Here is a 226,859-nt window from a genome sequence, read left to right on the forward strand (position 1 = left end):
CTTCTTTTCCATCAATGAAAGTCTTTGGAATTAAATGACTTGTATTTTCTTTTTGCAGATCTTTTCCCTTTCCTTAAATAAAATCCATCAGTTAGTCTGCCTGTTCAGTAGGCTCTACCAAAGAATTAAAGACTTCCTCAGTTTCTAGTAAATGGAAGTTATTACTAAGTCTTCCTCTAAGCAGTGGTAAATGAAACAAAATGTTACCAAAATATATTTAGGTATAGCATTCCACATGCACAAGGTGATGTATAAAGTTAAGGTGATTGGTTAAGTTTTTTTTTTTAACTGTTGGAACATTATTAAAATGTATTCTCTTTAAACGTCTTTTAAAAGAGTGATTTATTTTTAAGTTGTGTTTTCCAGTCTGGAACAGACTTCATTACTTTGATACACAAGGAAGCTCAAAGAAAGTTCTTATTCCCTCCCTTGGGAAATAGATTTGGTTTAATTAGTATGTAATTTGATATTTGACTAGATACAGTAAACACTTGTCCCCAATTCTTTAATAATTAATTTATTCAGAGCTCAAAGAGTTATATGATTTCATATATATATATGTACCCTCCTCACTGTGTAGGATACAATTCCCTATCCCACACCTTTGTAGATGGTGTCATAAGTTGCTGTGGCCAACTTTTCACTGATGAGCTTCTGTGATCTTAAGAATCATCTGGTCCTTAGATTACATATGTGCTCTTTCTTTAGCTTGGGGAAGGGTTGTTGAGGTATAGGCGCCCACTATTTTAACAAGGAACTAATAAATGTAGCACATTTTTGTCTCCAATGAATAGTGTCTTTTTGAGTATAAAAATGTAGTGTTTGTTTTCGGTTTTATTTCAGAATGCATCATCACCCTTTTGAAAAGATAATTATCTCAATCTTGTGAGACCATTATATATGTGTGTGTATACACACACACACACACACACATCTTGAAAAATCTTTAAAGCATACCTATAATTATGTTTAGGTTCCTCATTATATCCCAGAAAATAATTTTAGTGGGTAGGGTTTTTTTTTATTAATTATGGTTAAACTGTTTGCATTCATAGACATGTACACTCATTCCTGCTAGGATGGTGGTCATTAATAAAATTGCCAGCCATAAGAGAAATTCTTGGCTTTTGTAGATAAATGTTCAAGAGCTATGAAAAGTTTTAGACTGTGATGGTCCTCAGTATTAAAATGATCTGTTTGAGGTATAATCACAGAGGCTAACTTATCTAACTTATCCTTTAGACCAGTCCATTATATAGCAATCTAAAGAATTAAGTTTTAAGAAAGCTAAATCATTAAGCCTCTAGTTCAGATAGCAAAGACAGGAAACTAGATTAATTTTATTTTGATATTTTGATTTGAAAATTAATAGCTGATCATTCAGTGATTGGAACAATTCAAAACTGCTGACATCCACAAATAAAAATTCACTTTGAATAAAAATCTTTGTACTTTTTAAAGTAAGGCTACTAAGGATTCTTTATGAAAAAGAAATTTTAGCAGTAAAGGTTTTTTTATGTACATTCCATCTCATGTGATGATATTGGAGTATCTAATTAAAAATTATCCCTGATATAATGCCATTAAAAGGAAACCTACTCAGGCTGGAGACAAGCCCGAGATTCATGTTCAGGTGTGTTGTGAATAGCCTTTCATCATTAAATTCAGATTAAAGGTATGTTGGCTTTATCCCAACAGTTTAACTGTCATCTTTATTAGAAACTACCAGGTGCCTGGTTAAACTTGCTATTGTTTACAACATTCATCAGAATTTAAAGTTTTGGGTGTAAGCCTCTAAAAAATTAAACTGATAACCACTTTTCCAGCAGTAAAGCTCAGAATAGGCCAAATATGTGGCAAAACAGGACTGGAGATGAACCTAATATACATTTGGATGTAGTAGGTGTAATAAGTATACCCTCAGTTTGATGTCAGTGCTTGCTGCTAGTAGGGCTTCTGGACCTCAACAAAGGATTTGTGATCATACTGCCTTATTAAAGGAAATGTTACCTTGATTCCTAAACCAATGATTTCTCTCCACTTATAAGTCAGTTTATAGATATGGTACCTTTGAAAATCTGTAGTCTGACTTTAGATTTCCTTTAAAGAAAATTGTGCCTAGAAAATGCAAGCTAATTTAAATATCATTAATAAGAAAAAATTAGGAAGGTGAACATATCCCTCCCAAAAAAATCCATGACCCACAATGTAAATTGATTTTCATCGCTGGATACTTATTAATGCTGGCACATTGCTGCAATGAATGCATCAATAGATTTATAATCAGGAAGATCCAAATTGGATTATTGCCACGTTAGCTTATGACCCTGGGTAAATTTTTGAATCTTCATCCTAGGTTTCCTCATTTCTAAGATAACGGCACCTACCTTGAAGGGTTATAAGAATGAGTAAGATACATTATGCAAAGGACTTTGTAGGTCTTAAAAATATAAATGTTAGCTATTGAAAATATTAAAAATCGGCTATTGAAATCAACATAGTATGTTTTGTTTGTACTAATGTGCATACCTGTTGTTTTTCCTTTTCCCCCATCCCCATGATGTAAGTTCCTTATAGTCAGTCAGCAACTTTGTTTTTATTTACCAGCAAATTTTTTACCCCAGTATATAAAACCTACGATCAAAATTATAAAGAATTAACAGGGATAAATTTGAGTTGAAAATGTGTCAAATCATGTAGTTCTTTTTACTGATGTTTTTCACTTACATCTAATGTTAAATCCAGTGGCATATTTCCAGTCATCCTTGAGATAAAACTGGCCCATCTTCCTCAAGGCATATTCTGCTCCTTTGGCTTCCAAAATGCCATACTGTGCCATTTCTACTTGTTCGTTTCTGCTCGTTCTGAGCTCATTCTATTACCAGTCCTTTGTGAAAGTTCTCAATATTTTGTCATTGGTCCTTTGCAGATTAATCCTCTGAAATATGAATGAAATTTCTATCCTTGGCTTTTACTCAGATAACCCCCATGGCATCTCAAAACTGACAAATCCAAAGCAAAACTAATCACACATTCACTGCTTGAAACCTACTTTTGTTGCCATGTCCGAGCTGATTTCCCCATTCCTTTGAGGGTCCCTCTTCATTCCCATCTAGCTATCCTTGCACAGACTCATCACTTTTTACACTACCATGGTTACTTAGAAAGTCTCCCATCTAAATTGTTTTAAGTTCTTGTAAGGTAGAATCTACATTTTTATATACTTGGAGTATGTAGATTGTCATCTTTCTCATGCACTGCTGCTTAAAGCCCTTCAGTTCATCTGTACCAATACCTCTATGACCCAAGAGCCCTTACTTTAATTCAGTAAAAGAACTGGGTTTCAAATTCAGTTCAGCCACTATTAGCTGTGTAATTTAGAGCAAGCAATTTATATTCGTGTCTTATTTCACTAAAAGGGCAGGTTTCAATTAGGATAACCTTTGCCATCCTTTTGCAGACTTTGTAAATCTCATGTCCTAATTTACACGTCTTAAGTGCTTACCATTTGTTTATCATCTGTGCCTTGTAACCTTTGTTAATTTAGGAATTGTCTGCTAAACTTGTCATCTAGCATTTTTAGGTTTTGCTTTCTTAGATGTTGGCTGAATTGAATCTAAACACTCATTACAAGTAATGAAATAAACGATCGTTACCTTGACCTCTTGTTTCTGCCAAATTAAGTTTCCTTTCTGTGATGGCATTAACTTTATAGGAAAGGAGTAAGTTTTTATTTAAATTTAAGGATGACAGGACAGGAAGGGAAAATAGCTAATCACAAAAAATGTTTTAATACCATAGGATCAAGATATCACTACAAATCTGTGTATACCTACAAAAGTAGCAAGGAATGCTTCCATTGTGTGTATTAAAGCAGCATGTTTTGAGGAAAAGACCAATGAATTGACGATCTGTTTTTAGCTCTGCTCTACTATGGACAAGTCACTTCACTCATGGACAAAAATTAGCTTTTCTAAAAATGAAGGGGCTGAACTAGATGGAATGGGAATAGAGGGTGCTTGGTTCAACTATGGATAGTTTGGGGGAAGAGTGAATACCCCTATTAAAAACTTTTTTCCATTGAAGCAGTATTCCTCATTTTAGTGTTATGATATGAGCTAGGAATGCACATCTTAAAAGCAAAATTTGATTGTTAATTGGCAGGTGAGAATGCTAGTACCATTTAGGGCCAAAATTGATTCTATACTTAAGAGCAGGGAGAATAGTAAAACCAAATGAAATAGCATGATGTGTCTTACCAATAAAATGAGATGCTGGTTCCCAGTTACCAGAAGCTATGTATTCTAATTTAGCTATTTGTTTTGAAGGAGGGGTGTTTTCTTTTGTTTTTGCCAATTAACCCCTTTTCTTTATGGATCAGCATTTAGTCTAGTTTGAGGGAGTTGGTAAAAGTATCTAGGAGCAGGGCATCTAAGTTGCTCAGTGAATAGAAAACCAGGCCTAAAGACAAAAGTCCTGGGTTCAAGTGTGGCCTCATACTTTATTGCTGTTACATTGTGCAAGTCACTTAATCCCAATTGCCTAGTCTTTACCACTCTTCTACCTTAGCATTGACATTTAATATCAGTTCTGACAGTGGATTTTTTATTTCCAGTGGGGACATCAGGGTGGCTAAATAGGTTGAGAGCCAGCCCCAGAGATAGGTCCTGGGTTCAAATATGGTCTCAGACACTTCATCGCTTAATCCCCAACTACTAGCCTTGGAAGCAACAGGACTGATTCTGGGACTGAGGGTTGTTTTTTTTTAAGTAGCTTTCCTTCAATAAGTCCTCATTCAATGGTCATTGGGGGTCCCATGGAGATCTGTAACTATAAAAAGTAGCCTAGTGTTTGACTCTCTAAGAAATGAGCATTAGGGGAGCGGGGAGGCTATTGGATGGCTCAATGGGTTGAGAGCCCAGCCCAGACTGGAGGTCCTGGGTTCAAGTCTGATTTCAGATATCTTAGCTGTGTGACCCTAGGCAAGTCACTTGACCCCCGTTGGCTAACCCTCATAACTCTTCTGCCTTAGAACCAATATGCTGTATTGATTCTAAGACGGAAGTTAAAGGTTTAAAATTTTTTTTAAAAAAAGCATGGATTGAGCAGCATCACAGTATCAACTATCTCAGCGGCTGCTTGAATATCGGTGAAAATGCCCCTTCCCGCCTGACTCGGTCTATTCCCATTGGGAGCCGCTCTTATGACAGCTCAGAAAGGAACCCCTTGAGCCCCGCTCTGCTCTTGCTCCGCCCTCTGAGCTCTAGTATGGCAGGTTTCTCTCCCGGTCCCCGAGAGCAGCCAAGTGCCTTCAGACAGCGCCCGTTCTCATCATCCTTGGGACTCCTGCAGAGTGCTTCCTAGTGCAACCGAACAGCGCCCTGTGCCTGCAGCTCACGCGAGAGGGGGCGACGAGGTGTTCGCTGCTTTGTAACAGCGTGCAGATTCCGCCACTTGCCCTGGCTGGTGACCACCACGAAAAGCCTTACTTGGGCGTCTTTTGTACACACACAGTTAATCCAAACACTCACTGCTGCGGGACTTGGATCCCGGTGTAGCGTTTTGTATTTGGCCCACCAGAATTGTAAGTTCCTGAAGGGCGGCACATTTGGCCTTTTGCATTTTTCTTGTATCCCCTCCACCACATAGTGCTGGCGCAGCAGGGCTTGATTCCGTGGGACGTCAGATTAGGACCGTCCGTTTAGCGCGCAGAGATCTTTGGGGATCCTTATTTTGTCCAGACAATAGCAAACCCACAGGTGAGCATTTATACGTTTGATCAGCATACATACGACCAAAAACAGCTGCTTGTGATATAAAACTGCTAAATTTGGAGTCAAGAAACGAGTTTGAATCTTGACTGCTACTTATTTTTTGTGTTTTGGTCAAACCACATCTATTTCTGAGCAGCAACAAGTCTTAGGGCAATGACTTCCCTCCAGGTTGAGTCAAGAATTAATTCCTCCTTTGGGGGTACAATTCAATTTGTTTCGAATGTACCCATGGATTTCAGGCCTGTACACACCCGGATCTTCAGAGACACTGGATCAAATGTCCTGATAGTAATGCAGGCATAGGATTCAATTTTCTTATCTACCAGTCTAGTAATCCTGGCAGAAAAGGAAAGGAGATCAGGCATCTCTGACCTATTCTCCATGAATGCAAATTCAATCTGTGATCAGTAATTATCCAAGTGCATAAAAAACTACCCATTTAAGAAAATATATAATTTGACTGAATCGATCTCTGACCTGAACTGAAAAATCTGCTCTCTTAACTTGTGGGAAAGGCAGAGAGGTAAAAAATAGTGATGACATTTACCTTCCTCAGTCCTGGAACATTTTCCAAAGTGGTTTAAGAAGGAGTGAAGGAAGCAAGCATTTATTAAGCTTGTCTATGCACCAAGCACTGTGCTATATGCTGGGACTATAAATATAAGCAAGAAGAGTTTCTGCCCAAAGAAGCTGCCATTCTAATAGGAGGAATCTGGGGAGGGAAATAACTTTTAAGTTTGGAAGCCACTGGAAATATGTCTTGCCTGATAATACATGTATAACCCAGATTGAATTGCTTGTCAACTCCAGAAGGAATAGGGAAGAAGGAAGGGAGACAGCACAAATCATATAACTTTGGAAAATTTATATGGAAATTTGTTATTAAAATAAAATGAAGTTTGGAGGCCAGACTCATGTAGGTTGAAAAAGCTACCAAGTAAGAAGGTCCTAGTTCCTGTGAGGGAAATTCCAAAATAAGAGAGTGTAGTGTGGAAATCTGGGAACCAAGAACAAGTGTTTCTAGGGGTTTTTTTTGTTTGTTTGTTTGTTTATATTTTGGTTACAATAATCACATTATTTCCCACCCACCCTTCCCGAAGCCAACCAGCAGTTTCATTGAGTATTATATGTGTCCTTGATCAGAACCCATTTCCATGTTGTTGTTTACACTAGGATATTCATTTAGAGTCTACATTCTCAACCACATCCCCTCGACCCATGTATTCAAGCAGTTGTTTTTCTTTGGTGTTTTTACTCCCACAGTGTTTCCTCTAGATGTGGATAGTGGTTTTTCTTGTAGATTTCTCCAAGTTGTTCAGGATCACCACATTACCACTAATGGAAAAGTCCACATTCGATTGTACCACAGTGTATCAGTCTCTGTGTACAATGTCCTCCTGGTTCTGCTCCTCTCACTCTGCATCACTTCCTGGAGGTTGTTCCAATCTCCATGGAATTCCTCCATTTTATTATTCCTTTTAGCACAATAGTATTCCATCACCAACATATACCACAATTTGTTCAGCCATTCCCCAATTGATGGGCATCCCCTCGTTTAACAGTTTTTGGCCACCACGAAGAGCGCAGCTATGGATATTTTTGTACAGGTCTTTTTGTCCATTATCTCTTTGGGGTACAAACCCAGCAGTGCTATGCCTGGATCAAAGGGCAGACAGTCTTTTAGCACCCTTTGGGCATAGTTCCAGATTCTGCGCTGCAGAATGGTTGAATCAATTCACAACTCCACCAGCAGTGCATCAATGTCCCGACTTTGCCACATCCCCTCCAGCATTCATTACTTTCCTTTGCTGTCATGTTAGCCAATCTGCTAGGTGTGAAGTGGTAGATCAGAGTTGTTTTTATTTGCATCTCTCTGATTATAAGAGATTTAGAACACTTTTTCATGTACTTATTAATAGTTTTCATTTTTCTTTATAAATCTGAGTAATTAGACCTTGTCAGAGGTTTTTGTAATGAAGATTGTTTCCCAATTTGTTGCTTCCCTTCTAATTTTGGATGCATTTGTTTTGTTTGTACAAAACCTTTTTAATTTGATGTAATCAAAATTATTGATTTTACATTTTGTGAGTTTTTTCTAGCTCTTTCTTGTTTTTTTTTTCATTTTAAACATTATTTTATTTGGTCATTTTCATACATTATTCATTGGAAACAGATCATTTTCTTTTCCTCCCCTCCCCCTCCCACCCCCCCACCCCCTACCACCCCTTCCCTAGCGACATGCTCTTCATCTGGGTATCACATGTGTCCTTGCTCTGAACCCATTTCCTTGTTGTTGGTATTTGCATTAGGGCGCCCTCAACCTCTGTAGTCAAGCAGTTGCTTTTCCTCGGTGTTTTTACTCCCTCAGTTTGTCCTCTGCTTGAGGATAGTTTTTTTTTCTCGTAGATCCCTGCAGATTGTTCAGGGACATTGTAAAGCCATTACTGGAGAAGTCCATTACCTTCAATTGTACCACAGTGTATCAGTCTCTGTGTACAATGATCTCCTGGTTCTGCTCCTCTCACTCTGCATCACTTCCTGGAGGTTGTTCCAGTTCACATGGAATTCCCCCACTTTATTATTCCTTCTAGCACAATAGTATTATATCACCAACATATACCACAATTTGTTCAGCCATTCCCCAATTGATGGGCATCCCCTCATTTTCCAATTTTTGGCTACCACAAAGAGTGCAGCTATGAATATTCTTGTACAAGTCTTTTCCCTTATCATCTCTTTGGGGTACAAACCCAGCAGTGCTATGCCTGGATCAAAGGGCAGATAGTCTTTTATCGCCCTTTGGGTATAGTTCCAGATTGCCCTCCAGAATGGCTGGATCAATTCACAACCCCACCAGCAATGCATTAATGTCCGATTTTGCCACATCCCCTCCAGTATTCATTATTTTCCTTTGCTGTCATGTTAGCCAATCTGCTAGGTGTGAGGTGATACCTCAGAGTTGTTTTGATTTGCATCTCTCTGATTATAAGAGATTTAGAACACTTTTTCATGTGCTTATTAATAGTTTTGATTTCTTTAAGTGAAATTTGCCTATTCATGTCCCTTGCCCATTTTTCAACTGGAGAATGGCTTGATTTTTTGTACAACTGGTTTAGCTCTTTATAGATTTGAGTAATTAGAACTTTGTCAGAGGTTTTTGTTATGAAGATTGTTTTCCAATTTGTTGCTTTCCTTCTAATTTTAATTACATTAGTTTTGTTTTTACAAAAGATTTTTAATTTGGTGTAGTCAAAATTATTTATTTTGCATTTTGTGACTCTAAGTCTTGCTTGGTTTTAAAATCTTTCCCTTCCCAAAGGTCTGACATGTATACTATTCTGTGTTCACCTAATTTACTTATAGTTTCCTTCTTTATATTCAAGTCATTCACCCATTCTGAGTTTATCTTGGTGTAGGGTGTGAGGTGTTGATCCAAACCTAATCTCTCCCACACTGTCTTCCAATTTTCCCAGCAGTTTTTATCAAATAGTGGATTTTTGTCCCAAAAGCTGGGGTCTTTGGGTTTGTCATAGACTGTCTTGCTGAGGTAATTTACCCCAAGTCTATTCCACTGATCCTCCTTTCTCTTAGCCAGTACCAAATTGTTTTGATGACCACTGCTTTGTAATATAGTTTGAGATCTGGGACTGCAAAGCCACCTTCCTTTGTATTTTTTTTTCATTATTTCCATAGATATCCTTGATTCTTTATTCTTCCAAATGAACTTTGTTATGGTTTTCTCTAATTCAGTAAAATAGTTTTTTGGTAGTTCAATGGGTATGGCACTAAATAGATAGATAAGTTTGGGTAGGATGGTCATTTTTATTATGTTAGCTCATCCCACCCATGAGCAATCAATGTTTTTCCAATTGTTTAGATCTAGTTTTAATTATGTGGAGAATGTTTTGTAGTTGGGTTCATATAGTTCCTGTGTTTGTCTTGGCAGATAGATTCCCAAGTATTTTATGTTGTCTCGGGTGACTTTAAATGGAATTTCTCTTTCTAATTCTTGCTGCTAAACTGGGTTGGAGATATATAGAAATGCTGATAACTTATGTGGGTTTATTTTGTATCCTGCAACTTTGCTAAAGTTGTTGATTATTTCGATTAGCTTTTTGGTTGATTCCCTGGGATTCTTTAGGTAAATCATCATATCATCTGCAAAGAGTGACAGCTTGGTCTCCTCATTGCCAATTTTAATACCTTCAATTTCTTTTTCTTCTCTAATTGCTACTGCTAGTGTTTCTAGTACAATATTAAATAATAGAGGTGATAATGGGCATCCTTGTTTGACTCCTGATCTTATTGGGAAGGCTTTGAGTTTTTCCCCATTGCAGATGATGTTTGCTGATGGTTTTAGGTATATACTGTTTATTATTTTTAGGAAAGGCCCTTCTATTCCTATACTTTCTAATGTTTTTAATAGGAATGGGTGTTGTATTTTGTCAAAGGCTTTTTCTGCATCTATTGAGACAATCATGTGATTTTTTGTTGGTTTGCTTGTTTATATGGTCAATTATGTGGATGGTTTTCCTAATATTGAACCATCCTTGCATTCCTGGTATGAATCCTACCTGATTGTAGTGGATAACCCTTGTGATGACTTGCTGGAGTCTTTTTGCTAGTATCCTATTTAAGATTTTTGCATCTATATTCATTAGGGATATTGGCCTATAGTTTTCTTTCTCTGTTTTTAACCTGCCTGGCTTTGGGATCAGTATCATGTTTATGTCGTAAAAAGAATTTGGTAGATCCCCTTCTTGGCGTATCCTGTCAAATAGTTTGTATAGTATTGGGGTTAGCTGTTCTTTGAATGTTTGATAGAATTCATTTGTGAATCCATCTAGACCTGGGTATTTTTCTTAGGGAGTTCTTTGATGGCTTGTTCAATTTCTTTTTCTGATATGGGGTTGTTTAGGTAATTTATTTCTTCTTCTTTTAGTCTAGGCAATTTATATTTTTGTTAGTATTCATCCATATCACTTAGATTGCCATATTTTTTGCCATATAATTGGGCATAGTTGTTTTTAATGATTGCCTTGATTTCCTCTTCATTAGAGGTGAGGTCTCCCTTTTCCTCTTGGATACTGTCAATTTGGTTTTTTTCTTTCCTTTTTTTAATTAGACTGTCTAGTACTTTGTCGATTTTATTTGTTTTTTCAAAGTACCAGCTTCTAGTCTTATTTATTAAATCACTAGTTCTTTGACTTTCAATTTTATTAATTTCTCCTTTGACTTTTAGGATTTCTAATTTAGTCTTCATCTGAGGATTTTTAATTTGTTTACTTTCTAGTTTTTTAATTTGCATGCCCAATTCATTGACCTCTGCCCTTCTTAATTTGTTAATATATGAACTCAAGGATATAAATTTCCCCCTGAGTACTGCTTTGGCTGCATTCCATAGGTTTTGAAAGGATGTCTCACCATTGTCATTTTCTTCAATGAAGTTATTAATTGTTTCTGCGATTTGTTCTTTAACTAGCTGGTTTTGGAGAATCATATTGTTTAATTTCCAATTAATTTTTTATTTATCTCTCCATGTACCCTTACTAATTATTATTTTTATTGCATTGTGGTCTGAGAAGGTTGCATTTATTATTTTTGCTCTTTTGCACTTGTTTGCAATGATTTTGTGCCCTAGTACATGGTCAATTTTTGTGAATGTACCATGTACTGCTGAAAAGAAGGTATATTCCTTTTTGTCCCTATTTATTTTTCTCCATATGTCTACTAACTCTAATTTTTCTAAGATTTCATTTGCTTCTCTCACCTCTTTCTTATTTATTTTTTTATTTGATTTATCTAGTTCGGATAGGGGAAGGTTCAGCTCTCCCACTAGCATAGTTTTTCTATCTATTTCATCCTTGAGCTTCTCTAGTTTCTCCTTTAAAAATTTGGATGCTCTGCCATTTGGTGCATACATATTGAGTACAGATATTTCCTCGTTGTCTATACTGCCTTTTATTTTATTTACCTCCCATATCTCTTTTAACTAGATTTATTTTTACTTTGGCTTTGTCCAATATAATGATTGCTACACCTGCCTTCTTTTTATCATTTGATGCCCAATAGATTTGGCTTCACCCTCTTACTTTCACCCTATGTGTATCTACCTTCCTCATGTGTGTTTCTTGCAGACAGCATATGGTAGGGTTGGGATTCTAATCCACTCTGCTATTCGCTTGCATTTTATGGGTGAGTTCATTCCATTCACATTCAGAGTTATGATTACTAGCTGTGTATTTCCCAGCATTTTGATTTCTATTCCTGGTCCTGCCTTTTCTTTTTTCACTATTTCCTTCTATACCAATGTTTGTTTATAGTCAGTCCCCCTAGTTACCCCCCTTATTTTACTTCCCTTTCTACCCCCTCCCTTCTTATTCTCTCCCTTATTTTCCCCTGTAGTCTTTTTAAAATTCCCACCCCCCCATCCTCTCCCTCGCTTGTACTGCTTCCCTCCCCACCAGTCCGTTTTTTACCCTTCTGCTCCCCTATAGGGTGCAGATCTAGACTCTTCCCCAGTGGATTGGATTGTTCTTCCCTCTTTGGGTCAGTTTCAAACTACATAAGAGTTGAGTATTTCCTATCTCCAACCTCTTTACCCTTCCAGTGTATCGATGTTCTCCCCCCTCCCGCCATGAACTTCTTTGTGACATATAAATTTATCCCCATTTGTTTCTTTTCCCATTTCTTTTAGTCATAACCTATTTTTTTAGCTCTAGTCATGTATATATATATATATATACACATGTATATGTATTTATGCATGCATATATCTATATACCTATTTATGTCTTGTCCTTTCATCCTAATCAGTTTGTCACTGTTCCCTCTGAGTGTAATTCTTCTAGCTGCTCAGGTGATAGCAACAGTTTTTAAGAGTTGCCAATGACCTCTTTTCTTATAGGGATACATATAATTTTAACTTATTGAGTCTCTTAAAAATTTTTTGTTGTTGTTTTGTTTGTTTTTTCCCCTCTTTTTTAATTACCTTTTGATGATTCTCTTGAGTTCTGTGGTTGGACTTCGAATTTTCTGTTCAGGTCTGGTCTTTTATTTATGAATGCTTGGAACTCTTCTGTTGTGTTGAATGACCATACTTTCCCCTGTAAGAATATAGTCAGTTTTGATGGGTATTTTATTCTTGGTTGTAGACCTAGTTCCCTTGCTTTCCAGAATATCATATTCCATGCCTTTCAGTCCTTCAGTGTGCATGCAGTCAGATCCTGTGTTAACCTCACCATGTTTCCATGGTATCTGAATGGCTTCTTCTTGGCAGCTTGTAATATCTTTTCTTTCATCTGATTGTTTTTGAATTTGGCTATAACATCTCTTGGTGTTGTCAGTTGGGGATTAAATACAGGGGGTGATCTGTGGATTCTTTCAATCTCCACTTTCCCCTCTTGTTCTAGGATCTTGGGACAGTTTTCCTGGATAATTTCCTCTAGTATTATGTCCAGGCTTTTTCTTTTGTCGTGGTCTTCTGGTAGTCCAATTATTCTTAAATTGTCTCTTCTTGAACGATTTTCTAAATCATCTGTTTTGTGAATGAGATGATTCACATTTTCCTCAATTTTTTCATTCTTTTTGTTTTGTTTTATAGTGTCCTGCTGCCTTGTGAAGTCACTTAATTCCATTTGTTGTATTCTGGTTCTTAAAGATTGGATTTCCTCTCTGACTTCTTGGTCATTCTTTTCCTTCTGATCTGATTTTCTTTGAAGATCGTCTTTCATCCTCTTTACCTCGTCTTTCATCTCCTTTGCCTCATTTCGCAGCTGGTTGATTTTGGCTTTCAAGACACTATTTTCTTGTTTTAGTTCAAGTGCCTCTGTTTCCAGATGACTTATCTTAATTTTTAAGTTCTTTTCCCAATTGTCTTCAGCCTCTCTTAGTTGTGTTTTGAGTTCTTCCACAGCCTGTATCCAATTTGCTGGGATTTCTGGTTTATCATTTGCTGATCTCTCCCCCTCTGCTCCATTTGCTGAGTAGTAGCTGTCTATTGTAGTTTCTTTCTTCTTTTTCTGTTGTTTGCTCAAATTCACCCCTTCTTTACTCTCTGTATTTGTCTGTGGTCTTGTTCCTCTCATTTTTTTTTTGTTTTTTGGGCACTTCTATCAGTCTCTCCTTTTGGAGCTTTAACAGAAGATCTCTTGGTGTAGTCTCTGGGGGGAGGGTTGTTGGGGGTTTGAGCTTTCCTGTGCTCTGGAGGCTTTTGATTAGCTTAAAGTCCAGCAATCAATGAGGGTGGGTGGGGAGCCTGGGTTTCCCTGTGTTCTGGAGACTTTTGATGGGATTAAGTTCAGCTTGGTTGGGCTGGGTTTGCTCTGAGTTCTAAACTTCCTGGACGGCTGGAGCAAATATGGAGGATCTCCAAAGCTCTGGCCAGGCTGCCAGGTCTATGCTCCTTCTAGGCCACCATCTTGACTCTGCCTCTAGGTTTCTGTTCTTTCAGAAGACCCTGCTCTCTAAGGGGGGAGGGGTCATGGTCTCCCTGGGTTCTGAGGGCTCCTGATGGGATTATGTTCAGCTGGTGTGGGCTGAATGATCCCCGAACCAAAAAACCTCCTCCTCCACAATCTGTGTTGAATGCCTGGAGACTGGCCCAGGTTGCTTTCAAGGTAAGCCCTTCAGAGTAACCCCTTTGCTGGCCCTGAGGTTTCTGTCCTTTCAGAAACTCTGAGGGCTCCTGATGGGATTGGGTTCAGCTGGTTCCCTAAAGCTGGAGCCTTCCTTGAGACTCAGATGGAAGGACCCAGCCAGGGGGTTACAGGCTTCCCCCTTCTCTCTATGTTTCCCTGCCATCTGTATTGGGAGCCCCGGAGACTGGCTCAGGTTGCTTTCAAGGTGAGTCCTTCAGAATAGCCAGACCTGAGGCCCTTTTGCCGGCCCTGAGGTTCCCGCTGCTGCCGTGGGCTCAGCATTCTGGGTTGGGGGGGATGGGTTCTGGGACCTTCCTTCTGCCTACCCCTTAGATCTGAGTGATCTAGGGTTCTGGCTTTTGGGAGGCCATACCTTTTGATCCAGGTCCAGGAGGAGGGTTCCCCAGGTCTATCCTGTTGTTCAGTTTGAATTTCGGTGTCCTGGGAGCATTCAATTTGTGACTGGCAAGGAAGGGATTTCAGAGGTCTGAACTTTCGCTGCCTCTAAGCCGCCATCTTGACCAGAAGTCTCTTTCTTGGTTTTAAAATCTTTCCTTTCCCAAAAATCTGACATGTATACTATTCTGTGTTCACCTAGTTTACTTATAGTTTCCTTCTTTATATTCAGTTCATTCACCCATTCTGAGTTTATCTTGGTGTAGGGTGTGAGATAATGATCAAACCTAATTTCTCCCATACTGCCTTCCAATTTTCCCAGCAGTTTTTATCAAACAGTGGGTTTTGGTCGTGTTCCTAGTTTTAAAGGAACTGGACTGGGAGTCAGGGACGACTCTGGTTTGAGTTCAACCTCTAATACTTCAGTATTAGTTAACTAACTGTGTGTCCACCAGCAGGTTCCTCTCTTTCTCTGAGCCCCAATGTTCTCATTTGTTAAATGAGTATAATGACCCCTGTAGTTCCTACCATATGGAGGAGATGCAGCTTCAAGTCCCACATGCTCCCCTGCTGTCCTTGAAAAGTCAGAAAATTCAAGGAAATTCACACCTAGGATGGTGAATTTATGGGAAAACATGCAAGAGCATCTCACAGAATTGGAAGATTTGAATTCAAATATTGTTATCTGCCTGGTTAGAATACCCACATCAATGAGATCCCAACTCCAGTGTTGAGACTTATTAGTTATGTGATTGGTAATGATGGTAGAGCTGATGTTCCCATCAGCCTAATGATCTTCGAAGAAGGGATGATACTGTGGTAGCAAATATGTTGTCCTTAAAGCTTAATCAACAAAATAAGACCAAACAACATATTGTAAAGGTCTTATCAAGCTTGTCTGAAGCCTTTTCCATCTAAATCCTTGCTCCTACCCAGCTATGCAAAAGAAAGGGGAGATCTGGAGAGAAGGAAGCAAGGAAGAAAAGAAAGAAGAAAGGGCTTATTAAATTCCTACTATGTGCTAAGTGCTTTACAAATCTCTTGATCCTCACAGTCAGGGGTGGGGGGTGGCCATTCTACAGTTGAAGGAAATGAGGCAAAGAGGTTAATTGATGTGCCCAAGGTCACACCACTAGTAAGTATCTGAGACTGGATTTTGAATTTGGGTCTTTTTTGACTTCAAGTCTAGCATTAAATCCACTGTGCCATCTAGCTGACTCTAAGTAGTGGTGACTGTGACACAATGAATAAGTATCACTCAGAAAGAAAGAATAGCAAACCTCCAGGGAAAAAGAATTCTACAGATACTCCAGCAATTACTGAGTTCCACAGTGGCCTAAAGAAATAGAACTCAAATAAATTCACATAGAACTTTAAAATAATAAAAAAAAAAGACTAGTATAGAAATTAGGTCAGAAATGATGCCTGCTGCTGAGCCTTATTGTCTGGAATTGGGAAAGCAAATTAGGACTGTTGGCTAATGAAAACCAGTTTGTTATGGCTGCAGTCCCCCAGGACACAAGTATGATGAAGCTCATAGCCCCAGAGTTAATACCCAGAAACTGGGCATTAACCCTTGTCAGCCTCTTGCTGAAATGGTACCATTCCTGCTTCCTGCTACTCCTACTTCCCTGCTCCAAATTCTTTTTATTAGAAAAATTAGGACTTATTCCAACTTTATTGTTCCTATAAATATTAGAGTAGGCTCCCGTTGATATCATGTTGGCTATTTGATTTATTTATGTGTTTGAGGGGTTCAAGATCTCTGCCCAAAATATGGATACCCTCCCAAATCACTCCTGGGTTCTGCCCACTGGGGAGGAGTGGAGGGAAAGAACATGAATCATGCAAACATGGAAAAATATTCTAAATTAATTAAATAAAAAATTTCAAAGTCCCCCCCTCAAAAAAAAAAAGAAAAGGAAAAGAAACCCTCCTCTCACCCAAATTGCCTCAGATCCCTGAGGCAAGTCTGTAGATCACTTACTGATATATGTGAAAGTATACTAAATTAAAATCCTTCTATTGGATATTTTTTGTTCAGTAGAAAAAAAGCTATCCAATGTTGGGTCATTTTAATTCTATGTCCTTTTTTTTCCCTTTGTCTATCTTTGTTCTCCTTAATGCCCAGTAGCCACAAAGATTCTTACCATTCCCCTGCCTGGCCCCCACCAGCTCTGGGATGCTTATTTGCTCTACTCATCCCTAGCTTACACCAACCATGGAGAGTCCAAGAGACATTCCAAACGTTGGAGAGCCAGTCCTGGAGACAGAAACTCCTGGGTTCAAATTTGCTCTCAACACTTCCTAGCTGTGTACCCTGGGTAAGTCACTTAACCCTCATTGCCTAGTACTTAACTACTCTTCTGATTTGGAACTGACTCTTAGTATTGGTTCTAAGACAGAAGGTAAAGGTTTAAAATTTTTTAAAAAACAAATTATTTCTAGGAGTAAGCTACAATTTGGCCCGATGAGCATGATAACTTCAATGACTAGCTCTCCGCAGATCAAGAAAGCCTCTCACTCAGCCATGCCTGGTCTCCCTCAGTGAAACCATGGGGGAGGCAGTAATCCTGATTCATTCATCTCTAACACTTCTCACTTCAGTTCCTTTCGAATATCCTTTATTTTCCTTTGCAAGTACAAAATAAAGAAGTGCCTTTATCCTCTGCATAACATATAAATAAAAATGTCAACATTTATCTTGGGATTTTTACAAGAAAACTAATAGAACAGGAGCAAAGTGAGTTTAAATTGTAACATGACGGATTCGAACTACACTTTAGATTTTTCAAACTATGAGCAGTGGAAATGTTGGGATAGGTTTTATTATTTTTCTTCCTTCCTTCCTTCCTTTCTTCCTTCCTTCCTTCCTTCCTTCCTCACTTCCTTCCTTCCTCACTTCCTCCCTTCCTTCCTCACTTCCTCCCTTCCTTCCAGCTTTCTTTCTTCCTTTCTTCCTTCCTTCCTTCCTTCCTTCCTTCCTTCCTTCCTTCCTTCCTTCCTTCCTTCCTTCCTTCTTTTCTTCCTTCCTTCCTTCCTTTCTTCCTTCTTTTCTTCCTTCCTTCCTTCCTTTCTTCCTTCCTTCCTTCCTTCCTTCCTTCCTTTCTTCCTTCCTTCCTTCCTTCCTTCCTTCCTTCCTTTCTTTCTTCTTTTTTTCCATTTTTACATGATTCATTTTCTTTCCCTCCCCCATCCCAGAGCTGACAAGCAATGGAATAGGTTTTAAAAAACAATGTGTTTGCATATATACTTAGAATCAGGAATGTGCTTGTAATGTTTAATGAGTTCTCCCCACCACCCTCCACAAAAAAAAAAACGAGACATTTTTAAGTTTAAATTACATTATTAACATTTTCACCATCACTTTAAGCCTAGACAGTCAAAAAAATAACAAATCAATCCTGAGTTATAGCATTTGAAGATTTTTGAGGTACACTGAAAATTGAACAATTGGCTCTCAAGTTGGTATGGCTCCAACAGATGTCCAGAAGCCTGCAGGAAAATGAGAACCAGTTCTAGGATGCTAACATCTTCAGCTGATGAAACCACAAGGTTCTGGTTAAGTTTGGATTATACTAAATTTCCAGCAGGAAGATCCATGGCCCTTAACCTTCATTCCCTGCAGTTCTGAAACAACTGAACATCTACAGTGGTTCCTGGAGAACATCCACAGTTGACCTTTAGGGATTTCTCTGAAGGAAAGAGTGCTTCAGGAGTTGCAGAGCAGATGGCCGATCATGCTGATCTCTGGGTTAGAAAACGTAAAATCTAATTAAAAGCAGTTTTCAAGGAACATTTTGCCCAATTACTCTGGTCAAATTCCAAATGTAAGTTCAAGGGACAATTTTTTTCCTCTAAATTTCCCAGTTGTATTTATTTTGAAACCTATGAAATAGTCATCAGACCCTAAGTTCTCATTGGACTTTTAGTTGGTAGTGAATGAACCTTTAAAATATAGCATTATGCATGTGATTTTTCAGTTGTTTATTTCGGTTTTGGTTTTATAAGATTACTTACTTACAAAAATGAGCCCTTACCACTCTTCTGCCTTGGATCCAGTACATCATATTGATTCTAAGGCAGAAGGTAAGGGTTATAAAAAATGAGCAATATGGAAATGTTTTGCATGATACTGCCCAGATCAAATCACCTGCTAGCACCAGAATAGGGAAGCTAAGGGAGGGAGGGATAAAAATTCAATCATATAACTTAGGAAAACTTGTGTGGAAATTTATTATATGTAATTGGTAAAAATAAAATAAAATAAAAAATGAGAAATATTAAAATAAAACATAGAATTCTAATGATTTAGAATTGGAAGAAGGATTAAAAGACATTATTATTGGGGGTTTTCCTGTGTGGACCAGGTCACATTTGCTTTTTTTTTAATGTTTAAAAAAAGATTTCAAATGTTTTGTTGCTGTTGTTTAGTGTGTGTCCAGTTCTAGGTAACTTTGTGGCCTATTGTTCAGGGGTGTCCTTGGCAAAGATACTGGAGTGGTTTGCCATTGCCTTCTCCAGTGTGTCCCCATTTTACAGATGAGGAAATGAGGCAAATAGGGGTTAATTGCCTTTCCAGGATCATACAACTAGTAAGTATCTGAGCTGGATTTTAACTCAGATCTTTCTGGATTCAAGCTTGGTGCTCTATCCACTATAGCATTTAGTGTATTAATCCAGTATTTTGGGAAGCAGTGTGGTTCAATGGATAGATAGAGTATTGGCTTTGGAGTCAGAGGACTTGGATTCAAATCCTATTTCTGGTGCTTGCTATGTGTGTGACCTTGGGAAAATCAACAAACATCCTTGGGCCTCAGTTTCCTTATCTGCAAAGTTTGGAAATTACCTTCCGGTTCTTTCCAGCTCCAGTGATTCTATAACTAAAGGCAGTGAGGCAGCACCCTTCACTTTCCCCTCCTCTCTCATGGGGAAACATTGTAATAGCTTGCAAACTCCTCAGTAAGACCAGAAGTTCCCTAAGAATAGACAGTGTGTTGTTTTCAGATTAATAGGCATTTACTAATTGTTCAATTGAATATTTAAACTAAAATTCACCCATTAATAAGGCATTTGGATTGACTTGGTAGGAGCAACTGTTGAGTGATTACAATTATGGTTTGGTTGTTTTCTTCCTAAATCCAAAACCTTTGGGGAAACCAATAAAATAATTAATACTATAACCGATATAGTGCTTTAATTACAAAGCCCTTTGACATGTATTGTCTCATTTGGTCCTTACTATATACCTTCTTTGTGGATCTTCAGACTCCCAGAGGTCTGATACGCCACACTCACTAGCTCTTAGAGTAGCTAATGTTGTGTTTTGGCATTATTCCTTGTTAAAATAACACTAGTCTTTTTTTTTTAACCCTTAACCTTCTGTCTTGGAATCAATACTGTGTATTAGTTCCAAGTCAGAAGGGTTAGGCAAAGTGGTTTAAGTGACTTGCCCAAGGTCACATAGCTGGGAAGTGTCTGAGGTCAGATTTGAACCTAGGACCTCCCGTCTCTAGGCCTGGCTCTCAATTCACTGAACTACCCAGCTGCCCCCTTCTTTTGTTTTGAAAGTGAAGTTGCTTACAAAAATGACCTCATTAAAAATTATAAAACACAAAATTTTTAATTAGAATATTTACATAAAAGGATGACTAAACCTCTTCCTCCTCCTCCCCCTCTTCTTCCTCCTCAACACTAGAGCCTCCTAGGAACACCTCATAGAGCATTTGGCATTTTCCAAGACACTTTCTTCACAATAACCCAATGAAGTAATTAACACAAATATCATTTTGTAGATAATCAGAAGATTAGAGACCAAGAATTGGGAGGGATCTCAGAAGCCCTTTAGTTCACCCTCTTATTTTACAAGTGAGGAAACTGAGGACCAGGGAAAGTCAACTTACCCAAGATCACAAAGTGAATTACATGAGATGGGATAAAAATCTAGGTGGTCTGATTTCAAGGCCAATCAGAACTCTTTCCTCTGAACCAAGAGGCATAGAGTAATCACTTAATGATAATTCCACTCGATCCTTTTACTGTCAAACTTCTGAGAAGCTTTCTAAACATTTTATTTCTCTTCCTTTGCTACTTATGAACTCCTTAATTTCCTACAGTCTACTTAAAACTATTCTCTTGAAGGACTCGTCTATCAGTCAATTGTCCCATTACTCAATTCACCACCCTTGTAACTTCCCTCATCAAAATAGCCTTCTCTAACCACCAGTCCCATCTGTGGCGGCACGAGGGCAAGTAATGAATCCCCTGAAGTGGTCCATTAGTCTAATCAACACTGCATAATTCCATGGGGTAGAGCCATTGACCATATTTTACTTAATTATAATTTTGAGTAGAATGAATTTTGAATAGCTGTCACCACTTCAGGGAATTCATTATTTGGACTTACCTGTATGTGTAATCTTCACTCATTGGAAGAGGTAAATGGAAGGACTGTCATGCTTTTCAAATGTATATCCCAAGTGCCTAGTTAGCACAATACCTGGCAGATAATAAGCTCTCAGCACTCACCAACCCTTTTTCATTCATTCAGGTGGCTCTTCTTCCTCCCACCCCCAACTGTAGACAATCCTTTCAGCTTACAACTGCCTCTAGGATGCTGCTCCCAAATATTTACCTCCAGCTGTGACCTTTTACCTCCGTTCCAGTGCTGGATCTTGGACAGCCTAGGGGACGTTTCCACAAGAATAGAAAAACCTAGCTCGAGCTCCTTGTCTTTCTCTCCAACAGGAACCCTAGCCCTAATTCACAATTTTAGAATTCTAAAATCCTAGTTCTAAAGCTAAAACAAGCATCAGAGGCCATCTGAAGCAACACCTTTGTATTATGTAGTTGAGGAAACTGAGGCAAAAGAGAGCATAAATGAATCGATATCACACAAGATGTATGTGTTGGTTAGTTTTTGCTGAAATGCTCTTCCCTCCCCCCTTTGTGTTCTTTGTTGTAAGAGATAGCAAAGCAATAGAGTTGAAAATAAATGTGATTTAAAAAAAGACACCAATAAAAATTTAAAATCTGTAAAAAAAAATGTCCTTTCAATATGCCCAAACAAATAAGCAAAAAATTCCATATTTCTAAATAGGTTCTGATCAAGGACGCATGTAAAACCCAGTGGAATTGTGTAGCAGCCCAGGGGCAAGGGGAACAGTCAGTCTTGGGCATGCTCAGTAGTGCTCATGGCTGGGAAGGCCTCTGACCCTTGACCCCAGCTTCTCCCAGGTTAGGCGGGAAAACAGGTTTCTTTGTTCTCCCCTGGTTAAGAGAAACCACACCTATGCCTTGTCATTGACCAATGAGGGTCATCCCTATGTACTACGTAGCAAATGGTATTTATGGCCCAGCAAGCTCCGCCTCGCTCTCTCTCCCCCTCTCTCCTCTTTCAGGCTAGGCGATGGCTGTCCTTGCAGGAGCTTGGCCTCTGGCCAAGCTCCATCTTTAATCTCTCTCTCTCCCCCTTTCCTTTATATACCATGCTTTTGCCTCAATAAACGACTCCTCTTTGCATACCATGTGAGAGCTGTCCGTACCTTCTTTGTCTCTTCCCCTTTCCTTCTCTCTCTCCCCCTCCCCTCTCAGGGGTCGTAAGGGGCTGGTCCCCGACATATCTGGCGCCCAACGTGGGGCCCGAGCGACCACCGGACGACTGAGGAAAAATTCGGCGCCGAAATCGAGACTACAGTAACGGGTAGGGATCGGATAGACAGACGATCCTGAGGAAATCGAGGCTACAGTAACGGGTAGGGATCGAACAGATCCTGAGGAAGGGTAGGTCGTCCCATTCATATCTCCCTCTCAAACCCCATTGTGTGAATGGTCGAATGTATGTGTGTTTTGATGGCAACGGAATAACAGTCCCCTTATATATACGAAGTGCAGTTTCCCTCCCCCACCTGGGTCTGCTAGTCGGAGGCCTCCTCTCTCGGACCTGGATCTCCGGAGGTTAAGAAACACCTGAGGAGCAGTCTGAGGGGGAGGGGAAGGAAAAAGAAAATTTGACCCAGGGAAACCCTCACTAGGGGCGATTGAGAACTCGAAAAATCTCACTCTGAAACAAACAGTTGCTAGAGCATAGTGGATTTCGAAAGGAGCAACTGGGAAAAGAAAAAGCAGGAGTTAAGATTTCATCAGGAAAGTGCAAAGTCAAATTTATGGCCTCCTAAAACAAAAGCTTCAGAGAGCCAGGCTGCTATTCACCCAGTGGGAAAGGCTAGCAGACCAGAAGCAAGGAGCAAGCTAATCTTCACAGGCAAATTCCTGGGATGCTTTTAAAAGGCTTATCAGGAAGTAACTGCTTTGACTCAAAGCAGGACACTTAAAGGCCTGAATTAGGTTAAATTCAGAACAGCCTAAGTTGTAAAAAGATATTGCCATCCTGTAACCAAAGGCAGAAGATTTTTTTTTAAAAAGCAAGTCCTAGGAACTCTTTTGTTTGAGGTCCAGCCAGGTAAAGGCAGGCTTTACCTGGGTGCTGGGAATTTGAATTTTAATTTAGTTTTAATTTGGGTGGGATTTAGGCAAAATTATAAAGGAATGTCTGCTTATATTTTTTGATAAAGGAAGTTAAAAAAGAGAATTAAAATATCTTTCTCTGACTTTTGTTATATGCCACAGAATATCAGGACTAGAAATGTTTTATCTGTAGAGAAATTTTGGTATGAATCACAAGGTGATTAAAGTGCAAACAGAAAATTTTTAAGGTTTGGGCTTAAATCTGAAGCAGCTTGAAATTTTTCTCTCTACCGGCCACGTGGCTTGAGCCACGTGGAAGATAGCATCAGAGCAACTGAGGTTGCAAGCTGTATCACTAAGGCTGTAATTGGCTAGAAGGAAAACTTTAATATTAAGATATAATAAGCATGAATTGGAATATGATTTAAAGGAATTTCTAAGGCTTTCTAATTTTAACTATGGAGGAATTATTAACACTTTTCTAAGCAGGACATAAAGCAACAGGAGGAATCTTGAGCAGAGCTTATTCAAACAACCTGTATGCAGTTCAGAAACTTTTTACTGGGCATATTACTATACCTGTATCCAGAAAGCAAATGATTTATAACTAGAATAGCTTTTACTATGGAAAATTAAGACACATGCTCAGCAGAGTAAAAGCATGGTTAGAAGGATTCAATCTGTTTACCAGTGGTTAATTATTAAGGTTATCAGGAACTCTGTTACTCAGTACAGTGATTTATTAAGGATTTGAAAGAGGCAATACTATCATGTATTGAAATTGCAGATATTGAAGCTGATCATGATATTGAAAAGAGACCTATGATAATAATGCAAATTCAAAGGCTACTGGCATAATTTGATTTATTTCTGCAGTGAAGATTTGCAGAATTAGCAGATGGAAGTAATGATTTTATTCACAGTATTAAGATCTTTTCAGTTATGAAGCTAAGGGCAGTAGTTCAGAAATAACAACTTCTGTGCAACTGTTTGATAATTCTGTGCATATTTTTCCAGCATAAGACAATGCTATAATTTTAATAACTGCACAAGGTGAAATTTTTCAAAAAGCAAAAAGTGTGTGCAGACAAACAAAGGCTTAAGATCCCAGCACACATGGGTCAAATCATAAGTGATTTATAATATGATATTTTTATGATTATGGGTTTGAAAAAGCAAATATTTAAGCATCTATACATGCTGCTTTGCAAAATCTATTGTACATCTATATCCTGAACAAGCAGGTGATATCGCTTATCAATGCAAACTGCTGTGGATTAATTTCACCCCTGATAGACATCCATGTATATTTTGGAGCAAAAGGTGCATTTCAGTTTGCTCCTGGCACAAAGGTTGAACTGTGAAAAGTGATGGGAGATACTTACTCTCCTGGTTTATGGGTTCAAGCTCAAATGAAGAAGTGAGCAAAGTGATTGCAGATATTATGAATAACTGTGCACAACTGTCTATTCCAAACAGCTTGGAATAGCAGGGCTTTTAACAGCAATGCAAAGGCTAAATTGCATAGCTCATGGCTTACATGCAAGCTATGGTACAAAGAGCTCAAAGGAATTCATGAGCCCCAAGGTTCAAAAACTGAAGGTATATATGTTCTGTCACTTTCTAACTTTCTAAGACCCAATGAGGCTTTCATTTGGGGTCGAGGTTTTCTGTTTACTTTCTCAGATACATGGAGTCCATGGAAGATGATTAAGAGCATCTGATGGCAAGAAAATCTGCCCGGAAGAAGGACAGAAGGCAGAGGTGTCTGGCACAGGACACCAGAAAAGCAGCACATGGACTGTAAAGGCTGCCCTATAGGCAGGTTTAACACACTATACACACACACAGGCAATTGTATGAGAAACAATGTACATGCAGAAGAGTATCATTGAGTCACTAACAGATATTCTGTTCTAGGAATATATGGGTATTTGGTAAAAGATCTAACTATTACATGCCTGAAAATTTTGAATGGTATTGGTACAATGTGTAACTTGAAATGATATTATTGGAATTGTTCCATGTTAGCCAAATTTGATCAAATATCAAAAGGGTATAATTGGGAATGTTATGACAGTATAAGGAATGCTATCCACTTGCAGCACAAAAAGGGTATTGCTATCCAAAATGTAATGATGATTATTGTCTCAAAGGGTACATTATATTTGCGAACAACATGTCTCTATTAGAATCAGACTTATCTAGAAGTCAATTTTGTTAAGCGGTGACATTTCCACTTTCATAAGGAAAGAGGTGGATATGATATCACTAATCATCTATCTCTTCTACACCCCAGAAAGAATATAAGTTAAAGCTTTGTAACAATCAATATTGAAGGTAATGATAAAGATCACATTGGGTGAGATACCTGAAGTGGGTTAAAAATCATCAAGATATTAAGACTGTAAGGGACCCAAGGGGATGATAATGTTGGGTCGAGGTCTTGTTTGTATGTTCACAGATAATGAAAACATCTGGTCTCCCACGTCATGCTTCATGCCAGCTGATACAGACCAGGAAGAGAAGCAGACGGAAGGTGATGGCATCAGCTATCTACATGCCAGCCACAATCCGGGCACGCTGGAGGGACACTTCTTTGGTGACTAATATCACTCCAGAACAATGACATTACACTATTAGAGACATTGGCTATTAGGCCACTGAAGGACACTTGTCATGCTGACATCCATTGAGATGGGGTACCCAGAGCAACATCAAGTATGCTAACTCAGAAGGACTAAATCACACTTGTGTCTGTACAAGACACCAGATACATCCCACATTCCAAAGACTTTGCGATGGGATTGAGATGAAATAGCTACAAATTGTCTAGCTACTAATGTATACCTTGTATTTTGTATATGATACTGTCAAAAGAAATGTATATTGTATGCATTGTAAAGCTACCACTTGTATTGTAAGAAATGCTGTTATCAACAAGGGTATAGACCTTGGTATGATTCTCCAAAGAAGTAGGAGATAGAAAACTCATCCATAGGATAGATCTGATACCTCTGACAACAAAAATGAGGTGCTAAGCAGAAAATGCTGCACAGATAGGTTTAATGGACAGGTGACACTGATGTTACTCTCAGGAAAGGATGAGAGATCAGGAAAAAGACATTAGGAAATCTTTAATCAGGAATCTGAGTTATTGTAAGAGATCATTGACATCCAGGCAAAGATTATGTTCCTGACATTACATTAAGGGCTGACTCTTTGTGGGTAATATCTTAATAGGAAAAATGTCTTGCTCTCCTCCAACAGTCCCAGAATTCAGACGGCCGCTGGATTCGGGATCTATTGGCTTCCCTTTCATATACTGGAAGACGTTCTGGTATATGGAAGTAAGACCTCATGAAAAACTGAGGACTCTAGGTTTGACAATTTCTGTGGACGCGCAGTCATTGTCTCTCCTAGGTGGAAAAAATTATTATTGCACAAAAACATGGAGCAAGGGCAAAGTATAATCTAAGTTTTACTGTTTTGGAGTATGGATTAAACACATGACACAATAGGCACAGATAAGCGTGTAGAAAAAGCACATTGAATATTATACACTGACAACTAGGAATGAAAAAGCTATGTCAAATGCTGTAGGTACAAGGAACTGTAGAAATTGTTTCTACATGGGAAACAACTTAAGCTTCTATTTACCCAAACATTGGTTTGGTGGAATGAATTTTGCAAATATTGGTAATGGTATAGGCTTGGTTATTATATTGATGGGTTTATTTATACAAGCAGAGATTTAAAATAAGGAAGACATTAGGAATATGCAGTCAGAACTTGAAATATTACTTCATTATCACCATCATGGTTATTTGAGTTACAATTGAGAATGTAAAATGGATGGGAATATTGGTATTTGTTAAAAATTTGCACTGTGATTGATGTATTGATGTTCTTTCAAAGCCTGTAATGGTGCAAAATTATGTTCATATACAAGGCGAATTTTGATCTATTTAGATCAGGAATTGGAAATCATTGGGAATATAAGTTCTGATATTTCACATTGGCTCAGTTTCAAAGATACCACATAGACTGTGAGCCAAGAGCCAAGAGAATCTTGTATTAATTTTGGGATCAGGTTCCCAGGATCAATTGTCTGAGATCATTTGACATGTGATAACATGATCCTCCAGAAATGTTTAGAGAGGATGTTTTTCTTTGAAGGGATCTCTCCCAACACACAAACAAAAAGAAAAGGGAGAGGAATCTTATAGAGATCAGTATTTATATTTTTAGAGGAAACTTTTTAAAGTCACTCTTGATTGATCAACTTTGATTTTTTTCTTTTACACTATTAAGGCCAGAATTTTTAAGTACAAGGAAAGTACTGTTAATGCTCTGATCCAGAATTATGAAGGTGCAAAGATTTCTAGAATTACAGTCACCCAACAGTCGGTGAACATGAGAACATGACAGCAATTGTTAATTTTCGGATGACCATACTGGAGAGTGATGTCTGACAGCATGTAAGGGGAATCATAATGAATCTTTCATTATGGACCAGACAGCCTCAGCCACGGTTACATTTTCCATGTGAAATGGATGTTTGAGGTTGGAAAATGCAGAGACATGGCGTACTGACACCCTCAGTCGCTGGATGTCCTGGCATCGAGCTACCAACCAGTTTCCTATGTGGCAGGCATCTGGCAGTGAGCACGGAAAGATCCCCAAGATGCAGTATCAGGATGAGAGAAAGGAAGGACTTATCCTTCATCTCCAGGGATAGTATTTTGCTAACTGTTGAAAAGGCTGACAACTTCTGATAGTCCAGACTGTGAATGGTGGCATGTTTGGTTATTGCACCTGTCATGTGAATCATAGAGTTCTACCTCATTAGACCAGGATCAGTAGCGTGGAAATTATTTTCTTAACATTTTTATATCTACTAAGACTGTTGCATTGATCTTGAAATGCAGACAGGCAGATAGAAAGATCAGTTTGGGAATTTTTAAGATTGATCACTGAATCAGTTTATGCTGATGTTCATTCTTGATTGGGATATCTAAGTTATACAATCAGGATAGGTTTTTCATCTCTGTATCAGAATATGATTATGCACCAGAGTGTTTGTATTTGTTAATGCTGTAATGTTGCTACATTTTGATATTACACTATTCATTTGTGTGTAAAACAAAAAGGGGGAGATGTAGCAGCCCAGGGGCAAGGGGAACAGTCAGTCTTGGGCATGCTCAGTAGTGCTCATGGCTGGGAAGGCCTCTGACCCTTGACCCCAGCTTCTCCCAGGTTAGGCGGGAAAACAGGTTTCTTTGTTCTCCCCTGGTTAAGAGAAACCACACCTATGCCTTGTCATTGACCAATGAGGGTCATCCCTATGTACTACGTAGCAAATGGTATTTATGGCCCAGCAAGCTCCGCCTCGCTCTCTCTCCCCCTCTCTCCTCTTTCAGGCTAGGCGATGGCTGTCCTTGCAGGAGCTTGGCCTCTGGCCAAGCTCCATCTTTAATCTCTCTCTCTCCCCCTTTCCTTTATATACCATGCTTTTGCCTCAATAAACGACTCCTCTTTGCATACCATGTGAGAGCTGTCCGTACCTTCTTTGTCTCTTCCCCTTTCCTTCTCTCTCTCCCCCTCCCCTCTCAGGGGTCGTAAGGGGCTGGTCCCCGACAGAATTGTGCGTGGGCTAAGGGAAAGGGTGGGGGAATGGGAGGGAGGGAAAGAATATGATTCTTGTAACCAAGGAATAATGTTCTAAATTGACTAAATAAAAAAAATTAATTCCATATTTCTTGAGCTTTATCCCCTGCCATTCCCCAAGTTTCTTACCTGGTTAAACAGACGCGTACAAAGTCTGCTGCATTTTCTGAAAAGTGGTCTGGTAAAGAAGGCATTAGCCCTCTATGAGTGCCAATGTAAAACATTGCTGCCATCCTATCCATAGAAGCTAAAGGTGGTTTTCCTGTGGCCATCTCGAATACAGTGCAGCCAATGCTCCAGATGTCTGACTTCCTTCCATAGCCGGATTCATTGATGACTTCAGGTGCCATCCAATATGGCGTCCCATGCATAGATTTAAGCATTTCACTGTGAGTGCCAGTTAAGCTTGCATAGGCCAAACGCCTGGCGCATCCAAAGTCAATCAGCTTTATTATTCCGGTCGGCATGAGCATGACATTATTCCCTTTGATATCTCTGTGTACCACACAGTTCTCGTGCAAATAGGCTACACCTTGGAGAATTTGCTTGGTGTATTTGGAGAGCACCATCTCAGGCAGGGGCCCAAAACGGTTTATAATACTAGAAATGGAGCCACCGGGAACAAATTCCATGAAAATACTTACAAGGTTCTTTTCCAAGCATGTTCCCAAGTAAGCCACAATATTGACGTGCTTCAGGACCTTGAGCAGGTCCACTTCTTCTTGCAGTTTCTGGTACTCTCTCTCATTAGCCACCTGATCAGAGGTATCCAGAGCTACTTGTTTGACAGCTATGAGTTGGCCCTGGCTTGTGAGACCACAGTACACCTAGAGGCAAGCCAAATAGCCATCGTTAAGCGGGAATCACACAGTATTTAGGCATTTGGAGAGCCACATCCTCAAGCATTTACTGAGCGCTAGGCACCGCACTCATCTCTGAGCTCTGTCTTCCTTCCTCCCTCAATCCTTAGTTGGATTCAAAATCTGAGAAAAATACAACTTAAATTATTCCAGGGATTGGGAACTGGCCCTCGGGAGGGAAGGGAAAACAGCTGAAGAAATGTTGCCCCTTTTTATTTATTTATTTTTATTTTAAGTCCTTCCCTTCCGTCTTGGAATCAATACTGTGTATTGGCTCCAAGGCAGAAGAGTGGTAAGGGCTAGGCAAGGGGGTTAAGTGACTTGCCCAGGGTCACACAGATGGGAAGTGTCTGAGCCTAGATTTGAACCTAGCCTGGCTCTCAATCCACTGAGCTACCCAGCTGCCCCCCGTTGCCCCTTTTTAAGTGGTTCTTGGGAACACCATCGATAAAGCTATCACCCAAATGCCCCTATAAGATTCAAAGAATCCCAGAGGTCAGATGACTGCTAAGAGACTCACCAAAATGTGCAACAGCTGTGCAAGGAGCCTCTCATCTATTTTTGCTAAGTCAATCAGAGATATTTACACAGCTGATGGCAGAGACCCTCCAGACTCCATGGAACTCTGAATGTATACAGAATAGAGACTTTTAAATCCTATAAACTCGTTATCGGTAGATGGTGTCTCTTATAGACCTGTTATTCAGCTTTTGAGAGTTAATTCCTCATCTCTCTAAACTATTTAATAAGAACTAGGAAAGGACAATTAAGAACCAGCAGTATTGAATAATGGAAACATTCCCCATTCTAATTCCCCTTTTTGCTCTCCAAAGAAGTAGGTATTACTCCAAGCAGGCCATGTCACAGTGCTCCTTTGACTGCTCCTTTTCTGGATCTATCCATTGCTGGCACAAGTACTCATAAGGGAAAAACAGAAAATCCTGACACTGAGGTCCAGAATGAAGCTGCGCCAGTCTTGGGACAAAGAATATTAAGGCCCTTTGATGTGAGCAAGCATTGACTAAGTACCCGCTAGGGCCTTGTACCCTACGAGGGTTCAAAAACAAGACGACATCCCTCCCCCTGAGCTTACATTACGCTGGACCTCCGATAGTTTCTGAATTGGCAATTAATTTACGGAATTATTCATTGTGTCTAAGGGAATGGGACCCCAAGGAAGCATAGTCAGTTTTTTGGACACTTTCCAGGAAAGACCCCAATAGCAGGAAGCAAGGATTCATGTTTCAAGGCCCCTTTAGTTAGTCAAGGCAAGTTCTGAGACAAACAGTCCTTGGGGGAAAGGGGGCGCAGGGGCAGGGGCGTGGGGATGGGGGCAGGGTGATGGAGGGGGGCAGGCAGGGTAGCAAAGAGGATGGAGAGGACGTCGGGGATTGGGGGGGCAACTACTAGCTCTCTGTGCCGCAGAATGGATGTTCAATCATTAACATGTCTACCAGCAGTACTTTCAGATTGAGTTCATTTGCTGGTGTTCTGCCCATCTTACTAAGCGTGTCTGGAGCTTCTCTGAGGCACCTGGACCACGGGCAGTGGGCAGGACCAAGGGGCCTTACAGTAAAGCCTGGCTGGCTTCCCCCTAGCACATAGCCTCAGGAGATGACCTTAATGCATTTATGGGACAGTTTCCAGTGGCCCCCACATTCCCCTACTTTATGAGACAGTCTGAAAGTAACAGTTATGCTTCCTCGATTTATGGGACAGTCTGTGGATGACTTCTATTGTTGTGTCATGTCTGACTGTCTTCATGGCCCCATTTGGGGTTTTATTGGCAGAGATACTGGTTTGCCATTTCCTTCTCCAGCTCATTTTACAGATGAGGAAACTGAGGCAGGCAGGGTGAAGTAACTTGTCCAGAGCCACACAGTTAGTATGTGTCTGAGGCCAGATTTGAGCTCAGGAAGAGGAGTCTTCCTGATTCCAGGGCCAGCCCCACACCACCTTGCTGCCCCAGGTTCCCTTTGCAATCTTACTTCCTATCAAGGTTACTTTATATAAGCCACTTATAAACTTGCTATACTAATGAGGAGAGAGTAGTCAGGGGGATCAGAACAAGAGGCAATTAAAAAAAAAAAAAGCCCTTACCTTCTGTCTAAGAGTATTGGTTCTAATACAGAAGAACAGCAGGGCCTAGACAATGGAGGTTAAGTGGAAACTGAGGGGTTATCCCTCAGTCAGGGGATGGCTGAGCAAAATATGATATATGACGGTTATGGCATACTAGAGGGCTCTAAGGAATGAGGAACAGGATGATGCCAGAAAGAGCCGGAAAGACCTCCATGCACTGATGCAGAGCCAAATAAGCAGAACCAGGAGAACATTGTATACAGAAGCAGCTATATTGTGGGATGATCCACTGTGATGACCCAGGACACTTCTTTTTTTTTTCCAATTTAAACATTATTTTATTTGGTTATTTTCAAACAATATTCCTTGGAAACAAAGATCCTTTTCTTATCCTCCCCACCTCCCACTGCCCCTCCCCTAGCCAATGCACGATTCCACTGGGTATCACATGTGTCCAGGACACTTCTGAAGGACTTATGACAAAGCATGCTGTCCACCTCCAGAGAAAGGACTGTTGGGAATGCAAAACAAAGCATACAATTTTTTCAGTTGTTAATTTGGGTTTATGGTTGGGGGTTTGGGTTTTATTGGATTACTCATTACAAAAATGAACAATATAGAGATATGTTTTACATGATAATACATGTATAACCCAGATTAAATTGCCTGCCAGCACTGGGAAGGGAAATGGAAGGGAGGAAAAGAGGGAGAGAAGTTCAATCATATATATATATATATATATATATATATATAACTTAGGAAAACTTGTGTGGAAATTTGTTAAAACATAATTGGTAATAAATAAATAAATAAATATTTATTTTTAAAAATCACTTTTTGAAACTGTCTCTTTGGGGGCTCCAAGGGTCTGATATTAACTGTAACTTACCGTGCCATATGCACCCTTCCCAAGGATTTCCCCTTTGGTCCATAGAATAGGCTCTTCATGCTTTAAACTGTTTTCAGAAAATGGCTTTTCATTCAAGTTGAAAAAAGGCTTTTCCTTGTCAGATAGCCAGAAATTGTTACTGTACTTCTGGTAAAAGAATAAGAAAACCATGACATGTAGCAGTCCACACCTATCTATGGTCAAGGGAAATAGTTAAAATGTAAAGATTGTCTTAGGAGAGTGCATGCTATATACACCTATACCTTGTCGTAATTTTACAATTGAACCAATGGCAATCCACTGTGTAGTCATCAATATGTATTGTGTACATTTGCATCTCAATGACAATAAATAGGAGTGTCCACAGAAAGCCAGCTCTCTTTACCTTATCACCCCTCACCTGTCTCTGTCTTTCCTGGAGCTTGGCCAGAGGCCAACTTCCTCTCTCTCTCTCTCTCTCTCTGAAAGACCTTTTTCCCTTAATCTCCTATCCTCAAATGGTCTGTGCTTAGAGTACCAGCTCTAAGGGACTGGTGATTTCTTTCTTGATCTCCTCTCCTCAAGCCGGACTGATCCGTACTTGTAGCCTAGGCTGTAAGGGATTTTCTTTCAGCTAATCTCCATGTTCATTGCTTACTCCCGTATGTTGATTCGAAGCTACTTAACTGTTTCATGTCCTAGTGAAAGCTAAGTAGCTGAGCTTATTCTGTGGAGCTTGATTGTTAAATATTATGCGTGTTTCTGCCTTCCTCTTATCCATCTCCTTGGCTCCAACCCTTCCCCCAAGGTCAACCTTCTATCTTTCCTTTCGTGGGAGGGGTGTGGGCTAGCCCCCCCCCCACATGACAATACACAATTATGGGATAAAGAAATGGGAGATGCCTCCCTAATATTTGCCAAAGGAGCATGCTTACTGGGACTGGCTTCTTCAAAATCCCTGGTGCTGGTGCAGCAAAGTGGCACAGAGGAGCAGGCTTGGAGAAGGGACAACCCAGGTTTAAATCTGGCCTCAGACACTTTCTAGCTGGGTGACCCTGGACAAGTCACTTAACCCCCATTGCCTAGCCCTTGCCCTCCTGTCTTGGAGCGGTGAGGGTTTAAGACAGGAAGTGATGGTTTAAGGGGAAAAAAATCCCTGGGAGGATTTTGTTCTGATTCTAGCTATACAGATTTCCCAACAAGTGAACTCAAATGATTTTTTGAGGATCTGCTTCTGATGTATTCACTTTGTTTATTCTGTGGCACACGTTGATTAAGGAGTCCATCGTCTGTTTGTTTGTGTTCTGTGTATGAAAAGCAAAGCAGTATGGCAGAACACTGGCCAGAAGAGTTGGGGTGAAGTCCTGCATTATACATTGGGCAAAATTCGCTTCATTTCTAGGATGCTCAGCATCCTTATGGAAACCGGGGAATGACAAAACTCTGCCACCTCCCTCACTCTGCTGAATTAACATTTGCAAAGGCACGTTGTCGGCTATGCAAGAAAGACTTTTAAAAATTATTGCCAGGGCACTGGATCAGAGGATTCTGAGTTTGTATCCAGCCTTCTTTCTACCGTACCATATTCCAGACTTAAAAACAAAACACGTACAAAATCAGGATAATAGATTTTGAGACAGAAAGGACCTTGGTGATCATATATTCCAACTGTGTCAATTTTACAGTTGAGGAATCTGAGGCCAGAGGGGTTAAGGAATTTGCTCAATTTTCTACAGGTAGGGGGACAGCTAAGTGGCTTAGTGGATTGAGAGCCATATGAGGTCCTGGGTTCAAATCTGACCTTGAACTCTTCCTAAGTATATGACCCTGGACCTCCATTCCCTAAACCCTTATTCCTCTTCTACCTTGGAACCAATATTTAGTATTAATTACAAAATGGAAAATAAGGGTTAAAATTATTGTGTGGATGGGATTTGAACAGACAAATCTGTAACCACTACAGGCAAAAGGGTTCATGAAGGTGTGTGCCAGGAGCCTCTACAACCCATGGAGGACATGCATGTCTAGATGTGGGATTTGGGGCAAGCCATCTCCCACAGTTTCATCTATCAAATAAGTAATGTGAGCTTTTTAAGTAGTAGTTCTTAACCATCTTTTTATTAGGGACTCCTTTGGCAGTCTGGGGAAGCCTTTGGAACTTTTTCGGGGTAAAATACATAAGATTACAAAGGAAACCTACGATTTAAAATATAGTTATCAGAATATTTTTAAAATTATGTTCATGGACCTCGGGATTGGATTGTCTAAAATATGATCTCCAAAGTTGCTTTCAGCCTAAAACACCACAATCCATTGTATAGTGATAAACAGCTTCCCTCATCTGTTCCAAGGAATTTGGTACAAGATTTAGTATCAGAGGAGCAAACCTTGATAGTGTGGATATTCCACGTTCTTTGTAGACTTTCTAGGTGCCACATGCGTACACATGCTCCAAATGTACTGACATACATGCAGACTTTGATTCTTGGGTCATTTTGGTCCAGATCAGTGATTTCATCAGTGTGGGAAACTCCTGGTGGGTAAACTCCCCCCACTGATGCAGGCCAACGATTCATCTGTAATTTGGAGTCTTAGAGAATGACCACAGGCATCAGATGCCAAAGCCACAACCTACTTTCCCTTCCTTCTACTAGATATAATGAGCTGGATCAGAAAAGGTGCTGGATTGGTTGTCAGGAGATTTGGGTTTAAATCCCATTTCTGTCACTTACAAGCTGTAGGGGAAAAAAAATTTTGTGACCTTTCTTCTCAGAGTCAATGCTAAATATTGGTTCTAAGGCAGAAGAGCCATAAGGGTAGGCAATGGGGATTAAGTGACTTGCCCAGGGTCACCCAGCTAGGAAATGTCTGAGGCCACATTTGAACCCAGGACCTCTTGTCTGGAGGCCTGACTCTCAATCCCCTGAGCCTCTTATGTGCAGAAAAGTGAGCAAGTTCCTTAACCACTCTGGCTTCAGCTTCCTCAACTGCAAAATTGGTAAGGTTGGAATACATGATCTCTAAAGTTCTTTTTTCCTCAAAATCCATTACCTTAAAATTTGTATATGTTTTGTTTTTAAGTCTGGAACATGGTGCAGTAGAAAGAAGACTAGATACAGACTCAGAAAACTTGAATTCAAGTCCAGCTTTGCTACTTCCACACCAAGCTGTCCATACTCACCAACCTTCATCACTGCTCAGCTACTGTCAGGAAAGGGTCTGAGGAAGTCATTCTAAAGCTACGGGTCCGGGGCAATCACCCTGTCTCTCTTGGTGCTAGGAACTCCTCTGAAGTGACCTTCGAGGAATAATGGAAGTTTCTTTCCATTCTAAGCCTCAGAGTCTGGACAATTGGCTTTGGGTCTATGCTCTGCAATTTATTTGCTGTATATGTTCCACACCTCACTCACTTAACTTCTCTGGGCTTCCGTGTCCTCATCTGAAAAATCGAGGGGGTTCTACTAAATGACCTCTTAAGTCATTTAACTCTCTGAAATGCCCTTCTCCATTTCCCCACCTTTCAAATGCCATTCATCTTTATCTTGGATTCATTTTTTAAAATATTTTAAAAGTTTAAAATATTTTTCCATGGTCATGGATTTATATTTTTAAAGCCATATAGAAGCATTAAGAAAATCTATTTCTCTCATCTAAAATTCTTTCCACATTTTTCTTTTCAAGGGAGGTGGGAAGAACAAAGACGTCCCCTGAAATGGATCAAAACTGGTAATTCAGCTTCTATATGACCTAGTTAAGAGGAGCACCCACACCAGGAGGACCTGTTTATGGGTAGTGTCTTCCCTTTTGAAATTCAAGAGTATGATGTTGATCACAAGAAACTCCTAAGGGTGAGTTGTACAGAAAGAAAATCAGGAAATGAGTCAGGGCAACCTATGCAACCCTGGGCGAGTCATTCAATTTCTTTCTGACTCAATTTCCTCTCCTATAAAATAGGATAATAGCACCTAACTCCCAGGATTGTTGTTAAGATAAAATGAGATATTTAAAAGGGTTCTGTAAACCTTAAAGTACTATATGCAAGCTAGCCTGGTGATTATTCAATATATACAATAGTTTGACTATCCTGGAATGTTAACCCAAAACTTCATCCTAAAATATTAGCATCTTTTCCTTGTTCAAGATTTCTGTGAGTATTACTTCAAATCTTGGGGCAGTCATGTTGGAAAACAAGGGGAACTATTGATTCCAGGTTGGACATCTCTCTTTCCAAGCTAGAAATTGCTTGGATATAGATTTATGTTCAATTTAATATTGTTTCTAGAAGACTTCAGCCTAAGGCATAGGGTCCCTTATTAATATTAATAGTTTTTCTTCAACACTATTTACATCCTCTGAACTCCTAAAGCAGTTTCTCAGTAATCATTCATTTGCTAACTAATCACATGCCACCTTGTGGCTTCTCTTGTACTGATATAACTTGTATAACATACATAATAACATTATATATTATGAAATAATATCATAAAACATATATTTTATCTAATGTATAAATATAGAATAAAATATATAAAATTGAATTATATATAATGTAATAATATAATAAAATAATTAGTAAGAATAATGAATCCCAAATAGCACTGAATATTTGCAACTTTGAATAGTGCAAATTTGAATGCCATTTCAAGTGAGTCTCACTGATCAGGAGCTGCTTGTAGTTTTTTTACTCATACTGTTATTCAAAATTTCACTTAAAAATTTTTTTAACTGTTTGAGGGCAGGAATTATATTTGTTTATAATCCCAAACAAAACCAATGTATCTAACAAAAAATAGATACTCGGTAAATATTTGTTGATTGACCAAAAATATCAACACACTAACTGTTCATTAAAATTATAGTCTACTTATAATAGTGACAGCTGGAATTTCATTTCCATGCAATGATATACCTGTATTTTGAGTCTTGTTGTCTCTTTGTCAAGGTCTTGGCAGGTATTTCCTCTTCCACTGATGATTGGGTTTTGTGTTTCAGCATTTGTGTCATTTGTCACCATTTGCCAGGAATTTGTGTCTTTCTCATCGAGAGCCAATAGTTCTGCTGCTAGACAACCTAGTAATTCATCTGTTAATTTTTCATTGTTTTCGGAGTCCAAAGTGTCCATAGAAATTGAGCTTGAAACGCTTTCAGTTTTTCCAGTGCTCTGATCTGTAACTGACTTGTGTGCTAAACTGCTGTGTTCCATTGAATGTGTCCAGTTTGGGCTTTGTGGTACCTGAGAAGATGCACTTTGGGCCCTCTCTGGGAAAGAGAAAGCAGTCAGCGATGGAAGTTTATTGGAAACCCTCTCAGATCTTGGAGTCTCAGAAAAAGTCTGGTTGACTTTCGGCTCCATAGAGAGTCTTTCTTGTAATAAAGACTTCATGGCATTCTCTTGACTTGGCTGTAACCATATATCCACTGAAGTCACAGATTTAGTCTGATGTCTCTCTTCAAGCTCATGCAGGTCTCTGAGGCTTGTGGCAAGTATTTGACTCTGAGAATGGTCTTCATCCTTAGAGGACTGTTCCACTAAAACTTTCCCCCCACTGGACAAATCTGAGTTAGGACCGGGTTCATTCTGATTTAGAGATTCAGCAAGATCCTCTGGAGAGTGAACCGAATTAAGGTGCTGAGCTTCATCTTTACAAGAGAGAGAGGTGTCTCCTGAAGATTTCACATGCCAATCAGGTTCTGAAATCATACCATCATTTTCCATATTTTCTATGACAACCTCTGTTGACTTGTGATTTTTTTCTTTTGAAATTAAATTTTTGTGCTTTTGTTTAATGCCAAGAGAACTTTTGGGAGGTTTTGGATGTCCCTTTTTCTGGGAAATCCTTACTTTGCCATTACCATTTCTTTCATTCTGTGCGGCAGGGCATTTGTTCGAAAGGCACCTTCTAGCTGGAGCAGAACTTGTTTCCCTATAGAATTTGCTTTCCTGACGCCCAGCTTCTCGGACGTGACAATATACAGGAGTCCCAAACATTTCATAAATTCCTGGTCCTTTGTCAGTTGAATTGATTTCCTTGAACATATCACTATATTTCAGGTCTGAAAAATTAAAGTTTGACTTTGCCAGAGGGACAGAAACAGGAACAGCAGCCTTTTTTGGTCGAGAATTTTTGCAGATGCAGGGAAATCCTTGCCTTTGGGGTCTCAAAGCGTGGAGGTCTAAAGGCTTCTCTTCTATTTGTGGCCCTCTTCTCTGAAGCTTGGCTGATTGCCTGGGCCTGGACTCAGCCTGCCCTAAAGTGGGGAACACTTGCCTTTTCATGCTTGCTTTTTGAAGAGTAGGTTTGATGGAACCCTCAATAGAAATTGTGAGGTTCTGAGACGTCCTGCTGTTCATTTTTGTCTTTGAATCTGATTTCTTCCTGTGGGTCTTCATTCTACATTTGTCATTTTCTTGGTGAGCAAGTTTATGGAAGGTGGTGCTGTTGCTATGAAGAGGACTCTTCCTCTTTGAGATGCCCTGTTTGGCTGTGCTTGGCTCCCTGGGGCAATCGTTTCCAGGAAAAGTAATGCAGACCAGAGGCACCATTTCACTCATTTCTGTTCCTGTTGTTTCTGATGCTGCTATTTTTGTGGACGTCTCTCTGCCTGTGTGGCTTTTGAATATGTTTGCTGTTGGGCCAGGAGTGATAACAATAGGCACGGTTGTAAAGACAGGATCTGGAATGCAATTTTGATCACTGGCTTCATTTGGACGTCCTGATGCACCGTTCAGACTGGGAAGCTCATTTCCAGAACCTTCACTCTGGCCTTGAGTCATTACTAAAGGGTGAACTTCTTGGAGCGTGGTTTGAGTGCCATGTGCCTTTCCTTGATCTTGTTCATGCTTCCCATGCCTCAAGCTAGGATGATTTCTTAATGTCATCCACTGAGTATTTTCCTCCTTGGTATCTCTAATTCCACCCTCCTGGGAATCCGTCTCTTTTGCTTCAGTGGTGTGATTTTCTTTACAAATGTCCTCATTCTCAATGGATGCCCATGACTGGCCTTTTTCAAAGACAGAGTCTTCCAGTTGTGCACCATCTTCAGCTTGGTCGCATTTTAGATCTTCTCTTTCCAGATGTTCTTTCGAGCCCTCTCCTGATGAGGACCAATGATCCTTCCGAAAGGAGCACATGTTCCTAGACCAAATGGAATTATAACCGTCAGATGTTCTGAGACTACAGTCCACAAAGACTCTAGTCTGGGTTTGTTGCAATTTAGTTGGTAAATGAAAGCCATCAGATCGACTAGTGGGCTCTATAAGATTAGCCACTGGATATATGGTTCTGGAAATATGTCTTTCTGTCTTTTTAAGAAGCTTGTTATTTTCTAGAAGAACAAGTTGAGTTGACTCAGTAGGCAAGAATGATAATGGTATTAAGGAAAACTGGAAGAGAAGAGTGAAAATGCTGATGAATATTAGAATATTAAATGTCAATAATTATATATTCCATGGGCCTAAATTAAAATCAACTAGAATGTTCTTTGGTCAGTACCATCTTCTGGTATGGTGGAAAGTTGGCCAAAATGCAAGAATATACCTTAGATCTCAGTTTTTCCTAACTGGAATCTCATTTCCAATAGTTTTTAAGTACTTTTGAAAAGGAAAAGGAAAATAAATTATTTTTAAAGAATGAAGCTTCTCTTACATATTTGAACAATAAATTTTTAAAATTAAGGACAAGAGGTTGATAACTTCCTCCTTTGGGAATTTTCATAGTAATTGATCCAAGTCTTAAAATTCATTTGATTCATTCAAAATTACTTTATTCTTATGTCACAACATTGATCATTATCTGATTCCCTACATGCCCAGAATACTGTTGATGAATGCTTATCCAGGTAAATCACAGCTAGATGAGAGTGTTTTAGAAATATTACATACCTGATGTCTGAAAATTAGCCACCACAAGTGACTTTATTTAAAAATAGACCCTTGTCCTTTATCCAATTTCAAGCTGAGCTGGCTTTTGTTCTTTGCCTCCAGAGGTCAGTATAACCTAATGTAAGAAATCTAACTGCATGGCCTATAACAAAGAGTAGAAAAGTCTTTAAAAAGACTTTTAAAAGTTTATTTTTTTTTTTCTGAGCAGTGTTTAGTTCCATGGTTTATGCTGTGCCAGCAGGTGCACAGGGGGAAAGGGAGCTAATTTGGGGCTTATGTTATTTAAATCTTCTTTTTAATAATCACTATGGATTCTTGCCTATGAGGAGAAAGGGAAGACTGTAGCCAGAAGACACGAATTAGAAAGAGAAAGAAGTCATATAATCTTTTGGAGGTATATTTTTTTACCTCTAAATTGGAATTTTCCTTCATCTCAAAGAGATGCCTGAAGAATAAATGAGGTTTCAAGCCATATTTGCCCGTTGCCTGAATTCTTCCCTGACAGCACCTATCAACTCTTGGGACAGAAAACCAGCCTCAAAACCAGGGAGATCGAGGTTCGAGTCAGCTCTGACAAATGCTGGCTGTATGACCCTGGCAAGTCACTTGAACTTCTCAGTGCTCCAAGCTGATGTTGTCTAATCAAAATAGAAAATCCCTGCCGGTGCATATTGACGCAAACAACCACAAATCAACACTATCTGCTTGTTGGATTTTATTTTTATTAATTTTTTTAGTTAAAGCTTTCTCAATTTTACTTTAATCTGATTCTTGCTGCAGTCTAGAATTTTTTGGGCTGCTTGTAGCCAGTGAGCAGCAGTTGACATCTCTGCTCTAGGATACTTTCTAAGACTAGAAAGGGCAGGGAAGGCACTGACCTACTTTGGCAGAGGGAGTTTCTTCATCTGAGAGTAATCTCATCCATCTTATCTTCTCAAGCAAATCTTCCTTCTATCATCCCTCCTCTTCAAGCCCTCCCCATCTACATTGCCTGCTACTGCCCTTGTTTCCCAGATGCTCAACTATAACAACAAAACCATCCATCCATTCGAGCTGCATCCCATATCTGTCTTTCCTTTCATGAATAAATTTGAGAGGACCATCTACAATGTTTCTTTCTTTCCTCTCACTTTCTTTTTAACTCTCTGTAGTCTGGCTTCTGACTTCATCATGCAACTGAAAAAATCTCTCTCTAAAGTTACTAACAGGGGGCGGCTAGATGGCTCAGTAGATTGAGAGCCAGGCCTGGAGAAGGGAGGTCCTAGGTTCAAGTCTGACCTCAGACATTTCCTAACTGTATGACCCTAGGAAAGTCATTCAGCCCCCACTGCCAAGCCTTTACTGCTCTTCTCCCTTGGAACCAATACACAACAGTGATTCTGAAACAGAAGGTAAGGGTTTAAAAATAAATAAAGTTACTAATGATCTCTTAATTGATAAATCTAAAGGATTTTTCTTAATCCTCATCTTTCTTGACCTCTTTGCAGCCTTCAAACCTGTCAATTGTCCTCTTTTTTCTGGGTTTCCAGACATCATTCTATCCCAGCTCTCTTCCTGAATAGCTGAATGCTCCCTAGTCTCTTTCTCTGGATCTTTAGCCAGCTCACCCCAAGGGTCTGCCAAGGCTCCCTTCTCTTCTTCCTCTTTACCATCTCACTTGAGGATCTCATCCACTCCCAGAGATTCAATGACCATCCCTCTGCAGATGATTCTCAGTCCAGCCCTAACCTCTCTTTTGAATTCTAGTCTCATCTCCAATTGCCCATAGACCTCTAAAACTCAACAGTCCAAAGCTGAACTCACTCACTTTGCCTTCAAACCCTCTCTTCTTCCAAAGTTCCATCTTGCCGTTGAAGGTAATACTATCTTCCCGGTTCCCCAGATCCACAACCTAGAAGTCATTCAAAAATCATTACTCTCTCCCCTTCCTATCTAATGAGTTGTCACTTTTGTCGCTCCTCTAGAGACAAGGTGTGTTTTTTTTTTCTTTTGCCAGTCCTATATTCTCAGGATTGGGGAGGAGAAATTTCCTGCTGTATACTATGTGACAACTGAGTGAACTTCCTCAGAAATAAATTTCACCCTCTCCTCATACACTGCCCCCACTCTGGGGCTGGTCTGAATCACCTCCTGCCTAGTGGCCAAGCCTCGAGTCTCTCTGACTTCTGTCCATCCTCCACGTAGCTGCCACTGTGACCTTCCTTATGCACAGCTCTGGCCACAGTAACACACACACACCTCCCTCCCTCATTCAATAAAATCTAGTGTCTCCCTCTTACTTCCAAGATCAAATATAAACCTATATGTTGCTCAAAGACCCCTTTAAACTCTTTTTCCAGTCTTCATACTGTATAAATGGAGATTTTGAACCTTTGGACTTCATCCACCAGAAGTCCTTTAATATTTCCCAAAATTCCTTTTAATCTCTCCACCATGTTGTGTGGTCATGTTTGTATAAGTTCTGAGGCGCCACCTCCCTCTTTCTCTTTTTCTCATGACTAGGCTGGGTTCAGGTAGTTTTTTTACTTTAGTTATTATTAATAAAACTTTATAAAATATAATAGTTATTGAATATTACATTTAAAACCCACATTTATGGCAACCACGAAGGAACTTCTGGATGAAGTCCAAAGGTTCAAAGTCTCCATTTTTACAGTACACCTTGTCTCCTTCCACATATTCTATGACCTTGAGACCCCAGAGTGCTTGAGGTTCCTTGCACAAGATACTCCATCTCCCAATTCTGCCATTTTCACTGGCTGTCCCCCATGCCTAGAATTCTCTTCTCCTCAGTTCCACTTCCTCATCTCTCTGGATTCTTACAAGTCCCAGGTAAAGTTTAACCACCACCAAGGAGTTTTCCCAGTTCTCCTTGATGTTAGTGCCTTCTTTCTGACTAGCTCCACTTTTTAATATACATACATATATATATATATATATATAAACTTGTGTGTAAGGATGTGTAAATTATACATCTTATTTGAACATAGCTGTCTGTGAGTTATCTCCCCATTAAACTGTGAGCTCTTTAAGAGCAGGGACTGACTTTTACCTTTCTGTGTCATATCCCTAGTACTTAGCACAGTACCTGGCACATTGTAGGCATTTAGTAAATTCTTGTTGGCTAACTCCAAGTTCCTTCTTGTATTAAAATCTACTGTCATGAAATACAGTCTAGTCTCTATCTCTATTCCTATTCTAAATGAGTTTTTTATATATTGACTACAGGGTCTTAACCGATGATACATTTGGAAGAGTTAAGTGGTCCTTTTAAAATGCTCTACATTTTACATCTAGTTTCTTATGCCTCTGCTAAAAATTTTATTTAAATTCTTTTTGTTAACATTTCAGCTGTTTCTGACTCTTCGTGATCTCATTTGGGGTTCTCTTGACAAAGATACTGGAGTAGTTTGCCATTTTCTTCTACCGCTCATTTTACAGATGAGGAAACTGGGGCAAATAGGGTTAAATGACTTGCCCTGGGTTGCACAGCTAGTAAGTGTCTGACGCTGAATTTGAACTCAGCTCTTCCTGACTCCAAGCTGATTCTCTCTCCCCTGTGCTAGTTAGCTGCCCCATTTAAATTCCAAACACTATTATAATAAAGCAAACTATTGCTGTAATTTATTACATTATATTTAAGGAACTTGAAGTTGAGAAAATGAAATTTAAAGGACAAACAGCAAATACCACCTAGTACCTTCTTAGAAGATGAATGGCTATTTCTCCAAGAAATAAAGTCAAATTTTCAGAGTTATTGAACAGGACATCTTAGATGGAAAAGGTTCCTTAACTTCTATTTTTGTTTTTATTTCAGTTATTTTATTTTAATTATTTTTTTAAACCCTTACCTTCTGTCTTAGAATCAATACTGTGTATTGGTTCCAAGGCAGAAGAGTAGTAAGGGTTAGGCAATGGGGGTTAAGTGACTTGCCTAGGATCACACAGCTAGGAAGACTCTGAGTTCAGATTTGAACCCAGGACCTCCCATCTCTGGGATTGGCTCTCAAAACACTGAGCCACCCAGCTGCCCACTATTTCAGTTATTTTAAAATAATATCTTACCTCAGTACTTCGACTACTAAGTTTGACAGCAGGTGTGGTAAAACCTTTTAAAAAAGAGAGAGAGATTAATAAGAGTATTCCTAATAATGAACTATGAAATAAAATTGGGTAGGGTGTTAGTAGGATAATAATGTTTCTGGTCAAGATTTGTAAGTTAAGTATATTTATACATGAAAGTACTACCTAGGATCATAGATTCAGAGCTGGAAGGATGAGAAAACTGTAGCCCGAAGAAATAAAGTGACTCATCCAGAATCAGAGAGGTTTTAAGTGGCAGTCCGAATTCCTAGCTCCAAATTTAGAACCCATTCCACGATGCCACCACGGGGCTCTAACTGTACCCCCAACTCAGCCCCTGTGTCTCCCCTTTCTGGGTGGGCCACGTGCCTTTGCTCTATACCCAATTCACACCTATGAGTTTGCTAGAGCCAGCTCGAACCAGCTTGCAAGAGTCCATTGTTACATTCTCAGTGTGAACACAAACACCTCAGAAACTGACAAATAGCATGAATTAAAGTTTGGTTTATTGTTTTATTGAATTCTAGACTTCAGGAAATAATGGAGAAAATGTTAATAATGAAAATTAAATTTAAAGGTGTATTATACATTTATTCATCCCCTACCCCCACCATGTTAGACATTTACCACCATACCACTGCCAGGGAGTAGTTTTATTATTTTAATATCAGATTTGAGGCGGTCTCATTATAAACTGGAGGTCAATTGCTGTAGAGGGTCATTGGCCCTACAAGTAAGGCAGACTTGAAAAGGAGCAGTGGTGGAAAGACTGCTGGATTTGGGATCAAAAGATCTAGTCTGGACTCTTGTCAATAATGTCGTGAAACCCATGATCCGCCAGCTGGGATTACCCTTCCAACTCTATTCCATTGGTCCCTGTGATGGACCTATCTTGTTCCCAGACTCTAAACTTTATTTTCCCTTGAAACTAAAGATCTCTTTCAGGCTTTTCACCAATTCAAGCGTCTCCTGATGCAGGGCCATCATTACTGCACACATCTCTGTGGGCTCCCCAGCACCCATTACATACCCAAGAATTTCCATCTCTTTGACATATTGGCACTTTTCCAACTTGGCAAATGGCGAGTACTAATATAGCTACTGGAGGACAGCCCAGACAAGTTAGATGTGTTTGGCATGGTCACAGGAGTGAATGAGGAAATCATTAAGCTAGTCCACCACCTCCTGCCCTAACACGAGTCCTGAAATAGCAGATGCATGAACTTCTGAAAAAACTTCAGAGCCATGGCACAGACCAATATTAATTCAGGCAAAGCAGTTCTGAAACTCTATCCAAAATCAGATAGGGTGATCAAATCCAGGTTTTCCAGCATTGTGTTCAGAACTCTAATTTTCTCCTCATTTATCTTTCTGTAATCTTTATAAAATTGTGAATGAGGGATATTTAAATCACTTATACTTATTGTCTCTCAATTTAGGTATTTTTGTCTTTTTTTGCTAGCTTTTTAAAAATTACTTAGGTACTAGATGATTTAGGGAGCATATATTTAATAATAATATTGTTTCTAACAGTCAGGTGGCCATGAGGAAAGAGTACTCTGTGTACATTTATCTGTATATATATATACATATATATATTTAGATGTAGTCACTGTTTCAGATATTTTTGCTTAATGATTTTAACTTATAACAAAAGAAGGTTCAATCTGGGAGGGAGGAGAGAAGGATTTTGTGCTCCCCCCAAATAATGGCAATGTTAAGACAAAAGGCATCAATAAAGCATATTTTAAAATATATATTGATATTATTTCATTATCTGTGGTTGCTTTAAATATAATGTAGCTTCCCTGTTTGTCTCTCTTGGCAGTATCTATTTTTACTAGCACCTTATCTAAAATCATGATCACAATTCCTGCTTTTTTGGATTTGCCTGAAGCATAATAAATTTTATTCCAACCACTCATTTTAACTCTGGATGTCTTTATGTTTTATTTATGTGCCTTGAATGCAGAAAAGTATTGAGTTCTATAACCTATTTTGCCATTTTCTTCTGGTCTGAGGATATTTAGTACATCAACATTCAATATTGTAATTATTAAGTTTGTAGTATCCTCCATTAAATTAAATTAATTTACTTTTAAATTCAGCATCAGATACCTGCAATTTGTTTGCTTGCAACAATAGGTTGCCACTCTCCTCCCCCAAATACCCCAGACTCTATTGTTCAAACTTAAACACCATTTTCTAGATTCTTCTTTTATTCTTTGTCTTCATCTGTTTCTTTCTGTGTCTGTCTCGCTGTTTATGTCTCTCTCTGTCTTTTTAGCTTTATCACTGTCTCTGCCTCTATCTCTCTGTATCTTTTTGGTTTTTGTGTCTCTCTCCCCCTCTCTGTCTCCCAACCCAGATTGGAATGTGGTTCAGGCTTTCCTTATTCCTCCTCACTACTCAACTTCTTCATTTCAAGATCATCTCTAGCATCCCATTCCAAGAAATATTCATTCAGCAAATCCTGTTTTTAGAAGATTTGGGGATATGATTTATCCAAACATACTCTTTGTTTTCTCAGTGATGCTCATACAAAGTAAGATGTCTAAAACTGAGTAACCTTATCACCACTTTGACAAATGGTTTTGTGAGATTCAGACTGTTTTTCCTTGATTTGTGAAGGTTCTGGCACTCCTAATTGCTTCAGGACTTGTGTGTGTGTGTGTGTGTGTGTGTGTGTGTGTGTGTGCATAATGCTGCATGAAGCTATGGAATTTGGTGACTACATTTCTAAAGGCACTGAATATAGGACTTATCTCTATGACAATACTGTTGATTCTGTAAACTTCTAGTTTCCTCTGACATTTTTGCACCACCCTCCAAAGTGAACTTCTAGAAACTATACCCAGGAAGGCTTAAATCGTTAAACTCCAACCTCTACCATGGTACCATGCTCCTTCATTTTCAGCCCTGCCACCCATGTGCTAGCCCTATGCTCCCTCCCCTTCCCAACCTATTTTTTACTTCTTTCTCATACAACTGCCTTCAAATCAATATTACCATTGTCTCTAGAAAGGGTGTTTCGATTGACTTCCTTTTCCATTTATGTCATCTTTGTGACTTCCCAGCCTTACACACCTTGACCTGGCCACTGCTCTCCTCTCTATGCTGTCTCCCTCCATAAGGAAGAGGAACTTCTAGAAAGCAGGAATTATCTTTCTCTTGTGTTTGACGTATATTAAGTGCTTAACAAATACTTTTTCATTCTTCATTTCTTTGTGCTCAGATTTCTACCGTTTCTTCCTTTAAGTCTTTTACTGAGCTTCTAAACCACAAATGTGCTTCAAGAGTGAACCTCCAAACTCCAACGACTACCCCCAAATCGACTTTTAATCACTAATGGATCTCTCTGCAGAAATGCTAAAGAGCTGAACCCAGTTTCAGATGCAACCAAGAGCAGGATTCAGTGTGAGCACATTGGGTAGATGGATAGCTGCCTCCAGTTAGGCTAATTCATCACATGTAAGTATGGCCAACTACTTTAAAGCATCCTCTGGGGCAGGGGCCATGGCAAGACAGATTTGGGGTCTGGAGGAAAACTGACATACTTCATCTATCATAGTCCTTTTCTCCCGACTGAAGCTGCTAAATCTAAAAGTTGGGGATATCAGACCCAAGAGGGAGTGTTAAAGGTCTCTGGAGTCCTTGAAAGAACTCCTTTACATTATTCAACAGGTGATTGACTATTTTCTGTGAGGTAAAGGATGGCCCAGCTGATAGCCTGTCCCAGGCAAAGGCTGGCATGGACAGGGATTGGGGTATTCTCCTTGTACAAATTTGCATTGTCATTATGGTCTATATTCTAGGTCATGCCCTTCTCCCGTGGGAGCTAGAAACAAGAACAGAAGGTCTTAGAAATGAATTATTCTGCTGGGCTATCCTGGACAAATCTTACTGTTTTCATTGTAGATCATTCTTTGCTGGTATAGGCTTTGTGAGAGTGGGCACCAGTACCCAGATTGTAGCTCTACAAATCCAATTTCCCCCCCTTCCCCACCCCATATACAATCCCTACTCTCATTCCCTTTACTCTTATACCAAGTTCCAAACTTACAATGAACCTCCCAAGTGCCATACTTAGAATAACACCAAGTGATTCTTTCACTCTCTAATCTTATACAAACATATTTTCAGAACATAAAGTCTCATTCTTCAATTTTTCTCAAAGATACTGGTTACACGTTCACATTACAATGGCTGGCCCTCCCTTCACATTATGGTCAATCCCAGACTATCTTCTCAAACTAGCTATCAATCTATATAGTTCTGACACAAAAGAATATTGAATTTAGAGTCAAAGGACTTGGATTCAAATTCTGGCTCTGCCTATGTGGCTTTTTGCAAGGCACTTAGTCTATCTTGGCCTCAGTTTCTCCATCTACAAAATTAAATGATTGGATTTGATGACCTCCAAATCTGCGACTGATCATGATTAGGCACCTACTTCCTCTTGTATCCTCTCCCATAATAGGGAAAGATAAGGAGGAAATCCTTCCCTTTTTTTCTTCTACATTCCATAGCATCCCAAGGTCCTGAAACATTAGGCAAAACACTCTAGGGGGTCCTCTGGGCACTTGATGAAAGGATTTGTGAGATTCATAGTGTTTCTAGTCTTTACGTCCAACCTGGAGCAGAGTCAATATATGCTAATGATAGGATACATCTCTGGCATGAGAAGGGTATTTTCTGTGTGGCAGATTCAAAGAATGAGAGAGGGAGGGTAAATTGGAAAGTCAGGCTGGTTTCAACCAGTAAATCTCAAGTGTCCATTCAAGGCATGAGACAAAGTGGGGGGAAAAAACAACATTTTCAGTGTAGTAATTTAGAACCAGGAGAATTCATATGAAATCAAGAAACTAATATAAATGTAATATATGTAATGAATGTAAAGATGTTGACTATATGATTCAACTGATTCTCTGAATTTCTTTAAAAATCTTTTGGTCTTTTAATTTGTATTTCCATTTCCTTGCTTCCACAAAAATGCTAGCCAGGTCAGGAAATGGGTCTGCTGAGCTTTCATCTGACTTAGCAGAGATAGCCCAGATTCCTAGGCTGGTAATTCTAAAATTGGTTCTTTTTATTGCAGAATTGATTTGTTTGAAAAGAGGGAGAACAAAGGAGTCAGAAGAGACCTTTTTTGTCAAAGAGCATTGAAGCCCTAGGGAGGCTGATTATCTGGCTGACTTTTCTTGTGTGTCTGAATTTGTGCTATCCTTTCTTGATTGTTTCTAAAGAGTCTCATGTGCTGAGCTCTTAAGCTGTGTGAAGTCTTTTTAAAAATTTTATTGATAATTTCTTATTTTTATATTACCCTAATTTCCCAATATGTTTTTCTATAATGCCTCTCTACTTCCTAACACTGTGGGTCCTAACTTGCCTGCCTATAAAATGTAGATTTCACTATATTAGCAAAACATAAATACTATGGGTTTCAAAGACTGCCTAAAGCTGTGGTGGATGGAATATTATGCCTGCAATCTGCGTTAGTACTCTATTTCTCAGAATTTTCTAATAAAGGTCCTAGGAAATACTTTGGGCATCAAAAAACACTTGACTCTTTTATGACATCTAGATAATATCGCCATGGTTTTGTATTCTTAATGTGCTACATTACTTTACATAGTCAGTACATTATAAGACTATATGCTAATTTAGGGAATCTACTTTAAGATTTTTCAGCAGACTATTCATAGTTTCATGGGTTGCTATGAAACCCGGAATAAGCTACTTAAAAGTCTTTAAGATCAAAAAAGAAGTGGGTTGATTGCATGGCAACAGTGGAAGATAATTGAGGGATAATCCATATCTTCCATCAGTATTCTCATCTTGTCAGAATAGAAAGAAGGTCCCCAGTGGTCTTAGCTGGCTTCCTTGTTTTCTCTCAATCATTCAACTATACCTTATAAGGATGAAATTATTGGAGAGCACTGGCAAAAGTCATACAAGAAGGACAAGGATGGGTGACCATGATTTGCATCATTGGAGAGAATACTCACATGGATTAACTCAGAGATCTATTTTAATATTATTTACAGTATAAGAAAGGTAAACATTTAAGGAAGATAAAATTGTTATGTACAGTTTATAACTTTATGTATCTATGTAAAGCTTTCATTATCCATTCCCATTTCCACTTCATGGAGTTTGTGTAGATAATCTCTGCCTGCTTCTAGCCATGCATGATTTATCATTGGGTTGGGTCCCTTCATTCATTTCTGGGCCAGAAAAGCTGATGACATAGGATACCATGCCTCATAGAGGAACTTTCTTCCAGGTTGGGGGTGCTTTCAAGAAGATAAGATATGCCTTCAGTTGTGGAGTAGAGAAAGTCCTTTCTCTACCCCACCAAATGGCAAGACAAGGTATCCCTCCCTGTCTTTGGAACAATGGCTTATACCAGAGACCCTTGTCTGTCTTGCCTCTCCTTTTGTGTTTCCTTCCCTCCAGCAGAACCTGGCTGAAACAACAGTAGCAGGATTGAATTTGGAAGGGGAAGAACATTGGCATCAGAGAAAAAGACACCACCCCCAAGAAAAATCGTGTTTGTTAACTGATCAGCTGAATGTTCAGCAGAGAAAAAATGTGACTAATTATCAACCTTGCAAAAAAAAAATCTGTTTTGATTCCAACAAGGATTAAATATTAGTCTTCTAATTGATTTTATTTGTAATGATAACTTATTATTAGTCTGTTCTAATTATTGTATGATTCTTTATTGTTGAAATAAACCACCTATTCCATAGCTGATTCATATTTGCCTATCAAGTACTTTTTAACTTTTCCCTTTGCTAGGAAAAACCCTTAGACCATTTCTCAAACTATCAATTCTTTATGTAACAGTTTTCCTCTGAGTAGATGTGATGGGGAAAATGAGTGTGAAAACTGGGGGGGGGTGCATCTTTCCCTCTTAAGAAATCAGACTATTTTCAAAGTGATGAACCTAGGGCAAACCAAGATGGCAGATAAGGAATAGGCAACAGCACAGATTGACAGGCCCTATGGCTTTAGCTAGGCAGTGCCTAATTAGTCCTTATGTAAGATCTATTTGAAATGTTTTTAAAGGTTGCTCAGAAGAATCTGTTGTATGATATTTACAAAAATATCTAAGATATTTAGACTCAAATAACCTACATATTCACCAAAAGTAAACTCATTTGTTATGTTATTAAGAAAACATTTGGAACAGGTACATCACCAGACTTACCATCAGATTTAGTGTGTTGAAGCTGTGCCTTCATAATCTGGAAGCTATTCTTACCCATTACAGACTTGGAAACATTAGGTTCTGAGCAATGTCTTGGCACCAGAAAGCCAAAGTCAGCCCCGTGCAGCTGCTCTAAGTTTTCTTCTTTCTTGAGAAGGAAAGGTAACATAGTCTGTTGCCTCATTTTGAATTCCACCATTTCAGTTTCATTTGGAAGAGAAATAGAGCACTCACTTGCCCACTTTCTGTGCATTGGTATTGTCTGACTAAGGAGGAAAACAAAACTTCATTCAGAACTTGTCTCCCCATATTCTAGGTCTCCAAAGTAATGGTGTTTTAGCTCAAAAATTTATCACATCGGAGGTAGCAAGGTATCTCTGTGGATAGAGAGTCAGGCTTAGAGAGGGGAGGTCCTGGGTTCAAATTTGACCTCAGATACTTCCTAGTTATATGACCCAGGACAAGTCACTTAACACCCATTGCCTTGCCCTTACTACTCTTCTGCATTGGAACTAATACATGGTATTGATTCTAAGTTGAAAGGTAAGGGTTAAAAAAAAGTCTATCACAAAGAGGTCAGATAAGTGTTAAGTTGGGAACCATGTGCAGGTGGTGTGCTGCCAGCTAGAAGTGACCAATGATACAGTGTGTTCCAGTGCTCCTCTTGGCTAGAGAAAGTCATAGAAAGCAAAATCTTTCAATTCAATTAAACCAATATTAGTCCAGTGCCTAACACATGCAAGGTGAGGTGCTAGGCACTTGAAATGTAAAAGGGATGAAAAGGAAGGGAATAAGCATTTATTTAATACCTACTATGTGTCAGACACTGTGCTGAGCACTTTTTACAAGCATTATCTCATTTGAACCTTTCAGCAATCTTGTGAGCTACAAGCTATTTTTGTCCTCATTTTACAGTTGAGGAAACTGAGTCAAACAGAGGTTAAAGTGACTTGCCCAAGGTTACACAACTTGTTAGTGTCTAAAGACAGATTTGACTAATTCTAGATGTGAGTGCTATCTACTGTGCCACCAGCTGCTTTTGAAGTTGAGAATGGAACTGTCCACAGTGCTTAAAGTCTAGTAGGGAATGAATGTCAGGCAAATAACTATAATACAAGATTCAGGGAGGAATATATCACTCTTACCCGAGGAATCATGGAAAGCTTCAAGAAAGAGATGGCATTTGATTGGGTTGCTCCACAGGAACCATTTCCTCATTACTCTCTGAAAGCACTCCCCACCTCCAGGGAATGCGGAGGGGAGGGCTGCCAGCCAAAATATCCCCCTTTCTAATTTTATCCCTCCTTTCCTGTCCTCCAATGCTCTTTCTTGATGCAGGAGCCATGGGGCTGGCTACTGCTCTCATCTATCCACCATGCCCACCTTGCTTGCATTTGTATATAGTGTGAGCAGTAAGAAGCCCCCTTTCCCTTATTCCCTGCCCCCATACTCAATATAGTGGCTTTGGAAACCTCACTTATTAATAAAGACAGAATTCAACAAAAAAATTAAGTGTTTTTTTAACAGAATTAAAATATTCATTTGTTTGTCTTTAACTTCCCCAACAGGGACCACCATGATCCTATAAAATGTAAAATGTATGATGGAATGTAAAGGGATCATGATGAAGTGATGTTGGAAAGGTAGATTGGTGTAAAATGTGGTGAGTCTTGAATTTCAAGTTAAAGAATGGAGGTACAATCAATAGGTTTTAACCAATGATTGGATGAAAGGATAGTAAAGGACAGAGAAAAGAAAGAATTAAGAATAATTCTCATATTTTTGACCCTTGGTGACTACAATGGTGGTACCACCAACAGAAATGAGTAGAAAAAAGAAGAGTGAAGAAACCTGAAAACAGTAGCTTGAATAAGTAGGAGGGGAACAAGGACAAAGTAGTGACAAGGTTGGGGTTGCTTAACAGTATTAAGTGATCCAAAAAGATCAGGGCATGAGAGAAATGAGAAAATTTTTATTTGATAACCAAGGTCATGGATGACCCTGGAATGAGCATTTTTAGATGAACAATATTATCAGATTACAGGGGATTAATGAGAGATTAGATAGTAAGAAAAGAGAGGTAGGAAGTATAGATGATGACCTTTAGAAGTTTAGACATAAAGAGGAGAGGGGAAGAAGGACATAGCTTGAGGAGAGCAGAACCAGTGGAATAGTGTGGAGGTATTTGTGACATGTGTATTTTTAGGAGAGAACAGATCAGAGCATGTTTGCAGTTAGTGTGGAGCTAGTAGACAGGTAGAGATGAGAGTATGGGAATGAATATGGATGGGGTAGGGTCCTGAAGAATATAAGAAGAGATAAAATCAAGAGCATAAATGGATTGGATAGATGTTTTAAAAAGAGACATCTTTAAAAGATGTTTTAAAAAAAGAATCAATCTTTGAAATGAAAGAAAAAGAATGAAGGATGGGAGGAAATAAACTTGTTTTCATAATTTCAAAAGGCAAGGAGGAGGGGAGAAAAGGGGGCTTCTAATGAACAGTAAAATAGGAAAAGAGGGATATTGAGAGGGATGAGTAGGATAAGGGCTTGAGGTGAGAGATTTGTACCTGCTACCATGGAAACACTGAATCTAATATCTTAGACTGTACAACTAAAAATGCAGTTCAAAATGAAACAAAACTATCCTTATTTGACATTTAACAAGGGGACTAGCAAATTCCATTTAAAATACCCCAAAGATTTTCCTTACTTGTGTGCTTCAAAATCGTTGTCAACTTGGCTCATTTCTTGGGGACTATCATCTTCTCTTTGAAAAGTAATAATAATTTCATCACCTACAGAAACATGTAATGGCAAATGGGAAAAATAGAAAAAGATCATATTCTTGGTTGTTCAAATTAATCTTTCTTCATATAATATAACAGTATGGCCATTAGGCAAGTATTCTATAACAATATATTGTTGACTTAAAGAAAAATTCCGACTATGCTATATATTCTAGATGTCTTGAAGGACCATTTTCAGAATTAGTGCCAGAATTCTCAAGTTTTGAAGGGAATTCCTGAGTCTTGAAGATGTTAAACAAGTTAGAGTAGAAAACTACTATATGTAGAGAATTTCCTCAGTATCTGAGAATTGCCTTTTAACTTTGATTTATGTCCCAGTCTTGAGGCTTGTTTCTAAGTTTCAATCACATATATCCACATGTTATCTGGTTATCTATACTTACTGAACAGTGACTTGAATAAGCTGCCCTGATTGAGTTACAACTATCAGCCTCACCTAAAGGCATTTAGATATTTTTTAAACCAACAATTTAACAAATATTTATTAAGTTTCATAAACTCTATAGTCTCTTCTAGTTATCAATCTATAATCCTATAGGTAAAGTCTTATTCCAAGGACCAAGGATTAAAAAAAAATCTCTACTCTCAAAGAACTCACATTCTACTTGTACCGTTCTGTATTTTAATACCTCTTTGTCATGTCAAAACTTTTTTTGTGACCACATCTCTCTATGGATACTCATGGCCCAATGCCAATTCAGAAGTTTTAACCCATTCTGTTTTTCCAACATAAGCCTGTTCACTCCTCCCTGTGGCACTCCATTCTGAGGGGCTCTCCATGATTAATATTTATTGATTGGCTGATTGGCTCTGTTGGTGTTTCACTTAGTACAGATGCCCAATACCCAATACATTTTAGCCCTATTGCAACTCAACTTCCAAGCTCAAGCAATTCACCAACCTCAGCCTCATCAGAAGCAGGAGCTACCAGTGAGCGTGCACCATCACATCCATCCTATCTGAACACTTAGAAGAACAAGGCACTTTACTAAATCAACAATATTAATTTCCAAAAGAATTTTTTTCTCTTTAGATTTAAATTGTAAAGGCAGGTATTTAAAAAATCCCTACTTTCCAACTTAGAAACAATACATAGTATTGGTTCTAAGACAGAAGAGCAGCAAGGGCTAGGCAATGGGGGTTAAGTGACTTGCCCAGGGTCACACAGCTAGGAAATGTCTGAGGTAAGATTTGAACCTAGGACCTCCTGTCTCTAGATCTAGCTCTCAATCCACTGAGCCACCTAGTTGCCCCTGGTACTGTTTTTTAAATCAAAAGTTATAAAGTGATGACATGAGAAAAGCCATACCTAGTTTTTATTTTTGTTATTCAAATAAAATATTTCAATTTCCAATTCAATTTCAATTCAAATTCATTTCAATAAAATATTTCTTTTATTTTACAACACAGAAGAAAGGTTTATAGATTAATAGCATTACTATGAAGACAGTGAAGTTTCTTGTTCTTTCCAAGGCTTCTATCATTAAATATTAATTTTTCAATACTTCAAGGACCTATAATTTTGCCACTGTGTTTGCTCCCTAAACAGAAATTATAAGCGTTCTCTCAAAGAACTTACATTCTATGGAAGGAAATAGCAAGTACACATGTAAATATATAGAGAATAAATATAAATAGGATAAATGTAGAACATTATAATAAAATGTAAAATTATAAAAATAAAGTAGAAGACACATTAATATAAAAGGTGGTTAAATAGGATCTGGTGATAAAAAGAATATACTAACTGGTGTGGTGATCAGGAAGGGCTTCATGTAAGTGTACTTGAGATATACCTTGAAGGAAGAGAGACATTCAAAGAGGCAAAGAAAGGCAAGGAGAAAGTATATTCCAGACATGGGAGTATGGCCAGTGCAAAAGTATAGAGATGGGAAATTGAGCATCACAAGTCAGGAACAGAAAGGAAGCCAGTTTGGGAAGACTAGAGTATAGAAAGAGGGTGAATTGAATGGGGACTGGAATCAGAAAGACTCTTTTTTTTTTTTTTAGTTTAAATCTGACTTTAGATACTTACTAGCTATGTGACCATGGACAAGTCACTTAACCCTGTTGGCCTTAGTTTCCTCGTCTGTAAAATGAGTTGGAAATGACAAGCTACCTAGTATCTCTGTCAAGAAAACTCCAAATGGAGTCATGAAGACTGAACAACAACAAAACAAGGCATAATAGAACTGGAAAGACAGACATGGGTCATTTTGAGAAGGGCCTTAAAAGCTGGGAGAGAGGGATTTTTGTTTTATCTAGAGACAATGGAATTCATTTAGGAGAATTATTATTAGGGGAAGGAAATGCTTAAATTCATTTTGGTAGTAGTATGGATGATGGACTGGAATAGGGCAAGGCTCAAGGAAGAAAATCAATTAGAAGGGTTTTGCTATAAGCTAGAGAAGAGGTGATGAGAACCTGAACTAAGGTGGTAGCTGTGTGAATGAAAATAAGTGATAGGCTATGAGAGATGCTGTGTGGAAGCAGAAATGACATGAACTTGCAATTGAATAGATATGTAGGGAGAAGAGCCAGGAGTAAAAAATAATGCAAAGATTACCACCTGGTGCTATTTTTTTTTGACAGAAATAGGGAAGTTCAGAAGTCGGATGGATTTTGAGAGAAAAAAAGAATCAGCTAGATAGTTCAGTGAATAGAGCACTAAACCTGGAGACCAAGAGGTCCTGGTTTCAGTAGTGTTAACAAAGTGGGGGTGGGGGGGGGAAGAGAAGAAAATAAAGGGGGAAAGTCACCAAAACATTTTTTAAAGCACAGAAGAAAACAAGAAAGTTTGAAACACTGATAAGCACAACTTTGAAAGTAATAACTACTTTTTTTTTTTAAAGCAAGTTGTATATCATAGAGATTTGTAGCTTCATGTCTAATCCTTTTTCCTGTTCTGTTTGCATGTGGTAGTATTCTTTTTTTTATGTTTTATGAAACTCAGAATAAAGATAAGATAAAATAAATGTCCATTCTCATGAGAGTACATTCCAAGGCTAGCAATAATAAAATGAGTCAACACACAAGAATTCATCTCTTTGTTTTAACCAATAAAGCTACAGACATTTTACAATAGCTCACAAGCTTCTGTGTGCAAATCTTACCTATTTTAGGTAACATCTAAAAGTGACATCTAAAGATCAAAACACCACACAGGATATTATTAGTTCATTTTAAATGACTCCTTTCTGAACTCTACCCTCTCAATGCTCTACCAAATGGCTACTCTAGTAAGTGGTGTAGAATATCATGAATGAGCTCAGGCTGTGCCACCATGGGATAGCTTAAAGAATAGTTGCTACCCATGTACACATAAAGCTTTCTGAGATCCAAATGACACTCAGAAAATTATTGGAAGGAGAACTGGGGCAAGAGAGAGGCACTGGATCAGTACATCCAAAAAAGGCAATAGAGAAAGAATAAACAGGAGCTAGGAAAAGGAATCTAAATGTACTGGAAGTTGAGACAGTGGGCCTTTTTATATGGTCTTGTGAGGATGTGAGATAAGGGAGAGAGAGGGACAGTCCCTGGGACCAATATATCAAGAAGGGGATAGGATCCACCGGAATCTGCCAAGTTTGAGGGCCTTTTCCCAATTTTCATTCTTCTTGACTTCTCTGACACTGTTGCCTATTTTCTGGATACCCTTGCATTTCTGGGGCTTTGTGACATTTTTCTCTTCTTCATTTATCTTTTATCTCTCTGATAATTCGTTAGTTTCTTTTCCTAGACCATTGTTCAGATTGCATATCTTAATTAGATGTATTCTAAGACTCTGTCCTTGGCCCATATTCTCATGGAGACCTCATCATCTCCTACAGGTTCCATTGTCCTATCTGCTGTCTTCTGGATCTATATATCCAGCCCTAGACACTCTCCTGAATCTCTGTCCCATATAACCAACCTATTGAACCAACCATAACTATTGAATATTTTTAACAAAAAGCCCTATATACCTTTCAAACTTAACAAGTCCCAAATAGAATTCTCTTTCTCTCCAAACCTGTCCCCTTCTGAACTTCTCTAATTTTTTTTCAAGACCCTCATGATCCTTCCAATTCCCCAAGTTCAAAATCTCAGTTAGTATCCTTGGCTCCTCTCTCTCCCTCACCCTTCATATCCAATGAAGTTTTGTCAATTCTACCTCCACCACATCTGCTGTGATCACCCTAAAGAAAATATTAATAGTAGGAAATGTCTTGATCAATGGCATGTGTAAAACCCAGTGGAATTGCTCATTGACTATGAGAGGGGTGAGAGGAGGAAAGGGAAAGAACATGAATCATGTAACCATGGAAAATTATTCTACATTAACTAATTAAATAAAAACTTGCAAATAAAAAAAGAATATTTTTCCATGGTTACATAATTCATATCAAATTTTTAAAAGAAAGAAATTAGAAAGATCTAAATTGAAGATCTGACTCTGGCACATAATGACTGGAGGCAAATGATTAGCTTCTCAAAGATTCTCTCAGTGATCTAACTCTAGGTTAGAGTTAAGTTACTTATCTACTCCTGTGCAAGGAGATTTCACCCCACAAGGATCTCCTCCATACTCATGAAATTATTGTTCCAGACCACCAAGAAAAAGTCATGTTGAGTCAGTTTCAGAAGATAGTCTTTCCCATCCAAAATCAATGAAAGAATCAATCAGCAAGCATCTAAATATTAAATGATTGCTATATACCAAGCATCATGCTAGGAATACAAAGATAAAGTGAATCTGTTCTTTACCTTCAAGGAGCTTTCCTTCAAACAGGGATAGATATTAGTACATATAAAATGGATAGGAGGCAACCTTTGGTGGGGAAAGCACTAACAGCTTTACTGGGGGGCAGGAAAGGGAATTTGCAGAAGGTGAAATGACCTACTTCTTTTTTTTTTCACCCTTCCCTTCCATCTTGAAATCAATACTGTGTATTGGCTCCAAGGCAGAAGAGTGGTAAGGGCTAGGCAATGGGGGTTAAATGATTTGGCCAGGGTCACACAGCAACGAAGTGTCTGAGGCCAGATTTGAACCTAGGACTTCCCATCTGTAGGCCTGACTCTCAATCTGATGAGCTACCCAGCTGTCCCCATTGACCTATTTCTTTTTTTTTAATTTATTTATTTTAAAATTAATTTATTTAGTTAATTTAGAACATTATTCCTTGGTTACAATAATCACATTATTTCCCTCCCTGCCCTCTACCCACCCTTCCTGCAGCTGACACACAATTTCATTGGGTATTACTTGTGTCCTTGATCAGAGCCTATTTCCATGTTGGTGTTTGCACTAGGATGTTCATTTAGAGTCTACATCCCCAGTCATGTCCCCTCCACCCATGTATTCAAGTAGTTGTTTTTCTTTTGTGTTTTTACTCCCCTGCAGTGTTTCTTCTCGATGTGGATAGTGGTTTTTCTTGTAGATTCCTCCAAGTTGTTCAGGGACACTGCATTGCCACTAATGGAGAAGTCCATTACATTCGATTGTATCACAGTGTACAGTCTCTGTGTACAATGTTCTCCTGGTTCTGCTCCTCTCAATCTGCATCACTTCCTGGAGGTTGTTCCAGTCTCCATGGAATTCCTCCACTTTATTATTCCTTTGAGCACAATAGTATTCCATCACCAACATATACCACAATTTGCTCAGCCATTCCCCAATTGAAGGGCATCCCCTCGTTTTCCAGTTTTTGGCCACCACAAAGAGCGCAGCTCTGAATATTCTTGTACAAGTCTTTTTCCTTATTTTCTCTTTGGGGTACAGACCCAGCAGTGCTATGGCTGGATCAAAGAGCAGACAGTCTTTTATCGCCCTTTGGGCATAGTTCCAAAATGCCCTCCAAAATGGTTGGATCAATTCACAACCCCACCAGCAATGCATTAATGTCTGATTTTGCCACATCCCCTCCAGCATTCATTATTTTCCTTTGCTGTCATGTTAGCCAATCTGCTAGGTGTGAGGTGATGCCTCAGAATTGTTTTGATTTGCATCTCTCTGATTATAAGAGATTTAGAACACTTTTTCATGTGCTTATTAATAGTTTTGATTTCTTTAACTGAAATTGCCTATTCATGTCCCTTGCTCATTTATCAATGGGAGAATGGCTTGATTTTTTTATACAATTGGTTTAGCTCTTTATAAATTTGAGTAATTAGACCTTTGTCAGAGGTTTTTGTTATGAAGATTGTTTCCCAATGTGTTGCTTCCCTTCTAATTTTGGATGCATTAGTTTTGTTTGTACAAAACCTTTTTAATTTGATGTAATCAGAATTACTGATTTTACATTTTGTGATTTTTTTTTCTGCTCTTGCTTGGTTTTAAAGTCTTTCCTTTCCTAAAGAGCTGACAAGTATACTATTCTGTGTTCACCTAATTTACTTATAGTTTCCTTCTTTATATTCAGGTCATTCACCCATTCTGAGTTTATCTTGGTGTAGGGAGTTAGATGTTGATCCAAACCTAAGCTCTCCCACACTGTCTTCCAATTTTCCCAGCAGTTTTTATCAAATATTGGATTTTTGTCCCAAAAGCTGGGATCTATCATAGACTGTCTTGCTGAGATCATTTACCCCAAGTCTATTCCACTGATCTTCCTTTCTCTCTCTTAGCCAGTACCAAATTGTTTTGATGACCACTGCTTTATAGTATAGTTTGAGATCTGGGACTGCAAGGCCTCCTTCGCATTTTTTTTTTCATGATTTCCCTGGAGATCCTTGATCTTTTGTTCCTCCAAATGAACTTTGTTATGGTTTTTTCTAATTCAGTAAAAAAGTTTTTTGGCAATTCAATGGGTATGGCACTAAATAGATAGATAAGTTTGGGTAGGATGGTCATTTTTATTATGTTAGCTCATCCTACCCATGAGCAATCAATGTTTTTCCAGTTATTTAGATCTAGTTTTAATTGTGTGGAGAGTGTTTTGTAGTTGTGTTCATATAGTTCCTGTGTTTGTCTCGGCAGATAGATTCCCAAGTATTTTATATTGTCTCAGGTGACTTTAAATGGAATTTCTCTTTCTAATTCTTGCTGATGAACTGGGTATAGAAACTGGGTATTTCTATATAGATATATAGAAATGCTGATGACTTATGCGGGTTTATTTTGTATCCTGCAACTTTGCTAAAGTTGTCCATTATTTCAACTAACTTTTTGGTTGATTCCATTGACCTATCTCTTAAAGGAAACCAAAAGGTGGAGATGAAGAGTTACCACCTTGGAGACAAACTAGGGAATGAGAGATGAAATGTTGTGGGTGATGAACAGAACAATGGCCAGTTGGCATCTTGCACTAAAGTTTATGGAGGAGGATGATTGGTACTCAGATGAGCTCTTAATTTTTCCACTTGGTTTGGGAATACTTCCTTTTGATAAAAGATAACCTGAGTACTAGGTCACACTTGGGTTTCATGCCAGAGGGAAAAGTGTGGCCTCTGTTCTGACCAATAATTTGCAGAAGTTTGTATACATGCTTTGTTTGGGGGAGAGGGGTATTGGAGGGCCAATTTTTGTTTGTTTGCTTTGGTTTTGGCCACTTTGTGAAGTAGGCAGACCAAGGGATTATAAAAGTCATTGAAAACTTGACCTGTCAGAAGGAGGCTTGGCAGACTCCACTCATTGTCATGAAGGCATGAAAATTGTCACAATCGGAATACAAACAGCTTCAGTGAAAATATGAATGCTTTAGAGGATCAGTTAGCTCCCCTCTCTGCCATGCATTTTGGCCTGCTGATTGAATACAGACTCCCCAGACCTGAATTCTTACTCTGACAACCAATCTTCTCACTGCTCTTAGTATCTTAGGTCTTGGGGGGTCTACAGACCCGCTAATACCAGTCCTGGTTTTTTAACTCACAACTGCTCTGCTAATTCAGCCTACCATTTCTTTGCCTTTCTGTCCTTTCTCTCAACTTGGGAATTTGTCCAGTTGTTGCAACTTGTCCCTATTTTACAGATAAGGAAACTGGACACCTAAAGGTTAAGTAATTTGTGTGAGTTCACAGTAAATGGGAGAGCTAGGAACTCAAACCCTGATCTTTTGACCTAGGGCAAATTCTAAATGACTCAAGAGCCACCATGGTATCATAGAAAGAGGACTGGATTTGGAATCAAGAAAGACCTAGTTTTAAATTCAGCTTCTGCCAGTTATTAACTATGTGACCCGACAAAAATCACTTAGCTTCTCTGAACCTCAGCTTCCTCATCTGTATGATGGAGAAAATAACATCTATAGTACTAACTCTCAGTTTTTGAATCAAGTTAACATATATATAAAGTACTTTATGAACCTTAAAGCCTTAAAGGATTTTCTTAAAAAAAAACTTTATTAAAGTTTGAAAGATAAAATTTAAAATCTTCAAAACCTAAAAGTTTTACAGAAAAGATTTTTTGAAGATATTTTATACATTATGATCTAAATGTGACATCTTACCTATTGCAATCCAATTGAAGTATCAAGACATCAAAAAGGGGGTTGTTAATGTCATAAATATTATCCCTAAGGTGGGCCATTATCCTCTTAGAAGATCATTGTAAGACATTCAAACTTTTAGAACTTGGTTTTGAAAGTTATTGTGATTTTACATAGTCAAGGAGATTTCCTTATTCTAATTAGCTCATTTCAAAACCAATGACTCTAACAGTTTTAAATGGACCTCATTTAATTTTTGTCTTGGGAAGAGCCCAGACCAAGTGAAACTAGTAAAAAGGAAACTGAATAAATATAACCAAAACAGGAAAAAAATCTACATCAAACTATATGCCTTTGGGAACATTCATGAAAGCAATTTGTCTGAATTGATAGAAATAAAAGAAAGATGTTCTGAGAAGAATTTGAAGCACTTGGAATAAATAACTCATCCAAGATGTTTATAGATGAAGCAGCAGGAAAAGAAAAGGATCATAGTTTGTGAAGTGCAATAACTTTTTGAGGATTAGAGTGAGCATGGTACATTTGAAAATTGCCCGAGACAACATGAAAAATCAAAAAAGATAAATGGATAAGATAACAATTTGCATTCTACCAGGAAAGTAGATGGAAAGTTTAGAATTAGAAAAAAAAGTTAGAATTTGTGATAAGGCATGAGAGAAATAGAACCAATAATTACTGCCTGAATAGACATGGGATGGAATAAAGAGAAGGGTCAAAGGAAAGATCTCATTGTTGGGGTGGGGGGCAAGGAGTGGAACAGGGAAAGGATACACTGATTATATATTCACCATAGATGTTAGAATGGATTGAGCATAATATGAGAACTAGAAAGTGCTACATTTTAAGGATTTTCATTCAAATTCTGACTCTACCTGTTTGATGTTGGGCAAACTGGGCTTTGGTTTCCTCACCCAGAAATTGAAAGAGCGGGATGATCTCTAACATCTGGTTGTCACTTTATATCGATGACCTTGTAGATACTATACCTTTTGTCTTATGCCCATAGTCCTGTATTTCCTCACTTGGGATTTCATCTTCACTGGTCCATGTAGAATAACTAAAATCTTCATCCTGGTCAGATTCCTGAAAATTTATTTTTTTTAAATTTCATTTATACTTAAAAAAAATTTTACTGGGCAAAGGAAACTTGTAGGATTTTCTCTGAAACTTGAGCAGATACCATAGATTCAATAGCACAATAGGATTCTAGGGTCCAACAGCCTTGGAGCAAATAATGAGTGCTAGCTGTGAATTATAATCACGTAAGCAAGAATTAAGAGCAGTGCTAAATCACCCAGGCACCTTGAAATTAGTATTTTCTATTTCATTTCTACAGCATGTGGGCTACTGAACTGCCATGAGAGAGATGAGTAGGTGTCTCTATGAGATCCATTTGCCAATGTCAGTGAGAAATCCAGAAGGGTCAAATCTTTTTTTGTTGTTCTTTAAAAAAATTTTTTTATCTCCTGGAAAAAGCATTTTTGAGTCCTTTAGTTAGCAATTTCCCTCCTCTCTCCTCACCTCCCGGTGTTACGTATAATTAACTGCTCTGGTAACTCCAGACCTAATAACTGGTAGTCAGCATTAAACTGACACCTCATTATAGATTTAAATTTAATTTAAACTCTGATAAAAAAAAATCATTATAGAATCTTTCTGGAATTCAGGTTTATCTTCCAACATAGATGTTAAACACATGGCATGCAACATTCTCAAGTGTGGGAAGCAGATTAAATTGAGGGGACAACTAGTGGCTCTGGGAATTGAGATTCAGGCTTAGATTGGAGGTCTTGGGTTCAAATGTGACCTCAGATCCTTCTTTACTGTGACACACTGGACAAGTCACTTAATCCCCATTGCCTAGCCCCTACCTTCTTCCACTGGAACAAAATCTCAGATTCTAAGACAGAAAGTAAGGGTTTAAAAAAATGTAATTGGGAAATATTTTGCAAAATAAATAAACCAGTATTATATAGAATATATAAAATATAGGTAATATTGATATAGGCATTATATAATATAGAAAGCATATATAATATTACTATATCACAAAATTAATTATTAATATAGGTAATAGTAATATGATTTTCTAAATGAATATGTGGCTTGCAGGGATCCTTACATACTTTTTTTAAACCCTTACCTTCAGTTTTAGTATCAATTCTTTTTTTTTTAAACCCTTGCTTTAGAATCAATACTGTATATTGGTTCCAAGGCAGAAGGGTGGTAAGGGCTAGGCAATGGGGGTTAAGTGACTTGCCCAGGGTCACACAGCTGGGAAGTGTCTGAGGTTAGATTTGAACCCAGGACCTTCTATCTCTAGGTCTGGCTCTCAATCCACTGAGCTACCCAGCTGCCCCCTTTAGTATCAATTCTAAGATAGAAAAGTAGCAAGGGCTAGACAATCAGGGTTAACATCATATAGCTAGGAAGTATGTGAGACTAGATTTGAACCCAGGCCTGATGCTCTATCCACTCTGCTACCCAGCTGTCTCTCTTACATACATTTTATGGGCCATTTTAGTGGCCCCTGTTTCTATATGACTTTGATACCACTGGCTTAACAAATAAGGATAGGACTTATCATTTCATCAGTATGTCAAACTCCTTCCACCAAAGCACATCGGCACCTTCTCTCCAGTTTAGAATCTTACAAAGAAGTCTAGGATGCCAAGAGGGTAAGAGCATTTGGGGATGGATAGAGTGTGTCAGTGGCAACACTTGAACCCAAATCTTGTGGGCACCAAAGTCGACTCTCCATCTCCTGTAACCTAGTGCCTGCCTCTCAGTCAAAATGGAAAACAAGGCTAAGGAGAGTCTTGAAAAACAAAACCAATGAGAGCAGCATCTCTGGGCTCTTCTGAAAAAGGAATATGTTCTTAATGGTATTTTTCCCATTAATAAAACTTCTTTGAAAGATTGCTATTAGTGAAATTATTACTATCTTGTTCTGCTTTCAATCCTTAGAACTGTAATAGTTTTATGTAATAATGAAAGGGATTTCATAAAGTCTCCAGCATTACGATGCTTTTCTATTCTTTACTAGCCAGCAGTTTAAAGGGAGGAATTCCATAAAGATCATTTCCCTAAATCCAGCTGCCAAATAATCCCTTCAGACAGTAAAGTCCGTCCATCCCACCCTTTCCCAAGGTTTTGATGTTTCATCTAGTGATTCCTATGGGCAGGATTTACAAAGGTTCCTTTCTTTGTTTCCACTTCAATGATGGACAACTGGAAAGGCTTCAAGGACATGAGTCCAGGGATGAAAACTTGTTCCTCCTCTAAAGACTAGCTTAACTAAGTTCCAAGAAGCTTGTCAACAGAAGGTTCCTCACCTGGTGATGAATACCTTTGGCCAGAGCAAGTCATAAAGACCACCAATTAAGGGGCTGAAATCTGCATTAATGAAAAAGGAATAACCACACTGAAAAAAAAGACAAATTGAGCCTTGCAAAATGGAAAAATTGTCCAATGATCACAGCTATCCAAAATAAAAACGAGCTATCTTGGGAAATAATGGGTTTCTCCTTATTAGGGGGTCATTAAGCAAAGGTTATCATACATCTTGCAAGGCTTTTCATACTTTTTTAGGTATGATTTAGATTAGAAAACCACTGATCCATTCCCTAGCAGAAATTCCAAACTTCTTTGATTCTTTGATGAAATCGGTAGTTTTTTTAAGTATTGAAATTTAATTATGTCTGAAAGTGTAGGGAAAAATATTTAATGTGTACTGAAATTTTAAAAGCTTTTTTTAATTCATAAAGGCTTTACCAAAATAACATCTTGTCTTGATTTTCAAAACATTCATTTTCACATCCTCTCATTTACTCCTCACAATAGCCTTCTGAGAGATTAGACCTGTCCAAGGTCAAAATGTTAGTGAACAGGCTGGGACCAGAACCCCAGTCTCTCAGTGCTAATTCCTCTAGTTTCCTACAACCCCAAATCACCACCATGTCCTTTTATAAGGCTTTACAAAGTCTACCTTTATCTGGCAAACTCTTAACCTATGGCCCCAATCAATAATTCATTTAACTTTAATAAGTCTACATTTTCCCTGGATTATGCTAATTTAATGGTAAAATTTTATCCTAAAATTTTTAATGATTTAGACCTCAATTTAAGTTACTAAGCATATAAATGGGCTGTTATGGGATCAAAGGTTTCCTTTTAGATGCAAATTTTGTGACCTTCCCAGGTCAGCTTTTTGTCAGCTGAACCATTGAGAAAAGTAAAAGTGTTTTTATTTGATCACTTGATAACAATTTATGACTTTCATTTCCCCTCAGAGCAATACTGTAAAAATGAAGCCATACATATTTTACTGAGTCTACTATGAAATTCCTAATCCCCCCAAAAGTACTACTAGGCAGTTATAATTACTGGTATTTACAATGGAAAATGTAATGACTGACACACACTAATTAAAACCTTTTGGGTATCATCTTTGTGAATATAATTTTTTTAACTGTCAAAGACAACTACAATTTTTCTGTTTGGGTCCATTTTTAAAATTCTAATAGTAGTAATATTATACCTGTAAAGTAGGGGATCATAACCTTTCTCTAGAGAGAAATTATTCTCTCAGACCTTGAGATCATACTTCCATCAGGTCTTACCTGTGGCCATAGGCAAGTGAATTAATCTCTCTCTGGGCTTTGGTTTTTCTTTATCTGTAAGATGTGGGGGGTGTCCTAAATCGCCTCCTAAGACCTTTCCAGCTCAAGACAGGGGGTAAGGAGAGAAATGGTAGGGGTTGGGGTGCCAGAAAGCCATTCATGGCTGAAGTTCTGTGAGGGTGAAGAAGCTGGGAGAAAGCTATTCCTCCAGTAATGGGCTAGGTAGAACTTTATGATTGGCAATTTGAGGATCTTTGTTATATGTTTTCATAACAGCATACTGAGATGCTACACTATTGTTCTTTAATATTCATTTGATTCAACATCCTTACACAGGAGGAGGACTACATGGATATTTGGGCACAGAGTTAACTTAATCAAAACAAAACAATAATTAATGATCTGGAACTGAACCCCCAACAGCTTTGATTCTTTTCCCAGTGTTTTAATCATAGCTCATATTAGTTTCTCCACTGCTGAATTGTTAGGAACATTTCCTGATATATTAAGCTTTGGGGTCCAATTTCTAATGTATTTTTCTATACACATTTTAAATTAGCTCAGTTATAGATGTTTGTTTTTTAATGCAACACCTTACCTCGCTGCTGCTAATGCTTTGCAAAATGATGTTTTGGCTTTTGGCAGTCATCAGTGTTCCACATTCAGAAGGATCCGTTTCGTGACAAATGTCAAGCAATGATTCAGGATGTCTTTCTGCCAAGAAAAAGCATATTAATGTTTTAAAGTTTTTAAATTTATTTATTTATTTCCAATTAAAATGTTTTCCTGTAAGAGGTTTCTAGCAATCTCACAGGAGGTACTTTGTATCCCATAATACTCTCTGAAGTTTGATGGACAGGTCTAGAAGTTTGATGGGTCTGCAGTATTCACATGCTGAGATTCACAGAAAGAGGTTCAGAGTACTTGGAATGGGGTAGGGGCATAGGAGATGGGTCTAGAAGTTGGACTATAAACTAAAAGGAACAGAAATAACTACTGACATAAGCTGAAGAAAACTGAGATTTAGGACCTACGGAATAAGAGCAGATATGTATATGGTACTTTATATAATGGTATGTGAAGTGCTTTGCAAACATTTTCTTACCTGATTCTCACAAAAAAACCCTTTGAAGTAGGTGCTCTTATTTACTCCCCTTTTACAAATGAGGAAACTGATGCTGAGAGAGATTAAATGACTTATTCATCATCACCCAACTATTGAGTTTTTGAGGAAGGATTCAAAATCAGGCTTCCCTGACTCCAAGTTTCATCTCTCCATTCACTATTCCTTATAAAAATATTTCTTGCAAAGCTATCTATGACTCTAGTTCTTAGTCAGACTCTTTGAGGAAAGAAACACAACAGAAGTAAAACACAGATTTTCTGCCAACAAGCAGTTTACAATCCAATTAATAAGAGACAATATGAATATATTTCAAAGAATTAGAGAATAGTTCAAGACAAAATACAATTAGGTACTAAATAATTGATTATAAGTACTATAAGATATAACTATATCTTATATATTATATTATTATATTGATTTTATTTTTATATATCATATATATACATATATAATATCAATATATTATATTGATTATATATAATCAATAACTATAAGTTATTGATTATAAGTACTATAAGAGTTCAGAAAATAGTAATATCAGAGTGGGCTAGGGAAATTACAGGAGGTATGAAATAAGTAGCAAATAAACTACATCTTGATGGCAAAACTGGAATTAAGATAAGGCAGAAGGAGCTTTGCCCTAGGGTGCAGAAATTTGGAGGGACATCATTTTGTTTCCAATAGTAAGTCATAGACAATATAACTATTGGAATCCCCCGTATGATTAGAGGGCTGGAGGATGAAGCACTAAATTCCTCCTTAAGTTTTTCTTTATGAAGAGCAGAATTTGTACTTGCATTTCATTTTCCATTTGCAATTCTGATCAATTTCAACTACATGGAACAAGATGCTCCTATTGTGTATTGTTTTCCCTCATTAGATTATAGACTTCTTGAGAGAAGGAACTATCTCTTCAAAATTTATATCACCAGGGCTTAACACAGTGCTTGACACACAGCAGGCACTTAAGAAATGTTTATTGAATTGAATTGAAGATATTAAAAAATAGCTAGACCACCAAGGGCAATTGCCCTTTTTCTAAAACAATGTGTTTAATGTGAACAGTGCTTCCTCTTAGCCCTATTTTCTTTTGTTCTGTATATTCTTAAGATAATTTTATCTTCTCTGTTCTAGCAGCTCATTAAAAAATTCTATATACAAAAATCTCATAGCAAAGCTTTAGGCAAACGGAGTATTAACAGTTACCATTATAAAGCAACCTTTACCTTCGCTCCAAACATCCCTAGGACAAGGCATAGGCTTTTACTGCAAAAAAATATTCCTGTCACCTCCCAATTCCCAAAATTCAAGGCGTGTAGAGCGGCATATTTCCAGAAGAACTTCAAAAGGTTTGGTATCAATATTCTCCCCAAAACTCTTCAGCAAGAGGAAGATTATCATAGGAACTTAGAAGTATGGGTCAGGGGAATATGAAGTGCAGGAAAGAGGAGCTGAAGGTTGTGACAGAGGCTGGCACTAAAGAAAAGTGCCAGGCTGAAGAGTGTGTGGATCTGAATCACCTCAACAGGGGAGGGGCCCCAGGAGGCTGGAATCTTGAGGAGCAGAAAGTTCCCTCTGAAGAGCAGTTGATCTCTCAGTCTGGAGAAGCTGAAGAGGGAGGAGTGAATAAGATATTTTCTCCTGAGGGTTACCCACTTTTTCCTGCTTGCGACTAGAAATCCTTTCCCCAAACATTTCCTAATTGAAAAGATTATTGAAGAGAAACCTGAGAAAAGGCATTTTGAATCTCTGTCAGACTTTACTTCAGCTCCTGTTGCTCTGGGTTTGAACTGTGGTCAAGGGGTCAAACTTAGAGTCAGCCAACATGACTATCTCTCACAGGGTTTAGGCTGCTAAAGCCTGAGTTCCCCCCAAACTCAAGGAGGGAGGAAAAAGGGTTTTAGCTAGAGAAAGGGACTCCCTTCCCCCACTATCTGTTCCCATTCTTCTCCCTGTCAGTTATTTCTTTGTATTACCCTGATTGAGTTAATTTACATTAAAGTAGTTATCTTTTCCCCAAGCTTAGAATCAAGTGTGAGTGAACAACTTCAATGGGGAGAGACATCTTTAAGAAGAAATATTTAAGTCTCTAGTAATGGAGAGGGGACAAGAGGGACAAGAGCAAATCTGGGAGAGCAGCTATAGATAAGGAGTGAAAGGTGAAGGAGGAAAATCTTCAAACCCCCTCTCCTCTCTCTGAGCCAACCTTAAACATCAGGTGTCTCTCTACTAGATTCCTATTTCCTTTTACCAACCCCAAACCATTTCTCCATTACAAGGGTCTAAGATCTTGGGGCAAAAACAGAGGATCCCATCCTTTGAGAGTCTACCAGTCCTGCACACCTAGTTCTATTAGTCTCTACTCTCAAAAAGATAAGTTAAACACCTTACAAATGAATTCCCAAAGAGGGGTAAAAAACAACTCCTGAACTAGATTTACAATCGAATTTTATCAAATGTATAAAGACCAAATAATCTCTATGCTACAGAAACAATTTTCAAAAATGGAGAAAAAAGGAACTCTACCAAATTCCTTCTAGGAAGCAAATAGAGTCACAATAATAAAATCATGGAGGGATATATCAAGGAAAGAGAACTATAGATAAATGTCATCAGAGGCTATAGCAACATATGCCCTCCTAAATTAAATCATTATAACAAAGTTGGATTTATTGCTGGTATTGCAAGAATCATTTGGCATTTTGTTATTCAGTCATTCAGTTGTGTCTAATTCTTAGGGGAACTATTAGCATAATTTTTAAAAAGCATAACTAAAATTAAAAATCTCATATCTAGAGATGCTTAAAATTTTGATGAAAATATAGAGTACACTCAAGATGATGGGGTAGTAAGAAGTTCAGCCTAGTTCCTTCATTACAGTTCCTCCACACAGTTCTAGAAAATAAATCAGAACAAATTCTAATGGAAAAATCCAAGAAAAAGTCAACGGGTGTAATTTTTCCCTGTCCAGGGAAGCTTATGGAAACAGACAGAGGGAGTCTGAGAACACTGAGGGTGAAATTTGGCCAGGCACATAATGCAAGGAATTTTCCAACACTCAGAGACTAAAAATGGGTTGAGATTGGGCACAGGTCAGGAAGGGATTCCAATGGATCCCTGAACTACTACAGGATTCAAGGACATATGCCATCTGGCAGCTCTGTCACCTACTATCTAGCTTTAAGTCATAATTTCAGGGCAGTCTGAAGAAAGGTCTTACAGTGAGGGGATGAGAGAAAGGATCATGGGCCCTAACGGAGTGAGGAATAAGCTCAGAAACAAAGAGTGACTGTATGTCACATGTATATATATGGGTATGTGATTTGGGGTTTAGGCTATAAAAAATGGATCTATAGCAAAAATGAGTAATATGGAAAAAGGCATCAAGTGATAACATTTGTACAACCCAGTGGAATTGCTTGTTGGCTCTGGGAGGGGGGAGGGAAAGAAAATGAATCGTGTAAACATGGGAAAATATTTTAAAATAAAAAATAAAAAGAAGCTGTATAAAAATAAAAGTGACTATATGACTCTCATCACAAAAGCAGAGCAGGGACTCAGTTCTATAATCCTGCCCAGGCTGAAGTCTGCAGCAGAATAACTAGGGCAGGAATCCCAGGCCAAAAGGGGGCCCATAGTTCAGTTCTGAACCTGCAGGGTCTCTAAATGGCTGAGTCTAATAGCAGTCTAGTGAACCTTTCAACTAGATGCAAGTTCCTGACCAAGGTTTGAGTTTATCTAGGCTGAGCTTCTGTCTTCTTGAACCCTTTTTAATGCTGATCTTACAGCTCAGGGTAGAGACTAACAAGCTTTCTGTGCTCCCAAAGGGATGCAATTCAGGAATATTTCAGGAAAAAAAGTTCCCAACATAGAGCCCAAAGTCAAGAAGAAGGAAGGAAGGAAGGAAGGAAGGAAGGAAGGAAGGAAGGAAGGAAGGAAGGAAGGAAGGAAGGAAGGAAGGAAGGAAGGAAGGAAGGAAGGAAGAAGGAAGGAAGAAAGAAAGAAAGAAAGAAAGAAAGAAAGAAAGAAAGAAAGAAAGAAAGAAAGAAAGAAAGAAAGAAAGAAAGAAAGAAAGAAAGAAAGAAAGAAAGAAAGAAAGAAAGAAAGAAAGAAAGAAAGAAAGAAAGAAAGGAAGGAAGGAAGGAAGGAAGGAAGGAAGGAAGGAAGGAAGGAAGGAAGGAAGGAAGGAAGGAAGGAAGGAAGGAAGGAAGGAAGAAAGAAAGAAAGAAAGAAAGAAAGAAAGAAAGAAAGAAAGAAAGAAAGAAAGAAAGAAAGAAAGAAAGAAAGAAAGAAAGAAAGAAAGAAAGAAAGAAAGAAAGAAAGAAAGAAAGAAAGAAAGAAAGAAAGAAAGAAAGAAAGAAAGAAAGAAAGAAAGAAAGAAAGAAAGAAAGAAAGGTGATTCCACTGTAAAGAGTTATTATGGCAATGGGGAAATTCAAGACACAAATCCAGAAGAAGGAAATGGCTCAAAAATATTTATAATCAATCCATCAAAGTAAAAATACTGCTTGAATACAAATCCAAACAGAATCCCTGGAAGAGATAAAACAAGAGTTTTTAAGAGTTTAAAAAATTTTTGTAACCCCTTTCCCAGAGCCTAATAGCACAGGACTCTCTCTTTACTGATGGAGATAAAGGCCCTGACCTGTGATGTGGAATTGGTGAGGCAAGAATTTCAGTCACACTTTGGGAATCTCCAAGTGAGAGTCTTCTTCCAGGGTAGCAACAAGTAAATTTCCAGATTTGAGAATAAATATTAAATATGGAAGAGGCCAACCCCTCTTCAGGATGATAAAAGAAAAGGCTCTGGCAAGACAGAAAAGGAGGGAGTAGTTTTCATAATGTGCTATTCCCAGCTTGCTATACTAGAGGTTTCAGGGAATTTCCCCTTAGGTAAGACAAAATATTCTCTCTTGGTTGAGCTGAGTTACTCTAGTGGGAGAGCTCCTTCACTCTATACTGTCTGACATATATTCTTCTATGCAAACCTTCTCTGATTTCTGTTTTACTATCATTTGGATAAAAGGGTTTCTTTACTATTCTCTCCTTTGGGTGGGAAAGGGGTCGGGTCTTAGATACAGAGTCTGGGGTCCTCCTTTCCCCTCCAAATGACAAAGTGATAAAAAGTTAGCTCAAATTCAATCAGGTCTCCTAAAGAACAATTTTTAAGGGTCCAAATAGATATACTTCTAACCTAGTATACTCTTTTCCTGAGGATAGCAGAGTGATATCCTCTCGCCCCCAATTCCCTGCTTCTCCTCCTGGAAAGAATGGTTAGAGATGTCTATTCTGCCTCCCTTTAAGTCATACACAACAACAATCTCCTTACCACAGGTAGTCCTCATTACAACCCTAGAGCCCACCATCTCCTTTCTTTTACTCTTTCTTACATTGTAAAAACCAAAGGTGAGGGGCAGCTGGGTAGCTCAGTGGATTGAGAACCAGGCCTAGAGATGGGAGGTCCTAGGTTCAAATCTGGCCTCAGACACTTCCTAGCTGTGTGACCCTGGGCAAGGCACTTGACCCCCATTGCCTAGCCCTTAACTCTCTTCTGCCTTAGAACCAATACACAGTATTGATTCCAAGATAGAAAGTAAGGGTTAAAAAAAAAAGAATCATCAGACTCTCTGAGGGACAAGACCAAAAAAAAAAAGCCAACATGTTATATTTCAAGATATTATTAAAGAAAACTACCTAGACCTCTTGCAAATGCAAAATAGAAAAGTAGAAACTTGGGAAAGAATCCACCAGTTTTCTCCTGAAAGAAACCCCCAAATTAGAATATAATATCCAAGGAATATTATAGCCTAAATCTAGAGCTTTTGAGTCAAAGAAGAAATACTGCAAGGAGAAAAAATTTAAGTACTGAGAAGCTACAGTAAGGATCACACAAGAAGTATCAGTTATCATTTGAAAGGAAAGAAGAGCTTGGAATATAATATCCCAGAAGGTAAAATATCTAGACTTATAACCAAGAACAATTTTCTCAACAAGACAGAGTATGGTATCATAGGGGAAATGAAATTTTAATAAAATAGAGGACTGCCAAACATTCCTGATAAAAAGATCAAAGCTAATTTGAAAAGAATCAAGAGATGTACATAAAAAGGTAAATGTGATTGAGTAATCTTAAAGAAACAAATGAGGTTAAACTGTTTACAAAAATAGGGAGATGATACATGTAAAAATCTATCATCATCAGATGTCATAGAAGGGGACTAATTAGACAGAGGGCCTAGGAATGATCCTATTATGTTTCACAATCTTAAAAAAAAAAGAATGGAAAGGGAAGGGAAGAAGACTACACTGGTAGGAAGAAAAAGAAAAATAGGGGAAATTACACACCAATGAGTAGAATTAGCAGCCTCTACAAAAAGGAAAAAGGAATGAGAGAGAGAGAAGGCAACACTTGAACAACACTCTCCTCTGAACTGATAAAAGGAGGAAAGAATATAAATACACACATACACAACAGTTTACAGAAATACATTTCACCAATAGGGAAATGAGAGAAAAAAGAGTTAAGGAAAAGGTGGGTTAGGGAAGGAGGCTGGATAAGTGGGAAAGTAGATTAAGGGAAAGATTAGTCAGAAGCAAGACAAATTCTTGAAGAGGGAGCAGGAAATAAAAATATAGCATTAATGTTAAAAATGCTAACTTTTTACATATGTAAACATATATACATATATATAAATGAAAGTAAATTTTCTCAATATTACAAGAATTTATCTAATGTTAAGTTCTAGTGTTATGTGTATGGGAGAAACACTAGAAAAATTCCCAGTAAAATCATGGATGAAGCAAGCTTACCATCTCTTCACTAATATTCGACATAGTACTATGAGCATTAGCTATAGCAATAAGACAAGAAAAAATGAAGTATCTGAAAGCATAGGCAAAGAGGAAGATAATTCTCTCTGAAGATGAGATGATTAATGGAAATAATTCTTTCCTAAAGTATCAAGATACAAAATAAATCTACAAAAATTATGAGTATTTCTTTATACTATTAACAAGATCAAAAGGAAGACATAATAAGGTGAATTCCACTTAAAATAGAAACGAAATTCACTAAAGGGTTGAAAGTTAGACTGCTATGAAGCATGGGACTTATACAACTACAAAGCAATTTTCATATAAATAAAGAAAAGCCTAAATAATTGGAGTCAGTCATTTTAAGTGACCTGAACATGCCAATACAGTAAAAATGATAATATTCAATTAATATCTAGATAGTGCTATACCAATCAGATGATCAAGGGTATGCTTTATAGAATTTGATAAAATAATGAAATTCATTTCAGGAACAAAAGGTTAAAAATGTTAAGGGAAATAATGAGGAGGAGTAGAGATGAAAGGGCCTTTGACATCAGATCTCAAATTATATTACAAAACCCTAATTATCAAAACAGTCATACTGAATAAAATAAATAGGAAAGTAGATGAATGGCCATATTGGAAATATACTCCAAAAGCTATTAAAAGGAGCATGTACTTTTATCCAGCAATACCACTTCTAAGTCTATATATCCCTCCAAATGAAAGAGGAAATGGACACTATGTACAAAAACATTTATAATAGCTTTTTTTTTTGTAGTAACAAAGAACTAGAGACCAAGGGAGTTAGTGTCCATAAATGAATGGCTGAATAAATTAGGGCATATTCATGTAATAGAATTAGTATTATTGTGTTTTAATAGTAATAATAATAATAAAGGGATGATTTCAAAGAAATCTAATATGATGCAGTGTAACATGAGCAGAATAAGGAGAACAATTTAGACAGAATAATCTTGAAACACTTATGAATTCTGATCAATGCAATGATCATACATGATGATAAAGCATGCCATCCACTGAGAGAGAGGTGATAGATTTAAGATGTAGAATGAAACATATTTTTAAACATGGTCAATGAAATGATTTGTTTTGCCTAACTACAGATCTTACAAGTTTTTTTTTTCCCTCCCCAATGGAAAAAGGGAGGCTGGCTAGAAAAAACAAATGCTTATTAATTTAAAAAATAAGTAAAATTAAAGTTACATTTTTTCAAAAAGTAGATCAGTGGAAAAGAGGTGAGTCCCCAAGAATACAAACTACCTAAGAAGGGACTCTTTATTCAAAAAAATGTAGGAAAAACTAAAAAGCAATTTAGCTGGAAATAGGTAAACACTAGCATTTTATATTATGTGCCACAATATATACAAGGTGGATTAATGATCTAAATTTTAAAAGATAACACCACAAAAAACCATGAGATAGTGGAATGTTATCCATTACTGTGAATAGCTAAAGCATTTATAACCTTATAGTTTTTTTAACCCTTACCTTCCCATCTTGGAATGAATATTATGTATTGGTTCCAAGAGAAAAGGAATACTGGGAGATGTAGTTCAACAGTACAAAATTTTCTATTTATACATACCCCCCTATGATCCTTTAGGAGACCAGTCTTCCCAAAGGGATCATTTTAAACATAATCAACTTATAACTTTAAATAAAGGTACATAGAATATTACATACAATATGGGAATAAGAGGGAAATAAAAGAGAAAAAGAGAGAGCTCACCCAGCCACGCACATGGGAAAAGAGAGAGCAAGGGCGGCAAAACATCCAACAATATACAAATACACAAACATGCAAGGTGGGGATAAAGAGGAAAGGGATGCTGGGAGATGTCATTCAAAACTACAAAATTTTCTATTCATACACAGTGGATTAGGGATTTATTCAAGGGCAGACATTGACCGAGGGGCAGAGCTCAATTCAGACTTCCTGACTTTCAGGCCAGTGTTATGCTATACCATGCTGTTTCCTCTGCACCTTTGGAGCTATCCTGCCTTCTTGTCTTTCTTCACATCATTCCCTGCCATGTAAATGCCCTCCTCCTTCTTCTTATCCTTAAAGGGCTAGCTTTGGTGAAGTCTTCTCAGATGACTCAAACCCACAGTGATCTTTCCTTCTTTTGAACTCAAACTAATACTACATAATTTACTTGGCTATTATATTGTGCCTTGTGACATTTCACATGCTGTTGGCTTGTGTCATTGGTACAGGATGGCATATAAAATGCATGCTATCCTAGTTTGGCCCCATTGCCACTCTATTTCCTGTTGCCTTTATCATGAAGGGAATCTGTTCCTACTTGGTCACCTGGCCAAGGTATGGGGTTCCTCACAAGATAGTTTCAGAGGAAGATGGCAGGATAATATGCAGAATATATAGTTGTCTGAACTGCATTAAGCAGGGGATTCTGAAATTTAAAAATTGTAAAGAACTTGAAGGATGGCCTAGTTTCCATCCTGGGGGTAATCTGTGCCCCCAAAACTGTTAAAGATTTCTTTACATAATACGTTGTTTCTCCAATGCTATCGTAAACTCCTTGAGAACAAGGACCAGATCCTGTATTTTTCTATATATATCACAATCTCACTGTGCATGGTATTCACTCACTGTCATGCAGCAGGTATTCAATAAATATAGATTGATATTATTTTATTTACGAAAATAGGTTCATTAGAAATGTGATAAGGGTTCATAAAATTTTGTTGTTTTTTTTAACAGATCCCCCCCCTTTTTTTTTGCTAACATAAAGGAGGAGTGCTTACCTAGTTTGGGCAAAGAATTCATTAGTATATCCAGTAATTGTTGTTTCTTTGAACTTTTTATTTGTGATACATAATGCATGGCTGATTTTCCATTAACATCACAGAGCTTGGGATCTCTAGAATGGAATAAAACAAAAACCAAAAGATCATCCAATTAATTCTGTGAAAAAAGAATTTTACTGGCATGACAATGTCATTTTTTAAAGGATAACTCAAATTATCAAAAATAATCAGATATTTCAAAATATATTTTTCAGAGTATCAACAATTTTGAATTATATTTCCTTTGAAACCTATTCCTTTCCCTGACTTCCATCTCTCAGTTAAAGGCATCCAAGTTATTGTTGGCTCCTTCCTATGACACCATATCCATTCAGTCACTGAGGGCTGTCAATTATCTCTATAATATTTCCCATATCGATCCCCTTTCTACCATTTCCCCATAAGGTCCTCAATAATCTTCTCCAGACAAATATAATTAGTAGCCTCTTAAACTGTCTCCTTACTTTAACTCTCTATTTCCTCCAATCTATCTGACTTATTGCCACCAGATGAATCTTCCTAATTTAATCATTCCCTTTCTCAAGAACTTAAAAAAATTTTTCTCAGTCCTTATCAGTGATAGCCTGAATTTCTTCTCCTACTATGAAAAGCATTCCCCAGCTTGAGTCCAAGCTATCTAGCTAGCCTTTTATCACACTATTTCTCCTCAGGCATTTATTCTGCCCACTAGAACTACTTTGAAATATCTTCCATGTTACTTCTCTGTAACCCCACTTTTGCACTTAACTATCCCTACTGGCCTTCTTATGCTCTTTCCTTTTCCTTTATTTGTTGAAATTCTATTCATTTTGTATAGCTCAGCTCAAATGCTTTCTTTTCCATGAAATCTTTACTTGTCCTCAGCTAGAAATGAATTCTCCCTCTTGTGAACTCTCAGGTCACATTATTTGTACTCCTCGTGTATTCATCATGTTCAATTTTATAGTTATTTTTTTTTAGATTTATCAATTAGTTTTATTTTTTTCAAATAACAAGCACTCACCCATTTTACATCAGAAAAACCTTCTGAAATTGGTATTGTCACAATAGGAAAGTTAGAAAAGTCTGAACCACAAAGAAATAAATCATCACCCTGTATGTATATAATTTACCCCATATCTAGTTCCCTCTTTCCCACCCCCATTAAAGGTTATTTTCCCTGTTCACTTTGATAATTTTTTATAGTTATTTTTGCATGTTATATGATTATGACATCATAGATTTGGGTCTGGAAAAGACCTTAGACTGCTGAATTTTTTTTGAAGGATCTTGTATAAGTTTATTTCAACCTGTAGAAAAAGCCAGTGAAACTTTTTTTAAAAGAGTAAATCAGGCAAGTAGGACTTAGTGGCATGTTAACTGTTTTCATGTCTGTTTTTGAAAATCTGTGCTTTGATCTGTCTATGTATGCAAGCAAGGATTTTATAAAGAAAACCTCTATATGATTTATGCATGAGAACTTTTCTGCCTCTCTTCCTGTGTTCTTATTTTTTTTTATTTAGTCAATTTAGAACATTATTCCTTGGTTACAAGAATCATATTCTTTCCCTCCATCCCCTCCCCCACCCCTCCCATAGCCAATGCGCAATTTCACTGGGTATTACTCATGTCCTTGATCAGATCCCTTTTCCACTTTGTTGGTGTTTGCATTGGGATGTTCATTTAGAGTCTCCATCCCTAACCATGTACCCTCCACCCATGTAGTCAAGCAGTTGTTTTTCCTCGGTGTTTTTACTCCCACAGTTTTTCCTCTGAATGTGGATAGTGCTCTTTCTCATACATCCCTCCAAATTGTTCAGGATCACTGCATTGCCACTAATGGAGAAGTCCATTACGTTCAATTGTACCACAGTGTATCAGTCTCTGTGTACAATGTTCTCCTGGTTCTGCTCCTCTCGCTCTGCATCACTTCCTGGAGGTTGTTCCAGTCTCCATGGAACTTCTCCACTTTATTATTCCTTTTAGCACAATAGTATTCCATCACCAACATATACCACAATTTGTTCAGCCATTCCCCAATTGATGGGCATCCCCTCATTTTCCAATTTTTGGCCACCACAAAGAGTGCAGCTATGAATATTCTTGTACAAGTCTTTTTCCTTATTATCTCTTTGGGGTACAGACCCAGCAGTGCTATGGCTGGATCAAAGGTCAGACATAGACTGATGAATTTAATTTCCTCATTTTACAGATGAAGAAACTGATGCTGAGAGAAATTAAGTGATTTGTCCAGAGACATACAGAAAGTGTCTGAGTTAGGATTTGAACTCAGGGTTTACTGGCTCCAAGTCCACCACTCTACCCATTCTGCCATCTTGTTGCCTCATCCCTCCTTATCTGAAGAGAAGCAATGTGGCAGGGTAGAAAGAGCACCAGGTTTAGATTCAGAAGACTTGGGTCTAAGTTACAGCTTGGATATTCAGAGGTATAACTGAGACCAAAATGGGGGTGGTGATATTTATACTATCACTCTTTTCTCTCAAAATGTGAATTTAAATTATTTGATTGTTATTCAGCTATCTAGAGAAAATGCGACAGTGCCCCTGTGAACTGTATTACAACTTGAGCAGCCTAAATGAAACCTGAGAACAACCAACTAACTAATCAATGATGCAATTCAACATTTTTTAAGTGTCTACTACACACAAGGCACTGTGCTTGGCATTAGGTGAGGTGGTTCAAAGATGAAATTAAACAGTTTCTGCCCTCAAGGAGCTCATAGTCTAGGAGAGACAAGACATGTACACAAATAACTCTGATGCAGATTACAGCATAAGTGTGTAGCTTGGTGAAACAATGGATACAGCCCTGAGCTTGGAGTCAGGAAGATTTGAGTTCAAATCCAACCTTATATACTGCCTAGCTGTGTGGACTGGTCACTTAACCACTGTTTGCCTCAGTTTCCTCATCTGTAAAAATGGGGATAGTAACAGCACCTACCTTCTAGTGCTGTGTGAAGATCAAATGAAATAATATTTATAAGATACTAAGTGCAGTGCCTGGCACATAGTAGGCACTGCTGAAATGTTAGCAAAACAGAGAGATTTCTTTTTAATTCTTACCTTTCATCTTGGAATCAATACTGTGTATTGGCTACAAGGTAGAAGAATGGTAAGGGCTAGGCAATGGGGGTTTAGTGACTTGCCCAGGGTCACACAGCTGGGAAGTGTCTGAGGCCAGATTTGAACCTAGGACCTCCCATCTCTAGGCCTGGCTCTCAATCCACTGAGATACCCAGCTGCCCCAGAGAGATCTTAACAAAGAGTTGAGTCAGATTTAAAGGAAGAGGGCTCCCATGTAGTTTGAGAGATTAGTTCTGCCTTAAAAGGAGGGAGAGATTTCAAAAGGCAGAAATGAAGGGAGAGATCACCATTTCAGGCACTTGGGCTGAAAAATAAGCCAATACAACACACAAAAAATAAATAAGAAGAGTACAGAAACCAGAGCCCGCTGTTTCTGTCACTCCGCGTGCATCTCAGGGGCAAAGACAAAGATCCAATAGACATCTGAATTATTACCACTTTTTGTAATCATTTGTATAGAATGAGAAATATGACAAAAAGTGGTAGAAATCTTACAGCTCAACCTCAGAGATGTGCAATGACTTACATGCTGCAGGAGCACGGTAATGGTAATCATCACAATATTTAGATAGTGCTTTAAGTTTTGCAAAGTGCTTTGCAAATATCATTCCATTTTATCCTCACAACAACTCTGGGTGGGAGCCAGCCAGCCAATAATATCTGGGAGGTGGGTGCTATTATTATCTCCATTTTTACAGATGAGGAAACTGCAGAACAAAGTAGTTAAATGATTTTCTCAGCATCACACTGATAGCAAGTATCTGAAGCTAAATTTGAACTGAGGCACTCTGTTCATTGTACCACCTAGCTGCCTCAGATCCCACCAGAGAGGAAGTCAAAGAGCTTGGTTTCAAATCCTACCTCTATCATTTACTACATGTACAATCTTGGGCAAAGCACTTAATTACTCCTGTTCTCAGTTTCCTCATCTGTTAAATGGGAAGACGGAACAAAATCTAAGGTCTTCCTTACCTCTAAATCTATATTCCTAATAATAGTATAGTTGATATGAAGACATAGCTTTATTGTTTCAAAACAAGGCACTGTTCCTAAGTTTACAAACCATTTCAGGATTCAATTATTCTTTAGTTTCTTTACCATTGTTTAGTTAGCCACACTCGTACTCACGCATTATGCTTGAGAAGTTCTGAAAGAAGTTCAATGGGCCTATACTCTGTTAACATATCAAGGCTTTCAAAGAGGTCAACATCTCTCACTGCCAGCATCAGAGGAGTCAATCCATGTTGATTTGGGAAATTTATATCCAAGAATTGTTCCGAAGCCTTAAAAAAACAACAACAACCCTTTCATTTTTTTTCTGTCATTTCTACCTTCCCCCGCTTTGTTCATTCATATGTTGACTGCTTTCTTGAAATGATTCTATTACTTATATTACCTTTAGCATATTTTTCTCTTAATAGCTGTTCTTTCATTCTTCTAGTATTAAAGGAAAATGGTGCCTTGCCTCATGTTGTATTCCTTGCTACCCCTCAGAAGAATGTGAACTTTAAAGGGCAGAATCGGTTTTGTTCTCATCTTTGTAACTGCAGACATAACACAATGCCTTGAATACAGAAGGGACTTGAGAGATACTTTTCACTGGAAGCTAAACCTTTACTGGTGTCCTTGATAAAAAGATATTCCCTAATTATAGAAGTACTCCATCCAGATCTATCCTCTACAAGTATCTTCAATCTCACCTTCTTTCCCTTTACTTTCCAAACATGGTGAAATCATTATTGTTTTGATAAGGCTTTTCCTTGGTTTCCCTATCCTCCTGTATCTATCATGCTATTTCTTTTCTTGCTTTCACAAATAAACTTTACAAACAAGTGGCAGAATTTATCTTTGCTACTCTTCAAACTCCCATTTCACAGTCTCTCTCACTTTCCTCTAGACACCTATCCTTTGATTCATTCTTTTTTTTTTAAGCCCTTCCCTTCCATCTTGGAATCAATATTGTGTATTGGTTCCAAAGCAGAAGAGTGGTAAGGGCTAGACAATGGGGGTTAAGTGACTTGCCCAGGGTCACATAGCTGGGAAATGTCTGAGTCCAGATTTGAACCTAGGACCTCCCATCTCTAGGTTTGGCTCTCAATCCACTGAACTACCCAGCTGTCCCTCTTTGATTTATTCTTAGACCACCATGTAATGGGTTACAATGAACCTTTTATACATGAAGAGGCCTACAGCCAATAGTCAAGACTTTGGAAGGGGAGATCTAACAATAAAGTTGAACCAAACTATGCAAGGAATGAATTATATATGTGAGTTCTCTTCCAGCTCCCAAATTCTATGATATCGTGAGGGTCTAAGGAGAAAAGAAAAAGTCTAAAAAAATTACTGCGGGGAATGTAGACCATCAATGAGTATAGGCAAAAGATTATCAAAATATCAGCAAAGGACCAACTGAAGTTAAGAATCATATCTGTAGGAAATGAAATCAACTTGATTTCTTGGTTTTTTCCCATTGGTTCTCATTATCTAGGGAATAGGAATAGATGAAACAAATGTTGGGTGTTACCTGATTTTGAGGATTAACAGGTCAACAATGGCAAAAGTGTGGGTGATATGAGTAAGAAGAGATTATTGATGGTAGTGAATGACTTAAAGTGGCAGGCTATAAGGACAAGACTAGATCAGACAAATGAAGTCATAGTGGGGAAGATCTAACTTTAAAGAACTATGGTTTTCATTAAAGAGCTTTCTATGTGGCATATGATTGCTACTTCATCCAGCTAATTCAGTACTAGAAATTCACCAAGTAATCTAGCTTGCATACCTATGTTGACTAAAACCAGTGGATAGTTCCCAGATTTCCACTTCATTGCAATAGTAAAGATGCCGCTGAAACATTTCTGTCTTGGTTTCCCCATGGGCAAAATAAAGGTAATATTACCTCAGACCGGTGCTGAGGGAATTAATTAGTTATCTTTTTTTCATTCTCTGAAAAGAAACTACTTTATATCAGTGTTTGTTATTATTAGTTTGAAACAACATAAAAAGGTAAGAGCTGGAAATAGACTTGCTGCTGTAAGTGATTCATTCAATATTGCTCAATAGTTACTTATCTCTTAATCTGAGTACAGTAATCAGAATCTCTACTAATCCATACAGATAGACTTCATTGGTGAAAACTGTCTGGTAAAGCATTCTAGATTTACAGCACAAAATCTGTTATCATCAAATACCATTACAAAAAAAATCACCTCGTAGCAAAAGCATTTCCAAACCTGACTTTGTATTCATTTGTCTATATTTATATTGACATCTCTTATTATCTAGTATACCTATAAAGAGAATACAAGCTTTTTGAAGGCAGGAACTCTTGCTTTTTTTCTTGTATTCCTAGTTCCTTTGCCTAGGACCACCTTCCACAAAGGAGATACTTTAAAAAAATAATTTTTAATTGATGACTTTTAAAAACTATCACCATAGTTTCCCCCAATATCATTCCCTCGCCCCCTTCCAGAAAGCCATCCCATATAACAAATAGTATTTTTACAGACAAAAAGAAGGGGAAAAATCAGAGTAACTAATTAATTCATTGAAAAACTCCAAAAATATGTGCAACATATAATACAATAAAGTTGTTTTTAAATGTTGGCTGTATTGAATTCAGTTGCATTATATTGTATAGTACTGAACTGAATTGAATTGAACAGAATTAGGGACAACCATCAATACAACAAAATTCTAGCACCACGAACATTTGAATGGTCGCTTTGAGTTTATTGTAACTAGACATGTTTATTAACTGACTAGCATGCATGATCCTCAATTTTTCACATGTCCAATTGTTTAAACTTTAAGAGAATAAGAAGAACTGTCCTTGCTATAATGTTATCCATTAGAAATTTTCCCATTTCCAATTTTTCAACCTCCATACTAGGGGTTCTTAAGCTTTTTCTATGTCATGGACCTCTTTGTAGTCTGATAAAGCCTATGGGACCCTTCCCAAAATGATGTTTTTAAATGTATAAAATAAAACATAGGATTACAAAAGAAATAGATTATACTGAAACTATTATCTATCTATCTAACTATATATATTATATTTTAAACAAATTTATAGACTCCTGTTATGGAAATGCAGTCAGTTATCATTAATAAAACAATTTGCTTTCAGGTCACCAGTAATAAATGTCTTGGTTTATATATTTGTTTTTACAAGATGTCAGGAAAAAAGACCTGAAAGAATATGGGTAGCTGAAGGATTCAGGAACATCCGATATTCCTGAGCTTACTAATGAAAAAGAATCCAGTTTTTTTAAATGAGATATCCAAGAAGGGACTTCTTTCATTTTAGTATTTGAAAGGATCAGTAATTTCACCAATTCAAGGGGTATTTCCATTGATACAGATGATAGCCCTTCTGTGATCTAGTATTTAGTTTCAGAAGTTGCTATCATCAAAAAATTCCCATTTTATCCATTTTTACATAGTAGGTACTTAATCATTTTTTATGGAACTAAATGACCTGGCAGCCAAACTTCTAGTGACAAACATTTTATAGTAGAATTCCTATATAGCTAGGTGGTACAGTAGATGGAGTCCTGGGCAAGTCAAGAAGTCCTGAGGCCAAATATGGCCCCAGATACTGGTTGTGTGACTCCAAGGAAATCACTTAATTGCTGATTGCCTCAGTTTCCTCAACTGTAAAATGGAGATCGTAATAGTACCTACCTCCCAGGGTTTGGTGTAAAAATCAAATGAGATAAGAGTTATAAAAAGTGTAAAACACTTCCTATGTGTCTTGTATAACATCTTTCTCCTATATTAAGGTTTTTTTGTGTGTTGATCAATGCCCCCAAATAAATGAGACCTGGAAATATTTTTACTAAAAGTGATTTTGCTTGTAATATTATTTATTGTAATTTAGCAAGCTCTTATTTATTATTGTTATTCCTTTTATTATTTTTAATATTTTATTCATATTATTTGACCTATAATTCTAGAGCACTTTCATACATATCATTCTTATTAAAAAACTTATGTAGACTGCTCTTTACAAAAGACATATATGGTCTATCAGCAGGCAGATACTCAAAGCCTTTCTTTTTTATAAGCCCCACTAGAGATTGTGTTCTATTGACACAGCTTTCAAAAATCCAGATTTACCTCCTTGCATAATGAAACATTGAAGTAAAAATGTAGTGAAGGCTCCTGAAGTTACCCATCAAAATATTTGTTCATGCCTTCTTCAATAAAAATAAAAAACTTATTGTGCAACTGCTTTCTGCCTCTCTCTTCTAAGATGAAGGATAACCGCTTTGAGTCCAAAGGGATCTAAATAGCAATCACACAAATGGCAATTATGGCAAGGGAACACCTTGGAGCAAGTTGATGTCAGTCCCAAAGGTTCTTCCTTAGAGTAGGCACTTCCCATGTGTCTTGTATGACATCGTCTAGCAACCAGCTTGGGGAAAATGGAAATAGTTTGCTGTGCTCTTCGTGTGTATCATATTCCCTTCTCTCACTGCACTATCCTGTTTTACACTCTGTTGTTATTATCTTTTCATATTTTTGTCTGATACTTCATATTGGGAATGACTTCTTTTCATTAAAAAAGGAGGAATCCCCTTTATCCACAAAAGAAACACACAATCAAATTTTACTTTGACTAACCAGCAAGTCCTGAAGTTGCTGCAGGTCCCCTTGCCAGGAAATTTGAAGCAATTGCAAATGAGGCGCTCGGGTTCCATGGATGGCCAAGAGAAGCTGCTTTTGGACAGCATTGTTAGCTACATGAACGGCTGTCTGATTACAGTAGTTACAGAGTGTTATGTCTGCTCCCTTTTCCAAAAGAAATTCAACAACCTATATCAGTACAAAAAAGTCACAATTATTATTTAATGTTTGTTGACTTTTAACAATGTATTCAGCAAATACAAAATACTGACACATAGCTGTGATTAATCTAATAGAAGAAAAGGATGAAAAAATGCATCTGATCCAAACCAAGGCAGGTGAATTAAAGGTTGACAATAATTAACCCAAACATTTTCAAACTGTCAAAAGAACAAAGCAAATGGCTTCCAACAGGGGCCCTCTTCATATTTTGGGGACTCAATGTCTATAGCAGTATTTGCCAAAGTTGAGGCTTTGACTTTTGGGAAGCCAGACCTATAACGATAAATGGACTTTAACTTTGTTCATGTTTGACTTGGATATAAAAACATGAAATGATCAGATTTTAGGATCATAGAATAATGACTGTGCAAAATACAATCATGGCAGAGTCATCCCTAAGTAAAATGTTTGAGTAACAGAAATTTATTATTTTTAGCTTTATTGGCCAATTTAACTACTTCTCTCCTTTCATAGCACCTGCTCACCTCTTCCCATTCTCTTTATCCCAGATCTCTGGTATGAGAAAGCTTTTTTTTCTTATTCATTCTATCAAAACCTGCTCTCAGGAAAGTATCTTGTAAACATTCATTCTAGATGGATAAAGTATGTTTTACCTCTCCCTTGAACATGGGAAATATACCTTTATTTATAGCACTAGCACCTAAAGGATGCTGAAGAGAGGGAAAGTTTTTTGGATTGTTGACTGGTTATTCAACCTATTTTTAGAAATAATACTGACCAAAATATCTTTTAGCATTCCCTTCCTACTTCCTCCACCACCAGATGATCCTGCACCTCCATTCCAGAGAGATGGGTGATTATCTTATTATTAAAACATGTCATTCTATGAATCCTTTGTCATGTAATAGAGAGAATAAGGGAAACCACAATGATCTGCTGGGTTGGGGTCCTTCCTATTATCATAAGCATGCTTTCTGGCCCCTTCCTGTGAAAACCAGGACAAAGGTCTTCTTTATCTTCAAGAAAATGTCTCAATCTAGCAGTTCAACAGAGTTCCCTTGATTTTCCCAGATACACTAAAAAAAAAGATTCTTCTTCCTGTGCATGTAACAAGAAAAAATGAAAACCTCAGATTTTTACCTCTATTAAATTTCTTTCTGCAGCAATAATGAGGGCTGTATTTCCAGTTGTGGGGTGCTGAAAATCTAAGTTTCCAAGAATGGAATGAACTTTAGAAATATGGTTGCTGATGAGTTCCACATCACCTCTTGAAACACCCTCCAGGAAATCATGAATCAGTTTGTTTTTATTCATCTTTCTAGTTTCATAAAGGGGGGGAGAAGAAAAAGGTTTAAGTATATCACAATAATAGATAAGCAAAGCTTGTGCTTCCTTTTACTTTCACTTTTGAAAACCTTTATTTCCCCATCCTATGATTTCATTTGTATAGGGAGAACTATGTGAAGAAACTACCTCTACCAATGCTATTTGGCAACTGTCCCACAATGCATAGTTTTAGAATGTTGCCTGGGGAAATGAAAAGTTAAGAGAGTTGCCCAACATCATAGCTAGTAAATATCAGGGGCAAGATTTGAACCTAAGTCTGCCTGCAGCCGGCCCTAATCCTCTATATTGCATTACCTCTTTGTTTAAAGATCTACCTATTGAAACTTATATTTATGAATCTACCATTTACACATATATACATTTTATTTGTATTTATTTATTCACAATAGTAAACCACTGGAAACTAGAGAGGCACCCACATATTGGGGAATTGCTAAATTATGGTATATGAATGAAGTAGAATATTATTATGCCAGAAATCACAAAATGGATAGTTTCAGAGGAAACTAATTTATGAGCAAATTCAGAGTGAAGTGAATAGAATCAGGAGGACAATTTATATAATATCTCTAACATTATACCAAAAAAGCAGCATAGAAAACTTTAGAATTCTGACTGGGTCGTTAACAAAACACAATTCTTTAGGACTAAAAATGAATCATGCTACCCATCTTCTGATAGAAAGGGGATGAACTCAAAATGAAGAATAAAATGAACATTTTTGGTCATGGCCTATGAGAAAATTTCCTTCATTTGCCTATGAATAGTTATTCTAAGCATTTTCTTTTCCATTTTTTACTCCTTTGGGAGGGAATAAAATAGGAGAAAGAAAGAAAAATGCTTGTCAATTGAAAAGTTAAAAAAAATTAACTCAAGTTCTAACCCCAAAAATATCATTCTTCCCCTACAAAGCATTACCCCATAAAATTTAAAATGCCCTACGACTATAGACTTTTGCTTTTCTAAAAGAGGCTATTCGTTTTGGTTAGACTCTTTAAATGGGATGTGTTTAACTCATTCACTCAAACAATTGCTCAACAAGGCTTCCATCTATGCCCAATGATGAGCAAGGTAGTGAAATATATGCAAAAGAAATGAGAAAGACACTTTCTGTTCTCTGCAAACTTATAAATGCATTTTGGAAGATTCATGCATACTTGACATAATTAAACAGCAGTGAAATGTAGTGTACGATTAAGTGACATAATAATTTGGAGAAACGATAAATGCTGTGGGAGTTCAGATACAGGGGAGGTCAATACAAGTTGGAAAAATTGTGTAAAGTGTCTTGGAAGAGGTGGAATTTGAAATGAAGCTTGACGGATGAATAGAGCTTGGATTGGTTGACACCTAGAGGCAAAGTAAGAAGAGTAATAGGGGGGAAAGATAGTATGGAGTAGAACAGCACAAGCAAAACATTCGGGGGAGGGAAGTAACATGAAATGGGTTAGTTGGCAAGAGAGGCACCAGATGATGGAAACTCCCATATAGCAGAATGAGGTGCTTAAACTTTATTCTGAAGATAAAAAGAGGTCATTAGAGGATTCTGAGTGGGAGAAATAGATGTTTTAGGATCAACTACATTCACCTGGAAAAAAAATTTGTTAAATGGTTTAGGGGAGAAAAAGATTAGAGACAGAAAGACTGGCTTGGTCAAATTCAAGAAGTCTAAGTCTGAGGTCAGTGAGGCTCATACTAAAACAGTAGTTTTAAGAAAAGGGGCGAAGTATTGAAATGGGGACTACTTCCCAAAAAATCAACAGTATTTGTGACTGAATATAGAAGAAAGGAGAAGAGAGTCAAAGATGGCTCCAACATCTCAGGCCCAGGTGGCTGGAGAGTAGTGGTGTCATTAATGGAAAGGGAGAAGTTGAGAGAGATCCATCACTGGGTGGCATGTATTATTTCCATTATATAAAAAGTGAAACTAATATTTTTCAGTAACAGAATGGACCAAAAAACCAAGCTTCTAGTTTCTAGGCTTCCAAAGAAATGGTAATCAAGCCCCTCAATCACTCTTACAATTCAATTTGCTTTCTAATCAACTGATTATCATGACCACTTTCTGTTTACTTTTACCTTCTTTTCATCACCATGAAGAATGAGCTGTAACTTTCTCTCTAGATTTTGTATTTTCTAATTTTTTAAGTAAATGTATTTTAAAATATCAAATCAGTCCCTTCAGATCTTCCCCTACTTATATTCAAAGTGATGCAATGTCTAGAAGAGCTAAATTAAACACTTCTAATGTAATGCAATCCAGAATGGGAGCATTTAAGAAGTGTGCCTGACTGTTTTATTCTGCCTCAAAAAGAAGCAGAAATTTGGTTGATTGCTGTCACTTAATCATAATCATCATAATCATTAACATTTACTGAGCACCCAGTGAGTGCCTAAAACTGCAGTAGGGGCTGGCTGAGGGAATAAATGAGACTTGATCCTGGCCCTGGGGAATTTTCCTATCTAATGTATATTCTTGTCTCATCATATTTTGGCAATTGCTTTGTATCTTGAATTTATGTTCTTGTTTTTCGAAATGCAAGTATTGAAAAAAGGAAATAACTCTCTGAAACAAAAGATAATTAAGGTCTTTGGTGACTCTTCTTGTCCTTTCAAAAAAGCTGACATTCAAATATTCCAAAAGCAGCTATAAATAAGACACCTGATATTTATATCATCCATTTAAAAATGAAACAGGACAAAGAACTTTTTAAATAATTGGTTTTTTCCCAAGAGCTACATTCCATCTGTCTCTCTCTTGCCTCCGAATGAAATGACACAATCTCATCAAGGATTTGTGGTGACTTAATTCTTTACAATGTGACACTCCTAGGAAGTATTTTAAGTAGTATGTGGCATCTTCAGTCTAAAATCAAAATTAGGTTTTCAAATTGTAGCACAACCCTTGAATTCAGTTCAAAATGATTATTCCTAAAGGAACCCAAACCAAATATTCATTATAGGGCAGAATATATTCATGCTCCTGTTCACTTCCACATTTCTTTAAATTAGTCATTCAAGAGGGATAGAGTCACTCAAGGAAAGTAAGCTAAAAGGTAGCAGGGCTTCTATATGCAATTTGCTCTTTCAGTTTAAGCAAAATGACACCATGTTGCTTTTGGGACCTTTATACAGTGGATTTTCTTGCTAAGCTGCTTCATAAGAAAGCATGTACTCAGTTTTCCTTTTGGAATTGAGTTACTCCATGATTTTAAACAGTCTCTTCTCATACCAGGGATGCTTTTAGGTTTGTTCAGAATCTTTTTAAGCCTTTTCTTTGATGTTAGTTTACATATATGCTTGGTTTGCTTATTTATTGAATTCAGAATTTGTAAAATAAGAATTTTTGTTTGAGGAGGGGATGAATGTCTTTTGTGTACTTAATCAAGGCCTTCATTTGATGAGTCTAAAATCCATATTAATGTAAATGGTTTTCCATTTTTTAATATTCACAACATATCTAAAAATACAGGAAGTACTTATTAATTATACAGCCAAGAGAATGGATTTAACTTAAAAGGTTTGGGAGAAGTGAAGTTAACATATTCTACTAACTTGTCACCAGAAAAATAAAAAATAATCACAATATATTTCAATAAAATCTTATTTATCTACACATTAATCAGTAAATATTTATTATATCTTTTCATTGTTTGTCTCCTTGCTGGTTAAAGTTGATCCTAAAGTTTGGGAGATCTTTTCATGAAAGACTATAATGAATTGCCACATTTTTTTTTAAATGGAAACATCTCAAAATTAAGGAGTTAAATTTTTTTACTTATTAATTTACTTATTAAATGCTTACTATTAAATGTGTTAAGAAAATACTTATTACTATGCTAAGGAAAGCAAGACAGTCCTTGCTCTCAAGGTACTGTTATTTGGAAATAACATAGATACAGCTAAATCCATGCTTAACCACAAGGATAAGCATCCCTTTTTAAATTTTAAATTTTAAATTAATTTTTTAATCGATAAGAAAACTTCTGTAGCTCATTCTCTGACAATGAACAAAATACTGAAAGATATGTCTTACCTATGGCTTGTTTTGCCAAGGGAGTTTACATACAGTTGGAAAGACACCAAATGAAAAGGCAGCCTGTCATCATCTTAATCCACTGTTGCACTGATTGACTGAATAGTGGTCCATTCACACTTTCGCAGATGATCCACTGAAAAAAACGCCATTGACTTGGATATTGTTCTTTAATCTTCTTGAAGGTTGAATTGTCCAAAGTAGTTTTTGTAACTAAAGCAAATTCCTCCTTCATAAAACCCTTCAGTTAGCTACTATGAGACTGGTTAGTGTACAGGCTGTCACCCAGGCAACCATCCACTGTGCATTTAGCTTGGAGAATTGAAAGCTAGACAGTCTAATCCAAGAAGGAAAATAGGTAAGGCTTCTTACCAACTGGTTGCCATTTCAAAGGTTCTATTTAAATGATTAGAAAAGGGCAACCCTTGACTCTTTCTAGCATCACAATTATGACTATTTTTACTTTAACATTTTTCTCTAAGAAACACACCTTTAACATATTTACAGTCTGATATAGAAGTACTGTTTCAAAATAAAATTCAAGTTACAATTATGATGTGATTGCATAAAATCACTTAGAGTGGAGTTTGTATAAATAGTGCCATAGTTGGAATAACAGTGACTAGCAAATCCAAGCAAGAAATACTATTTTTTTTTTAAATTTTACTCAGGAAAGCTGGTCATCCCACAGCAAAAACAGGTGCTTAGTGGCTTATGTTTTTGCCTGCTGTGAGTCACTTGGACCAAGAGGACTTCAAATGATGGTTCAGAAAAACATTCACGATAAAATGAGCACAGGAAACAAAGCAAAATGTTCCATGGCATTTTGCAACTGATGATTTGTCACCACTATTTCACATTGGAAAGGCTCAGAGGTTTTTCCACCAAAGACTATGACTTTAAGAGCTCTTTACTTTCTTTCTCTTTTGATTCTTTTTTTCCTCTGTGGTATATTTATCATAACAAACAATCAGTTATGAAACTAGGGAGATGTAAGCACTAAAGAGAATGAATGAGGGAAAAAGAATGGGGAAAAAACATTTATTAAACCCTTACTATGTGCTACTAAGCTCTGGGGATATAAATGGGGGGAAAAAACATAAAGTAGTCCTTGATTGCTCTCAAGGATTTCACACTCAAACTCAGGGAAATCCAATGCTTATAAAAAAAAAGTTCAGCGGGAGGGTAGATAGCAAGGGTCTTAATGGAGGATGAACAGATCAGATGATAGTTCCTAGGGGTTTGGGTAGGATAATGCCAGGGCAAAGGGTAAGCAGGACAAGAAGGACTTTAGTATGCAGTGGCAAGACAGATGATATGATATGACTGTCCTCTATCTTGCCAGAATCTTAGAGACGCTGATTCTGAGCTTATCCAAGTAATGTGAACAACTATGTTGTTCTTCCAGTCTTTCTCCATCCTGGAACAACTAGAGATGGGGAAAGTAAAGGCAATGAGGGAGGGTGCTTCTAGGCTGGTAGGTTTAGCTGCATATGGGGGGAAAGGGGGATACTCATAGGAACAAGAAAAAAGGTATGAAGGTTTCAGCTTAAACATATGTAAATTCACTGATTCATTTGTAATTGGGGTCTGACACATGTAAAGACCCCATTAATTTCCTAAGATAGCATCTCCATAAGGAGAATGCTAGGTTGCTGCTTCTAGCAAAATTGCAAGGATTGGAGCAGGCATGGATGTTTGGTAAAGGTTCAGGTTGGCCTACCACATGTTTAGGAGGAGCCTTTTTCCATTTGCTATGCAGCCAGAACTGTTGGTATTTTCAAAAGTGCATGAGACAGCAATCCCTATAACTTTTCTATAATCCCATCCAATATTCCAAAGCAACTCCTTCACTAATAGCTTCTGTTGAGAGGACCATGCTTTAAGGGGAAGAGCTCTGGGACTTTCTCTCTCCTCCCCACAAGGCCAGTTCCCAAGAAATGTGTTTGGATTCTTGACCTTTTCATTCATTTTTTTTTTTCAATTTTAGGTATAAAGAGTAGAGTTTCCAATCTGAATTAGGAGTGTGAACCATGAGCATCTAGGAGTCCAGGAATCCAGGTTAACTAAGTGTTGCAACCAGCTCAGATCCAAAATGCCATGAGGGGCAAGGGGCTAAGACTACAACTCAGAAGAAGCCAGAAGCAAAGCTACCTTTGGATATGAATGTGGTAGGAAAAGTACTGTGTAGGAACTGAGCTAAATTGTGAGCCTACTTACCTCCATTCCCCCAATCTAAGGTATTATGATGAATTATGCCATATTATGGGGAGGTGGAGAGTATTTTTTTCCTAAATCCCTCAGAATTGTTCTGGATCATTGTATTTCTGTTAGTAGCAAAGTCTATCACATTAGATCATTTCACAATATTGCTGTTACTGCTTTACAATGTTTTCCTGGCTTTGCTTATTTCACTCTGCATCAGTTTACGTAGGTCTTTCCAGCTTTTTCTAAAATCATCCTGTTTATCATTCCTTATAGCATAATAGTATTCCATCAGCCATTCCCCCAACTGAGGGACTTCCCTTTGATATCCAATTCTTTGCCACCACAAAAAGAGCTGCTATAAATATTTTTGCATAAATAAGACCTTTCCCATTTTTTTTCATCTCTTTGGCATATAGACCTAGTAGTGGTTTTATCATATCAAAAGATATGCATTATTTTATAGTCCTTTGGGCCTAATTCCAAATTGCCCTACAGAATGGTTGGATCAGTTCACAATTCCACCAGCAATGCATTAGTGTCCCGATTTTGTCACCTTCCCTCCAACATTTATCATTTTCCTTTATTGGTTAATCTGTGAGGTATGAGGCGGTGCCTTGAAGTTGTTTTCATTTGCGTTTCTCTAATCAAGAGTGAATTAGAAGTTTTTTCATATTATTATTATTATTATTATTAGCTTTGATTCCTTTGACCATTTATCAATGGGAAATGACTTGTAGCTCTTTATATATTTGAGAAATGAAACCTTTATTAGAGAAATTTTTCATAAAATGTTTCCCACTTTGTTGTTTCCCTTCTAATCTCAGATGCATTGGTTTTCTTTTAAATTTAATATAATCAAAGTATACAGGAAGTTGTTATAAAGCAGAGGATACGTGTTATTAGTATCCACCTTGATTAGCAATTAGAATCACCAAATAACAGAACCAGAAAAAAACAAAACAAAAAAGTCTTCCTAACACATCTGCTTTTGGCCTTTATTTAAATTTTAAACCGCCCTCTGTGTCCATCAAGAGTCAGAGTTCCGTGTACCAGATCTTGGAGAGCAACCAGGTGCTGGGAAGGATAATGGAATGTTGCAAGGTGCCCTAACTGTCAGCTGTTATAAACCACCCCCAATCTGCTCTGGCCTAGGCCAATTCCTGTGTATTCACCCTACTGACTAGCCAACTGAAATAATAGAATAAGGATTCAAAACTATAAATATATAACAAAATAACAGGTTTATTAAACTAAAGGGAGAAGGGAAAGGGAATCAGGGAATAACTAACTTTTACCCCCAAACAGAGATTAAAGCCCTTATAATTTCCTATAACTATTCTAAACTAACTCCTTAAATTATTAATTAGGATTTGACCAAAGGCCAAAGTAGATTTCATGAAACTAGAGTTCTTCTTTGGGTCAATCAGCAGTCTCAGTAGGAAGTTACCAGCAGCTCTGTTGAACCATCGACTCCTCAGTAGCAGCAGCAGCAGCAGAGATAGGCAAAATCTCAAGGAAGGCTCACAGGAGAGGGCTTTCTGGATCCACCTCAGAATAACCAGACTGAAAACCCTTTGGGCTCTCTCCTCACTGTTAGGGAAAAGCAACATTCTCTCTTCCCCAATGTTCTGGAATCCTTCTTGCTCTCTAGGACTTTCTGGTTTTCCTTGTATGACTTCCTAGTTTGCAGGATTTCCTGTTCCTGGTAAAACCCTTTTACAACAATTCTGATGGTTTTAGTTAGATGCTAATCTTTTTAAGGAAAAAACTCATCTATTCCCATGTTTTCTAGTATTTTTTTTATCAGAAATGGGTGTTATCTTTTGTTGAAGGCTTTTCCTACTCTATTGAGATAATCATATGATTTCTGTTAGTTCTGTTATTGATATGGTCCATTATGCTGATAGTTTTCCTATCATTAAACCAGCCCTGAAATCCTGGCCATAGTGAATGATCTTTGTGATATATCGTTGTAGTCTCCTTGCTACTATTTTATTAAAAATTTTTGCAACTATATTCATTAAGGCAATTAGACTATAACTTTCTCTGTTTTTGTTCTTCCTTGCCTTGGTAACAGTACCATATTAGTTGCATAAACAAGAATTTGGTAGGATTCTTACTCTGCCTGTCACCTTCTTTATTATTCCCTCCATTGTAATTGTGTGTGTGTGTGTGTGTGTGTGTGTGTGTGTGTGTGTGTTTAGGTGAGATAATTTATCCCTTCCACCTCCCCCTTTCCTTTTCTTTCAGTAAAATCCTCTTTTTCACTTCTTGATTTTTTTTTTGCATATCCTGCCATACTAATCAACTTACTCCCACACCCTCTATACATACTTCCTTTTAACTGCTCTAGAAATGAAAAAAAAGTTGAGTTGCAAATATCATCTTTTCATGTAGAAATATAAAGTTTGATCTTATTGAATCCCTTAAATTTTCTCTTTCTTTTTTACCTTTTTATGCTTTTCTTAAATCTTGCTTTTGGACATCAAATTTTCTGTTTAAGCCTGATCTTTTCATCAGGAATGCTTGAAAAGATGCTATTTTATTAATGACCATTTTCTCCCCTGAAAGAATATATTCAGTTTTGCTTAAGTAGGTGATTTTTAGATATAAATCTAGTTCCTTTTCTGGAATATCAAATCCCAAGTCTTATGTCCTTTAATGTAGAAGCTTCTACATCCAGTGTAATCCTGACTGTGGCTCCATAATATTTGAATTGTTTCTTTCTGGCTACTTGCACTATTTTCTTCTTGTTCAAGAAACTCTTGAATTTGGCTATCCTATTCCAAGGAGTTGTTATTTCAAGATTTATTTCAGGAGGCGATTGGTGGATTCTTTCAATTTCTATTTTATCTTCTTGTTCAAGAATATCACGGCTGTTTTCTCTGATAATTTCTTGTAATGTGATGTCTAAGATTATTATCATGATTTTCAGGTAGTCCAATAATTCTTACATTGTCTCTTCTGGATCTATTTTACAGGTCGGTTTTCTTTCCAATGACATATTTCATATTTTCTTTTATTTTGTCATTCTTTTGATTTTATTTTATTGTCCCTTGATGTTTCATGAAGTCATTATCTTCTACTTACCCAATTCTAATTTTTTTCCCATGAGCTTTTGAACCTTCTTTTCCATTTGGCCAATTATTCTTTTTAAGAAACTCTTTCCTTCATTGGATTTTTGTACTCCTTTTCCCATTTGGTCAATTCTCCTTTTTTAAGATGTTATTTTCTTCTTGTATTGTTTTAATTTCTCTCTCCTATTTTTCTTCTGTCTCTCTTGTTTTAATTTTTAATTTCTTTTTTAGCTTTTCCAGAGCTTGAAAGCAATTTCCATTTTTCTTTGAAGTTTTGCACATAGCTGTTTGATCTCAAATTTTCTATGGTTAGAATTTTTTATGTTTTCTCATTTTCCTAGCCTTTTTGGTGACTTTTATTTTTATTTTAAAGGTGAGATTTGTTCTCAAGGTAGAAGGTATACTCTTTTAAACTTTAGTTTTTAGTCTAAGAAAGCATCTTTTCCTTTCCTTCCTCTTGTCCTTTGAAGACCTTTTGGTTTTCCTTACAAGCTTTAGCTTACATTGAGCTTTATCTTTCCTAATATTATTCTTACAGAGCTGTGCCATTGAAAAAATTTCTCCTTAGTTATTTATTTTCATTTCCAAATCTTAGCGATGACTTTTAAAATCTGATTTTATTGATGAGCTCAGGAGTCCTTGTGGACCAAATTTCCCCTTTAGTTGTAGTATTCCTAATTAAATCCAGAAGAATTGAAAATTTCCTACCTTCCCAATCCTAATAAGATGCATTTGATGACTATATAAATGGTGAACTCATAGAGGATCTCTTTACTTTTTATTGGATTTGGGGGAGTATGACTACTAAACAGGAATTAAATATATCTTTTATTTTATTTTATTTCTTAAACCCTTACCATCCATCTTTGGAATTAATATTGTATATTGGTTCTAAGGCAGAAGATTTTACCTTCCACCTTAGAATCAATACCACGTATTGGTTCCAAGACAGAATGAGGAGGTTAAATGACTTTCCCAGGGTCACACAGCTGGGTAGTATCTGAGGCCAGATTGGAACCCAAGATCTCCCTTTTCTAGACCTGGTTCTCAATCCACTGAGCCACCCAGCTGCTACTATTTTATTTTTTAAACCCTTACCTTCCATCTTAGATTCAATACTGTTTATTGGTTTTAAGGCAGAAGAGCAGTAAGGGGTAGGCAATGGAGGTTAGATGACTTGCCCAGGGTCACATAGCTAGGAAGTATCTGAGGCCATATTTGAACCTAGGACTTCCTGTCTCTAGACCTGGCTCTCCATCCACTGAGCCACCTAGCTGCCCCCATAGTATCTTTGAAATATACGTAACTACCGTCCTATATCAGATCATATCAGATTTCCACTTGAATAGAAGAAAATATAGCAAAGAGAAAAAAGCAGTATGTCAAATAAGGCAGTAGCAGGGTGACATAAGAAAAAGAACACAGAACTAGGAATCAGTTCTTTCATATAAAGAGGTATGATTGGACTAAATTATTTATAGGATTCCTTAAAACTAAAACAGTCAATGGCTGTAAAACACGATGAAAGGGAAACATGTAGATCAATGTAACTCTTGTATTGGAAAGACAAAGGAGTTGAGAAGGAAGGTGGTGGTCAAGCTCTCCCTCTGGTGGCCAAATATGGCCATGAGGCCTCTCAGTGAAGACACGTATGAGTTGATCAATGGATGAGGTTAAGTCGGTTGGCTCTGCTTTTGGTTTACCATCTCGTTTCTCCTTTCTCTTGCAGGCAGAGGAGTAGCCATGTGAGCAACGTACTATCAACTCACTCTTAATACTGTCTTCAGCTTTGTAATCAGAAAATTGCCAGTTCTTTACCCTATTCCCTCCCCCTTCTCTCCTCTCTACCCTCTCTGCCAAGTTGCAGTAGTAATTTGAAAAACAATTGAACTTCTAAAATCTTTTTTAAAAACTATGCCTATAAAAAGCATGTCTTCATATTTTCAATGAGACCATGTCTCTTATGAATTGGGCTTTTTTGGACGGGTGGAATGGTGATCAGAGGCATCTTCTGTAACTCACATTTGAGCTTGAGTCGGAAGGAAAAGAATGGTTTCTTCCTGATCATACAGGTCTATGGGGATATGAATGGGAATGTAGATTCTAAGCGATCACCCTAATGCAAATAATAATATGGAAATGTCTTGATCAATGACACATGTAAAACCTACTGGAGTTGCTCGTTGGCTATGGGAAGGTGGTGGGAGAATGGGGAGGGAAAGAACATGAATCATATAACCATGGAAAAATATTCTAAATTAATTAATTAAATAAAATTTTCAAATCAAAAAGAAAAGAAAAGAAAGGTTTCAACAGCCAGAGATGTAGAAGGAATGTAATCTAAGCATGGAGAATAGCTTATAAGAATGCAGAGGAGCACAGTAGGATGAAACAGGAGAATAGTTAGTAGCCTAGGTTGTAATTTAGAATCTATGATGGAGAGTAACAATTGAAAGAACCTCTGTGCTCTCTGTTCAGAATTGTTCAGGGAGAAAAAAAAGAAATGGTTTGACATTTGAGTTTGCTCTCAGGAATTCCAATTAGGGGATAAAATATGGATATGAAATCTTAGTGCCCAAGAAAAACACAAGATAATGGGTCAGTGGAGAACTATCCCATACCAAATAGTTAAAAAGTTAGATCATTTGCCATTCTACAAAAGAGCCCTAATTTTTTTATGCTATGAATCCTTTCTACAGTCTGGTGAAACTTATGGACATCTTTCTCATAGTAATATTTTTAAGTGCATAAAATACATCAAATTAAAAGGAAAAGCAATTATATTAAAATACAAATTTCAAGATATTTTAAAAAATAAATTCATGGACCTTCTGCCCCAATGAATAGTTTAGGCCCTGCAAAGATGATACTTTACAATCATCTGTTGCCCAGAGGAAAGATAGTTGGACACATTGGAGACCATAAGAGCAGGTGTGATGGAAAGCTGAGAAAGCAGACCCTATTCACTAGTTGGAGATAAATAGTTGGTGCTTGGCAAAGGTCAACATGAGTAAGATCTGAATCAAGTTTGGAAGAGGAGGAAAATGCTTATTAGTACCCTACTGATGTGAGCTAAAGTATTCCACTAAAGCCTGCCAAGTAGCTGTAACATCAGTTCCTTGGGAACAACAAGGCAACAACCATCCACATAAATGGTCCCTTTCTTAGTAACTAATCATGATAAAAAGTATTTCTAAAAAATTGAAGGCATCAAAATAGGCAAGGAGGAGACCAAGTTATCACTTTTTGCAGATGACATGATGGTCTACTTAAAGAATCCTAGAGATTCAACCAAAAAGCTAACTGAAATAATCAACAACTTTAGCAAAGTTGCAGGATACAAAATAAACCCACATAAGTCATCAGCTTTTCTATATATCTCCAACACAGCTCAGCAGCAAAAACTAGAAAGAGAAATCCCATTCAAAATCACCTTAGACAAAATAAAATACCTAGGAATCTACCTCCCAAGACAAACACGGGAACTATATGAACACAACTACAAAACACTCGCCACACAACTAAAACTAGACTTGAGCAATTGGAAAAACATTAACTGCTCATGGGTAGGACGAGCCAACATAATAAAAATGACTATCCTGCCCAAACTTATTTATCTATTTAGTGCCATACCCATGGAACTCCCAAAAAATTTCTTTACTGATTTGGAAAAAACCATAACAAAGTTCATTTGGAATAACAAAAGATCAAGGATATCCAGGGAAATAATGAAAAAAAACACTAATGAGGGGGGCCTAGCAGTCCCAGACCTCAAACTATATTACAAAGCAGCAGTCATCAAAACAATTTGGTACTGGCTAAGAGACAGAAAGGAGGATCAGTGGAATAGACTGGGGGAAAGCGACCTCAGCCAGATAGTATACGATAAACCCAAAGATCCCAGGTCTTGGGACAAAAATTCACTATTTGATAAGAACTGCTGGGAAAATTGGAAGACAGTGTGGGAGAGATTAGGAATTGATCAACACCTCACACCCTACACCAAGATAAATTCAAAATGGGTGAAAGACTTAAACATAAAGAAGGAAACCATAAGTAAATTGGGTAAACACAGAATAGTATACATGTCAGACCTTTGGGAAGGGAAAGACTTTAAAACCAAGCAAGACATAGAGAGAATCACAAAATGTAAAATAAATAATTTCGACTACATCAAATTAAAAGGCTTTTGTACAAACAAAAGCAATGTAACTAAAATCAGAAGGAAAACAACAAATTGGGAAAAAATCTTCATAAAAACCTCTGACAAAGGTTTAATTACTCAAATTTATAAAGAGCTAAATCAATTGTACAAAAAATCAAGCCATTCCCCAATTGATAAATGGGCAAGGGAAATGGATAGACAGTTTTCAGATAAAGAATAATAAATAATAAATAAATAAATAAATAAGCACATGAAGAAGTGCTCCACATCTCTTATAATCAGAGAGATGCAAATCAAAACAACTCTGAGGTATCACCTCACACCTAGCAGATTGGCTAGCATGACAACAAAGGAAAGTAATGAATGCTGGAGGGGATGTGGCAAAGTAGGGACATTAATTCATTGCTGGTGGAGTTGTGAACTGATCCAGCCATTCTGGAGGGCAATTTGGAACTATGCCCAAAGGGCGATAAAAGAATGTCTACCCTTTGATCCAGCCATAGCACTGCTGGGTTTGTACCCCAAAGAGATAATGGACAAAAAGACTTGTACAAAAATATTCATAGCTGCGCTCTTTGTGGTGGCCAAAAATTGGAAAATAAGGGGATGCCCATCAATTGGGGAATGGCTGAACAAATTGTGGTATATGTTGGTGATGGAATACTATTGTGCTCAAAGGAACAATAAAGTGGAGGAATTCCATGGAGACTGGAACAACCTCCAGGAACTGATGCAGAGCGAGAGGAGCAGAACCAGGAGAACATTGTACACAGAGACAAACACACTGTGGTATAATCGAATATAATGGACTTCTCCATTAGTGGCGGTGTAATGTCCCTGCACAATCTGCAGGGATCAAGGAGAAAAAAAACACTATCCAAAAGCAGAGGACAAACTGAGGGAGTAGAAACACCAAGGAAAAGCAACTGCCTGACTACAATGGCTGAGGGGACATGACAGAGGAAAGACTCTGAGCAAACACTCTGATGCAAATACTAACAACATGGCAATGGGTTCAAGTCAAGAACACATGTGATACCCAGTGGAATCACGCGTCGGCCACGGGGGGTGGGAGGGAGGAAAAGAAAATGATCTTTGTCTTTAATGAAAAATGCATGGAAATGATCAAATAAAATACTATAAAATTTTTAAAAAAAGTATTTCTAAAAACCTACTCACCTTACCCCCATTCCTTACTTGTCCTCTTATCTTCCTTCCATACTTACGCACCCCACTGGATAAGTCTCTATCTTTACATTATTGCTATATTCTTTTATGATAAAGCTTGTTCCCTCTCCAGGGAGTCAGCCTGAGCTATTAGTTCATTGCACCCACCTCACTAGTGAGGATTGAGGAAAAACAATGAGGGAGGAAATCAGAGGCTTTTGGGGAAACAATGTGGTATAATGGAAAGTGTACTGGATTTGGGGTCAGATCTGATGTCCAATTCCAGCTGTGCTATCTGACCTTGAACAAACTCTGGACCTTTGTTTTCTCATGTGTAAAAAGAATGGCTTGGATCAATTCACTTCAAATTCCCATCAAATCTATCATTTTCACTGAGGATCTGTAGTCTCATATTTCCAGATTTTTTTTTTTTGCTATTTGCTATTGATATAGCAAACTGGATGTCCAGCAGACATCTTAAATGCAGCATATCCTAAAACTGAATTAATGCTCTTTCCCCCTAAAGCCTTTTCCTCTTACTAACTTCCCTATGACTCTTTAGGGCACTATTAATCTCCAATTTGCTCAGGATCACAATCAAGATTTCATCTTCAACTTCTTGCTTTATCTTAGCCTCCAAAGCCAATTTGTTGCCCACTCTTGCTGATACTATGTCCAGTATGTACCTCCTTCTCTTCTCTGACACTGTCACCATTCTGAGACAAACCTTTATCACCTCACACCTGGACTAAAATAATAGTTTGCGGTTTGGTTTCCCTCCAAGGATCTCCCCACTCTAGTTCATTCTCTGCCTACTTATCAAAATGATCCCCTCAAACTCATCTGACCATGTCACCTCTTTCTCAATAAACTCAAGGGTTCCCTATTAGTTCTGGGATTAAATAGAGCATCCTCTGATTTTTAAAACAACTCTTCATAACTTTCCTGCTTCCTACTTTTCCAATTTTCATATACCTAAATCCCCTCCAAGTATTCTGCAATCTAGTGACAGAAGACCTTGCCATTCTTCACACAAGGTACTTATCTCCTTCTCTGGGCATTTTCACTCATGTTCCCTTATGCCTGGAACTCCCTCCCTCTTCATTTCTGCCTCCTGGCTTCTTTCAAGTCTCAGCCAAAGTCTTAACTTCTGCAAGAGACCTTTCTCAGTCCTCCTTAACTTAGTGCTTTCTCTCAGGTACTCTCTTTTCTTTTTTAAAAAAACCCTTACTCTCTGTCTTAGAATCAATACCAAGTATTGGTTCCTAGGCAGAAGAGTGGTAAGGACTAGGCACTGGGGGTTAAGTGACTTGCCCAGAGTCACACAGTCAGTACATGTCTGTTCAGATTGGAACCCAAGCTGGTTCTCCATCTCTGAGCCACCTGGATGACCATCTCTGATATTATCTTCAGTTTATCTTGTACACAGTTATTTACTTGTTGTCTCCACTAGACAGGGAGCTCTTTGAGAGCAAGGATTGTCTTTTGTCTTTCTTTGTATTTCTTGTACATAGTAAAAGCAGCTTAGTGGTGTAATGGAACAGGAGTCAAGAAAACCTGGGTTCAAATCTGGCTTCAGATTTGGCCAATTGGTATGGCCCCAAGAAATGGGGTTGGGGTTTTGTGCTCTTTCATTTGTCCTTTTCAGGTCAAAAGTAGATGGTGAAACCTTCAGACCTGGTCCACTGTGATGCCAGACACAGAATTCCAAGTCAGATGTTACTACTGGAGGAAAGCCCTGAGAAGCAGTGAGGGTGCTTGATACTTGAGCCAATAAGGACTTTGAATTGGAACTGAGAGAGTCTGAGCTATATAAGAACTAAGCTAAATTGTGAATCTAATCCCTCTCCCCAGAAACTTCAAGCAGTGGGGGCCATGGCAGTCACGGTTATACAAATAAAGCTGCTTTCTCCAAAATGACCAGTGATCTCTTCATGCAAAATTAATGGCAATTTCTTGATCTTTTGATCTTTCTTGAACTTTCTGCAAACTTTGACTCAATGAATCACTTTCATATCCTAGAAATCTGTACTCTCTAGGTTTTGTAATCTTCTCTTTTCTAGTCCTCCTCCCATCTGACTTGCCTAAGTCTCCTTTGATAGATTTTCATCTTAAGTCATGTTTAGGACTCTTTCCTTGGCCTTCTCTTTTCTCTTTATATTTTCTCACTTGGTGATCTACTCAACCTCTGTGGATTCAGTAATTATATCTTTGCAGGTGACTTCCATAAACACACACACACACACACACACACACACACACACACACACACACACACCCTGAACTACAATCCCATTCCACAAATTGCCTTTTGAATATTTTCAACTAGAAGTCTTATAGTTCCACAACACAGATTGTATACTCAAACTCAACACGTTCAAAATAGAACTCATATTTGTCCCTCAATCCTCCCCTCTTCCCTACTTCCTTACTGCTATTGAGCGTACTACTATGTGCCCATTCAGAACTCAACTCCTCACTCTTCCCACATATCCAGTCCATTACCAAATCTTTTCATCTCTGCTCTTCCTCTTTCTCCAATTGCACAGTTGCCACCTACATCATGTTCTTGCCGCCTCCCAGCTTCAGGGGTATACACGTGGATTAGATCAAGCTCAGGATCAGAAGTAGCATGGGATATATAGAGCAATAGTTCTTGAAGTATAGTCTGGGAAACTTGAAAAATACCTGAGATCCTTTTTTATTTTTTGGTGGGGGTGCATCTATAAGTTGAAAATATTTTCATAATACTACTTAGATGTTTTAATTTCAAATAGGGCAAACATCAATAGATATAGACCATGAAAACAAAAACTCTTTGGGATCTTCATTAGTTTTTAAGAATATAAAGGAGTCCTGAGATGAAAAAACTTGGTTTTGGTTCATTGATTAAAGTAAATAGCACTGAGCTGAGAATTAGGAGAACTTAGTATTGGTCAAAATACATCTTAACAAGGCATTTACTTCTGTGGGTCTCAGTTTCCTCATCTGAATGAAGGGGTTGGAATTAACAAACTTGAGGGTCTCTTATATCAAAGACACTATGCTCTTATCAGTAAGCTGCAGGTCACCCAGGAAGCTGTGTTAGCTTGAGAACCATCCTAGGAATTCAAAGTCATATAGGACTGCCTTGAAATACCTCTGGCCTAAGAACTGGCCCCAGTCTCCTGGAGATACTTGGACTTTGGCTATAGTCTAAGGCCATCTCTGGAATGGTCCAAAAAGTTTAATCAAAAAGACTGTATTTCCCTATGGGCATTCATTCACCCAGAAACATTTTTCTGTCTGTCAGTTAGGCTAAACGATAGTGATATGCATCAAATTTTCCAGAATTTCTAATACCTATTTTCCTGGCAGACTTGGCCTCCAATACCACCAATCTGACTCTTACTTAAGATAACTTATGACCAGGTGTATAGTCTTAATTAAAATTTTTAAGGTGAAATATTATGCACAGTCTTAAAAGACAATTGAATAGTAATTAAACAGAAATTATGGGTAGGTCTCAAAACAATTGTTTAATTGCAATCTTGCACTGAAATGGCAGATTTTTGACAGAATGTCAAAATGAGCATACATACAGGCTTACAAACTGGAACAAAATTGTAGGCTGAAATGCTTCAAATTGCTTACTTTGGAAAAATTTTGCATTTTTTGCAGAGTGCATGAGGCATGAATCTCAAATTCTACATGAAATATGCCAGTCATAACTTAATTGTGATTAAATAAGAAGAGCTCCCTTATAAATACTCTTTCCCAGAAGACCAATGACTACTGCAACTTTTTTCTTATCAACAGCTATAGAGAGATCCTGATGCACAGGCAGCCAAGGCAAATTATGTCGGTTTAGCTGCTCCCTTCACAAATAATGTTTGCTCTTTCCATAAGACCTAATTAAACTGTTATATCATTCATCCCTCTAGGGTCGAACGAGGAGGTGGTTTTTCCAGCCTCCTAATCACTTAAATTGCTTGTGAGTGGAAACGGTCTCCTTAGCCATTTTTTAAAGCACCTTGAAATAACTGAAAATTCTATTAGAGAGGAAGCTCATTGGTCTTGAAAAGTCCTTGCCTTTGGACATATAGTAAAGTAGGGCATGAAGCCATAGGGGAGGAGATAAAATTCTTGCTTTGGGGCAAGCCAAGGAAAGTGCAAATCTAATAAAAAATGTTTCTCCCCTGAGTCCTTGACATCATTAGCATCCTACCTTCATATTTGCTGCAACAAATAACTTACTTCCAAATTCCTCTAGGGAGGAGATAAGCCCAAAATATACTTGGCAAGAAAGCTTTACCTAGCAACTTGGTGGGTCTGAAACAACTTCACACCTCAAAACCTCAATTATCATTTAGTTTCTTGGTGTTGTCGATTACTGAAAATTTTCTACTGATAAGCAGAATAGGAAATAATGATAATGTTAACAATGATACTTCACATTTGTAGAGCATTTTAAAGTTTCTAGTTTTTTCTTAATTTCCCATTTAATGAGAATCTTAAAAATTAAGTGACAACTGTACTTATTTAGATACTTCTGTGGATCCAGTGAGAGACTGTGATGCAGTAGACAAGAAAGCTAGCTTTGGAGTCAAGAGGATATGGATTCAAGTTCTGCCTCTACCACAGAGAGGGGAAGTTACTTGCCCATGGTCCCACAACTAATAATTTCAAGAAGTAGCATTTGGACTTGGGTACTTCTGAGAAGTACACTGATGTAGTAAACAGAAAGATGGTTTTGGAATCAGGGAGAAATGTTCATAGATAGCCTACTTGTTTTCTGGTCATACATGTTCCTTTCCTTTTCAACCACCTCTCAATAATATACTGCAACCCACTTATCCCCATAAAGTGTCTTTCTTCTGGTTTGAATCAACTGAAAATTTTCATTTTTTCCATAAATCATGGTATTTCATAATTTGCAGCCATAAGTCAGTAGCATAAAACTGGTTTTAAAAAGATGGATTTTGATGACAGAAAGTAACTTGTACTCAAAGTTCCAAAAGATATAAATTCCTTGTGGGGAGAAACCATTTCATTTTTTCTTTGTGTCTCCAATGTCCCTAGCATTGTACCTTTACCACTCTAAGTAGGTAATAAACATTTTTCAAATAAAATGTTGAAATGAAGTAGTAGAGTTAAAGTTTGAAGCCAGGTCATCTGAGTTCACTTCAATGCTCTTTAATTATTGAAAGCATCACATTATCCTGATTCCTCTTCCTATTAAATCCCAAGGAGTATACCACCTCATTATTTACCTGTAGGACTTGTCCAAGATATGAATACTTTAATAGAGGAGCAATATCCACATGAAAGAGTTGGGAGAACCTGCTTCTAGAAAGGCATGATGACATATTATAGAAGTGCCTTGCTTCCTAATTTGGAGCATGCATGGACATGCTACAACTGGTTCAGCTCAGCTAATCATATGCTGAAAAGACAGACTGTTGATTGGCTATAAAGTGAAACAGGAAATTTGGAGGAAAATGATATAGAATAGTGTAGGATGCAGAGTGAAATTGAGGTCCATTAAATGTTTGCAAATCAGTATGTTTTTTCAATTTTTATTTTCTTTTTTTTTCCATTTCTGCTCCTTCCCCTTCCACTGAAAAAAGAGATAGGAACAAAACCTTTGAAACAATTATGTATAGTTAAGCAAAACTAATACCCACATGGAACTTGCTCCCAAAATATGTCTCATTCAGTACCTTGAGTTAATCACTTCTCAGTCAATGTCAACATGTGGTCTTTGGCATTATAGTGGGTCACTCACTGTGCCAATTAGAATTCTTAAGTCTTCCAAAGTTATTGGTCTTTACAATGTTGTTGCCAAAAATAAGTTGTTCTCCTTCTGCTCAATTCACTCTTTATTAAGTTATACAAGTCTTCACAGGGTTCTCTAAAATGGTCCCCTTCATCATTTCTTATAGAACAATGCTATCCCATTTCATCCATATACCATAATTTGTTCAGCCATTCCCCAAATGATGGGCATCTTCTGGGGCACATTTCAAAGGCACTACCCAGGGTATATCTCTTGTCTCATCTTTATCCCTAGTAAGCTGTGAGGAGGCAAACTCTAAGCCCTTGGATCTAATCTCCCAGAACCAAGTGGCCCAATTTAGTACATGGCTTTGCTATTGCTTCTGTCTATGTTGTGATTATTCTTCTTTTTGTTCTTTAAGTGAAGGAGCTATTAGAGATGAATCCAACCTTGTGGCTTTGAAAGGTTAGGAAAGTGAGATATCAGATATTCAGGATTTGCCAGAAGCCAGTCAGTAAGGAATAAATAGTAGACTGACCAGTAGCTGAGACTCATTCCTCCAGGAGCTATACTGTATTTAGAAGTGAACTTAGTGTAACCAGTTCTATAGGAAAATTGCATTGTCTGAACCTACTCTCATAGTGATCAAGATTGCATAAAGAGCAGTGTGCCCCTAGGTATTGAGAAAAATGTAACTTTTGTTCTTGACATATCTTTGCAGCAAATATCCCTTTGTGAAAGCTAATCAGTTTTAATGGGTGAATCTAGGGGTTAATCACTGGCAGTTAACAATGGATAAACTCACCAAAATTGGGGCTCAAGCTGGTAGCATTGGTTATCCCTGGCTTCCCACAGGTGACCCTAGAAGCCTGAGGAGAGGATGTAGTGGGTCTCATTCTGGGAGAGTGGGTCCAGAGTATTGAAATATAGGATGTAGATATTTGTATATGTGGCTGGACTAATTCAGTGGGCTGCCTATTCAAATGGATGACATATGCTGGCAATATGCATTCTTTATCCAATTTATTTTTTCCAGTGTAGGTGACTAGATTGTTCTCTTTTGAGTAAATGTGGATCTCACTGAGAAGATTTTGTAATGCTCCATGTGTATGATTAACAATGTCACAAAGTTCTTGGGAGCATCTAGAGCATGGACATAGAATTCTATTTTGTATGGGACCTTGGATTTATATCTGGGAAAAATGTTGGAGATCTTGTCCAAAATGCTCATTTTACAGATGAAGAAACTGAAGACCAAAGAGATTAACTGGCCTCACCAAGTTAAGACAAAGAGTAGCAAAATCAGGATTCAAACCCAGGTCTTGTTTTTCTTAAATTTAATTTTTATTTTGACCTTAACAAACACCAAGTAACATGAACATTTCCAAATACATTTTATTTTATTTTATTTAGATATTCCTCCCCCCTTCCTCCCCCTCCTGGAGCTGGCAAGCGGTTCCACTGGGTTATACATGTATCATTATTCAAAATCTATTTCCATGTTATTCATATTTTCAGTAGAGTGATCTTTTAACATCAAAACCCTAATCATATCCCCATCAAACTACGTGATGGGTCATATGTTTTTCTTCTGCATTTCTGCTCCCACAGTTCTTTCTCTAGATGTGGACAGCATTTTTTCTTATTAAGTTCATCTGAATTGTCCTGGGTCATTGCTTTGCTGCTAGTAGAGAAGTCCATTACATTTGATTGTGCCACAGTGTATAATGTTCTCCTGGTTCTGCTCTTTTCACTCTGCATCAATTCCTGGAGGTCGTTCCAGTTCACATGGAATTCCTCCAGTTCATCATTCCTTATATAGCACAATAGTATTCCATCACCAACATATACCACAATTTGTTCAGTCATTCCCCAATGGATGGACATCCCTTCATTTTCCAATTTTTTGTCACCACAAAGAGCACAGCTATAAATACTAAATATATTTTAAAAGAGAAGATTCTACATGAAACCGTGTATCTCAATTATGTAGTTTGCTTTTCTTTTTAAATATACAATAAATTCACTAGGTACCACCTGTGATTCCTTTTTGCCTTCCTTCTATTGTCTTTTTGGGTGGGGGAACAGGTCACTAAACTACTTAGTCTGTCTCTCCCAGCTACCCTCAGCTGAAAAAGAAAAAAAAATCCTTACAATAAATATGCATAGTGAAGCAAAACAAATTGCCACTGAATTCTAAAGCCTTTTAGACATAAGCATTTGCCCAGCTACTGTGACCTCCAGACCTTTGACAACTGTCATCTGACCTTCTGGTATATTCTAAGGACTTCTGGGCTTTGCCATCTGCCTTTTAACTTAATTCTTTTATATGCATTAACTCCCTCCATTACAGAATGATCTTGAGAGCAAGCAACATTTCATTTTTCTCTTGGTATCCTCAACACTTAGCATAGTGTTTGGCATATAATAATCAATGTTTTTTCATTGATTCATTCATTTGCCTTCCTTTCATTTGGTATTGATTTTCATTTTTACACTATTGGTTGATGATCTACTGCATGGAGCTGCTTATGAATGACTTTTGGTTTCCTGTCTTTTATTCTGTTCCAGTCAATTTCACTTTTTGTGATGTTCTGCTGTTCGTCATGACCAGCACTCTTTACCTCTCATCATTATATACACTTATGATGTGCTCATGGCTTACAGACATGAAGCTCTTAGAGTAGTCAATAAGCTTTCATTCTCTTTGTTGAAATACTGGCAGTCCAACATGACTGAGGTTTGAAGGATTAAAGGTCACACTTCTGGAAAAAATCCATTGTGTTCTTATGCCTTTTCATTCTGTAATAGTCATAGAAAAATAGACTTTCTGATTGAAAGATAGTCTAATTCATTCCTAAGCTGGAATACCCTCTACAAGACCTCTAACAAGGGGTCATCATGCTTCTTCTGCTTGAAGACGTTCAGTATTGGGAAGTAGGGAAGTCTGCTGATACTGCCCATGCCATTCTGCACCAGTTTTAATTGATAATATCACATATCCAGGAGAAATTTACCTTTCTGTAGTGGAAATCTGAGGTTCTGGCCTCTGGGATCAGATAAAGAAGCCCAGATAACAACCATCCAAATATCTGAAGACAAAGATCACCTCCATCTTATCTTTTCTAAGGTAAATATTTTCAGTTCCTTCAAAAGATCTTTGTTTGATGTGATCTCCCAACCCCCTCCCTCCCACTGTCACCTTCTTGATTTCCCTCCACTGTATAAAGTCTAACTTCTCTATAGCTTTTCTAAGAATTGGTGCCTAGGACAGAATAGAATATTTTGGATGTGGTCTGACACATCTGAAACCTTGTTGAGAGCAGAGATAGTTTTATTTTTATCTTGGTAGCCCTAGCACAGTCTCTTTTGAATGGCTCCTCTGAGCCCATCCAGTCCAACCCAATTACAAAGGGAATTCTTTCAATGACATACCCATCATCCAGCTTCTGTTTAAAGAACTCTAAGCAGAAAGAACCTACCACCTTTTGAGGAAATCTATTCCACTTTTAGAGAGTTCTAATTATTAGAATTTTTTTCCTGATGTCAAATCTAAAGGAACCTCTTTGCAATTCCTACCAGTGGGTGGAAGTTCTTGTGGTTCTGCCCCCCCTTCCCCCCCACCCCCCAGGGCCTAAGGAAACAAATCTAATTCTACTTCCATGTTGTTAGCCCTTCAAGACCTTGAAGACAAGTTAGCATGTTGCCTCTTCTCCAGGCTAATCATCTGAAGATCCTTCAACCAATCATCATGTGATATGAACCGTCAGAGTAATTGCTTAATTAACATGTTTAATTGAATTCAATCTGTGATCTTATCCTATCTAAAATCCCACTTTCTACAGGAAACCTTTCCCAACCCTTCTTATTTCTAACGCTTTTCTCTGTTGGTTATCTCCAATTTATTTTTGTTCATGGTTGTTTGTTGTCTCCCACAGTAGACTATGAGTTGTTTGAGATTGTCTTTTGTTTCTTTGTATCTCTAGGACCTAGCACAACTCTTTGCACGTAGTAGGTGCTTAATCTATGCTGAGAGGATAGCTAGATGCCATAGTGGATAGAACTAGAGATGGGAGGTCCTAGGTTCAAATTTGACCTCAGACATTTTCTAGATGTGTAACTCTGGACAAGTCACTGTTAATATAAAATTTGGGAGTCTTGCCAGAGATTATTTTAAATGTTTTATTAAAGGGGGCAGCTGGGTGGCTCAGTGGATTGAGAGCCAGGCCCAGAGATGGGAGGTCCTGGTTCAAATCTGACCTCAGACACTTCTTAGCTGTGTGACTCTGGGCAAGTCACTTGACCCCCATTGCCTAGCCCTTATCACTCTTCTTGCCTTAGAACTAATACTATTCTAAGAAAGAAGTAAGGGTTTTAAAAAAAGAAAAAATGTTTTATTAACTGAGAGGAAAGGATGAGAGATGAGATAGATCACTCTTAAAGAAAAATTACCCTGATCTTAGCATTTAGCTAGCAACAGAGTCAGTTCCAACTGGGAAGTAGAAGGGCCTCAACCCCCCCCCCCCCCCCCTAGCTATTCCTCTAGAGTCAGTGTACTCTGACACTTGGGCTGATGCCAGATGTTTAGGCTGTTGTCAGAGGATGCCATCAAATGGGGTGGAGGTAATTTTCCTTATACATCACTTAACCACAATTATTTAACCCCTACCCCTCTTCTGCCTACTAAAACAGAAAGTATGAGTTTAAAAAAAATAAAATATTTGTTGAATTCTTTGATATAATACAAAAGTACTTTAAAAAAAGGTCAGTGAACTGGTTTTGTTTACTTCAAATGACACTGAGTAACTGGTTTGACCAACTTTTTTTTTTCTCCACTGAATTGACTCATCATTTCTGGTTTGAATAATTGTAGACTAAATCCCTCTGTAGAGCTTCTAGCAGTTTCTAGTACAAACAGACAATTCCAAAGCAAAGTTAGGAGCTTCTTGAAGGTACAATAGGTGTGTATTAAAGCCAATTTGGACCAGCTTGAGATATCAAATTGTTTTCAATGTAAGTATTTTTATCTGGAAATCATCAAATGCTATAAATCATCTTGATTTGTTGTTTTGTTTATTGTCTAGACTTAAGAAAGTGGAGAAAATGTTAATAATGCAGATTAAATTTTAAAATGTGTTCCAAGGTTTTGGAAATTTTATTTTTAAACACTTGAACACATCAGTGCTGATCAGCACATCAGTTTTAAAAAAAACAAAAAACAAACCCTTACCTTCCATCTTAGAATCAATACTGTGTATTGGTTCCAAGGCAGAAGAATGATAAGGGCTAGGCAATGAAGGTCAAATGACTTGCCTAGGGTCACACGGCTAGTGTGAGGCCAAATTTGAACCCAGGCCCTCCAGGTCTGGCTCTCAATCCACTGAGTCACCCAGCTGTCCTTGTTGTTCTGAAGATGACAAAGCACCTCACAGGGCATTGTCTTGATTCCCAAGTGAACTAGATTCAAGTGAGGCAGAGTTGCCCAGAGTTGTCTGCCTCAGTCTCTCTTCCACAGTCACTGAAGTCCAGTAGCAAGACAAACGTCAGTACTGACTATGGTCTAAGCTACAGTGGATGACCATGGCACCTTTTTTTTTAATTTAAATTTTTTATTTTTTCCATGGTTGTAATCACAATTTCTTTTGTTTCCCTTCCCCCCTCCCCAGTTGACAAGCAATTTCACTGGGTTATACATATATTATCATTCAAATCCTATTTCTATCTTATTCATTTTTGTAATAATCTTTTAAAACCCAAACCCAAATCATATAACCATATAAACAAGTGATAAATCACATGTTTTCTTCTGGATTTCTATTCCCACACTTCTTTCTCAAGATACAGATAGTAGTCTTTCTCATAAGTCTCTCAGCGTTGTGACTATGGCATCTTTGATGTCTGACCAACCTCCAATCATTTCCTGCACTTGCTTCAGTTCCTTCATGGCCACTGATACAAACTGTTCTCAGCTTTCCATTCTGACAGGAGGTCTTTACATGCTTGGGGTGGACATCTCTAATTCACTGAGGCCTGGCAGTTGCCCTCAACCTGGTTTAGCTGGTTTGCAGAGACAGTTTTATTGGAGTGTGGCCTCTGCTGCTGATGCTATAACTTCTTGAAGCCCCAGGTGAGAGCTGACTGAGGAGTGGACACCAAGAGTGGATAAGCAGTCCTGAAAAGGGCTCAGCAAACCCTCACACCCATGATGCTAGTCCTTCCTGAATACCCATATACAGTACTTCACTTCAAAGGGTGTACCAAATACTCAATAAATTCTTGTCAAGTAATATAGTCATTCACAGGTAATAAAAGTCACCTATTCAGGCCCCTCATTTTATAGTATAGGGAAACTGAAGAGGAATGAGTGGCATGCTTTGTGGTCACATGGATAATAAGTAGCACAATCCTTCAGTTTCCTCCTCTGCAAAATGATGGTGTCAGGCTGAATGATACTTTTCAGCACAAAAACTCAGGGTCCTTTAATTAATTCATTAAGCAAACACTTACTACTGACACATGCTTACAGACAAACCACTTGTTAAGCACCTGCTGTGTGTCAGGCACATATATCTGAAGTTTAATCTAGACAGCTGTTCCTTTTGGCCCAGGTCTTATATGCAAATCTGCAGGTGAAGTTTCCTCTCCAACTTGTGTCAGGAAATCCTGGGCGCACGGGCCTGAGGGGCCCAGAAAGCTCTTATCCCTTTAAAAAGAAGAGATTGAGGCAGCCAAAGAAAACTGTAATTAAGCCTCACTGGGCCTCGGGTCCTGAGGAGCAGATTTCACAGCAAGCCCAACCTTCTGGTCCCAATGGATCTCTCTACCAAACTGTTAATTAGCAGAGAAAAAAAAAGAAAAAAAAAAACCTGACACTAATCCCTTTCCCACCCGCCCCCCGCTACCCGCCCCTTCCCGGCAGCCTTTGCGCCCAGCCTGTCCTCTCCCCGCCCCCGCCTGGCCCCAGACAGCTTCCCCAAAATGGCGGCCGACAGTGAGGTGAGGCCTCTGCCCTCCGCTTCAGTTCAGTCTCCACCGCGGGGCCTTCTCCCCAAGCTGTGTCAGCTCCCCGGGCTCAATCTTTCTCATTCTTTCTCTTCCCGCAGCCCGAGTCCGAGGTGTTTGAGATCACGGACTTCACCACCGCCTCTGAGTGGGAAAGGTGAGTGAATCGCTGCCCCGCGCCGCAGCCGTCTCCGCTCCGCCCCGAGCGGCCAAGGGAGGCCCCCGGGGCTGCTGCTTCTGCTGCTCGACTCCGACCTCGCGTCTAACCCCGGCTCCACCGGAGTCTGGTGGAGATACCCCTAACACCCTCAAGTCCCTGCCCGGACCCTCGCCCACCGGGGTCCCTCTGGACATTCCTCCCCTGCAGCCCCGTCTCCGAAACCTCCCCTCTGGCCACGCCCCCAGTACCTCCCCTCTCCGGCCGTATACACCCCCCCTTTAATTCCCTCCTTAGCTTTAGGCCTCCCTCCGACCCCATCTACTCCCTTCAAGCCCCACCCTTCCTTGGACATTACCACCACCACCCCTTTCCACCTCGCCATCCTCTTCCTCCAGGCTTTCCCTAGCCTATCCTTTCCCTTCATTTCTCACTGCACTGTCTTTCAAGTCCTGCTCTTCTTTGGCCCCCTCTTAAATGTCTCGCCCTCTCCCCACAGGTGCCCCCATTTAGTCCCTTTGGCCATACCCTCCTTGCCACCCACCTCTCCACTGGCCATTTCCCTCCTCCCAGCCTCCCGCAGCCCTTGCTGTTCCCCACCTGCAGGCCCCACCTTCCTGGACACCTCACTCTTTGCTCCCCCCCTTTCTCCCAGCCTTTCCTCCCAAACCGTCCCTTCCCCCATCACCAAATCCCCTTCCCCTCCTGACTACCTATACTCTGTACCCTTATACACCATAGATCCTCCTTCCTTCCCTCCAGGCCACTTACTCGAAGTTTAGGAAGAAATTCCTATTTGGAATCCCAGTCCTGCCACTTATTACTTGCATGACCTTGGACAAGTCACCTAATCTCTCTTATCTGCAAAAATGAGGAGTTAATTAGATGCAATTTAAGGTTCCTTCAGACCTTAACTCTAGCTTACCAGTGTGATCCTCTCTTGCCTACCTTTACATCCTCCCTCTATTTCCTAACTCCCCTTGTTTTAACACTTGCAGTTTCAGATTTTACCCCATTTTCTTTTTTTATTCAAAATTCATTATTAAAAATTATAGTAATCCCCATATTGTCTTTTAAAGTTAGTGTTAAAGAGTTTTGGACTCTTAGTTTAAATTCAAACTCTTGACCTGAACGGGTTTCTGCACCTCAGTTTCCTCATCTATACAAAAGTGTTAATTCTCATTCAACCTGCCTTTCAGAATTTTTGTGAAGAAAGTTCTTTGTAAAGCTTCAATAATTATTATTCTTATTTCCCTTTGGTGTGCTCTTTGGAGGAGGAGGTGGACTTCCTTCAGATGACTTGGATTTTTTCCTTTTTCCTTTCAGGGGATTCAGAATGACCTTTAAAAAATTCTGTAGTCTTGCTTGCTGAATGCTTTCCTTTGATTTCAAGTTGGCATGCAGCTATAGATAAAGTACCTTTGTCCTTGTTGCTGCTGCTGCTCCTTTTGCTTTTGCTCGTGGCAAATCCCAGGAAACAGTATGGAGGCCTGACTCCTATGTTATTGAAACATTTGGAAATTTAATTTTGTGAATAGCTTGAGTTCAAGTTAGAGAATTTCCCCCCCTCCTATATATAAAAAAACAGGGTTTTTTTTTTGTTTTTGTTTTTTTTTATCTATTATGCTTTGGGTTTTCAGCCTGATTCAACATTTCAAGGATTGTTGGTGAGGAGAGAGGAGAGGAGAGGAGAGAGGATGGAAATTGCATATGAGTTGGGATTAGTCTTGAATGCAAAAGATTCTTGTTAGAATGATTACAATGTATAGGTTGCAAGTTAGAAAGACATCACTCATTTATTGAGTTCTTACCCAGCAAACCCTAAAAAATAATGTAGAGGGAATAATAAAGAAGTAACACAAAGCATAATCTATGAAATCAAGAGTTTATAATGTAGTTGGAGAAATTAGAGTAAAATATAAAAATTTTATAACTCATCTACAGTTTAGCAGAGTCTGAGAATTTCTTTAGCTGAACAATTTATCATCTTCTGTACAAGCTGGTGATGAGTTTCTGAATTTAGTCAGCCTATTCCTCGGATAATGGACATAGTGTCAATCTTGCTGTCCTCTTATCCCTACACCACCAATTATTGTCTTTCCAGCTTGGGTAGAACCTGCTGGAGTATTTTTGTACTTTAGGGGGAAAGTCCAAGATTGCTTTTTCACTGTGGTGCAAGCCTTTAAAGAAGGAGAACATAGGCAATAAGTTTAAAATATGGACTCTTCAGTAAAATTGCAAGGAATGATGATTGTGCACTGTAGTGATTGGGGGGTGGGGGAAACTAAATGAAGAAGATGGGACTTATGGGACTTGGAACAGTGGATGAGGTTTGGATAGGCAGTAGAGGTGGAAAGTGAAATTTGCATGCTTGGAATCAGTAATTTACTGGAATAGAAGTTATCTGTTGGAGGGAAATGATAAATAAAGTTGAATAGGGTAGAATCAGATGATAGAAGGAGTTCAAAAATATGTAAAGAATATAAACAATGAGGAATCTTTGCAAGAAGGTGCTGTAGGGAGGGATTTTGATGATGATATGAAGGTTTTATTGGAAGGGGAAAAGAGGACTAGAAAGATGGGTACTGTCTGCAAGAGGTTTTTGACATAATCAGGTATGAGGCCTTCAGAAATTGTACCAGACTGGTGGTAGGATGAAATGGACTAGGGTGAATGTATTTCCCTCATTTAGAATATAAATTTCTTGAGTATAGGGACTGTATCTTCTTTGCCTTTGTATTATTGCCCAGCGTCTAACAGTGTTGGACAAAGCAGGTTGGACAAAGCAGGAGCTTAAATGTGAAGTGAGTTGAAGATTTTTATAGTTTGGACATAGGAACTTAAAGTGTTAAGGACTCAGTTGAAGCCAAGATTTCATGACTTGAATGGTGGCGCCACTTATGGAAAAATGTAATAGTTTAAAAGGCAGCTTTTGAGAAAGGGGTGAGGATAGAGGAAGGAAAGATAAGTTAAATTTTAAAATGATGGGATATCCAAGCGGGAGTTGTTCTGACTTTGAGATAAAGATTTAGAAATGGAAATCACTTGTCACTTAAAAACCATGGAAACATTTTTCCCTGAATAAATATACTATAAATTGCACTATGCTGGATTATTAGTTAATTTTGGCACAAAACCCAAAAACTAACTAGTATGGGCAATAAGTTATAAACCTATAGTAGGAAATTTGCTTTTGATTTTTATTGTGAAAGCATAAAATTAAAGTTATAAAATATTTAGGAAATATACATGTTAAGAAGGAAAGTTTTTTCAATCAGTAATATTAAGATTTGAGTGATTATTTTCTTTTTAAAACATAACTTCTGGGGGGCAGCTGGATAGCTCAGTGGATTGAGAGCCAGGCTCAGAGACCAGAGGTCTTGGTTTCAAATCTGCCCTCAGACACTTCTTAGCTGTGTGACCCTGGGCAAGTCACTTGCCCCCCATTGCCTGGCCCTTACCACTCTTCTGCCTTGGAATCAATACCCAAAGAGGCAATTACCCTATTTTTGAGAAAGAACTTTTGAGGAAATAATTTTCAATTTTTCTTTTCAAATATGCCCTTTTTTTTTTAAATTTATAGTCTAAACGACTGCTAGAAATATCACAAAATAGCATTGCAAAAGTTTTTACTACATCTATTTCCATGCTGTTACATTATTTTGTCATTTGCCTGAATAATGAGCTTAGAATCAATATATTAATCATGACTAATAATCTTTTCACAAGGAAATAGCCACATTCAGGTGACACTAACCCAGTTTGTCACTGCTTTACAACAGAAATGTAATAATACATGTACATACATAGTTCACTGAAGTAGAAAACTTGATGTCTTAAATCATAATTTTGTTCTGTTGTCCTATGATCTTGACAATTATTGTCTGGGTTGTTGCAATATTGGTATTGTATTACATAATACATGTTCAATTGGAAACTTTTATATTTTTGTAAGCATTGCTTTTAGACTTTAACTTTTTCTATTCTTGAAAGCATATACTTTTTCCCTAATCTTATTCATAATTATCATTTGGCTCCAGATTCATAAAGTAAATTTTATTTATTACCACTGATCTTTGGGTATTGATAGCCTTGTCCATTCACTTATATTACTGATATTATACTTGTTAGTGGTAAAAAATGAGTTTTATTTTTGTGAGATCTGGTAATTCAATAGATAATGAGATTAGGTTAGGTAGTTAAATGTTGAAATCCAAGACATACAATTTAAAGTAAAATCGTGAGGAACTTAGAATGTGTATTTGGCTAGACTATTGAGCCAAATGTGAGTGTATGTTTTATCTCAGAAACAATTAGCAATCTTTGGAACTTTAGTAGGGGAGTGAAATAGAAAGACTTGTACATAAGGAAAATCACTTTGACAGCTATATAGAGTTCAGGCTGGATTAGGGGAAGAGTTGAGAAGAAGAAACTAATTAGACTATTGCAGTAATGTAGGCAAGAAAGTATGAGACCCTAGTGTGTTTGTATAGTGGGAGGAAAATGGATACCAAAAAATCGTGGCACTAGAAAGTCAGGATTTGGCAACTGATTTGATATATATGTTGAAGGAGAATGAGGTATATAAAGAATGATATCAAGGTTATGAAGCTGAGAGTCCAATAAGGGTGATCTCAATAAATTGGCCATTGGTTTCCTAGAAAAGACAAATTGATTATCCTTTCATTTTTATTTCTATATATTTTATATATGTGTATTTCTATTTTTTTTCTAATGAAAACTTTAGGTAGGGTAAACAATATACTAGAAACTAAGGGTCTAAGAATTAGTGGTTTAGTGGAATTTATTTAAAACTTTTATGTCCCATTTTCTTCATCCTTTAGTCAGCATTTCAGGATCAGTCTCTTTTCTCAGGTACCTAATAGTGTCTTAATTTAAGAATGCTTTCTCTTTTTAAAGCAGAATAAAATATTCTGGGCTGACATGTTTGGAAAGTATTTTTTTTCCCTCCTAGGTTTATTTCAAAAGTTGAAGAAGTCTTGAATGATTGGAAACTCATTGGAAACTCATTGGGAAAGCCTCTTGAAAAGGTCAGATTTGCTATTTGCTGTATTAAAAAAAGCACTTTCTAAATCGTCATTTGCCAAAGTAATCCTATGTATCTTTATAAAATTAAGCTATTTAAAGTTATGTGTAATCTCTTTTAAGCATTATTTAATGGAAATTGATTATAGATATATTTAATTCTCTAGCCTAAAAATACATGTTAAGTGCTTGTGAAACATTTAAAAAATAAAGTTTTATACAGAATGCAAGAGTTTGTGGGTGATTTTTTTTTTGTTGTCAAGAAAAATTAACAAAGATTATTTAAACTTTTACTAAAGAAAACTGTAGTATCTCCATGAAGAATTTCTTCAGATAGATTTAGACTAAGTTAGATTACTTTAGGTGCTTAACTTCTTGGGCACATATCTTAAATGTAAGAAATTAATATGCTTGTTTTAGTTATGAAGTTATTTTAGTGCCTCATTTCTGGACTATTGCTTTAAGGTGTTATAAAACTCTGTGGTTCCTCTAATACCAGATGAACTAGAACAGAAAAATAATACTTAATAAGGAATTTTAAATAATTTGAAGAATTGACCTTTCTGAAGCAAAGTTTAGTTGACAGTAGAATAACGTGTTCTGCCATAATGAATGTCTTCAAATTCTGGCATAAATTGAACATTTTTCTTAAACTTGGAAACATAAACCTAATATTACATTTTAACTATTTAAACATATTTAGAAAGTTTTAACTTTGTACTGACATAAATTACATGTGACCACAATGTGAATTGTAGGCTTATTCATCATTCATATTTAAGCAAAAGTAGAGAAAGACAAGTAGGATATTTTTAGGGTTTTTTAATTATCCTCAGTACTATTTAGACAAAGAATTCTTGACTCTGGGTCTACAGGAGTCTGGAAACTGCCACAATAGGGTAAAAAATAGTCCTATTTTCACTAACATCTAGCAGAAACAACATTTCCTTCAAATTAAAATTTTTATTAAACACAAAGAAGAAATAGTAATTTCGATGCTTATGCTACCATAACCAGTTCTGGGCTTCATAAATTGAGAGGTAATAGAAAACCCAGTGAAGTTTCAGGAAAGAGTCATAAGTTGATTAATGGATTGAAAAGGATGGTCCATGGAGAAAGACTAGTAAAAGAGGTATTGGTTCTTTATCCCTATTGAGAATGGATTTAAAGGAAAAAATTTACTTAAACTCCAGTTTAATGGATTTAAATTCAATGAATGATTATTCAGAAATTCACTTTTTTTTTTTTAAACCTTACCTTCTGTTTTGGAATCAAGTATTGATTCCAAGGCAGAAGTGCAGTAAGGACTAGGCAGTGGGGGGTCAAGTAACTTGTCCATGGTTACACAACTAGGAAGTGTTTGAGGTCAGATTTGAACCTAGGACCTCCCATCTCTAGGCCTGGTTCTCAATCCACTGAGCCGCCCAGCTGCCCCCTGGAGATTGAATTTTAAGTGCTAGTAAAATTCTCTAAGGGAATACTTCAGAATTTTCCTCCCAAAATTATTGAAAAAGAATCTTACCTGTCTGCAGTGGTGTAGGTACAACCCTGGGTAAATTCAAACTCATCTTTTCATATTCCTTTCAACCCTGTTAACTTCATGGTTTTATATATGAATATATAAAATATGTATGTATACATATAATAGTGCAGATTTTTTTAAAAGTTGAAAGCAATTTTTATGAGCTGTTAAATTTGGAGTATGTAAAGAAGAATCAGTTATGGTTGATCAATGTTTCTGCCTTATAAATCTTATTGAAAAAATTTATGGGGAGAAAATACATATTAGGATGATAACATGAATAAAAAGGTATTAAAATGAGCACATATTTTTCATTCCCATAAGTGCATCGTGTTAATATTTACCCTAGTATTTGGAATCTCTTAGAAATCAATAACATTAAAAATAAATTCGAATTAAAGATTTACCTTCCTTTGAAGAAATCTTAAAGTAAGCAATGAAATGAGAAGTCAGATGATTAATTGTACTATAAAATACATTTTTATTTCTATAACTAAAATTTACAGGAGGTTTAGATGTTGGTTTATGACTCACTTGATGTGGATAGTGTGTCATTAAGTAGACAATTGGAGGACAGAAAAAAATTAAGATAGAAGGGGAGATAATGAAAAATTAAAAATTAAAAAAAAAATTAAAAGGACAGCAGCATTAAGTTCAATAGAACTTTTAAAAGAATACCATAGGGGCAGCTAGGTGGCTAAGTGGATTGAGAGCTGAGCCTGGAGATGGGAGGTCCTGGGTTCACATCTGCCCTCAGACACTTCCTAGCTGTGTGACCCTGGGCAAGTCACTTAACCCCCATTGCTTAGTCCTTACCACACTTCTGCCTTGGAACCAATACACAGCATTGATCCCAAGATGGAAGATAAGGGTTTAAAAAAAAAATAATTGAAAAATAAAAGAATACCATGGCCATGCAAATTGAGTAAGTAACTTATTTTTATTTTTTATTTTACTTTCCTTTTAATTAGCAACTAAAGCATTTTTAGCAAGTTCATCTTTCAAAGAAAAACTTGAGCATGTCTATCATGTTATAATAGATTTGGAATAACTAATTAGTACATTAGGTCTGAAATCAGGAAGACCTGAATTCAAATTCTGCCTCACTTATTAGCTGTGTGGTTCTGGACAAGTCATTTAACCCTTCTTTGCCTTGATATCTTCATCTGTAAAATGGGGATAATAACCCACTACCTGTTAGGATTGCTGTGAGGATCAAATGAGATAATTGCAAAGCATTTAGTTCTGTGCTTGGCATATTGGTATGTAAATGTTAGCTATTATCAACGTTACCACTATCAGTATTATAAGCTTAATGACCATAAATGCTAGGTATTATAAATAGTTTATAAAACTTTTATAACAAAAAGTATACTTTAGAGAAAGCCTCTATAATTTTAAATATTACTTTTAACACTATTAAAATTGTTTTAAGAAAAGTGGTGTATTAACAAAAATATTAATGAACTTTAGCAAAATTAAAATGCTTAGTGTTTTGTATTACCAATAATATAATTTTAGTTATATTATGAATGAAACAGATTTTCTTGCTTTATGGATTCAATTTCCTGAGGGAAGAATTGTCTATGGGCTTTTGAGTGTATCACACCAGCATTAGTAGTTAGCTTAGTGACCTCTTTCAAAGGACAGATTTTCTCAGGGTCACTAGCAGCCATGTTCTTATTGTCACCTTCAGTTTCCTGAGGTACATTCTCTGTTTGCCCATTGTCCTTGCCCATAACTAGATCTAGTCCTTTTTCCTTAAGCAATTGTTCAAACACAGCCTTAATCATGCCTTCTAGGTTGGTATCAACAGCCATAACCTCCTCTGCCTTAAGGGGAACCACAAATCTAAATATTATCTTCACCTGGATTAGAGTCTGCAACAGCCATAAAGATTATGCACACTTATGCTAGGACTTGCCAGAGTACTAGTTCATTTTGGAATGGCAACTGTAAAATAGACATTATAACATTGCTATATAATCAATTGTATCCACTACCATATGGGTTATTCTACAATATAAAATGAGATAAACCCAAAAGCAGGCAATGGCTGCAATGACTACCACTCGTAAAACAATTTGTTTGAACATTTTGTCTTTGTTCCTTAACTACCCTGCCTGGAGAATTATGGGGTTCAGTCAACTTTGAGGTGCCTATTGTAATAGAATAGATGATCTGTGTGACTATTTCTTGTTGTAATGACTGAATACTCTAATAGTTGTGAGTGAGTTGTTTAGAACATGGGACAATTTTCCCCAGAGTTAAAAATGATGATGGGGTAGCTAAGTGGCTCAGTGGATAGAGTGCTAGGCCTAGAGACAGGAGGTCCTGGGTTCATATCTGGCCTCAGATACTTCCTAGCTATGTGGCCATGGACAGATTACATAAATCCCATTGCCCACTCCTTACTGCTGTTCTGCCTTGGATACAATATACAGTACTGATTCTAAGATGAAAGGTAAGATGTTTTTGTTTGGCTGGTTTTTTGTTTTTTATTTTATTTTTTTTTAAATCCTTACCTTCCATCTTCAAGGCAATACTGTGTACTGGCTCCAAGGTAGAAGAGTGGTAAGGGCTAGGCAATGGGGGGCAAGTGACTTGCCCAGGGTCACATAGCTAGCTGGGAAGTGTCTGAGGCCAGATTTGAACCTAGGACCTCCCGTTTCTAGGCTGGCTCTCAATCCACCCAGCTACCCCCTGTTTGTTTTTTCTAATGATAATTAGACTAGGCTAGGAAAATCTGTTTCATTCATAATATAACTGAAATTATATTATTGGTAATACAAAAGGTCCCTAAATGTCTCATAGAAGAATAGCTAACCTACCTAGGAATTGACTTCCCTGACTGGTATAACTAAAAGAACTCTTCTTTCTCTCATGCTGTTTTATTTCCTTTTCCTTCTTCCCTCCCTGTCAGAATGACCCACTTCCTTTTTGAGGTTATTCCTTTCTCCCTTACCAGTGACTAGAGCAGATCTTGTCAGAATTGGCTAATATCCATATTACTTTATCTTCCTTTCACTACAGCTCATGAAAAACTCCCTATTAATTGTTGAAACACCTGATCTCCAGCTGCCACACCCCACATCACTCATCTAAAGCCTGTGACTTCTTATTCCTCTCCCCTCTTTAATGAAAAAATTTTGAAATTACCAAGCTTTTTTTTTTCTCCTTCAACCTCTGCATTTCAACTGTGAGGAAAAACCTTTGTATCAATTATATTTAAGCAACACAAATTTCCATTTTGCCCATGTCCAAAAATATGTCTAATGTTGTGCCTTAATTCATAACTTCCTCAGAACCCTCAAAACCCAAGATAACAAAAGGCTCTGTGGTTTTTTGAGTCATCTTAAGCACCAAGTCTTTAAACATTTAGAATACATGGCCCATTAGGGTGGACCAGGTACAAATGTGTCACAAGAAAGAGCTTAGTTCCAAGTATTTTCCATGAGAAATATACTACTCTCAGCCAACTCAAGAGTTCTCCTGAATTGATAATTAGGAAATTGTTAAGTTATGAAATGAGGACAAGCATGTCTGGTTCTTTGAGTACTTACTGGGAGAAACCATGATGGGCAGTAGGAAATGGGGCAGAAACCACACTAATAGCCACAAAAGGTACAAAGACAAGTGGCAACAAGGGTACAGAAGGAGATGGCATGGAAATAGGGGATAGAATGGTCAAGGGAAGTAGGCAACATGGGAGAACATAGGGAAGGGGAAGAGGCAGAGGCTATAAAAATAAATCCATCGCCTGTCATGAGGTGGGTAGCATTCTTTGGTCACCTGGAATCTTGGTTGATTATTGCATTAATCAGAGTTCTTAAGTTGTAAAAAATTGCTTATTTTAACCATGATTGTCTATTATAAATCATTCTCCTGGTTATGCTCACTTAATTCTGCATCAGTTGATAAAAGTCTCCCTAGGTTTCTCTGAAATTGTATCTTCATTTCTTACAGCACAATACTATTCCATTATATTCATATATCATACTTTGGCCATTCTCCAGTTGATAGTTATTAAGTCATCCAGTTGTGTCTGGTTTTTTGTGGCCCTGTGGGCCATACTATTTATGGAGTTTTCTTAACAAGTGATTTGCTATTACTGATTCTAGTTCCTTTTGAGAGGCACCCCCTTAATTTCCATTTCTTTGCCCCCTCCAAAAAAAGGAGCAGTGGTATTTTTATATGTATAGGTCTTTTGCTTCCTTTTTTGATCTTTTTGAGGTATAGCCTTAATACAGATATCTTTATCTTCCCCCTACTTTTTCATGAAATCTATATCTAGCTTTAAGAACCTTAACTCAAATTGCTGAGGCTATAGCAGATGGAAGTGTAATTTAGAATTGAAAGTTGATGTTGAAATAGAAAAGAATCTTGTCAAAAGCTTTGTCTCCATCTGTTGATGTGATCACTTCTTTTCATATTGTTATTCATACACCTAAGTTCATAGTTTTCCTAACATTAACATGTTTTGAGAGAGAAATTTTCCCTTAAGGACTGCTTTGGCTACACTCCCAAATTTTGAAGTGTTATCTAATTGTCATGATCTTTAATGATTTGTTCTTTGACCCAACAATTCTTTAGGATTAAATTATTTAACTCCTGGTTGATTTTTAATACTTTTTTTTTTATGACTAATAATGATTTTTCTGCATCCCAGTCAGTAAAAGATGATATTTCCACTCTTCTCCGTTTGTGAGTTTTTGATGTTCTGAGACATCTCTCTTTTTTTTTTTTGTGCCATACACAGCTGAGAAATATATGTAGTCTCCTGTTTTGTTTTGTTTTGAGAAATCACCATTGGGCTATCATATCCAATTTTCTTAAGATTCTATTCAGGTCCTTAACTTCTTTTTTGTTTCTGTTTGTCTATTTCTCATTGTAATTTATTTAGTTTTTCAATTAGTAAACATTAGTCAAGCAGTTCTTATGTGTTCTTATTGGAGATACAAAGAAAGGGAGAAGGTAATGTCTGTTATCAAGTACCTCACATTCTAGTGGAGAAAACAATATGTCAATACCTTTGTACAAACTATATGCAGGAAAAATTTGAGATTATCAGCAAAGGGAAGATACTAGAATTAGGGTGGATGAAAAAAAGACTTCTTGTAGAAGATGGCATTTTAGTTCGGGCTTTAAGGGAATCTAAGAGAGCATTCTGGGCATAGGGGACAACCAGTGAAAATGCCTGGAATCTAGGAGTGAAATGTTGGACAACCAGTGAAAATGCCTGGAATCTAGGAGTGAAATGTTTTGCTTGAGGAACAGCAAGGAGACCAATGTTTTAAGTGTATATTCAAAGTATCCCAAAAGTTGTAGTGCCATTTTAAGCTATATAAGTATATATAATAAAAATGATAATATATAAAAATAAATATGTATCACTTCTGTTTGATATAGTAATAGAAATACTGGATAAAGTAATGTCAGGAAACTATTTTAAGTTTTTTAAGCTATTAAAGCTTAAAATGTTAAGACATTTAGAGACAGTGTATTAAGTTTTGAAATCAATTTATATTACTTTTCAGCAAAATGTAGTTTCCTTCCTCTTAAGTCTGTTTTCATCATTGTTTTTTCTGAAATTATAATTGTTACCCCAGCTTTTTTATGTTCAACTGAGGTATAATAGATTTTGCCCTACACCTTTTTTAAATTCTGTGGTCTTTATGTTTCAAGTGTGTTAATTATAAACAACATATTGCTCAATTTTGTTTCATATGTTCATGCCAAGAGCTGCAATTTTTTTCAATGATAATAAACTAGAACCCTTTATAATACATTCACAGGTGAAATAAGGATATCTGTTTGCCATAATACAAGAAATATTTATAGCAATAAGACTAGAAAAGACAATGAGGGAATGACTAGAGAAAGGTGATAAAAAAAATTATCACTTTTGGCAAGTGAAAAGATGGAATGCTTAGCTAAAATTAATTGAAATAAAGCAAATTTACATAATATTATAGGAATCCATAATTATTAACATCTACATAATATCAACAAAAACTGGCAGGAAGAGCTAGTGAGAGAAATTTGATTTAAAATTATTACAGTATAGATAAAATACTTGAGTCTGCTTTCCAACACACCCCAACTATGTAAATACAAATACATATACATTTACAAAAAGGAATAAATAATAGAAAAACATTAATTGCTAATGGGTCAGATTAGTCAATGGAATAAAATGTCATTATTACCAAAATTAATTTGCTTATTTAATGGCATGCCAAACTACTAAAAAATTATAGAACTATGAATAATAATGAAATATGTATATTGTGACAGAGGCTATACAATATAGATTAAAAAGGTCAAGAATATTAAGAGAAATAATGAAAAGGAATGATAAAGGACCCTAGTAATGCCTGCTATCAAACTATACTATTGTTGAGGAGTCTTCTCTAGTATCTCCCGAAGTCTGTCCAACCTCACATTCGTTGCATCAAACTGTACTACAAAGCAATAATTATTCAAACAATTGGTACTGATTAAAAATTGATTGGTATATCACATACAGAATAAATGTATCTTATATTCTAGTATTTACCTAAACACAAAGAACCCTGCTTCTAGATAAGGACTCACTTTTTGACAAAAACTGTAGCAATATTTAAATTTAGACCAATAATACCTCACACTTATTCAAAGATAAACTCCAGAAGGATGAATGCCCTAATTATAAAGGTTACATTTTAAATTAGAGAAACATGGGAAAACTTATCACCAGATCTTTGGATAGGAAAAAAGTTAATAAGCAAACAAAGGAAATAAAGAAGGTCACAGATAAAATAGATAATTCTGATTACATAGAATTGAAAAGTTTTTGTACAAATAAGCCACAATTGAAAGGGAAATAGAACAAAAGATGTCTTTGTGGCAAGTTTTTCTACTGAAAGTCTCATTTCCAAGGTTACTTCATGAATAGATTCAAATTTATATGAAAAAGAGCTATTCCTTAGTTGATAAATAGATCTTGGATATGAACACAAGGGCAGAAACCCAGGCTATACCTGTATGACAAAATACTTCAATAATAATCAGAGAAATGCAAATTAAGTCAGTTCTGACATTCTACCTCAAACTTATCAGTGGCAAAGATGACAAAGGAAAAGTATGGATTTTGGAGAATCTGAGAAAATAGACTCACTGTTGCACTATTAGTGGAACTGTGAATAGGTATAAAACCATACTAAAAAAAAATTTGTAATTATATGCAAAACATTACTCAAGAGTGCATGTGTTTCTTAACATCTAGATCAGTGCTAGACTTGTGCCCAATAGAAATCAAAGAAGAAATGGTCCATTGTAAAATATTTTTAATAGCTCTGTGATGGCAACCCCTTCCCCCCCCCCCCAATTGGACACTACAGGAATGCCTACAAATCAGGAATGGCCCAATAAACTGTGGTATGATGAAGGTGTTGGAGTACTATTTTGTTGAAAGAAATAATGAAAGAAGAGCCAACTAGGTGGCTCAGCAGATGAGAGCCAGGTAGTTCTATTTTCAAATGTGACTTCAGATACTTCTAGCTGGGTGACCCTGGGCAAGTCACTTAACCCCCACTGCCTGGCTGTTATCATTCTTCTGCCTTGGAACCAACACACAGTATTGGAAGGTAAGGATTAAAAACATGATGAAAGGGATGATTTTAAAAGGACGTGGAAATATTTATATGTAAAATAAGCAAAAAGCCAATTCATATTTTAATATTCATATTATAAAATGAACAATTTTGAAGATTTTCATAAACTGATAAACAATCAGAACTAGGAGAATAATTTATATAATAATCCCACTAAAATAAACAGTATCAAAAGTTATAAGAATTATGGTCAGTACCTTTCATGATTCCAGAACCTATGATAAAACATGATAATCATTATCAAGAGGTAAAAGATTTAGAAACAGAGCCACCAAGAGAATTTATTTTGCTTGACTGTGTATTTGTTAGAATACATTTTCTTTCTTTTTTTTCCTCTTTTTTAATGGGGTATGAAAGTGGGAGAGAAAGAAAATAGATTTCTGTAATTAAAAAATAGAAAGGTTGGTGATAGCTCCAGATATAAAATGTGCACAACTTCCAAATGAGATCACTTTATTATTAATTTTATTTGTTTTACTTTGTTATAAGAGACTTTAAGATGTCAGATTAATCTGTAAATTCAAAACATCAAATAAAACTTTAAAAAAATTACAAGTTGGAAATCCTCAATGAATTTTTTCATAATTACTTCATTATAAAAAATACTTGGTTTCTTCAATAACATTAATACTGTGTTATAGTTAGCTATGTGAGCTATATAGGATTTTTTAGCCTAACCTGAGAACTTGGGAAAAGTCAATTTCAAACAGCTGATTTTCTGATGAACTTTCAGAACATGGTATTTTTGAAGTGAGTTAAAAGGTAGTCATGCGAAAAAGAGAAAAAAGAAAGGGAAGAAAATCTTCCTTCTTCTTAGTAGTAAGGTTTATTTATCCTTATCAAAATGTAATTGTGATAGCTTGTCTTCCCTTTCTCTAGCTAGTATAATTTTTCCTTCTCAAATTGTTTCTCATTCCTCCAATCAAGTGCCATTTTCTCAGGTGATGATTGCTTCTAGTGGTTAGGAGAATAGCTTTTTGATAAAACTAATTTACACAAAGGTATAATGTTAGATTGCTACTTAATTTTGGGAGAGAATTTAATAATAGGACCAACCTCTGCTTAACTCCAATAAATCTGATAGAATTTTTCATGTGTCACAAAATGAAGTAAAAAATTGAGACTATAGTGAAAAGTAATTTGGAGTACAGAAGCTATCAAGTAACTTGAGATGACAGGATTTAAAGCTGGGAACCATATAAGTTATTGAATTAAAGAATCTTAGAGTTGCAAGGGGATTTGGAGGCCAAGCCTACAAGAATGTCCTGCCTACAACATACCAGGCAAATTGTCATCCAGTTTGAAGATTTGTAGGGAAGAAATCCCATGACCTTGAAAAGGCATCTAAATTGGTTTCCACTTAATTGTTTCTAGTTCTCCCTCTGGAACTTGGCAAATCCATCTTCAAATATTTGAAAACAACTGTTAAAGCTCCTCTTAAATGTTTTTATTCATTAGGCTAGATATCTCCAGGCCTTGCAGCTCACATTAATATCAAAGCCTTTTACCATCTTGGCTGCCTTCTCAATGCTCTCCATCTTATCTTATTCTTCTTTAAATGGACACATTGAACTGAACAGAGTATGCATGTCCCTGACCAGTAGAGAGTATAATAGACTATATAGCCTCCTTAGGTCTAGACTTTTCCCCCCTAAATCCAGTGCTTTATTCCCAATCTCTATCCCCTTAGCTTCTTTCAAGGCCCAATTGCTGGTGCCAGCTCCTATTGGAAGTTTTATTTTTGGATCTCCCTCCTCAAATTCTATTATACTTAGTGGTATAAATATGTATGTCCCAGGAGAATGGAAGCTTAAATGTAGGCACTGTTTTTTGCTCTAGTGCCTACCATAGTGTTTTGTACATAATAGGCACTTAATAGATGTTTAATGAAATGGGCATTTGTCTTTTAAAGCAGCCTAAAAAATTCTGTTATTTTTAGCTACCATATGTACCAGAGCTTGTTCCCCATTAAAGCCCACAGCCTAAATTTCTGTATGTATGAAGTTTACTTTTTGAACCGGGTAAGAATTTATATTTTCCTTATTAAATTTTATTTTATTGGATTTGGTCTTATGTTCTAGCTTGCAGAGATCTTTTGGAATTCAGATTCATCTGTTATGTAAGATATCCTTGAAGCTTTGTCTCATTTGCAGATTTGATGACCCCTGTCTTTATCCTAGTTATTGATAAAAATGTTGGACAGTACAGGGCCAACACCAATCTGTACTTCCAGATTGAGAGAGAAATAGACCAGTCTAAATATGTATAACATATACAGATACAGAATTTTTTAAAATTTCAAGTATCAAGCTTTCTTTTTTTTTTTCTCCCTGCCTTCCTCCAAAAAAAAAAAAAAAGAGTCCTTATGTCACATAAGCACATCAAGCTAAACATTTACATGGCCTCATCTACTTATTGGTCCATTATCTCTCATGGAGTTAGCAGTATTCTTTTTCATTCTCTGAAGTCATAGTTCTTAATTTAGTTGATCATAGTTCTTAAATCTTTCAAAATGGTTCATTTTTGTAGTATTGATGTTATAGTATAAATTATTCTTCTGGTTTTGCTCACTTCACTCTTCCTCTGTTCATCTTTCCTTTTCTCTTTGAAACCATCTTTTCCCTCATTTCTTATAACATAATTTCATTATATTCATATGCCACAATATACATATTTATATATGTGTGTGTATATATATATATATACACATACTCCAGTAATCTTAACTGAGAATAGTTTGTAACAGTCTCATCCATGAATTATGTCATACTCTCATGTGGGGTTCATTTGGACTTTGTGTCTTGAACTCAACATGTAGAGCTAAGTGTTGCAGTCTTGCTGTGTCCTTAATTTATCCTAATTCTCAACTCCTTATTAGTCATTTTTGTTCTGTGTCTTCAATTCCAAGATAATTTTCGTTGGCAGGGAAAACAAAATAAAAATTGAGCAGCTCTATCATTTTAATAGTCTGTTAACTGTGGTCCACTTTTTAAAATTTTTATCTTCTGTCTTAGAAACAAACAAGTATCAATTCCAAGGCAGAAGAGTGATGCGGGTTAGACAACTGGGGTTAAGTGTCTTGCCCAGAGTCATACAGCCAAGAAGTATCCAAGGTCAGAATTAAACCCAGGTCCTCTTGACTCCAGACCTAGCACTCTTTACTGTGCTACCTAGCTACCTCTTCTGGGCCACTTTAAAAAAAAATAACTTGTAAGGAAACAGAGGCCTAGAAAGTAGAGATGATTTCTCAGGGCACACAGAAAGTGAATGACTATGAGTTGGAATCAGGTATCTTGCTTCCAGACCTTGTGCCTCATCTCTTAAATTTTACTGACTGCCCTTACTTAAGGTTTTGATACAGGGAGCAGCTACTCCAAGATATTTCCCCTTTTTACAGTATTTTCACTTTTGAACTTTTAGGTTCTCTAAAAGTCTAAGGGTTTTTCATGCTACCTTCCCAGCAGCACTAGTATATACCTTGGAAACTGAAGTTATATCTGCATTCAGAAAGTGGTGGGACAGGAGGTTACAGGTTCTAGAGTAGTGACAAGGTAAATGATGACATTAGTTTGTTCTGGTATTATTAAATTGGGAACTATCTATAATATTTATATAGCTGAACATTTAATATAAGTTTAAAGGGTAAATGTCTGATATGGTCTTGATAATAGATGTGAAGGAATGAATGTACCATAAATATAAAGTATTGTGATGTGTCGGGCACTGCTAACTGCTAGGGATACATATATAATAATCAAGACAGGCTCTGCCCTCTTGGAGCTTATATTTTAATAGGGGAACACAACAAATAAAAGGAAATGGTGGCCAGGACTTGAATTTGATTATTTAACTTTGTTTCTTAATACCAGTATAACTTTGGTAAAGTCACTTTCCCTCATTACCACTTTCCTTGGCTGTGAAAGTTGAACAGATTGGAGTAAATCAGTGGCTCTTTAAAGAGTGGCCCAGACACCACAAGGAATCCCTAAGAGCCTTTCATGGGGGTTGTGAAGTGAAAATTATTTTCGTAATATTAGAATGTTTTAATTTCTAATATAAGTTCTTTGAGATCCTCAATCACTTAAGACTTATAAAGGGTGAGAGGGGGAAGGGAAGGGAAGGAGAGGGACAATTTAGATCATATAGTTTGGAAAACAAGTGGAAATTTATTGCATGTAATTGGTAAAATAAAATATCTTTATAAAAAAAAGTTTTAAAGGGGTGTTGAGACCAAAAAGTTTGATAATTATTGAACTCGATGATGACTAAGGTAATTTCCACTTTTAGATAGTAGTCCTAAGAGCTTCCATTATTTTAACATATTCTAATACTTCCACAATTGGCACTTTTGAACTGTTTCTGTGTCCTTGCTGCCAAAGCTCTAGTCTCTGCTTCTGAGGACCTAGATTCCTCTGACTACAACCTTAATTTTGTCACCATTTCTATAGTTAACTGCTGCTGCCATAATTCTGTTGTTCAGGCCTTGATGATTTTGTGCTGAGCAATTTTTTTTTTTATACAGCAGTGGGAAATTAGGTACAGATGTTACAGGGAGGTGACATTTAGGATATAACAGAGTAGTAGCACTCATGCTGTCTCAATTCCTTCCCTAATTCATTGATATTTGAATTTTTAAAAATACTGGTATTTTCATTTTTATATTACCCCAATTTAAAAAATATATTCTTCCCTACTCCTTTCTCCAAGAATCCTTCATTTGTAACAAAAAATAGTGTAACCACCCTGTCTCTTGAGTCTACTAATATATGCTATGGTCCCCATCTATAGTTCCCCACCTCCAAAAGAGGGAATGAGGAGCAATTTTTTCATCTCTCCTTTGAGGTCAAGCCTTGCCATGATGATGATGATGATGATGATGATGATGATGATGATGATGATGATGATGCATTATTTGTTTTTTTTTCTTTCTTTTTTGACTCTCTTTCCATTTTCATTCTGTATATTATTTTTCTGGCTTTTATACCTAAATCTGTTCATATAAGTTCTCAGACTTCTCTGAATTCTCCATATTCATTGTTTTCTTTGGTCACAATACTATTTTGTTGTATTCATGTACCATAAATTTGTTTAGCCATTCTCCAATTAATGATCACCTACATTGTTTCCATTTCTTTGCTACCACAAAATGTTTATGCCTGAGTTATAAAAACATCTAAATTGGATTTTCCACTGCCATTCTCATTTCAATTTAACTAGTGTATCACTGTCAGTTTAATCTTTCTGATATACTATTTTCTATTATATCATTAGATTATATCTATTGTTTATATATGTATATCTCTACCATTATATCTCTCAACTACTCCAAAATTTTTTACCTGCATATCTAATAGGATAAATTCTAAAATCTTAATCTAACCATGCAGTCTTTAGAGTCTGTTCTCTACCCTTAGTCTTTATTTTCTATTGTTTTCATCAAATACATCTGCTTCAGACAAGTTGTCCCTCTGAACATGTCTTCTCTAACCTCAAAACAACCTGCCCTTTCATTTCCTCAAGCTATCATTCTATTTCTCCCCTTTCACTGCCAATCCACTAGAATAAAAAATTCCCTCTACTTCTACTTCCTCATCACCACCTAGTCACTTTTCACTCAAACCCTTACACTCAGGCTTCCAACCACCAGTCTGCTCAAGTAGCTCTCTCCAAGATAATTAATATACTCTCTTTTAAAAAATTATTAATTAATTGCATTAAAATTCTCAGGTAACTCACTTCCTTCATCCCTCCCCTCCCCTCATTAGAGAAGGAATCATTTGATAGAAAAATATATTTAATATAAATTATATCTTACTTATTTCTACTTATCACTTCTTTCTCAGGAGCTAGACATACATAAATCATTCCTCAAACAACATTTTTGTATACAATGCTCTCTTTATTCTGCTCATTTCATAATTTCATGTAGGTCTTTTCTTATTTTTTAAAAAATCAACCTGCTTGTTGTTTCTTACAGAGCAATAGTATTCTATCACAATTATAGGCCACAACTTGTATTCTCGTAACCACTAACTCCAACAGCCCTTTCTCAGATCTTCCTTGATATCTGTAGTTTTTTACATTATGCTCTCCTATTTTTCCCCCTACCTTTCTGACCACTCATTCCTTCTCAGACATCTTTGTTGATTTGCTGTCCATCTTAGCCCCCAAAGTGTAAATCTCAGAGTTCTCCATGGAGCAGCTTTTCTCTTGACTTCCTTCATGATCTCCTTAGTTACTATGAGTTCAGTTCATTTCATTTTGCAGCTTTAATGTTTCATAAATTCAAGTCCTACATTACCACACACACACACACACACACACATATATACTTGAAATATAGTATAAATAGATTTTTTTATAAATCAGATTTCTTGGCACAAAACAATGGAATTAAAAACAATAACAAAACCAGCCGGAAACTAACACTGTAATTCTAATGGTCAAGAAGCTTGAACCTGGAGATACCTGAGAAAATACACCTCCCTTCTTTGCAGATGTGGAGAACTATGGATATGGAATACTGCATGTACTGTCAGATTCTGTTTATATGTAGATTGATTTTATCATCCTTTTTTTGGTTTGTTATTATATATATATATGTAAATATATATATAATATTGTTATATTATAACAAATACTTTGTTATAAGGATGGCTTGCCGAATTTAGGAGAGGTAGATATATTCAAAAATGCATCTAATAGGAAGCCAAGTGATTAAAAAAAAATTAACAACTAAAAATTGATGAAGTTGAAAAAAGTTATAGAATAGTTTTTTTTTAAATAAGCCACCCCCATTTTATTGTTCATGTAAAGTTGAATTTTCTTTTTTCCCCCTTCACACCCTTTTCCCCTTCAGAGGTATGCTTATAATTTGTTGCTTTAATTTTGGGTGAGAGAGGTGGGGAAATTGAATGTTCATTATATAAAAAATGGAAAACATTAAATAATTTTATTTTTAAATACAGGGTATATTTACTAGTGGTATATGGGAGGAAAAATCAGATGAAATTTCCTTTGCCGACTTCAAGTTTTCTATCACTCATCATTTTCTTGTGCAAGAATCCAGTGATAAAGAAGGAAAAGAAGAATTATTAGAAGGTAGATATACATTACTATATTTTTTAACTCTTTCCACTTAAAAAATTGGTTTTTAATTATGAAAAAAGTAAAATTTGATAACATTTTATTATGATCTTTTTAAAGCTCTTCTTGAGGCAGCATTTCTTAGGAGAAGTTTTTAATAGCTATTGTATGTCTGAGATGTATGTTTTTTATAATAAAACTATATCATTAATTTTTTTTTTTAAACCCTTACCTTCTGTCTTGGAGTCAATACTGTGTATTGGCTCCAAGGCAGAAGAGTGGTAAGGGCTAGGCAATGGGGGTCAAGTGCCTTGCCCAGGGTCACACAGCTAGGAAGTGGCTGAGGCCGGATTTGAACCTAGGACCTCCCGTCTCTAGGCCTGGTTCTCAATCCACTGAGCTACCCAGCTGCCCCCTATATCATTAATTTTTAAATGAGAAATTTTCTATTGAATAGTTCTCATCATCCTTAATTCTAAATTATAAGGCAGTTATATGTTGCTAATTTGAATAACAGTTTATTAAACATATAATGATCTTATAACTGTCATCCTCCTGAGGGAAAAAACAACCAAAAAATGTAATAAAATTCAAGTGATATTAATTCAAAACAAAGTGGGAAAACTAATTATAGGTTTGAGCATCTCATCCTATTTTTTGTGTTGGAACAATTATGTACCCTTGTGACCTTCTTCCCTGTTCCTCTGTATTTTATCATGTTCCTTGTGTCATCACCATAAAAAATATTTGTTAAGTGTTGAAGGTGCAGTACAGAAGAAATTTTATAGAAGATTACTGCCTTCTCATGTTCATGACTCATGAGAGATATTAGTAAATTATATATATATGACACACATAGATATATCAATATATTTGTATATTAGTATGTGTGTTTAATACAGATGTGATAATCAGACTTACAAATTTTTATTTTTAAAGACATGATTGAATAGTAAACAGAGAAGTACAATTGAGAGCTCTAGGCAAAGAAATGTAGGTAACTGGATAGAATGTTGTTGGGACTTCTTTGTACACATTGCCAGAAAGTTGAGCTGTTTTCTTGTGATCAGTGCCATAATAGTTTGTGGAAGGAGATAGAATTTTCCAAAGCTCCTTTTAGTGATAGAAAATATTACAGGAAAGTGTATAGGCCTAAGGCGCTACTTTAAGAAAGTGTTTTCAGGCCAGAGTAGTAAGAGCACAAGTAGAGTATTTGATAGCAAAAGTGTTTCTGAGAATAGCAGAAAAGGAAGGGTTATAGCTTAGAAGAGGAAGGCAGTAAATAGTCTATGACATGTTTTTGTAAAAATGTATTTATAAAACTATGCTTTATAGCCTCAATAATGTCCTGTAAGTTGCCAATTCTAGAAGCAGTTAATGCTGGGAGTTACATACAAATCAATAACTCCCAGATATAAGTAAGGTGTTATGGGCCAATATCTTCTAAATTCCTTTATTAGAACAGCTTGAAAGATGTGAAACCAAAATTTTCCAGTTTGGAGGAGTAGCTGCTCATTTGCAGAAGGCCAGATTTTAAATGTTCAGCAATGTAGTTGGTATGCATATTTACAAAATATAGCAGAGAGCTATCTTATAAAGTTTATTATTTGCTTTTTACAATAAAGAAAAGACTATTGCTGGTAGGTTGATCTTTTTTTAGTAACATATGTGGTAGTAATGACTAATATAGTGATGTATTTGAAGATGAAGAGCAAAACTGAACCCAATACTGTAGCAAAAGAGATACATGGAGAAAAGTATAAAGATACATAATTGATTATTTATATTTAAATGATCAGAGCTAAAGAAGAATAATTTGGGGAAACTTAGGTATTAGTGAATCTTGAAGAAGAATTTTTTATTTGCAGAGAAAGTGTTCAACAGAGAAGCTTTCCAGGAAAAATGGCAATGACCCATTGCTTATTAAGGTTTAGGTACAGAGGCAGTAGACTAGAGCAGCCGTTTCTAAATGTTATCCATGAACGCATAGAAAACCCTAAAATCCTTTAAAGGATTTTTTTGAGGTCTAAACTATTTTCATAATATTACTAAGGTTTTATTTGCCAATTAAAATACTCTTCCCTTTTCCACCTTCATATTTATATGATGCTAGATTTTTTCATCCAAAATAACATTGCAACAGATTGAAAGTAGAAGCATATATGAGAATCCAGTTGTCTTCTACAAAACTAGACATTAAATAGATTTGCAAAAATATGCAAAGCAATGCTACATTTTTATTAATTACTTTTGTTTAGGAAAATATAATCATTTTTAATTTTTCATATAGCTTCACACTATTTTCATATAGTTTCTGATTTAATTTTAGTGTTATTTATGTTAATGTGTAAGAAGTTTATTATTTCTATTTTAAATGATTGAAAAAGTATTTTAATAAATTATACAGTTTAATTTCTAATATGAAAATTCTCAGTACATATAACCCAGGTAAATAAAATCTTTTTGGGGTCCTCAGTAATTTTTAAGATCATAAGGGGTGCTGAGACCAAAAATTTTGAGAACCAGTGAACCAGAGTATATTGGCTACGGATAGTGTGCCTTTTTTTGATGCAGTATAGTTTTTGTGTAGTTCAGCAGTTAATTGCCAGGTGTATAAATAGATATAAAACCAATTAAATAATGCATTTTCTTTAAATGTTTTCTAGATATTGACTTTTTACAAATTACATGTTCTTACAGATGCTATCCCACAATCTATGCAAGATTTGCTCTGCATGAACAATGATTTCCCTCCTAGAGCTCATTGCTTGGTAAGATGGTATGTGTACATTTTATTCAATTGACTTTCTGGTATTTTGGGGTTTATAATTCAGAGTAGTAAATAATTATGATTATATTTCCTAGATAGCAGAATATTTGATACTCTTTGTTTGGAACTGAATGTGAAAGAAATTTTTTTTAGTGTAATTCAGTATGAAAATAATGGTTAGCCAGTCAGTAATACTTACTATATGTTAGGAGTTGTACCAAACTCTGAGAATATAGCAAAAGCCAAAAATTGCTTCTCTTTCTCTCCAGGAGTTAGGGGAGACTACATGCTAATAACAATATAAATATACAATATATACAGTTTAGATGAAAAGTAGTCTTAGAGGGAAAGTACTTGCAGCAAGAAGACTGAGGAAAAACCAGAAAGTCTTCTGGAAAAGATGAAATTTGAATTGAATCTTGAAAGAAGGCTCAGAAACTAGGAGGCAGAGAATTCCAGTTATATGTATAAGGAACAGCAAGTAAGTTAATATAGATAACTGTGTCAGAGAATGCTTGAAAAGTAAGTATAAGATAAGAAAGGTTTTCATTGCCAACCTGACTTGGAGGTAATTAGGAACCATTGAAGTTTTTTGACTGGGGATGAGGAATATTACATAAATGGCAGAAAGAAAAATTGGAAGACTATTGAAATAGCACTGGCTATTTCATATGAGAAGGGACAGCTGGGTGGCCAAATGGATTGAGAGCCACGCCCAGAGATAGGAGGTCCTGGGTTCAAATCTAGCCTCAGACCCTTCTGAACTGGGTGACCCTGGGCAAGTCACTTGACCCCCATTGCCTAGCCCTTACCACTATTCTGCCTTGGAACCAATACACAGTATTGATTCTAAGAAGGGAGGTATGGGTTTAGGAAAAATAAAGCATATGAGAACTTGTAGTGGGGGACCTTGTAGTAGGGTTGTAGATTTGTAAGTGATAAGAATAGGTATGTGACGATAGAAACAGTAGGACTTTTTGGCTGTGTGGGGTGAGTGAAATTGAGGAATTGTTGATGACATCAAGATTTCAAGTCTGAGTGACTAGAAGGGAATTATAGTTGCGAAGAGAAGCTAACAAGTTCACCAACAAGAAATTATAGAGGAAAAAAAATGAGTGCCCAGGTCAGAGCTTTATAGGACGCTCATTTTTTAAAACCTCTTCCTTCCATCTTAGAATTAATACCAAGTATTGATTCCAAGGGAGAAGGGTACTAAGGGCTAAGCAGTTGGGGTTAAGTGGCTTGCTCAGGGTCACCCAGCCGGGAAATATCTGAAGTTATATTTGAACCCAGAAAATCCTGCCTCTTTATCCTCTGAGCCATCTACTTGCTCTGACACTTATGGTTAATGGGTATTGTGTGGAAAGCTCTGGGGTCCCTAATAGTGGATCTGTTCCCCCACCCCCAACCCACAGCATAAAAATACAAACTTGGAGCCAGAGGAAAAGATGTGACAGCTTTATTACTTTCTATTAAAAGGGAACACCTCTCAAACTTAAGGAGTTCAAGAAAATGCCCAAGTAGCAGACCTAGAATCTCCAATTTATAGATGTCAAAATTACAAACTGTTCTTCTTATCTCCCCTCCTCCCCCTTATGTTCCTGGTCAATTGGAACTCTCTCCTAAATTAACAATTTGAAGAACAGTCATTTAGATCAGAGATGTTACAATGTCTGCATCGACAACAGAACAAACATCTTTTGATACTTTTGGTACCAAAGAAGATAAGGTTGTAAAATTTTTTCTGGAAAAAAGACTCCCTTGTGTCTTCTAGGGGCCTTATCTCTGTCCCAAATCACCTACGAATTGTCTTAAGACTTTTCATTTAAGTTTTTCCTTTAAGTTTCTACCCCAACAATTTCAAAGCCCAGCTAGATGATAGCAGTTAGCATCTCCCCTTAAATCCTCAGTAAAGAGCTACCCTCTTCTTCCTCTTTCTCTAAGCAAACCTTTCTACCCCCTTTCCCCTGCCCAATTTACTGTTCCAAAGGCACTTGCTTTGCATCCCAAAGGCCCTAGGTAATTTAGGGCAGAGGGGAGAGATAGGAAGGACAGTTTGTAATTGTGACATCTATAAATTGGAGATTTTAGGTCTGCTACTTGGGTATTTTCTTGAACTCCTTAGTTTGAGAGGTACCCCCTTTCAATCAAAAGTAATAAAGCTGCTATCTTCACATCTTTTCCTCTGGCTCCAAGTTTGTATTTTTATGCTGGTGGGGAACCCACTATTAGGAACCCCTAAGTATTCCACACTATGATTTAGATTGAAATCCAGGAAAGGAGACCTAAAAGGAATGGTCATGTAGATGAGAGGAAGTCTGGAGAACAGCAATGTCACAAAAACCTAGAGAGGAGTTTCCAGGAAATGAACGTTATTGGCAGTGTCAGAAGCAATAAGAGAACTCAAGAAGGATGAGGATCAAGAAATTGCCATTAGATTTTGCAGTTAAGAGACAATTAGGAAATAGCTTGGTAGCTCAGTGAATAAAATGTTCAATTTGGAAGCAAGAGACATGAGTTTGAATCCTCTCTGAAACAAGTACTAGCTAATTGTCCTTTGGCAAGTCACCTAACCTTTCTCAGCCTCAATTTCCTTACAAGATTGCTATGAGAATCAGATGAGATATGTATATAGAAGCACTTTGGAGACAAACATTAAAGTGCTATATAAATGCTGCCATTCTTCTTATTTTTATTCTGGAAGAGAGAAGCAATATGAGAGGAATTCAGTTCATTTCATGGACTAAGATGAAGGAAATTTGATAACAATAGAAGAGGGATTCCAGCAAGCACAAATAGAGGATGGAATGTATGTGTGTCTTAGATTATATTTTATGTGAAAATAATCTAAAGTTTTTAGTGGTCTACAAGCTCAATATTAATAAGCAGTATGGTGTGTGATATTAAAAAAAAGTAATATGATTTTAGGCTACATTGAGATAAGATAGAAGTGATTATCCATCCAGCTTTACTTTGTAAAGCAGGGTGGGATGTTACACAGTCTTTTTTTTTTTAAAACCCTTACCTTCCATCTTGGAGTCAATACTGTGTATTGGCTCCAAGGCAGAAGAGTGGTAAGGGCTAGGCAATGGGGGTCAAGTGACTTGCCTAGGGTCACACAGCTGGGAAGTGTCTGAGGCCAGATTTGAACCTAGGACCTCCCATCTCTAGGCCTGGTTCTCAATTGGCTGAGCTACTCAGCTGCCCCCTACACACACAGTCTTGTTCCACATTTTAGAAAGAACTATGATAGGCTTCAGATCATTCAGAGGAGGGTAACTGTGATTGTTAAGAGCTTGGAGAACATGTCATATATGCATTATTTGAAAGCATTGGGAATGTTTAGCCTGGGGAAAAGAAGACTTAGGAGATACATGATAGCCATCTTCAAGTATTTAAAGAACTATAATGTGGAAAGGGAAATAAACTTTTCTGCTTGTTCCCAGAGGGTAAAATTAGAAGCAGTGAATAGACCTTTACTCAAAACATTAGGCTTATTGTAAGGAAATATTTCATGTTATGAATTATCTCAGTGACAACCAAGGTCCCTTCTAACTCTGAGATTCCGTGTTTGACTAGATTTCCTTTCCATCTCCATTTTTAAAAAAATGCTCATCATTTGGTTGTGAGCTGTTTCGAGCTCATGTTCAGTTGAAGGAGGTTGGGGAGGTGTTGAAATAGTCCACCACATCACTACCTATCTGCTTAGCTCACGTATTATCTCTTTCCACAAGTCTTTCCTTACTCTCATCCTTCTCAAGTTACACTGCATTATATTTAATTGTGTCCATATTGGATCCTTCCAATAAAATGTCCACTTTCTAAGAACCTAGGCTTTTTCAATTTGCCTTTGTATCCCCAGTGTCTAACAGCACTTTGCACATGAGTGCTTAGTAAATGTTTTTGTTCATTTGACTAATACTTGCTCATGCAGACCCCTCTTAACTGTTTTCCTGCAACACAGTTTATGTCAGTGTCTCACAGTCTGTAACATAACTGAACTTCTTTTAACATGCTAGGACACACTGGAAAAAGGGACTTGTTATCTGGCATCTGTACCTCCTACATTCAATAACACATCATTTATCAGGCTCATTAGAGGGTAGACTATACCTGGTAAGTGACTGTTCTGGATGACTGACAGCTCAGATTTCTATAGCTTGTAAAGTAAGGTCTATAGAAAATTATTATAACACCCAAATTTTTTGTATTTTGCCCATTTGGGGATGGAAATGATTTTAAAATGTATTATGTATTTCTTTGCCTTAAACAGACAATATTGAGTATACTCTTTCCTTTTCTTTATTACTCATTAGTAGAACATCAATTGTGCTATTCTGTAATTCAGGAGTATCCAACTCCAATATAAAGGGACCCATGTGGGCCCATGTTGACTTAGAAAACTAAAAACTAATAGTGTCTATGCTGCATTATATTTTTATTTTATTAAACATTTCTCAGTATATTCTAATCTGGGTCTGTTCAACTCAGCCATCTAACTCTGCTGTAAAAAACTTATTATTCCTTCCTCTTATTAACGTGTAGGATTGTTTGGCCCTTTTCTGAATAGCTCCAAATTGCTATAATTCTTTTAGGTCCTATAATTTTTGGAATAGAGGTTGTTTGGGCCTCTTATTTCTGTCAAGCAGGTATTTTGGAAGGCTATTATAACTCATATCTCTATCTTTTGTTTTGTTACACTAGAAAACCAGATAATTTTTTGTTACACTATGTTTTTGTTACACTATGTACTATAATGTTTTGTTACACTAGAAAACCACATTTTTTAGAATTGGGTTTAAGTTAAATCACAAGTTTTAATGAGGGCTTGAGTGAAATCCTCTCCAAAGAGTAAAAATGTACATGACCTTTAGTACATAGACTCTGAGACTTTTTTTAGTGACAGTTCAAAAGCTTTTTACCTATATTCTGGATAGTTGACATTGCCAAAAAATTGACTTACAGCTAAGTGCGATAATGATATATAGATATACATGCATTCAATCAATTCCATACTAGCTGTCCTTTATTTTTTTCTAATAGCCTGTGTCCTTTACTGGTTAACAGTTATTTTTTGACACAATCAAGAATATATTGATATGCTAGATTATTCCAGTGTTCTTATGGTGCAACATTGGCTCAAATTGCACAATGGAATCACATAATTTTGGAAATTGGAAGGAACATGAATGACCTTAGTTGAAACCATTATCCTACATTTACTTGTGTTCTCTAGTTGTATATACATGTTTGTTGTTTTCCCAATTGTAAGTTCTTTTGAAATATGGGCTCTCTTTTGATCTCTCTGTGGTATACTCCAGAACACTATACTAGTCTGGTTCTATACATATAATAAGCACTTATATTTTACTTTAAGGGATTTCTAAAACCTCAATTTGATGGATATTAATTTTTTTAAAAATTGACTTATAGATGTAAGATAATATATGCAGTGGAAATATCACCTATTTATCTCATGCTTTTCTAGTCCTTGAAAATTTTAAAAACTTAAGGTTTACTTAGCATTTACTAAAGGACCAAAACTCTTTTTATACACATTTTATTACATAAACCTTAAGGTGTATTTAAAATATGAATATCAACTTAATTGAATTATAGATATATATCTGAAAATATTTTCCTTTTCTAAAATCCCTGAAGTATAAAATGTAATTAAAATATATTACATCATCTCATCAAGAACCCATATAACATGAGCATTTGAATATAAAATTTTATACCAAAGCTCAATTTTTTTGAAAAACTGCATTTCATCTAAAAGTTAAACTTAAGTTGGGTTGCAGGTCTAGTTAAATAAGTAAAAGGAAGGGGGGAAAAGATTTGAGACAAAGAAGGGTATTTTACAATTCTTTTTTATTCTGAACTTGGAGTATTATAAATATTCTACAGGTGTATAGTAGAGAATAATTGTTTAATATTTTGGTATCCTATAGCTGTATTCTTTTTTCCATTCTTTTTATTTCTAATTTTTTTTTATTATAGTTTCTATTAAGAGTTTGACAAATATCAACAACCATGAATTTTTACACATAAGAAGGTGAATTGCAGATGAACCTTTAGTCTCTATTACATATAGCTTATGTTTTTTAAAGTATGTATTAAATTTAACATGTAGTGCCAACACTACTTGGCCATGTTTCCTTCTGAACTTTTTTCTTATTTCTTTTGTATATTTTTAAACATTTCTGGATGTCAGTATTTTTTTTTCTTTTACCTTCTTTTTCTTTACCTTCTGTCTTAGAATTGATGCTGAATATTGGTTCCAAAACAGAAGAGCAGTAAGGGTGAGAGGCAATTGGGTTTGAGTAACTTACCCAAAGCCACACAACTAGAAAATGCTTGAGATTAGACTTGAATCCAGGACCTTTCTTTATCCAGGCCTGGCTCTCTATCCACTGAGCCACCTCCCTGCCCTTCACCACTGTTCTTTTGATGTCCCCCTCCCCCCCCCTTGTATCACTATCACTCTTGCCCTACCTCTAATAACTTTCTTTTCTCCCCTAAAATAAAAGTCCTCCCTGTTAACAGATAGAGTTAATCAAATCAAACCCACACATTGACCATGTCTGAAACTATATGCCTTATTCTATACATGCTAATACATTCCCTCCCCATTGAATAGTAGGTGTCATGATATATCAGCATTGTTCTGTAGTTCATATTATTGACCAAGGTCCTCAAGTCTTTCTTTTCTTTTTTTTAAAACTCTTACTTTCTGTCTTAGAATTGATACCAAGTATGGGTACTAAAGCAGAAGAGCATTAAGAGCCAGACAGTTGAGGTTAAGTGACTTGCCTAGGGTCACACATCTTTGGAAGTGTCTGAGACTAGATTTGAAACCAGGACTTCTCTTCTCTAGCCCTGGCTCCCTATCCATTGAGCCACCTGGCTACCCCTCAAGTTTTTCAAAGTTGTTTTCCTTTACAATGCTATTATAAAATGTTATAGTTGTACTCATTTCATTTTACTCATGTCAGTTCATACAAGTCTTCCTGGGTTATTCTGAATTTATACCTTTCATCTTCTCTTCTGGTGTACCAATATTCCTTTACATTCATATATTATGTTTGTTGAGCCATACCCCAATTGATAGATATTGCTGTATTTTGTAGTTCTTCATTATAAGTATAATCCTTTGGGGTATATTTTTAGTTTTGATATTGCTGGATCCCAAAGGGTATATATACATTTAAATGTCTTTTTGGATATGGTACCAAATTGCTTTTCAGAATGGCCTCAATAATATGCATTATTGTGTTTATGCTCCCCTTACCCCTCCAAAAAATTGTCATTTTTTATTTTGACACTTTTTGCCAATCTGATGAATAGAACCTCTGAGTTGTTTTAATTTGCATTTTTTAGTAATGAATGATTTGGGGCATTTTCAAAGTATAATTGTACCTTTCTTATTTTAAAAACTGACCATTCATTCTCTATTGACTGACAGCTCCTTTATTTCGTACTCTTTCTGGAACCTTAAGGTTCATTAGTTTCTCAGTCCTTTCTCTTGTTAAATCATTAGACTTTTTCAATGCTTTTTTAAAACTCATAACTCGCCTTAGTATTTTCTGCATCTCCAAGGGCAAACTGTTTCTTGATTTCTTTGCTTCTTAGCAATATGTTCCCTAATGTATAAAGCATGTAAAGCTATAAACAAGTAAGAATGTTTCTGTAAATAAGAAGCAAAGGAAATTCAACCTTTTATATGTTAAATTACTATTAAGAAATTCAGATATCTAGTGTAATCAATCCCCATCTTTAGATTTCTTAAATGTATCTTAAGGAACTATTGTATTCTGAAATTTTTTTTCTAATGCAATTTTTCTTCAAATTTGTCTTTTAGGTATGGATTGCGTGAATTTGTAGTAATTGCACCAGCTGCAAATAATGATGCTGTTCTTAGTGAATCCAAATGCAATCTTCTTCTGAGTTCTGTTTCTATTGCCTTGGGAAATACAGGCTGGTAGGTAAAAGTTTCTAAAAACCTTTAATGTAGATTTTTAAAAAAAGTTTTCATTACAATTTGTGAAGGGAGAAAAATCACAAAATGTTCAAGTAAATGTTAAGTTTATTAAAAAAACCAGTTTAAGTTTTTTTAAAAGGGTCTTCATTTTAATTTATTAAGGAAGAAAAATCACTACTGTGCCTGGCACAGAAAAGGCCTTTAATATGATTAATTGATCTTTAATTCACTAGAAGGAGAAAACCACCTTTGTGTAGAGAAGGAAAAAGAATGTCTAGGGCCTTAACAATAGTAAGTAAAGCATCTTGTAACTTGTTAGCTAACCACCTAACCACTTTCTTTAGTCAGGTGCCACTTTTCGTGCAGATACATCACAAATGGCGAAGAATGTATGTAGGGGAATGTCAGGGTCCAGGAGTTCGAACTGACTTTGAAATGGTTCATCTTCGCAAAGTGCCAAATCAGTATACTCACCTATCAGGGCTGTTGGATATCTTCAAATCAAAAATTGTAAGTGAAGGTGTGTTTGAGAATCCAGATAGAAGTAGATAATTTCTTTTACTACTAAGATGATACTTTTTAAAAATCCCTTATAAATAATTTTTAAAAGCTCAGTAATGTAATTGTATAATTATTTATGTGCATTTTTATTTAGGAAAACAGATGAAAAGAAATGCTAAGTACCATTTATACTTTTTATTAGCCAATCTAGATAAGTGAATTTTATATGGTTTAATGCTACGCTGACCTTCTTGATGTCTTTTTTGCTTCCTTTGTAATGCAGATTAATTTTTTAAGCAAAAAAAGTCTATTTTCCTTTTTTTTTTTAACACAAAGACTGTTAGCCCAAAGACATTTCCAGGTTATCCTTTCTGGCTCAAACTATTTTAAATAAAAGGAACAAGGTCAGAGGGAATATGGTGAAGGTACCCCTGTTGCTTTTTAAAGGATAAAATATACTGGATTGGCCCATACTGCCTTGAAAGAGTGGGTTAGACACATGTAAAACCCAGTGGAACTGTTTGTTGACTATGGGAGTGGGGTGGGAGGAGGGGAAAGAAAGAACATGAATCATGTAACCATGGGAAAATATTCTGAATTAATTAAATTAAAATTTTCAAATCACAAAAAAAAAAATTGGAGAAGGGGGAAAAAAAAGAGCAGATCAAAGTTTAAGATAGTGGGGAGCTCCCTGACCACTCTAAGAAGAAGGAGATGGGGCCAAAGAATAGATCACTTGCTAGGGACTACTGGGAAATGAGTATTTTAAGACGGATTATTGGAAGCCCAATTTGGAAGGAGTATGCCTTAGATTCTGGTAATACATATAATTTTAATTTATGGTTTTTTATTGAATGTTATGTCAGAGTACATTGATTGGATTATAGGAATGATGAAGTTTCTTCTTAAAGGACTCTTTATAGGATAGCCCTTTTAGGGAATTTTGTTATAAGAATAGAACTTCATAAAGTACTACTGTAAATGTGAAGCCCTATATTTTATAGTAGTAGAGTTTGGGTTCTTTTTGGCATATATTTAAGGGAATTTCATCCAAGAGGGAATTTTATTACTTAGCACCTCTTTTTTGACCTAAAATGACAAGTGCTCATTGCTTTTTATAAGGCAATACTTTGAGAAAATTTGAAACTACAAATTTTTCAGACATGTCTACGCTATTGTTCTCCTTTCTTCCTATCAAGGACAATTAACATGCAAATCAGTTGCATTGAAAAGTTATATTAATGCTTACCTGACTTCTTTCTCTCTCCCAATCACTAACACATTTTCATTGAGATTCCTTTGTAAGAGGAAATTGAGGGCCTAAAGACATAATCAGGCTTCCCAATCCCTATGTACATGACTCTCTACCCCAAGATGATTTGAGGTACTTCCTTACAGAACATCTAATCTTACATATTTTATAGAGTTAATTGTCTAGGGTGAGGGAGAGATAATATGGCAAGAAATTTTGTTCACTTTTTCTATGCTTATAATTTAAATAAATAAGTTTACTCTTAGTTGTTCAGAGTGAAACACTGTTTTTCTCTTATTAATGTTCCTGCTGTTAACAGAACAGAATTTTAGTGTCTGATGCTTTAGAGGCTCTAATTTACTTACGTTTTATAAAAATAGAATCATAATTGCAGTTTGTAGAATTTGAACTCTTAGGAATTTATTTTCTACATATAAGTACAGAGAGACAATTTGGTTCCTTCTGTAGCTGGTGAATTTATTATTTAGTCTTAACATGGGGTTATAAAAAATTTTTCAGTAACTAAGTAAAAACCAGGCTACTTGTTTTTTAACTTTATAATGGTTTCATGTTATGTAGTAAAGAATACTGAATCTTAATATGAGTCCTTTTTTATTCAGCCTGTAATTGACCATGAAGACAGGTACAGTAGTTTTCCCCTTTATCTGTGGCTTCACTTTCCTTGATTTCAGTTACCCAGCAGTCCAAGAGGGATTTCCTCTCTGCACCTAGAGGTCGGCCTGCCTTGTAGTAGTGGAGAGTGTATGCATCAATTCATCTTCTTTTTTTTAAAAAACCCTTACCTTCTTCTGCTTTCATTTGGAGGTTGTTGAGTTTTTGGGGTTTTTTAAGGGTTTTATTTTTTGTGGGGGGTGGGTAGCTGTGGAATGCTGACTTAAGAGACAAGTGTGGGGAAAGAGAGGTACTGTAGAGTAAAGTTAACCTAAGTGTTAAAAGTGAAAGTGAAAGCAATCTGTATAGGACTGCACACCGTTTGTGGCTTCAGGCATTCACTGGGAGTCTTGGATTGAATTCCCCTTAGATAAGGGGGAACTACTTTACATTTAAATCAATATTAAAGCAGAAGAACTGATGCAAGGGGGCAGCTGGGTGGTTCAGTGGACTGAGAGTCAGGCGCAGAGATGGGAGGTCCTGGGTTCAAATATGGCCTCAGATACTTCTTAGCTGTGTGATCCTGTACAAGTCACTTGACTCCCATTGCCTAGCCCTTACCAATCGTCTGCCTTAGAATATACTAAAATGATAAATTAGCTCTTTTCTACTACTAAAAATCTCATAAAAATCTACATAGAAAGACAATTATATTTAATAGAACTAAATATTTGTTCTTAATGTATGATACTTAAAGACCTACTTTTAAGTTAAGTCCAATTTCTGGTCTTTCTGCCTACTGTAGGTCTCTTCTTATATCCATCCCTCAGTAACTAAGATCAACTATAAAATGTATTAGTGTAGTTGCTATTATCTTATTAACTTCTATTAAATAAAATTGTAAGAATGTTATGTGTCCAAACTCCCAGATAGCTGAAGATTTTTGACACGCACGAAGGTTGTACTGCTGGGTGGGTTTGCACAAAAGGATTCTTATACTTGTGGTGTATCCTCTTGACATTTCAATTCTCATTCTGATGCTGTGATCCCTTCTAACCCTCTGATCTTCCCTTAGTTCTGCTCATATCTAAACCATAGTAATGTGTTTTATGCTTCTCTCAGCTCTCTGCTTTTAGCTTTCATCTCTACTTGTCTTCTTTTCCTATTGCCTGGGTATTTTATATATCTAACAGAACAGCCTATATAATATTACATGAGGAACTAACACATGATGTGAGAGGCCAGCTTGGTATATTAGACTTAGACTCTACTTCATTTCCTGGCTATGACCCTTTCTAATATTGTGACCTTGGGCAAGTTACTTTTACCTCTCTGATTCTTCATTTTTCTTCCCTATAAAAATGGAATGAATTCTCATACTATACCTCACAGTGTTATGAGAAAAGGACCTTTTAAACCTAAACAGTTAAGGTTTAGGACTAGACTTTTGATTTTTCATTACTAGAGAGAACTCCCAGTTGAATAAACTCCCTCTACCACTGCAGACCAGGGTCTTCACAACTTAGTCTTAAAGAATAACCTAAAACTCAGTTTAAATGACTTGCTCAGGGTTATAGAACCAGTATATATTAGAGGTAAGACCTGAATCTGAGTATTCTTGACTTGAAGTCTGACTCTCTTTTGCCTAACAGTCTTTGACCTTAAAATAATATATGTGTGTGGCTGTCATTATGTGATCCAATTTGAAAATCCAGATTTTTAAAGTGAATTATTCCTGTGGGGGAGAAAAATGTCCTTTATCTTACTATTAGTGGAGATTACTTTGTTGTCATTACTAGATTTTGTAATATTTTTCCTAGTGATTGGATCTTGACTGATCATCCCCTGGTGACTAACAAAACGATTAGGAAAAGTAGGCAGAGTGGATAACTTCAGTCAGAAAATGGGTTATTATTTATTGAACCCAGGGTTATCTTACTTCTGTCAGTGATATTTGAAAGACTGTAAAGACTAGACCTTTTAGTGTAGGACTTGAGAAGGACATATGGCCCAGTTTAAAAAAAGAGATAGAGAAGAAGAAAAAAAAAAGAATGGATTCTATAGTCTGCATGACTTCATCAAAAACAAGTCATGATGGACTTAATATTCTTTACTAGTTTTAATAGTAACTAAATTGGCAGAACAGGACATCGCTAAAAGTAGTTTGCCTAGATGTTAGTGATAGCAGTGTAAGCTAGATAACAGTATGATTAAATGGATTCTGAACTTCTTCAATGGCTGTGCTTAGAGATGTAAGTATTAAAATTAATATCAATACTCCAAGTATTATATTTAATAATATTTATTAAATATTTAACTTGAAGCAAAGGGGAAGTAAAAAGGCTAGAGCAACCTAGAGCTCCCCCAGCCTCCATGTGGAACAGAGAGAGAGCCCAGCCGCATGAACCAAAACTAAAAACTCCAACCACATCATGACGCATGTACACGAAAGGGAAAAGGGAACTGTGAGAAATGTAGTCCAAGGTGTCAAGATTCTAATACAGAGAGTAGTCATTACTGATTTCTTGTCATGTTGGGGGGAGGTTTTAGTTTCCACTAAAATGCTTCCTATGCCCCCTGATGTATGCTTTATCTTTTACTGTTGTTTGAACATTTTCACCTATCCTTGAATAAAGGGGCACCTAAGTGTCTTGGTATATCAAGTTCCAAGCTCAAAGTTGGGAAGTCCTGGGTTCAAATCTGGATTCAGACATTTCCTGGATGTGTGACTCTAGGCAAGTCACTTAAACTTAGTTGTCTAGCCCTTATTATTCTTTTGCCTTGGAACCAATATTTGTATTAGTTCTAACATAAATGATTCCTCTGAGATTTGTAGATGTCTCAAAAGCTAGGAGGGACCACTCATGTACTTGGGAATAGAGTCATGATAGAAAGAGATCTTAACAGACTAAAACATTGGACTAGATATAATAAAATGAACAATAGGAATAAATGTAAAATATTACATATGGGTATTGGAAATCAGCTTCACAGGAATAAAAAATTTACTTAACAAATATTATTTATATGTTACTTAGTATTTACATGATGCCTATTTTTGCATTAATTTTCCAGGGATGTCCTTTAACACCATTGCCTCCAGTTAGCATAGCTATTCGGTTTACTTATGTACTTCAGGACTGGCTACAATACTTTTGGCCCCAACAACCACCAGGTAAGAAAAGATAACTTTTTGTTTGATAATGTTTCAGATGTTTTTAGAGACATTAATATAAAAGAAAACATTCTATCAAAATTTTATTAGAATTTTTTTGTTTTAAATTACATATCTTTGTTCACTTATGTATCTGATTCACTGTGTTCTTTATCACTTTCATCCTTTTTCCTTAAAAAGCTGTTCTGTTTTTAAAAGAGAGTGACATTTACCATATATTGTGACAGTCTGTCTTTGAAAACTAATTTTATATAGAATCACCCTCCTGGGGGGCAGCTGAGTAGCTCAGTGGACTGAGAGCCAGGCCTAGAGATGGGAGGTCCTAGGTTCAAATCTGGTGTCAGACTCTTCCCAGCAGTGTGACCTTGGGCAAGTCACTTGACCCCCATTTGCCTAGCCCTTACCACTCTTCTACCTTGGAGCCAATACACAATATTGATTCCAAGACAGAAGGTAAAGGTTTTTAAAAAAAAAAAAAGAATCACCCTCCTGCTGTAAACTGACATAAGTGAATGATTAAAATTATATTCTAAAATTAGACATAAGAGAAACCACATTCATAGGTTGAGAACAGATATGTAGATTTTATTTGTGAACTGTAAAGTTTGAAGAGCTGATAAAATCATAAAAAGGAAGTAAAGAGAATAAGCATTTATTGAGCATTTACTATATGTCAGGTTCCCTCTGTTAAGTACTTTACAAATATTATTTCAAGGAAGAAAATACATATGTACTTACTGTAATGAGGAACTGTCCTAGAGGGATGTTAGATGTTACTACCCACCTAGGAACTCCTTAGGGCCAGTTAAGCATCAAACCCTTGTATTATGGAAACAAAGTTTATTTTAATAAAAGGAATAAGAGAAACTGGTAGATAGACCCTAACACTCTTCAAACTACCTCCACCCAACTGCTAAGTCCCCTGCTTAAGGGGAGCCTTCTTTTTCTTCTCTGGACCCTACCTACAACTCTCTATCCTCCCTAAAACTCTTTCCCAAGCTATCTGACATAACCTAATCTTCCCACCAGTAATTAATAAAGAAAGGAAAAAACCCTTGGGTTTGGCTGCTGTACTAAATAACCCAAGTTATAGATGGAAAGCTTTGGATTACCTTAGCCAAGAGGAATTCTGACAAGCTGGACTTGTCAGATGGCAGATGTCACTGGCAGATGATCTTTAGGCCCAGGGAAAATTTAATTTTCTCCAAATAAATTCTCTACCTACATGACACAGATTTCACCATAAAATCCTTGCTATCCAGGGAGAATCTCTTAGAGCAAAATCCCTCCTTCAGCTTGATGGAAATGTAGGCAGAGACAAAACCTAATTCCAGTTCAGGTGAAATCCAAGAAGGAAGTGAAGTTCAGTTATTTTCAATTTTAGACTTCCACAATTCCTTTCCTACCCAGAATCCTTTCCCAGGGCTCATCTCAAAATTCCCTTCTTTCACTAACCCTAAAAACCAGTCTTATCCCTAACTTATATTCATTACTGATGATGAATTGTTTAAATATGACTTTAACAAGTAGTAAAAGTTTTTATGGCCTACATTTTTTCCATTTTTTTAAACTTTTTAAAAATTTCCCCATCCTGAACTGGAATGAAGGAATGTGAAGGAATATGAGGAGAGAGAAGGGGAAAAACATGAGGTTTATTACAGAATTAAAAGCAATAACAGTTGGAAAGCAAATGGTGCCTGAAAGATAGTGTTGCCTTTGATAGAAATAGGGAAAGCCAGAAAAGGGGTGAAAGTGTTGCCTTTGATGGAAATAGGGAAAGTCAGAAGAGGGGTGAATTGGGGAGTAGGGGGGATTAAATGAATTGTTTTAAACATGTTGAATTTATATACTTAAAAGACATCTAGTAATTGAGATGTCTGGGAAACACATGGTATTGTAGGACTGGAGATGAAGGAAGAGAGTAGGAGTCATTTTTTTCACAGAGATGATTCTTAAAAGAGCTTATGAGAGAAAATATTATAAAAATTAAATTATAATCTCTAATAATAAAAATATTATATTTTATGAGGTTTATTAAAGATCATTAGAAATCAAGGAATAAAGAGGATACAAAATAAAAACCACATGCCCATGGCTGGTTAGCCATTTTCAAAATTTCCCCACCTTACCACCATCACTGCTGATGCTACATCATTCCAAAAGAGCTGAAGAGCCTCAATGCCCACTCCCTTTATCCTCTGTCTATAGGAAGTACATAATGACAGGAAGTCAGTGGGCTCTCAGGATATGTAGTTGTTTTTTTTTTAGGGTAACATTTTCAATTATACAATATAAAGGGAGGCAGGAGGAGAGCCAGAAGAGACAAATGGCATAAAAGCTGAGGAAGGAGAGGGTATCCTGAGGAGATGGCCAACAATGTCCAATGCCATAGAAAATACAAGAAGGATGAGGTTTTTCCCTTTTTCCCTTGAGATTCTTAAGTTAGTATTGTCATTTTTATCATATCGGCATAGCCTCCCCATGAACAATTGCAGTTAATTAAATCTACCTTTATTTGTATAAACGGGTTTGTATTGATATAATTCCTATGTGTATGTTGGCAGGTAAATTCTCAAATCTTTTACATTCCGTAGTTATTTTAAATGGAATTTCTCTGGAACTTTTCATTCTATGTCTTCTTGCTAGTTATGTTATATAGAACTGATGATTTATATGAGTTTCTTTTATATGCTATAACAATGTTGAATTTGTCAATTGTTTTCAGTTAGTTTTTTAGTTGACTCTAGAGTTCTCCAAGTAAACCATCATATCATATGCAAAAAATAATAATTTTATTATCTATTTCTCTATATTTTATTCTCTTTCTTTTTCTTGCTTCAGCATTTTAGCTAGCATTTCTCACTTTCTATTGTAATAAGGAATTTAAGGGAAGGGGAGAAAGGTTGTAGGAAAGGGAAAACATACAATTATATAAATAAGTTTATTAATAAAGAAAGGGAAGGAAAGGGGAAGGTTGACCATCTGACTATCACCCACCCAGATACTTAACCCAATAAGTTCCTATACTAAGCTTGATCTGGCTAACCTAAACTAAACTAAAGTTAACTAAGGATAAGTCCAAACAGGGAGCCCAGATTCCCACACAGAGTCCTTGGTGGGTCAGACAACATCCAGTTGTAAAGTCTTTAGAAGATCCAGGAAAGGGAGAAATTCTCTTCCAAAATCACTCTGTCCACCAGAATGAATGGAGAACTTCTTCTCAACCTTTTCTTGATGTTAATCTAAGGCAGGCAGCTTGAAAGATGTTTTTCCAGGGAGAATCTCAGAGTCACAGCTTCAATGTGGAGATCCAGCTTCAGAAAGACAGTTGAAAGCTGGTCCAACTACCTTAGAATCTTGACCCAGCCAGCTCCTGTAGAATCCTTGGCTTGAGGGCTATCAGTCAATCCTTACAATCCACTTTGCACATTCCCTTGCTACACTATCAAATAGCAATCATGATAATGGATTCTGTGCTTTACTCCTGATCTTATTTAAAAGACCTCTAGTTTGTCCCCATTAAAAATAATACTGACTCTTGATTTTATTTTATATTAAAATTTTAATTAGCAAAAATCTACACTTTCTCCCCACCTCCCCATCCCCATTTGAGAATGAATGAAAATGAATGAAAAACAAAACTCAGTTACAAGATTATGTATTCAAGGAAAATAAATTTTTATATATGTACATATATATGCATATATAATTCATCATTCTTCAGGCTTTCATCTCTCCAGACTACAGGTGGGTAACATGTTTCATCAACAATCCTTTGGATCATATCTGGCTTCGTATATTTCCTAGATATGTGATCCTGCACATCCCTTAACACCCCCCCCCCCCATTGCCTAGTCCTTACTGCTCTTCTGCCTTGGAACCAATACACAGTATTGATTCCAAAATAATAATCTTTTCTAATTATGGTTGGTCATTGTGCCAAATCTGAGTCAGTAAGATTCTTACAGAGTCCTCCTTTGTTGACTGATCCTTCCCCTGGAAGATAGTCATCCACCTAAGAGCCAGTGTAGCTTCAGAAAGGATCATGGTATGATCATCATAGTGTTCACTACCTGACAACTCCAGGAAAAATGCCAGGAGCTGGTCTGTGCCCAACACTTGTCATTCTGGCCGATGTCTTTGATACTATCAGTTGTGAGAGTTTGTAGAAGATCATGGTGAAATATGATTGCCTTGAGAAGTTTATTAGTATTGTATATCAGTTTCATGATGGCATGCTTGCACAGGTTCTGGATAATGGATGATGCTTTCATACTTTCCCAGTCACCCAGTGGAAGGAAGCAGGGCTGTGTGGTGGTTCCCTGCTTTTTAGAATGTTATTTTAACTTTATGGATGCCTACCATGGGGACAAAAACAGCATCAAGGTCAGCTACTACACTAATGATAAACTATTTAACTTGAAAAGACCACAAGACAAAACTAGAGGGAGATTTGGTGGCCAACTTTTTGTTCACAGATGATTGTGTATTCAGTGCAATAGAATATGGATAGATTGATATTTTTTGCCTGACCATTAACACCATGAAAATAGAGGTTCTTTACCAGCCAGCATCATACAATCCATACATGAAACCATTGGGAACATCAAATAGAAAAAATTTGAATAGTGTGGAGAAGTTAACTTACTTGGCAACATACTTTCTTGAGATGTCCTCATAGATGATGAAATTGATGCATGTACTTCTCAAAGTTTTGGAGGCTTTGAAAGAAAGTGTGGGAGAGAAGAGGTATCAGTTCATCTACCAAACTGAAGGTCAATAGAGCCATTGGACTGACCTTATTGAATGCCTGTGAAACCTGGACAATCTACCTGTACCATGCCAGAAAACTGAACCATTTCCATTTGAATTGCCTTACTAAGATTCTGAAAGGACATATGGCAAGATAAGGTACTGGACACAGGTTCTTTCTTAAGTTGAACTGCCAAGCATTAAACTCTGCAGCAGAGAGCACAACTCCAATGGGCTGGCCACTTTGATTTAATGCCAAACATACTTTTGCCTAAGAGACTCTTCTATAGAAATTTCAGAGAACACAAAAGCTCAGAGGTCAGAAGTGATATAAGGACACTCTCAAGGTCTCTGAAGAACTTCGGTAATGATTGTGAAACATGGGAGATACACAGGACCACCTAGCATGATGTGCCCACATTAAGGAAGTTATGCTCTATAGTAGCTCAAACTAAATATTAGTTGTGCAGATATGGAAATATTTCCATCAATGTTCATACTCTATTTGTGCCCAACCTATAGTAGAGCCTTCCAAGCTCGTATTGATTTGAACAAACTCAATTGGACAGTGTGAAAACTGACCCTGACATCATGGTGTCGATTTGAACCTTTTCAAGTATAAAAGACAACAACCAACTAACCAGTTAGAGAAATGCAAATCAAAGCAATTCTCTTTGAGTTTTTCTTCTACAAAAGGATTAATATGTGTAATATATTTGAGGGTATATTTGATGGTGTACTACCTCTCTCTACACCTCCTGTTTTCCTCCCTCTTCAGAAGCCTTTCAGCCTCCCCTCTTCCCTTCAGTCTCCCTCAAGTCACTCAGTGTGAGCTGTGAGGTTTCAATGAAATAGTTCTTAATCTTCTTTGTCAAACAAGGGGTTTATTTGGTGAAGACAGGACAAAGGTGGAGGATGGAGGTAAGAGGGGTGGGATATCCCTATTATCTACAGTGAGTTATGTTGGAAGATATTGAGAGAAATGGCATTTCGGTCACTAGCATGAAACAGAGCACATCAGAGAGAGATATATATAGACTATTGTCCATATTCTGCCTTCAAATCAGCCAGGTCACCTCCAACTTAATTATCCCAAGTCCCAGAGATAAACCCAGCTTCTTCCTTCAGTCAGCTAGAAAGCCCAAAGACCAGAAAAACAGTCACTGTTGGCTTGGCTCCAAACTGCTTTTCCTGGTAACATTCCAAATGGAATTTTTCTTTGACTGACAGCTGATCAATCTCTAGCTTCTGTCCTTTGCATGCATGCCTCTTCCACATATGGAAAAAAATTTTCATGATTGCCCATGTAAAATCTATATGAAATTGCTTATCATATTAAGGGGGTGGGTGGTTGTGTGGAGGAAGAGAGAGAGAATTTAAGACTCAATATTTGAAAAATTTTGGAAGTGTTTTTACATGTAATTGGGGAAAAAATGAAATAAAATTTAATACAAAAAAATCTTAAGTCCATGAAAACTTTTCTACAGTTATATTCTAATAATAGTTTACTTTGCCATTTTTATTCATATACAATGTGCCTTTTCTATATCTTCAAAAATCCACATTTTGTGAAACTTGTTAGTTATTGTGCCAGTTATTAACATAATCATTCTTAAAAAGTAAAGAAAATTGAATAAATTGCCTTTTTAATAAAATCTACTGCACCAAGTAGCTTAATTTAAGGACTTTATAATTTTTAATTATTTAGAGTGTAGATGATCATCAAAAAAATTTTTTAGCAAATTGGACTGTCTCAAAACTGAACAATAAGCTTTAATTTTAGTAGTTTATCTTTTGAAATTCATATAATTACAAATTGTACTTCTGTGTTTTTTTTAAAAGAAATACATTCTTTTGATGAAAATATTCAAAAGAGTTGCGTTCTTTTTGTGTTCAGAGTATTTGTCTTATGCCTTTAGGTTGATTTGTTGACATATTCCCTCTCAACCTTCCCAAACCTTTGGTTTTGAACCAAATTACAAAACTGACAAAACAAAAAGTTACCTTTACAGTGGAAAAAGCTTTCTTTGAGCTAATTGTATTATATTGTACACTCTCAAACAGAAAGTGTTCATTGGTAATAGAAAAGAAACTGTATATGAAGTTCTGTAACTAATGAAAAAATTGATGTATGTTAATTGTGGTCTAATTGTTTATAAAACATATTCTAAAAATGAAATAATATGTGCAGAGTGTTTTTTTTTTTTTAGAGACAGCTAAGTGGCACAATGGATAGAGTAGTAGTCCTGGAGTCAGGAAGACCTAAGTCCAAATTCAGCCTCAGACATTTATTAGCTATCTGGTCTCTGGGCAAATAATTTAATTTCTGTCTCTCGGTTTTCTCAACTGCAAAATGGGAAAAATAATAGCACTTACCACCTAGGGTGGTTGTGAGGAACAAATGAGAACATATAAAGCACTTAGCCCCATAGAGCCTTGCTCATTGTAGACACTTAATAAATGCTTTTTCCTAACTTCCCAGACTTTCCTTTGCTTCTGTAAACTTTAAATTACTCCACCCTACTTAGACCCTACTTTAGGGGAAGATAAAGTTGTAATCTCCTGATTGAACAATGAAGGTACTTATTTCTCACCTTCTTTGGTTAGATTTTCTCCAGGACTGTCCACTCTTTAGTTCTCACCTTCTCTGGTTAGATTATATCTTTTGAGCTACTTCACACTTCTTTGTTAAGTGCACCTTTTGTTAGTTTCTTGACCTTTTTGTGATTAATTTAACCTTTATAGGTACTTAACATCTTTTGTATTAAGATACTAAAAATAGACTTAGCTTAAAGTTCTAGCTTCACTATAAAGTGAGAACTAAGAACCTTCATTGTTCAATCAGGAGATTACAACTTTATCTTCCCCTAAAGTAGGATCTAAGTAGGGTGGAGTAATTTAAAGTTTAAGTACCTATAAAAGTTAAATTAATCACAAAAAGGTCCAGTAACTAAAAAAAGGTGAACTTAACAAAGAAGTGTGAAGTAGCTCAAAAGATATAATCTAACCAGAGAAGATGAGAACTAAAGAGTGGACAGTCCTGGAGAAAATCTAACCAAAGAAGGTGAGAAATAAGTACCTTCATTGTTCAATCAGGAGATTACAACTTTATCTTCCCCTAAAGTAGGGTCTAAGTAGGGTGGAGTAATTTAAAGTTTACAATTCACAGTAGTAGTTTACTTAGAAAGTGCTATATAACTAAATATTCTGTTTTGTAAAGGGACCCTTGATCTTTAAAAAGTTTAGTATACAAAGAAATAATTTATGCTTCAAAAGAAACAAAAACAAAATAGTAAATAGACTCAAAGGATCTAGAACTGGAAGAGACTTTAAAGATCTCATGAAACTGAGATCTACAGAAATTAGATGCTTTGCCTAAAGTCACATAATAAATAGAAAAGCTTGAATTTGACCCTCAAAATTCCATGCTCTTTCCCACTATCTTATCATGTACACCAAGGCAGTGAAGGGACTTGAACTCTACATCTGCTGATGACTAGCAGACAGCTTTATTGTGCATGATACATTGACCATTTTACAGATAAGAAACTGAATTCCAAAGACTTGTCCTTGGAACACCTCCTCCACTAAGGAAGATTCTCTCACAGCAAGCACCAGGCTTTCTCTTTGAGTCTTTTTTATATATATTTTTAAAAAATCCCAGTGTAAATACAAGTGTTAACCCCATTTTAGAGATGAAGAACCAAGTTCAGAATTTAAACCATTTCCCCAGAATTACATAAGTAATAGACCTTGGAACTGAGTTTCCTGACTCTTTAAGACTGGCACTCTTCTACTTAGTTATATTGTCTCAAAGAAGGTATGGAATAAATGATTAGTTGAATAGTAGCTTAATTTTTGGGGTCCATGCTCTGGCAAACCTTGACTAGCTCATACATCTGATACTCAGCTGTTCTTGCTATTGGGCCAGGACTCTGAACTTTATGCCTATCCTCTGCTGTCCCTCACCCAGTCCTGTGAGCCTGGCCTGAGCAGGCCCTTCTGATTGACAATTTCTCCATCTGACTCTCCCATATCCAAGCCTTCCTCTTCTTCCTCCTTATTTTGATTATCAAGCTGTTGGATTTGCCTTTTTTTCACAAATTCAAACAGTTTAAATTTTGGTTTTCTTAAAGGGCTACAGCCTCATGTACATGTAGGCCTGGTTTTAATTTTAGGTTGCCTTGTGCACCTAAATAATCTTAGGTTAGATCTTGAAGAAATAGAAAATTTATCCTCTAAAGACTTAAATTGGCTATATTTCCTATCTATATATCTGTATCTATATATTGTTTTGTCAAAATCAGATTTAGATGCCATTATTGGAGGAGAAGTTGGAGGCTTAGAATTTGGGAAGTTACCATTTGGTGCCTGTGAAGATCCTATTAGGTAAGAATTTATTTTTACCATTGAAGTTATAGCCCCAAATCAATTTTTTTTAAATTAGTAGTATCTTTAGATTATCTCTGAGTAACACTCACCTATTTTAATGAATAATATTTTAGGAATAGTGATCTGAGATGGTTATAATGAATTGTCTATGGTTGTTGAGAAGTTAATACTTAATATGTAAGAAATCACTATACTCATTCAGTGATAATGCTTTATACTAGCCATAAATAGATTTGAAGTTCTTATAAATGTTTTTATATACTTGAATAAAATCTTAGGAAAGGAGGGCCTAGTGGATGGGCCACTTATCACTAAAGAATTTATGTAGAGTGACCAATATTATTTTCATTAATAGTGAAAGGAATAATTTCTTAAAAGTTGTTTTCTTTTGAATGTATCTGTGATGAGGTAAAGAAATAATAGTAACAACAGTAAATAGTAAGTGGACAGAAGGGGGAAACAAAATGGAAAAAGGAAGTAGATGTTTTACAAAAGGAAAAGATGGTGGAATTTTGATCCCTTATCAATGATTGGAAGAGGAAGGACATTGTGGGTTGTGATTATTATAAGCTTTTTTCCACTCTACTTTTCTCAGGATGTTACTGATTATGGCCCTTATTGTTGACTTTTTTTGCTTATTTTAGTGAGCTCCATTTAGCAACTACATGGCCTCACCTTACTGAAGGAATCATTGTGGATAATGATGTTTACTCGTAAGTGTGTTCATATTAATGATTATTAATTAATTAAAATAAAACACTAAATACTTTATAAGTAACATTAATTGCCATATATATTTGCCAGTTCATTTTTTCATCAGTATCTTCATTTAAAAATTGGTCGAGTCAATGCAGTTACCCAGATAACATTGTTAATCATCCCAACAACCCTCTGAGATGAATTGTATTATATGACTAAGAAAACTGTGACATGTTAATTATTCCTGTTTTGTTTCTATTTTGACAATAATATAGTAACTTTAATTAACTTTGCTTTGTTGTTATGTAAAGAATTGTTTTTAATATTTATTGGTATCATGGTGAGTTTTATGTAAAAGGAAGTGAATGGTTGGGGGCTCAAGAAGTAATAGAATGGAGTATATTTTCCTATTACAGACTTATCCCTAAGATCTTAAGAGATTTTGAATCTTACTACATGGTAATAGGTTTTTCTCTAGAAAGCCAGACCTGCTAGTGTGGGGAGAAATTGGAGCGAACAAACTAATAGAGAGAGTGACCATAAAGAGAGTCCTTCATAAAGCTGTTGAACATGAAAAATTAATTATTCATACTAATTGAATTTATTTTTGGGAGAGAAATTACCTGAAGGGGCAACTAGGTGGATCAGTGAATTGAGTGGAAGGCCCAGAGACAGGAGGTCTTGGGTTCAAATCTCCTCAGACACATCCTGGCTCTGTGACCCTGGGCAAATCACTTAACCCCCATTGCCTAGCCCTTACCACTCCTCTGCTTTGGAACGAATATACAGTATTGATTCCAAGACAGAAGGTAAGGGTTTAAAAAAAAGTTACCTGAAAGAAAATCTAAATTGCACAAAATATCAGCAAGTGACATAATTAGTAGAATATTTTGGAATAGCTTCAAGACATTTATGATATTATATGACCAAACCTATGTAACATCTAGTCCAGTGATGTAGATACCACTTGAAATTATGGGAGGAAATTAACTAATAAATAAAAAATTTTCAATTAATAAAAAGAAATTATGGGAGGAATTATTTAGGAATGGTGTGCTTAAAGAGCAAAACAATTTGTCTTAAGGACTCTAGTGTCTTAAAGTATGAAGAAGTTGAATACTTTTTTGTCTTCTGCAAATTTTTACATTGTTCTTTTGATGGATAGCAATATAAAAATATGACTAATTAGATGTTACTGGGCAGACCTGATAGTCTAACTTTTTACTTTTTTGGTTATTCTTAACATAAGTTATCAAAGGAAATTTAGTGGTAGTGCAAAGAACATTAATTTTTGTGTTCCAATTCTGAAGACTCACATCCTAGCTCTGCCATGGGCCTGTAACCAACTCATTTCACCTGAAGGAGCTTCAGTTTCCTCAGTTATGTAATACAATCCATCTCAGCAGGTTATTGGGATGAAAATACTTTTTGTAAACCGTAAAATGTTATAATGTCAATTATCCAAATAAATAATTGTACCACTAACAACTCTTACTCTGGTGGGTTAGTTTTTTCTTCAATCATCATATCAAAGACCTATGATTTTATCAATATGGAAACCCTAGTGCAGAAAAAATTTTTTTTGATTGTACATACTTCAAGTACAAGAAATGAGAAAAGGGGAAAAATCAAATATTCCAATCAAAAGAAAAGAAAAGCAGTAAGAAAAGTAAGGGAAAAAATTCAGGAATTCAGTGTTCCCAAAAAACAGTATCCACTTGTCAAAGGATTATTATCTCCAATGATTGTGATAGGATACAGTCAATCAGTTTCAATAGAAGATGCTCAAGACCCACTGGAAACACTAGTCTTCCACAGGTCTGGGGGGGAATGTATAAATGGAGATTTTGAATCCTAGACTTCATCCCCCAGAAGTCATTGGTATTTCCCAGAATTCCCTATAATCTCTCTGCATCTCTACATTGGCAAGATCACATTATTTGTATTTAACTGGTATTAACGCCTCCCACGTCCTCTCTTCTTGCATGATGTAGCATGAGCAGTGATGGTGGTAAGGTGGGGAAATTTTGAAAATGATTAACATGTGGTTTTTATTTTGTATCCTCTTTATTCCTTTATTTCTAATGATCTTTAATAAACCTCATAAAATATAATATTATTAGAGATTATAATTTAATTTTTACACTAGATAGATGTAAATTCAAAACCCTCTAAAACTTAAGAGAGTTTCTCAGAGAGTTCCTTGAAGTTCAGAAATATTAAGTCATTTGCCTATGATCAGCTAGGGTTAGAAATAGGATTTGAAACAAAGTCTTTCAGATTTCAAGTCCAACACTAATTAATCATAATGATTCCACTATATTTTATTATACCATTTTTAACCTGTGGATTAAGTATGTTTGTGAGCCATAATCTTTTCCTTTTCCATGGCCAAATGGTATATATTTTATATATCATATTAATAATGAAGTTAAGGAGATTTTGGCATGCTCTTTTTTCTACTTTATGTGTTACCAAACTGAATTTGGTTATATTTTTAGAACTCTTAAAATTATCATTATTAGAGTATTTGTGTGTTTTTAGGGATCTGGATCCTATTCAAGCTCCACATTGGTCTGTGAGGGTTCGGAAAGCTGACAATCCCCAATGTTTGCTAGGTAAGAAGTATTGCTTTCTTTCTTAAATATTACCCATCAGTCTTGTACCATCTTCCAAACCTAGAACCTCGGAATCATCTTTGACTCAGTTTTTAAACTACTCAGATTCTTGCCATTCTGTTTTTAGTTTTGTTTTTAAATTATAGTAAACTTGATACATACTTTAAAACAGTTAAATAAACAAAAGATAAAGAATATTTTACTTATGTCGTTAGCATTTAAGAAAGTTGAAACCAAATGAATTAAAAAACAACATGCAAGTAGAAAATGCTTTTTTGTTTAAAATTCTGCTACTTTGGGGTTTTTTTGCCTTTTAAATATGGTTGTATGGTCAATGATTTATAAAGTTCAGGTGCATATGAGCTCTTTCTATTATTTGATGTATTTTTCCCCACTTTTCCTCATATGCTTTGTAGTCTTATAGTATTCCTTCACATCAGTACATTAATGTCATTGGACATAGAGACTGTTTCCAGGTTTTTGCTACAAATATAAAAAGGATGCATTTTTGTACAGATTCTTATATATATATATATATATTTTTTTTTTTAAACCCTTACCTTCCGTCTTGGAGTCAATACTGTGTATTGTTGTCATTCTCTATAATGAAATTATTGCTTTTTCCTATAATTTGTTCTTTGACCTATTATTCATTCTTTAGATTTAGATTATATAGTTTCCAATTAATTTTTATTCTATGTTTCCATGACCCTTTGTTGAATGAAATTTTTATTACATTATGAGCTGAAAAGGATGCATTTTATATATCTGCTTTTCTGCTGTTGGTTGTGAGGTTCTTATGCACTAATACATGATTAGTTTTTGTGTTGGTACCATATACTTCTTTTTTTCTTTTTTTTTTAATAAACCCTTACCTTCCGTCTTGGAGTTGGCTCCAAGGCAGAAGAGAGGTAAGGGCTAGGCAATGGGGGTTAAGTGACTTGCCCAGGGTCACACAGCTGGGAAGTGTCTGAGGCCAGATTTGAACCTAGGACCTCCCGTCTCTAGGCCTGGCTCTCAATCCACTGAGTTACTCAGCTGCCCCTGGTACTGTATACTTCTGACAAAAGGCATATTCCTTTCGTTCCCATTCAGTTTGCTCCAGAGGTCTTTTACATGTAATTTTTTTAAAAATCCTATTTATCTCCTTAACTCCTTTCTTATTTAATTTTTGGTTAGATTTATTAACTAGTTCTCAAAGGGGAGAGAGGTCCTCAATTAGTATATTTTACTATTTCCTTCTGTAACTCATTTAACTTTTCCTTTAAAAATTTGGATGTTTTACCATTTGGTATTATATATATAATATATATGTAATATATATATTATATACCATTTGGTATATAATCTGTTGATTATTGAGGCTGCTTCCTTGTCTTTAGTATCTTTTAGCAAAATGTAATTTCTCTCCTTAACTCTTTTAATTAGATCAAGTTTTACCTTTACTTTGTCTGAGATCATGATTGCTACCCCTGCTTTTTTTTTTTTTAACTTCAATTGAAGCATAATAGATTCTGCTCCATCCTCTTACTTTATTCTATGCATCACTCTGCTCCAAGTGTGTTTCTTTTAAACAACATTGTTAGATTCTGGTTTTTAATACAATCTGCTATCCACTTGTATTTTATGGGTGAGTTCATCCCATTCACCTTCTTAATTTTGAGGCCTACCTTTGTGTATTTCCTCCTTCTGTCCTATTTCCTGCCCCCTTTTTTCCATCTCTCTCTCTCTCTCTCTCTCTCTCTCTCTCTCTCTCTCTCTCTCTCTCTCTCTCTCTCTCTCTCTCTCTCTCTCTCTCTCTCTCTCTCTCTCTCTCTCCTCTCTCTTCCCCCTTTTACCTTTACCCTCCTCTGAAATATTATATTTCTGTATACCACCTCCCCCAATCTGCCCTCCCTTCTTTCAGCACACCTCCTCCCTTTCTCTTATCCCTTTCCTCTCCTAATTCCCTTTAGAGCAAGACAGACTTCCAAACCCAACTGAGTATGTATATTCTTTCCTCTTTGAGCCAGTTCCAATGAAAATAAAGTTCAGGCATTGTCCTCTACTCCATCTTCCCCTCCACTGTAAAAGCTCTTTCTTTTATACTTCTTTTGTATCCCATCGTACTTCCTTTTCCCTTTCTCTGAGTGCATCCTTTTTTCTCATCCTTTAATTTTTTAAAAAAGAATTCCAAAATAGTCAACAATACCCAATTTCCTCTGTCTCTGTATACTCCTTCTAACTACTCCAATGAGTATCATCTTCCCATGTAAAAAGTTTACCATTTTTGAATACCTTATGTTTATGCTTTTTATGCTTCTCTTAAGTCTTGTATTTGAAGGCTAGATTTTCTATTCAGCTTTTTTTAAAAATCAGGAATGCTCTATTTCATTAAATATCCATTTTTCTTCCTGAAGGACTAATCAGTTTTGCTAGGTAGGTTATTCTTGGCTGTAATCCTCGTTCCTTTCCCCACTAGAATATCATATTTCATGTCCTATTTTCTTTCATGCAGAAGCCTCTAAATCTTTTGGAATCCTAACTGTGACTTCATAGTAGTTGAATTATTTCCTTTAGACTGCTTGAAATCTTTTCTTTTTGACCAGGAAATTCTGGAATTTGGCTATCTCATTCCTGGGAGTTTTCACTTTGGGATCTCCTTCTAGAGATTATCAGTGATTTCTGACAATTTCTATTTTATCTTCTGGTTCTAGGATATGAGGGTGGTTTCCTTGATAACTTCTTGAAATATGATGTCTAGGATTTTTTTTATCATAATTTTCAGATAGTCTAATAATTCTTAAATTATCTCTCCTCCAGATCAATTGTTTTTCCATTGAAAGATTCCACATTTTCTATGTTTTTCATTCCTTTGATTTCATTTTGTTTCTTTGTTTCTTAAAAAAAAAAAAAACCTTACCTGCTGTCTTAGATTCAATATCATTGGTTCTAAGGCAAAAGAGTATTTAGGGCTAGGCAATGGGTTGAAGTGACTTAGAACCCAAGACTACCTGTCTCTAGGCCTGACATTCAGTTTACTAGGCCACTTGGCTGCCTCCTGCTTTATTTTTTCTTGCTGTCTCATGAAGTCATTAGCTTCCACTTGCCCAACTCTAATTTTCCGGAAATTATTTTCCTCACTGAGATTTTGTACCTCCTTTTCTATTTGAACACTTCTACTTTTTAAGAAATTCTGTTCTTCAGTGGATTGTTGTGCTTTTGCCAAGCTATTGACTCTTTTCATGATTTTCTTGCATCATTCATTTCTTTTTCCAATTTTTTTTCCTGCCTCTCTTTTTTGAGTTAAAAACAATTTTTTTGAGCTCTTACAAAAATTCTTTTTGGAGGGAGCTGGGACCTTTCACCAATTCACATTTTTCTTTGATACTTGGCATGCAATTGCTTTGAATTCATTGTTGTCTTCTGGGTTTTTTTTATCCTGACTTATCACCATAATAACTTTATATGATGAGGTTCTTTTTTTTTGGCGGCTGTTTTTTTTCCCCATCCCATTTCTTGACTTTTAATTTTATGTTAAAGTTGAGCTCTGCTCCCAGGGTGGAAGAAACATTGTCTGAAACTTCAGGCTTTTCTTGCTGTTGTTTTTTGTTGTTGTTGTTGTTTTTTCAGAGCTAGTTCGAGGGGGGTGGGGTGCTATAAATTTTCAGTTCTTTCAAGGTCCCTGTTCCCTTGAAGCTATAAGTGCCTCCTTTCCCTGGGATTGTAAGCCAAAACCAACTGCAGGCAATTAAGCAGAGTCCTGTACCTAGTGCCAACAAAGGGTCCCCTGTAATCTTCTAACTGGTTGTTGGACCCCGCATACCATCTGTGGGATGAAAGCTACCACTATAGTTGCACAGGCTTGGTGGGGACATCGCCTGTGATGTATTTATTGCTCAGGGTCACTGTGTCAGATTCATAAGTTGAACAGAAGCCTTCCTGACTCAGTGGCCAGTTCTTTATTCACTACATCATGCTGCCTCAAGTTGAGTTCAAATAAAAATGCTTTAATTTCATTTTCATGCCTTTTTCTTCAGATTTTTAAAATCATGTTGAATAGGCTAAGAATAGCAGATATTTATTGAATGACTATGGTTAATTGGAATGCTTTCACTGCAATTAGATATCATAGTTTGTGGTTTCAAATATATACTTTAAAAAATGTTCTCCTACAATCTATTTGGGAGTATTTTGCCTTAGTACTTCTGTGTTGCTCTTCATTAACAATATTGAACTATAGTTTTCTTTCTGGGTCCAAAACAAAATCAATAGTTGCTTTGTCCATTGAATTGGTGGCCTGTCATTTTTTCTGTGGGATTATATAGATATAGATATAGGTAGATAGATAGATATATATACAGATAAATACTTAAGATTAATAAATTTTCACTTTGTCTAGAATGACTTATCAAAGTATGTTTATTTCTTTTAATGCTTTCTAGTTTAAATTTAATTTTGCCTAATGTCATTAATGTGTCCATTCATTTATGGTGATTTGGCAGTAACAGAGTAAATGTGAGACCATTCTTTTTGTTTAGTAGGTTTTTTTGTTTTCTTTGTAAATTAAATGTGTTTCCTGTGAGCAACATACTGTTCAGCTATGCTTTTTAATGTACTTGGTGATGCTTTTTTTTTTTGGCCATAATTACTTCATGTGCATAATTCTAAGTTACTTTTTCAGAATGATTGAACTGATTTGTAGTTCTACCAACAATTTCCTAATGTACTTTTCCATGATGACTTTGCAACATGGACTTTTTTTCTCATTGACATCTTTTGTTATATTTGCAAATTTGTTGGAAATTTGGGTGAAAGTTGTTTTGATGTGCATTTCTCTTATTTAAAGTGATTTGAAAGGCAGTTAGGTGGCTAAGAGCCAGGCGTAGAGACAAGAAGTCCTAGATTTCAAATTTGATGTTGGGCAAGTCTACCCCAAATGTCTAGCCTTTACTGCTCTTCTGCCTTGGAACCAATACTAAGTTCTTATTCTAAAACAGAAAGTAAAGGTGTTTGAAAAATAAAGGGATTTGGATCATTCTTTTATATGGTTACTAATAGTTTGCCATTTCTTCTTTTGAGACCTGTTTTATCCTTTGACTACTTTTCTGTTAGGAAGTGACTTGCTGAATTCTTCCTGTTTTTATTTTCTTCCATTTGTTTTTGATAATTCTGAGAAATTTTCTTTCATTTTCTGGAATACAGTGCCCTGATTCTTTTGTGATTTTCTTCCTTAAATTTTCTGCCATGATGTATTTTGATTTTTTTTCTAGGTCTGTCACTTTGATCTATGTGTTTTTCAATAATTTGTATAATTAAATTATTTTTAGTTGTTTCAGTTGTTCTGTATCATGTACATTTCTGTTGTCCATTGAGAGTATGTCATTGATATATTTTTTCAAGATTTTCTCTTAGTTATTTTTTCCTTCTAATCTTTGAAAACATTAAAAAAAATTTCTTCAGTTTCCTCTTCTTATTTTAAGACTCTCTTTTGAAGCTTTATAAAGCTCTTTTATTTGGCCTTTTAATTCTGTATCAGTGCTAATTCTTTTTTTTTTTAACCCTTACCTTCCTTCTTGGGGTCAATACTGTGTATTGGCTCCAAGGCAGAAGAGTGGTAAGGGCTAGGCAATAGGGGTCAAGTGACTTGCCCAGGGTCACACAGCTGGGAAGTGTCTGAGGCCAGATTTGAACCTAGGACCTCCCATCTCTAGACCTGGCTCTCAATCCACTGAGCTACCCAGCTGCCCCCAGTGCTAATTCTTCTTTAATTACTTTAAATGTATTGATTTGAGGTTGTCCTTAAAGGAGTCTTCTGCTGTTTCTTCTTCCATCTGATCATTTCTGACATTTGATCTGATCTCATTCAGTTCTTTTAGCACATCATACTTGTTTATAGGTATGAATTGAAATTTAAAATTTTAATCACTGCTAGATAAATTAGGAATGTTAAAGTATACTTTTTTTAATGCATTCAGTATATTATTTTACACAGTGTGCTACCAAATAGGTTGTCTGTGAATAAAATTTTTGTTCATCAAATCATTCAAAATTATTAGAGATCCTTATTATCTGAAGGATAATGATATGATAAATCTTTTGAAATTTAAATTATATCCATGAACTTATGTGTGTATGTATGAGTTTTTGAGTGCTAAAATCTTTAAATTAGGTCACACCTACATATATAATATATAGATTGCCTCTAAATATATGCAGACCTTCTAAATTCAGATCTTGTAAAAAAAAGAATATACACACACACACACACATACTTCCACACATTCCATTTTAGAGATAGTTGGTACTTAGATCTTGAACTTCAGACTTTCTGGGGCTTATGAGGAAGCTAATAAAGAATTGAGTCAATGTCACTTTACTTTTCTGTGTTTTTACTGCCATTTCCCCTGTCCCATGTGAATCTTAAAACTGCTCAGTCTGTACTTCAGAAGATTTGATTAAGCTATTCCCCATTTTCTGCAATGGAGGTGTAACAAGGGAATCACTTTAAAAGACTGATATATATTAATTTAAGGTCGCCAAGGAATCAGCTATGTAATTCCTAAATGAAAAACTCAAGTCAGCCGTCAGCCTTTTTTGGAGTTTAATTACAATAGGAGTAAGAAAGGAATTAGAGATAGAGAGAGAAAAAAAGGGAGAGAAGGGAATAGGGCTTAAATACCCCTTCTGTTTAGGCTGGGCCAAAAGGCCCAAGCCCTTAGATAGCTGGGGCAAAGAAAAGAGATCAGTCCCTATTACTCACGTGACCAAAATGGAGAAACAGTCTCAGAGGCCCCCACCTTCAGCTTCCTTCAGAGCAAGCCTTCTCAGAGTCCACCGCAATCACACCAACCAAAACCTCAACAACCCCCTTCCAGTCTCCAGACCCTCCTATCTTTAAGGACACCATCCAAGTTGCCTCCCCTCAGTCCTCACATCTACCAATCACTCTTCATCAATTTCCCTGTCAATGGAGGCTCTCACTTAACCCAGGACCGCCCAGAGGTTTCTGGCTTTTGCACATGTCTGTTGAAGGTCATATTTTTCAAATGATTAAATCTTTACTCCTTTGCTACAGCCCTTTCTAAAACCTGTTAACTTGAGTATGGTAGAGATTGGAATAATTAAATTTTGATCTAGGCTGCAGCCCTTACTCAATCCTATTAGGACTGAATAGGGTGGAGTATCTCCATTGTATCAATTCTAAAATCAATCAAGACTCAAAGAAATTCCTGTTCTATGCTTAAGCATAGGTCAAAGTCCTTTCCATTGTTCAGCAAAGGGTTTCTGTCCTAAAGTAATCTTAAGAAGGGAAGAGAAGGAACCTCCCATGCCAATGGGATTCCCATTCCAATAGACTATCAGTAAGAAATTTTCCAAGTATGAAATATCCCAATGGTGAAATTTCCAACATTTATAAGTCTAAGGAATTTTGAGGTTTACAGAGGTACTTGATCAGGAATGTATTGAGAACTTTAAAATTACTCCACCCTACTCAGACAGTTCCTTAGGGGAAGACAATGTTGCAAATCCCTGATTGAACAATGAAAAGTCCCCAACTTATACTTATAGTGAAGCAAAAACCCTAAACTAGGTGTTCTATTTTTAGATCTAATACAAAAGGGTGCTAAGTACCTATAAAGGCTAAACTAGTCACTGAAAGGTCAAGCAGCTTACAAAAGGCAAGCTTAACAAAAGAGGTATGAAGTATCAGAAGATATAATCTACCCAGAGAAGGTGAGAACTAAAGAGTGGTGAGAACTAAGAATAGGCAGTCCTGGAAAAAAGCGTCTACCATGATTGGTAGACATGAAAATTTAGGGGAGGTGACATAAGAGAAAAATTGCTTTAAAAGGAAGTGAAGGAACAAGTTCAGGGCAATTGAATTCAGTTACAATTTGAATTCAGTTTGGAGGCTAATTTCAGTTCGGAGTGGAAGAACCTTGCTTGGGATGATCTTGTGGTGAGTGATAAAGACTGACTAGTCTCCCTCAAGGCTCAAATGGCCTAGGCCCTGTCTGTCTCTGTCTGTCTGTCTGTCTGTCTGCTCTGTCTCTGTCTCTGTCTCTCTCTCTCTCTCCCTCTCCCTCCCTCCCTCCCTCTCTCCCTCTCTCTCCCTCCCTCTCTCCCTCTCTCCCTTTAATTCCTTCATTTATATTAATTAAAATCTCCATAACACCCAGCTGACTTTGGGTATTTTCATATTTGGGAATTTTCCCATGGCGACCACTTATTTTTGATTTAAATCAAGACACTAACAATCATCTTTACAGTTTGTCTGAAACCTTTACAGTTTTGGCAATTCACAGTCTTAGAAACCATATTTTCACAGTTACGCCCAATCCCTTCCCCCCCCCCACTCAAACACACACACACACACACACACACACACACACACACACATTTCTAGGCCATTCTTAATTGCCTCTGTCACAGCAGTCCTGCTGTCTACATATAGAACTTTTGAAACAATGTACAGATTTAGGGGAAAGAAGGATTTGTGGAAATCTACCTAGCTCTTAATGTATTCTTCAGTCTCAATAATGTTAGGTATAAAAGAAAATATAGGCTTTGAAAAAGAGTTCCTTCTTTGGGATTTGGGGAAAATGTGTGTAATCTCTCAGCTACCTGCCAAGCTTGATAGTAAATATAATTATAGGCTTTTCTATATACAAACAAGTTTTTATGAAAATAGCATATTTTGCATGTACGCAGGTGTGTGTGTTTCCCTTTTCTCCCTCACCAAGGATGTAATCAAGGAAAGTAAATGGGAGATAATGAGCTGTTCAGCTAAGTGTGAAGACATGTCTTTACATGTGAAAAAGTTTCTTGATTGAATTGGAATAGGTAACTGTCATTTGATGACTAAAGATTGGTCACATCCTTATTGTCATAAAAAACTAATTTCCTAGCTCTGCAGCCCTTCCAGGCAGGAGATAGTAGTAGAGGAAGAATATTGCTCCTGAAAGGGAATCATTCTTCACCTCTTAGAGGAAGTAGAGAAGTCTTTCATTTCCCATGGCTTCTAACAACAGAACTGTTCACTCAGCAGGAGATACCACATCCATATCAGAGAGCTATCTGGAGAGTCAAATAGTTCACAGCAGGGATCAGAGAAGCCCATTCTCTGGATAGAAATGGATACAGAAGAGTAGCATTTAATACAGGAATCAGCTTCATGGATGGAAACCTCTGGCAGTAAAGAAAAGAACTTAGGATTCTAAAGAATTACAAAGAAAAATAATTATTGAAATATAGTCTTCAAAAATATTATTCCAGAACAAGTTCCCAGATTTCAGGTTAAGAACTCTTACTCTACCGTTCCCCAAGAGATAAATAGATGATCAAAGGATATGAAGAGATGCTTTTAAAAGAAGAAATCCAAACTATTAATAACTTATGAAAAATGCTACAAATCACTAAGAATTAAAGAAATAAATTATAGCAACTTTGAAGTTTTTACTTTACATATATTAGACTGACAAAGATGACAAAAGAGAAAAATAACAAATATTTGAGGGCCTGCAAGAAAATAAATACACTTATATAGTTGATAGAGCTATGATTTAGTACAACTGTTCTAGAAAGTAGTTTGAAACCATACTCCTGAAGTTACTTTACTTTGTCAAAGTTTGCCTTTGACAGAGTTGTATTACTACCAAGGCCTATATGCCAAAGAAATCAGAAAGAGGAAATGGATCTATATATGTAAAAATATGAGATTTTTTCATGGTAACCAAAAACTGGGAACTCAAAGGATATCATCTTATCAGAGATTGTCTAAACAAATTGTAGCATATAATATTGTGTTATAAATTATGAAACTATAGGAGGACTAGGAAAATAGTTTATACAAGGTTAACAAAACAAAGAAACTCTGAAAGACTTTAAAACTCTTGTCAATATGATGATAAACCAGGTATTCAAAAGTATGAAGATGAAATATAGCCCACATAAGTTAAAAATGCATTTCTAGATATGACTAATGTGAATTTTTTTTTTTGCTACATTGTACAGCTCTGTGTTAAGGGCTTCATTTTTTGGTTTTGTTTGAGGTTGAGGGTTGATTTGTTTATTTGTTTGTTTATCATCCAGGGGAATGGGAAAGTAGCAGGAAGGACAAATTTGTATTTTTAAAAAGAATATGTTATGATATACTGCATTTTTTAAATGGCACTAATCTATGCACCAGCTATTCAAAAGTGTCCAGAATTAAAATTCAGTAACTGAACCACACTTGTATCAAAGGAAAATGGTGAAAATATTCTGTATCATTTTGCTACTAAAAATAAAACAACAAAAAAAGTTTTTCTCTACACTGAGTTAATGGACGTAGAAATGATATTGGTGTTATTGAATGAATGGTGAATATTTTTTGGAGAAAAACGTGTTGACATAGGCAGAGCCAAGATAGTGGAGAATATCACCTGATCTCTACCAATTTATCATCACCACCCCCAATTATAGTATAATGCCTCCAAACAAATTTTGGAGCAGTATACACAAAAGGCTGACTTTCTGGACAATATTCATCATGAAAATATCTTTTTTTTTTTAACTCTTACCTTCTGTCTTAGAAATAATATTAGGTATTCGTTCCAAGGCAGAAGAGCAGAAAGGGCTCTGCAAGGGGGATTAAGTGACTTGCCAGAGAGAGTCACACAGCTAGGAAGTATTTGAGGTCAGATTTTAACCTAGGACCTCTTGTCTCTAGGCCTAAGCTCTCAATCCTCTGAGCCACCCTGCTGCCCCCACATGAAAATATCTGGAAATGCTGTTTGCATTTTTTTATCAGCATATGTTATTATGGATATCTGATAATACTTAACTAAACTCACAGCTGGTAAGGAGGGATTCTCAGAAGGAGATTACAGTAATCCCTTTGCTGGCTCTGGGTGCAAGATTTTTTTTTTCAAAACAAGTAATCTTTGTGGAGGGAAAATCCATTAATTTGATAAACTTTTATGACATTATTTGAAAGTTTTTTAAGACCTTTTGTCTTCAATTATTTTTTACCCAGAGCACAAAGTTTAACTAAGGACAATTATAAGATATCAGTAATAACATATTCTGAAAAAAAACCCAATGCAAACAGTATTCAAGATATTTTCATGGTGAATATTGACCAAAAGTTGGCATGTTATACTGAAAAGTCACCTTGAGTCATGAAGACTTGGACTGGAGTAATAACTCTGAAATAGTCTAGCAATGAGACACAGAACAAGTTCTTTAACTTCTTAGTGCTCTAGGTTAAAGGTATCAAACATGAGCGTGACTCTCATGTGTAGCCCAAACTAAATTCAATTTTTTTTAAAATTATAGCTAGGATTTATTAGCCATCTCTTTAAGGCTTACCTTAACTTTTTCTATATTATCTCATTTAGTCCTCGCAACAACCTTGTGAAATATAGGTACTATTGTAGATATAGTTTATAGATGATGAAACTGATACTAAGATTTTACATAACTTATCCACAGTCACACATCTAGAAAGTGTCTGAGGCAAGATTTGGATTCATCTGCCTGACTTCAAGTCCAGTGCTCTATGTCTTGAACCACCTAACTGCCTCTTGAAAATTATATGAGCATTATAGTCTGGGAACACACTTTAACTACAAACTAATAGTATCAAAAATTATTTTCTACTTACTATGTTCTAGAGCTGATGATAATTATCATCATTAATTAAATAATTAAGAACCCAATCTGAGGCACTATGTTGAGTGTAATATAATACTTGCTAAATGGACAGTCTCCTGATCTCTAGGAGACTACATTTCTGAAATGGGTGATCTGGGCAGATAATTTTTAATAATAATAATAAGTTCCTTAAGGCCAGTGATTTTATCATTATGTTATATTTATTACATAATACAGTATTATATTTGATGTCCAGCTTCTTAGCATTCAATAAATTTTTTTACCATCATTACTATTATTATTATTATTATTAAGAATCATATACTATGATGATGATGATGATATAATGCAGATATAAATAACTAAAATATTTTATTCAGCAGATCTTCATAATGAGCCATTGATGAGATATGCTAATTATAAATGCCTTTCCTCAAAGGTATTATTTATATCAGTGCTTTCTACTCTAATCAAATTTAGAATACACTGCATTTCTAAAATGGAGAAGAACACAGATCCAAGTAGCAATCCTGGGGCACAGTCTCAGGGTGAGGAAGAACACTAAGCAGACTCTAATGCTTACAGCCCTGGGGAGTGGGGGTTCCTAGACACATTTCCGAGGGGAAAAAGAGTTTTTGTAGTTACTCACTGACCAGAGCACAGCCCAGAAGAGAACACCTTTCTTTACATAATATCACCTTGGAATAACCAAAAGCAGATCCCTAGAACCACCTCTGAAGGTATATGCACAAAGAAACTGAAGCTTGGAATAGTGTTCCCTTCACCACAGTAACAGAACCTAACTTTTGACAGCTTTTTTTTTTTTCCATTAAAAGAAAAGAAAAAGGCTGGAAAATTAGTTAAACAGCAAAAAAAGAAAACAGAAAGTTATTTTGGTAACTGGGAAGCTCAAAACACAAACTCAGAAGACAACAAAGTCAAGACTGCTTAAGTCCAAAAAGAATTAATAGAGGAGATCAAAAAGGATTTTTAAAAATCAGAGAAGAAAAATTGGGAAAAGAAATGAGTGATATAGGAAAATCATGAAAAAAGAATTAACAGCTTAATAAAAGAGGCCCAATAAAAGCCTTAAGAAATTAATATCTTAAAAATCAAAATAGGCCAATTGGTAAGAGGCACAAAAATCCAATGAAGAGAAGAACTTCTTAAAAAGCAGAATTGACCAAAAGGAAAAAGATATATAAGAATTCACTGAAGAGAAGAATTTCTTTTTTTTTTATATATATATATTTTATTTGATCATTTCCAAGCATTATTCGTTAAAGACATAGATCATTTTCTTTTCCTCCCCCCCCCCACCCCCCATAGCCGACGCGTAAGTCCACTGGGCATTAGATGTTTTCTTGATTTGAACCCATTGCTTTGTTGATAGTATTTGCATTAGAGTGTTCATTTAGAGTCTATCCTCTGGCATGTCCCCTCAACCTCTGTATTCAGGCAGTTGCTTTTTCTCGATGTTTCCACTCCCATAGTTTATCCTTTGCTTATGAATGGTGTTTTTTTTCTCCTGGATCCCTGCAAGTTGTTCAGGGACATTACACCACCACTAATGGAGAAGTCCATTACGTTCGATTATACCACAGTGTATTAGTCTCTGTGTACAATGTTCTCCTGGTTCTGCTCCTCTCGCTCTGCATCACTTCCTGGAGGTTGTTCCAGTCTCCATGGAACTTCTCCACTTTATTATTCCTTTTAGCACAATAATATTCTATCACCAACATATACCACAGTTTGTTCAGCCATTCCCCAATTGATGGGCATCCCCTCGTTTTCCAGTTTTGGGCCACCACAAAGAGTGCAGCTATGAATATTTTTGTACAAGTCTTTGTGTCCATTATCGAAGAGAAGAATTTCTTAAAAGGGGAATTGACCATATGGAAGAAGATGTTTAAAACATTCACTGAGGGAAAGAACTCTTTAAAATGTAGAATTGGCAAAATGGAAAAGGAGGTAGAAACACTCACTCAAGAAAATTGTGCATTAAAAATTAGAATTGGACAAGTGGAAGCTAATGATTCCATGAGACATCAAGAAATAAAGTCAAAAGACTGAAAAAATAGAAGAAAATATGAAATATTTCATGGGAAAAACAGCTAATCAGGGAAATAATTCCAGGAGAGATCAGCAAGAATTACTGGACTCCTTGAAAGCTATCAAAAAAAAAAAGAACTTAGACATCATCTTTCAACAAATCAAGAAGAACTGCCCTGAAATTCTAGAACTGGATGACAATATAGAAATTGAAAGAATCCACCGATCACCTCCTGACATACCAAAAGGATAACTCCCAGGAATTATTATAGCCAAATTCCAGAACTCCCAGGTCAGGGAGAAAATACTGTAAGCAGCCATAAAGAATTTCATATATCATGGAGCTACAGTCAGGATAACACAGTATTTAGCAACTTCTTCATTAAAGGCCAGAAAGTCTAGAATATGATATTCAGTAGTGCAAAGGAATTAGGATTTCTACCAAGAATCATTTACCCAGCAAAACTGAACAGAGAAAAAAATGAGTATTCAATGAAAGAGAGGACTTTCAAATATTTGTGATGAAATAGAACTGAATAGAAAAATTGACTCCCAAATACAAGACTCAGCAAAAACATTAAAAAGCTCAACAGGTGTATTAGAAAGATAATCTGTGTGGAACTATTTCTGGTTGTGGTAACTGGTATACTCTGGCTTGTGACTAGAGAACTGCTAAGGGGAACCTTCAGGAATGCCTATTATGGAGATAGATGAGAGATATTGCTAAAGGGGTGCTCTGGAGCTGCCTGTTGATCCCTAATGGCTAATAAGTCAAGATATTTTTCCTACCTTTCTCCTCCCTTTACCTCCCACTGTCCACCCATGCCTCCTTTTCCCCTCCCCCGATCTTAGTCAACCACCTTCTAAGTAACTCAGGGGAACTATGAGATTTCAGAAAAATATTTTTCACTCTTCCTTTCTCAAGTAAAGGGGTTTATTATTGGTAACAACAGGATGGGAATTGGGGTGAGAGGGATAAGGAAGGATTATGAAGGTTTTAGGAAATGTCAATCTAGTCACAGCTGTGACACAGGGACAGTCAGAGAGATGGAGGACAAGTATCTTCTTTCTTTAGTCAGATAATCTCTGCTTAAGTAATTCAAGTTCAGACTATGTCAAAAAGCCACAAAGGTCTCTCTCTCTGCCTACGTCAGAAAAAGCCAGTCTCTTTTGGTCAGGAACCCAGAGAAGAGGTTTCTCCCTTGGTCAGTAAACCCCCAGAGAGAGAGAATCCATTCCTCCCCCTGGCCAGCTTCAACTGCCTCTTCTGGGAACATTCCGTTTGGAATCCTCACCTTGATTGACAGACAGATCAATCACCTTGGTCTGCATGCCTGGCTTGTCCTGCAAATCTTCCCTTTCTTCATGTCTCTTCCACACAGGAAAGAGAAATCAAAAGTCATATGCAATAAGTTTACAATGTTCATATCCCTAATGGGAAGATGATACTTGTAACTCTGAAGAACTTTATTATTATTAGGGCAGTTAGAAGGATTATATATAGACATAGGACAAAGATGTGAGTTGAATATGATGGAATGATATCTTTTAAAAATTAAGGCATGAGAAAGAAGAAAGCATTGGGAGAGGGGGAATGAAAAAAATAGAATGGGGTAAATTGTTGCACATAAAAGTAACAGAAGAGCTTTTAAGCTAGAAGGGTAGATGGGGAAGGTGGGAATGGAAGCATGTGAACTTTAATCTTATCAGAATTAGCTCATTGAGGTGAGAACATACACAATTAGTTGGGCATAGAAGTCTATCTTGCCCAACAGGAATATAGAAGGGAAAGGAAATAAGAAAAAAGTGGGTTGGGCTGATAAAAAAGAGGACAAATTGGAGGAGGTGGAGGTCGGAAACTAAATGGGGAAATAAGATGGAGAGTACTGCATAGTAATCATAGTGGTGCAAAAAAAATTACACAAATCTCACTAATAAAGGCCTTATCTCTCAAAAATATAGAGAAGTGAATCTGAATATGAATGAGTCATATATAAGAATACAAGTCATTCCACGTTGACAAGTGGTCAAAGGATATAAATAAGCAATTCTCAAAGTAATTAAAGTTTCTACAAATCAGCATTAATTAGAGATGTGCAAATTAAAATAACTCTGAGGTACCACCCCACACCTCTCAGATTGGCTATCATGACAGAAAAGAAAAATGACAAAACTTAGAGGAGATGTGGGGAAATTGAGACACTGATGCCTTGTTGGGAGAGTTGCAAACTGATTAAACCATTCTGGAAAACAATTTGGATCTATACCCAAATGACTATAAAACAATGCCTACTTTTTGACCCAACAATATTTCTAGGTTTGTATCCCAAAAAAATAAAAAACAAAAAGTGGAAGAACCTATATGTGCAAAAATATTTAAAGCTGTTCTTTTCAGTGGGGTCAAAGAATTGAAAAGTGAGGAGATACCCATCAATTGGGAAATGGCTGAGTTAAGTTATAATATACGATTGTAATGGAATACTATCATGCTATAAGAAATGACAAGCAGGAAGAACTCAGAAAAACTTGGAAAGACTCACACAAACTAAAGCAGATTGAAATAAGCAGAAACGGGAAAACATTGTACTCAATGAAAGGAATAATATACAATGAACAACTGTGAAGAACTTGGCTAGCTATTCTCAGCAGTACAATGACTCATGCAAAAAAATGCAATCTGCTTCCAGAGGAAGAACTGAAGAAGTATGACTCCAGACCAAAGCAAATGTTTTCCCCTTTCTTTTTTTTTTGTTCCAGTTTCCTTCCACAAAAGGATAAACATGGGGAAATGTTTTACATGACTAAACATTTAAAATATATATGAAATTGCTTACCATTTCACCAGAGATGGGGTGAGGGTCAGGACGAAGTCAATATTCTTTGGAAAATGGAGGTTAAATGACTTGCCCAGGGTCTTAAGTCCTCTTGACTCCAAATCTGGCACTATTCACTGAGCCATATAGCTGCCCCTTGTACTCTATGTTGGATGTCCAGACCCCTTCATAACTTCCCTCCTTACATTTCCAGTTTTCTCACACTTTGTACATCTGCTAACTCCCCCTTCACGTTCCAATTCTTTACCATCACAAAAATAGGTACTATAAAGAATTCTGTATATATAGATTCTTTTCCTTTTTGTTTTTTTATCTCTTTGCAATACAGAACCAATAGTGGTGTAGCTGAGTCAAAGGTATGCATAGTTTTGTGTATCCAGCAAATTTTTAAAAATCTAATTTGTAGAATTATGAAAATTCCTGAAAACTATAATATTTATTGGAAAAATGGGGTGGGTAGGAACAACAGCGGATAAGGAAGGTTTGTAGCAGGGAATGGAGGATTAGAAGGGAGACAGGGAATATGGCTGCTGGTGAGGCAAAGGTGAGAGATGCCTCCTGCCAAGAGGCTATTTTTTGGCCAAAATGGGGTGTCCAAGAAATGAGCCACTTATGATAGCCTGCGGGGATGTCTTCTCGCTGGAGTGCTGCCAAAGTTGCCCCAGAGCAGGCTAAACACGAACCCTCCTGAGGGACAAGCCTTTTCCCCAGGGGTCCGATAAAAACCGTTTATAGTTTGATGATTGAACTGAGGTTCAGCCCCCTCTATGCCCCAGAAAAGATAGTCCACTTATCTGACTGCGATATTCAAATTAGATAAATTTTAATCACCAGTTCAGATTGGAGAGGTATAAGGAAAAGGGAAGAGGGATGTCCCTAAATAAGGTTGGAGTCTTTTTCAGCTTTGGAGCTGAGGCCAGGCCTCACAGACTGGTGGAGGGTCTCTCCTCTTCCTGTCTATGCTATATCTGTGCTAGTTTTCTTAATTTCAGAATCTTAGCAGTAGACAGCAAGCAACAAGAACAGTTCTGACCTTCCAAGCTGGTTGGGCCGGTATCTTTGGGCTGAACAAAATATCGGCACCACTCTCCAGAGACTGTGAAGAACAAGCTCCTCACACTCTCCACGCCAGGAAGGAAGTGTTAGTCACATGACCCACTGCCACTCCCAGTTGCCCCTTCCCCCACCAACTGTCAGTCTTGACAATTTCCTCTCTATGGATATTCCCACTGTTGCTTATTCCAACACAGTGGCAGAAAGTCCAGAACTTGTTCTTGTTTCCTTTTCACAAAAGTAGGTGGCATTTTTTATTTTGCAGTGCCAGGTGCCTCTTTTATGAATAACAATTATGTTAATAGAAAGACTAAATTATGATTTACTTATTCACTTTGTTAATTTCAAAATATCAGTCATTGCTCTTAGTACTGAAAAACATTGAATTAGTAAGAAATACATAAATGATGCAACTATTGATTGAATTGGTAGTTACACCATATAATGTAATATCCATTTTTCTGTATTTTTATTCATTTTGCTCATAGACTTAAAATTGTATCTTTTGTACTTCTGAGCCATAATTTATTTAAATGTGTATATTTTATTATGGTATGACTGAAAGCATATACTCAGCATGGAAAATCACTTTCATTTTATCTTAGGAAGAAAATGAATGTTTTGGAATTATAAAATTGGTTCACATCAAAAAAGTAGTAGTTATGATTTATCACAATCACAATTTGAAAGAATAAATGATTGCCTTTTACAATTTCATGTTCTTGATGGTGAAGTAATGTCTCACCTCTTTATACTCTCTTCTAGATTTAATTCCAAAGAGAAATCTATACAAATTAGCATAATAGGGGATACAGAGCATAGTATTATAGAATTATAGCTGTAAGGTACCTCAGGATTATCTCATCCAACCTCTTCATTTTACAGATAAAGAAATTAAGGTCCCTTTTGCTTAAGTGTCATGCTCAAAGCCTCAGAGATAGTACTAGAGCCATAAACTAGGACTGCTCACTTCACTGAGGCACTCTGAATGAAGACAGTTTCTATGAATTTTTAAGAAATTTTAAATGATATATGTTAATAAATTTTTCCTTCTTGTTTCATTTACTTCATTTGACATATATCTTTCTAAATAAATGACTATATGTTAGACTAGAATCCACAGTAGTAAAAGAAAAAAACTTCCTCATATGGCTTGTGTCCAGATGAGAATTAGTTGTTTACAGTTGTTGGAAAAGGAAGCATTGATTAATTCATCTATATCTACTTCCAGTTTGTTTGGAACAACAGCTAAATTCCATCTCTTTGTGTGTTGGGGAAGCTCTTTGGTTTGGAAGTAGGATAGAGCCTAGGGTTGCAATTTGTGGGGAAGAATGGTACTATCTATTATCTTTGTTTCTCTTTGTTCGTTTTGGTATTTTTGAGCACTGTAATTGATAAAGTTTCCTACTTTTCCTTCTGATTAGTTTTCTAAAATTTATCAAATTTTTCTTCACAGGAGATTTTGTTACTGAGTTCTTTAAAATTTGCCGGCGAAAGGAATCAACAGATGAAATTCTTGGAAGATCCACATTTGAAGAAGATGGGAGAGGTAAATAATTTTAAATTAGTGAAATTCAAACTTCTACTGTTTTTCTTTAAGAAATTTTGATGTCTCAGCATTTTTTTATCATTTTAATATATTTGGGAAAGTAGCTTTCAATGGAATGAAAACTACTAGTTCTGACAGAATTATTATATTAGAAGATGTAAAGGATAATTTTAGCATTGTGACCTAAACTATATTAATTATTTGGTCGCCATGGATATCCCAAATAATAAAAAATACCTAAGTCAGCTGGAAATTTATGGTGATTTAATTAATATAGTGGAAAGAAATTTAAGAAGAAGGGAGAAGGAAAGGGTGTAGGATTTCTCCCACACTTGTGCCGGGTGGGAAGATTAGAGGCTCTAGAAGGTAAGGTTTTGGAGAGTAAAAGAGGAAGGAATCAGCCTGAACTCCAAGAGGGCTTATCCAAGATGCCTGAACCTGAATTAGCTCAAGGACAAACTCACCGCCAAAACCCAGACAAATAGCTGCCACCACACCAAGATGTCGGAATGCTTAGCATGCTGCCAGCGAGAGATGCCTCTCCGGGAAAAGAGGCCGAAGAGAGGAACTGACGTGCCCTATGTAGACAGTTTACATCACTTTCCTCCGTCTCATCTGTACCAATGTTAGCTTAGCTTGACTTAGGACAGCCCAGGGGTCTGTCCACTGTTTCTGCACATGTCTACTGAAGGCCATTTTCTCAGATACTTAATCCTTGAGTATGGTGCAGACATTCCTGACCTTGTTAAAGTAAGTAGGGTGGAGAAATGTAGAGTTCCCAAGACTTGATTCTGTTAGACCAAGTATCTCCATTGTTACTAATCAGGAAATAGCTAAATCAGATCTTCTAAAGTACGGTCTGAGTAGGGTCGAGTAGTTTTAAAATTCCCAAAGATCAAGGAAGTGCCATCAATATACAGTATACTTGAACTCTATCAAAGTACTTTTAAATATCGTCTTTATTAGGCATATGAACAAGTTGTGAAATAAAGATTGAATAGTAGTACAGTTGGATTATTGAAAATTGGTTTAAATCCAAAGAGCAGAAGTAATCAATTTAACTATCTGAAATTCTCCTTTCTAATCAGGAAAAGCCTGAACAAGTTATGATATCTGAATATGACCCTACCACAGTATTGAAACAGCTTTTCAAGATTAACAGTAATTGATGGCAACTTGGATGGCTCAGTGGATTGAAAGCCAGGCCTAGAGATGGGAGGTCCTGGGTTCAAATCTGCCCTCAGACACGTCCTTGCTGTGTGACCCTGAGCAAGTCACTTAACCCCCACTGCCTAGCCCTTACCACTCTTCTGCTGTGGAACCAATACACAGTATTGATTCTAAGACAGATGGTATGGGTTTAAAAAGAAAAAAGAAAAGAAAAAAAGATTGACAGTAATCTTTGAATTGCAAATTTTTCTTATCCTTGAGCTCTAGAGCTTTTTAAACTGTCAACAACCACCTCCTCACTTGGCTTTTATTGTATTATCAATCTTGGTAGTTCTATTTGTCTGACCATTCTTTTTCAGTCTCCTCTGCTGATTCATCATCCATCTTTAGCCTCCTACACAAGTTTCTTAAGGATCTAACTGAAGCTCCTTGCATTCACTTCCTTGATGACCTCACTGGCTCCTGTGTGTGCATATATCATCCTGTATAAATGGCTCCCAGTCTGATTTGTTTACATGTCTCCTCCTTCCTTGAAGTTGAGGACCATTGATTTTATCTTTCTGCTCCCAGCTCCTTGCACAATGGCTTGAACGTTATAGGTGCTTAATAAATGTGTAGTGATTTGAATTGAATTGGGAACATATCTAGTACAGAGTTGGAGAGCTTTTAGCATCACTCCATTCTTTTCAATTTTTGTCAATGGATAAAGACATAGATATTTATATAACATGCAAAAACAGAGAAATCTAGTTAATGCATTAAATGACAGAATTGGAATCCAAAAAGTTCTTGATGAACTAGATTTAGTAAAAGGAAATATATAGAATAAATGTAAAATCCTATACATATGGTTAAAAAAAAAGTCCATGTTACAAGTTCAAGATGTATAATACTTTATTAGTTGGTTCATGTTAAGTAGTTGAACTGAAAACTTAGTAATCTAATGCTGTTTTAGGTACATAGTCATAGTATATTGTCATGAACTGAGGGAGGTCAGAAGTATTGTACTCTATATTTTTGGCAAAATATTAACAAAATGAAAATGTCCAAAAAAAGGGAAAATTACAAACATGTCACAGTGATTAATTGAAAGAAGTAGGCCTAAAGAAGAAAAAAACCTGATCTACAAATATTTGAAAGGTTGTATCGTGGAGGAAGGATTAGATTTGTTCTACTTGGCCCTAGAAGATAGAGCTAGGATTATTTAGGGAACATATATGGAGGTAGATTGAAATTCAATAAAAGGGCATTTCTAACAAATAGAACTCTACAAAAATTAGAATAGATTGTCTCAGAATGTTCTGAGTTCTCCATACCTAGGGATATTTAGGATGACCAAGATCAAGGGTATTTTAAAGAAATTTTTTGCTTCAGGTAGAAGTTGAACTATATGATTTCCAAAGTTCCTCAAACTTTTAATATTGTGTGACTCAACCCTTTCTTTCTAAGCTTTATACCCTAAAGCTGAAAAGCTTGGTTTGGGAGAGTGTACAAGTATTTAATCATAATCATTTAATCATTGTTGCATGCATCATATAACAAGAATAGTAAGTGGAGGCAGGCTTCTCCAAATGAAGTTATGATTTATTAGTAGGAGTACTATCATCCAATAAAGCAGGTCAGTTGACCCCCTGAATAGCCAAAAGGCCAAAAACTGAGGGTACAGTACATTCTGTAAGCAGAGAACAAAAAACAAAAATTGAAATCATATCTTTGGTTATAGAATTGGCAACATCATGGGATTAGGGATTCATGATTGGCTACATTAAGAAAGGAGCATCCTGCACATGTCATTATCAGATCCACCTCTGTATCTCTAAGGGATGTTTTTGCAAATTTATGGAGGCCAACTGCATTTTGAGGTCATTAATAATAAATAGAAGCACCATACTAAGAGGCACCTGGGCATAAGATAAAGCCACCTGAAATTTATAAGAATAGGTCCTTAAGACAAGGTCAGTGTGATTCTCAAAGATGGTGCATATATTTCTCAGAAACTGGAGTTGAGTGAAATTAATAAATTTCCCTTAGCAGGAATGATTTACAGGTGTTGCTGTGATAATTAGAATTGTACTTCTGAAGCTAACCATAGAGCAGTGATTATGGAGAACTCTTAACTTCTATATCCAGCCTCAGATAGGGAGGCTAAACTTTTGAACTCAAGAGCTTCTTCACTTAAAAGACAGAAGAAGAGACTTTGATAGGTTACATAGAGTACAGAATAGAATCACCTACAGAGAGGAATAAAATAGAACATTTAAGATAGAACAACAAAATTTAATACAAAATACCAAATCAGCTTTTCCTTCTTTTAACATAAAAAATTTAGGATACATTAAAAGTGTAGATATAATGAATTTAGGATCCCTTGGGATTCCTCATAGCCGGAAGTAAGGGAAATTGTGTGAGACCTTTTTTTCCCCCTACATACTTACATATAAAGCTTAAAAAGAAAATTGAGAATTTTCTAACTTGAAGAATGACTAAAATACTCTTTAATAACTGTAGTTTATTTATCCTTTCAACCTGACATAGTACAAATTATGATTTGTACAAATTTTTTTTTACAGAAACTGTTGATATAACTCATGCTTTGTCAAAGCTAACAGAACCAGCACCAGTTCCAATCCATAAGTTATCAGTTACAAATATGGTACACAGTGCAAAGAAGAAAATTCGAAAGCATAGAGGTGTAGAAGAGTCACCACTGAATAATGATGTCCTCAATGCTATTCTCTTGGTAAGTATGTGATAGTATTTTTAAATTATACTAGCATTTTTTGTAGTTACAATATTTTTATTATAGTGCTGTGTAAAGCTTTCATTTTATACTTGAGGATGATCTGAGAAAACTATCAAAAGCACTTATGCCCAAGCAATAGATGAGGAGGTCCTAAGAGCTTCAATGGCTTAAGGGAAATTTATTCCTTGTTATTGCTCGTGATGACTCTTTAGCTCTTTTTTCTCTTGAAAAGATAGGAAAATGGAACTTTAACTGCATAATGTAGTTTAGTCCTTTTATTTGAACATCAGGAGTCCAGCTCATCCATCATGTGTACCTGTCTAGTACTTAGCCTTGTTTTTCAGTGCTTTGTTTCTGAGCATAGGCATTGTAAAGGTACAAGATAGACATGTCAGTGGAAAATGTTTAGGTCTAATTCTGTTCACCTAATATATCTAAAGAGACATCCTTATTCCTGAAAAGGCATCTTTCTTTCAGATGTTTAATATACCAGTGAAGCAATAGATATCTTTTTTACATTTGGGGCAGCTAGATGGCACAATTGATAGAGCACTATATCTGAAAGTCAGTAAGATTTAAGTTCATATTTGCCTCATATGCTTCCTAGATCACTTAACCTTTGTCTCAGTTTCCTCATCTGCAAAATGAGAATAATAATAGTACCCACTTGCCAGGATTCTTGTGAAAATCAAATGATATAATATTCATAAAGTGCTTTGCAAACCTTAAAGCACTATATAAATGTGAATTGTTATTATTGTACTGTCAGTGGGGAAAAGCATTTTTGTAAGGGTAGTTGTAGAAGACCAACTTTCCAGTGTAATGGGAATCTTCTAATGATTTGACTCTTATTTAATCCAGAAGTCAAACAGCAGACATAAGTCTGCATGAGTAAAAACTTGAAATAGAAAATGAAATATCAGAAATTAAATCTAAAATCACATTGTTTTCTTCCTCCCTTTAAGTTCCTATTCCCTGATGCTGCTTCTGACAAACCATTGGATGGATTTACTTCAACAGGCAATAACAATCTTTCATCAGATAATGAAGAATATGTAAGTTAATATAAGGACTCATCATAAGTGCAATAAACTTGAATAAGCTGAATTATAAAGCATTTTACAACTGAAATTTCTAGATGTACTGGCTGCGTAACTCTGGGACAAGCCATTTAACTTCTATGCATAAGTTTCTTTATAAAATGAAGCGGGGAGAAAAAAAGGAAGTCATTCAGTTGCCTCTAAAGATGTCTTTTAGCTCTGAATCTATGGTTTTATGATCTAATGAAAATCTCAAGAAAGTATCTATACTAAATCCCTAAAATAATTTTTATATTTTAAAATTACTGTTATCCAATTATGAGAAAATGATCAGTTATTTAGTTAAGAGAATTGGCACATTTTATTTATTTATATTTATATAAAAATTTATTATTTTTTTTAATTTAATATAAATAGATTTAATATAAATAAAATAAATATTTTATTTTTTATATTAATAAAATAGATACATTTTATAGGTGTAGTGAATTCTATTGTCAGTAAAGAAAGATAGCATCTATATGCTTGTTTAAGACTATTTTTTTCTTATTTTAGTTATGTAAAAATAAATATTTCTTCATAATTATCTTTATTCTTTAACTTCTTAGTGAAATAAGGTATGAGACATCCAGTTCTTTGTAATGTAAGAATTAAAATGAGACTGGCCTTAAATTAATAAAGTTTATTAGAATCACTTGGATAGGTAAAAGATGAGAAATAGGTAGAAAGATAAGAGTAAAACAGCCTGATCTAGCTACTACATGGGTGCTCTCAGCCTGACCTCCAGCAGCAGCAACCCTTGACCTGTCACTAGAGACAGAGAACAAACACTTCCTTGTTAGTTCTTTTTATCCTGGGTCAAATTCAGAGTCATATCCAGATCAAGTTCATAGGTCATACTCCTGTAACCTACACTAGGTGACATAGATGACACAAGCTCACACAGACTCATGTAGACTCAAGTGACCTCATTACCCACTGATTTCCCTTACACAGTCCTGGCTTCTGGGTCAAATGGTTGGCAGGAGATGAGGTCAAGGGTGCGACCCCAGAAGAGTAAATTTCCTTCACACAATAGCTAGTTCTTACCTTGCTTAGGGATATACATACATACATACATACATACACACACATACATACATATAAACATAATTAAAGTATATATCTATATCTCTAGTGAAAATTAAACAGGTTATTATATATTAACCATTTTGTGAATGCTAGTTTAGTCCAAGTTTTAATATGCAAACCTTTGGTTCATGGTGGTTAGACTTCATATATGCTTTTAAAAAATTTTGTTTTCATGTTTACATTTAGAATCTCTACAATCAATTCAAATCTGCACCTTCTGACAGTTTGACATACAAACTGGCTTTATGTCTTTGTATGATCAATTTCTACCATGGAGGAGTGAAAGGTGTGGCACATCTCTGGCAAGAATTTGTCCTTGAAATGCGCTTCAGATGGGAAAATAACTTTCTGATTCCAGGGTAAATAATTCTGTTACCAAATGTGTATATCTAGCCATGGTCTTTTTGCTAAATTTTTGTCCTACATTGCATGTCCCATTGACTGACATCTCAATATTCTCTAGAACAATCTTCCCCCAAACCAATCTTTTCCCTAAATATTCCTGTTTTTGTTGAGGGCCCATCCTTAATGTCATTCTTTCCTCTAACCTCCCAAATCCCACCCAAGGGTTCTATTTCCACAGTATCTCTTATGTTTGACCTCTTTTTTGCAACCCATGGTCATCATTTCATTCCACCCCATCTTTTTAAATTTTGAGTTCCAGATTCTCTCCTTCCCTACCACTCCTTCTAGCACCCACTGGGAAGATAAACAATATATCGTGTGTGTGTGTGTATGTGTGTGTGTGTGTGTGTGTGTGTGTGTGTGCGCGTGTGTGTGTGTGTGTGTGTGTATGAAATCATGCCAAACATATTTCCATTTTAACATATTTTTTAACCATTTTTTAAATGAAGAAAAATAAAGTCAGAGAATTACACAGTTAAACTGTCATTTATAAAATTCATTATAAAGTTGAATAGCTGTCATATGAGTGATCCAAAATAGCAGACAACCTAGAGTTGCCTATTGTGTTAGACACCAATAATACAAAAGTAAAACAAAAAGCTGCTACCTTCAAGAAACTTGCATTGTATTAAGGGAGATATAGAATGTATGCAAAAACATATAATCCATAATGATTTGAGGACAGAGAGAGCCCTTAACAAGTAGAGGCAGTGGTTGATTACTGAGCCTTGAAGGAAGTCAAAGATTCTGAGAGGTGGGGGGGGGGGTATATTCCAAGGTGTGGGGGCCCACCTGAAGGAAGGCATGGAAGTAGGAGATGGGATATGGAGTTCAGGAAACAGCTGGGCCCCATTTGGCTAGAACAGAAAGTTTATTAAGGAGAATTAGTATGAATAAGAATAGAGAGATAAGTTGGAGCCATATTTTTCTTAAATCTTAAATCTGGACCTTAAATGCCAGGCTGAGGATTTATATTTTATCTATCAATCAATTGATCTATCTAGATTGTAAGCTCCTTAAAGGTAGGGACTGTCTTTTTATTAACTGTATCCCCAGCACTTAACACAGTGCCTGGCATATAGTAGGTGCTTAATAAATGTTTATTGGATCGAATTGTTGTATTGGATATAATTTATCCTAAAGGAGAGAGTAGGGAACACCTGAAAGTGTTGGAGTAAGCAGTGCTTGAGAAAAATTATTGTGGCAATTCCATGAAGGAAGGATTGGAGAGGGATAGGAATGGAACAAAGGAGAATATGTGATTGACATGCAATTGCTTGCACAAATGCCATTCTGTACTGGACCGTGTCTTACTCTGGGACCTTTGCTACTCTTTGACTTGAGATCTAATGAGAAAATTCCCAAACCTGTTAGAATAAAGGCAGGTGGCCCTGGGATCTAGTCACTTCTCAAGAATAATAGTTGTAAGCTGGTATTTTAGGATTCCAGGTAGCTGTGAGACCTACTTAGGTGGTAGAAAGAAGATGGGGGCTTTGGGGATTTTTTTCTTGCTAATCTGCTCTGATAATTGAGAATCAACTATATACTTGTAATGACTCATTCTAGGAGTATATTGTGTAATGATTTTGCATTCCTGCTGGATTTTTTGACTGAGCTAAAGGACTTCATTTGAAATCCTAGACCTTGGGAGTTTCCAGTTTGCCAGAGAGTACTGAGGTTTTGTATTTGCTTAAGTGTTGTGGAGATAGAATTGTAGCAAGTATTGGACATGTGAATCTGATGTTTCAGCCTCTATTACTTCATATACTCTTCTATCACCTAAGATATTTCTAGTTTGGTTTTTTCCTAAATATGAATTTATGGTATATGTATGAAAAATGCATAGTTCAGTAATAGTTTTAGTAAAATTATAAATATATTATTTTATCTTTGCTGTCTTTCCTTAGATTAGCTAATGGAATCCCAGATCTGAGATGTTGTTTGCTACATCAAAAACTTCAGGTAAGTATCTTCTAATCATAGTGTGTTAGTTGCTTTATTAAAGAAAATGTTCCAATGAAAAAATGTTATCATTTTATTGCTTATCGCTTTTTGCTCCCAATCTTGATATTGTTTTCAGAATATTTGGAAAGGGGTAGAGAGTAAATGTTTTAGAGGCTAAGCACTTATACAAGCATTTTTTTTAGCTTTATTAAACAAAATATAAATATGTTTCCATTTTCCCTAGATGTTAAATTGTTGTATTGAAAGGAAGAGAGCCCGTGATGAAGGAAAAAAGTCCAGTGTTTCTGATTATGCCTCTAGTACTTCTGCAGGAGATTCTGGGAAAGCAGGAGATGCCTCTGGGCAGGATCATCTAAAAGATACAGATAAAGGAAAATCTTGGGATTCCTGGAGTGACAGTGAAGAAGAATATTTTGAATGCTTAAGTGACACAGAGGAACTGAAGGGCAATGGACAAGAGAGTGGAAAGAAAGGAGGGGCCAAAGAATTATCGAATTTAAAGCCAGAAGGACGCCTACATCAGCATGGAAAACTCACATTGTTACACACAGGTGAACCTCTCTACATTCCAGTAACACAGGTAGGAAATGGATTAGTATTTTCTAACTTGATTTTTTGCTTATCTATTTCACTACATTTAGTAGTAGCAATAACTATATCAGGTAGTTTCAATTTTGGAAAAGTTCAAAAGACACTTGACACTTGAAAATGCAAAAAAAAATGATAAGAATTCCTTTTGAGTAATATGTCTAAACTCAAAACAGGAAAATAAGTTTAAAATGTCTTTTTGAGCCTCTTTTTATTTAAAAAAATATTTTAATAACAAATTTCCCCATGAATTTTCCAAAGTTATATGATTCATGTTGTCTCCCTTCCTTCTTCCCTTACCACACGGGAGTCTAAAAAATTCTCTCAATAAACTTCTGAAATTCCTTGCCTTTTTACTATACCGTCTTACCACTTAGTCCCTTCGTGGTCGCCACAATGTGACAAGGAAATCACTTTAAAAGACTGATATATATTAATTTAAGGTCGCCAAGGAATTCAGCTATGTAATTCCTAAATGAAAACTCAAGTCAGCCGTCAACCTTTTATAGAGTTTAATTACAAACAGGATGAAGAAAGGAATTAGAGATAGAGAGAGAGAGGGAGAGAGAAAGGGGAGAGAAGGGAATAGGGCTTAAATACCCCTTCTGTTTAGGCTGGGCCAAAAGGCCCAAGCCCTTAGATAGCTGAGGCAAAGAAAGGAGATCAGTCCCTATTACTCACGTGACCAAAATGGAGAAACAGTCTCAGGGGCCTCCACCTCCAGCTTCCTTCAGAGCAGCTTCCTCCAGAGCCAACACAACCTCTCAGAGCCAAAACCTCTCCAACCAACCACCCCCTCAGTCCTCAGACCCCTCTGTCTTTAAGGAAACCATCCAAGTTCCCTCCCCTCAGTTCTCACATCTACCAATCACTGTCCATGTCTTCCCTATGCCAATGGTGGCTCTAGCTTAACCCAGGACTGCCCAGAGGTCTGTGGCTTTGCACATGTCTGTTGAAGGTCATATTCTCAAATAATTAAATCTTGATCCTTTGCTACAGCCCTTCCTAAATCCTGTTACCCTGAGTAGGGTGGAGATTGGAATAATTAAATTTTGATCTATGCTGCAGCCCTTCCTAAATCCTGTTAGGACTGAGTGGGGTGGAAATTGTATTTTCCAAGACCTGGTTCTGTCATTCCAAGTATCTCTATTGTATCAATTCTAAAATCAATCATGACTCAAAGAAATTCCTGTTCTATGCTTAAGCATAGGTCAAAGCCCTTTCCATTGTTCAGCAAAAGGTTTCTGTCCTAAAGTAATCTTAAGAAAGGAGGAGGAGGAACCTCCCTTGCCAATTGGGTTCACATTCCAATAGACTATCACTAAGAAATTTTCCAAGTATGAAATTTCCCAATGGTGAAATTTCCAACATTTATAAGTCTAAGAAATTTTGAGGTTTACACAGGAGAGGAAGGAAAGCATATGATTCTTGTAACCAAGGAGTAATGTTCTAAATTGACTAATTAAAATTTAAAAAATGGTTGAAGTATTTCTTTAAATTTGTGCATCTTACATCGTTCAGGTCCAGAATTAGAAGGAATTGTCTCAATGAATCTTTCTAAATGCCTTTGAACAGTTCCCCAGAAACTTATGTTGTCAGATCATCTTCTTAAGACTGTTCTTTTCCCCATCAAATTTGCCTTTGCTGGTTTTTCTAGGTGTTTAGGAAGCACATAATTTTTCTCTTACCTTAATAACAAAAAACAAGAAATTCTTCTCATAGGAACATTAATTACAATATTCTTGAAACTGAGCTAAACTAGAGATGACTCTTCTAGCATTAGATCCTACTTATTTGGGGGCTTTGGGTTGGGAAATGAACCATTTGCTTTTATGGAGATATATGTATATTCTTATTCTTTTATTCTACAAAAAAAATTCATCTTCCAGTTGGTCCTATTTGAAATTATTTGCAGTAGGCCAATCTAGTATAGCCATGCACAATAACATTTTACTTTAGCTCTTTCATCTTAACAGACAGCAAAATGTTTGCTGGGGCATTCTACTTTATAAATGCAGGTATCCTAAGAGTAGACTTGGAAGACCCTATTTGGAGAGTTAAAATCATATTTACTCTTGTGTCTAGTTTGTTGTTTTTGAAGACAGTTTTTAAAAGCTTTTATCTCTTTCACTTCTATTAGAAACTGAATCTCGTTAAAGGTAAAATAATTGTCTTTATTCTATTTTTATGGTGCTCCTCCAGAGTGGAGGGAAGCTGGCTGTAAGCTCTGCCCTTTTGTACTTCCCAGGAACCAGCCCCTATGACAGAAGATCTGCTAGAAGAGCAGTCTGAGGTCCTGGCTAAATTGGGGACATCGGCAGAAGGTGCTCACCTTCGGGCCCGCATGCAGAGTGCCTGTTTGCTCTCCGATATGGAGTCTTTCAAGGTACACCCTATGGACAGCATTCTGTGGACTATTTTTAGCACTTCTAGGATAAAGCTGTAAAAGTCAGTCCCTCCGAAGTAGCCCAAAAGCTCGAATTTTATTTTCCTTAGGGACTTTGATTTTATTTGTAGCTCTACCCCTCTCCTCAAAGGACACACTCAAACCTGTTTTCATAAGGCTTACAAAAAGAACTATACCATGCTTCAAATAATTACTTGAAAGTTGAAAATGGAAACATTTTCACATGTGAATCTGACAATATCCTTCTTTAGTTTGTGCAGAAAAGTGCTCTTGCTTCTGAACATACATGTAACTGTTCAAATTAAATGCATAAAAATGGTAAAGCAAGCCATTTCAAACTATACATCTGAAATTAAAAGAAAAAAAAACTGTACTTGACTACATCTTTTTTAAGGAATGAAAGACAGTATAATGTGCTCAGTTAATACCAAGGACAGATAGTATCATAGGTAGAAAGTATCATAGCAAACTCCAGCCATTTCACAGATGAAGAGATGGAAACTCAGAGAGGTAAAAGCATTGTCTGTGGCCATCAAGGCAGAAAGTAGCAGAACCAGACCTGAAGCCCAAGATTCCTAACTCCATATCCAAGACTCCTTGTACATGCAGCCACCCATTGAGAGTGAATACTGATACCAAAACACACTTGGAAAGAGAATAAATGTTTGAAAAGAAAAAAAAATTATTCCATGTCATTCATCATCTTAACAAATTGCCATCTGTGATAGAAGTTTATTGTTGCTGTGCTTCTTACCACACTCACCCAGAAATCCCAGTTGTTGGCACTCAGATAACATTATCCCATGACTCCCATATCCTCAAAGGAGAGTCTTTTAAGCTGAAAGGAAAACTAAGCAAAAGACCTATGAGACAAATGTAGATGAACAAGAGAAAATGGGCTATTTGGGCTGCTTTTCAGGGCAGACCATTTTCACCTTGTGAGTCACTGTATTTTATTTTGAGTTATGGTTTTTGCCTTCTTGGAACTTCTCTGTTAATGCTTTGCGTTAATTGCTGTTGTTGGCAATTTGATGTGGCAATTCCAAACAGGAAGATAAGACAGTCAATGGCAAGACGGGAAATAACAAAAAAGGTGACATTTGCAGCTCTAGTCCTCACAATATATTGATGAAAGCTTTAGCAAAAAAAAATGCTTTTGTGGCTCTTAACATTTTGTTGTCAGCAAATTTGCAGCCTATAGTTGAAGCAGTATTATCTTATTATATAAATAACATGTCCTCCCATCATCATCAGACTCAAAACTAGACTTACCTTAAGGTTTCTGATATATATTATTTGCAATTCTCCAGATTATCCAGTGGGTAAAAGCTTTTTAACAGTTCGGTTTTCTTAACCTTGAGAAATTAATTGTTTGAGTTTTGTTTTACTAGTAGAACAATTTATGTGAATGATAATTGGGTATATGGAGTATTCGGCCTTGATAATAGAATAAAATAATTTTGATGATAGCCAAAATTTATTGTACTACCAATAATGACTTGGGGGGGGGGGCAAGGAGAAATGCTTATCTTTGTATTGTTTTAAAGTTTACTTAAGTGTATTGATTTTTTAAATTATTTAGTGGTAGACTAATTTTAAACTAAGTTATCTAATATAGATTCTTAATAGTTATTTTCAGCCAAATGTCAAGTTATGATTTCTGAACTTAGCAAATAGAAATGTTTCCTTTATTCGTCTGTTAATATTGGGACAGAACAAATAAAATTTAGCATTTTAGCACCAATTTGTTCTAGGTAAAAAACCCAAATTACTTCACATAGGAAAAAAGTATAAATGCAGTGGCTATTGATTTTTAATTTTGATTATGTGAATTTGGGGGGGTTCATTTTAGGCAGCCAATCCTGGTTGCTTCCTGGAGGATTTTGTGAGGTGGTATTCACCTCGGGATTATGTTGAAGAGGAAGTAGTTGATGAAAAAGGCAATGTGATTCTCAAAGGAGAGTTGAGTGCCCGAATGAAGATTCCTAGCAACATGTGGGTAGAGGCCTGGGAAACCGCTAAGCCAGTACCAGCTCGACGGCAGAGGAGACTATTTGATGACACTCGAGAGGCAGAAAAGGTAATTGATTATGGAATTTACCTTTCCAGAGTTTTAAGATTTTTCCAATATTTCAATTTCAATTTTATATATTGTCATAAGAACTTGGGAAGCAAAGTGTCAAATTCCTAGAAACTTCCCTTCCTTGTTTCACAATTATGAAATGTTGTGGGTTTTTTTAACCTTTAGAACATAAACATTAAATGTAATTGCAAGCTGACTAAATGATGAGGGATACATTTGATTTAAAGAATGCATGCCACTAAGCTAAAGTATGGCTTTTCATTTACCTTCGTGGCTTTATTCTAGGGTTGGAAATAGCTACTGATTGTCTAACAATTTATACTTAGCAAAAAAGAAAAGAAAAATTGATAGGGTTATTTTTTTGTTTTGATCTTTTTTTCATGGGGAATCATATCATGCTACATTTCTAGACTGGAAAACATTTTTGAACACTTACAATTTTAATTAATTTTGATTTGCACAAGTAATATGTCAGGCATTTGTGAAGTTTTTAAAAATATTTTTTATATTTCATTACAAAGAAATGTATTGTTTTGCATATTTTGAACATGAACAGAGGGCAACTGGGTGGCTCAGAGGATTTGAAAGCCATGACTGAAGATGGGAGGTCCTAGGTTTAAATCTGGCCTCAGATACTTCTTAGCTGTGTGACACGGGGCAAATCACTTGATCTCCATTACCTAACCCTCACCATTCTTCTGCCTTAGAACCAATACACAGTTTTGACTCTAAGACAGAAGGTAAGAGTTTATACGCAAACACACACACACACACACACACACACACACACACACACACACCACACACACACACACACACAGAAACTGAGGCAAGTATGCTTTCATGAGGGTTCCCTTCCTTTTCCCTTAGTCATAGCAATAGTTGGTGGTATTCACTTTGCAAATTTTCTACAGGTGCTACACTACTTGGCAGTCCAGAAACCTGCAGATCTTGCAAGGCATCTTTTACCTTGTGTGATCCATGCAGCTGTACTCAAAGTAAAGGAGGAAGGTAAATAAAATTTGTCTGGTTAATTCTGCATTTTTCAAAATTGAGGTATATTTAAATTATTTAATAATGAGTGTGGTGGTGGTGTTTTTTTTACAGAAACTCTAGAAAACATTGCTTCAGTTAAGAAAATCATAAAGCAGATAATATCTCATTCTAGTAAAGTCTTGCGATTCCCTAACCCAGAAGATAAGAAATTGGAGGTAAGTTCTTCATGTAGTCCTATATCCTTGCCACATGCCCCCTTTGCTTTCTAGTAAATTTTATTTTATTTTATTTTCCCCTCATGTAGCAAGTTTCCAATATTTTTCAAAGAATATTGTCTCAAATTCTCTTCCTTCCTCCCACATATCAAGATGTTACACAATCTTACATAGATTTTAAATGTGCAATCATGTAAAATTTCTTCCCATATTAATCCTTTTGTGGAAGAAAACTCAAATTAAGAAAGATGAAAGAAGTTTGCTTTGGTCTGGATTTAGACTATCAATTCTTTTTCCCTAGAAGCAGATAGCATTTTTTTAACATGTTTTCTTTCAGGATAGTTCTGGATCATTGTATTGCTGAGAATAGCTGTTATTCACATCGTTCATTGTCCAGTATTCCAGCCACTGTGCTCAATGTTCTCTCAGTTCTGTTTATTTCACTCTGCTTCAGTTGGTATAAGATTTTCCAGTTTTTTTCTTAACTCCTTCTGCTTGTAATTTCTTATAGCACAATAGTTTTCCATTACGGTCATATACTATAACTTACCCTCTAAAAAGGGCTACTTAAAATATTTTTTGCAGAGAGGCTCTTTCTGTTTTGTTGTTGTTGTTCTTATCCCTTTGGGATACAAAACTAGTAATGATATAGCTGGGTCAAAGGGTATATTCTGTTATAATCCTTTGGGCATAGACCCAAAGTGCTCTCACGAATGATTAGATCAGTTCACTAACAAGGCATTAGTGTCTCAATTTTCACACATCCCCTCCAAGTTTTGTTATTTTCCTTTTCTGACATAACAGCCAATCTGATAGGTGTGGGGTAGTACCTGAGAGTTATTTTAATTTGCATTTCTCTAAATAATAGTGATTTAGAACATTTTTTGCATGACTATATATCATATCCTTTGCTCATTTATCAGTTGCAGAAGGAATTGTATCATATATCAAAGTTATTTCTTGGTTTATTTGAGAAAAGCCTTTGTTAGAGAGACTTGTAAAAAAAATTTGCACTATTATGATTACTGTGTATTACTCTCAATCCTGTTTACCCATGTTTAGGTTCTGACCTCCACCTCCCCCAATTTTCCCTCTTTTCTGTCAGCCCCACCTTTTATCCTCTTCCCCTCCTACTTTTCTATAGGGTAAGATAGGTTTCAATATCCAAATGACTGCGCATGTTCCTCCTTCATTGAACCAATTCTGATGAAAGTAAGGTGTATGTGCCTCCTTCCCCACTTCCCCAATATTCCCGTCCACTGTAAAAACTCTTTCATGCCTCTTACCCCCTCCTCCCAATGCATTCCTCTTTTTCACAGTTTAGTTTAAGTTTACATCCCATCATATTCAATTCACATCCCTGCCTCTATCAATATACACTTCTTTTTTTTTTTAGTTTTTAAAATATTATTTTATTTGGCCATTTTCATACAATATTCATTGGAGACAGAGATCATTTTCTCCCCCGCCCCCCAGCCCCCACCACCACTCCCCTAGCAATTCCTCTGGGTGTCACATGTGCCCTTGCTCCAAACCCATTTCCTTGTTGTTGGTATTTGCAGTAGGGTGCTCATTTAGCGTCTCTCCTTGATCATGTCCCCTCAACCTCTTTAGTCAAGCAGTTGCTTTTCCTTGGTGTTTTTACTCCCTCAATTTGTCCTCTGCTTGAGGATAGTTTTTTTTTTTTCATAGATCCCTGCAAATTGTTCAGGGACATTGTAAAGCCATTAATGGAGAAGTCCATTACGTTTGATTGTACCACAGTGTATCAGTCTCTGTGTACAATGTTCTCCTGGTTATGCTCCTCTCACTCTGCATCACTTCCTGGAGGTTGTTCCAGTCTCCATGGAATTCCTCTACTTTATTATTCCTTTGAGCACAATAGTATTCCATCACCAACATATACCACAATTTGTTCAGCCATTCCCGAATTGAAGGGCATCCCCTCATTTTCCAATTTTTGGCCACCACAAAGAGTGCAGCTATGAATATTCTTGTACAAGTCTTTTTCCTTATTATCTCTTTGGGGTACAAACCCAGCATTGCTATGGCTGAATCAAAGGGAAGACAGTCTTTCAGCACCCTTTGGGCATAGTTCCAAATTGCCCTCCAGAATGGCTGGATCAGTTCACAACTCCACCAGCAATGAATTAATGTCCCTACTTTGCCTCATCCCCTCCAGCATTCATTACTTTCCTTTGCTGTCATGTTGGCCAATCTGCTACGTGTGAGGTGATACCTCAGAGTTGTTTTGATTTGCATCTCTCTGATTATAAGAGATTTAGAACACTTTTTCATGTGCTTATTAATAGTTTTGATTTCTTTAACTGAAAATTACCTATTCATGTCCCTTGCCCATTTTTCAATTGGAGAATGGCTTGATTTTTTGTACAACTGGTTTAGCTCTTTATAAATTTGAGTAATTAGACCTTTGTCAGAGGTTTTTGTTATGAAGATTGTTTCCCAATTTGTTGCTTCCCTTCTAATCTCCAATTTAGTGTAGTCAAAATTATTTTACATTTTGTGACTCTTTCTAAGTCTTGCTTGGTTTTAAAATCTTTGCCTTCCCAAAGGTCTGACCTGTATACTATTATGTGTTCACCTAATTTACTTATAGTTTCCTTCTTCGTATTCAAGTCATTCACCCACTCTGAGTTTATCTTGGCGTAGGGTGTGAGGTGTTGATCCAAACCTAATCTCTCCCACACTGTCTTCCAATTTTCCCAGAAGTTTTTATCAAATAGTGGATTTTTGTCCCAAAAGCTGGGGTCTTTGGGTTTGTCATTGACTGTCTTGCTGAGGTCATTTACCCCAAGTCTATTCCACTGATCCTCCTTTCTGTCTCTTAGCCAGTACCAAATTGTTTTGATGATCACTGCTTTGTAATATAGTTTGAGATCTGGGACTGCAAGGCCACCTTCCTTTGTATTTTATTTTCATTATTTCCCTGTATATCCTTGATCCTTTGTTCTTCCAAATGAACTTTGTTATCATTTTCTCTTATTCAGTAAAAAAGTTTTTTGGTAGTTCAATGGGTATGGCACTAAATAGATAGATAAGTTTGGGTAGGATGATCATTTTTATTATGTTAGCTTGTCCCACCCATAAGCAATCAATGTTTTTCCAATTGTTTAGATCTAGTTTTAATTGTGTGGAGAGTGTTTTGTAGTTGTGTTCATATAGTTCCTGTGTTTGTCTCGGCAGATAGATTCCCAAGTATTTTATATTGTCTCAGGTGACTTTAAATGGAATTTCTCTTTCTAATTCTTGCTGATGAACTGGGTATAGAAACTGGGTGTTTCTATATAGACATATAGAAATGCTGGTGACTTATGCGGGTTTATTTTGTATCCTGCAACTTTGCTAAAGTTGTTGATTATTTCGATTAGCTTTTTGGTTGATTCCCTAGGACTCTTTAAGTAAATCATCGTATCATCCACAAAGAGTGACAGTTTGGTCTCCTCATTACCAATTTTAATACCTTCAATTTCTTTTTCTTCTCTAATTGCTACTGACAGTGTTTCTAGTACAATATTAAATAGTAAAGGTGATAATGAGTATCCTTGTTTTACTCCTGATCTTATTGGGAAGGCTTCTAGTTTGTCCCCATTGCAGATGATGTTTGCTGATGGTTTTAGGTATATACTGTTTATTATTTTTAGGAAAGGCCCTTCTATTCCTATACTTTCTAATGTTTTCAATAGGAATGGGTGTTGTATTTTGTCAAAGGCTTTTTCTGCATCTATTGAGATAATCATGTGATTTTTGTCGGTTTGCTTGTTTATATGGTCAATTATGTGGATGGTTTTCCTAATATTGAACCACCCTTGCATTCCTGGTATGAATCCTACCTGATTGTAGTGGATAACCCTTGTGATGACTTGCTGGAGTCTTTTTGCTAGTATCCTATTTAAGATTTTTGCATCTATATTCATTAGGGATATTGGCCTATAGTTTTCTTTCTGTTTTTAACCTGCCTGGCTTTGGGATCAGTACCATGTTTGTATCATAAAAAGAATTTGGTAGAACCCCTTCTTGGCTTATTCTGTCAAATAGTTTGTATAATATTGGGATTAGCTGTTCTTTGAATGTTTGATAGAATTCATTTGTGAATCCTTCTGGACCTGGGGATTTTTTCTTAGGGAGTTCTTTGATGACTTGTTCAATTTCTTTTTCTGATATGGGGTTGCTTAGGTAATTTATTTCTTCTTCTTTTAGTCTAGGCAATTTATATTTTTATAAGTATTCATCCATATCACTTAGATTGCCATATTTTTTGCCATATAATTGGGCATAGTAGTTTTTAATGATTGCCTTGATTTCCTCTTCATTAGAGGAAATCCTTTTTCATCTTGGATACTGTCAACTTGTTTTTTTTCTTTCCTTTTTTTAATTAGACTGACTAGTACTTTGTCTAGTTTATTTGTTTTTTCAAAGTGCCAGCTTCTAATCTTATTTATTAAATCACTAGTTCTTTGACTTTCAATTTTATTAATTTCTCCTTTGACTTTTAGGATTTCTAATTTAGTCTTCATCTGAGGATTTTTAATTTGTTCACTTTCTAGTTTTTTAATTTGCATCCCCAATTCATTGACCTCTGCCCTTCTTAATTTGTTTATATTATATATGAACTCAAGGATATAAATCCCCTCCTCCCCAGTACTGCTTTGGCTGCATCCCATAGGTTTTGAAATGATGTCTCACCATTGTCATTTTCTTCAATGAAGTTATTGTTTCTATGATTTGTTCTTTAACTAGCCGGTTTTGGAGAATCATGTTGTTTAATTTCCAACATTTGATTTATCTCTCCATGTACCCTTACTAATCATTATTTTTATTGCATTGTGGTCTGAGAATGTTGCATTTATTATTTCTGCCATTTTGCACTTGTTTGCAATGATTTTGTGCCCTAATACATGGTCAGTTTTTGTGAATGTACCATGTGCTGCTGAAAAGAAGGTGTATTCCTTTTTGTTCCTATTTATTTTTCTCCCTATGTCTACTAACTCTAATTTTTCGAAGATTTCATTTGCTTCTCTCACCTCTTTCTTATTTATTTTTTGGTTTGATTTATCTAGTTCAGATAGAGGAAGGTTCAGATCTCCCACTAGTATAGTTTTTCTGTCTATGTCATCCTTGAGATCCTCTAGTTTCTCCTTTAGAAATTTGGGTGCTCTGCCATTTGGTGCATACATATTGAGTACAGATATTTCCTCGTTGTCTATACTGCCTTTTATCAGGATGTAATTACCTTCCCTATCTCTTTTAACTAGATTTATTTTTACTTTGGCTTTGTCAGATATCATGATTGTTACTCCTGCCTTCTTTTTATCAGTTAATGCCCAATAGATTTGGCTCCATCCTCTTTCACCCTATGAGTATCTACCTTCCTCATGTAGGGTTTTGGATTCTAATCCACTCTGCTATTCGCTTATGTTTTATGGATGAGTTCATTCCATTCACATTCAGAGTCATGATTACGAGCTGTGTATTTCCCAGCATTTTGATTTCTACTCCTGGTCCTGCATTTTCTTCTTTCGCTATTTCCTTCTACACCAATGTTTGTTTATAATCAGCCCCCCCCCCCTTATTTTACTTCCCTTTCTACCCCCCTCCCTTCTTATTCCCCCCTTATTTTCTTGGCAGTCTTTTTAAAACTACCCTCCCTCACTCCCTTATACTGCTTCCCTCCCCACCAGTTTGTTTTTTACCCTTCTATTCCCCTATAGGGTGCAAATCTATTCTCTGCCCCAATGAATTGGATTGTTCTTCCCTCTTTGGGTCAGTTTCAAAGCACGTAAGAGTTGAGTATTTCCTATCTCCAACCTCTTTACCCTTCCAGTGTATCGATGTTCTCCCCACTCCTGCCATGAGCTTCTTTGTGACATATAAATTTACCCACATTTGTTTCTTTTCCCATTTCTTTTAGTATTAACCTCTTTTTTAGCTCTAGTTGTGTATATATACATATACACACACACACATGCATATATATTTATGCATGAATATATCTATATGCCTATTTATGTCTTGTCCTTTCATCCTATATAGTTTGTAGCTGTTCCCTCTAAGTGTAATTCTTCTAGCTGAGCAGGTGATAACAACAGTTTTTAAGAGTTACCAATGACTGCTTTTCTTATAGGGATACATATCATTTTAACTTACTGAGTCTCTTTAAAAAATTTTGGTGTTTTGTTTTTTTTTCCCTCTTTTTTTAATTACCTTTTGATTATTCTCTCGGGTTCTGTGCTTGGACATCAAATTTTCTGTTCAGGTCTGGTCTTTTCTTTACGAATACTTGGACCATACTTTCCCCTGTAAGAATATAGTCAGTTTTGATGGGTATTTGATTCTTGGTTGTAGACCTAGTTCCCTTGCTTTTCGGAAATAACATATTCCATTCCTTTTCGTCCTTCAGTGTGGATGAAGTAGGATCTGGTGTTATCCTCACTGTGTTTCCGTGGTATCTGAATGGTTTCTTCTTTGCAGCTTGAATGTCTTTTCTAAATATCGTGTTCCATGCTTTGTGGTCTCTTAGTGTATTAGCCGCTAAGTCGTGTGTGATCCTTATGGGAGCCCCCTTATATCTGAAGCTCTTCTTCTTGGCTTCTTGTAGGATTTTCTCCTTTACTTGGAAGCTCTTGAATTTGGCAATTACATTCCTAGGCGTTGTCTTTTGGGGATTTAGTATAGAAGGTGTTCTATGAATCCTTTCTATTTCTATTTTGCCCCCTTGCTCCAGAACGTGGGGGCAATTTTCTTTTATAATCTCCTCTAGAATAATATCCAATTTGTTGTTTACCTCTGGTTTTTCTGGGAGACCGATGATACGGAGATTTTCTCGTCTTCCTCTGTTCTCCAGGTCCGTGACCTTCTCAGTGAGATATTTTCTGTTTTCTTCCAATTCATTAATTATTTGGGTTTGCTTTATTGATTCTTGCTGTTTTATCATCTCACTTTCTTCGAGGTGCTTAATTCTGGTCATTAGGGACTGGATTTGCTTTTCAGCCTTGTCTGCCCTTCTATTGGATGCTTCGAGTTCTTTTTCCAATTGAGCAGTCTTATCTGTCAGACAGCTGATCTCTTTCTCCCATTTTTCTTTCCAGAAGGTTTCCATCTTTTGGATAAGTTCCAGTTTGAGATCTTCCAGAGCTTGTTGATAGTTTCCATTTTGGGAGGCGTGTTCTGAATTTTTTTGGATTTCCTCCTCATTCTCCTCTTTTCCTTGGGTACTTCCACCATAAAAGTTTTCAATAGTCACTTTTTTCCCTTTCTTCCTGGAGGCTTGATTTTGGGCCATGTGAGCCATCCCTTTGGTGGTTTTATTTCCCTTTCCTTTTTGGTCTGGGGTCTGGGTTATAAGAGCGGTTTTTCTGTGAATTTAGGTTGCTTCAGACTAGTTCTTCCCAGCCTCCGAGCCCAGGTATTCAGCTCCGCCCAGATAATCAGCGCGCGTTGTTCAGCGCAGCCCGCCCCAAGTCCAGGTCCGCTGGATTCTCCAGTGAAAGCGCCCTAAGACGTTTTTTCCTGGCAGTCCCCAGATCCCAAGGACCCTGGAGTGCCCCCCCAGACAGAGACGCTCCCCACTCACTCGCTGTCCCGGTGAGCGCTCAGGTAGCTCACTCTGGTTTAGTGGGGGAGGTGGGGTGGGGGAAGGGCGGCTGAGTTCACTTTTCTGTGCAAGCTTTTCCTTCTTATTTTAGTGTGGAAATGTTCAAGCCCCACGTACCTTTGCCTCTGTGGGGTACTGGGGAGTCCTTCTGTTCCTCCAAAGGTGATTTTATGCTCCTTTGATGTAGTCTATTTCGTTCGGTGCTGGGGAGAGGAAGCGTGCTGCGTCTAGATTGCAGCCATGATTACCCGGAAGTCTGAATGTCTTTTCTTTGGTCTGATAGTTTTTTAATTTGGCTATAACATTCCTGGGTATTGTCAGTTGGGTATTAAATACAGGAGGTGATCTGTGGATTCTTCCAATCTCTACTTTCCCCTCTTCTTCTAGGATATTGGTTCAGTTTTCCTGAATAATTTCCTGTAATATTATGTCCAGGCTTTTTATTTTGTCATGGTCTTCTGGTAGACCAATGATTCTTAAATTGGCTCTTCTTGAATGATTTTCTAAATCATCTGTTTTGTGAATGAGATGCTTCACATTTTCCTCAATTTTTTCATTCTTTTTGTTTTGTTTTATAGTGTCCTGCTGCCTTGTGAGGTCACTTAATTCCAGTTGTTGTATTCTGGTTCTTAAAGATTGGATTTCATCTCTGGCTTTTTGGTCATCCTTTTCCTTCTGGTCTGATTTTCTTTGAAGATCGTCTTTCATCCTCTTTACCTTGTCTTTCATCTCCTTTGCCTCATTTTCCAGCTGGTTGATTTTCCTTTCAAGACACAATTTTCTCGTTTTAGTTCAAGTGCCTCTGTTTCTAGATAAGTTATCTTAATTTTTAAGTTCTTTTCCCAATTGTCTTCAGTTTCTCTTAGTTGTGTTTTGAGTTCTTCCACAGCCTGTATCCAATTCACTGGGATTTCTGATTTATCTTTTGCTGATTTCTCCCCCTCTGTTCCATTTGCTGAGTAAACGCTATCTATTGTGGTTTCTTTCTTCTTTTTCTGTTGTTTGCTCAAATTCACCCCTTCTTTACTCCCCATATTTGTCTGTGCTCTTGTTCCTCTCATTTTTTGTTTTTGGGGGGCTTCTATCAGTCTCCCCTCTTGGAGCTTTAACAGAAGATCTCTTGGTGTAGTCTCTGGGGAAGGGTTGTTGGGGGTTTGAGCTTCCCTGTCCTCTGGAGGCTTTTGATTGGCTTAAAGTCCAGCAGTCAATGAGGATGGGTGGGGAGCCTGAACTTCCCTGAGTTCTGGAGACTTTTGATGGGATTAAGTTCAGCTTAGTTGGGCTGGGTGTGCTCTGAGTCCTAAACTTCCTGGAAGGCTGGAGCAAATATGGAGGATCTCCAAAGCTCTGGCCAGGTTGCCAGGTCTATGCTCCCTCTCTAGCTCTTTCCCTGCCGTTTATGTTGGACGCTCTGAATTTGACCAGCCCTGCTCTCAAGCTTTGCCCTTCAGACCAGCACCTTTGCCTGCCCAGAAGTTCCAGCTGCTGCTGGAATCTCAGTGCTCTGGGTGGGAGGGGAGATGGGTCCTGGGACCTTCCTTCTGTTTTCCCCTTAAACCCGAGTGTTCTCGGATTCAGGCTTTTCAGGGGGCGTACCTTTTGAATTAAGTCCAGTAGGAGGGTTCCTTGGCTCTGTCTTGTTGTTAAGTTTGGTTTTCAGTCCCCTTGGACCATTCAGTTTGTGATTGGTAAGGAAGGGTTTTCAGAGGTCTGAACTTCTACTCCTTCTAGGCCGCCATCTTGACTCCGCCTCCTATATGCACTTCTTCTAATTGCCCTAACAATGACAAAGTCTTTTGGAGTTATAAGAATCATCTCCCCATGTAGGAATGTACTCAGTTGAACCTTATTGCACGAATTACTTTTTTACTTCGTTATGCTTCTTTTGAATCTTGTATTTGAAAATCAAATTTTCCATTAAGGTCTGGTCTTTTCATCAGGAATGTTTGAAAGTCTCCTGTTTATTGAATAACCATTCTTCCCCCCAAAGGATATGCTTAGTGTTGCTGGGTAAGTTATTCTTGATTGAAGTCCTACTTCTTTTCTCCCCTGAAATATCATATTCCAAGCCCTCTGATCCTTTAATATAGAAGGTGCTAAATCTTGTGTTATCTTGACTCTGACTCCATGATATTTGAATTGTTTCTATTTTGGATACTTAAAATATTTTCTCTTTGACCAGAGAGTTTTGTATGTTGGTTATAATATTCCTGGGAATCACCCTTTTGACATTTCTTTCAGGAGGTAATCAATGAATTCTTTCAATTTCTGTTTTGCCCTCTGGTTCTAGAATATCAGGGCACTTTTCCTTGATAATTTCTTGAAAAATAATGCCCAAGCTCTTTTTTTGATCATGGCTTTCAGATAGTCCAATAATTCTTAGACTATTTCACCTAGATTTATATTCAAGATCAGTTATTTTTCCCATAAGGTATTTCACAATTTTCTTTTACTTTTTCATTCTTTTTACTTTGTTTGATTGTTTCTTCATGTTTCATGGAGTCATCAGCTTCCACTTGCCCAATTCTAATTGTTATGGAATTATTTTCTTGAGTGAACTTTTGTACCCCCTTTTCCATTTGAGTAATTCTACTTTGAAAAGGCTTCTTTTCCACAGTAAATTTTTGTACCTCCTTTTCCAGAGGGCCAGTTCTGTCTTTGAAGAAGTTTTTTTTCTCTTCTTTTTGTGTATCATTTTCCATTTGGCCAATTTTGCTTTTTAAGGAGCTCTCATCATTGGATTTTTGTGCCTTTTTTTACTAATTGGCCTATTCTGTTTTTTAAGGTGTTTATTTCTTTAGTATTTTTTTGTGCCTCCTTTACCAAGCTATTGATTCTTTTCTTCATGATTTTCCTGTATCATTCTCATTTCTTTTCCCAATTTTTCTTCTATCTCTCTTACTTGATTTTCAAAATCCTTTTTGTACTCCTCCATTAATTCTTTCTGGGCTTGAGAGTAATCCTAATTTTTCTGGAGTTTTTGCAAGCAGTAGTATTGGTTTTGTTGTCTTCTTCTGAGTGTGTATTTTGGTCTTCCCAATCATCAAAATAACTTTCTTTGTTGAGTTTGTTTGTTTGTTTTTTCCCCTGTGGTTTGCTCATTTTCCAGCCTTTTTCTTTTCTTTTAATTAAAAAAAAAAACTGTTACAGTTGGGCTCTGTAACTGTGGTGATGGGAACACTGTTCCAAGATTCAGGTTCCTTGTGAGCTGCCTTCAGAACTGACACTGGGAATCCATCTGCTTTTGATTCATACAAGGTGGTATATCTAAGGAGAGATGTATTTAATACTCTTTGGGCCTGTGCTCAAGTCCCCTTGGAATTGTGAATAGGGTCCCCTCCCTTCCCTGTGGCTACAAGTACTGATGTATGCTGGTGCTCCTCCTCACCCTGAAACTGGGCCCCAGGACTGCAACCTGGTTCTGTGTATAGACAATGCAACAAGAGTTTTGCACCCAGATCCAGCAAAGGGACCCCTGTAATCTCCTTCTGACCAGTTCTCTCAAACACACCCTGTCCTTTACCATCTTTGTTTGAGAGTTCCTGAGGTCTTAGCTACTGCTGCAATTGGGCCCAAGGCCTATTGCCTTGGTGGGACCTGCCCTGGCATACTCCACCTCCATCCCAGTGCATTAGATCCCCACTACTGGCCTTCTGAGTTATTTTGGGCTGAAAAATTACTTCACTTTATCTTTTTGTGGGTTATGCTGCTCCAGAATATGTTCTAAGGAATCATTTCATAGTTTTTGTTTTGTTCAGATGAGGATCTGAACCTTCTCCACCACCTTGGTTTTGGCTTTGCCTTTACTTTCTAATAATTTTTTAAGAAAGTTTTGTTTCTGGTTTTGTTCCCATGTGTGCATTTCTTCTTTTCAATGTATAGGAAATCATCCATCAGATTACCAACGTGGAGGCTACTATTGCCAGAGCACGTTCATTGAAAGCCAAGTTTGGAACTGAGAAATGTGAACAAGAGGAAGAAAGGGAAGAACTAGAAAGGTAAGAACCATTTGGCCCATCTGTATATGAGTCCTGATGGGGAGAGCAACAAATCCTATTTCAGCAAAATCTTTCGTAAATGAAATTGCGTAATGGAAGTATTTGATAAGATGCCAGGTTTTTATTTCTCAACTCTTTTGCAGACAAGCTTCATGTCTGTGGGTCAACCACCTTGTGTCTCTGGGAAGCACTTTTTAAATTTGTTTAATGTGGGAATTGGTTTAATCTCTCAAGACCTTTCCATCTTGACTAGTCTATCAATCTGTGAAATATTATTTAAAAATATTGGAAGCCAGGCTATTGTCCAGAACTAGGCAATCCTTATGAATAGAGATTTTATGGGAATTCCTTTTAGGCCCAGATTGAACTAGCTACCCTATTCAAACTCTGTGATTTTAAGCATTTGATAGAGCTTTATATATGTTCCCTCTTTGAGTTTATCTTAAGTCATTTGTTGAATGAAAAACAACAAACCACCTTGCCCTTGATACTTTTTCTTGTCAGTAAAAAAAAAAAAAAAGAGTACGTTCCTTTCAAGTAATTTATCTCCTAGCAGCAGTATGTGAATTAGTGAACAGATGGTACATATCTGGTGGTTCTGTGCCTCTGACTCTTCATTAGTTCCATCATATATTATCTGTGATATATTTTGGGAGCACAGTGACACATGCACATAACGGTACAATTTACAATTGAGACTTTGCCCAACAAGAAATGTAAAATTAAGCCCACAAAATCACCCTCTCCCAAGAAAAGAATGAGAACTGGAGAGCTGAAGTTTTTCTATTCTAGATAAATAAAACCTATTTATCTTTTTAAAAATTGAAATCATAATTTAGTGTGTAATTTCCCAAGCTTCTATTTTGAAAGAATACATTGAATATTTCTCCTTGAACTTGAATAAAAGCTAGTTTTCCTTAAAGTTTTATGAGTTATCAAAAAAAGCAATAAGATTATATACATTGATTATATACATTGATACAAAGTTTTAATTTAAAATGTCAAACTGTTCTGGTGACAAGATTTCCACTATAGTTTTGGTGGATTTTGCAAGCATCAGTTGTCAAGAAAATTAATCTAAGAAGAGTGACATTGCTATGAACTGAGCTCTTTGCCTTCCATACTTTCATGGTTTGTTTCATGCAGGTTTGTCAGTTGCCTCTTGGAGGAGCCGGAAGTGTCAGTCATTGGTGCAGGAAGAGGACATGCTGGGAGTATCATTCATAAGCTATTTGTGAATGCTCAGAGGGTATGCAAGATTGTTTATTTATTGTGCTATAGGCGTTTTCAAACCTCTAAATCATGGGAAAACATTTCTGCCTTCTGAATGGTGCCAGTTATCCAGCAACTTATCTTTTTCTGAGTCTGTGCATTAGTTATGATTGAGTGCAGAGAGATTTCTACAGCCTCGTGAGTTTGATTGTGGATGTGTGTGTAGAGAATGAGAAGGGTGCTGACCATTGCTGTTAAAGTCCTCACCTAAACCTTTGCAATCCCTGGCCTCTTAGCCCCTATAAAAACTTAATTTAATTTCCCATTGTATTGACCTACTTCGTAAAATGAGTATGTTTAAGACCTGGTGTATCCTCACAGGTAAAAAGGGTATGGGATTCAGCATTAGTAGAATAAACTATCATTTAGTTCCTTGATTACTTAATAATGCAGTCCAGGTTTGCTTCTTCCAGGCTAGAATATAGTTTTTCCTACAATTTTTAAACCCTAATGAAACCATCAACAAATATTTTGGCAGATGAGTTTAAATAATGAATATAAATATAAAACTTGACTACATGTTACTTGGAAAGGAAACTTTTAAGAATGATAATTGGTTTACATAATTGGTGGTATTCATAACTTGATAATCATCCACATTATTTTGTCTGAGAACAAAAAATGGGCTGTCAATATGGTGGTCAGAGGGAGGCCACATTGGCAGTGCAGTGAATAGAATGTCCTCAGGTCAGGCTGACTTGGGTCAGACTCACACTTTGTATGTATAGAATCTCTAGCAAGTCACTTTACTTCTCAGCTCCTCATGCAACTCTCCAAGACTTAAAGATGCAAGAGAGTTGCCAATCTGCATTGGTAGAGGGAATTTGCTCATTGGGGTTCTCTACACCAATGAAATCACAGATCAGATTTCCTCTCATCCCCCTAAAACAAGTAACCCAAAGGAATCCAGATTTTGAAACTTAAACTACTGAAATTTAAATATGTTAATGTTTAATTGAAGATAAAACTTGACACAGGTTCTTGTTCTCTTTCTCTTTCTCTCTTCTATGTCTCTGTCTCTTCCCCTCTCTCCCTCTTCCCCTTCTGAGTGCGTGACAGAAAGGTATTTTTATATTTTAAACAGCTGCCATCATCCCAGGAGTAACCCTCATTTCAGTGCCAGTCTTTTGAATCTTAGTGATACTTAGAAAATGCTCACTGACTGAAAAATGTGCTAAACTCATGTCACCTTCATAGGGATGGCCCTTGGTAGCAAATGATCCAACTTTGACTTTTCCCAGAGTCAAATTTAATGAAAATGTAATGTCTTTACATTGTGGAAAAACACGTTTTAAATTCCTTATGTGTTCAATACCACATTTTAATTTTAAGTAGCCAAGATCATCCATAACTTATTTAGAATGAGATTAGCAAAAGCTGGTAATTCTGATTAATTGGGAATAATTCCCTAAATTTAAAAATCCTAGAGTAGAAGTTGAAGATTCATGTATTCTTAGTCATTTAAAAAATCCTATGAGAGGCAGCTAGGTGACTTAATAGATTGAAAGTCAGGACTAGAGGTGAGAAGTCCTGAGTTCAAATGTGACCTCAGACACCTTTTAGCAGTTTGACCCCTGAACAAGTCATTTGATCCCACTTGCCTAGCTCTTATTGCTCTTCTGCCTTTGAACTAATGCTTATTATTGATTCTAAGACAGACAGTAAGAGTTTTAATTTTTTTAATACTGTAAATTATATCTCTTTGTAGAAACTGGTGTATGCATTGCCTGATGTTAAGAGGAATTTTTAGTTTGTAGTGAATACTAAAGGGAATTACGATTCAGAATCATAAACATCTGATTAGTGCATTTTCAAGTTTAGAAGAAGAGGGGCCAGCTAGGTGGCTCAGTGGATTGAGAGTCAGGCCTAGAGATGAGATGTCCTAGGTTCAAATTTGGCCTCAGACACTTCCTATCTATGTGACCTTGGGCAAGTCACTTAACCCCCATTTCCTAGTCCACTCTTCTGCCTTAGAACCAATACACAGTATTGATTCCAAGATGGAAGGTAAGGATTTAAAAAAAAAAGTTTAGAGGAAGAAAACTTTGGCAAATCAGTGCTCAAGCTTATTCATTCAACTATTTTTCCTTTAGTAATTGGCAAACAATTTATATTACTTTAAAGTTGAAATTAAACATACAAATCTGAGGTATTTTTTTTTTAATATCATTTAAGGGGGCAGTTGGGTAGCTCAGTGGATTGAGAGCCAGGCCTAGAGATGGGAGGTCCTAGGTTCAAATCTGGCCTCAGATACTTCCCAGCTGTGTGACCCTGGGCAAGTCACTTAACCCCCATTGCCTAGCCCTTACCACTCTTCTGCCTTGGAGCCAGTACACAGTACTGCCTTGAAGATAGAAGGTTAGGGTTTAAAATAATAATAATAAAATATCATTTAAGTGACCAGATTTAAGGAAGGACTTTCACAGCTTCACTGATTTCTTATCCTTGTGGCAGTGCTTTATATATATGTTTTACCCTTTTCTTTAAAAAAAAATAGTAAAACTTAAGTGAAGTCCATCATATTGTTTCAGATTGAGAATAATAATTCTGGTATGTGTTCATTTATTCTAAAAGTGAATCCCATCAACTTCATTTCTCTTGAATCATGCTAAAGATCTTCCATATTAATAAGTTAAAGTAGATTTTAAAATTTAGGAAACCAGTGTATTTCCTGAGTGATAAATATTTAATTTCTCACATGTGCTCATCCCATGCAAAAACTAGATTTTTTTATTGTCTCCATTCATAATTAGATAATATTAATTCCTAACTTTTCTTACCAGTTGGGCTGTCAGATGCATGGAGTAAATATGAAATAGAATGCTTCTATTCTATTTGACACCTTTTGTATTAACTTTATGTTGTGTGCAGTATATTCTTGTTTGTCCTGATATTCTTTTGACAGGAAAATATTCCTGAATGCAATGCATGCTGTCTCTGAAACAGTCTTGAAACCTCTCGTCCAGCCCCTTATAAACCATCTTGCTTGTTTCTCTTTCATCACTGTTTCTTTTCTCACCCTTTCTCAAGCTGACTGAATCTTCTGATGAGGTAACAAATAGCCTTTGTCCCTCATACCTCTTCCTTTCCATCCCTCTGACTTCATATAGGTCATTAAGACTAATCACTTCTCTTTTTCCCTGGGTCTGGACCGGTGATGCATTGGTGTGAGGACACTCCCCTGCCAGTGCAGATTGGCAGCTTTTCTGTGACTTAGGCTCTTACAGAGTTGGGGGGGGGGGGGGCAGGGACACTGGAAGATTGTGACACTTGCCCCAGGTCACACAGCCAGCCAAGAAGTTTAGAAGCTCAAATATTTGCTTCTGGATGTCCTTCTGGGATGTGGTGATTTTTTTTGTCTCTTCTTTTTCCAAAAATTGTTTTTCCCATGGCAGTAGATTATTTTTAAAAGTACAGGAGACTGAATTCAGACTACAAGAACATAAGTGAATGCATAGTCCATGAAGGAAGCACATCCCCTTGACACTTAAAACTTTTATCGGGTTATATACTTCAGTGGTTTGCCATCACATGGCAGTAACATCACTCACTTATGGACCATGTGAGAGGCCCTACCAAGAAACCCAAGTATTCCCTTAGGAGTTTGAAGCTCCGAAAGAAGAGACCCGGGCTTTGAAGGGACAGGGTTACATTTCTGTGTTCAATAGTGTCCTTAGGGAATTCTCTTCTTTACTCACGTTATTGGGAGTCTGGAGGAACAGACTTCAGGAGTGCATGGGAGAAGTGCTGTTAGAGGGGCAGAAGGAAGCCCCCAGGGAAAGGCAGCTTCATGATTCTCACTCCTCTGTATAGCTGAAACTGCCCATCACTTTTCAAAACAGAATCTCCCCATTTTCCTCCAATCTATTTATATTCTTAGGCTTTTGTTACCATATTTCAAGCTTCTGTGTTGTGCTAGTCAGTAACCATAGCATAGCTGAATGCATCAGTGAGTAATGTGGAACATTTCAATGTCTACTATCATGTTTAATCATCTGCCCTTTAAGAAATTCAGAGTTCAGCCTCTGATTCCCTTCTGAATTTTGTATCTGCTTCTATTTAAGGCTGCAAGCATGGCCCCAGTGGAGGAGGAGCTGAAAAGGACAAGCTCTTCTGAAGAACGGAGACAGAACTCGGGGTCGGACTTCCCAGCCCCCGCAGGCCGGGAGCTTATTTTGCGCACCACCGTGCCCCGGCCTGCACCCTACTCCAAAGCTCTGCCCCAACGCATGTACAGTGTTCTCACCAAGGAGGACTTCAGACTCGCTGGGGCCTTTTCAGCCGACACCTCATTCTTCTGATTTTTTTTTTTATTATCTTATCGATGTCTTCAGAGGTAAGGCTAAACTCTTCTTTGGGAGGGAGGGAGGGAGGTTGTGCCAGCAAATGGCAGATGGTGTGGAGAGGATACTGTTCTTTTGAATGATCGAGGATCACCTTTCAAGGAATTAAACCAGCATCTGAAAGATTCGCCTGCACCAAGCTATAGTTCTGATGTGCCTGGTGAGAACAGAGGGTATGTCAAGAGGCAACCCGTCATTTTCAATGTTTAAAGGGACTAAGAGGTTTCTGCCCAAAGAAACAGCCCTGATCTAGCTTGTTTAAAGAACTGAGATAGCCGTGTTCTGTACAGGAGCCCAGCTGGGAAAGACTGTGGTACATGTTCTGTTCCTTTTCATGACTGTCTTAAAAGAACAAGCCATCACCCCACACTCACCATAAATGTAAACACTAGATAATTGTATTTATTACTATCAAGTATAAAAAAATAGGGAATTAACTCAGATTTCTGGATATTTTGGTTGTGTCTTCACTCCACAAAATCTTCATGGATATTTTAAAACTGCTTAATCTCTTATTCATAAATCACCCAGTGGAATTCTTGATTGCACTAGTTAACTTTTAATGTGCTATTTTGTTGAGGTTTTTTTTTAAACCCCAACATTTCATGTAGTTGATCTATTTTTCCATAGAACTTTGCCCTAAATGGATTCTTTCTGAAAATTATATATTAACCTCACTGCAAATAGCTTTAGGTATATCCTTCCAGTTTTTTGATACTGTACTAGTGTACTAAAATGTGATCCAGGCCAAAACTTTGTGTAAAACCCTACTTGTTGATGTGTCCTTTTCCCTCACTGCCCCTTACTGTACAGCATGCCCTTGTCTTCTCATTGTTGCCTTGGCAATTTGTTTAATGGAGCAAGGATGGAACACATGCTGTGAATATAACCTGGTATATGGAAAAGATCATGCGGTCAATAAAATTTGAATGTATATGCTTATGTCAAGAATAAAATTATTTAAAAGCAATATTTTTTTTGGTCTGTTGGGGCAAAGTGAAAGTGTACAGGCTGTGTGGCACTCAGATACATTTCTTGTGTGGCAGAATCTGCTGTGCTATATTACCTTAAATCTATTCATGGCCCTAAAATTCCAAACTACTAGGAAGATCCCAACCCTACTTCAACTTTATATAATAACTTCCTTTTATGTAGCACTCTAAAATTTATCAAGTCCTTTTCTCATAATAGCCCCATGTGCTAGATAAACCTCCATAATTGAGGTTCAAGAATTAAGAGCCTTGCTTTTTTTTCAGTTATTAAATGATAATTTATCTTCAAGCCACATTTCTGATTATTGGCCCAGACAGTGCTTCCCCAACACTCTACCTCTTTTCTTTTGTATTATCTGGAGCATTATTTATGGTTTTCAACTTTATAACTTGAAAAGCACAAGAAAAAAATTTCAGAGAAGAAGTAGAAGATGAACTACAAAGAACTGGCTGAAAATGACAAAGTTGAAGAATTTAATATTTTTAGTAGCATTTGACCACTTATTTCCTCTGAAGCCCCAAAAGAAAAAAACTTAATAGACATGGGAAATTCATGTTGAACAATGAAGACAGTTAAATAATGAAATAACCCAGGAAGGTTGTGAAATTACCTTCCTATAAGGTTTTTTAAAACTAGAAACAATTTATCAGTTTGGAATCGGCAAAACATCATCTTGCCTCAAGATAGGGAACAGATAAACTGATTACTAGTTCTTTAAAACCCTGAAAATGGTATTTTTTCTTATAAGCTATTCCCTGATCTTATCTTTTCCAACCTCAATGCCTTTGTAAAACAAGCCTTCCTATTCCCCTCTCCCCAATGCACAAGGCTAACCTCAGGACCAGTCGCTTCATTTTACAGATAAAAGAACTGAGGCCCAGGAAGCTTTAGGCGATGAGTCCAAAATCACAGGTAGCCCCAAAGGGGCCATTTATCAGGCTTTTCCTTATCCCTCCTCCTGCCCTCTCAGTTCTAAGTGATCTCCCCAGATCTCCTGTGATCAATCTGAACCTGTTCTATGTACTTCTCTTAGAACCTATGTATTCTCTAGACTCCTACCCATGACTAGCTCTTTTTTAGATAAGCTCATTGAAGGTAAGGACTGTCTCTACATCCTCCCTGCCTACTGCAGTAATTACGGAGCAGGTGCTTGATCTGTCTTGGATTCAAGGTCGATAGAATTCTTTGGCAAGACACTGTTCAGTTACTAAATAGGTCTGAGTCATTGAACATTAAAAGCCACAGTCACTACCAGAGACGCTTTCAGAGTATTCTGTGCCCTTTCTGAATAGGACTTTGAGGGACAAAGCAAAAATGTGCAAAATGGACTTTGGACTTGGAAGCAGAAAGGTTGAACAAGATGGAAGTATGACCAGCAAAGGTTTACCTTTTCCCCTTTTTAATAGGAATTTCATTTAATCCTGTTTTGCCTCAGTTTCACTAGATTTGCAAACATTCAGTAGGCCTCATGCCATGGGGGTATTTGATCTAATGACAAGTTGTAAAACATGTTGCAAAGTCACTGGATTTTGGGGGTGGTAACCAGCCCTGTTCCCTTTGGTTGGGCTCCTCATGTACCGTTTTTTACCTTTTTTTTCCTTCTTAGTTACAAAAACATTTGGAGTTTGAATTTTCTTTTAGAGCTCTCAGTATTTGTTTTCACAGTTCATGCTCACATGTACCCAGAGAGGATTACTAGGAGGGGAGGAAGAAGGAACTAGAAGCAAAGTGAGCATTTGGAAGGGAAATGCATGATTCTGATGCTGTGGACAGTAATCATCATCCCCATCAACAGCACATGGCTAAAGGGCTACCCTGGGAGAACTCTGGGGCCCACGCAAGTAGCCATGCCCATTGCATTCCTTCCTTGAGATGCTCTCAGGACGACTAGCTTTCACTGGTGTCTCTGGCAAAAATGAAGCTTTTAGGAATGGATCAGAAATGGTAGTTTGTTTTTTTAAACTCTGGATACCTTTGAACCGGAAGATTTCAGAGTCTGTCGTTAGCTCTTAGAAACAAGGAAGCTGCCAGAATTTCTGTATCCGTGTGGAAGTGGGGATTTGTCTGAATCCTGAAATGTTCAAATAAAGTTCCTTCATCTGAGCATCACTCTCCTGCCCACAAGGTAGCTCTGACTTGGGCAATTTGTCACTGCTTTGCCAGGTGCTCCCAGGCCGTCACTCTTCCCAGGAAGGTTTTCTGATGGGGGCTTCTCGGTGTAGAGCAAAGTGAAGGAGGAGGCAGGGTTACGGGTCTCCCATACAAAGATGGTGACTCCGAGAGACCAGGGCCAAACAGGCCCATCCTTTTTCATTTTATCCTACTATCTCCGGCCCCTTGCATGAAGCTGCCTCCACAGCAGTGAATGCCCACATGCCATCTTGGACACATAAGCTTTCTTCCTCATTTCTCATTCTTTGCTTGAGCATACCTTCAAAACTGTCCCCTCTCAATTCAGAAAAAACTTTTGTGCAAACATTTGACCCAGAGACAATTTTTTAAGCCCCTAGACTTTTTTTTATGCAACCCTATCCCAGAAGATGGTGACTTTAAAGGTGCTTCTCCCATGGGTTAGCCTGTAGTTTTGTACCACTTCCAAGCACCTCCTTAAAAGGGGGCAATGGGGGAGGAGTGGTGTTTATAAGGAAGAAAAAACTACCCCACCTCCACCCAGAAAGCACTCGCCCAGGATGGCTCCTTGGGCCAGAGCCATCCAGGATTCACCAGGTGGCTGCTTGGGCACAGGCTGCTGTGCTTGGCCCTAGGAGCAGGAGGATATTACCAGGAGCGCTAGCGCTTGCCTGAGTGCCAATTGGTTTTTAATGACCTGTTCCCCCAAAACAGAGCCCAGTGAAGATGCTGTAGTCATTCCCTCTAAGGGCCTTTTCTCCAGTGTCATTTGAAGTGCAAAGTAAGGGTGGCAAGAGAAATGGAGCCCTACTCCTCTTCCAGTCTCCCGAGCCATACCTAGCTTCCCATTCAGGTGCACGTTGGATTTCGATCTTTGCAAGAGCTCCGAGAGGTCCATCCTGTTACTCTCTCCGTTTTACAGGTAGGGAAACAGAGGTCATGTGACTTGCTCAGGGTCCCGCAGCTAAGCCCCTCTCAAATATTAAAATAACTCGGATCTAATAAAAAGCTTTAGATTTGCAACATGTTTTTCTTCAGATCAGCCCTCCGCTCCGTATTGACCTGGCTTTTCACGGCATTCCCCCCTCATCCCGGAGTGCAGCTGTGCCTGTTGAGCTCACACACAAGTGGTGCCAAATTGCTGGGAACTGCTGTCAACCGGTAATGATGGAGCCTAAGGGTAATGAATACCCGCTTTTGCAGGGCCAGCGGGCTGTCAGGGACGAGCTCTGCAGCCCCGGGCTAAGGCACGCTGGAGGAGGCAGCCGCCCCGGCTGGAGGGCTCTCCTGCAAACCGCTCACTTCCCTTGGCGCCACTGCCATTCTAGTTTATTACAGAACGCCCTTGGCCGACCCGGGGGAGGCCTGTGAAGGGGCTTCCGGGGGAAGAGAACACCGCGTGGGAAAAGCCCTGCATGGTCTCCCCAAAGTTACCCGAGCGCATGGCCGCAAGGTCTGTACCGAAGACCCTCCCCACAGGCGCGCTAACGCTTTCCCCCTCATCTCGCGGGGAGCCCTCAAGCCCGAGGAGGAATATGGGCATCACACGCCCAGAATGGCCCCCACCTGGGGGAGAAATGGATGCCTGGGAGGGCCGTCAGCTTGGGCTTGTGGTGGGGGTCTTCTTCCAGCTGCTAACCTCGGACTTGTGTCTTGTTTTAAAAAAAGCAGCCCCGGGGGCAGCTCAGTGGATGGAGAGCCAGGCCCAGAGATGGGAGGTCCTGGGTTCAAATATGACCTCAGACACTTCCAGCTGTGTGACCCTGGGCCAGTCACTTGACCCCCCACTGTCTAGCCCTTGCCACTCTTCTGCCTAGCAACCAATACACCTTATGGATTCCAAGATGGAAGAAAAAAATAATTTAATAAATTTAAATTTAAAATTTAATTAAAAAAATAAAAAAGCAGCCCGGGAGGCCACGTCTTGCCCCAGGGGACTCGTGGGGGGGGGGGTCTTTTAAAAAAGGCACATCCACCTACAGGAACGGCTCCATTTACAGAGATTAGACAACGGAGATTCTATCTGAACCGCTGCAACTGCAACTCACCCTGGACTAGCGCCCCGAGCCGTCCTCGGTGAGGATCCCCGCAAGCCCACTTGGAAACCCCGTTTAGGTTTCTTCCCATTTTAGACATGAGGGGCTTCGGAGAAAGAACTGTGGGGGGAGAAGAAGCGCCCAAGAGAAACGGGCTGCCGGCTTATTGGCACGGGGCGAGGGCGGTGAAGAGCCCCGAACTAGGCTGGGAGTGACCCCATGCGTAGAGCCCGGCGGATGCTGACCAGCTTGGGGGGGGGGGGGGCAGAAGAATCCTGGAGATGGGGGGAAATGGGAACAAAGGGCGCCACCAACCCGGGAGAGTGGGCCAGGAACTGCATTTTAAATCCGCCTGGCCAGCTGCCCGGGGCCGCGGCTGTTACCCTTCTGTTCTAGCCCTTGGGCAGCAGGCCTTGAAAAGCGATTACATTTAAGATGACAGTTAATGCTGCCCGGCTGGTCCGGGGCCCTCCTGAACTTCCCTCCAAAACAGCTCCTCGGAGCCCTTTATTAAAAATATAACCCTCCGATACCTGATCCCCACGTGTCCCCCATCGCTCCGCCCCTCCCCCGGCCCAAACCTTCCTCTAACCAGAAAAGCCAGCGAAAGGAACTTCCGCACTTTGGCCTCCACTGTTCATTGGTCAGTCAACAAACACTTAGTAAGAGCTGACTGTGTGAGACACTGTTTATTAGCTAAGATTCTTGGGCTCAAATTAAAAAAAAAGTTTAGTTTGTGTGACTGTACTGTGCAGCAGGGCGGGGCAATCCCTGGATTCCCGCCATCCATCTGTTCACATCACTGTGAATGAATTCTGTCTGGAAAGAACTGGAACAGGAAGGAGCCTCGCCATGCCTCCTAGGCCTCTACACCAAGGGGATCAAGGAAAGGGGAAAAGGACTCCGATATACAATTTCTTGTGGTAACAAAGCAGTAGAAACTCATTTATACAATTTATATGATCATTTTTTATTTCATTTTATTTTTTGAAAATTGTATTTAGTCAATTTAGAACATTATTCCTTGGTTACAATAATCACATTATTTCCCTCCCCCCCCCTTCCAGCAGCCCCCGAGCAATTCCACTGGGTTTTACCTGTGTCCTTGATCAGAACCTCTTTCCATGTTGTTGATATTTGCACTAGGATGCTCATTTACAGTCTATATCCAGATATATCCCCTCGACCCATGTATTCAAGCAGTTGTTTTTCTTCCGTGTTTCTACTCCCACAGTGTTTCCTCTGAATGTGGATAGTGTTCTTTCTCGGAGATCCCTTATATGATCATTTAAAAGCAACCAATTCCGTGAAAGTTGAGAATTCTGATCACCTCGATGACATCCATCCGAGACTCCAGAAGCCCAATGGTGAAGCCCATGCCCACTTCCTGCTGCAGGATGCTGCCAATACGGGAATTTCCTTTACTTGGCTATGCATATCTTTAACAAGGGTTTTTGTTTTTGTTTTTCCTGGAGGGAAGGGTGAGATGCAGAGAAAAAAATAATTTATATATTTTTTTAATCTACAGAAAAAGTTTGTAGATTTGGAGCTTTAAAAAAAAAGGTAGCTTCTTGTAATATAGATTCCCTGGTCACCCTACTCCAAAAACTATGTTTTCCTAATTTAAGCATTTACCAGAAAAGTGACAGAAGGAGCTAACTAAATAAATGATGTGGCACTGATGAAGGTCTTTAGGCAGCTAAACTTTAAGCAAATAATGAATGGTCAGTATTGTTTTTCATTTTTCACATTTGTCTTTTTTGGCCCTATTTTTGGCCAAGTGCGCTCTTTATTTTTGTCCAGGTTACATAATGAGGGAACCACATTCTTAGTAACACACTGTCATTCTTTTGCATTATCTTGCCTGGATGAAGAAAAGAAATATTTTTAGAGTGTGAATTTCCCAAATGTTCTGAACTATTCTGGGACAGAAATAATAATGTCATAGGGGAAAAAAAAGATCGGAAAGAAAAGGCCAAGTTTTCTCCTTTCCAAAGCTGTCTTCTCTACCCAGGGAAGTTATTTAGGTGATCAGAATGGGCTAAGTTCCTTTCTGACCTCTCTCCTAGGGAAGATGAAGAGGCTGGACTTTTCAGAGAATGTTTGGAAATCTCAGCAGCCAAGTCAGAAGCTGGGAACCACTGTTGATTGCTTTTCTTTTTCCCTGATGCTCTGAGATGCTCGTTATCAATAAACAAGCATTTCTTAGACATTATGTACCAGGCACCATGCCAAGTATTGAAAATACAAACACAAAAGCATTTCTGCCCTCAGGAACGTTATATTTTATAACAGGGAAGAGAACATGTCCTTATATAGGTGTCTATGCAAAACATGCAAATTAAACACAAAGAGGAAGCTGAGGTGGCTCAGTGGATTGAGAGCCAGAAGTAGAGGTGGAAATTCTTGGGTTCGGATCATGGACTTCGTAGCCATGGCTGAGCTCCTGCCGCTCCTCTGCCTTGGAGTCGATATGATCTATTCTAAGACAAGAAATACCAGGGACTCTTGGAAGCAATGCATGGCTGACGGACTGTAAGTTCGGAAAGCTGAACATCACACAATCCTCACTTTGGAATGTGTTGCTGGAGAAGAGTGGAGTCTCCCAGTGAACAAGGAGATCAAGTCGGTTAATACTAAGGAAGTTAATTCAGACTCCTCACTGGAAGGGCAGACCCTGGGGGTGAAGCTTAACTACTCTGGCCACATCATAGAAGTGAGCAGGCAGGGGATCAGACAGACAGACAGAGAAGGAAAGAGAGAAACAGAGAGACAGAGACACAGAGAGAGAAACAGAGAGAGGGGCGGGTGGAGGAAGGGAGAGAGGAGGATGGAAGGGCCTGGCATGCCATCATTCATCCGGTCACAGATGGGACTGAGCGCCAAGCTCTCCGCAGGTGGGGCACTCATCATCCAGGTAGAGGTAAAGGGCTTCTGGGCCAAAGATTCCTTCTGTAGGTAGTGCTCAAGTCAAGTCTGAAATGAAACCCTTACACTGCGGGAGACAATTCTGGGAGGCATAACTCCTTTTTAAGCTTCAAGAAGCCATTTTGGAGTGGCTGAATGAATGAAACCAAATTTATTACGGATTTACTGTTTGGGGAACACGGCTGAGCCCTGTATATGTAAATTAAAAGGCCAGAGAGTCTCTGCTTCCAAGAAGTTCACATTTTAGTAGGGAGAGACAACACATGGAGGCTTTCATTCAAAAACATTTAGAGGGCCTCTCTCCTTGTTGCTGTTCCAGAATTCTTAGCTTCTTTAAAGGATCCGCTCCTCTTCTGCCATCTTCAAACAAGTTCTCCCCTGAGGCCCCCCTTCATTTAGGGGCCTTTCACCCCCAGTATGATGTTTTGCATTCATTTCTGTTTGTGTTTTTTCCTGCTCCATGAGAGAATGTAAACATTTTGAGGACTACTCCAGATCCTTCCTTTTTCCTAACTTCCCTAAAACCTTGTAAGTGCCATCACTCAGACTCCCGGCCTCAGGATTGTCTTCCCCTCCTCACTCTCCTTTTGCCCTGTATCCAGGCTGTTTCCAGATTCTAGTTTAACAAAGCTCTATGCATAGGTCTCCTTCAGCAGTCCACACCGGGACAACAATTAGCTTCTTGGGAGACCCTGCCCCATGTCTTCCCCCCTCCCCCCCCCCCCCCCCCCCCGGTAGGCCATGCTCTACTACAAGGCCAAATTCATCTTCTGAAAGCTCAAGCTTAACCCTGCATTGTCCCCCATACCATCCCATGAACCCCAGTGGTTCCCTGTCACTTCTCAGATCAACTAAAACACCATGATTGGCATTCAAAGCTTTTTATCACCTAGAGCCTTCCTACCTTTCTTTCTTATCCTTGACTCTCTTCTTATACTCTACAATCCAGCAACACAAGTCCTTATTCTTTGTTCCTTACCCAAGACGCTCCATCTTTTGTCTCCCATACCTGGAATTCTCTCTCTCCTTATTGCCTGGCTTCCCTGGTTTCCTTCCAGACTCAGGCAACTTTCTGTAAGAAGCCTTTCTCTGTCCATCTTACTGCTAGAACCTTTCCTCTGTGGATTGTCACCAATTTATTCTGTATATAACTTACTTGTATAAAGCAGTTTGCATGGGATGCCCACTAACATGGACACCTTGAGAGAAGGGACCCTCATCTTTGCCTTTCTTTGTCAGCCCTTTGAA

General features: G+C 37.1%; 3 protein-coding genes and 3 long non-coding RNA genes across 13 annotated transcripts in view; 4 read left to right on the forward strand and 2 right to left on the reverse strand.

Annotated features, from left to right (window-relative positions):
* Positions 1-327, forward strand: part of CCNT2 (cyclin T2) — a 46,295-nt gene extending 45,968 nt beyond the window's left edge. For all 6 annotated transcript variants that reach the window (XM_007494085.3, XM_001363590.4, XM_007494080.3 and 3 more), the window contains one exon: positions 1-327. This exon is cut by the window's left edge. The gene's annotated coding sequence lies outside the window, so the exon portion shown is untranslated.
* A 17,808-nt stretch (positions 328-18,135) lies between these two features.
* Positions 18,136-93,139, reverse strand: MAP3K19 (mitogen-activated protein kinase kinase kinase 19). The gene is made up of 14 exons (XM_056793765.1): positions 92,852-93,139; positions 88,609-88,786; positions 87,283-87,474; positions 82,783-82,937; positions 78,530-78,645; positions 68,393-68,508; positions 64,159-64,255; positions 54,650-54,734; positions 51,937-52,202; positions 44,703-44,746; positions 37,665-40,139; positions 32,777-32,923; positions 29,075-29,772; positions 18,136-18,559 (listed from the first exon to the last, which is right to left on the reverse strand). Exons 2-14 carry the CDS (start codon positions 88,780-88,782, stop codon positions 18,493-18,495), a joined length of 4,632 nt encoding a protein of 1,543 aa, XP_056649743.1. The 5' UTR covers positions 88,783-88,786; positions 92,852-93,139; the 3' UTR covers positions 18,136-18,492.
* Positions 93,140-116,138: 22,999 nt separating this feature from the next.
* On the forward strand, positions 116,139-218,494 carry RAB3GAP1 (RAB3 GTPase activating protein catalytic subunit 1). 3 transcript variants are annotated; one of them, XM_056793766.1, is made up of 24 exons: positions 116,139-116,222; positions 116,330-116,385; positions 121,361-121,436; positions 137,577-137,709; positions 140,395-140,473; positions 148,329-148,448; positions 148,793-148,958; positions 153,889-153,988; positions 163,048-163,129; positions 163,777-163,845; positions 166,376-166,449; positions 185,464-185,556; positions 189,297-189,466; positions 190,435-190,524; positions 191,827-191,999; positions 193,953-194,007; positions 194,234-194,590; positions 196,847-196,984; positions 198,858-199,085; positions 200,003-200,099; positions 200,196-200,299; positions 211,794-211,909; positions 213,056-213,158; positions 217,246-218,494. In XM_056793766.1, the coding sequence occupies exons 1-24, from the start codon at positions 116,205-116,207 to the stop codon at positions 217,480-217,482; spliced, it is 2,934 nt and encodes a 977-aa protein (XP_056649744.1). In that variant the 5' UTR covers positions 116,139-116,204; the 3' UTR covers positions 217,483-218,494. The 3 variants fall into 3 exon arrangements, with proteins under 3 accessions (XP_056649744.1, XP_056649745.1, XP_056649746.1); XM_056793767.1 differs by lacking the exons at positions 116,139-116,222; positions 116,330-116,385; positions 121,361-121,436 and having other exon boundaries at positions 140,395-140,465; XM_056793768.1 differs by lacking the exons at positions 116,139-116,222; positions 116,330-116,385; positions 121,361-121,436; positions 137,577-137,709; positions 140,395-140,473 and adding an exon at positions 144,362-144,580.
* On the reverse strand, positions 117,097-168,930 carry LOC130453686 (uncharacterized). The gene is made up of 3 exons (XR_008911170.1): positions 168,727-168,930; positions 158,637-158,709; positions 117,097-117,882 (listed from the first exon to the last, which is right to left on the reverse strand). It is a non-coding gene; the product is annotated as an uncharacterized LOC130453686 (long non-coding RNA).
* On the forward strand, positions 171,704-179,264 carry LOC130453685 (uncharacterized). The gene is made up of 2 exons (XR_008911169.1): positions 171,704-172,916; positions 173,876-179,264. It is a non-coding gene; the product is annotated as an uncharacterized LOC130453685 (long non-coding RNA).
* A 4,481-nt stretch (positions 218,495-222,975) lies between the features above and the next one.
* LOC130453687 (uncharacterized) lies at positions 222,976-224,401 on the forward strand. The gene is made up of 2 exons (XR_008911171.1): positions 222,976-223,606; positions 223,918-224,401. It is a non-coding gene; the product is annotated as an uncharacterized LOC130453687 (long non-coding RNA).
* Positions 224,402-226,859: the final 2,458 nt, after the last annotated feature.

This window comes from Monodelphis domestica, chromosome 4 (assembly GCF_027887165.1).
Source record: "Monodelphis domestica isolate mMonDom1 chromosome 4, mMonDom1.pri, whole genome shotgun sequence".
In the NCBI taxonomy this organism is placed as follows: Eukaryota; Metazoa; Chordata; class Mammalia; order Didelphimorphia; family Didelphidae; genus Monodelphis; species Monodelphis domestica.

Excerpts from the sequence above, each read along its gene's own strand:
- MAP3K19 (XM_056793765.1), bottom strand. The coding sequence starts at position 88,782 with ATGAATAAAAACAAACTGATTCATGATTTCCTGGAGGGTGTTTCAAGA. Across the intron at positions 87,475-88,608 it reads CAGAAAGAAATTTAATAGAG|GTTGTTGAATTTCTTTTGGA; the intron begins GTAAAAATCTGA and ends GTACTGATATAG. Across the intron at positions 68,509-78,529 it reads GAATTCTTTGCCCAAACTAG|AAAGACATCCTGAATCATTG; the intron begins GTAAGCACTCCT and ends TTTTCTTGGCAG.
- RAB3GAP1 (XM_056793766.1), top strand. Across the intron at positions 140,474-148,328 it reads GCTCATTGCTTGGTAAGATG|GTATGGATTGCGTGAATTTG; the intron begins GTATGTGTACAT and ends TTTGTCTTTTAG. Across the intron at positions 163,130-163,776 it reads GCCTGTGAAGATCCTATTAG|TGAGCTCCATTTAGCAACTA; the intron begins GTAAGAATTTAT and ends TGCTTATTTTAG.